Source organism: Notechis scutatus, chromosome 1 (assembly GCF_049901735.1).
Source record: "Notechis scutatus isolate UNSWTSFEM ecotype Mainland chromosome 1, rNotScu1.2, whole genome shotgun sequence".
In the NCBI taxonomy this organism is placed as follows: domain Eukaryota; kingdom Metazoa; phylum Chordata; class Lepidosauria; order Squamata; family Elapidae; genus Notechis; species Notechis scutatus.
In genome coordinates, this window is record NC_142009.1 from 69,506,371 (window position 1) to 69,794,728 (window position 288,358).

Genomic DNA, 288,358 nt, shown 5'->3' on the forward strand with positions numbered 1-288,358 from the left:
CTTGCTTAGCAACCTAAGTTTTGAGCTCAGTTGTGGTCATAAGTTGTGGACTACCTATAGTTTATACATTATCGGTATATTAGAAACATATTTTGATTTTAGCAAACAATATGATAGTGTTCTATCATATTTTAGTAGACAAGATATATGATGTTCCCTAGGTAATGCACTTAAAAAGAGTTATAACAAAAATAGCAAAGCCTTCTGTCTTATTATCTGAATCAGGAGTGTGATGTGGCTCTTTATAAAGGTTCAGTATTAGGTTATTGTAACAGGAGCATAGTATCCAGTGTATATGCAGGTAGTCCTCGACTTATGACCACAATTGAACCCAACATTTCTGTTGTTAAGTGAGACATTTATTAAGTGACTTTTGCCCCATTTTAGGACCTTTCTTGCCACAGTTGTTAAGTGAATCACTGTAGCTGATAGGTTAGTAATTCAGTTAAGTGAATCAGGCTTCCCCATTGACTTTGCTTATCAAAAAGTTGCAAAAGATAATCAAATGAGCTTGAGATACAGCAATGGTCATAAGCACGAATCAGTTACCAAGCATCTGAATGTTGATCACATGGTTTTCGGGAATTCTACAAAGGTTGTAATTGTAAAAAATGGCCATAAGTCACTTTTTCAGTGCCATTGTTATAACTTTGAACAATCCTAAATGAAGTGTGATAAGTCGAGGACTACCTGTACTTTAGACCAGGGGTCACCAACCTTTTGGACCTCAGGGACCACTAAATTCATAATTTTAAATCCCGTGGACCACTAATATGATCTGCCTAATGAATGACTAGGTGGGTTTGGCTAGGTGGTCATGTGAGTGTGTGGGCATGGCCAAGTTGATGTCACTACTCGCCCATCTCCTCTCAGCCACTCCTCGCTGGCCCGCCTGGGCTTTTTAGGGCCCCAACAGGAAGCAGTTGTTGGAGCTAAGCAGCCACCAGAAAGAGTTGGCAAAACAGTTGGCTCAGTTCAAATTGGATCTGACTGAGAAGGAGGATCAGCAGAAGCACCTTACTGAGGACAATAGGCTTTCCAAGCAGAGGGAAGACCTGCAGAAGTGCAAGGCCTGGTACCTATGTCTGGAGGCTCAGCAGGCTGAGATGGTCAGCCAGTTCCAGGCCACGATGCAATCCCACTGGAACAAGGCGCTCTTCGGCACCAGCGGCACTTCCCTCCAGCCTTCGCCTAAAGGCCCACACTAGGAGGCTGAAGCAGACCCCAAGTGGGAATTTCTACCCCCCTCTGACCTGCACAAAAAAATCCCAAAGGGGGAGACTCTCTGCAGCAACACAAAAATTTATTGCATGTATCAGTCCAGGGGCCGTAGTTCGATTTATGCAATATAAAAAATGCAAATAATTTTTCTGCAGATCACCAACATTTTCTTGCAGACCACCAGATGATGACAGCTGTTTTGGATTAAGGCATTCAACATGTCTCTGAAAAATCATGTCTTGTTTATGCTTCATTTTAGTAAGGACATTGTTAAGCTGGAGGTCATCCACAAGAAAATGACAAAAGTGATGAAGAATCAAGATACTGTATTTTATGAGGGATAGAATAAAGAGCTATAATTACAATTTTAAATGACTCTCAGAATTTAATTTCTTTTGTTATCATTTATCTTTCTATTAGTAGTGTTCACTAAAAAAATAGGATATTCTTTGCATAAATTCATAAGTTGTGAAAGTTCTCTGCGTGGTCCAGTAGTCACAATATTTCTTCTCAAGACAATTTTTTTCCTTTTTAATACATATAAATTATACAGATAAAGAGTTATCCTGTTCATTTAAACAAATGTCTTTTATATATTGCTACTCTTCATAATGAATATTTGGGGTAGGTGTATGAAGTCACTGGCTAGTGGCAAACATTTGAAAAAGATATTTAAGATTTATAAATTTTCTAAACGTTTCAACAAACTTATAACTTGTAAACACATTCCTATCCTATAATTTACAAATACTATGGTCAACATTTTAAAGACATGTCTGGGTTTGTATACTTTAAATGTTGCATTTGTGAATAAATCTGTTAAATCATTCTTTTCTGATACATTTTAAGTAATTACACATTTCAAATGTTATCACTTTCTTTATCCAATTTGTTTGGATTTGGGAGGAAAAAAATACACCTGCTATATTTATCTCAGTTGCCCTAAGAACGTTAAAGCACTGCCTCTGCAAAATAAGCCTACCCATTATTCACATAAACATGGTTCACTAAAATATCACATTTTATTGTTTTCATGACACATTGAAGCATAAAATATAAAACATTAAAACATTTTACATTAAAATATAATTAGTCTCTTTGACTCAATATAGTCTACAGAACACAGTCACAGTAACAAGAACAATTTCTGATTCTTTAAAGATGAGTGATTGTGAATCACACATGATTTTTAATAACAGTCTAGGTGCCAGTTTTTTGGGGGTGGGTGTGTAATGCCATATTTTATGTATCCATCTTAGAAAGGCTGAATTAATATAGTTGCTCTGGACTATCTTGAGGGCAGCCCTCTCAGTTCTCAAAGTAAGCAAACCAAATAATCAATGACTGCTTTGAAATAGGAACAAAGCCTATATTAAGTTGGAGAAGGCACGCATTGCTAAAATTCTGTTATCGTTGATAACGAAAAGGGGTTTTGAAATTCAGAATTTTCTCTCTAGCCCCGCAAGAGATGGGAGCAGCATGGCTACGTTTCGTCCCGAGGATTCGTGTGAGGAAAGAAGGGAAAGAAAACTGGGACTGTATTGAGAGACTGAGGAAAGTCCTACTGAACGTAAATAAACTTGAAGATGGGGCGGTAGGCCAGGAAAAAGATGTAGCCTAACTCTCCTACAATTAAAAAAAGCATTTTTAAAAAAATTGTAGGAGATAGTGGGGTGGAGATACAAAGTATAGAGGAAATGGTGGAGCTGCTCACTAATCCCCAGTCCTTACCCGCAGCGGTTACTTCACGCTCCTCCGTCGCCATGGCGGCCTCTTAGCGGTCGCCATGGAGACTTTCGACACGGGCCGGGTCCCAGCTAGAGTTTCTCTCGCCTTTCATGGTCACCGCCCAGCCGTCTCTGCCTCCCTCCGGACCTTCAAGTTGAGGCGCGCTTTAATTGCAGGTAAAGTGTCCCGAGCGCTCCTGGATTTTGCCAGCAGCGAACTTGTTCCCAATATGCTAAAAGCGCTTTTTAAAAGCGCCTCTCAGAAATGTGTGGCTTGGTTTTTAACAAATAACGCATATTACCATGTCGCCGAAAGAAGAGACCATATATGACCTAAGTCTGCCTCAGAGCCACACACAGCATTACAATTTGGAAATTAGGAATCTTCCTATGAAGAGCATCGGGTGGAAAATACTTACTAAAAACAGGAACTTGCTGGGCAAATGATACTAGATGGAAAGGACTTAAACCTTGATTTGATAAACCTTATAAATGTTAAACCTGCATACTTTACTCTGGATAATTTTTTACTGATTTAATTCTTTTTAAAATCATGAATTTTTAAAGAATAAATGCTTCCAAGATAAGTGGGTCTTCTGTTTTGACACACAGTATCTTTTAATCTAGAGTTTGGGGTAAGTTTTGGTATGGTGCCAAACAATTACTTGTTTAATCATAGTTTATTCAGTATACTACAATTGGCTGAGACATTAAGCTATGAACCACTCTTTTATAAAACAGCTGTCTTCATAAATCATATCCTTTGTGTTTTATGTGAACTGACTGAGTTTTAGGGCTGAAAATTATTTTAAATATGCTGCTGCAGCTGTGTACTTGCAACTCATATTAGGAATATGAGAATATTAGAAAAAAAGTGATGTGCATTTACATGCATGTAATATTTTTCTTTTGAATCATAAACTTTTGGAAAAAGTGGCAAGCAAATGCATTTTAAGCCAATTTGTGTACTTTAAGGCTAGCAATTGCTTCCCCAAAACTCCAGCTGTGTTGCTTCATTGGGGAGGGAGGGCTGTTTTTGGGAAGGATGAGTAAAAAACACATCAAGAATATCAATCCTAGAAAAGTTATTGCTTTTTTGCCCACCTAAAGCAAGCAGGCACTTAAAATGGACAGTGGCAATTTAGGAAGATTTTAAAAGCAGAATATCTGCACCCACTTTTTGGCCCTTCCATGGGGGCCCGAAAACTTGGCTTTGCCAACTGGTTTGGGGCTCCCATGGGAGCATGTCATATTGGAGGTGGTTAGTGAACCGAGAGAAGATTCTATCTCCACCCCATGTGTATATATCTTGCTCTCTTCTTTGCCATCTTTGTTAATTTTAATGTTAATATTTACTATCTTAATAAATGTTTTATCTTTTTGTTTTTACTTTACTGTAAGCCAGCTAGATTCACCTCCAGCCAAAATGCATGGCATATAAATTAAATAAATAAATAAATACATAGATATCATTTTACTGTAGTGACAATGGTAAAATATTTATTTATTTATTTTATTTGATTTGATTTGCCAATTGTTTACAAGATAATAAGTATAAGTGTATACATAGTTGTGAATACATGAAATGGGTACATATAAGAAAAATAAAAGAATAAGAGAAACAATAGGACAGGGACGGTAGGCACGTTGGTGCACTTATGCACGCCCCCTACAGACCTCTTAGGAAAGAGAAGATAATAAACTAATCCTGTATTTTACCAAGAAAGCCACATGGATTGGATGGACATGTGAATATTGGTGACATAGTGCCAGATGATGAGAATCTCTGATTAAATGGCACTCAACATGTTACTGGGTAAGAACTGAAAATGGTGTTTATGAAGTAGCTAGGTTAAAGTCTTTGGGGTGTCTAGTTGCTATGCAGAAAAAGAATTCAAAGTTATAAAATGGAATTACAGCATGAACATGGAACTTGGAAACACTCAATGTAGTGAAGCATGAAATGAAATTAATACATATTGACATCTTTGGCATAAGCTAACTGAAATGGAGTAGAATTGGACACTTCTTGTCAGAAAATCATGTTAATTACTCAGAACATGAAAAATAAAGAAGGAATGGTGTTGCTTTCAGGGTCAGGAAAGATATAGGAAATAAAGTACTTGGGCAGAATCTAGTCAATGCCCAAATAATATCAATCGGATTTTGCAGTCAATCCTTCAGTATGACAATCATTCAAGTTTATGTTCCTATCACTCATGTAAAAGAATAGATGGTTGATTAATTTTATGGTGAAGTTCAGTTTGAAATCCAACAGAACATGAAAGTAGGATATGTAAAGCAGGAGAGTGACTTAACCAATTTCTGCCAATCCAATAGTTTACTGCTAAACAGTCTTATGAGAACTGTTTAATTCAATGCCTATATACAATGGGTAAGAACTGCATATAAAATACCTATACAATTATATATAAAATACCTATACATGGACATTACCAGATAGAGTACACAGAAATAAGATTGTTACAAGTTATTGTTACAAGAAAGTGGTAGACATCAGTTATATTGACAAAGACATGGTCAGGGGGTTTCTATGAAACAGAATCACAGATTCCTCATGGGTAAGTCCCAAATTTAAAGATGAAGAAAGCCAACCAATTTTCATGATATGATCTTAAGCATATATCCACATGTTAAACAGAACATCAGGAATTGTTTTGAATTCCTTAACTTCATTGACAGGGAATCTGAGGAACCATGGAGGGAAATCATAGAAGCTGTTAAGAATAAATATGAAAAGAGGCACCCAGAGATCAAGAAACAGAAGAAGTAAAACTGGATGTCAGAACAAAATGATGGAAATTGTTAAAAAGAGATGTCAAAATCAAAAAAGACAAAGATCTAAGGAAATAATTTAACAAAGGATTTCAGATAGCTGATAGAAGAGATGACAAGGAACATTACATCTGTAAAGACAATAAAGATGGAAACAGACATGAAAAAGCAAGGCAAGTCTAATGGAAATACAATAAAAACATATTCAAAAAAAAGCAAGGCAAGTCTTCAAAAGATCTCCAAACTTGTTGGAAGTTTGAACCTCAAATAGCTGCACTAAATGAATACATATTTGATTTCAATATGAATAAACAAAGATGGGAGGGGTATAATGAAATAGAGATATTAGTATCCAAGATATCTTAGAACAATGGTCTCCAACCTTTCTGGCTCCAGCAGCAGCAGCAAAGGAGGGAGATGGTTTTGTGTGCACAACCTACCTCCTGAACATTTGCAAATGAAGCTTCAGATGCTCGCCCGCTGCTTGAACAGCCTGGTTCCCAACAGGCCATAAACCGATACTGGTCTCCAGTCCAGTAGAAGATATTTGCTACTTATAAGCACCTCTGGTACTAGAAAATGAAATTAGATAGCACTCTGTTCGTTACCAAGTAATCTAGTTCCTATTTACCATAATTCAATTGTGACTAGTGAAATTTTAATGCTTAATATATTTGCATATTTCAATGAAAATTGGTTTGCATGGTTCATTGTGAGTGATGCATTTTTGTGTAATTCTATTCTTGTTTAATCTTTAATCTGGAGTCTATGTTCAGTTTTCAGTTTCAGAAGTAAATTAACTCATTTGAGCTGTGGTGCTGGAAAAGGTTCCTGATATTCCTTGGACAGCAGAAGTGACTAGCAAGCAAGTACTGGACAACGCCAGACATGCCACTTGAAGGCAAAAATTACAAAACTGCATCTTAGTTATTTTGGCCATGTCATGTGGGGGGAAAAGCAATTATGCTCAGAAGACTTATTAGTAAAAGGAAACCAGGCTGCCAAAGAACACAATGGGTGGACACCATCAAAGTGGACACCAGCCAGCGCATAGAACAACTCAAAGAAGTAGTGCAAGATTGGAAAACATGGAGAGACCTGGTTCACAGAATTGTCAAGAGTCTGACACAGCCGAATGGATAATATCATTATGTTCGGTTTTACTTATTCTACAGCAATTACATATACAATATTGTAGAGATGATAGAGAAGTATGCTTTTTCACTAATAGGAAGCATTGCAAGAAACATCCTTAAGACCCAATTAACAATAAAAAAATATAACAAAATGCTTGTTTTCCTCCTAAATGGCAAAATTGCAATTCTCAGCTATCATTTATTCAAGGATTTAGAAAATCTTGTCCCTTAATTTTTAATATCTCTTTATCTTCTAGATCTGATATTTTACGCCTGAACTTCAGGCTGATGAACCTCAGTCCTTGTAAAAAATGAAAATCTATCCATTGTTGTATGAATGGATTTCAGTTCTTTCCTTATAACTGCTCCATGTCTGCTCCAAAATATTGCATTAATAAGGAAAACACAATAAATTGAAGAATAGAGGTATCAGTGAAAGTGTGGTGGCAGCCAATAGAAAGAAATGAGGGAAAAAATAGGCTAACAGATAGGAAAGGCAACTGGGGATAACAGTGGAGGAAAAAATTCAAGGGGCAGTGTATTTCAGAGAAATTGAGAAATGTGATACAATGAATAGGTGACCCAGAAAGAAAATGTTGGTGAATGTGTAGTGAAAATGGAGTATTAAAGATCTGATGTGGCCTCAGTGTAGAGTAAAAGGCTTTTAAAATGGATGTGCCCCCACACCTGAGAATTACAGTATAATAAAATGCAGTATAATAATACAGTATAATAAAATTACGGTATAATAAAATATAATAAAGTGGAGATGATGATACTAGATAGGTCTGTCTAAGAAGTATCTACAGTAGGTATATTGGGCTAGATCTCCATGGCGCATTTCAATTCAGTGATTGATTGCTTGGAGGAGTTTTGAGAATATATCCAGGTATCAAGAAGATCAAGGGAAAATTAATCATATTTCTGAAAAAGAGATCTTCAGATGGACCCAAAGATAATGACAGACCTAAATAAATAAAGTCTAGCAAGGAACATGTTAGCAGAGAAATAGCATTTTTACAGGGGATTCTTCAAGGTTGACTGTGTTGATTCTTTAGTAAATATATTTGAAAGATAAGGGATACTACGTCATAGAAACTTTTAGGAAGATAATTTAGTAACTTCATGTTAATTCCATGAACAAAACAAACTAGAAAAGTACAGGATGAAAATGCTTAAGAGTTCTCAGAACAGTAAATATCTCGATTACTTTCCATATATACCAGTATTCAAAGTCTTGGCACTATCTCAAGCATGGGTAGAATTAAGGCACAATTTCTGCAGTACAAAATACTCTTTGTATATCATCTGGTGAAATCGACATGCTTAAGAGCAATTCAATTTTTAGAAAAGTTGGAACAATAATTAATAGAGAGAAATTAGTTCTATTATGTTCAGATAATAAGATTACCACTGAAATAGAGCAGAGAAAATAGAAAAAGGCTTCTGCCCATATAAATAAAAGAAGTTTCTTACTGTTATTGAGATTCTAATAGCTCATCTTTATTGCAATATGAATCTTGAGATTCAGACTGATATTTTAAACAGTTTTTGTAAATGGGACACATACCATAACACAATGCAAATGTTTTGTGGTTGGAAAACAAGAATTTCTTCAGGAAAAATTGGTAACCAAGAATATTCAGGCAAAAAGATTTATTGCAATTAGAGAAAAAGGACTATGAAAAATATTCCTAGACATGTGGTACCCAAGTCTAACTCAGCTCTCCTATTACATTCATTTAATTCCAGGGTTATTTACTTAGACACAATGAAACTGATGGAGTGAGGAAAGAGTTTACTGAAGATGTGTGCATCAGGAAACAGACTAAAGCATAACTGCTTTTTCTATATGCTGTTCTGGAATATCAGTAAACCAAAAGCAGCCTAATACCAGCTGATAGCAAGGCTTCCTTTGAGCACATGCATGGAAAACCAAAGTGAGTCTTGATTGATTACTAAATTATCAATTTGATCATTTGGGTATAAAAAAAAATAAAGCAAGAACTAAGCAGACCATAATGTATATATTGCTCCAGAGTTTTCTGGATAAAATGTATTATCTAAACCCTTTCCAGTAAGAGCTCAGGCCTAGATATGGGATGGAAATGGCATTGGATGCACTTTTGATGAATTCTGGCGGGAGCGAGAGGCGGGTAGCACATCCATCCTTGCTCTATTTGACCTCTTAGCAGCCTTCTATACCATCAACCATGATATCTTTCTGGACCGGCTTTGGTTGTCCTGGTTCATTTCCTTCCTCTGTGGCCACTCTCAGTTGGTGTTGATAAGAAGCAAGAGGTCTAGTCCTCAGGGTTCTGCAGGACTCAGTACTCTGTTCACTTCTGGAAGTCTATAGAGATTCTCAGTCATCCAGGTCATGGTTGTCCCAAAGGTGCTTTTTCAGGAGGCAACTGGGCTTTGTTTTTTCTCTGAAGACGTTTTGCTTCTCATCCAAGAAGCTTCTTCAGCTCTGACTAGATGGTGGGGAATGGAAGGATTTATATACCTTGCAGATAGCTGGCCGTTTGCATCCTTTTAGAGGGTTGTTGAAGCACTTGGAGGTATATAAGAAAGTCCAGTTGCCTCCTGAAAAAGAACCTTTGGAACTCTTCACTTCTGTTTAACATCTACATGAAGCCAATGGGTGAGATCATCCACCATCATGGGTGACTTAGATATCAATATACTGATGACACCCAGCTGTATATCTCGGCCCATGGTGAGCCAAGTGATGCCATGTCCTCCCTCTTGCAGTGCTTGGAGGCTGTTAAGGGCTGGATTAGAAGCAATGGGCTGAAATTGAATCCTGGCCAGAACAAGTGGCTCTAGGTTTTGGATTCTTTGGTCCATGGAGAATTGCCACCTTTGGTCTTAAATGAGATGGCACTGTCCCAAACAGACCCACTGTGTAACCTGAGGGTTCTTCTGGACTCAACACTCCTACTGAAGGAACAGGTGGCAATCGTGGCCAGGAGGGCTTTTATGCAACTGCATGTTGTGTACCACTAACTCCATTTCCTGGACCAACAATCCTTGTTCAGTCCCTGACATTCTAGTCACCTACCATCTTGACTTTCTGAGGATGAATGACTTTGCTCCAGGCTTTTCAAAGTATTCTGCTTCAGCATGAGCAGCTGCTGGCTCCAGGCTTTTCAAAGTATTCTGCTTCAGCATGAGCAGCTGCTGTTTCATTACCGCTATTTTGGACTTTTAAAACTACTAATCCATGAGCCTCCAGGTGTTGGTATCTTGGGTCTTTACATGGTGATAGCTAATGCCCTGGCCCAGTTGTCTTAAATGCCAGTGACTTGACCTGCTTTCAGTTGCCAGTGCTGTAGGCCTTTGGCAAGGATGCAGTTGACATCTTCTGAAATTCTCTGTTCTACTGTCATCCTCACTGTTCAGTATACACTGAGACTGACAGTTTGTGACTGCATCTTCCTTCAGTTGTCTTTTTTCTGCTGAGCAATTTATTCATCTAGGTGATTTTGAAGGCCAGGACATTTAAGGTAAAAGGGGAAGGAAGGACACTCATATTTCTACCATTGTGTATCTTTCACTCTATAATACCTGTGATAGAACATGTATTGCCAATTAAAGCAGAATTATTTTAAGAATTTCTGATTTTTTTAAAAATTGATACTGTATTTGTTAAGTATCTCTGAAGATAACTTGTATAAAATTGGAAAGCGTATAGAGATGAGGAATGAGAAAGCAGAAAAAATACTTTTTAATGTAATTTTGATTTACTTTGACAAAATCAGAGATACCTTTTTAAGCAACTCTTGTTTTCATAACTTAATTTGTAATCATGTTCTTGTATATTATCTAAAAGATATATGATTGGGTAATATTTGAAAATGAAATGTTTGCCATAAGTGATAGAAATGAACTGTCTGTTTTTCTCATATACTTTGGTTTCTAAACAGTAGAATAGTGCACTTAAATCTAGTCTAATTTGTAAGGCAAATTAAAAGCATGTAGTTGTCACCTCTTGTCCACATATTGTTAGCACAGTAGGAATCTGTAATATGTGACTGGTAAGTTGAAATATTAATATAACACATGAAAAAGCTGATGGCTAGCTAATATTCCAGAAAAGAAGAGCATCCTAGTAGTGAATTGTTGTTAGCTCTATACAGGCCTTATGTTTGAGATTGGCTGACTCTATTTGCCTAATATATAATTTAAAGTTTTATTCTTTGACTTTTGTTAAAGAACGTGCAAAACTTGCTTTTGTATAAAGCCCAACAAATGCAGAGAGCAATTAAAGATTACAGAAATAAAAAAAAATTGTGCTGCACAACTGAGTGGTATACAACAGACTATTGAATATGAATGCAAAGTGCATTCTTTAAAATAAAAGCATAGATTGGGAGTATAGGCAAGGTATATGTAAGGTATTATAATTTGGTATCCTTGGGCTGTGATGGACAGTCTTTGGAATCTGCAGATCTTCAAAGATATCAGTGTAGCCATCTTAACTGCTACTATTCCATACTTGAGGGCATTCAACCATCACTGAAGGGCTGACAGTGGAAACTAAACAATTTTTAATAAAATGGCTTGGACAAAGGTAGAATTCAGGCTGCTTTTCTTTTCAGTGTATGTGCACTTGTATAGCTTCTGAGTTGCTACAATACACGGCAACCAATGCAAACCTTGGCCCCATTATATTTTATTATATTTCCATTTTCCATGTAGATGCTTTTTAATGTAGTCATAAACAATAACTTTCCTGTAAAATGTGCAACTAGTGCCAAAAATAATCTAAAACCTACAGTTTGCTAGGGAAAAAAAAACAGCAATATTTTATATCTAATTCAATCTGGTATGTTTTCTGGGTGAAGGTATAGGGCCCAACCTCCAGTGAGCTATCCCGTAATCTGGGACATTGGCCCGTAATTCAGGGAACAGTTAAAGAAAAAAAAATTTCGCTGCGCCCCATGTTTACCGTAGTACTGTTTACCGCCAGAGAAGACAGCTAAGGCAGTGTGGCAAGGAGGGCGAGGCAATATAAGAGGCGCGCGACGGGGGCGGGTTGAGCGTAGCGTTACGTGCTCGAGCCCGTGAGTCGCGCTCCTCGTTCCTGCCTCGCGAGCCTCGGTGAAAGGATTTGGCGCCAGGCGGATCTCTTTCTGCAGCTGCCGCAGCCATACGAGCCAGCCGCCTACACCCAGACCGCATCGAGTCCCTGCCGTCGCCGCTGCCGCCATGAGCTGCTCGCCGGTGAACGTGAAAAAGTTGAAGGTGTCCGAGCTCAAGGAGGAGCTGAAGAAGCGGCGCCTTTCCGACAAGGGCCTCAAGGCCGAGCTCATGGAACGGCTCCAAGCCGCGGTCGACCAAGAGGAGGCCGGTGGAGGGGGCTTAGCCAGCACCGAGCCCGGCAATGGCAACATCGAGGAGTTGGGGGAAGCCGCTCCGGGCAGCGGAGGTGCCCAGGAGCAGTTGCTGATGGCTTCGGGAGGCGGAGGGCCCGACCAGGCCGCGGCCTGCGACGACGATGAGGAGGCGGAGTTCGGCGGCTGCCAGGGAGAGGGAGAGGGAGAGGAGGAGGAGGAAGAAAGCATGGAGTTGGGCGAAGAAAACGGCGAGGGGGTGGCCGCTGGTGATGAGGAGGCGGCCGACGATCTAGAAGACGACGAGAACGGCGACGACCAAGGCTTTCAAGAGGGGGAAGATGAGGAGGAAGACGCCGCCGGCGGCGCGTCCACCACTAGCAGCGGGAACGCCAACGGCCATGGCGCCGTGGGAAAAGAATTGTCTGGCAAGGGCGCTGCCGCTCCGGAGGCCTCGGCTTCGACTCCTGCATCCTCGGGCCAGCCCGCCATCAAGCAGCTTTCGCCCACTCGGCAGCTTTCACCCACTCGGCAGCTCTCGCCCACCCGGCAGCCGCAGCAGCAGCAAAAGCCCGGAGGGCCCGCTCGCCCTGCGGGTGAGTACTTCGCGGAGGCCAGATGGGCGGAGGCGGTTGGTAGCTTCTTCATGGGGTTGGGGCGCGCCGCCATCTTTTTTTTTTTTCGGCGGCCGCGGCAACTTGTCCTTCGGGGATTTCCAGGCCTCGCGCGCCGCGTGTTTCGGAGGGGGAGGGGCGCTTGCGCCATTTCGTGAGCAACGAGGAAGGGGCGCGGGGGAAGGGCGGCCCAGAGGAGCCGCTGGGGCGCGCTGTAGAACGCGCGCGCGGGGGGGGGAGCGTTTGTGCGCTTTTGCGTCACATCCGCTCGCGAGGCGCTGAGGCCTCGAGTTCAAACGCGAAATACGATGGAGGCGGGCGAGTCCTTTTCTTCCGCTGTAGGCCTCTCGCAGCGGCATATTTCTTTGGGTGAGAGTTACCAGGTCTTTTTGGAGCCGCCTTCAAATTTAGTGAGCGGAAATGATGCCCGAAGCCGCGGAATGGCCGGCTAGTTCTGGAAACGAAACGGAAAGCGGTGGATGGATATAGCGATGGGTTGTTGCTTAGTCAGCTAGGGCGTATCATTTCCAGAGCAAGATTTTTGTCCCTTTGCATTCCTACTATATTGTTTCTAATGTACTTTATTTTTTCCTCCAAAAATCCCAAGGGGAAACTAAATCTGAACAGAAACCTGGTGAGAAAAAAAGGGGAGTGAAAAGACCACGGGAAGACCATGGACGGGGCTATTTTGAGTACATTGAAGAAAACAAATATAGCAGGTAATAAGTGGCATTTAATTTTTTTTTAATGAAATACTTAAAATATTTTCCGATAGTTGAATTCAAGTGCCTTTTTTAATTGATCAGGGCCAAATCACCACAGCCACCTGTTGAAGAAGAGGATGAACACTTTGATGACACAGTGGTTTGTCTTGATACTTGTAAGTAAAAAAGTGTGCTGGTCTCTTAAAAGATACTTCTTTGGTAAGACTTTGAGGATCTACTTACGATTATTATCACACTGGAGGTACAATTTATGCTTTTCTTTGAATTGTTCAATGACCCTTACTATTATAATTTATCAAGATTGTTTAGAGATGTGCAAATGATGAAAAGCCAAATGAGAAAGTGGTGCAAGTATATAGGTACAGATTGAGTGTATCTTGTACTTATGCCTAACTTTTAAAATTAACCATGTGCAGGCATCTATATTAGTCTCTGAATTATAATTTCTCCCTCAACTTTGGGTTGATACACAGCTCTAATATATAGTTCATCACTCCTACATTCTGAAGTTTGAGTTAATGGGAATTATTCAATGGTACATGGATGTAGGATTGTGGTTGTAATACTCATAAGCTGGTTATATTTTAGAGCTTTACTTGGAAAATCTTACTGTAGTCATTCCAAATATTTTATGATATGAACATTTGAACTAAAATACTGCTTATAACCAAGTAATTATTATAGAGAAATTGTAACATATATTCCCATGAAAGCCAATATGATGCAAAATACTAATTACCGGTGAATTTTTAAAATACCATTTTCCATAAAAAGCTATAGTGGAATTTTATGTTGTGGATACTACTTTCAGAGCTATAATAAAGTACTATTAAACGTTTGGAACAAAGCACATAAGCCTGCATTGGTAAAGTATTGCAAACTGATAGAAACCAGTTTTAAAATATGTTTCTGTATCAAGTTTACAGTAAATCAGATTTTTCTTCACTTTAGGTTCCTTCAATTTTTTCATGCTATGTTGCTCACGAATGGTTTAACTGATGAGTGATTAAAGCTTTTTTTTTTTTTTTTAAGTAATACATGGAGCATGGCTATTGAAGAAAATTATTAACTTCTGTTTTATAAAAAAGCCTATTGCTTGCATGTTCACTGTAGTTTTGAATGAACAGTGAGTTTGATTTTGGGATAGAGAGCCACTAGATCAGTGATGGCTAAACTTTTCGGCATCAAGTGCCCAAAGTGCGTGCACACATTCCCAAAATGCAACGCATGACCCCCGTGCATGTGCGCACGAGCCCTGTGTATGCACTGCAGAGACCGAACAGCTGGCCATGGGAGGTGCGTACATGCATGGCGGAGCTGAACTGGGGCGATGGCTCGCATGCCCAGAGAGAGAGCTCTGTGTACCACCTCTGGCACACATGCCATTGGTTCACCACCATGGCACTAGATCCAGGGAGGCTTAGTTCTGAGTAAGTATACTTGACAGGGCTTAAGTCCTGTTAAGAGGCCAAAATTTAAGTTTGGCATTAAAAGCAAAAATACTTTAAAATGAAACTACTGCTTTGAGTGAAATGCGGTAGTATCTGTCAGAAGAAGTTGAAATTGATGAAAAATATTTTTCTCTACCCATCTATAAATCTAGAGGTACGCCACAAGTTGAAAATGATATAGAAATTTTTGGAAACACAAACAAAATAGGAAGTCTCTTAATACCTATTGTAATGACATTGGATACTGTAATTTCACACAATATGGACAGATTAGTGTAAAAATTTAAAAAACAAGTTATCAAACATTATCAAACAAAGTTATCTCGGAAACCTATTACGTATGAATTGTATCTATAATATTCTAGGCCCGTGATGGCGAACCTATGGCACACGTGCCGGAAGTGGCACTCAGAGCCACTTCTGCTGGCACATGAGAGGTCTCGCAGAAGAGCCCCAGTCTGCATGCACGCGTGCCACCCGCGAGCTGATTGTTGGGTATCTGGCACACGTGCAGAAGGTGGGGGTGCATGGGAGATGCGTGCATGTGCAGAGACATGGGGTGTGCAGGGGTCTTGCGCAGGGGTGAGATAAGAGGGTTAACTACCGGTTCAGGATTTGCGAGGTTCGGTGATTTACGATGTGCTTCCCTGCACACTGCGTGTAAATCGTCATCAGCACACTGCGTGCAGAGAAGCCGCCTTTGAAACAGCCCTCTTTTTTTCCTGCTTTTTTAACTGCAACTGTGCCTCGCATGGCAGCTGAAGTTGAAAAATCAGGAAATAAAGGTCAGGTAAGAGCCTGGGTGGGCAAAAACATCAGCAGACATAGAACCGGTTCTATGTTTGCTGCTCTTCAGAGCTACCGGTTCTACAGAGGTGGACAGAACTGGTAGAAACCCACCCCTGGTCTTGCGCACATGAGCGGTGTGTGCGTGCGCAAGGTGCGTTGGGGGTCGCTTGCAATTGCCTTTATGCACACGCAATTTTTGGCATAGGTGCCCAAAAAGGGCTGTTCTAGGCTAACATCAATTTGGGAAGTTTGTGATTATTTTGGTGTTCATTGTTCAAAAACATTTAAAGCTCCATTGAAAATTTCTTAATGTGACACCTAAGTTGTCTTAAAACCATCTTGTGTGTGGTGTTAATTTTCTGTTATATTAGACAAGCAAAGCATACAAAGGGAGCATATTCCAAAGGAAAGTTGGGCAAACTTTTGGCATTTATTTTGCTACTAGTGCTGTGCCCACTATCCTATGCTGGATACATGTTAGTGAACACACAGAAGTAAACAAGTTAGATAAGGAACTGCAGCAAATGATTTGCTTACTGCAACTTAATTGAAATTGTTTGCATAGTTATCTGAGTATTGATCCGGGATGCTCAACAGAACTCAAAACCTGATTCATGGAGTATTAAAAGCTCTTGGTCAAGGGTAACTGCTTTTGTAAATATGAAATAATTGATACAAGGGCAGCTTGAACGTTAACTTTCTCTGAATTGTTAAAAAAAAGTTTGGAAAATTGTACAAGTCATCCAGTCATCAGCTAATAGGCAGGTCATCTATTTTATACCCACATTTGTTTAAATGCATGACAAACACACTTTATACCTAAGCTGCATGTAGAAAATTTTAATTCTGGAGTCAATTTAAGTATCCTGTACATTGATTTTACTGCTTTGTTTTGGAACTTTTACAGAGGTGGGCTGAATTCATTTACAAAGACTCATGGTCATCCAAAAATACATGCAAGTTGTTTTTAAATCAAAATAATTTGAACCACATTTTTAAAAGATGCTGTTCATTTTCATGTTAGAATGTACTACAACAGTATCCCACCTCCCCCCTTTTTTTGGGACAGATAACTGTGACCTACACTTTAAAATTTCAAGAGATCGTTTTAGTGCTTCTTCATTAACTATGGAAAGTTTTGCCTTTCTCTGGGCTGGAGGACGAGCATCCTATGGCGTTTCGAAAGGAAAAGTCTGTTTTGAGATGAAAGTAAGTGAAATGAATAGTGTACCTAATACGGTGGTCATTGACGCTGAAAGTATTTTTGCTGAAACACAACTTGTAAAGGCAAAGAAAATACTTTGTTGGTATCTGATGGTAATATGGATATGTACCAGGCTTAATTAAAAATTAATATAATATAATGTAATATATTCCCTTTGCTTTTAAAGAAAAAGCTAACCAGAAAAGAATTATTGGTTCTTGGGAAGAATGTATATGATTACTATTAAATTCAATATCAGCAGTTTATTAAAATAATTAAAATGTGGACTTCTGTGTTACAAAAATAGCATCATCCATACACAAAAGGAAATGTTCAGGTTTGCAAAAATAGCAAGAAAAAGTCCATGCGAAAAACGGTTTTGTTCAATATACATATAGCATGAAAAGTGGGGAGGAAAGATGGGTGTGTCTGGCTGAAATTCTGAAGAGAAATCCCTGGTGGTATATATTTTTAGCTGTTTGTATTGTCAAAACTAAATTCTATTATTTTCTATGGAATAGGTAACTGAAAAAATTCCTGTTAAACATCTGTATACAAAAGACATTGACATACATGAAGTGAGAGTTGGCTGGTCACTAAACACAAGTGGGATGCTGCTTGGTAAGATGTTTTTTTTTCTGGTTTTTCTGTGGAGTTAAGCTCCTGCCATTAGGAGATGAGAGAGGATAAAGTTCAGTTTTTTAAAAAAAAAACCTCAGTTAATGTTTGGAATTAGCTAAATTTGTAATATAAATAAAATGTAATTAAGTGTACATATGAGAGTTGGCCAGTTAGGCACCTTTGGTCCCTCTTCCTCCTCCCATTAATCATTTTATTCTTGGGTTCTCTTAGTAATGGGAAGATAAAGCGGCTTGTGTGTGATCTGCTATATTTTATATACATGCTAGGGTATACAAAACTTTTGCTCTTAAATTTTTTGGTTGCATTGGTGTTCTTACAAAGTTGAAATATTCAAGGATATGATTTGTTCCTGAAACTAGATTTCATATTCGCAACAAGTCAAAATGAAATGTTTTGTGTTAAGCTTCCCAAGGCAATACAAAACAGTGATTAAAATGTTATAAAAATCAACGTGTTACAAAAAAAGTTTCAAAAAACTCTTTTACTTTTGGAAGTTCTTCTGCATTGGAATATAGAAAGTGTAGCTTCTATGTAGGATAATACAGGAAGGACTCATTCCTCATACATCAAGGAAAAAGAGAGTTACAAGAAATAACTTTTAGAAATATCAGTCATTTTTGTCAAGTTTAGCTCTACTCTCATTTACCTGCTTGACTCCATTTAGGATAATGGGTTTACTGGTAAGTTTGTGAAAAATATTTTTTCAGAGCTTGGCATAGAATGCTAGAGAGAATCACATTGGATAGAAAACAATGTACTTCGTTCCATTGGTTGAGGCATTTTAACACTCCTCCCTGTCAAAAAAAACTAGTTCCTTTTCAATATATAATTTGCTTTGTGCCATTAGTAGTAAGTGTTTGTGTTTTCTACAGTTTGAAAGCCTCATCTGCAATTGTTCATATTTATTAGGTGAGGAGGAATTCTCTTATGGATACTCCTTAAAAGGGATAAAGACATGCAATTGTGAGATTGAAGATTTTGGTGAGAAATTTGATGAAAATGATGTGATCGGATGTTTTGCTGTAAGTTGTCTTTATCTTACAGGGTTGTACATGTTCCATATTTACTGTTGTGTGTTTGTGTAATTTTTAATAACTGGAACAACTAACTGGATAACTTTATTACAGTAATGAAAATTTTCTGGAAAATTTGGGAAAGTTCCCTTTCCTTTAAGCCTTCTGAATCTTCTCTTGTACCATGTCATTCCAGAGACAAGTTTCCACAAATAAATCCTCTGAACTAGAAGTTATTTGGGATGTTCAGGAGATGAATATTAAAAGAATATATTTCATCTGGAACCTCAAGTCTTAATTCCTTCTGTTTGGCAAATTTACTTAATAAGCACGGAACCTCTTTGAAACAGGATAGTCAGGGAGGAGATTTGTATTTTCCAAAGTTAACCAAAACAATCCTAAATAGATCAGAACATTTCTCAGACTCTAATGTTTCTCTAGTTTTGTTGCAGCTTTACTTGACCTTCAGTCTAAAGTTTACTGTTAAATCTTAACTAGTAATCTGTTTAGATTTATGGTTTTTTTCTGATACCTTAAACAACTGAGGAATTGCCACTATGTTAATAAAGTATTTTTTTATTATGGCAGAATTTTGATGGTGATGAGGTGGAACTCTCTTACTCAAAGAATGGGCAGGACCTTGGAATTGCTTTCAAGATCCCTAAAGAAGTTCTTTCTGAACGGCCCATTTTCCCACATGTCCTCTGCCATAACTGTGCAGTGGAATTCAACTTTGGCCAAAAAGATGAGCCTTATTTTCCCATACCAGAGGGGTATACATTCATCCAAAATGTTAATCTGGAAGATAGAGTTAGAGGACCCAAAGGACCAGAACATAAGAAAGAATGTGAAGTAAGTAATAGCTCATTTTTGAACTAATACAAAAGCTTAGTGCTTTCAGAAGGGAGGATTGTTTTCTACCTACTCTGTCTTGCAGTGTTGAAGGCTTATAGCACAAATCAAACATTTGAGTAGATAATGAAGTGTTTTATTTTGAGGCTTTATAATTGATATCATGACTAAATTTTCATTAGGTGGTCATGATGATTGGTTTGCCTGGGGCTGGGAAGACAACATGGGTCACCAAACATTCATCAGATAATCCTGGAAAATACAACATTCTTGGAACAAATACTATTATGGACAAAATGATGGTAAGATATTACTGTACTAATTTATTGCACAATTTTTTATATATAGCAACTTTAGATTGTTGTAAATAATTTGGCAGTGGAATTATAGGTCATTTGTTTGACTAGTCTATCAGTTGTGTGCTTTTCATTGAGGATGTGACATTACTGGAAAGGGCAAGGACAGTTCAAGTGAGTTGGGAATGCACTAAATTGCTCATTTTTATATTTGGAAATTTAGCTGTTAAAAGTGTTTCACATTCTTGACTGAAAGGTAATATTAAAACTATCCTGACTCTTCAGATGAGACAGTTCTTTTTGATATTTATTTGACATTCCAATAATTAGTGTTTCTGATTTGAAAGATTATTGCAAGTGGCTAATCAAGTTGACAGAAAATAAACTGGGATAGCACGTTTAAGATTTGGTATCTTTAATGAAAGGATAAAGTGGCTTTATTTTTGACATTTTAATTTATTAAGATTAAAGTGGATAATAAAGTAAACTTAAAATCAGTAATGATATACATGCTATTTGATTTTTATAGGTTGCAGGTTTTAAGCGGCAAATGGCTGACACTGGAAAACTTAACACACTGCTTCAAAGAGCACCTCAGTGTCTTGGCAAATTTATTGAGATTGCTGCTCGTAAGAAACGGAACTTTATTCTGGATCAGGTATGGGGGCTAGAATTCTTTATGTTACTAATGCAATTAAGCTGCAGTTTAAGGGGCATAGAGTAAAATTCAGTGGGAAATAAGTATTTGATACGTAAAATTGAAATTACAGCAATTGTTTCAAAATACAGTTAAAATCGGGGAAAATGGTTACCCTAGAATCTCAGCCTAACGTGCATAATTTCCTTCTACTTGTAAACTTCATTGCATTATACATATGGAGGTGAAATCTAAGCACACTAATTTAACTTAGCTCTAACAATGACAGCTACGTGTAGTAAGTTACTGCATTTTTTTCAGACAAATGTGTCTGCAGCTGCGCAGAGGAGAAAAATGTGCCTGTTTGCAGGCTTCCAGCGCAAAGCAGTTGTTGTTTGCCCAAAAGATGAAGACTACAAGCAAAGAACACAAAAGAAGGCAGAGGTGGAGGGAAAAGATCTTCCAGAGCATGCAGTGCTCAAAATGAAAGGCATGGAACATAATCTATACTGTGTTCTAGGATGTTGAGTATCTGTTTAAAGAAATAATGTAAAATCTATAAAGATTCAAAATTTCTTGCCTTAAACAATTAATGCCTCTTTAAAAAAACTGGAAGACTTCTGTAACTTTGTTAAGACAACACTATATTGTGTTCCCTCTGCTGCAGTCCTTAACACTATTCAGTCATGATATGCTTCATGCAGATGCACAAAGCTGTCTTGGCATTAAAGTGCCCTAGAAAACGAAGCTGAACATGTTGAGTGGACATGTATTCCCAGTTCAATTTTATAGGGAGAATGTGTCAAGTGTTCAAGAATCTTGCTCTTAGCATCTTGAGTTGAAGATCACCTGTCTTATATTCCTTTTATATAGGAGGGGAACTTTGGCTTATTCTGATGGTTTCAGAAATAAATACTGAATATTGAGGGCTCTCTGTCTTATAGGAAATTTTACTCTACCAGAGGTGTCAGAATGTTTTGATGAAATAATCTACGTAGAGTTGCAAAAAGATGAAGCCCAAAAACTTCTGGAGCAGTACAAAGAAGAAAGCAAGAAGGCCCTTCCTCCAGAAAAAAAGCAGAATACTGGTTCAAAGAAAAGTAATAAAAAGAGTGGTAAAAACCAGTTTAACAGAGGTGGACAGAGAGGACGTGGTGGATTTAACATGCGTGGCAACTTCAGAGGAGGAGGTAGACAGTAGTGCAATTTGTCCTTCTATGTTCCCTATATTGTAGGACTCTTCTTAAATGCCTGAAGAAAAAAAGCTGTGAAGGATTAACAGCTATCTATATCTACTTCCAGAAAGTTCTCAGGCTCAGACACAAGCCAGTACCAGTATTTGTAAAGTAGGATAAAGACTGCTATGCAGCTGTTTACCTTTTGTAAAGAGCGTTTGTCTTGATTCATGATTAATATGAAAGTGACAGGTGGTGGTTGAAAAAGTTGGGACTTGTCATTTCCTTTTGTTACAATGATTCTTAAGGAACTCCATTTGGGGTCCTGTAGATGACATTTGAGGTTTGGATTCTAGTTGCAAAGTTCATGGCAACCTGGGTGTTGGGCAGAAACTAACCAATGAAGAGTAGCAGTTGTTTGTAGTTGTGTGTGCCTTTCTGGGGTAATAGGTGTTTAAAAAAAAAACCACAGACATTGTATGAGTAGCATTTTCCCCCCCACAGTCCCTGGAAATCGTGGCGGCTATAACAGGAGAGGTGGCAATATGCCCCAGCGTGGAGGTGGTGGTGGCAGTGGTGGAGCCATAGGTTATCCATATCCTCGTGGTCCTGTCTTCCCAGTAAGAGGAGGCGGAGGCGGTGGAGGCTATTCAAACAGAGGAAATTATAACAGAGGTGGAATGCCCAACAGAGGAAACTATAACCAGGTAATGTGTTGTTAGAACCAAGAAGATGGTCTCTAGATTTAATTAAAAGTATGTTCTGATAACTAAACTTGGAGCCTGTTGCTGATAGTATGTCTAAAGTTTAAAAATTTTATAACATTTCAGTTACTTTTACTTTGAATCAGTTTTTTTTCTTAACATGCTTTACTCGATTCCAATGATTTCTAATCAAGGAATGATATCCATACTGATTTATTTGTAATGCCGTTTTGTGGGCAGTTGTAATCAAGACTCCAAATGACTAAAGATTATAAAGACATGGACATGTAACATAAATGCGACCATAGAACAGCTGAGCACAAGCCACATTTAGTGATAACACAAGTGTGTAATCAGTTGGTTTCCTAATCCCTACATTTTTTCAAATAACTATTAAGCTAAATGGATCTAGTCCTAAACTGTTACTCGTAGGGTGAGTCAGTTTTTTTTTTAAATAAAATAGTAGATTTTAATCTAGAATTCTGGCAGATTCCAAGTATATTTAGTACAGTATTGCATAGTATAATCACAGCTATTAACCTGAAGAAAGCGTTTAGGTTTGTCTCTAAATGGTTCATGGCTGTTGTGCTTGATGAAAAATAACTTATAAACACATTTTGAAATATACCATAGTGTATTAGGGACATGCTCTTAGTAATAAGTTTGGCATGTTCTTAATAAGACAGAATTTATATCTAGCTGGAGTACAAAAACTTTTTCTTAACTAAAACAACTTAATTGGATTGACAGAGATTAGTGTTCAACAGATAACCCAATTTAACCCATTTCTTTTGCTGTAGAATTTCAGAGGAAGGGGAAACAATCGTGGCTACAAAAATCAATCTCAGGGCTACAACCAGTGGCAGCAGGGTGTAAGTATGCTTCTCGGTTTTAAATGAAACACATTTTTTGTTTGCATATACCTCATTCTCTCTGTTTATAAGACTCATAAGTAAGCCATAAACTTAAATTTGACATAACATTGTGTTCTCTGCTCTTTTTCAGCAATTCTGGGGTCAGAAGCCATGGAGTCAGCATTACCACCAAGGATATTATTGAATTCCCAAATAAAAATGAACTGATCCATATTTCTTCAAAACCTTCACAAGAAATCGACTGTTTTCTTTAGTAGGCTAACTTTTTAAACATTCCACAAGAGGAAGTGCCTGCAGGTTCCTTTTTTAGAAGCTTTGTGGGTTTGGTTTTTTTTCTTTTTGTACATTTTTAATTGCAGTTTTAAAGTGAATCTTAACAGAACCTCAGCATTGTGCACGATGAGCGAATGTGTCAGTATTTCAGGGTTCTTACATTTTATCTGTAAAATGTGATTTTTTTTTTTTTACCACAACAAAAGTAAAATGTTGCTTTGTATCTGGTGTCCTCTGATTAAAGATTTTTTTTCTCCCCCTCCCTCCCTCCCTCCCCTCAATTTCTAGGAAACAGTCGTGAGTCATCAAAACAGAATATTTAGCAACCAGGTTATTTTGTGCTCCACCCCCAAAAGATACAATGTAAATAACGTTCATTACACTCCATCTTCCACTCCATCCTCTCTATACAGTTTTTAGATATGGAAGAAGGAAGAAAAATCAAGAGAGTCTTTTGGCAATAAAGAAAGGGATATATATTTTTTAATTTGGCAATGATTTTTGAAGAGGCCAAAACAAACCTTAAAGTTAAATAGTGATGGTGGAGTGCACAATCTAACCTGGTTGCATTTGTCTGTAGAGGCTCAACTTGTGAAGGTACACACCATCAACTTTTTCCATTGTTCTGCATTTTGATTCTGAAAAAGCTGGCTCTGCCCATTTCTTATTAAACAAACTTGTTGTAAATCCAGTTGTCTAATGGGATCTATATGAAGTTAGCTGTGTGTCTGTAACCCTTTCCCCACAAATACTGTGTATTTAGTGTGCTTGTAGTAGTATACTCCACCATTTTGTAAACAAATGAAATTGTGATTCACCCATTTTATATCTAATTTTTAATCATGTTAGTTTTCAGATGGGTGTTTCTCCTTAGCCTGCTGATTTACTTTAAAGAAAGTGGGTGGAGAAATTAACTTTAGCCGTTTGTTTGCAATAAAATAAAATCATTTTACTCTTACTCTGGGATTCTCACCACATTGGTCTAAAATCCCTTTAATGAAACAGTTAGGTTCAATGTTTAAAGTACTGATTTCTGAGAAGGTTCAAAATGTATGCTCTCCACATCCTATGATACAGGGGAGAGAACCCTACGCAAATTGTCATTTTAATAGAAAATATGGAAATTTGCCTGTTTATTATTTTTGCAGTTTGAATTCCTGTGTTGCAAGTTACTACATTAAAGCTCATAATGGCTTTCTTATGTCCACTAATAGTGCTTAAACTCCTAACTTCATTACCAGAATTTTGCAGGACTGTGACTGCAGTTTAATATAGATGAAATTAGTTGCAGAGAGGAATTTTTTTTTGAGGGGGGGGGAGAGGGGGGTTACAAGTGAATAATGCAGAATTGAGTTTAACAGGAGTAAATGAAAGTGGACATTTGTGCATTTTATCGTGAATTCCATTAAGTTGGCAGTCATGGTTTGCATGTACTATCTTTAGCATTTCTAGTTCTTGGGAAACATCAAGATTTTAATAGCTTTCAGCAAAATACTGATGTTCTTGAAAACAAGTAATAGAATTTATTTTGATTGAAAAAATTGTTTCCCAAAATGCACTTGGCCTTAATAAATTTTAGGCACGCTTGAGAATCATTTCTCCCTAATTCATTTGTTGTATTTTGTGCCTTTCCCTTCTATTCCTTTCCCCTTCGTATTTGGGCTAAGAAAGGTTTTGGGATGCTTTGGATGGATTTTTGGGAGCTTAGTGCATGCATTCTGTTCAGAATTAGCATTATTCCTACAATATTTACTAACCTGAACAAATTATTCCTAGATTTGCTTTTCTAGGAAACTACTCTATGAAGCAATCTGCATTCATTAGGGTACACAATGACATGATATCAAAATTGGTTTTCTGTAAAGAAAGCTTTTTTGCGAAGGGATGTGTTTGGCCTTAAAAAAAGTCCCTTTGGGAAAGTAGAAAACATTTGGGACATTACTTTAAGTTTGGGGGCAGCTATTTTATGAGTGTACATAATTTCACAATTCTCTTGGCTTTGGTTCAAGAAGCAGGTGGCAACATGAACACGTGGATCATTGCACACATCCACTTTGTGTAGCAGTTGGTCCTATTTCCAGATCAAGAGATGTATTTAGTTGCTTCCTAATTGGATTATTACAATGCATTCTCTTGGCATACACTTGAAAAACATTCAAAAACCAGATAGTCAAGAAAGTAGCAGTGCAGACTTTATGCCACTGTAATTGCTTCCAACAAGTTTCTGAATGCAATGCTGGTTGTCACCTTTAAACCCTACATAGCACAAAGCCAAACAACTGAGGAACTGTCTTATCACTAGTGGTTTCTGCCTGTTCTACCAGATCTGGCAGCATACATATATTCCATGTCTCTTCTGTGAAACAGTATTTCCTTGGGGACCTAAAAGGCATACTGCCTTTGTTGGAAGTCTTCCTTGTGGAAAAGACTCCTGCTGAATTTTGGATGGTCCAATTTTCTTGGCTTCCCAGAAGAAGGGGGGAAAAACTGCTGCTTTCAGGCTTTAGGGCCAAGATGCTAGCAAGTCCCTCTTAGTATTTTGTTGCGTGTTTTAGTTTTGGTGCAGATATATATATTTTACCAGTCATTTATTTTTTATACATGTTAACTCTTTTATACTTCGTTAGCTAGTTACTTCAGATAGGCGGCCATATAATTTTTCAAAATAAGGAACAAATGTGTTATAGGTCAGCGATCCCCAACCAGGGACACTTTTTGACATCAGGGATCAGTTTCATGGAAGATAATTTTTACACAGCGTGGGAGGGATGGTTTTGCTTGCTCAACCACTGCTCACCTTCAGTTGTGCAGTCACATTCCTAATAGGTCACAGACTAAAATTCAAAATGTAGAACATAAGTACTGTTCTATCAGTTCACAACTTTGGCTGAAAATGGAATTAACGAATTACTTTTTCTCTAGGTTCCCCAAAACTTGTGTTTTTAACAAAACAGACCAGGCTCCTCAGAATGTCCTGGAGTGTTTCATGCCGTGTTCTAGTGCGATAGAAGAGTTAAGGTCAATTGGGGCTGGGAAGTCCATGTTTTTAAGTCCCATTCTCAGCCAAAAAGCTTGTTGCATGACTTTGGACCAATAACTTGACCAAAATGCAAGAATGCAAGCTGCTGCATAAAATCACCTATTATAATTATTGACGATGCGAATTTGACACCCCTGACTTAGGCAAAGAGCTTCTTCTAGATAATTACATAATTTCTCAGTACACTTGGACAGACTTCTTTGGGAAAAGGTACTGCATTAAAAACATACATGTATTAATATACTGTGTTCTTTACAAATACTTTGTACACCAATATGCAATTAAATGAACATACTGAGTTTTTCTATTAGGTATACATTTTTTTCAATTAAAATCAGGGAAAGGATATTTGCTTTTTTAGTAAACTATTCTACAAGATCAGTAGGTCATTAAGAGATCAGTAACAATATATTCTAGTACATTTTGGTAAAACGTTTTTTCAACTATTTGGATCCTTTATCACAATTTTTAAAAAATGATATGTACATAACAAGCTATGCATGCATACATACACCAGCTTGATGCAAATCCTGTACTAATTATGACTGAAGGAATTGGCTGGAATAAGATCATCCAGCTACATCATCTGGTTCTCATCAATGGAAATGTTTTCCCCCCAAAAACCCTTAATCAGATCATTCATAGCGAGTGACCAAAACGGATTCTTACCGAATAGACAAATTAAAAATAATACCAGAATAGTATTGAATATAATAGAATATTATGAAGCAAATCCAGGAAAACAATTGGCAATGGTCTTCGATGTGCAAAAGGCATTTAATTGGCAGTTCATAATACAATTAAAAAGCATGCAATTTGGCAATAAATTTATTAAATTGATTTCGCCAATTTATACGATGTAGACGGCCAGTGTAATAATGAACGGTGACAGAATGGAAATATTTAAGATCAACAAGGGAGTAAGGCAGGGATGCCCACTGTCACCCCTTCTCTTTATTCTTACCTTAGAAAACTTATTGGAAAACATTAGGAAAAATGTAGAAATCAAAGGGGCTTTAATTAAAAAGGAGCATTATAAGGTACAGGCATTTGCAGATGATACAGTATTTTTTTTGGAAGATCCAGAGGATACGGGAGTAATATTAATAAAGGAAATGGCAAGGTCGCAGGCCTTAAGATTAATAAAAACAAAACAAAATTATTGACTAAAAATTTAAAATGTAAGCAAAAAAAAATTAGAAGGAAAATTGGAATGCAAAGTGTGAAAAAGGTAAAATATTTAGGCATTTGGTTAACAGCAAGATGCTCTTCAATCAAAAAAGATAACTGACAATAATACAAATCAAAAAAGAATTGGAAATGTGGGGGAAATTACAGCTATCACTATTGAGGAAAATTGCGGCAATTAAAATGCCTACCCTACCAAAAATGCTATATCTTTTTTCAAACTACCAATAAGATTGGATAAAACCTTTTTAGAGAATTAGATCAAATAATTTGTTTGGGATGGGGAAAAAAGCTAGGATAAAAATGAAATTGTTACAGGACAAAAGAGAAAGGGGTGGCTTTGGACTCCCTGACTGGGAAATGTATTATCAGGCTGCGGCTATGGTATGGATTAAAGATTGGATCAACCTGGAAAATAGAAGAGTATTGTTGATAGAGGGTCATGACTTGCAGAGAGGGTGGCATAGTTTCCAATGGGATGGGAAATGTAAACAGCATGCATATTTTCAGACACATGATTAGAGATTTATTAATTCGGACATGGAACAAGATTAAAAAGAATCATACTAAAATACCGAACTGGCTGTCAACTATGGAAGCACAAATCTACCCAAATGATCTGGGAAAAAAGAGGAATTACAAAGACCTATTAGACACACAAGGAAGATTAAAAATGAGACAAGAATTACAGCAACAAAATATAAAGATAGATTGGTGGCCATACATACAAATTCAGGCGAGATATCAGAAGGACAAAGAACAATTTGGTTTCTGCTTGGAAAAGCATCAATTAGATAAAATTCTACAAGAAATGGAAAAGAAAATGATTTCAAGAATATATAACTTTCTGCTAGATTTTAAAATGGAAGAGGCGGTCAAAGAGACGATGGTGGTATAGGCAGAAAATGTTGGCCACAATAGACCTGGAAAATTGGGAGAGAATGTGGGGATCAAATTACAAACTAATTACATCCACAGCATACAAGGAAAATCAATACAAAATGTTCTACAGATGGCACCTTCCTCCTGGCTAGATTGGCAAAAATGTTTAACTCAGACCCAAATTGTTGGAAATGTGGCAAAGAAAAAGGCACTTATTTTCATACCTGGTGGACATGCCAGGAAGTGAAAAAATATTGGAATACAATTAAACAATGGATAGAAGAAATCACAAATCAGAAAATTGAATTTAATCCGGAAACTTTTTTATTAGGTATAATAACACAAAAATGAAACAAAACAGATAGATATATTATGTTACATATATTAACAGCTGCAAGGATTTCGTACGCACAACTCTGGAAGGAAAAAAGGGTTCCACCGGAAGGCATGGTTATAAAAAAAAAAAAGATTGTATAGAAATGGACAGTGAAAATAAAAGACAGAGAAGATTCAATTATAGGGCCTAGGATGCCTGGTATGAGTGGTTTAGAAATAAAAAGAAAATAAAATGGCAATTAGGAAAAGAATGAGGGAATATGTAAATATACCATGGAGAAGATTGAGATGTAAGGATGTTGTCTCGATGTTGATAACAATGTATAAAGTTTTATGTTTTTAAAATTTGGAAACTTAATAAAATTTATTTTTTTAAAAAGGAAATGTTTCCAAAACAAAAACAAAAACATGCGCATTGCTATATATAAATCAAACAACAATTCTTAAAAACTAAAGGCCTTAGGCACAGATGAAAAATTCTGAAAACAGAAAAAACTGAAATATAGAATAGTAATCCAATCTACAGATTACATAGATTACAAAAATCTATGGCTAACATTAGAATCCGATAAAGTATTGCATGATAATCAAAAATTCTAGCATTCGAAATATATTTGTAGTGTGAGTTCAGGCAAACAGCTATTTGATTTCCTATTAAAATAGGTAATGAGAACAGCAGGAAAATTGTGTTCTGAGGTGGTAGCTGAGAGAAACTTAAAAAGACTGCTGTACTTCATTAAGATCAAAGTAACCATAACTATCCTTTAATTTTAGCCAATGGATAAAGCTTTCATGTACTGTATTTTTAATTAATCAGAAAAATTGCTGGAATGTGCCACTTTGGAAAAAAGATTTCTGCCATGCTCTCAAAGCAGCATATTTTATATACATTTATATACAAATCAGTGATAAAATGAAAATAAAAAAACTGAATTTTACACAAGAAACATTTTATCAAATTATAGTAAAGTTCATACTGTACACGTAATCAGTACAAAATACTTTAATGACACTGTCAAAACTAATGACTTTTTTCATGATTTGTTACTTTCCTTGTGGGATCAAACTCAGTGCCTTCAAACAGTATCTTGTTTCTTATCGCTTCTTGAACCATGCGTTGTTGAAACCTTAGTTTTGCATTGTTGTATCTACAATAGAACCTTTTAAAAAACACATGATCACTTGCATTATTATTTATATTTTGTTTGCTTTATTGCAATTAAAAAACTAAGAAGAAAAGCATGATCTCTTTTTCAGAAAATATAATTTTAGCTGTTGTCAGACTGACATACACAAAACTTAAAGAACACATGCTACATAATATTTTTCTCTTATCCTTTATGCAAAAATATTTTGTTATTCATATATACAGTATTTATTTTCTGTCACTCCAAAAATGTCCGACTTCCACCAGTACTTGCCATGGAAGCTATTTCAAACGCCTTCCCCATTACTCCTACACAAAAAAATCAACAGACATGCCTACTCTTTTTCATTGCAATAGCCTTTTTTAAAGAATAGCAACTAGTTGGAAATTTTAAAAGGCTACATAGTTAACAAAAAATTGTATGGTTGCCAATCAAAAAACAAAACTGCATGGCTCACAATAAACAATTTTGGAATCATAATTTCATGCCAATAATGAAATCAACTAAGTTCTATATGGAAATTATGGAAGAAAATTTGGTCATTGTTGCCAATGAGACCAACTTGGTATAAATTCAGATTGATACATGGAAAGTACAGCTCTTCCAGGTAAAAAGGAAATCTTACTACAAATGTTAATTAGCAAATAAGTACTATGTGCAATTACTAAGTGTCGAAAAAACATACATGATTAGAGCATGATCAATCTTAAAAGAGTAAGCTATCATGTTTGAATCATACCCACCAGCATCCTAATGTCGTCACAAAGAAACCTCCTACTCCCAAGTTATAGGATCGTCTCACTCTGCCTGATGATGAGAAAAGAGCTATCTTACTCATATGAGCATGTATTGATAAGGCAGCAATAACAAATATAGGAAATCAACAGTAAAACATAATCCAAAATAAAGTTATTTCTGAAGTTTAAGGTAACGATCATTGTTGGAATAGTTATTTTAGTTGAATGGGATTTAGTGAAATTGCATTAAACCTGAGATCATCACTGCAGAACAGTTATTTGGAAAGCACAAAGAGCATATTAAATTGATAAAGGAGGAACAGGAGAAATATGCAAATTATTGAAATAAGAATGTCTAGTTAATGACTGCAACAGACTGGCTAATCACTGAATTATTCTTAGTATTAATTTGATCGCTGAATTATTATTTTACTATTAATTTTAACATTTAGAAGTTTAAAATTTCAAAGCTTAGGGATTGTTGACAATATGCATTTTTTCCCTAGAAGGAATGCAGAGTAACAGAAGCAAGCACTACTTTGAAAGATGCGTCAACTCTGTTTATTAAAATGGTGCGTAGATGGCATATGGTGATCTGTGAGAAATTACGATGAGAAAATGGAAAAATAAAACTTTACACACAATCTCATATAATTATATGTTAACAGGTCTTTATTTTTTACTTACTAGTTGCCAAAAAGTGTCCAAGCCCTACACCTAGACCACCCAATATTCCATAAAGAAACGATTGTCGAGCACAAGGAATTTTATGGATTTCCAGCATTTCCTGCAGAAAGGGCTGAAAAGAAATTAAACACATTATCGTTAAGATATACTTGGGAATCACCGAATGTAATTTTAAAATGAACAAGAACAACTTCTCTGAATAATAATTTAAGATCCAATTTCTGTTATAGTTAAGCATAACTGAGAAATTTGATGAAAACAGCTTTTCCACTGACCCACAAAGACAGGAAAAACTGAACAGTAAAGTCTATTGCAACAAATGAAACTCATTCATTGTATGTTACTTCTAGTAGATTTTTCAGAGATTAAAAGTTAGTCTTCCTTTGATTCTATGATTTACAAGTAGTCTCTGATGGCATTAAGTAGATCATGAGCTGGATAGCTCTAATATTATTTTCCTGGTGGATAAGTTGCAGAAAGTGATGCTAGGAGATTGGTCATATTAACAGTCATCAGTATCAAATTTATATATTTAAGGTATAAATTATTCAAATGAATATACTTGGAGATTTGAGGTATAGTGTAATAAATTATTGGTAACATCAAATTTGCTAGTACAACTTAAATAAAGCCATCTGCATTATGAATTAGTTTCTGAACAAAAGGTCATGGACTTCACAGTTTTAGGAATGGATCAGTAAGTGCTTCATAACTGAGTTGTATTCTTGTTAAGATTTGGGAAAGAAGATTTAGAACTTATTTCAGTTTTCATACATTTCCTACCTCAATGTGGCCATATAGTCAAACCACAATGCCAATTTTTGGCAATCCTATCATTGATATTCAGTGATAGTTATAGAGAGCCAAACAGTGGGGCCAAGAACTGTATTTTGGAGTGCATGGAATAAATGAAGGAAAATGGACACAAGGGAAGAAGATATGGAAACTGTTAGGAAGACAAAAATTGTATTACACATTGCCACAGAAGAAGGCAAAGTTACACTAACAGGAAGCATTAAAAACATTGGGTCAAGGATGAAGAGAGAAGATGAATGTGCTTATGTCAAGATAATTTTATTATAGGTTGAAAAATGGATGGAGAAAACTAAAATGTGCAAATACTGGTAGAAAAATTAGTAATCGTATGAAGTCTGCATTAAGGAATAAACATCTGTTGATAGAAACAAAAATGGCTGTATATAAGAGTGCTTTTCCCCATTTTGTTATATGGAACTGAGAGTTGAATGTGTCGGGGAAAACATAAAATGAAAGCAGTTAGATAGGGTAGAGTCTATAACATGTATATAACTGGAAGCTGGTCAGAAAAAAATACAACCAGGAAATAAGGAGTGAGAACAGTTGCGAACTGGAGTTGTGAGTGCTCCATTACTGGTGGTTTTCAAGAAAATACTGGACAACCATTTGTCTGGGATGGAATAGGGACTCCTCCCTTGGCTGGGGTGTGGGTTGGGCTAGAATAACTCTAATATCCCTTTCAGCCCTGTGATTCTTTACTTAAAAACTGTATAGTAAAACAAAAACAGCTATGAATATGAGCTGAATATAAAAGTAAATATGCTGTGGAGGTTTGATTGTACAAAAGAATGGATGAGTATTGAATTACAAATGTATGGTATGTATTTGTGCATGCAAAGGCTTGACAAGAATGGGAAGGTGGAGGAAGTCATGGTCCTATGGAATTAATAAGATCTGCAAAAAAAAAAAAAAAAAAAGGCCAAAAATTTTCAGAACTTTTTCAGGCCACACAAGAAATGGAATATGGAAAAAATGGAATATGGTGGAAAAAACAATTATTTGCCAGGATGGAAAATATGGATTTAGTGAATGGTGTTCAGATATCACAATTGTAATCAAACTTTGGAATTTGCTACTATAAGATATGAAAGCTGACTTCCAGTTTGCCTAGCTTCAAAAACAGTTTGACCAATACATGGAAGTCAGACAATCATGGCTGTTGGCACATGATGGATACTATACTTGTCTTTGAAAGTTATCTGCTGGGAAACTAATGGGGTTTCTTTTTGCTGTCAGTTGGCCACTGTGAGAAGAGACTACTGGACTAGATTGGCCAAGGATCCAATCCACCTTGGCACTACTTATGTTTTTATAATAAATAAAATGTAACTACATTTTTTTGTATCACCTGACTTCTTCGCTTGTCATTCCCTTTCTATACTTAGCATAAAATTTCTTACTCTGAACAGAATGTTGTTTTAGGTATGTGTGTTGTCTTTATTTAGCACTCCTGTATGGATATGCCTGTAATACACTGTCACCATACAAATAGACACATTTACACATTTTAAAATATACATATGCTGTATTAAGGATGATCCTTTCCCAAGAGGGTAAACGCCTGATACTATGTAACAGCTGTTAAGAAGTTAAATTACCAGAATGCTGAGGATATTGTATTTTATAAAAACTCTTTTCATAACAATTGTTTGTTCTTTGGAAAAATATCAAATACATGTGGACATTTTTTTAACACCAGAACAATAATTGGGATCATATACTACCAACCCCACCCCAATATGTTGTTACTACTACACTTTGTATGTCTGTATCAACAAATACAAATAATAATAGACTTATCATTCTTTCTTTTTTGCTTTTTCCTACTGGTAGCCAAAACCCTTTAAAATAATGCAGCAAGGATTGTGGCTGTTATTTTGAAATAGGGTCGCTTGGGTGCAATAGTATTTCCAGAAGTAACTGTCACCATCCCAGCGTGGAAGGAAAAAAAGGAGCTTGGTGTTTTAAAGAGATTAAAATTAAATCCAGGTCTCCTACATTTAGCTGTCAAAAGGAGAAGACCAGAGGTCACCGGAACTTTCGTGTTCAGAGCTACTGTGTATCTCTGGAGGGAGAAAAAAAGATTCGCTTAGCCTGGACTGCTTGAGAAAGTGCTATTCATGGTTCGAAAGGCGGTAACGTTTCGACCAACCGAGCCCTTCGGGGTGATTTTGAAGCAATTCGGCGAATTCGGCAATTTTCTTTAAAGAAGCTTTCACCTCCATTACCTTCTTAGAAACCTTAGTCTCTTCCTCCGTCGCCATCATCAGACAAGTACCGGATCTTTTTCCCGCAGTCCAGGCTCAGAACTACGACCAGCGAGTCAGAATGCCGCGATAGGCAGAGAGGCCTTATGCTTTAAAAAAAAAAAAGCCGCTCTTCCCGCCCGCCTTCCCCCCCCAACTCGGCCTCTCCTTTATCTCTATGGTGTTGGGAGATTGAACTGACGCCATTTTAGGTCTAGAGATTGCGAACAGGAATCCTTTGTTCAGTGAGATGGGTCACAGAGCAGCGCGCGCCTCGTCTGCATGCACGCGCGCGCGCTCTCCTTTCCGCACTTCTTTCCGCGCGCCGACGTTCCAGTGTCTGAGCGCTCAAGGTGGAGCTCGGAGAAGGCGGGAAAAAGGCATGCTAGGAAATGGGAGACGAGCTTCGTCTCCCATTTCCAAGCATGCCTTTAGGGCGGGGGGGGGGGGGCATAGAGTAAATGTAGTTGAACTCATTGAGACAATACCGTATACTGAAGGTTGTGTTCCCCATTTCCTTCTATGCATTCTCAGAACGAGTTTCGCAGGTCAACGCGAGTGTGTGTGGCGTTACTTGGCACAGTGTTTATTGTATGTTTTGCTTTCGTTTAATAATTGACTAAGTTTCAGAGTCAAACATGACTGACCTGTGTTTAGCTACATAATCTCATCGCATTGGTTAAATATTTTTATATACATCTTTTTAAATTAAAAACACCTAGAAAGCCCCGTTGTGTATCCTAATAGAATGACTAGAGAAACTATCACTAACATAGGAGTCTCTGGGAATGATAGACTTTCTGGCTTGAAAATTGGAGCTGTAGTGCAGGGTTATCTAGAGCAGGGTTGCCAACCTTTTAGACCTCAGGGATCACCAAACTCATAATTTTAAATCCCGTGGACCACTAATACGAATTTTGACTGACGGTGGCTTGCTGACATTGGTGGGAAAGTCGGTGCCATATTCCAGAGCTGCAGTAGTCACAGGACTGGCCCTTTGGTCCTCCTGGATCAGCTGCTCCTTCACCCGGGGGTACCAGCCTGCCATGGACTGGAGCAGCTGCTCCGGGAGGACCAAAGGGCCAGTCCTGTGACTACTGCAGCTCTGAAATATGGCACCGACTTTCCCACCAATGTCAGCAAGCCACCCTGGGGCCGATTTCCCTCCCCTGCCACCAAAGGGTGGGAGCCAGTGGGTGGACAGGCCATGTGGGCAGCACAGTCTTATGTTCCCACACAGCCTGGATTAATTGCTTGGGGGGGGGACATTTTTCTGCGGACCACCAAAATTTTCTTGTGGACCACCAGTTGGCGACCACTGATCTAGAGAGTATCAGTTTAGCTAGATTATCAGACTAGGTCACTAGGATAAGCCATATTGCATAAGTGCAGGGGGCGTGCATAAGCGCACCAAGGTGCCTACAGTCCCTGTCCTATTGTTTCTTTTTATTTTTCTTATATCTATCCATTTCATGTATTCATAACTATGTTTATACTTATACCTATTATCTTGTAAGCGATTGACAAATCAAATAAATAAATATTCATAATTCTATAACTGCTTCACAGTTTGGCCTACCTCAAAGGATAGTTGTGAAGACAAAATGGAAGAATACCCCAGTATGGCACTTTAAAATCCTTAAAGTCATGCTGCCTGGTTCCATTACAATATTTTTTATAAAAGTTACTTGGAGATATTTGAAATATTTTGTGAACCCTTTCAAAATTTCTCTTGCCAAACATTCGATGCTTTTCTATATCCAGTTTCCAGTTATCAATATATTACATTTTAGATATCCGTAGTAAGATCATTTTCATTATGACTTGCAAAAATGTCACAAAATAGCAAGTAAATTTGTATGTTCAAGGGACTGTGAGTAAGTTGAGAGAAGGTACAGGAGAGAAAATGTCTTACATGGGTAATCCTTGACTTTCGACCGTTTGTTCAGTGACCATTCAAAGCTACAACACTGCTGAAAAGGATTTATGGTCATTGCAGTATCCCTGCGTTCACATGATCAAAAATTGGGTCTTGGCAGCCTACCTACACTTCCATGTGCAGGGTCACTCCAGCACTCCCCACCTGCTTATCTCTCCCCCACCTTTATCTCCATCTTTGCCCTTTGGCTGCCCTGCATCCTACCGTACAGGGTGGCAAGCAGGCTTTGGGGAAACTGCAGTTGTCCCAGTCCAGGCCCAGCCACAAATACTCTTAACTGGTCCACACTTTGAGCCCCCTGCCACCCTGCACTTCACTGTCACACTTCACATTTGCCATTCTGCTGATGAGATATGCCTGGCCTCGATGTCAAAAAAAGCCAAAATCCATCCCTGAGTGGCAGCACACCAAAATCTTGATAAAGTTCAAGGTATGAAGAATTAAAATATGTATACTATATTAAACATAAAACATAAGCCAAAGATCCCCTGAAAACATGTTCTTTAGAGGCAGTGCAAGCCCATCCAGAGATTACCCTGGTTCTGATAGACAAACACAATGAACCTACAGCAAATACATCTTGCTTGGGTTCAACTTTTCAGCCTCCAAACACCAGGATAAGATGCTAAAAGCCGCATCAGAAAGTGATGTGATATTGGATATAATTAATTAAAATATGTATGATAAAATGTTATAGGAAGATATCTTAATGATAACATTTTATACATAACTTGTACAAATTTACAGAAAATTAATATAAACAACTGCCTGATTAGAATTTCTGACATTTGTGGAAAGGATGTGTATAATTCATTATAAAATATAGGTCCATCTGCCATCTGGTGGTTATATATAACATTGTCTTTGCTTTTAAGTAAGTTTGCTTATTTATGTTATCAAGATTGCAGTATTATATGCTCTTTTAATGCTTAAAAATACATAGATTTTCTTTGTATGGATAGAATGGGGAAGGTGAAAGAGTAGATAAAGCAAGTTCATATTATTTGAAAAGCAAATTAAGGAAAATTTAACTCCCTGTAATCTCACCCATCTCTTAGTTATAGTTAGTACTAGTTATATATCAAATTAATGTACAGATAATTATTTGCAGAATAAAATGCCCATATGTTGTGGTTAGCCAGCAGCAGGTGCAGATGGCTGAGGAGAGTGAGGACTCTGATGAAGGGCCAGGACCATCAGGGAGTGGACTGCTGCCTTCAGAGATTGTGGGGGCTGGCAGCAGTGATGAGGTTCCTGAGGAGCCTGTGCCAAGTGCACGTGCACGAAGGATTGCTCAGAGGAAAGAACAGTTACAGCAGCACAGGCAACTCGGGAGTAAGGCTGCAAGGTAACGGCCCCTCTCTCAAGAGGATAAAAGCCAGGTTTGGAAAAGCATTCTTTGCAGACAGCAAAGAAGCTCTGAAACTCAACTCGTGGACATCTTAGTTCGTGTTTGGAGAATCTTGTAAATTAGTTCTTATCTCTGGGTTTTTGGCAGCCTTGACAAACAACTTGGCAAGGCTCTTTCTTGTTGGAGCTAATTAGTGGAAAGCAGCCTTCAGAACAGAATTTGTTATTAAACCTTAAAAGGTGGAGGCTGCTGCCTTTGTCTGTATTTGTTCTTTGGGAACCCGGTTGGGTCAGACCACCATAGGCATGGTTTGCAAGAATGAATAAGAATATATTCCTAAGATAATTCAAAGAAATAAAAAATGCAGCAAAGACATAACCCCACTAACAATGTTAATGTAAACACTCTGTTATCCTAAACATCTTTAGCAGGGAGTAAGCCACACGGTGGCATTTACTTCTGAAAAGATTTGAAAAGCATGTATAAGATTATTTCATAAAATAGCCTCTGATTTAATGAGAGGCAATTAATATAATCATAAAAATATTGATACAGTGTTCCTGTATTTGCTTTACCATATTTTGCATAATGCAATCAAAACACACAGTGCTTAATACTTGCTGGGAGTACTACATGAGTTACACATGAATATTCAGGAATAGTACTGACTACATGAATGGAATGTAGGTAATTTGTGATGTAAGAGCTAATAAGGTTAGACATTGTGCAGTATGTGTGATGTAAGGACTGTTTTTGTTTAAAACGTATCTGTGCTGATGGATCAGTGTAATCACAGTAAATGCATGATAATTATTTATATAAAAGCTTATGTTTTTAAATAGGTGCTGTGTAATGATAAAGTAAGGAACACAAACCCTGACTGTGAACTTATAGGCTTAATGAACGAGAAGAGATGGAATATAAAAGGAGAAGGAAAACAAGATAGAGACTACTGGAGTGAAGCATAGATGGAGAACCCGTATTACAGATTTAGTCAAGTGACTATTTCAAAAAGGAGTGGATGACTGACTCAACTTTGAAATGTTTTACTAGGTTAGACTATTTGGTTCTTTTCCCAACAATAGAAACCCCATTATCTTTGGCAGCACACACAGACATACACACACACACAAAACAGGATAGGAGCCTAATGGTATCTAGTTGTTTGTTATAGACATTTTGTATTCAAAGATGAATGGCATCAAATGAATACTGTACTTAAATATGATAGCGGATACCATAGATATATCAGTTCAAGTAGTAGCTGGACATGTACTGAATAATATAAACATACTGAATAAATTAAAAGACATGCATTCAAATTGTGTTATTTTATTTTTTAAAAATGTTTATCACATTAAATTAAAAAGGAAAACAGAATATCAGGTAACCTGTATTATCTCGTGAGAAATATCAAATAAATCTAGTGGAATCAATTCCTGATCTTCATCAATTGTTTGTTTATGTCTGATCCTCCAGGAGCTGAGTTTCTTAAACAGTCCTAAAAAAGATGCAATTTTGCCTTTGTTTCTCTCTTTCTTAGCTTTATTGCAAGGTTTGTTTTTCAGAGTCTTATATTTCCCATGCTGTTTTTTACTTCTAAATAATGATTTTAAATTCCCATAGCTGCAAGTATTGATTAATTTTGTAGTTTCTGTTTTTGTTCTTTGCATTTTTCTTTCAATGTTCAGGAAAGCCATGAATCTGTCATTCAGTTTCTTGATGTTTGCTGTTAATTGAGGTAGTTTTTCTGAAAGTTCTAGTAGATTAACAAATTCAGTCATCCTTCAAAAAGCCTCTTGATAGTTACAGCTTTCAACTTCTAAGAACAGGAAAATATTATTAACTTTAATCAGTTAAAGCCTTAATTTTAGACATTGTTAAAACTTACTAACCTTGTTTGTTAATGAATTTGGCAGAGGTCCATGGATCAAGACATAGCATACACAAATACAGCGTCAGTGAAGTTCTTTGAAGAATGAGTAGTATTCCGTTTCTATGGAAGCAGATGACATCACTATTGGTTGAGTTACTTCATATGTCAGCTCAGAAATACAGATTGTGCATATAAGAATATTCATCAAAGACTATACCTGAATAATTCCACATTCAATTGGATATTTGCTGGTAGGATCTTACCTGATCAATAATCTTAGGTCTTTATTCTGGACTTTGTTTGTTTAGCATTTCTCTTTAACTGAATAAGGACAGCATCCTAAGATGTATAAAATCATGAAAATTTTCATGTCTTCAGCAAAGTTATGAAAACTGTACCAAGTAAAATCAGATCAAATCCATCACCTAAGCTATTCTTAGCCACTATCTGTGTAGGCTAGTTCGTATAATTTGCATTCTACATCTGTTCTTAGAACATAGATTTCAGAAATGCCTTTCTACACTGATGTCATACATGTTATAATAGTTGCTATACAAAAGCATGGTGAATGAAATAGTAATACAGACTCTCAACTGTAGCTGTTACAGCAAACTGTAGTCATACTGCAGTGTAAAGCATAGTGATATGTATCCTTTTTATATTTACAAAATTAAATTGTGTATTACAGTGAGTGCTTATTCATTGCTTGATGAAATACCAAGTGCTGCCATTATCTTTAAAAAGCTATATAGGCTGATCTTAATCTAGGCTGAGATGCCTTTCTGTGGGAGCCTCCATATCACTAAGATCATCTCCAAACTTATGGTAATGATGTATGGTGGGTGTGAATCATTCTTTTGTGCTTTAGGTTTTTTATCTCTTCCAGATTGAGGGTAAGTATTAGTTATATTACTCTTTAAAAAGAGTTTTCATTGTTCTTTAACATTTGTGCTTGGTTTTGTCTACCAATAATTTGTATGGTAAACAACCTGAAGAAATAGCTTTTATACTGGCTAACAATGAGCACAAACCTATGTGTTGAAAATAAAGGGAAGTAATAGTAATGGAAATATGCAAGAACCAAAGGGGGTGAAATATTCTTTTAAGCCCTGGGAAGCTAGATAATATTCAGAAGCAATTCAGACAAATGCCTTTCTGATTCACTGTGCTGTACTTCTCTATTTCTTAGAGTTCAATTGGGTTTGCAAGGTTCTATTGTTATATCCTCTCAATAAAATAATTGTATTAATAGTTCTAGCCTTTGGAGATGGTTTTCTGTTCTGGCCTTCTAGTAGAGCTGGCACCTACATAGCATCACCTAGACAACTAAATGTTAATAACCAGTGTCAATGGATTTTAAGAGCCTTCCTGTCATGTGATTATAGACCCATACATCTCACAGCAGTGACTCTGGAGAGTGTATACAATTTAAAGTACAGGGTATAATTCATAATGCCCTGATTAAAACCATACCCCTCCCTCCCAAGGCAGAGCATTCCTGCTAAGGGAAATATTTATTCTTGAATACCAATATTTTGATTTCAAAATGTAAAAATAAATTTAATACAATAGTGAAAAATCGTTGAAAAGATACATTAAAATGACAAGATCAAACCACATTTTTATAAAAACATCTTTTTAATAAATTAATGGATTCAAGTTTATAATAGACATGAGAATGTAACAAAAGTCAACATCTGCTATTTCATACAAATACTATGCATTACAGTAAACCTATTTTTAGTTTACAAAAATGTGTTGGTGAAAACTATCTTAAACCACCTAAAAGTGAACATCAGTTGTTAACAGAGTTGTATTGCATGTAATCAAGAACCTCACCATTTTTTATAATGAACCCAGTTTACTAGTGTAGTCTGACATTTGTTAGCAATTAATTTTTAACTTCTTAAATATGAATGGCATCTTAAAAATGGCTTTAATAAGACAAAACATCAAACAACTACAGTATTCTCTTTGATAAGAAACAAAATAGAAATTGGGCAGATCAGAGAACCCAAAATGTATTTCTTCTACCCGTTTTTCTTTTAAGGTTGAGATATCCAGTATTATAGGTAGAAAGTGTTTTAGCTTTAATGCACACTATGGCTACTGGGAGAAATGCATTCCCTGCTGAGTAGTAATGCTGGTGAAATATACCTTCAACTGTTGCTAGTTAGGAAAGTAGATTTTGGCAGGTTGCTTTGTTCAAGGAATCAAGTGTAGAATTGATATAGCACACGTGATAAGTTATAGGACTGCCATCATTCCCTAAGATTGTAGCAGCTTCAGAATTCAGCTGTTTGTGGACATAAAGTCATTATAAAATGCCACAAAATGTATAATAGAAAAATCCAGTAAAATCAGAACATATAACCATGTTATTAAATAATTGCTTTTACTTAGTATGCCATGTATTTCCTTGCATTCCTTACATGCCATTGTCATGGATGACTATACAGACATAAAATGTCAAATTATTCTGTAATTAATAATAAAGCCAGTTATGTTATAGAATCTATTATGGAGATTCCATCAACTCTGCATGGGTAAAATTTCATGGCACTGGTAAGTAATGTCAAAAAATATGTGCATCATCCTTCCTTGAAAGGAGTGGATAAATTTATATCTATCAGTATATGAATGTTTGTTAACATATCAACTTCCTTAATAGATGGAGACCCATACTACTCTTTCCCATATCAGTTGAAAAACCAAATTATCTCATTGTCAGTTTACAGAGAAACACTCTATGCTTATGATTTTAAAAGTGTATTCTCAGAAACCCAATTTAGATGATTGCTTTAAAAACATGGGATTTAAACATTAAATTTGAAATTAACCAATAAGTTACTCTGGTTAAATCATAAAAATGACTAGTAAGAATGTATTTGCTTATTAAAAGGACTGGCTACAATATGTAATGTTTTTAATATCCATTATATATATAACTTTCAATAGGATGATGTTACATACCTGAGTATTGTTTGCAATAGCAAATGTATCCACAAAGGAGCATAAAATGTTGTTATTAGAAGAATTTGTATTCTTCACTAATGCAAGCCTTGAAAGCCTTGGTTTAAACACAACTTCCAAGTATTTGGAAGAGTTTTAAAACCACATATATAAAAATCTGAACCCAATTTCAATTAGATGCCAGTACTATTTTTAATTCTATCCCAACGAAATCATGTCAGCAATAGAACACATTAAATAGAAGATATTCCTCTAATATTTTTGCAAATGATTTTTTTGTAGTTCACACAGTATATATTGCTATTTAATGGCACAAAAATGTCTATAACTTATTCATCTAAAACACTCATTGCTTCGGCAAAAAAACACAGTGAACTGGATAAAGCATTTGGTTTGCTTGAATCTGAGAATTGAAAAAGGCAATTAAAACTGTCACTTCTCTTGGAGTTTCTGAACTGGAATTCTATTTAACAACACTTTACATCTGTTGGATAATCCACATTTTTAGTTTCCAAAGGACCTATTGTTTACCAAGTTCTAAATTAACTCATCCACAAGTTTATATGAATCTGTAATTTATCTGTTTTATCTGCATCTTATAACTTCAGATTTTAAATGATATGTGAAACAGGCACTATTATCTGAAAAAATCAGAATGATTTTTCATATCTGCAAATCAGATAAAAGCATGAGGCAATTGAAATAAAATGACTGCAATTTATCACCCCAAAGAATGCACTTGTATTTGTAGTAAAATATAAATTTGCTCATTGTAAATTGAAAAAAATTGACATAGAAGTCACATTTTAGGAACATTTCTGCTAAATAGTAGGGCTACTTCCTTTCTTTCTTAGACAAAATTCTTTATATTGATAATTCTGTACCCTGTTTACACATAGTATTCACTAGTTCCTTGTACACCAATAAGAGTTGGAAGAGACATACTCTAACCTATTCTATTCCAAGGCAGTAGCAAGGAACACTGACCATTACTATACTTCCACTGATGCTGAATTTATTCATTTTCTTTTAATGGCTGATATCCCTCAGGGATTTGTAACAGCAGCACACAATACTGTAAACAGTTTAACTTCTGCTCAATTAGTCCAAGTCATTTGATTAGATTAAAATGAAGATTCCATTTGAGTTCTTCTCGAGTTCTTTCCATTTCATCAAGACACTTTTTTCACTACATATAAAATCCTGAGCAGAACACCATGGGTTTGAATTAGTTCTCTAATTGCAAACCAAAGACACCATCAAATGTCTATTTATTGTATAAGGGAAGTCAGTTATTGACAAAGCTTCCAAAATTACAGTACTTTGGACTAAACCTATATTTTAGTATGATGGCCAGTTCTTGCCCCTGATGCTGAACTTGACAGAGAAGTTGATGTTGCAGCATCTTCTGCTTCTTCTAGGACTTCCTGAAGCTCTTGGCTTACACTAGACTGAAGGGCAGCAGGTGTAAGCCATTCTTTTGGTAGACAACTCTGGAGAAAAGGAATACAGGAACTGAAATAGGCAAGACGATTCACCCAACGAGGAATCTCTCTTCCACAGAGAATCTAGATGGAATTAACAAGTTAATCATTAAGTACGGTATATGTGGGCTCCTATCTGAAATCAATAATTTCTCTTTCAATTGAAATAATTCAAATATACAGTTATAGCACAAAGTAAATTTCTACTAATATTGCCTGCCAGGCTGATAATATAAGTTATAAATCTAATTTTCAGGCAGAAGTAACTGACAATTCTGAACTTGCATGTATACTGTGCATCTATTTTTTCCAATAAAGACTAATTAGAACATAAGTACAATGAAACATCACTTATATGTATGGAAGGTAATGTGGGTCATGTCATAATAATATCCAAATGCCACAAATAGTGATGTATTGACACCACTTCAGCAATATCTGAATTACATTAGATGTGCTAGACTTGTCTGTTATTTTAAAGTGATGCCTATATGGAAATTTGGTCGTCTGCATCCACGAATCTGGGAAATGGAGGTCCATTAATGAAAGTTGCAGTAATACTAATAGAAATAGTACAATAAACATTATATAGGAGCAGGGGTGAGATTCAAAAATTTTAACAGCATCTATACAAATTAAACTTGCCTCTGATAAAGCTGAAGAAAAGTGATTGCAGTTTTTGTGCATTAAGTGATAAGCATTTCCCTTAAATTCTTTTCCAAGTTCTTCTATAATTTTTTCTATATCTTCCTCCATGAAGTCAGTACTTCCAAGAACAACAGCTTCTCTGAAATAAAAGACTGAAAATTAAAAGATTCTTGCAATTTAGGCAAGAGTTTTTCATTTCCATTCTCTTTTGAGAACACAGATAACACTTCTGGAAACCAGCCTTCATTTAAAACATACTAACTTTGAACTTCATGTTCAATGAATATTTCACAATATTGCTTTTTTAGAGTTATACTTTTTTATATAAAGGCACATCAGCTTACTTGTGTAGGCTTATTTTTTATCTAACAATCATGGGAAGAGCTTTTTAATACGACAGCACAACAAATACACTGCTCAAAAAAATAAAGGGAACACTTTTGAATGCTGGCGGTGCTGTCACTCTAGTGGTAGCATGAGAGGGAGTCTACAACCCACACAAGTGGCTCAGGTAGTGCAGCTCATCCAGGATGGCACATCAATGCGAGCTGTGGCAAGACGGTTTGATGTGTCTGTCAGTGTAGTGTCCAGAGCATGGAGGCGCTACCAGGAGACAGGCCAGTACATCAGGAGACGTGGAGGAGGCTGTAGGAGGGCAACAACCCAGCATCAGGACCGCTACCTCTGCCTTTGTGCAAGGAGGGACAGGAGGAGCACTGCCAGAGTCCTGCAAAATGACCTCCAGCGGGCCACAAATGTGCATGTGGCTGCTCAAACAGTCAGAAACAGACTCCATGAGGGTGGTATGACGGCCCAACGTCCACAGGTGGGGGTTGTGCTTACAGCCCAACACCGTGCAGGACGTTTGGCATTTGCCAGAGAACACCAAGATTGGCAAATTTGCCACTGGCGCCCTGTGCTCTTCACAGATGAAAGCAGGTTCACACTGAGCACACGTGACAGACGTGACAGGGTCTGGAGACGTTGTGGAGAACGTTCTGCTGCCTGCAACATCCTCCAGCATGACCGGTTTGGCAGTGGGTCAGTAATGGTGTGGGGTGGCATTTCTTTAGGGGGCTGCACAGCCCTCCATGTGCTCGCCAGAAGTAGCCTGACTGCCATTACGTACCGAGATGAGATCTTCAGACCCCTTGTGAGACCATATGCTGGTGCGGTTGGCCCTGGGTTCCTCCTAATGCACGACAATGCTAGACCTCATGTGGGTGGAGTGTGTCAGCAGTTCCTGCAAGACGAAGGCATTGATGCTATGGACTGGCCCGCCCATTCCCCAGACCTGAATCCAATTGAGCACATCTGGGACATCATGTCTCGCTCCATCCACCAACGCCACGTTGCACCACAGACTGTCCAGGAGTTGGGGGATGCTTTAGTCCAGGTGTGGGAGGAGATCCCTCAGGAGACCATCCGCCACCTCATCAGGAGCATGCCCAGGCATTGTAGGGAGATCATACAGGCACGTGGAGGCCACACACACTACTGAGCCTCATTTTGACTTGTTTTAAGGACATTACATCAAAGTTGGATCAGCCTGTAGTGTTTTTTTCCACTTTGAGTGTAATTCCAAATCCAGACCTCCATGGGTTGCTAAATTTGATTCCCATTGATAATTTTTATGTGATTTTGTTGTCAGCACATTCAACTATGTAATGAACAAAATATTTAATAACAATATTTCATTCATTCAGATCTAGGATGTCTTATTTTTGTGTTCCCTTTATTTTTTTGAGCAGTGTATATTACTATTATAAACAAGGATTAAAATTTTATTAATAGGAGAGTTTCGTTTTGATCATACAGTTTCAAATTTACAAGTTGCAGTCAATAAATATATGGAAACTGTTTAAATAAATTTCAGAACACACTAACGAAAATTGCTTACTTGAATTTAAATGTTTCCCCTAATTCAGATGCATTTCCTGGTAAAATTTCAAATATTCCAGAAAAAGGATATGGATGACCACCATAAGCAAATTCTGAAAGACAAATTCAAGATATTATCCTTGTTAGTAATAGCTGACTTCTCTATACAAATAATTTTCCAGGCATGCTTAAAACTGATATACTATCATATCGAAAATATTGCTACAAAATCTAGACAAACCTTAAGACTTGGTACTTATAATATAAAGATTTATATTTGAGTTGGGAGTATTAGGTTGAAAGATTGTAAGGTAAATGCTATTTATGCCAAGTAAATCTCCCTCTGAGGGAGATAGGTGGTTAAGAAAGATGAACTATTAACAAACAAATGAAGTATGAAACCATGGGAAAAAAATCCCAGAATTATTGCAGTTTTGGCTGTGGTAAAATGTGCCTCACTTTCCTGATCAGATGAACATATTTCAGATGCTTGGCCACCTATTCACATTTATGACTAGTTGCTAAAGTACTCTGTGATCTGATTTCCTATTTACAATCTTCTCTGCTAATCTCTCCAGAAATATCAGTGAGGAAGCAGATAATGAAGTTCGTAAGCAGAATGGATGTTGGATTTGTCTGTTCTGCTACCATTTCTGTCCCACTGGAGAAAATGCTAGCAAACACCAGTATTCTGAGCCTTCCAGTTTTCACCAGATTTGAGGTCCAGTCCTCTAATGTGCCAAGAAATTTCCCCTCTGAACACCACTGTTCTCATGATCATTCAGAAGGCCCCAAATTGTCCTAAAAATGACAGGAATGGAGCCTGTTTAAGGATGAGGTGAGGTAGCCTTAGTAGTCAGCAACTGCAGAACAATGGAAAGCAATAGTAATTAGACTTATATACCGCTTCTTAGTGCTTTACACCACTCTAAGCGGATTACAGAGTCAACATATTGCCCCAACAATCTGGGTCCTCATTTTACCAACCTCGGATGGATGGAAGGCTGAGTCAACCTTGAACTGGTCACAAATGCCTGGCAATGGGCAGTTAGTCTGCAATACTGAAGTCTAACCACTGTGCCACCATGGCTCTTTTTCTCTCTCTCTTACATGGAAAGATAAGTCAACCTGAGCATGGTGGGGCATGGAGTGAGCCCAAGCCTCCCAGACATGGTGGGGTGGAGAAAAGGCCCAGATCTCTTGGCTATGGTGGGAAACCTGGGTTCTCTCCCTGCCCCACCATGCTCAGGAGGCCCAAGTCTTCTGGCATTTCACTTAACATATCCAACTGGGAAAGCTAGATTGTGATAAATTTAAATTTAAAAACTGCCAATCTCTTCCTACACACACAAAAAGTTCCATTTTAATCCTTTTAGTAAAAAATATATAAGGCACATAGATACATACCTCTACCATATATCTCAATTCCTGAGTGAAATACTCCAATTCCAAGGGAGGAAGTGTATTCATTCATCCAGTACTAGAAAAGAACATGGGAAATGTAGCTAAATGTAAATTTACATTCCACATGCCAAGGCTATCTCTGAGGGGGAAGACCATTTTAATTAATTTTTCCTGAAATGTTCAAAACATTATTGAGCATTAAGACAGTCATAGATAGACCACAGTCTAATTTAACTAGGCGCTAGGAAGCTTAATAATCCACTGCTTATTTGTTTGCTATATCAAAGAACAATCAGACAACTAAATCCAAGCAACTTTTCTCACCCATTAAAAAATACCTTTTACAGCTACAGAAAAGAACAGCTTTTACTGGACAAAAAAGACTGAAACTGATTTTGAATGTGGATCTGAAAGTGGATTTAAAAATACTGATTACAAAAGTAATATGGAAAAAGATGCCATATTGTAAATACAAATGAAACTCGTGAATGAGGGCAAATGAAATTGGCTATAGTCTTAATAATGAAAGGTGATATACAAATAATAAATAAGAATGACTTGGATATCTTATCTTGGATGTACAAAATATACATGTTAAACTAGTGAAGGATTTTCTGAAAGGAGACAGAGAAAATGATAAATCAACTTGAAAGAATATGGATTTTTTATCAAGATTAAAGTATATATGTTGTTGTTTCTGGTAGCTCAAGAGACATAAGTCAAATAATCAAATCCCAAAATCAGAATTATATTTTCCTTAGTTTGTTGCAAAGTCCAAATGTTAACTTCATTAACAACTCATTGCTGTCTCTTACAATACAAGATGTTTTTTTCATTCCATACCTCACCCCATTTTCTATAAATTCATTTTTAAATCTTTTGCTCTCCTTATCAATCAGCACAGATCCAATAAAATAAAAATTAACAAAAATACTTAATAACATATGTGGCCTCTTTTTCCATTAGCCTACATTTCCTTCATCCTTCACATATCTGTAATGTCATTACAAAAAAGAAATTAAAAACTATTAAAAAAATAACAAAGTAATCACCTGTTTTTTAGATATCAAAAACTAATCTATTACTTCATTAGATATTTTCAAAAGAAATACTATCCAAATAACCATCACTATCACAAAAAGTAAGTCATTATTTAACCATATTGAGATATACATTTTTCCTTTTTCTTCCCAACCATCCTTAAGTCCTATGCTTAGGCTTGGAACACCTAAAACATTGTACTTTTTACTGTTTAGGCAACTAGGTCACATAATAATAGAGATATGATGAAGTACATTCATGCTAGATTTTGGGATATCCAGTAAGAATAACTGGCAATAGGTTCTAGGCATTATTGATGAATTTACAAAAATATGTAATGGCCACTCAGAAATCTATTAAAAATGTAAAATCTATCTGATCTGAAAATCAGGTGTAACAGAAGGTCTAAGATTAAGTGCTTTATAAAAGAAATATGAAATGAATGTGAAAACATATCAATTATTTCTAACTTTGACTACAAAAGCAATCTTGTCAAAAAAAAGTATATTCCAACTGTTGTTACAAAGTGGTTATTCCAACAATAACAAAATGAAAACAAATGTATATATAAGTAGCTCTTGGTTTACGACAGCAATCGAGACCAGAATGTCCTTCGCTCAGCAACACAGTCATAACACGCTAGATCACATGATTGCAACCCTTAGCAATGGCAATTCTGGTAATCCCAGTTTTCATTGTTAAGAGAATCCCCAGGGGTTATTAATAAGCAAAACCATCATATTGTCGCCATTGGTTAACATCTGCTGGTTTCCCCATTGGCTTTGCTTGACTGACAAGACACTGCATCAGATGGAATTGTGAGGACTGGTTGTAAGTCCTTCTTGTTAAGCACTATTGAACATTCACTGAGCCAATGATGTAAATCAAGGGCTCACTGTATTTCATTACAATGATCTGAATTCTCAGGTGGATTATTATTGGCAGAAATCAGAATGCAGCTGTATAAGCATTATTACAACTCACATGTTGACTTTGCAATGAAGGTAAGAAGCCTTAGGCGTATTTAAGACTAGCAGAGAGACTATGAAATTAGACATCTACTGTTCAATGTCTTGCGGGTTTTAGACATGGACATGTTTAAACAAGCTGTTTGCAATGTCAACACAAAATAACAATTAACATAAAATACATTCTAGTAATTTTATTATATCTCTTATAAATATATAGAACACACTCAGAAGGTTCAATTATTGTTCAAAGGTTTGAAGAGTGACATTAGCAAGAACATCTTATTTTATGAAATTAAAGATAGGCAAGGCATATAGATCCAGACATCCTGTTTTTGTTGGTGTTGCATTTCCCCACTTCACCCCCAAAATACTTTCTAGCTTGGTTTTCATAAATCTCATCTTATTCCCAGAATTATTGCAGTCAACATCTTGTCAATATAGCTGCTGAAATCTTAACATCAATATTTAACAGAGAAATGGGGTAATAACTTGGACACTAGGTGAGATCCTTATCAGCCCTCAAAATTCTATTGATAAAAATCTTTATAATAAGGAAGCTGGCAGAGCTTTACTTTCATAAATTATCCGAAATAACTTCAGAAGTATAAGAGCTACTTTCTTGTTCAATTTTTTATACCTCTCATCCAGATTTCTTTGTGTCACCAGCGTCACATAAATGCTGTAATGTTGAGCATATAGCCAGCTCTTCTGGTTCTATATCTAAAACTTCTGAAAGATTTATTATATCTGAATAAATATCTATCTGACTAGCTGTAAGGACATGTATAGAATATATAGTTTTATAGAATTCAAAATGATGAAAATTAGTCTCATAGCTGGTATAACATGTCCCTGAAAAATCTCTTACTAAACTCTTATTTACTTTGTGTTTCAAATGAGAAACTAACATTCTCCAGGTTTCCCTCCTCATTCCAATATGTTCATTTTGTTTGTTTTAAACCATAGTCTGTATCCGTCATATAATTCATCTTTTCTATTTTGTGATTCAATACATTTTTGATCCAGAAGCATAATTGATTTAAAGGTATCTCAAACTATCCCCATATTATTTGAACTGCAATTGGTTTGAATAGATATAGATATATAGATATATTTTACTGTTCCATAAACTGCAATTCTTCCAACAAAGAATTCATAGAATCATAGGGCTGGAAGGGTCATTGGAGGCCTTCTAGTCCAAGCCCCTGCCCAAGACAGGAGTTGTTTATACCAGGGGTCGCTAACCTTTTAGACCTCAGGGACCACCAAACTCATAATTTTAGATTCCAGGGACCACTAACCGGTTCTGTGAGCGTGGCCTAATTTGTGGGTGTGACTTGGTGGTCATGTGACTGGCTGGGCATGGCTTGTATGTAAATATTATAAATATTTATATAAATATTGAATTTTTTATAAAAAAGAGCAACTTTTACCCAAAAACAGGCAAAGCAGGCAGATTGAGTTGCTCACAGAATAACAGATTCATTCAGAGATCTATCTATCTGCCATTGGCTAGCTCACTCTGTCACATAAAATTTGCTTGCAAGCAAACTCATAAAATTTGCTAACAAGCAAACTCACAAAATTAATTCACAACACAACATGCATATAAATATTGAATTTTTTATTTTAAAAAAGAGCAACTTTTACCCCAAATCAGGCAAAGCAGGCAGACTGAGTTGCTCACAGAATCATTCAATGATCTATCTATCTGCCATCGGCTAGCTCAGTCTCTCAAATTTGCTTGCCATGAGTCTGCACTGAATTTGCTTGCAAGCAAACCTTCAGTCAGTCCAAAGGGAGGTTCAGCTGTGCTGAGCCGAAGATCTAAAGACTAGCTAGAAAGCAAGAAATCAAACCATTTCCTGCTTCCTAGCTAATCTAAATCTCCTGGCACAGCAGAACAGATGATGGTCGGAAAAAGGAAAAATAGCAATTTAGCAGGCAAGTTTACCGGGTAAGGAGTGGGTGGGGAGGGTTCCCACGGGCCATGTGGGCTGAGCAGCCTTGTGTTTCTGCACAGCCTGGATTAATTGCTTTGTGGGGGTGCTCTGGGGGTGAGATTTCTCTGCAGTCCACCAAAATTTTCTCATGGCCCACCAGTTGCGACCACTGGTTTATACCATACCAGAAAAATGGTTGCCCAATCTTTTCTTGAAAACCTCCAAGATAGAGCACCTCAACTCCAGGAGGCAAGCTGTTTCACTGATTGTTCTCACTGTCAGGAAATTCCTCCTTATTTTAAGGCTGACTCTCCCTTTGATGAGTTGCACCCATTGGTTTTTGTCCTGTCTTCAGGTGCTATGGTGACTTTGCTCTCTTTGCTCTCTTTGACCGATGGTCTCTTTCCGATGACAGCGCTTCTAGTATTGGAAGATTACTATCATGTCTCTCCTGAGCCTTTTCTTCATTAAGCTAAACACACCTAGTTGTCTTAGCCATTCACTATATGATTTAACTTGTATACCCCTTATCATCTTTGCTGCTCTTCTGTGCTGCTCTGCCCCAGAACCTTTTCTATATCGTGGTGACCAGAACTGGATGCAGTGTTTCAGTGTTGCCTCACTCATGCAGTATAAAATATTACTATCAGCTTTGGAAGCCATATTCCATACTGCCACATAGCCTGAGAAAGTGGGAGGGGGGTGATTTCAATTCAGTAGCTCAAAGTAGACAAAATAAAATTCTTTCGGGTCATGTGATGACGGCCAAAGGGAGATGGATTTGTAGTTTGGGAAATTGTGGGAAGCCCAAAAACTTTTAGATTTGAGATTTGACAGATGTGCCAGGTGATATTCTAATAAAGGTACTTTTGAGATATGTTTGTCTTGGAGTTACTGATTGAAATGGAGGTTTGCTGGAACGCTGACAATTACTTCCCATGATCTTGATGTATTAGTATAAAAATGCAGGTAGTCCTCATTTACCAACCACAACTGGCACTGGTAACTCTATCCCAAAGCAATGTGGTCATAAAGTGAAATATGTGACCATGCCCAACTTACACCATCAGTTCTGGTTGCAGTCATGAAGCAAATCATTCAAGCAAATCACCCATTATGTCACATAACTGACATCTGCAACTTCCCCACAAGTTTCCCCACTGGTTTGCTTGTCATAGGCCAGCTGTAAAGATTACAAATGGCAATCACGTGATTGAGGGATGCTAGGACCATTGTAAATGCATGCTGGTTACCAAATACTTGAATTCTGATCATGTGATTGCAAGGACACTGCAAATGAATGCTGTATGACTGGTCAGTAAGCAAGGACTACCAGTACTATATGCCACTAACTCGGATAAGTTTATCAAAAGTCCATAACATTACTATGGATGTGTGATTAGAAATTCAAACTGAATCAACATTGCATATTTCAACTATATTAACCATCAAAAATATTTAAAAAAATATTTACTCTTTAACATATCCAGGAGGTGTGCTTAAAAAACAGAAAAGTGTAGCCTCTTGGAATTAAACTTTCATATCTCCATCAAATTAAATTTCTGGATGGATGTACAGAGAACATCATGATTTGGGGGAATCATTTTCTTTTTTCAAATTTTATTCTAGTGCAAAACTAATATAAAAGTCTGTGTGGCTACTATCATCTGCTTTACCTATGGTGTAAAGAGATTAGCAAAACAACTGTATAATACTTGTACATCAGATTTATTTTTTGTCTGAACCAATTAACCACTAACATTTATCCATACGATCTGAAAATTTCCACATTTGGCTACTAAAATTATATAATGATCTCTAAAACCTTTTGTTCAATAATAAAACTAGAAAGTGTTTTTAATATAATTTCCATTTCAATCTATAAAACATCTGCCTTCATTCAGGTGCTTGTAGTTCTACAGTTAGGACAGTAACAGAGACTGCCCACCATGGGTGTAACTTGTGACAGCTGTATGTAAGTCAGTCACATGACCAACACAATATCATAATCTGTTTTGTGGCAGTCATGAAGTGACTACTTTAGTCATAAAGCAAAACCATGGTTTGGTATAGGTCAGTTTTGCCAAAACCCAGCAGTAAATGCTGGGTGTTGGCAAAATTGTTATAAAATGCAGTCAAGGGACCACAGGAAGCTGTAAATGGCTGTAAATGTGGCCTGGCTGCCAAGCACTCAAGGTGTGATCACATGACTTCAGTCTCCCCAAATGCTGGAACTTCGAACAGTCACTAAGCAACCAGACATAAGTTGAGGACTAACCTTTCAGTCCTTTAATGTTCCATGACACAAATTTTATCTATTTGTAATTTCAATTTATAAGGCCAACTCCCTTGCCAATGACTCTAGATGGCTTATGAGAGATTAACAATAGTTACTGTAATAACAATAAACATTATAAAAGAATGAGTGTGAGGAGAAAACAAACTCAATTACCTCCCCATTAGCAGATTCATCTACCATCCCAGTCTATGCAAAGAGTCAACCTTTTTTTAAGGAAAAGCATGGTCAGAACCATATGTGATTTTTAAAAAAATCCCTACTTGTATTATTTATTAGAGAGGCAATTGGACTAAATCTTATGTCGAGTTTGGATTAGACATAATCAAAAATTCAAATAATTGAGCCTTCTTAGCACATCCATTTATATAATTAATTCAATATAATTAAGTTCATTATTTCAAAAATACACTTATCAAAAACTAGCTTAGAAAAATGTAATACAAATAAAAATAAATAAATTAAATGTATTAAAAATAAAAAATATGTAACAAAACTATCATATTCAAGACAAAACTGCTCATCAAAAACCCTAAATAAAAATTTAAAAGGCATGACACTGTGACCAAGGAGTCATGTCTTCTCTGTCATGATGTCTGGCTTATAAAATAATCTTCCCCCTGAGATCCAGAGGTCTCTGCCCTCTTGGTTTTTCAGAAAGTCGTGAAGATCTACCTTTTCCTCTATTCGCTGGACATAGATGTTAGATGAACCAGAGATATTTGAGGTTTACGCCCGAGTGTCTGTTATATAATGTCTCAGCTATTGTATTATTATTTTAATTCTCCCTGGTTTATGCGACTTTTTTATTTTTATGTTTATTTTGAATTGTTTTTAGCTACCCAGACTTCATACATAAGATAGGCAGCCATATACAGTTTCTAAATACCAATAAAAATAAAATAAAATAAAATATCAGAAGATTTAGAAACCTGTATCTTGAATCAAGAAGAAGCTGTTTGAATAGATTTTGCCTAGGGTATCTGAAATATGACACTTTGTTGTTATATCTCAAGCAGTTAAAGCTGCAATTTGCTGTCTGCTTCAAACTTGTTTTTTTGTTCTTTTAACTGCTGCTTGATCTTGCTCTATTTTCTCTTGATTTTATTAAACTTATGAGCAGATTTTGAGAAAAATAACTTTGTGATAATCCTAAAATTAGTTACTTTCTAAGGAATAATATCAGATGAAATTTCAAAGCTACCTGTGAATTTCCCAGCTGAATTGGGTATCGGCAAGAGTTGCCACAAAGTGGGAGAGAATAAATAGTTTCTGGCTTGAAGCCTTACTCCATAACGTAGTCCAATTACAGCCTCCCCAGAAGCCAAAGCTGAGATGGTGGCTGTGTTGTAGTAGAAGGGAGAGCCTGCTTCTTAAACTGGAGGCATTCTATCTTCCTAAATATAAAAGAAATTGCAAAAGCAATTTAATTAAATGTTCAGCTTACTAGCTTTCTTCAAGCACAGTCTACAAACTTTAATTCTACACCTGTCAGGGAAAGAGAAATAAACTGCATCTTAACACATTGCCATTTTAGTGCTCCATTTTAAAAGGAGAAGGGAACATTAAAGATCTAATATGGAGAGTATATTCAACTAATAAATGGAAACAGTTTGTCACATATGTTTAAAATTAATTAATGCAAGGTATGATAGAAAACTGTACCTCTTTATTCCTATAAGTTTTGAATTGGGGAATAAATATAGAATAAGGATTGTATCATTGGAAACATTTATATGATCTTTCTTTTAGCGTATAGTTCAAAATTGTGACAGTGCTGAATGAAGGCACATGACAGCTGGTTGAAGTTCATTAGTTGAAGTGCCCCTATAGTCATACAATCAAAATTTGGGCGCTTTGCATGTGCCCGCCCCTATCACTGTGAGATGGCTGCAACTCACCACAACTGTGAACCAGAAGGCCTTGACTGGGTAGACCCACTGACACTCGGAAATTTATTACATGCCAGAAGGCCTCAGCCAGTTAGGTCTAGTGGCACGCACACCTTCTCCCTCTCCATCTACCACTTTGCTGGCTGACTTTATGTTCCTTGGCCAGCTTTGAAAAAGATTGCTTCTGTGGGTTTGAGGAAAATTATCTTCACTCGCTTTCTAGTTGAGCCTTACATTGGCTAGGTGTGCCTTTCGGCAGCTGCAGAGAAAGGGAAAGCAAAGTAGACTCAGGCATGGCCAGTGGTGGTGTAGGTCAAGTTCTTGGAATGGTGGGAGGGGGAGAAGGCCAGGCTTCTTGGCATGGCGGCGGGAGGAAGGAGACCTGTGTGCTGCCAGAGGCCATCTGGCCCATGGCAGTTTTTCACATGCCAGTGGGTGCTGGGCCTTCCAAGGCATTCTCCATCCTGAGGTATCTCTGCACAGTCACTTAATATCCTGTCAGGTAGCGTTAACAACTGCCATGGGAAGAGTTGGGATTGTGGTCATTGAGCAAGGCAATCAGTTACTATAATGACTTACAACCAAAATTCTGGGCTCAATTGTGATTGTAAGTCGAGGACGACTTGTGGTTTTTCTTTTTGGGAGGTGTGGGGGAAGATTGCAATAATTATGTTGTAAAAATGACAAAGATCACAGTAACTAAAGCACCCAAGCATAGTACCATTATATGCTGTCCCCCCGCCCCCATTTTGGGATTTCCTTTTATCTTTTTTGCTCCTGATTTTTCAGGAACAGCCGATAGTCAGCAGAAGTGGCCTGCAGTAGAGCACTCTAACCACTGCACCATCAAGGAAGAATCTACCTTTCATTTTAATCATGGTTTTGAATGAAAATGTCAATTTTTAAGGGGTTCCAGAATTCCTCATGATGTGACCAGTTGAAGCTGTTTTCTTTTGTTTTAGGCACCAGGACTTAAGTCTTGGAAGAACTGGGCCCTTTGTTCCTTGAATTTGAAATCCATATTGTTTTAGAATATGTAAAGTTATTTCTTTTAGTAGGACAATATAAGGTTATCATACTTCTAAGTGATCTGTTGTTTGATTGGCTTTCTCTAAACAGCCAGGGAGGTCTTTAAATTTTGTCTTTCAAAATTTTATTGTCAAGCCCACTGTAGAATAATTTGTATAAAGTTATTTTATGTTTCTGGGACTCTTAAAGACACAAGCTGCAGTGACACCTTTGTAATCAAGTCTGACCTAAGCAAAATCCTTTATTTCCTCTGTCAGAAAATTTAGTTACATTTGTAGTGGCTGGCAATTCATGAAGTTTTGATTATCCTCTTCTGCATGAGAAAATAACCTCTCACTGGCTTTTTTCTCACATCATTTCCTTATATTTCACTATAGCCAAATCCAACATAACTAGAAGAGATATTATCCAGCAGTTTCCCTCTGCTTTCAGTCCTTTTGGTTGTTTTGACTTGCAAAGTGGTTCTGTTTACACTCAACTTCCATTTAATTATTTGCCCTGCCCTCTGGATGGTCCTTTTTAAGAAATCTGCTGCTGAACCTTTTTATTTGATTCTTCATCCTTCATCATTGCAATCTGCCAGTTCAACCAGCAATCAGTTCCAGATCTTTTTTCCAGAAAGATGTCTCAAAGGGAAAGTCATATTTGTTTTGAGTTTCACGCCTTTTGGCCCCAAAACAACTTATCCAATAACTGCATCTATTTAGATAGCAAGCCAGACTAATGGCTTAATCAGATCCCTGGATTTTCCTGTGTTCCACAGCAAACTAATGAGCTGTCACTTGTCGGTAAATGTAGCTTACCATGTCATTGTACAAGGCATAAAGGCTTTTTCCACCTGGAACTACCTGAGAAGGAAGCTATAAACAAACAAAAAACATCTGTATTCCTATAATTAGTTTTATCTGACTACTAGTTTGCACGACATGCTAAATTATTTTTTTCAATTTTAGTTCAGTGAGTTTATGGAAACCTAATGCTGTCGTTGTAACCTACGGTTTACAGCTCCTCATTATGAGTGAATTCAGCTTGTGTTTCCTCATTAAGTCATTGAGTCAGCTGCTTGCCTTGATGATTTTTTCTCTTCCCAATGATGGCAGAATATGACTGCTTCATCCTGGCACAGTCTATTCCAGTGTTTTTCAACCTCTTCAACTTTTAAGACATATAAACTTCAGTCCCCAGGATTTCCCACTGGGAGTTTTAAGTTCAGACTTTTTAAAGTTGCCAAGGTTGAGAAACACTTATCTATTCAATCATTTGTTTAAAGTATAAAACCTTATGGTGTACATTGACATACTAACATTATACTAGCTATGCTTCACTTCTAATCAAAGGTCATTTACCAGGGAACAACATTTATGTATATTAACTACTATGAAATACATAAGATTTGGATATTTTTACATATTTTAAATACATGAATTTTGTGAAAATGATTTATGAATTTTGCTTATTAATGTATATTTATAAGTTATTATTTGTAAATAATACATTTTGTTGTAAATAGTATTGTATTGCCTTTGTTCCTCAAATACTCCATGCTGATTGAAATAGCAAACTATATGTCACATAAAATGTTTTACATTTAGAAAAAGTATTGCTGCTATATATATATTAAGAGCAGAAACCATATATATATGGTTAATATATATAGCAATATAACAATATATACATATATATATGAGTGTATGTATATGTGTGTGTATATATATATATGTATATATGTGTTTGTGTATGTGTGTGTATATATATATGTGTGTATATTTTGTGTTTGTGTATATTTGTGTGTGTGTGTGTGTGTGTGTATAAATTTAAATCTGAAACCACTGTAAAAGTCTAACTCACAGACGAACACTATACAAAAGCCTGATGATGGCAGATGAGATTCTGCTGAAACGTTGCTAACTTTAAAAGCACCACTACTATGACGTGGAAAAATACCGAACAAAGCTACAACTTTAAAAGCACCACTACTATGACGTGGGAAAATACCGAACAAAGCTGAATGCCATACATGTAAGTAGAATATATATATATATATATATATATATATATATATATATATATATATAGAGAGAGAGAGAGAGAGAGAGAGAGAGAGAGAGAGAGAGAGGGAAAGAAAGAAAGAAAGAAAGAAAGAAAGAAAGAAAGAAAGAAAGAAAGAAAGAAAGAAAGAAAGAAAGAAAGAAAGAAAGAAAGAAAGAAAGAAAGAAAGAAAGAAAGAGAAAGAGCGCATTATTAAAGATTTAGTACAGTTTGGAAAATACCAATAATTTTCTGCTTATTTACTTTACTTGTTTTAATTTCCAATAAACAAATAACACTGAAATTTGCATTTGAAACAATCCCTCTCAGATCTCCCATTATTGTAAGAAGTCATTGTAAAAATTATTCAAAAGCCCAATATTATATACTGAATTATAATTAAAGTTATACATTACATATGTAAGGATATTGAAGAACTATTCATAAAGAATACTTATAGGCAGAAAAAAATATTTTTTCTTTCTCATGGTCTCCCCCATTCTTTATTCTATTTTTTTTGTGCCTGATGCCAAAAAACTGAAGCAGGATCACAAATGGTTAATATTTGGATGACAGCCTCTTGGATACTTCCAGAGCTTTTGGCTACAGTAGGAAGTAGAAAAACAGTCTGGAAGAATATAGTGGCAAACCCTTCTATACTGTTTCTATCAAAACAACGTGGATGTGCCTGTGTAATAACTGGGAGTTGAACTTGACTCAAGGGAGACTACCTTTTCTTCAGAAAGGGACTTGTTTTTATTACTCTCAAAGTACAACATTATGAATAAATAATAAGCAATGCAAACATGTTCCTGGGATGTCAGTTACTTTATAATAATTATATGCATATCTCACATTTCAAGATCATAGAATTATCAGGCCAAATAATCGCACAACTATACTGTACTGTACTATACTATACCTACACTACACACTACACATTATATTATGGATTTTAAAAAATGTACTGTTTCATTCTACATTATGGGAATAACAATTACAAAAATGAGTAATAATATAAGTTTATAATTAAGGTATATATAAAGAATCCTCCAGGAATTATTGAATTATATTTTGGAGAGTAGCATTCTTACATCTATGTGCAAATTCCCAAGAGTTATGAATGAGCAAATATGTAATCTTATGTGCTAAATAATTTTGGCAAACTATGAAAATTATTGTCTTCCTTCCAACAGACCCTCGAGGAATTAAATTCCTTTTAGATTGCATACTACCATGCACATTTCTACTGGTAGTAAAAACCATATGGTTGTGCTTTGCAAGAGATATGCTATGAGAAAGAGCTTCTGTAAGATTCAAACTGTCACTACATTTGTGTCACTCAAAAAATGTATGTAGATCATAAGATTGATATTCCTTACAAGTACATGGTTATATAGTTGTAGCAACAAGGCTGTTTCAATAAACAGGTATTCAAATTTGTGAATTTTCTGTTGTGAATTTCATAAATGTTGTGAATTTTCTGTTGTTAAAATCAAAATTATGGGGAGAAAATATGTAGTCATTATTATGCTTCACCCTCCATATATGTTTTTAACTAGTATAGAGAAACCCTTTCTGCTCTTCTCTCAAAAACATGTAATTTATGTCACAACAGTTTCTGACATAAAATATTGAAACATGTCCACAATAATTAAGAAGAGGAAGAGGAGAATTAAGATCCATCGTTAGCATCATAGTGGTGGGAATCTAATTCCTGGGTCTTTCTGGTTAAATTCCAATATTTTATTCTCTATATCAAACATACTTTGCAGATGGTTGACAATCACCACTGTGACAATCAAATACAGAAAGATTACTGTTGAACTTGATCTGCAATTATAACATTACATTTGGCTTTGCTCACACACACACACACACACCACCCTTTACATTAGAAAGCCATGTCCATAGCAGCTAATATAGCTGCTTTAATTTACAGAACAAAGAAAACCTTGAAACAGTCCACCGAGACCCCAGGCAATGTTCAATTCATGAAGAGGGTTGGAGAGAAAAACACACACTCTTCTTCACTATACTGATACTTAGTTTTTTTTAAAAATGCTAATTTGATCTAACAACAGGGAACTGGATTATAGCCTTATTTTATTACAACCCATTATGGACAAACATTGATATTTTTGTCCAGTTAAGTCTGGTTTCCTTCTGGTTTATCAGATTGGATTAATTTGCAAGTTAACCAACTCAAGTAAACAAACAGGATTTGTTTTTGCTGAAATGCTATACTACAAGTCTAGGATTTACAGCTGTTCACTACTAACTTGCTATTAGGCAGTTAAAAGATAAGATACCAACAGTCCCCAAGCTCACAATGTTGCAACCTCTTGATAACGCTGCTTGACTGTTGCCAAAGACATAGAATATAAAGACCAGATGTATGACCTTGTCAAGTGTGTAGCTATTATTTTCCACCATCTTTTAATAATTCATGCTACTGTAGACCACTGTTTATTAACCTTGGCAACTTCAACTGTCATGCTGCCTGAGGAATTCTGGGAATTGAAGTCCCTCCTACTTCAAGCTGTCAAGGTTGAGAAATACTTCTGTAAACTATAAGTATTTTTATAAATGCTTGCAACAAAAATGCATAAAAGTACAGCTTGTCCTTACAGCTTACAGCTAGTCCCTGCCATTTTTCACACTTAAAACCGTTGCAGAATCCCCATGGTCATGTCATCAAACTTAAAACACTTGGTAAGTGGCATATATTTATGAGTTGCAGTGTCCCAGGGTCATATGATCACCTTTTGCAACCTTATGACAAGCAAAGTCAATGGGGAAGTCAGATTCACTTAACAACCGTGTTACTAACATAGCAGTGATTCACTTAACAACTAGGGCAAGAATGGTTGAAAAATGGGGCTTTCTTAACAATAGAAATGGTGGACTCAATTGTGCTTGTAAGTTGAGGACTACCAATATACATTCATTCAAAACCTTCTGTAAATTCTGTATGAGTAGAATACATTAGTAACTTAAAAGATTACATAACTTTTATTAGAAGCAACAAAGTACCAGACATTTTTAAATTTTACATACCAAAATAAATGGATGTTTATATTTTTGTTCTTCATGATTTATTTAGAACTATTTCTTTAATTTTCCTATATTTTGTACATATTATTCCCTATTTTCCAAAGAATTCAAGTGATTCCCATCCTGTAATATACCCATGACAATTTTAACACAGATTTTCTATTCCTAGCTCAACATTCTGACTCATTTCTAATGGCTGCCTGCTTGTAAGATTGGTTTTGATATTTGCTAAAACCTTGATTTTTTCTAAGCTCTAGAACCACCAACCAGAGCAAAATACAACTAAGCAGGCCAGGTGAGCAGACATGCATTAAGGATATGATAAAGATATATTATGCTAGGGAACAGGATACATGGTTAGAGAAGCAAACTCCCAAGCCCTTTAACACACAATTGCAACTAGATTTATCATAGCTCAAAATCTATGTTCATTCCACCCTTTATTGCATTATATTGTTTTTTTTTTCTGTTGGAAAACAGTATGCAACACTAAGAAAAAAATAAATGAGATTTGAGATAAGAAACCTCTGACTTACTTATGGTCCACCAAATAAATTGCAAAACTTTAGTCTTAAGTGAGGCTAAATTGCAAAACTTTAGCCTTAAGTCTTATTCTTATTAGACAAGAGTAAAATATCTCACAAATTTTCCCTGCATATATAGGAAGCCAGGACTATAATTTAGAAACGTAATTTAGAAACATTAAAGTCATGTTATTAGACAAGAGCTAACCTGCTCAAAAAGATATTTTCCACCACGAAATATATTTTGATCTTTTTTATTACTCTCCATCTTTTGATTCTTTCCAAGGGCAAAAAAAAAAAAAAAAGGGGGGGGGTGAGGAACCAAGTCTGTAATGGTGTGATCTTTTAAGGCTTTCCCACTGTAAACGATTTAAAGACTGTTGTCCCAGCTAACTCATTATGAAAACAATTGTTTTTTAGATATATCCGGGGAAGGAGGGGGGTTACAGAAGTTAATTTAGTAAAGTACACCTACTGGTTGAGCACCTGAGTGAATCCAGCACCGGGCAGGAGAAAAGTGAAATCAGACACACCTGTTGCTAGGACTTTCCAGCTCCTGCTAATCCCACCGAGCCCATTCCTTGCTTCCAAACTATTATAGCATCTTTCAGTCAGGCTAAACTATTGGAAAATTGAGGGTGGATCGGCGGGCGGGGAGAGAAGCAGGGAGAATATCTGTACTGCACTGGCAAGAACTTCTGAAAGCGGAAGAAGCCGCCCGTCATTAACTTCAACAACGAGAAACGAAGCCGAAATTCGCCAGGGCTTGGATGGAGGGTGGGAAGGAAGGAAACACGAAAACGGAAGACTCGCTGTTTCGAACCGCTGAGAGAAAGCCAGGTATCCTCGGCGGAAGGTTAAAGAAAAAAGAAGAAAAGGCCCGGAAGACGCGCCCGGGTTAAAGGTGGGAAGCGTCTCCTTACCCGCTGCTCGGGCGGAGGAGCCCTCGACTGCCCGGTCACTCACCATATCGTAGACGTTGAGGACTACCAACTGGTTCGCCATCCTTTCTCTTTTCAAACGCGGGCCCCCCCTCAGGCAGAGGGCGGCGGCGGCCTCAGGACGCTCGCGGGCGGATGCCGCCTTCTCGCCCTGCCTCTTGCGGAGGAGTGTGAGGAGGTGGAAGAGGCCGCCAGCCGCATGGAGCCGCCTCAGTGCGGGGAAGGGGAAGCCGGGGCTGCACTCCCAGGAATCGCGCTCGCTCCAAGCGAGGCAGAGAGAGAGAGAGAGAGAGAGATAAGCGAGCCACGAGCGGGGCCTGGCCAGCACGACTCCGCCTCTCCGCTTCTCTCTGGGACTTGGCTGGTCCGAACCGACCGGCCTGTCCAGGTGAGAGATCGTGGCAGTAAACCTTCCTCGAGGATTAGCTGTGTGGTCCTCTTCCACCTCGGTCCCAGCGTTGCCAGAGAAGCTCTCAAGCCAGCCGCACCTTCCACTTTGGGGGCAAATGGACGCCAAACTACAATTCCCAGCATACACTACAACAGGAACCCAAGCCCCAGTATGGCGTGTACCTCCATAGGTGAAATACGAATTCTACTATCCGCATTCTACTTTGTCAGAGGAAAAGGCTTGGAATGTTTAAGGGTTCGCTGCAACTTGAACTGTTCTCAGTGAAATAAATATAATGCTGCTCTGTAATCCCATACTGCACAGATATGTAAGGATCACGATTGATGACTAGCTCAAGATTTCAACCTTACCACCACTTGTTATGTCGCTAACTAGGTAACCTGAGGTGGTGCTTACGAGACTAGATAATAGATAACTCTTGAGAAAGAATATTTTGCCAGAAAAGATTTCATATTTTTCATTGGCTGAGACTTCCAAAGAGCTAATCAGGTACAAAGGCTTAGAATTATAAAGGATTCAAAAACCTGGAGTGAATTCACAATTCTTGTGCAAAATAAAGTCCTAAATACCTAAATACCGAAAACCTTTTTCTTTCAGCAGTACAATATATGAAGATAGAGGAGCCACTGCTGCAGTAGCTATTGTTCTGTAATTTGAGGTAAAAAGCTTTTGCAAATCATTCTGAAATCTATCAATACCTATCTAGTAAATAGTTGTCATTCATTCACAGACTCATTTGCTGCAGGTTGTTTGACTGTTGTATGGAAAATAGGAGGAAGATGAGTTAGATATCTTTGCCACCTCAAGTTATTTGTGAAATAACAAAGGTGGGATATAAATAAATAAACTACAACTCCCAGTAAAAAAAAGTTACTGCCAATGCATACTCCTACCAACTGCCTTCTCAATACATTTATTTTATTTTTATTTATTTATTTATTTGATTTTTCAATCGCTTACAAGATAATAGGTATAAGTATATACATAATTATGAATACATGAAATGGGTACATATAAAAAAACAACAATAGGACAGGGACGGTAGGCACGTTGGTGCGCTTATGCATGCCCCCTACAGACCTCTTAGGAAAGGGGTGAGATCAATAGTAGACAGTCTAAGGTTAAAGTTTTTGGGGGGTTGGGGAAGAAACTACAGAGTCGGGTAGAGTATTCCAGACATTGACCACTCTGTTGCTGAAGTCGTATTTCCTGCAATCAAGTTTGGTGCGGTTTACTTTGAGTTTGTATCTATTGTGTGCTCTTGTGTTGTTATGGTTGAAGCTGAAGTATTCATTGACAGGTAGAACATTGCGATGTATGATTTTATATACCATACTTAGATCAGACTGAAGACGGCGTAATTCAAGGTTTTCTAGGTCTAGAATTTCAAGTCTGGTGGCATAAGGTATTCTACGAGTAGAGGAGTGGAGAACTCTTCTTGTGAAATATTTCTGGACTTTCTCAACTGTGCTAATATCAGATACGTAATGTGGGTTCCAGACTGATGAGCAGTATTCGAGTATTGGTCTAGCAAATGTTTTGTATGCTCTAGTTAGTAGTGTGATATTACCAGAGAAAAAGCTACGTAGGATTAGATTAACAACTCTTAATGCCTTTTTGGCTATGTAGTTACAGTGGGCTCTAGCACTTAGATTATTAGAGATGAGTATTCCAAGGTCCTTTACAGAGCTTGGATCATCAACAAGATCTTGACTATTCAGCTTGTATTTTATTTTCTGATTTTTTTTTTGCCAATATGTAAGACAGAACATTTATTTGTTGAGATTTGAAGTTGCCATTTGTTTGACCATTCTGATACATAGTCAAGATCTTTTTGAAGGGTAGCAGTATTATCTGTGGTATTGAACAGCTTTACATCATCAGCGAAAAGAACGCAGTTGCTCTTAATATGATCACAGAGGTCATTTATGTAGAGTATGAAGAGAGTTGGTCCTAGAACACTGCCTTGGGGGACACCACTGTTGACAGGTACAGAATTTGATAGGATGCTCCCAATTTTGACCATTTGTTGTCTGTTTGACAGGAATGTTTCTATCCAGTTCTGCACTTGTCCAGAGATTAGTTTTAGGAGTAGTTTGTCGTGTACCACTGAATCAAAGGCTTTACAGAAGTCTATGTAGATTGCGTCTTGCTTTGCCCTGATCGAGTTGTGTAGTCCAAATGTTTTTGCAGTGTAAGAGTTGCAGATTACAGGATAGTTTTTTCCTGAAACCAAATTGTTTCCTTCCTGCCTATAATCATCTCAGGTACAGAGATATTTGGAAGAACAAAGTTGTAGTCCCAATTATCAAAATAATTATGGTGGAATGAATGTACTGCTGCTGCCTGATGCTACAAAAAAACAACAACCCAATGTGCTTTGAGTTACTGCTTATCTTTCATCACAGAAATAGTACTATACAATGGTACCTTGGTACTCATTTGCTTTAAAAGTCATCAAATTTGATACTCAACGTATTTTGTCGTGAAAATTTTGTCCTGGTATTCATCGGTTGTTTGCTACTCAATGCATAAGTTAGAACTTGCCTTGTGACTCATATTAGTCCTTTTGGGAAAGGTCTGTTCGATAATCAGAGTTTTTGGTACTCTTTGCATCTTTTGAAACCAATTAAAAGTGAGTACCAAGGTACCACTGTTTTTCAAAAAACACTAAATGCTAAGCTCATAATCACCCAGAAATTAAAGATAAAATATACAAATCTTTATTTTTATAATGACTTTTAAAAATTCTTTAACATGCATTTCTGTATCCTTAATTCCATGATTTATGGCAGATATCCTTTTACCATTGTTTATCTGAAGGCATGTTCTGACCTGATACTTTCATCTCTGAAGTAGAAGTGTTGAATATTTATGACTGAAATCCTATTTATTACCTATTTATTAAACAAATTTATATAGCCACCCAACTCACGCATGGGTAACTCCAGGTGGCCTATAAAATTTAAAAATCCACTGCATAATAATAAAAATCCCCACCCCACGCCACCCCCATGGCAGCAATAACACAAGTCCAGCACTTTATCAACTCCATTGCTACTTGTGGTCCCAGGCTTACTGATGAAACCATGTTTTTAGGGCCTTAAAGGAAAGCAACAGGGTGGAGGCTTACTCTACATCAGAGGGGATGATGTTCCACAGAGGTCACCACTGAGAAGGTCCTTTTTTGTGGTATGATGAAATACTTGTCAGTTCCATCCATTGAAGTACCAATGTTGTACAGTTCTCCTCAACACCAATAAGACCAAGGAGCTTATAGTGGTCTATAGAAGGAACAGATCAGACATCCAGCCCTTGCCTATCAATGGAGACCGAGTGGAGCAAGTGGCCAGTTTTAAGTTTCTGTATGTTACCATAAAACAGGAGCTGACCTGGAGGTGCTCACATTGCAGCACTGGTCAAAAGGGCCCAGCAGAAATTATACTACCTGAAACTTCTCAGAAAACAACAATTGAATGAAAAACTGCTGATGACCAAGATATGGTAATTAAAAAAAATACAGGAATGTGCTGAGATGGACAGCCTAACCAAATTATTAAAAAATAACCAAGATAGTGATTATTACTCAGTATGGAATATCTGGTATAAGTGGTTAAAGAAAAGGTAACATCTGATAATTGGATAAGTTTTGAAAATAAGGGAGACGTGTTTAATTATAAAGTATGTAGAGAACTTAAAATATTAAAAGGACGAAGTTATTATAACAAGGTAGAACACGTCAATGATAGGGAAAAAACAAATGTAACCATTGCTCAACATGTGCTGTAAAATGTATATATTGCTCGCACAAGCACGAAGCCGAAAGCACCAGCCTGAAGATGGCGAGTGGGACCTCGTCAAAACGTTGCCAAGATACTCTCAATCTTACACAGGAAAAGACCCAAACATGCCAAGACCTGCACAAATGTATATATGTAGATACCGTGTTTCTCCAACAATACGCCCCCCATAGGAAGACCCAGCATGAAATTAAGTTAAATGAAATTAAGCCCTCCCCCCAAATTTAGGTCTATTTTAAAACGTGTGAAATCGGGGGGGAGGGTGGGGGGAACTTGCCTTTAGGAGTGCCCCACAGGCAGCCACACCTCGTCACCAGCCGCTCCTAACGGCTGATCATGGCGGAGTGAGGAGTGCTCCCTACCCCCAAGCACCTTTGCTGCAGACCCAGGTATGGTGCTGGTTGCAGGCCAGGTCAGCGAGCGGATGGCGGCAGTGTGGATGTCGGTCTCGGCAGGGCACTTTAAATTGTGAGAAGCTCAGCGCCCGCTGCTGCTGCTTCCTCCGCCACTCTTGCTTTCCCTTCGCATTCATCCACTGGCAGCATTTCAGCTGCTTCTCGGGCAGGGGAACTGCCTCTAGCTTCCACAGTTCCCACCGGCACTGTCGAGAGAACAGCGGCAGCACTGATGGGATTGGTGGAAGTGTTTCAGCCACTTCTCGGGCAGGGGAGCTGCCTCTGTAGCTTCCACAGTTCCCGCCGACGCTGCCGCTGTTCTCTCGCCAGCACCGGTGGGAACTGTGGAAGCTACAGAGGTGGCTCCCTTGCCCGAGAAGTGGCTGAAATGTTTCCCACTCTCGCCAGCGCCGGCGGGAACAGTGGAAACTACAGAGGCAGCTCCCCTGCCTGAGAAGCGACTGAAACGCTTTGACAGTTCCCACCGGTGCTGCCGCTCTTCTCTCGCCAGCAACAGCGGGAACTGTGGAAGCTACAGAGGCATCTCCCCCACCCGAGAAGCAGCTGAAACACTGCTGGTGGAGGAATGCGATGGGAAAGCAAGAGCGGCGGAGGAAGCAGCAGCGGCGGATGCTGAAGTTCTTGCGATTTAAAGTGCCCTGCCGAGGCCAACATCCACACCGCCACCACCCACCCACTGACCTGGCCTGCAACCAACACCATACCCGGGTCTGCAGCAAAGGTGCTTGGGTGTAGGGAGCACTCCTTGCTCCACCATGATCGGCCATTAGGAGCGGCTGGTGACGAGGCATGGCTGTCCGCGGGGCGCTCAAGGCAAGGGTGCATGGGGGGAGAAATTAATTCACCCCCAAAAAGACAGCCTAGCCGTTTTTTTGGACTCAAAAAAAAAAAAAAAGACCCTGCCTTATTATATGAGAAACACGGTATATATATGTTTATTTGTATGTTTTTAACTGTATGAGTATTAAATAAATTCTATTTTTAAAATTAAGAAAAAAAGAAAAACTGCTTGTGACCTTCTACCGCTGCACCATAGAGAGTATCTTAACTTACTCCACCTGTGTATGGTTACCAATTGGACAGTGGCAGATAAGACAGCACTCCAGAGGGTTAACATCATCGCCCAGAAGATCATTGGTTGCCCTGTCCCCTTTTTAGAAGAGCTTTACAGCTCCCACTGCCTTAAGAGAGTTCAAAACATTCTCAAAGATCCATCTCATCCTGGGCACCCTTTTTTTTGAACTATTACCATCTAGCAGATGGGACAGGATAATAAAAACAAGGACAAATAGGCTGAAAACCAGCTTCTATCCCAGGGCAATAACTCTATTGAATTCTACCGTATAGTGCAATATTAATGCAATATCAGGGATTTTCAATTCAATGTATAGAATGTGAAGGATTTGTTTTTGTGTTTATTTTCATAGTTATAATGTACACTGAAGATGGCATTTAATTTTGTTGTACGAGGTGCAATGACAATAAAGTAAACTAAACTAACTATTCTGTGTTATCTTAAACTCTTGAAAAATAGGGTATATATGCCTCAAATAATAAGTAAATGCCCATTACCTGGAACATTGATTTATAATTTGAATTTCTAGGGTTGCTCAATTGTCAATTCTATGGTTTACAGAGATTAACAATTGAAAAATAATACATTAAAACCACAAATAAAAGAAGTTCATGCTAGGTACAGGAGGGTGAACTTAGCACCATTTTCACCTACTCTAGAAGGTCCATCCTAGGCCAGGGTCTAGGCAAAGAGCCAGGTCTTCTAAAATCTTTTGAAGAACAGATCTGGTGTATATAATATTCTAAATACATATGCTTCTTTTAACTTAGCACAGTGATCACTGTACAGACATGTTCATGTCATTTCTTTGATAGCAGCAGAGAAATAGTTTTCATTGCCTTTGTAGGGAAACTTTGTACCTCCCAGTCAAACATATAGCTCTGGGTTTTCTTGGCCTCCCATTCAAATAGCATATGTTCTGGCTTAGATATATTACACAGATAGTAAAAAGCATCAGTAAATCAATAAATGCTATGCACTTATATTTTATTTAAAATGCAGAAAACATTCAATCATTTAGTCAACTGAATTTTATTTTAACCTTTTTATCAATACTTACATATTGTAAGTGGCAGACAATTTGACATATATTAAAATGAGATTAAATATTCCTTATTGCATTAAATTGGACTACTATTCTTATTTTAAATTGACTTAGAGCACTTCCTTTTGGCAACACGGAAAAGGCGCATCGACATTACCACCTAAATACAATTATTTACTGCATATAGTAATATAACCTTTCTATTTATAGTAGTTTCCTTTATGGTAGTACTTATGTTAAATAATGGGAATGTATATTAAGAAAAGTTAGGAAGTTAGAAAAACTAACTATAGTTGCCTTGCCCAACCTAAGTATTCTCCAAATGCATAGGCAACAATCTAGGAATTTAAATTTAAATTTTTGAAGGGTGCTGTGAATAATAAAAGATGAGCAGGCAAAATATCTCAAAATAATGTTTAAAATCAATAATAATAATAATAATAATGATGATGATGATGATGATGATGATGATGATGATGTAATGTATTTTTAAGATTGTATTAACTCCTGGAAAAGTAAAAAGTTGAGCAATGTTTTTCTCATAAGTTAAACATCAAAATACACTGAAAATATTATTTCGTTCAATGTGATAAATCAATCTTTCTTCTCCTGATCATTTGATTTTTCTGCAGTAACAGCTGGCCTAAGTGACATCAGGGGATCAACAAAAGGAAAAGCCCGGAATATCTTCACATATCTGAAGTAGCTGAAGATGACGAATCCCCAAAATAAAGTAATTAGCAACAAGTTCCAACCAGCAATATGAATCCAGTTTGGTCTGAAAAAAAATATAATTTGTACTTAAAAAAAAACAATTAAATGTAACAAAACTAGCATACAACTGATTAAGTGCAACAAAACTAGTATATAAAGCACATAGGCAGCCATCTTCCTGCACTGCCTCCAAGATTTTACAGAAAGCAAAAGGCTGTTCTCTGCATAAAATAATAAATGATCATTAACCTGACATCTGAAAGGCCGGTGTTAAAAAAGTCAATGAGAACAGTCCAGTCATTTTGTGCTTGTCTTCAAAAGAAGACTTCAAAAGGAAAATGAATTATAATTTATTAGGAAGTTCAATTTTATCTCTTAATGCTTGACTTTGGTTTTTTTTAAAAACTTTAAACATGTACTGCACTTAAATACTACATACATTGAATGAGCAAAGCAAGTTGTTTCTGTTATCAAAGTGGCAGGGAATGGTCAGGGAACATCATTGCTTATTTTTCATGCACTTAAGTTTAACATGATTGGGATAGGTTAGCCTATGTTCTAGTAGTTTATTTCTATCTGATCTTGTTTCCAATTTTTCTCTCGTTTAACTGAAACTGAATAATGAAATTTATTCCTAGGACCTATAACATGGTATAAAAGGAGAAAACTAAAAGTCAATATCTGAAATACATTTTTCCACCACATCTGTTAGAAAAAGTATATACTGGTATCATAGATGTGCTTATTAAATATTGAATCATTAGATATAACTCAGCTGTCCTGTCCTGTGTATTATATAATTTTTCAACCTACAGCATATCGAAGTGAATTAAACTTACAAACTTAATATAGTACTAGTGATTTCTGTATGTAAAGCGGTGATAGTTACAAACTGAAGGGATCATTCTTAGGAACTATGTAAGCTTTTACAAGTTGCCTAGGAAGACGTATTCATTAGTCAATGTATCAAAAAGGTTATTTAAGTTGTTTTATATTTACATACAAAGAAATCTTATTAATTTCCTCTCATGTTTTCCACTGAGGTCTCTATAAGTATACATGTTGAAATTGTTGAGGTAGGCTCTACTCCCGTGATGGCGAACCTATGGCATGCGTGCCACAAGTGAGAGCCATTTGTGCTGGCACGCGAGCCGCAGGCAAACTTACCTCACTACTCATGCGCCTCACTCATTTTTTCCCCCGGTTGGTTTGAGGCCTTTTTCGGCCTCCCAGAGGCTTGGAAAAAGCCTCTACAAGGCTTTTCAGGGTGAATTATAGGCCCGTTTCGTCACCGGAAGTGATGAAACAGGCCTATAATTCGGCCTGAAAAGCCTTGCAGAGGCTTTTTCCAAGCCTCTGGGAGGCTGAAAAAGGCCTCAAACCAACCAGAAAAAAAATCAGCTGTGAGGCGCAGTGCAGGTAAGTGGGTGGCAGGGGGTGGAAATTGCACACGCATGCTCAGGGGGTGTGGAGAGGGGGGTGCACGCATTGTATTCTGGGTGCTGGCGCACGTGCAATTTTTGGCACAGAAGCTCAAAAAGTTTAGCCACCACTGCTCTACTCCAAAAGTGCCAGCTCTTGAATGTACAGAAAATTTATTACAGGACCACAACTTCTCTATATCTGTACCTGTTTAGTAACAAGAGATCAAAGCTGTTTCATTCCCCCCCAAGGTATGCATTTCATTGATAATAAAATTAGCTAAAGCCTGTTGGCAATTACCTTTCAATGATACCATAGGTCTGGACAGCAAAATATGTAGACAATTTACAAAAACTGAAACAGAGAAAATAAATGTATTAATATTTTGATAATATTGTCCTTGTGTTAAATTATGGTAAAACATTAAAATAAATGGAACTATAACATTTCTAAACAATATATAACCCAGATGATAGAGGGTGTTAAAATAAGGTTCTAGAAAATTAACATAAATAAAGAATTAATTCTTGTTAATTGTGATAGAGATTCACTTTGTATCTTATTTATTTGCTAACTCCTGTACTTCCTAAATTATGGATCAATTTTCAGTTCAAATTATGTATCTAAATAGATAGTCTCTGACTTATGACAGTTTAGGGACTGTTTGAAGTTACAAAGGTACTGAAAAAAGCACTGACCATTTTTCACACTTACATCTGTTGCAGCATCCCCCTGATCATATAATTAAAATTCAGATGCTTGGCAACTGATTCACATTTATGATGGTTGCAGTGTCCTGTGATCATGTATGATCACCTTTTGTGACTTTCTAACAAGCAAAGTCAATGGGGAAGCCAGATTCATTTAACAACTATTAGTAACTTAACTTCAGTGATTTACATTACAACTGGTAAGAAAGGTCGTAAAATAAAGCACAGTTCACTTAACAGCTGTCTCACTCAACAACAGAACATTTGGGCTCAATTCTGGTTGTAGATCAATAACAATCTGTATACAAATATGTAGCTATTTCAAAACTAGTGCAGTAATTTGCAGTGTTTTCTCTGCAAATTAATGGAGAAATTGGATAGAGCAGCCATAATTAAATGCTGACTTAAAAATGAATTTAAATATTTCCTACATATGGGCTGGGTAATTCTGGGAGTTGAAGCCCATATCTCTTAAAGCTCATAAGGTTGAAAAACATTGGGACTTCCGGTGACATTGCGGCATGACGATGTAGGAGAACTCTGCTCCGCTCTCCTACATCGGGGTTTTTGTTCGTGGGTGACCGTTCGAGGTGGGATCAGATCCTGGTGGGATCACCCAAGCAAGGGAGAACTCTCGGAGCCTAACCAGGAACTGCAACCATGGAGGTAAAGAAGGGAGCCCAAAGCACAGGGCAAAAGAAGCCATCCTGTTGAGGCTGGCCCGAAGACGCGACGGAACAAACTTAAGAGGGAAGTTGAGAGAAGATATCGAATTTGAGTCCGGGAAAGATACTGGAGGCAAAATTGTTGTTGGATTATAACTTGTGGATAATTTGGGAAAGCGAGTGGTGAATGTCTGAAATTCCGATGCGAAAGGGGGAGAGTTGAAAGTGGTGGCAGGACTGAGTTGCCTACCCCCAGCTCTGGATAAAGTAAAACTTATTTCTAAATAGGAAAGTGAAAAGGAGAGAAGAGCGATTATAGTTGGTGAAAAACTTTTTTACTTCTAGCCATACAAACAAATCGCGGAGAGTACTTTGTGGGCGGACAAAAACTCTGAAACCTTTGAAATTGAATAGAGGAGTGACAGTGCAACTTGCAGTGGTGGCCATTGAGACTGGCAATTCCGGGAGAGCAGAAGAAGGCAGTGAAAGTGGTTGTTAGAACTGAGAACTGAGTCCTCAATTTATTATTGGATATAACCGGAATATCAAGGAAACGACAGGAAAGTAGCAGACTGTAAAGCCTCCTCCCGTCCAGTGTTCTCTTTTCTTTTTCTTTTTTTCTTATTTTCTCTTGGAACTGATTGAAGTGGCATAGATTCATTTTATATTTATTTATAGTATATATTCAAGTAACAAGAAAATAAGATTGATTTAACTTGAGTAAGTGATATTTAATCCCTTTGGATTATATTCTATAGTTTTTTTTCTCTTCTTTATTTTACATATATATTGATTGAATATAGATTAATGAATTTAATATACTGATTAATATAATGATGAGTTAATTGATTGTTCCCTCCCTCTCATATCCCCATTATACTGGATACTGTGATTTACTGGAACATAAAAAGTATTAATTTTAATTTTGAACTTTTATTATATATCTAGGTTAATATTAGCTGAAATATAGTAATTAATTAAAAAAGTGACGGGGGTTATATTATTGCTATATATTTAAGTACAGCTGAGTGTTTTTTTCCCTTCATTTTTCTCTTTATCTGTTAGACGATTTATGAACTGATGAGTTATTGAACATATTAAGACTAGGTATTGTATGAATACAAGGTGAAGGGAATATCTAGAGTAATAGGTGGGTTTGGAGGTTTGAATGCATAATTATTAATTGATAATTCCCTAAATTTAATGGTGTTAGGAAATTAGATTAAGCAGACAAACAATAGTCTAAAATAAAATATTACATAACTGCGAAAATTAAAATTGTAAAATACGGATAAGATTGATGGTAGTTGGCAATATAGTCTGGGAAAATATATCTAGGATACTGAAGGAGCAACAAAGAATTGTCGAATATATGACTAATACAACTACCGCTATTACGAAAACAGGAAGAAAAATGGCATCAACAGTAATACCATCTACCCCCACAGTAACACTGACCCAAAAAAAACGATTGAAGGCACCAGAAAATCCATGACCCAAACCAATACGCAATTGGTTCAAACTACATTATTAACTATTCAAAGCACGATGTTGGCAATGCAGGAGTCAATGTCTAAAAATCATACGGAAAGTAAAGCAGAAAGAGAAACAATGAAAGAAGAATTAAAAAATGAGCTAGGAGAAATGAGAAGTGAAGTTAAGAATTAGGATGGAAAGATACGCCAGATATAGGAATTGATTAAAATAAATGAAGAGAAGATTAAAGAGATTGAAAAATTAGCTGACCAAACGGAAAAGAAGTTGGAAGGCGTAGAACAAACAATTATGGAACAGAACAAAGAGACAAATGAGACCCTGACTCACCTTGCAATGGGCCCTCCTACTATCTAAGGTTCCAGAACGTAGAGTAAGAGAGGGGTGAGAACTTACCGTTGGTGATGACGAAGATATTGGCAGAGCTTTTGAATAGAGATGAGAATGAGATGGTGAATGAGCTGGATGACGTATATAGAGTGTATATCAGCTACGCGAGATGGCACAGACTACCCCGAGAAGTGCATATTAGATTCGCAAGGAAGCGAGTGAAAGATATAATTTATAGAATTACAAGAGATGAAGGAATAAAATATAAAGACAGAGAAGTGATTGTTCTAAAACAGATTCCGAGAAGAGTTTGCGAGCAGAGGAGAGATTATCGATTTCTCACGAATTATCTAAATAAAAAAAATACCTTTTAGATGGATCATTCCAGAGGGCATTTTAGTAATATGGAAGGAGAAAAGGGTGAGAATAGATAGTCTGACTAAAGATCAATAATGTTTTGATCAAATAGGAGGAATAGAGGAAGGATCGAGCAGCAGAGATGATCACGAGACCTTGAGTCAAGGAGAGTTTACAACTTAGAAGCAGGGGGAGAGATAGGGAGGAGAGGGAAGGAGGTGAAGAGATACTTGGAAGAGAAGAAATAGGAGTGAGGACTAGAAGTCAAACGACGAGAAAAAATACGGAAAGATAGAAGTAAGAAGGGAAATGGATAAAGGAGTGAATTTAATATCTATAAATATTAATGGGTTAAATGATCCAGTTAAGGGGAAAAAAGTATTTTTTAAGTTAGAAAAACAAAGAGCTGATATGATTTGTATTCAAGACGTTCATATTAAGACACGTAATCAAGGATATTTAGTGAATAAAAAACTGGGGAAAATGTATTCAGCATTGGCGGAAGAGAAAAAAAGAGGGGTAGTACTATATATAAAAGAGGACATAGCCTCAAAATTGATTTATAAAGATGAATTGGGAAGAATAGTAATGATAGAGGTGGTAATACAAAATAAAAAGACCTTATTAGAGGGGATATATGCCCCAATAAAAATCAAAGTGAATTTTACAAATTTTATATGAGAAATTAATAGAATTTGGTAACTCGAGAATTTGTATCATAGGAGATTACAATGCAATAACAGACAATAGCCAAGATTATGCCTGTGGACAAAGACAATGTAAGAAACGGAATACATTGCCTAAGAAATTTCTAGAGATGGTTGAAGAATTAGAACTTGTGGATGTGTGGAGGAAGAGAAACCCAGGAATATCACAGTCCACTTTCTACTCCAGCCCACACAAATCGTGGTCCAGGATAGATATGGCTTGGGTAAATAGTGAGTTATGTAAGGAAATTCAGAATATAAAGATTTTGGCTAATACGTGGGCTGATCATAATCCGGTACAGATAATATGGAAAAATAGTCTCAATAAAAAAGGTAGATGGACACTCAATTCACAACTATTGAAGGAGGAAAAATATATTCAAAAAGTTAGGGAAGAACTGACCAGCTTTTTCAAATTTAATAAGAAACAGGATACCTCATTGCAGAATCTATGGGATACTATGAAGGCATATTTAAGGGGAATATCGATAGCTTTTACAGCAAGTAGAAATAAGGAAAGAGAGGGGAAGCGGAAAGCTCTAATAAAAAGAATAGAGAAAATGGAAAATAAGCAAATGGAAACCCCGGGGGAATGAGCAAATTAGAAATGAATTAGCGCTAGTTAAACATGAAATGAATATTTTAGACCAAGAGAATTAATTAAAAAAATATTATATACAAAACAAAATTATTTTGAGCATGCAAATAAATCTGGTAGGTGGCTGGCATATAAATTAAGAAAAGAAAACCAGAAAAGAATGATATATCAATTAGAGGATAAAAATGGAATAATAGAGACAGACCTAGAGAAAAAAAAAGGAAATCACAAGAGAATATTTTGAGGATCTTTATAAACAAGAGGATCTTTATAAACAAGACTTAAATAAAATATAAGAATATTTGAAAGAAGGAACTCTGTACCCTTTATCGGATGATAAAAAAGAGCTGCTTAATAGAGTAATAACTTTAGATGAATTAAAGGCGGCAATTCAAAACAAAAAAGAAACAAAACACCAGGGCCAGATGGGGTACCAAATGAATTATATAAAGAGATAGGTGCCACACTAGAGAATATGCTATTAGAGATCTGCAATGAGGTATTATTGGAAGCAAAAATTCCAGAATCATGGAAGGAAGCTTACATAACATTGATTCTGAAAGAGGGTGCAGATGCCAACCAAATAAAGAATTATAGACAGATTATAAAATTTTTATGGCAATAATGGCGGAAAGATTAAAGAAAGTACTTAGCAACAAAATTCATTCGGATCAAAATGGCTTTCTTCCCACGAGGCAGATTAGATATAATACAAGAATAATAATAGACATATTAGAATATTATGAAAAACATCCAGGAAACCAAGTGGCCTTGGTCTTCCTGGATGCACAGAAGGCTTTCGATAATTTAAATTGGGACTTTATGAAGAAGCAGATTAACTTGATGGACTTTGGAAGTAATTTTGTAAAAATGTTAAATGCAATTTATGCTACGCAAAAGGCTAACGTATTATTAAATGGAGAAATTACTAAATCATTAAAGATAAGGAAGGGTGTCAGACAGGGATGCCCTCTTTCACCTCTGCTTTTCATAACAATTTTAGAAACTTTGTTGGATAGAATTAGATTAAATAAAAAAAATCAAAGGAACCAAATTTAAAAGTCAAGAGTATAAATTACAGGCCTTCGCAGATGATATGGTTTTTGTCATAGACGACCCAATAGACTCAGGGTCAGTTTACTAAATGAAATAGATAAATTCGGTAAACTAGCAGAATTAAAAATTAATAAGGAAAAAACTAAAATGCTAGTTAAAAATTTACCAAATAGTAAACAAAAAAAATTGGAAGAAAAGATGGGATTACAAATTGTAAATAAGACCAAATATTTAGGCATCTGGTTAAGAGCTAGAACATTAAATCTGCGGGAGGACAACTACACCCAATTACTGAAAAAGATTGAAAAGGATTTGGAAAATTGGAATAAGATGCAAATTTCATTATTAGGCAGAATAGCAACAATCAAAATGAATGTTCTACCCGAAATACTATATCTATTTCAAACAATTCCGATATTATTGGATAAAAAATTATTTAAAGAATTAGATAAAATTGTGATGAAATTTATTTGGGCAGAGAAAAAAATGAGAATAAAAAAATACATTTACAAGATAACAAAAACAGATGTGGATTTGGACTCCCTGCCTGGGAGATCTATTATAAAGTGGTGGCATTAGTATGGATAAAAGATTGGATCAATTTGTGGAACAATAGAATTCTAAAATTGGAGGACCACGACTTACAATTAGGGTGGCACGCATTTTTGTGGAACCCAAATAGCCAAAACAATCTATACTTTACTAGACATGAATTCTGAAAGTCATTAATTAAAATTTGGGCTGACATCAGAAGAAATTATTATCCCAAAATTCCGAGGTGGTTTTCAACGATGGAGGCAATGTTCCACTTAAATACGATGGATATCAGTAAAAAACTGAAGTACCATCAAATATTAGATAAAGGGAAGAATTAAAACGATACAGGAACTTGAAGCACTAGGGATAGTCATCGATAATTGGTCATATTTCCAAGTAAAATTGAGATATAATAAAGATGTAAATGAATAAGGAATTGAGGCAAAAGATATGCATTTAGACAAAATACTCTCAAGTCCTGAGAAAGGGTTGATTTCTAAACTATATAATTATATATTAGAACATGAAACAGCTGAGAGAATCGTGAAAGGACCTATGTTAGCCTGAGAAAAAAGTTTTGATCACAGTATAGATCTGGATGACTGGGAAGAAATTTGGCAAAAAAATCTCGTACTAACTAAATCAGTGGCACATAAGGAGAATTTGTACAAAATGATGTATAGATGGCATCTGGCACCCTCTAGATTGGCCAAACCCATGCTGTTGGAAATGCAAAGGTAAATTTGGTACTTATTTCCATCTAGGGTGGACCTGTCCTGAGACAAAGAAATATTGGTTAAAAATAAAAGAGTGGATAGAAGAAATTATAGAGTGTGGGCTGGAGTGGAAACCTGAACTGTTCTTGTTGGGAATGATTAAAGGGGATTATACCCCTAAAGTAAGATATCTGACCATCCACTTATTGACAGCGGCACGGATTTCATTTGCACAATATTGGAAGAATCCAAATGTATCACCAATACATATTACTATTCAAAAAACGTATGAGTGTGCCCAATTGGAGAGGCTCACGCTCAAAATCAATGGGAAGGAGGACACAGATTATTATAGGATATGGGATAAATGGTACAACTGGGTAAACAATAAAGGGAAAACACGTAAATGAACCCTAGAAACAAATTATATGCAACTGTCTTTATGAAATGTACAAGAATAACAAAGGTGTTAAATATTCTTTTCTTTTATATAATTATTATTATATTCACTATATCTTTTTATTTACTATTCAAAAATTATGAATTTATTATTAATTAATAGATAGTTATAATCCAATGAGAAGATTAGTAGAGTATTGCAAGTTACATAGTGATTAAGATTTGATAGTTAATGGAAATGTGAGAAGTATTGGTAATGATTATCAGGACGTATCAAATTCGATATCAAATGTAAAGAGGAATGTGTTATGTATACATTATTGGTTTTGTATTTTTAAATTTGTATGTTTTTAATTCTTGTAAATAAAGTTTATTTTAAAAAAATTGATCTAGACCAGGGGTATCAAACTCACGTCGTCACGGTGGCATCATGTGACATTGGGACTTTTTCCCCCTTCACTAAACTGAGTGTGGGCATGTGACACATCCAGCCCACAAGCCGGTAGTTTGACAGCCCTATCTAGACAGTTCCCATGCATTACAAAGTATGGTTGGACCATAAAATATAGTTAAAAAACATTGTTAAGTCTTGTAGTATAAAATATAAAATTGTATGCAAAGTATAAGAACAGTTGTCATAATATACCAGGAAGATTATGTCTAAAATGCAGAAAAAACATTCTAAATATGGTTGATTATTAGTATATTATTCACTAGTATATGTTAATAATGTTGCATGTTGCCCAAGTTTGATAATGGGTTGGAGGTGGGAGAACAAGCTGAAACCAGGAAAAACAAAAGTGCAATTGAAAAATAGGAACTAAATTGCAAGTTCCGTTAAAAGACATATCAAAATTATCTTAATAATAGTATCTTAAGAAACTGTAATAATGAGTCGAAACCAACAAGTTTAATATTAACTGAATAGCCTGAATAGAGAAAATCAAAGATATGAATATAGAACAAGGAAGATCATAGTGGGAAGCAGTGCATGCAAATATAAGAGTGTCTTGCGTGCAGTATGAAAATTCTCATCTAGAAATTCACTGAATATCTTTGCAGTATCTGATATAAATGTGAATAACACAAAATAATGAATTTTGTTCAACAAGCTGAAATTTGGACCCTCTGCTCTCTGTTCTGCACTGGTCAGGCTACACTGAAAATCAGTGAATATCTTTGCTGCATCTGATATAAATGTGAATAACACAAAATAATGAGTTTTCTTCAACAAGCTGTGTTCAAATCTTAGCAACTTGTTTGAGTAAGGATGTAGGCAGAGCAAAGCAAGCAAGATGGTGAAGGTCCAGGAAGGAATCACACACAAGAAAAAATTGGAGACGTTGGAGAAGACAAGATAACAAAGAGACATTATAGCTTTCTCCAAATATCCAAACAGCTGTTATGGAGAATGGAGTTTTTCCAGCAATGTTCTGTGAGAATGTGAGTGGATTTTGCAGGATTAAGACTAGGAGAAGAGGAGAACTTTCTCCCAAAGGAATAGAGATTTTTTTTCTTTACACTTTAAGGGGATATTCTGTAAATGACAGCAGATTTTTCTCCCTTAGTCTATTATGGAGATTTTTCTTTGCCCTATAGTGACTACAGGGGGAAAAACCACACCTCTTCACAGGAAAAAGGTGAAAAGAAGGAAAAAAAATAAATGGCTTAAAGCTTGCCTTGCAAATAATTTTTCCTTTGTCGCTTACTGACAGACTCCCCGCCCCCTTATTAGGATATAGAGGAAAAGGCTGGTGATACAGGTTTAAATTACAGTTGTAAACCTATGCACTATAACCACCCATTCTCTGATCTTCCAGTGTTAGAGCTAAGTGAAATTGTGGTGTTTGTTGGGAAGAGGGGAACAGGTCACCATTTGAATAGATATGGAGATGGAGATATAGCTATATCAATTAAATATACAGTACTATAGGGATACACATAACCATAACCATTTGATGACAACTTGTAGATACCCTGTAAAAAGTTAATTAATAAAATAAAAGTAATTTCACACTAAACATTGTGGAAGCATTCTGTGTAATATGCATAATAATAATCTTCCTTTGAGGTTAAAAATAATGAATATCTATCACATTCAAATCAAATTTTAAAAGTTAACCTGAAATTTGGATCCACTATTATCAGCTTGAACATATAAGTACTGGTATACTGAGGCCAAGTTAAAAAGTTCACACCAGAATTATTTAAGATCTCATATGCCTTATCCAGTTTCCTTAATTGTTGTGGTCTTTTTTTAAAACAGGACTTGTAATTCTGAAAAGAAAAATGGATGTGTTCATTTATTTAATAACATAACTTAGATTATGAAATATAAGTATTTACATTGTGTCCATTTTACTTTATAATACAAATAAAGACACAGAAAATAAAAACATCTTCAGAATTACTTATTTTAATTATAAGGGCCTTAAGAGAATCCACAACTCTTCTCCATAATCTTCCTGAATGCAATGGCTACCCGCAACAATACAGGGAAAATCTCCTGGAAACCATCTAGATCCATGAGGTCTCTAAGGTGACTATCCTATATCATGGAGCTCCCAGATGGCAATAACCCTCACCTGAACAAGGAAGTGATTTGACTATGGCGAAGTACACACTGTCATATTCTCCATATCCAGATCACCCACCAATGGCTCCAAAACAAAGATAATTCCAATTCATCTTTGCCTAAAGAAGCCCAGTAACAAGGACTACCACCACATAAAGTGGTCCTGCCAGGAAGAAGAGTAGATGATTCTTAAACAAAATGCTATGTCCTTGCCTGAGACTGACAACTCACCCACCACAGATGACTGATGTCTTGTTACAAATGGAGCTGGCATTTACCGGGACCAACTTGAGTTAGCTAGTCCTCTAACTTCCTAGATTTAGGAATGAAAGGTGAAGCTAGCCAGAATAACATCCAATACCTGTACAATCAGCACAGCCCCCCCCCCCCAAGGCTGTGTGCTACCTCCACTTCTCCCTATATACCAATGACTGCATCTCAAACGATCCATCTGTTAAAATACTGAAGTTTGCTGATGACACAACAGTGATTGGTCTCATTCGAGACAACGATGAATGTGCATACAGACAGGAGGTTATACAACTTGCCTCGTGGTGTAACCGGAACAATCTGGAATTGAACACACTCAAAACCGTAGAAATGGTGGTAGACTTTAGAAGAAACCCTCCCATACTACCACCTCTTACAATACTAGACAACACAGTATCAACAGTAGAGACCTTCAAATTTCTAGGTTCTACCATATCACATGACCTAAAATGGACACCTAACATCAAAAATGTCATCAAAAAAGCACAACAAAGAATGTTCTTTCTGCGCCAACTCAGAAAGCTCAAACTGCCCAAGGAGCTGCTGATACAGTTCTACAGAGGAATTATTGAGTCTATCATCTGCACCACTATAACTGTCTGGTTTGGTTCTGCAACCCAACAGGACAGACACAGACTTCAGAGGATAATTAGGACTGCAGAAAAAAACAATTACTACCCACCTGCCTTCAATCGAGGACCTGTATACTGCATGAGTCAAAAAGAGGGCTGTGAAAATATTTACAGACCCCTCACATCCTGGACATAAACTGTTTCAACTCCTTCCTTCAAAACGACGCTATAGAGCACTGCACACCAGAACAACTAGACACAAGAACAGTTTTTTCCCGAAAGCCATCACTCTGCTAAACAAATAATTCCCTCAACACTATTCAACTATTACAAAGTCTGCACTACTATTACTGTTAATCATCTCATCACTCCTTATCACCCATCCTCTCCCACTTGTGATTGTAGGACTGTAACTTTATCGCTTGTATCCTTACTATTTAGATTGACTGTTTCCTAGTATGATTTGATTGTTGATTGTACCCTATGACTATCATTAAGTGTTGTACGTTATGATTCTTGATTCTTAACGAATGTATCTTTTCTTTATGTATACTGAGAGTATTTACACCAAGACAAATTCCTTGTGTGTCCAATCACACTTGGCCAATAAAGTATTCTATTCTATTCTATTCTATTCTATTCTATTCTATTCTATTCTATTCTATTCTATTCTATTCTATTCTATTCTATTCTATTCTATGAAACTGTGGAACCAGAAGTATAGACCAGAGGTGTCCAACCTTGGCAACTGGCTGAGGAATTCTGGGAGTTGAAGTCCACAAGTCTTAAAGTTGCCAAGGTTGGACACCCCTGGTATAGACGAACCCTAAGCTGCAAGTTTTTTTTAAAAAACAACAACACTGTAATGATTTGCCCAACATTTCCCACCATATCTCTTCTTTCTATGATAGTCATAATTTGCTTACCTCCATCTCCACCCGCTAAACTTAAAGAGGCAACAACTGGCATCTAACTATCAATCACAGAGTTTCCTGCAAAGCCATGATTTCCCTATAGCATCATTCCTATTGTAACCATAATCAACACTTACAAGAAAACCCACACCTCTCCTAAGGAAGCCAACACCCGACAAGCCACTTTAACTGACCTATTAAAACCAACTAGATATATCAAATCCACATTCCTACTGTAGAATAGGAATAGTAAACCAACTAGAAAATCACTTCTTCATTCCTACTCTATGATATATTGTCAGAGCCAATATATTTTCTCATTTCTCCTATACTTCCATATTCTCAGGGGAGTTCTTCAGTTTTGCCTCTCACTCAGGAATACAATCACTGCAATTCTTCTGATAGCTCCAAAGGCATAAAACAGCAGACAGATTAACAACAAAATCTCCTCCACTATGTTTGCACTCTTGAGTTACATCACTTAGCTGTCATCTAGAAAAATATTTATGGTAACAAACACAACTCAGAAATCAATAACAAAGTTAAAAGTAACCTATAAGAGTTGGATGCTTGTTTTATTTTAAATAAAGATTAATAACTAAATAGTATTAGATATATATTTAAAGACTGATTTTACTTATATTTTTTGTTATATGTTGATGCTTACATGAGGTCCCCATATCTCATCTACATCTTCAATTGTTTCAATTGATTTATTATATAATTTAATCATCTCATTCCAAGTCTGTGCAGTATTTAAACAATGTACCTGTTAAAAAGATAAGCACACAAAGCTCAGCCAAGAAAAGAATTCTAAGAATAGATAAACTCTATGAAGTTCTGGTAATAATAATAATAATAATAATAATAATAATAATAATAATAATAATAATAATAATAATAATAATAATAATAATAATAATAAATATATATATATATATATATATATATATATATATATATATATATATATATATATATATATATATGTTTAGAATATTACTCTATACACTAAGGATTATTTGAATTTTTGTTACAGGTAGTCCTCACTTAACAACCATTTGTACAACAACTATATTAATAATAAAATAGTTTACAGAAAAAAAGTAAACATATAAAAGTAATAAAAATTGTGAATAAAAGAAAGACAAGACTGAAATTCCAAAAAAGATTAAACTATAGGAAATATATTTTCTGACATAAAATATAAGAAAAATCATAGTGTCCATGATAACCACAATGATGTGATCGCTGACCTTGAGCCAGACCTCTTGGAATGTAAAGTCAAGTGGGATTCTTACCATATTTCCCCAAAAATACGACCTACCCTGAAAACAATCTCTAACCCAATTTTCATGCCTGTGCCTCATAAATGCCCCATCCCACAAATAAGCCCTAGGTTAGCCCCGCCCGCTTTCTGATTGTACGAGATGGGATGAGGCGCAGGCGTAAAAATCAAGTTAGGGCGGAGTTGGGGAATAGAGCTGCCCCATACACCTTGCACCCACTTACCTAAGGACCACTGTAACAGGCATCCCATGCTATGATATCTGATGCGCTGCTGCCCAACTTCTGCAGCCACTTGCGGCTGCTCATAGCTGGACCCCATCTGGCGCACCGTGCTGATGCCGCCACTCATGGCAGGACACCATGTGGTTTGTCACATTGGTGCTGCCGCTCATGGCAGGATGCCAGATGGCTCATCAAAGCAGTGCCACCGCTCATGCGCACAATGGCACAACACAACATATAGCCTCTTGCCATGAGTGGTGGCATTGACATGGTGTCCGGCTGTGAATGACTACAAGTGGCTGCAGAAGAACTTTAGTTTTCATTCCTATAAAGTGTCAACCGTTTTTTTCCTTGACTCTAGCCATTGATACATTTTACTCCGGACTTCATAATACTCTGTCTTACCCTTATCTTTGATTTCTAAAGTTAGTCTGTCCATCTCTGCACAGACTAATATTTTCCTTATTATTTCACTTTCGGTAAGGGTATCTTCATTCTTCCAGTTTGGGCATACACCAATCTCACAGCTGTTATTATTTGTATCATTAAATATATTGTTCCATTACTGTATTTCACATTAATAATTCCCAGTAAGAACGTTTCTGGTCTGAACTCTACTTTCTGGTTAACCATCTCTTCTATCCAAACCTTTATTTTCCACCAGTATTTTTTTTGCTTTTATCCATTTCCAACACATATAATAATAGGTCCCTATTTCTATGTTACATTTCCAACAATGTGGTGATATACTTTTACTAATTTTGGCCAATCTAGTTGGAGGAAGATACCATCTGTAAAACATTTTATATTGGTTCTCTTTATACAAAGTTGTCAATGTTAATTTTCTATTTCTTTCCCATAACTTTTGCCAATTGTCTAACTCAATATTATAACCGAAATTTTGAGCCCATTTTATCATTACTTCTTTGACTTGCTCCTCCTCCATTTTATATTCTAGTAGATAGTTGTATATTCTGTTAATTATTTCCCCCACATTCCTAATAGCATCTTATCCAATGCCATCAATTCTCTCTGTATGTCCCATTCTTTCTTGTCTTTCTTGTATCTTGATTGGATTTGTAGGTATGCCAATGGTGGGCTGCACTTTCATTGATAGGGGGTTTGCTGGTTGTGAGTGCACGCGCCACTTTGGGGCTGCAACACAGCTTCAAACAGACAGCTAATCGACTTAGGCAGCTCCGGTGAGTACAGCAGGGCGATGCGGAACACACCTGGGCACTCTGGGTGAGGGAAAAGTTAGTTGGGGGGTCGCCTTATACTGCGAGTATATAACAAAAACTATATTTTGAGTGGAAATGTTGGGGGCTCGTCTTATACGCCCCCAGTCGTCTTATACGCCGGCAACACGGTATTTAGGGAAAGCATAGCACAAAGGCAGGTGGGCGGGCCCAGCCAGAGATCACAGCAAGGGGTTCACCTGAACTCCGCCGACCACTCAGCAGCCACCACTGCATACAACTGTGAAAGAATAGTAGTTGGGAAAATTGATTATGAAAAATTTAAACAACTCAAAAGAATCTAAAACCACTGCTTTTTGTTTCTATCTCCAAAAATGATTGTTTGTTAAGAAATGATGGCTTCAATAGGTAGAAGAAACAGCTCTGCTCAACTTTCTTTCCCCGTATCTTCTCAGTCCTAGGGAAGATAACTGTCAACTTTAGGAGTAGGCCAGGGTAAGAAACAGACACTAAAGAATACCAGAAATGGCAGTTTATTATTGTAGAGTAGAATAACAGAATCTTGAAAGCCTATGCAAGTTTCTCTTTATCCCGTCTTATAATAAACAACCAAGAGGGGATTATTATAAATTTCTTTTTTTCTCTGCCTTTCTTCCTAAGAAAGAAACCTGATCCAAATAGCTTATTTCAAAATGATAACACATAAAGTACAAAAATCATAAATCAATTTACCTTTTCCATAGTTGCTCTGTAAGCAAAGTCAGTCCTTCCATTCATCTCCCACAATATATAGTTTACATCAACTGGCATGGGAATTTCATCACCCCCATATCTGTATACAACAGAAGAACAATACCGTATATTTTCTAAGAGTGTAAAGCCATAGTAAGGATTCAAGTGTATGTAACTTCTGTCTACCTCCTTTCCAATAAATCCAGTTTTGCTAGCATTTGTCCTTTGTCGAATAATACTGGAACAGTTTTCCACAGACCAGAGAGAGCCCTCCTCCCCTTTCAGGGACATTTGTGGGACAAGGGTCTAAAAAGTCAAGATGACAGTAGTGACTATGTGATTGGAATCTGTTCCTTTGTGCACATATAAAAAGGGGTAGGTCTATAATAGGACAGTTGTGGCCACCATCTTGATTTCTTTTGACTCCTTCAATTCTTGTCATGAAGAGTTGGGGAAACGGTCTATAATACATACTTCCTAATGCATCTTTTTCTCATTCACACTGTTTTAGTTTTACTTACATCTCAACCTGAGGATGAAAGTCCTGAGTATAATGGCTCTGTAATGGGCAGCCATATGTGCCTATATCAAATATCACTTCCTATGAAAAAGACAGTTTAGCATGGTTAAAAAACAAAAAAAATGCATCAGTTAATTCACTAAAATAAATTAGTAATTCATACCTTGTTTTCTTTATGTCTTTTGTCTCTGAGATACTTTCTAATATGAGAGAAAGAAGTTCTGAATTGTAATTGTAATATTCCAGTATTAGACATTGCATTCAATATTCTTTATGCCATCTGCATTAGATAAATGATTCAGCCTTTCACCACTTTGTAAGGAATATAGAGTCCCCAGGTTTTTGATGGATCCTACACAATGTATTTTATACATATGAAAATGTAGAGGATGGATATGAAACAACCAATCTAATTACTATTATCAATAATTAAAGATATTTCCAGGATATGTGCCAATGAAATGTCTATTATTATTGTAGTCAGTTGCATGCATAGTCAGTCATCTTTAGGCTGGATTTGGAATTTTTATCCACCTAACAAATCTTTCCAAAGAACCTGGTATATGGGTAGATGTTTGATGGTGTTTAGGTATTGTCACAGATTGCAAATTGTTCCTAATATAGCTGCCTTTTGCAACTGACTCATTGTGATTTTGTCAATGCTGATGGTGCTCCAATTGGTTTGGCTGTCCTATTAATATCTTTATTTTCTTTTGCAACGGTTATTCTATCTAGAGCTTTTAGTTCTATTTGAGTCTGGTCCACTATTCCTACTGTGTATTAATTGTCTCAATAGTACATTCCCCACTGAGTTTGGACTTTAAGATCTTCCTCATACTGTGTTCACTTCTAATCTTCTTGATTTCAGTGCATTTGATGTTGTCAGTTTGAAGGATGCTCAGCTATTTATAGTAATTATTTTCATCCAGAGTCTTTAAGTTATCTCCCTAGGACATCTGGCTTTCTTTCTTTCTTTTCACTATTTTTTCCCTGTTGATGGCGAGGGTGGCATTTTTGTCCAGTCCACATTCTATTGCAATTTTTTGGCTGTATGTACAGGCAATGTTGAGCAGCAATTTTATTTTAAATGTTTTTCCATGTTTAAATGCATGTGCGTGTAAATGATGTGGGGTAGTCTGGCAGGTGTTTTTGTTGTTTGATAGCCATGGTTTGACTTGATAGAGGAATCTGTGGAACAACAAACAAACACTAGTGGTGATAGTGAGTTTCCTTGAAAATATTTTCTTTTGATAGCAATAGCAGTCAGACTTATATACCACCCCATAGTGCTTTACAACACCCTCTGGCCAGTTTACAATATCAGCCTACTGCTCCCAACAATCTGGATCCTCATTTTACTGACCCCAGAAGCTGTGTCAACTTGATATTAATCTTTTCCGGTCTATCATTATTCATCAGCAACTGTGTCTTTCACTGCGTCCTTGATCTTTGCAGAAAGCTTCTGATGTTTCTACTGACTCATATGGCAGGGAATTGAATGCTTTCTTGTAATTAATCCATGCTATATTCAAGTTGATCTTCCTTCTTTTGTAGTTTTCCAAAATCATCTTTTGATTAGGAGGTGACCCTCTGATGGTTGGGCAATTTTCTTTCTGCTCAGGTGGGAAAAGTTTGTTTTCAGCTAGATCAGGGTGTCACGGAGTCATCATGTGACGTATCATGATTTTTTCCACTTTTGCTAAACCAGGCATGGGCAAGGCCAGCAGGTGATACATCCGGCCCATGGACTGCGAGTTTGAAAGCCCTGAGCTAGATGCTACTGGACTGCTACCACATCAGTTACAATTTGAAAGCTGTTGATAAGTGGATAATTGCCAGGTGCTGGCCTCTTTCTTCGATCTTTCATTATCAGGTAGGTTTTGCCAGATATTAACCACTCATCAATTTTACCTTTTGCAGTATGCTATTAAATTGTTTGGCAATGAGTGGGTGTAGACTAGTCAGATGTTTCAACCAAAAACCATGCAATTCATCTTTATTCGGTGGTGATCAGTTCTTGATCTTCCTTAACCTTTAATCCACCACTTTTGCTACTATTACAAGTTTTTTTAAGATGGTTTTTTAATTCTTATTCATCTTTTATTCAAGTTGCATTCTTGTTGTATGCAATCAGAACTGTGCTGTTTCTTCTTCGTTAGGTGTTGACTAGTTCTCTAAAGCCTGTGTTGGATTTTTAGAAACATTTCTTATTCAACTGAAATTGCAGGTTTTGTTCCGAACTAGTAGGCTCGTAAGCCTGCAAACCTGACTGGCCCCTTCCACAGCAGGCTCATAATCCTGCATATTTGATTGGTCCGTGAACAGCGGGTCGTGATTGGTCGTTCCGGACTGATCCGATTGGCTAGTTAACGGGCTGTCGCGATTGGACGCTCCAAGCGTGGCAAACTTAAATCATTGGACGCTTTGACAGCAGCGAGCTCTATAAAAGGAGCTGCTGCTGCCAGACTTATTGCGCTGTTTTTTCTGAAGTCACTAATAAAGAGTTGGAGTCACTATTCGATGTCTCGTCTCCGTTATTGCGCCCACTCTCCAGGACAGAACACTGGCGACGAGGATGGGATTCGGAGACGATAGAGCTGACTGAGCACTCGCGAAGTATTTTTTTTTTTTAAAAAAAAACAAGTTTTATTTTCAAGACAAACAATACATAGATACACATAAAACAAAACATAAAAGCATAAAAAATCTCTTATCTGAAAGTTGATTAGTCCCGGGTTAAAACTCTTGGTACAGACACAAATTCAAATTCATATTCATTTTACATACCATTTCATATCTTATTAACATTTTCAGTTTTCTATATGTCTTCTCCTCTCCTTTAAATTTTCTCAATTTTATTTTATTTTATTTATCTCCTCTCAATTCATATCATAATATTTATTCTTCTTTGTCTGTTCTATTCCAGCCAGCCCTTTATTTTCCTTCTTTAAAAAAAAGAAAAAACTTCTCCTGTGCACTATATGGAGTATGATGCCTTTATCTCTTTCCCCTACATTTATAATACTTAATATAAAACACATGACATATATTGGGATTCTGTCTGGTACATTCTAAAATTATACTATATTATCAAAAATAATACAAATCTATTCATTAGTATTAATATTCATTCATATCTTAAACATTTAAATCATTACTAATGTTAGGGTTTGGGAATTAACCCCTAGCAGAGTATTGCAGCAGTAGTCAAGCCAGGCAACCAAAGGAGAGCGGAAGGGCCCCAGAGTATACACACACTGAACACAAACACTGTTTGTAGTTTAAATAGTTTTTAATCCAGTTAGAGTTTAAGCATTGTCATTCAGTCCATTAAGTCATTCACAGTATTTCCATCCAGTAAGACTCACTAGTATAGTCCAAGTTAAGAGTCTTGCAATATCTTTATCAGCCGATAAAGATATCTTCTCCTCCTCCGGTTTCACTCTCCAGAGAAAAACAAACGCTGGATATTCAGCAAACAGTAGCAAACAATAAACAGTTCAGTCACAGGCACTCACAGTCAGTAATCTCAGTTAGTCGCAGCAGCACACAGTTACAGCCAGCTCACAGTAAGCTTTCCAGCTTCTAATGCTTCCTTATATAGTAACTTCTAACCGCACCCTTAATCGGCTAATTGCCTGCTGCATTGTGCTTAAAGTGATAAGCACTTAAACCATGATATCTAAGTTTTATATATTTATTCACCCAAACCATATTTGGTATCAATGTTATACCTAACATACTCCCCTTTTGGGTGAAATAAATATATAATACCTTTACAATCTTATCCCATATTTTTCACAACTCTCCTGGTGCTTACTGGCACCTTGGGCTTTAGTAAAATTATCAGCTAAATTGTCCTCCGACATACAGTATTCTAGCTGAATCATCTTACTTCTTACAGATTGTCTCACGTTTAGGTATCTTAGATCTGTATGCTTGCTCCTTGTTTTTACTCCAATATTTGTGGCCATTTGAATTGCTGCCTGATTATCTTCATGTATAATTATAGGATAATCTACAGTTATACCTATATCAATTAACATTTGTTTATACATTATTAATTCTGTACATAACAATGATAAACAGGAGAATTCTGCCTCCATAGTAGACAAACTTATATGCTGTTGTCTTATTGACTTCCAGCCTATTAATGTATTACCCAGCATTATGGCTGTTCCTGAAGTCGACTTTCTAGTGTCTCTTTCTGATGCAAAGCTAGCATCTGCATATGCACACAGAATTAAATCACCCTTTGGTTCTAAATACAATGAATAATTCATTGTCTTTTTAAGATATCTTAATATCCTCTTAGCTGCAATCCAGTGTCTTTCACATGGTGCAGAATTGAATCTAGCCAACTGATTCACGCAGTACGAAATATCTGGTCTAGACCAATTACTAATATAACTCAAACTACCAATTAAAGATTGATAAATCACCTTATCAAACTCAGGACTTTGTACATCAGTGTTGCTAAACTCCTGACTCATTGGAGTCTTAGCTGGCTTACAAAGCTCCATCTTGTAATCTTTTAGTAATTTGCTTATCTTATCTTCCTGAGATATCTTAAAACCTTTCCGTGTTTTCTTTATATTCAAACCGAGATACTTTTTTATCTCCCTAATTGCTTGATCTTTATTCTCTTTCCTAATGATGATATTATTTTATTTGCCTCATCATTAGTTTCAGTTATCAAAGCAATATCATCTGTGAATAGTAATAATAATGATACTTTCCCATTTGTCTCCCTCTTAAACAGACATGGATCGGCTAAACCAGCTTTAAATCCTATATTGTCTAGTTCCTTTACAATATACTGGTTCCATTCATAGCCTGATTGTTTAAGACCATAGAGGCTTTTCTTTAACAACCAACAATCATTATTATCCTTATTTTCACTTTTAATACCATCAGGTTTTTTCATATAAATAGTATGTTTTAATGGGGCGTGCAAGTAAGCAGTTTCCACATCTAAATGGTTAACTATATAGTTTTTACTAGCTGCCCACACTAAAGCTGCCCTCAAGGTTGCTGCCTTAAGACTAGGTGCAAACACCTCATCATAGTCATTAGCATTCTGTCTAAAACCTTGGGCTACTAACCTTGCCTTATGGATTAAATTACCATCTTTATCTATTTTTACCTTAAATATCCATTTGCAGCCAATGGATTTCTTTCCTACAGGTAATTTGGCATTTTCATACACCTTCATATCACTTAATGAATTCAGTTCCTTATTCATTGCTGCATACCATTTTTCTTTTTCCTTATTAGGATACTTTTTAATTTCTTCTACAGAATTAGGAACTTGATTAATCTGGCACACTGTGTTAGCCTGGTACCTATCAGGCGGTCTAGATACACGTGTAGTTCTTCTGGGAATTACAGGGCTTACAGGAGGACTTTCTTGAACTACTGCCTGTTCATCTTCCTCATCCTGTTCAGCTATTGAATCTGTTTCTTCCTTTATGGGCACTATTTCATCCTGTATTTGTCTCTTTACTTTATTTTTAAAGTTACAGGGATAACTAATGGGATTTCTATAGGATTCAATAATTACATCTTTATTGGCATCCTGTTCTAATTTCTCCCATCCTTCATGTTCTAGAAATTGGGCACTAGCACTACATAACACTTTAGATGTGCCTTTCTCCCAAAATCTATATGCCCTATGGTTTGCCTGATAACCAACGAAGAAAAATCTTTTAGCTCTATGTTGCCCTTTTTTCTGAGTTGTGCAGGAATATGCACCCATGCTGGTGCACCAAATGTGTGCAGGTAACTTAGATCAGGTTTCCTGCCATGCCATCTGGTAAATGGTATTTCACCTGTTGTTGTATTAACAACGTTGTTCAATATGTTATTAGCACACATTGTAGCCTCCCCCACAAAGAATCAGGTAACCCAGAATCATTTAACATTGTTCTAACCATTGCCTGTATTGTTTGGCCTCTTCTTTCAATAAAAGCGTTATGTTCTGGCCTGTATGGAGCAGACTTCTTATGCTCTATTCCAGCTACCTTAAGTCTGTTCTGGAATTTGTTATTAATAAATTCCGTGCCATTATCTGTCACCAGGGTTATCAGTTGCCGTTTAGACTTTCTTTCAGCAAACCTAAGCCAATTGAAAAATGTTGATATGTTTCAGTTTTGCTTTTCATTAAATAGCAAAACCCATATCTAGAATAATGATCCATAATGCTCAGTATATATCTAGCACCCCCATACTGGGTTTCTTTGGACCTATTATGTCTGCAAATACTACTTCTAAAGGTTCTTTTGTTTTGAAACCATTTAGCCTATTTGCAGGCAATACCTTGCTCTTATCTTCACAGCAAACATTACAACGCAAATATTTATCACAAGGTTTTAACCTTATTCCTTCAGATAACTCAACTGTACGTTTTAGCATTTTAAAATTTACATGCCCCAAACGCCTATGCAATAAATGGATACATTCTTCATGAGGCTTTATATTATTAAATACAGTTTGTGCCTCCCCTTTCTTACTATTATCTAAGACATATAATGTTCCATTTAAAGCTGCAGTTACCCTTTTGTTATCTTTTTTCAATTATGCAATTATTATCTTTAAAAGTAATTACATAACCTAATTTATCTAATACCCTTACTGAAAGCAAATTAAACTTTAGTTGCGGTACATACAACATTTTTATATCCTGGTTTATGTACGGACAACGTGCAAAACCTTCACCTTTCGCGTTAAGATTCCAGCCGTTTGCAAGAGATATATGTTGAGAACTTTTAGACATTTTTATAAATTTTGTCTTATCTCTTGTGATGCAGTGGGATGCGCCACTGTCAACCACCCATAAATTATTCTTCACATCAGAGTTGCTTAACGTGGCTAGTTCAAATGCTTTCTTTGGCTTTTTTACATTCTGGCTTTTTCTCTTTTTGCAGAACCTTGCCAAATGTCCTCTGCCTCCACAATTAAAACACTTTTAATTGTGTATGCCGTCGAAGATAAATTCTCTTCTTCCGGGTGCTTTAGTTTGCTTTGCTGGTTTCTTTCAAGCTTTGAAGATAATTTCTCTTCTTTGTTATCTTCTCTCAGCTCGTCACGCTCACGCCTTCTTCTGGCTTCTTCTAGTAGCCTGCCTGTAATCTCGGTTAATGAGAGACTTTCTTTTGGCAATACTTCCAACGAAGTCACATAGTCATCATAGCTTTGATCTAATGAAGATAATATTATGTAGACTTGTTGCAGTTCATTAAATATAAGCTCTTTTTCTTGCAATTCTTGAAAAATGCTCTTCATACAGTTTAAATGAACTAACATATCTCCATTCCTCTGAAGATGCGTTGAAAAAGCTTCCGTGTAAGATTTATATGTGCTCCTACACTGTCCCGAACATAAATCTTCCTGAGGTTCTCCCAGCAGTTTGCAGCATTTTCTTCTCCACGAATATGAACAAGCTGCTGATCACAGAGAGTCAGTCCTATGATGCATAAAGCCTGCTCATTCTTCAGTTTAAAGTCTTGTAACTTTTCTTTATCATCATCATTAGCAGGATCCCAGCTACTCACATCTGGTGGGTTTGCTATAATGTCCCACAAACCTTCTCTGCGTAGAAGTAAACTACATTTCATTGACCATGAAACATAGTTTGTTCCATCCAGCCTGGATATCATGGACAGTTGTGACAAATTTACTTGTGCCATTGCTCTTCAGATATTTTGACTATTTTAAACTAATTAAAACAGTTTGTTTTTTACAGTAATGTGCAACTCACACCAACTCTCTATGCTATATCCTGGTTAGTTAGACTATGCTGCTGGGCCCATAACCATTGTTAGGGTTTGGGAATTAACCCCTAGCAGAGTATTGCAGCAGTAGTCAAGCCAGGCAACCAAAGGAGAGCGGAAGGGCCCCAGAGTATACACACACTGAACACAAACACTGTTTGTAGTTTAAATAGTTTTTAATCCAGTTAGAGTTTAAGCATTGTCATTCAGTCCATTAAGTCATTCACAGTATTTCCATCCAGTAAGACTCACTAGTATAGTCCAAGTTAAGAGTCCTTGCAATATCTTTATCAGCCGATAAAGATATCTTCTCCTCCTCCGGTTTCACTCTCCAGAGAAAAACAAACGCTGGATATTCAGCAAACAGTAGCAAACAATAAACAGTTCAGTCACAGGCACTCACAGTCAGTAATCTCAGTTAGTCGCAGCAGCACACAGTTACAGCCAGCTCACAGTAAGCTTTCCAGCTTCTAATGCTTCCTTATATAGTAACTTCTAACCGCACCCTTAATCGGCTAATTGCCTGCTGCATTGTGCTTAAAGTGATAAGCACTTAAACCATGATATCTAAGTTTTATATATTTATTCACCCAAACCATATTTGGTATCAATGTTATACCTAACAACTTTTCAATTAAATCACATACTTTTATGGGAGCCCTATTTTCCATAGTTATATATTATATCCCTCATCATATATTATAGCTCATTATTTCATTAAAAAGTACCTCCTTCTTCTACTTCAATTCTCATTTCACAAGAAATTTCGCTAGTATACCATATTCTAATCATTAATATTAACAATCATTTATTTCTTAAACATTTTATCCATTTCAATTAAATATCATGCCTTTATGGGAACACTTATGCTTTTCAAAGATTATTACCCCCCCACATCACAATCTTAAATCATGTTTCGTTACAGTACTCCCTTTTCTTAACCAAAAATTTCACTAATTTATGTTAAATATTTTATCACATTTTAGGTTACATATTGTTTCTAATTTTCTATGTTTACTTCTAAATACAAGTATAAAAATGCAGTCTTATGTATCTTTCTAGAACCCCTTTAACCATAAAGCTTATCCATTATCTCTAAAAAAATTTTGCTTCTTAACATCTTGCTCCCCACCATTAGGACTTCTCATCCCTTCCTTTCTTTCTTGTTTCTTCTTCTCCTTATCCTCTTTAACCCCTTGTCTCTCCACCTCCCTTTTATTCTGCTTTCCCCCTTTCTGTTGTTTCTTAACATAATGTCCCCTTTTCACCTTATTCTTCTCTTTTTGGGCTATTTTTCCAGATCTTAAAGACCTTTTTCCCTTTTTCTCTTGCTTTTTCTCTTCTCCAGTCAAAGTAATTTGTTCATCAAAGATGGCTTCTCCTTCTTCTTTGTCCCCATCATCCTCATTCTGCTTCACATAAATATAAACCGCCATTTCCAAGTATTGAAAAATAGTGTCAAGACCATCTTCCCCTCCTTGTTTTTCTCTTTCAAATTTTTGATATATAAGTTCCAATTCATCCATAGATGATGCCATTGTGTAGAGAAAAAGTTTTTCCAAACAACCACCCAGATGATTTAATCAGAAGTAATTTCCAAAGGTTCCAAAGTCACCAAACAATCCAAACAGACTATTTCTTTTAGATACCTTCTTCTTCTTCACTTTCTCTTTCTGGGGTTAAAGTAATCACAAATCCTTTTCAAATATATTTTTTGGAAATTTTTAAACTCTTTGCAGTTCTAGGCAATCTTCTTATTTTCAAATTTTGCTCTAATTCTTTTTTTCACTCTCCCTTCCCACTCACAGCCAAAAAGATTTTTGTTTTTTTCCACTGTCACTTTAGGAAGGAGAATAGAACAAAGAAAAAACTTTCCCCTTTAGAATATTCGCAGCTGAAAAACTCTCACAGGGAACAATATATACTTAGCAGCCTTCAAGATTCCAGGTCATTTTCTCCCGTCTTGTCCCGGTTAGAATCAACTTTCACTTTTCTTTCAGCTTCCTCCCTCCTGCACCTGCTTGTCCGGCTGCAGCTTTCTTCGTGGCGGCCATTGCTGACTGCCGTTCCTCCGCCTCGGGAAAAGGGGGTTTAGCCGGCTGAGGAGGGGGTTTGCGACACCCCCAAACCCCTTGCTGGATCCCCCCTGTCTTCAGCTGCCTATGCGGGGCAGCTATATCCCCCAGATCCAAATGGATCGGGGGAACCTTGACGGTGAACGCAGCAGGGATCGCGCGGTCGCGAATTCCTGCCGCCGCCGAAAGGTTGCAAACCGGAAGTCCCCAGCACTCGCGAAGTATTGACAGAGCACGTGGCTGACGGCGCACAGATGGCGACAGAATGGCCAGCAGCGTTATACCACCCGCTCCATTTGATCCAGCTAACGAAGATTGGGACTCGTATATGACAGGTTTCAAATGTTCCTGGAAACTAATAATCTGAAGGATGCTACACCTAGCAAGAAACGTGCGGTTTTCCTAATGCATTGCAGACCCGCCGTTTTTAAAATGGCAAAGGCGCTTGCAAAACCGGCTGAAGTCAAAACAATGGATTGGGATACCCTTGCTCCCATCCTCAGGGCACATTACGCCCCAGCAGTTCCAACCCTCATCAGAAGACACGAGTTTTACCAGAGGGACCAACGGGAAAGCGAGAGCATTGGGGACTTTGTAGCTGACCTAAGAAATTTGGGTGGACTATGTGGCTTCGCAAATCTGGAAGAAGCCATGAGAGATCGGATTGTCCTAGGTCTAAGAGACCTCACCATCCAAAGCAAGATTATGGCAAAAGGAAACATTGCCCTCGCAGATGCCATAGCAGATGCTACTGCAGCAGAAGCAACCAGGAAGTCAGCAGCCCGAATGCGCCGAGCAAATGGGACTAACCGCCAACTCGCTAGCGATACTGCAATATCCTTTGAGAGACACACAACAGCCGCCCACCACGAAGACATCGAGTCCTCATCGGAAAGTGAAGAGGAAGAAGTCAACAGACTCAGATCAGAGCGCGATCAGCGAGACCAGCGAGATCGTAAACCCAATTTTCAATGCGCCGGATGTGGGGGAAACCACCCACGAGCAGACTGCAGGTTCCTAGACGCCATCTGTCGTTCCTGTGCATTTTGAGCTTCATATCTGCTGATCTTCATGCTTATAATTGCTAATAAAGCTGTTGCTTTATTATTTCTAGGACTTTCTTAACCTTTCTTGTTTCTAGGTGGTATTTCTTAATCTGGCATTCTTTGATTTTCTTGTTCTTCAGCTTCTTTTGTTTTCCAGTCTGAGTTTCCATTTTGGTGATGCACTATTTGTCTTTTTTAAAATCAATTCTTGCTACTTGGTTTGTGGGAAGATTATAAGTAAAAAAGCCTTTTTGGTCCATTTTTAAGCTCAATATTCAGAATTAGGTGCAGTTTTAACCATTTTAAATGTTTAGCATAAATGTAATTCTTATGCACTTCTTACCGAGGTATAGTGAAGGTAAAATTCTCACACACTGAAGGTTTCCTATGATAAAATAGAAAAAGGTGTTTATATAATACTTTAAAAAACGGCATTGCCTGAACATGACTTTTAACCTTCTGTTTCAGTGTCCCCAAATCACATTTTCAGGTTAGTTGGTTAAAACTGTAAAAGTATATTTATAGATCAAATTCTTTCTAGTGAGATAGATACAGACAGACAGACAATGATAGATAGATAGATACAGTACCAAACAAAACATTTTACACAATTCTCAACAAATGTAAACTGCTAAAACTCTTAAGTGTTTACAATATTTTAAAAGGCTATGAGAAGGTAACTGGCTAGAATTTCCTTGAAAAATTCTCACTTTTTATTTATAATTTTTATTAAACAAGTTTTCAACAGAATAACATTTTCAATTTTTAATAAATGGAAGGCATTTTATATGCAAAAATGAAATAAAATGCAATAAAATGCAAACCCAGGTGCACTGTTTATTTTAAAAGCACATAAGAAAAAATGTTTTATCCTTACAGAGGGCAAGCAAGGTAGGAACTCCCTCTACTGATAGAAGAATTCTGAATTTTTTAACTCTGATTTTCACTTTTCACTTGTAACTCTTACAAGAACTTTGTTCTTAATTCTGTTTTTAAACTCTGGTTTTAACCAGAGTTGCTAAGGTGAGATGGACAATATAGAAATTTAACAAATAAAAATAATAAATAAACAAAAAGTTCCACAGTGTGGGAGACTGCCATGAAGAAGTCACAATTCCAGCCTTTTCCCCTCTTCATTTAGACCTGCTTCCCTCAGGATGAACATATGAACACTGAAACAGCCTAATTCTGAAGCAACGCTGGATGGACACGATCAAGGCAAGCAACGCTGGATGGACACGATCAAGGCCGATCTAGAGATCGCGAAGGCAGACCCGACATACGTGGCAGACAGAGAGGCGTGGAAGCAGTACTCAAGGACATTAGCGGACCTCGCCAGAGCGAGACAAACGCTGAAGAAAAAGAAGAAGAAGAAGAAACAGCCTAATTCTGGTGAAAGAAGATGATCCTACTAGTACCTGGCACTAGGGATGGGTTTCTACCGGTTCTGTCCACCTCTGTAGAACCGGTAGCTCTGAAGAGCAGCAGACATAGAACCGTTTCTGTGTTTGATGATGTTTTTCCCCACCCATCCACCCAGGCTCTTTCCTGACCTTTATTTCCTTATTTTTTCAACTTCAGCTGCCGTGCGAGGCACAGCTGCAGTTAAAAAAGCAGGAAAAAAGGGCTTTTTGAAAGGCTGCTTCTCTGCACACAGCATGCTGATGACGATTTACAGGCGTGCCGGCAGTGTGCAGGGCAGCACATTGTAAATCACCGAACCTCGTAAATGACCAAACTGGTAGTTAACCCTGTCGGATCCCACCCCTGCCTGGCACTAAAGAATGTAGGGATTTAAAAGTTAAACAACAACATCTTGAAATGGGTCCACAGACCTATTGGTAATCAATGTAGTAATCTAAATAAGCCTAGACATCACACTGCTTAAAGCACTTCCTGTCAGCAATCAGACCATTACATTTTGAATCAGTTGAGGTTTCAGAGTCTTCTTTTAAGGGCACACCAAATAAAGTATATTGTAACAGTTTCGCCATAGGGTGATGGAATCACTGTTGCAAGGACATTGCAGTCCAAATGCTTGGGTGTATGACTGTGAGTGACTGGAGAAGGATGGCAGAGCCCTTAGGTCTTTGAGCAAGGGGGTTGGTGAGAAGAGGGAATGATTATTTTGGGGGATATAGGGCAGGACAATATATCTCAGTAGTGATGGGCGTGGGATACAAGAACCAGAGCAGTGATGGGATTCAAAATTTTTACTACCAGTTCTGTGGGCGTGGCTTGGTAGGTGTGGTGTGGTTTGGCAGGCGTGGCTTGGTAGGTGTGGTGTGGGTGTGGCAGGGGAAGGCTACTGCAAAATCCCCATTCCCTCCCCACTCCTGGGAGAAGGTTGGTACAAAATCCCATTCCTTCCCCACCCCACTAAGCTGCTTTCCAGCTCGTTCTCCTGTGCAGGGCAACAAAAGAAGACCCAGCCAATCAGTTGAGACTCAGGAGGTAGAGAATAGATGGGGGCAGGGCCAGTCAGAGGTGGTATTTGCCAGTTCTCCGAACTAAAATTTCCACTACCGGTTCTCCAGAACCGGTCAGAACCTGCTGAATGCCACCTCTGAACCAGAGGATTGGCCATTACACAGGAAGATGCCCCTGATGATAAAATAGAAAAAAGTGTTTATATAATACTTATATACTTATATTGGTGATGTGTTCCAGCCCCCTAAGCTCATCCTCAGTTCCCAGACAGTATACCCTTGGAGGCCCTGAGGTTCAGCTGCAGCTGCTAAATATCAAGTTGGTTAATAACAAGGCTAGCCTTATTCAAGATCTCATTCAAGAAGAGCAAGCCGACCTGATAGCAGTATTCCAGTATTTGAAGGGCTGCCATAAAGAAGAGGGGATCAAATTATTCTCCAAAGCACCAGAGGGCAGGACAAGAAACAATGGTTGGAAACTGATCTAAGAGAGAAACAACCTGGAATTAAGGGAAAATTTCCTAACTTCCTAACAGTGAGGACAATTAACCAGTGGAACAGCTTGCTTTCAGAAATTGTGCTCCATCACAGGAGATTTTTAAGAAAAGTCTAGACCAGTGGTCGCCAACCAGTGGGCCGGGGACCACTGGTGGTCTGTGTGAAAATTTTGGTCATCCACAGAGAAATGTCACCCCCAAAGCAATTGTATTGCATTGTAAACAACACGAAGTAGTGAGGGGAGGGGGGAAAGGGCAGAGGGGGGAACTTGCCCCATATGTCCCACATGCTTGGCCTTACCACCGGGCTGCTTTCCACTTCTATCTTTCTTCGGCTTTTGGCTGTGTTAGGAATGTAAGTCACCTAACAGGTATTTGGGTTAGCAATATATAAACCAGGATAGACATTTTAATACTGTCTCTTTAAGAGAATCCTAAAAGTGTAATTGGGTGTGGTTTCTCAAACGGCCATAAGATGGAGCCAGAAACCTGGGTTGCTTAATCTTAGTCTCAGAAGAAGTCTCAGTGAGTCACTGTTTCCTTCTGTTGGAGAATATTACCGTTTCCTCTTAATTGACTCCTATTCCTGGATTTGATGTAAGTCTGATACTGAACTGTTTTTGACACTGGACATTGTTATTGGATTATCCCTGGATTGAAAACTGACTGATTTACTTGTGAATGACTTTGGATTGCTTGTTTGGACTTTGCTTAAACCGTTTCTGGAAGTAAAAACCTACATTTACTGTACAGTGTATCTGTGTGCTGTGTGTGTATTATTCAAACACTACTCTCAAATACGTCTCCCTGTATGCACTCATTCTCCTAATGGGGAATTACCTTAACAGGCTGCACTCAAGGAAAGCAGCAGAAGTCGTTCTTTCTCTCCCCCAAACTCCGCCAGAAATGAGACTTTGGGACCTTGCACGGCATCCTGCTCCAAGGGGCTGTGCCGCCGCGACAAGTCTCACAAAGACTTATTTCTGGTGGAGTTTGGGGGAGAGAAAGAAAGGCTTCTGCTGCTTCTGCTGCTTTCCGTGCATGAAGCTCTCCCCCTGAGAAAGGAGCTGGAGACGGTATCCTGTGATCCCAAATAAAGAATAATTGATTGGTAGGAAAATGGAATGGGGAATTTTCCTGCAGACTTTTTGGGGGGATTTTCCCAGGGTCTGTGGTCCATGGGATTTAAAATTATGAGTTTGGTGGTCCCTGAGTCCAAAACAGTGATGGTATGCTACTGGTTCGGCCCAGTACTGGCGAGCCGGTAGCACCGATGAACAGCGGAGACTGAACCAGTTCTCTCCACCACTCTGCTGTTGGGTCCACCTGCCCGCCTGGGCTCCCATACTCACCTTTATCTGCTGAATTTGAAGCGTAGCTGCTTTGCGCAGCACAGAATAGTGCCACGCGGCAGTTGCTGAAGTGACCGGGATCATGCAGGCTTGCAGGAGGTGAGTTAGAATGCCTCTTTGCCTGCGCAAACGGCTCTTCGCCTGTGCAAAGTGCACATTTGGTGTGTGCACGCATGCTAAGTGTGTGCACGTGCGCAAAGCATGCCCACCAAGCCACACCCACCGAAACGGTGGCAAAAATATTTGAATCCCACCACTGGTCCAAAAGGTTGATGACCCCTGCTCTAGTCCAACCCCTGCTCAAGCACGAGATGCCAAGCCATTTCAGACAAAGTTGTTGTGGCTTGTCCAGTCTCATTTGAAGGCCTACAGCGATGGAAATATCTGAAGGCAAGCTATTCCATTGATTGATTGTTCTCACCATCAGGACTTTTCTCCTTAGTTCTAGGTTGCTTTTCTCCTTGGTGAGTTTCTATCCATTGCTTCTTGTCTTGCCTTTTGGTGCTTTGGAAAAGAGTTTGACCCCCCTCAGCTTTGTAGGAGGCCCTTAAATATTGGAACACTGCTATTATGTCTCTCCCTAGTCCTTCTTTTCATTAGACTACCCAATTCCTGTTATCATTCTTTGTATTTTAGCTTCCAGTCTCCTAATCAACCTTATTACTCTTCTCTGCATTCTTTCCAGAGTTTCAACATGCTTTTTATAAAGAGCCTTCTTTACAGAGCCTGAAATTTGTTCTCAGAGAAATTGTAAAAATCATGCCTTAGATATTAATTTTATAAAGGAAATATGTTTATATGAAAAGTTTAAATCTGGAAATTTTATGAAATGAAGGATTTATTGGGCACAAATCCATACACGTAAATCAAAACACAGGAATAAAGAATTATAGATTCTACTTTCTTCTTGTAACAGTATAATACACAATCAAAATACTATATGGCTAATAAAAATATTTACCGTATTTGCTGGCGTATAAGACGACTGGGCGTATAAGACGAGCCCCCAACATTTCCACTCAAAATATAGTTTTTGTTATATACTGCCGTATAAGACGACCCCTCCACTTGGAGGCATGCTTTTCAAGGCAAAAAGTCGTCTCATACGCCGGCAACACGGTAAGTTGTAACACTTGGGGTATTCTGGATATAATTCTTGATTGACACCCCCAACCCCTTTCCCCCAAACTTACAAAGCCACCAAAATGCTTTAGAGAGGCAGCTTCGCCTTTCTCAGGCTGGTACTCATTCCTCTCCCTTTCTTTGTGACAGCCCCCGCGTGCGTGCCATCGGGACTCCAAGGGTGGGGGATGGACAGCTGCCAACTCTCTCTCTCTCTCTCTCTCTCTCTCTCTCTCTGTGTGTGTGTGTGTGTGTGTGTGTGTGTGGTGTGGAGGGGTAATTCCGGCTATCTCTGGCCTCCGCTCGGTTTTAAAGTCGCTTGGCCGGTTCCCAAGTCGCAAGCGCGCTGGCCGGGAGACGCGGCGCCGTGTGGAAGCTCGGTGCAGGGGAGGCAGATCTTTCTCTTAAGCGGGGAGGGAGGAGGGGACAAGAGGAGGGACGGGACGGGACAGGGGGCGGAGGAGGGCGCCGCCTTCTTCCACCGCCCACCGGACCCTTTCTTCCCAAGGGGACCCTGGAAAGCAGCTCGGGAGCCGGGTGGCCCTGCCCAGCGGGGTCCCATCAGGAACTTCCTGAGGACACCCCCCCGCCCCAAGCACAGCCCTCCCGGTCTTTCAAAGAGGGAGGGAGAAGCGGAGGAGCAAATTGCCGCCCCCGCCCCGCTGCCCAGAAGGAGGGGCGCCACAGTCCACCCCCACCACCTTCTCCCCCCACTCCCCCGGGCCATTACGCGGCTCGGGCTGGCTGGGCGGCCCCGCCAGAGACCCTCCGCCTCCACCCCACCCCACCTCCAGATTGGCCTCTCGCAGCGCCCGAGCCGGGCGGAGGGTGGGTGGGTGGGTGGGAGGAGGAGGAAGAGGACCTGGGCTTGAAGGGCTTCAGTTGCAGAGCTCCGCCCCGCCGCTCTTGCACCAGGCCCCGATAGCGACCCCCACTTGGAGGCTGTTTTTAGGGCAAAAAGTGTCTTATCGCAGGTATATTTGTTACATTCACAGACACACTAAACATTTTATTGTTTTAATATTTAGCTTTGTTACAAGAAACATAAGCAGATAACACAAAAGTAGAAAAGGAACACTTACTTGTTTACAATTATGCTTTTCCATGGAGGACAGCCAACACGTATGTGAGAAAGCTAAAAAAAAACACCACAGTTAAAACATCCACACGTTTCTCAAAGTAGTTGCCATATGCCCAAATGTTGTCTGTTTTTCTTTTTAAATCATGCCATTTCTTGCTTTGATTTCAAAAAGTGTCCAATCTATTATTTATAACGATGGGGTTTATGTGTAAGCAGTAATTGGAGAGCAAAATATGGTTTTTCAGAGAGAATATCTCCATATTTTATCCCCACAATATTATGAATTAAGTTGGGTTGATAGGGAATGGCAGCCCGAGATTGAGTTTCTTGATCATATGATCATATTTTAATTATCATATTTCACAGTTTCTCTGGTTTTATGAGATATTGAAGCCATTTGGATATTTCATTATTGTTGTGAAATAATGAGGATTTAGCTATTAACATTTAGGGCACTATTTATTAGGCTGGGGGAGAATATGACCAGTTCAAATGGCGTCTTTGTTTGAGATGTGCATATGCCCAGAGTTTCATTCAGAATACTTTTACAGCTAAGAAAAAAAAATGTAAGTCTATTCCTCAAATATACCACCAAAGTTCCCACCATCCACCCAGAGCTGAAAAAGCTTCTTGGATGAGAAGTGAAATATCTTCAAAGAAAAACCAGAAAGTTCCATTGCCTCTTGAAAAAAAAAGCACCTTCGGGACAACCATGACCTGGATGACTGAGAATTTCCATATACACACCACCAAAGGTACTGATTCCCAACTTCTTTTGCAATTTAATCTTTCAGATAATAAAAAATTAAATATAACGCAGAAATGCAAGTACTTCAACACCTATAGAGGAGAAGGAAAATGGAGAGTGTGACTGCACAAGTGGCCAACTGAACAATTACAATTATAAGTCTTGTCTCTGAGCATTCCTACCGAAGGCTGAATAGCAAGCTCACTTACAGGAGACAGGGACACAATTAAAAGTCAGAAAACTAAACACACCTTTCAAAAAAGATGTTGGTTACAAGGAGGGATGGAAACCACTACTAATTTTTATTGCAGACATTACTAATTCTTATTTTAAGGGAAATAGGGGTGGGATTCAAATTTTGTAACAACCAATTCTATGGGCATGGCTAGGTGGGAGTGGCTAGGTGGGCATGGCTTTTTTCTTTTTTTTGGCAGCACTCTCCCCCCCTCCTGTTTTTTGGGCCTTCTGGGCTTCAGGCAAGGGAAGCCTCCTGCGGGGGCGTTTTTCTCCCAGAAGGCTTCCCTGGGGCTCAGGAAGGGGAAAAAATGGATCCTAGGAAGCGACATGCAGCACCCCCCTGTGCTCTGTTCTGGGGCCTTCTAAGCCTCAGAGAAGCCTCCTGGGGGGTATTTTTGCTCCCAGGAAGCTTTCTTGGGGGCTCAGGAAGGCAAAAAATGGAGGGGGTGGGCCTCAGGGAAGCCTCCTGGGCGAAGCAGTAAATTAGGGGAATCCCAGCACAGCTGATCATAGGAACAGCTGATTGTCAGGAAGGGGGGAAAAGAAATACTTTAAGGAGTGACTGGGTGGGGAAGAACATAGTCAGCAATGTCGGGCATGTGTGCTATGTTGCGCATGAGTGATAAGGACTGACTGGGCAGGGAGGGGAGGGGTGGGCAGAGAGGGGCAGGGCCAGCCAGGGGCATGATTTGCCGATTCTCCAAACTGCGTAGAATCATAACAACTGGTTCTATAGAATCGGTCCAAATTGGTAGAATCCCACCCCTGGAAATAAAATATGTAAAACTGAGAAGAATTAAGTGTTATCTTCATCATTCTCAATGATCATCACAAATGCAAGTTTATTGTGTTACCCTGCTGAGGTAGGAGCCAGTATTTGTACAATATAGCCTGGCCACACACAAATCCACAATCCAGCTGAAGATAAACATCAAGAAGAAGATATAAAAATCTCCTTGAAAAAATATTTTTGAAGAGATACCTAAAGGTGGAAATAATAAGATCTTGGATTATTGTTTAATATTGAAGTTATAATGTGATGGCTTCCGGTCTAGAAATAGTTACAAAGAATGCCTGTTTACTTGATTGTAGTACTGATACAAAACCCTTAGAACACTGAAATGGAGAGAAGAACGTTTTTTATCTATATAAGGACTGTTGTCTAGTATGTGACTGATGATAGATGCCAACTTTTAAGAATAGCTCAAATTTGTTGAAGACAAACTGAATTGGGAGAACATAAAAAGTTATGTGGACAACAATATTCAGCCTAAAATGGATTTTGATGTGAAAAAAGAGAGTATGAGTCTTTTAGTGGAAGTTCAATGTTTTCCCACTCTAGTGCTGACATATTGGTCAACAGGCTGGTCAAATCCAAGCTATAAAATCAGAGATAAAACTTTAATTTTTAGGACCTATGTATAAAAAGATAAAAATGTTCTGAAAGCATACATTCTCTCAGTAAATAACTGGTCAAGTATTTGTTAATTTTATTGTGGTAATATAGTCCTTTTGTTTTTCTGATGCTGATTTAACCATTCAGTTTTAAGTCTAGGACTGGAGGTGTTATCAGGCATGGTTTGCTATCAAAGCCATTACCTTAGAGACATGGTGGAGCAGTGGTTAGAATGCAGTATTACAGGCTAATTCACTGCTCATACCAGCAGTTTGATCCTCACCAGCTCAAGGTTGACTCAGCTTTCCACCACTGGTGCTATTGCTATTGCTTAGCATAGCAGAGCCTTAAAGACATGTCAGTTACTAAAGAACATCTGCACATTCCTCTTTAATTTAAAAAATCAGTTTAATTAGGTCATCCTACAGAAAGTGACTCTATGGAGATAGCATGTTGATAGATGACTTTGCATGGAGTTTCCACAACATTACACTACCTGAAGGTCACCTTAATAATAAAAAAATGAAGATAAAAAAAGTAACTGTTTCATTAGCTGCATCTGAATAATGCTGTAGAGTGACCCTCATCAAATAAATAGATTACCCTCAATGGAAAATTATAAACATTTTCTACCACATATATTCTGGAAAATAATAACCCTTGAGAAAAAGATAAAAGACAGTCACTACAAAACATCATTTTCTACAATAGTAACATTTTTAAAAGCAAAAACAAAAACTTAACATAAAAACAGAAGGAGAGGAAAACAGAATGGGGAAAAATTATGAGAGTTGTGCGCCTACTTTATTTTTATTATTTACCAAAGTCATATGCTATTTATTTATTTTGCTTTCCCTCTAACTTATACCTAGGTATCTATTAATTGGAAGCAAGAATGTGAAAGTCCTAATTATTGAACCTGTGATGGGTATTTGTCTTTTTCAAAACTTTAGCCCAACTATAAAAGTTTATTAATTGGAGCTTTATGCACAAAGATAATTATTTATGCAAAAATGCTTGCACAAAAATAATAAATCAGAAAGTCAGTAAAATACTGTAAGTTTTCTTCAGAAAGGAGCAGCTACTCAGAGAAACTCAGATCATTTCAGAAGTAGACCATGCATTACTTATTACTGATTACAGTTTTACAGGTCTAAATGCAACATATTTCTTTAGTAAATGTCATTGTGAAAATTGTACTGACCAATCCCAGGTCTCATTCCAATTATAGTAAAAGATAATAAAAATATTTTTCTTTCTTTATAAAATGCAGAATCTTTCCTTTTTTATAATCAATAACCAATAGTATTGAATTCCTTCAGCCACCTCCTCCTTACATTACTTGGGAGTTTAATTTCAACTGTAATTATTTATTATAATTTATTATTTAGTTAACATACCTTGCTTTTAGTTAAGCATGTTTTTCCAGATTCTGAAGGCTGTAATTGAAATGTCACAATACCCTGAGATAATGCTCTACATGGAAAAGAACACATATGAAAAATATAAGATAACTCACTGTATTAGAAGATATATTTAGTATGTGTGTCTATAAACACACAGACACACAATCTGCATGTATTTTTCTGCTTTCATATTATTAGTAAACTAACCTATCTACTTATTATGAACTCGACTTTCATAAAAAAAAAACAATTGAAAATGCTCCTTTTCTCCCATAAGTTGAGCATTCAACATATGTGTCTATAAAATTATTCCATGTTTATATGTTTGATAACCAATATGTGAGAGAAAATATTCACAGTTGATACATAACAATATTCCACAACCTCTTAAGTTGAACTAGCTAATTTCTACAAAAGATAATAAACAGATATCAGAACTGACAACATTTAAAAAAAAAAACCAGGAGAGAAACATTTCAGTTATTTCTCTGAGCTCAAGGTCAATTATATATAAAGGACTAACAAGCACAGCTTAAACAAATTGATATAAATACATTTCATGGTGAAATAGCAGGGCTAGAATTCATTAGAAATTTAACATAATTTCTTATGGATTAAACCAAAACTATAGTGCCTTTGTGTCTTCTGGTTACTTAGATAAGAATGTCTGTATCAGCTGTAATAGCTACTTGTTGAACTTTTGTAATTCTAGCTAACTTTCACCTCTCATGTTACTGTTCCCTTCTTTTTGCCCCAGCCAATTATATGTACCGTATTTATCGGCGTATAACACGCACAGGCGTATAACACGCATCTTCATTTTAAGAGGGAAATTTCAGGAAAAAAATTAAATTTCTAAATAAAAACTTTGAAGCAAAATAAGGGTAGCTCAGAACTTTTTTTTTATTAATATTATTACCACTTATAAGGTAAATCAGTGGTCCCCAACCTTTTTGTACCAGGGACCGGTTTCAAGCAGAAAATTTTTGCAAGGACCGGGGGGAAGAGAAGAGAAGGAGGCTTCGCTCTCTCGCTGCTCCACCATCCAAGGAAGAAACTGCTTCAAAGAAGCGGGGGCTTTTCCTGTCGCCGCAGCTATTCCGAAGCGCCCGTTTCACCCCACTCCCACCCCCGCGCGCTTCAATCCACAGTGTCCCATTCTGCCTGCCTGCCTGCCTGCCTTAGTTTCTGGTTGTTTGGGAGCAGCTTCGGCTGAGAATAATAACTATTCGCCTCTTTTACTCAGCCGAAGCTGTTCCGATTCAACCATTAACGAAGGCAGGCAGGCAGGCAGGCAGAACGGAGCACTGCGGGCGGGCGGGCGGACGGGGTGGGGGGTGGGGAGAAACGGGCGCTTCAGGGAAGCTGCGGCGACAGGAAAAGCCCCCGCTTCTTTGAAGCAGTTTCTTCCTGTGCTGGTGGAGGAGCGAGAGAGCGACTGAGAGAGCTGACCCAGAGAGAAGGACAGGCTTCAGTTGCTTCCTCCCTCCCCTTCTTTCATTTGTGTCCTTGATCCCGATCCCAGCAGCATTCACCGAAGGCTTCTTAACATTATATCGGCGTATAACACGCATACATCATTTGCCCCCTATTTTCAGGGGAAAAAGTGCGTGTTATACGCCGATAAATACGGTATATACATTCTTCTTTTTTCTTAGCTCTAAAATCCAGTTATTTGATGAACATAATTCTCAAAAGCTTAAGTAACAATGTGCTTGTTAGTCTTTTATATATCATAAAACATTTGGGGGTTTTTTTCAGCAAGACTAAATATGATCATTGCCCTGGCTCCTATGTGATGACCAGGAGTGGTATTCAGCCGGTTTGGACTGGTTCAGGTGAACCAGTAGTGGAAATTTTAAGTGGTTTGTAGAACCAACTAATACTACCCCTGACTAGCCCTGCCCTTGCCTGCCTGGTCACCAGGTTGCCCCTTGCCCCTGCCTGCTCACCACTTGCCCTGCCTACCCACTTGCCCCACCCTGCCCTGTCCGCCCGCCCTGCCCAGTCACTCCTCATCTTACCATTGCTAACCTGCCTTCGCCCACCACAACCATTCCTGCCTGCCTTCTGCCACGGCCATGATCTCCCTGGGTGAGTGATTGTGCAAGCCACGGGGGAGCCGACTCCCGACCTGTCCTACCTGCCTTCGCCACTGCAAGCGCCGGTCGAGTGTTGACTCCCGGGCCAGCCTAGGCCGCTGTGCTGCCTCCCCAATGTCCCTGGACTTTCCTGGCTTGCTTCACTGCTGGCCCCACAGCTCTATCCAAAGCTTCCCTTGCTTCCCGGATCTTCCTGAATCTTCCTGCTTGCCTCTGAATGCTGGCTGAGAAGCCGCATGGCCGTGCTGGCTGGGAGAGCACTCTCCCCACTGGCTACCAGGGAAGCTGCATAGCTCTGCTGTCTGGGAGAATGGGAGAGCATTCTCCCCCCTGGTTTTCTGGGGAAGCTGCATGACTGAGCCTGCGCTGGCTGGGAGATTGGGAGAACATTCTCCCCCGACCACCAGGGAAGCCGCATGGCTGATGTTGAGTTGGCCACACCCACCCAATCACATGACCACCAAGCCACATCCACCAAGTTACACCCACCAAGCCACACCCATAGAACTGGTGGTGGTAAATTTTGAATCCCATCACTGTTGGTGACACTATTTCATTGGAAATCTTGATTCTAAATATATTTTCTTTAATTTCTACATACTTTCCTCTCTCTCTCTCTCTCTCTCTCTCTCTCTCTCTCTCTCAAAAAAAATCTTTTATTATATTGTTATAAAACTTGCTTACTACATTACAGGCAGTTTTCAAGTTAACAATATGGTAGTAATTGGGACCAAAATTTATGTCACTAAATTATCTACTCATAAAGCTTGACATCACAGGACTGTATCACTTAGCGATGGCAATTCTGGCAATCTCTGTTGCTATCATTAAGTGAATCCCACTGGTTAGCAGGTGAGGATACACCCTAATCTATGGCAACCGAACTTTGTTACTCTCAGTCCCAGGCTTTAGTAAGATAAGAAACTATCTCCTCTGCTTCCTCTTCAGCCCCCCCCCCTCAGTTATCTCCCCCTGCATATCTGCCCTTCTGGCCACTCTGCACAATAGCAGTCCTCAGTTGGGAGTGAACTAGAAACCCAGGACTTTCAACAGACTCAGCCCCACCCCAGTGCATTTGCATTTTCTTTTTCTGTAACTTCCAATAATGGCAACTTGTCCAGTTTATAATTTCTGGCTCTTCTGCAGGGATTCAATATGTGGTTGTTGACTTAAGCATCTAAATTTGATGTCTATTTATTATTCTTGCTACCTTAACAAATAAACAACATAACTAAGGTCTTGTTCTGACCCAAACTCTTTTCCAATAAAACAAACACGAACCATTATTGACCTCACCCCTTTCCTAAGAGGTCTGTAGGGCGTGCATAAGCGCACCAACGTGCCTACCGTCCCTGTCCTATTGTTTCTCTTATTCTTCTTTTATTTTTCTTATATGTACCCATTTCATGTATTCACAACTATGTATACACTTATACTTATCTTGTAAACAATTGGCAAATCAAATAAATAAATAAATAAATAAAAACCAAAGGGAACAGAAACCTCTCACGAATCCCCAGTTAAAAGACTGCTGCAAACTAATTAACTTTGATAAGCACAAGCCTCGCCAAAACTGTGTGAGGCTGCCAAGAATAACAGATCAGGTTACCTAGAAATATTTTACAACACAAGAGTCTTCAAATACTGTTAGGAATATAAGTCACCTAACAGTTATTTGGGTTGGAAATATATAAACTAGGATAGACATTTTAATACTGTATCTTTAAGAAAATGCAAAAATTGTAATTGGGTGTGGTTTCTCAAATGGCCATAAGATGGAGCCAGAAACCTGGGTTGTTAGTGTTAGTCTCAGAAGAGAGTCTCAGTGATTTTCTGTTCCCTTCTATTGGAGAGAGTTGCCATTCCTCCTAATGACTGTTACTGATTGTTGATGTAAGTCTGTTACTGAACTGTTTTTTGATACTGGATTTTGATATTTGGATTATCCCTGAACTGAACACTGACTGCTTTACCTGTGAATGACTTGGACTGCTTATCTTGGACTGTGCTTAAACATTTATTGGAAGTAAAAACCTACATTTACTGTACAGTGTATCTGTGTGCTGTGTGTATGTGTTATTCTTCACTTCTCTCACTATGTCTCCCTGTATGCGCTCATTCTTCTAACGGGGAATTACCTCAACACTGGTTATGGGCCCAGGCCATACCAGGCTCAGATAACTGAGAGTTGGTGTGAATGCACAGTACTACATACAGACAGCTGTTTACTGTTTAATTGTGGTTTACTATCCTGGTAAAGATGGCACAAGACACTTCAACAAGTCTATCACTGATAATCCGGTTGGATGGAACAAACTATGTTTCCTGGTCTATGAAGTGCAGTCTACTTCTGCATAGAGAAGGATTATGGAATGTAGTTCAAGACCCACCGGATGTAAATGCTTGGGATCCAGAAAATGAGGACGATGCCAAGAAGCTTGTTGACTTTAAACAGAACAACGAGCGAGCTCTTTGTATAATTGGACTAACACTGAGTGACCAGCAGCTAGTCTGCTGCTAGGTGTTGGGAGAATTTGAAGAGGATTTATGTTCGTGACAGTGTAGGTGCACACATACTTCTTACACATAAACTGTTTAGAGCATGTCTTCTGAAAGGTGGAGATATGTTAGCTCATTTGAACTTCATGAAAATAACTTTTCAAGACCTACATGAAAAGGAACTGATATTTTCAGAGCTGCATCAAGTTTACATCATTCCTTCCTCATTGGATGAAAGTTATGATTACTTTTCTTCACTGGAAATCCTGCCCAGAGATAAACTGACATTGACTGACATAACTGGAAGGTTGTTAGAAGAAGCAAGAAGATGGCTGGATAGAGACCAACTGAGGAAGGAACAACCACAAGAAGAGGATTTGTCTTCAACTGCCTATACTGTTAGGAAATGTTTTTTTTTGTGGGACTAGGGGACATATAGCTAGATTCTGTAAGAAGGGAAAACAACAGAATACTGGTAAACACCAGAAGGCCAAGAAAAAGGTTAGTTTTGCTATGTCTAGCAATTCAACTGTAAACCATGATTTATGGGTTGTTGATAGTGGAGCATTGCAATGCATTACTAAAGATAGAAAAAGGTTTGTAAAGATGTCTACAAGTAAGCGACATGTATCATTGACAAATGGATGGAAGATCAAAGCTTCTGGTAAGCATACTGCGTATTGTTCTTGTATAAATGAACATTTAACTATGTTATATATACCTACACTAAAATTTAATTTACTATCAGTAAGGGTTTTAGTTAATCTTGGTTATGTAGTAACCTTTAGGGGAGATAACTGTATAATAGAGAAAGAGGGTACAAGTATTACGGCTACATTAGAGATTAATTTATATGTGATACATGATGACCAGTTGAAGATGGCTAACTCAGTTTATAACAATGTTAAGCCACATGATGAATGTATACATTTACTGCATAGACGTCTGGGGCACATTAATTTCAAAATGTTGAAACGAACTGTCAAATTGTCAGAGGAACTAAAATTGAAATCCTGTAGCAAGTATTTAAACTGTAAAGCTTGTAGCCAAGAGAAAAACAAGGGCATATTACTCCAGCAAACAGACTTAATGGGTTTAAGACCAAAGAACCTTTAGATGTTATGTAGTAACCTTTAGGGGAGATAACTGTATAATAGAGAAAGAGGGTACAAGTATTACGCTACATTAGAGATTAATTTATATGTGATACATGATGACCAGTTGAAGATGGCTAACTCAGTTTATAGCAATGTTAAGCCACATGATGAATGTATACATTTACTTCATAGACGTCTGGGGCACATTAATTTCAAAATGTTGAAACGAACTGTCAAATTGTCAGAGGAACTAAAATTGAAATCCTGTAGCAAGTATTTAAACTGTAAAGCTTGTAGCCAAGAGAAAAACAAGGTTACTCCAGCAAACAGACTTAATGGGTTTAAGACCAAAGAACCTTTAGATGTTGTTTTTACTGATATAATTGGTCCTAAGAAACCAAGTTTAGGAGGTGCCTGCTATATTTTGAGTATTATGGACCATTACTCACAATATGGTTTCTGCTATCTCATGAAAAACAAAACAGAAGAAGTCCTATTGCTGGCGGCGGAGAGGCAGCCTCCATAGCTGCTGAAGTTGGGACAGCTCCGGTAAGGAAGGGCTGAGAGTGAAAGTATGTTCGGCTGGGTGAGAAACTTTTTTTTTTGCTAATTAGCTGAGTTTTGAAAGGACACTCTGAATATAAGAAGAAATCTGTGAGATTTTTCTTTGACAAAACTGTATGAGCGGCGTTTTTTAAAGGGATGTCAAATTGAGGCTTGGATTTTTTTTTTTTTTCTTTTTTTTTTTTTTTTTTGGAACTTCAGCAGCGACTTTGTAGTTAATTTTCTCTTATATATATTTCTCCTTTTTGAATTTTTAATTTTTTTTTTTAGGATAGAGGCTCCCTTTGGCTATTTTATATATATATATATATATATATATATATATATATATATATATATATATATATATATATATATATATATATATATATATATATATATATATATATATATATATATATATATATATATATATATATGTTTTCTGAGGTTCTCATGGGTATTTGTATGTATCTTTGGTTATTTATATCAGGCTGGTATATAGTGCCAGTGCAAGCAGTGTGTGATATCTCTCTATATATACAAGTGGTGGGGATGGTGTGCTGGGCATGGTTGGCTGTGCTGCAGCCTCTTGATTGGTTGATGGAGTTGATGTTGGTATAATGGGCTGTGTAATGGCCTTTTGTTGTAGAGATATCCTGGATCTTGTGCTGTCATCTCCTGGGTCGTTAGCCTCTTGTGTTTTAACGGCTTGGGTAATGGGTTGTGTGATGGGCTTGTGAGTTCTTTGTTGTGGTATCCTGGGTCTTGCGTTGTAATCTCCTGGGTCGTTTGTGTTTTGATCTCTTTTCCATTAGCCTCCTGTGTAGTAACAGCTTGGGTAATGGGTTGTGTGATGACCTTGTGAGATTTATTGCTGTGGTATACTTGGTCTTGTGCTGTGATATCCTGGGTCATTTGCTGTGTTGTGACTTCTTGAGTTCTTGAGGTGTAATTTCTTGAGTTTTCTGATGTGATGTCCTGAGCGGGTGGCTGTGATGTAACATTTTGGGTTTTTAATATGGCTTTGAGTTTGGGGTCTGGGTCTGTGTTCGCTTTGGCTTCGAGTTCGTGGTCGTGCCACATCTTCATGGTGGGGTCAGTTCGCTTCATGTATGGTTCAGAGGAGTTTGAAGTGGTAGTGATGCAGCTGCAGTGCGGCTTCTGGTCTGTGGTCTATTCTAACAAATAGAAGGAGCACCCATGGGATCACCCCTCTCACCTGTCATCGCAAACCTCTACATGGAACACTTTGAAACACAAGCTCTAGAAAAATATGATCACAAACCCAAACTCTGGCTCAGATACGTAGATGACACCTTCATAATCTGGCCACACGGGAAAGAAAAACTGAACAACTTCCTCACACACCTCAACAGCCTACACCCCAAAATACAATTCACCATGGAAACAGAAGCTAACAATCAACTTCCCTTCCTAGATGTCTTGGTATACAAAAACCCAATGGCTCCCTAGGACACACCATCTACCAAAAGAAAACACATACAAACCGCTATCTACACGCACTCTCACACCACCACCCAGCACAGATCAATTCCGTAGCTGAGACACTCATCTCCAGAACAAAAATGCTTAGCTGATGAACAACACCTAAAAACCGAACTAAACACTCTCACCAACGTACTAACAGCCAATGGATTTCAAAGAAAGAAGATCACCCACCTAATCCAAAAAGAAACCCCAACCAAAATCCAAGACAGAGAACAAGAGAACGGCAAAGCCCTCCTCCCATATATAAAAGGCACTACAGACAAAATCAGCAAGATCCTCCAAAAACACAACATTAAAACAGCATTCTGCACAAACAGAAAAATATCCACCATCCTAAGAAACCCTAAAGACAAAATCGAGTTAGAAAACCAAGGAGTATATGAAATCCCCTGCACTGCCTGCCTCACCACATACATTGGACAAACTAACAGAAGAATAAGTGCACGCGTTGAAGAACATAAGAACTCAATCAAAAAGAAGAACCAACCTCTTCCCTGGTCCAACACCTCAAAGCCACAGGACATGAGATTGACTTTAAAAATACCAGAACTATCGCCAAAACTGAACACCACAGTAGCAGAATAATCAGAGAAGCCATAGAGATAGAAAATCGCCACACAGCATGAATAAAAGAGATGACACCTCCCGCTTACCAGCCATTTGGAAACCCGCCTCATGAACAGACGAGTACCCAACATGATAAATCAGGGGTCCCCAACCACCGGTCCGTGGACCGTGCACCGTCCGTGGAACAAGTCCTACCGGGCCGCTGAGCTTGTTGGGCGCCGCATATTTGATGAAAGTGCCCGGTGAGCTTTTCCGGTAGAAAGCTCACCGGAAGCACTTTTTCATCAAAAAGATGGCGGCGTTAGCGCTTCCGTGAGCTTTTCCGGTAGAAAGCTCACGGAAGCACTTTTTCATCAAAAAGATGGCGCTAGCGCTTCCGGTGAGCTTTTCCGGTAGAAAGCTCACCGGAAGCACTTTTTCATCAAAAAGATGGTGGCGCCCAGCTAATGCCGGTACCGGGCCGCGCCATAAAAAAGGTTGGGGATACCGGGTCGCGGCGTAAAAAGGTTGGGGATCACTGTGATAAATGACACCAGACCCACACCCATGAGGGCCACACAAGATGCCACCACCACACTTCCACGAAAAATCAGACTCACACCCACACAGAAGATGAGACACGACCACAGACCAGAAGCCGCACTGCAGCTGCATCACTACCCACTTCAAACTCCTCTGAACCATACATGAAGCGAACTGACCCCCACCATGAAGATGTGGTACGACCACGAACTCGAAGCCAAACGAACACAGACCCAGACCCCAAACTCAAAGCCATATTAAAAACCCAAAATGCTACATCACAGCCACCCGCTCAGGACATCACATCAGAAAACTCAAGAAATTACACCTCAAGAACTCAAGAAGTCACAACACAGCAAATGACCCAGGATATCACAGCACAAGACCAAGTATACCACAGCAATAAATCTCACAAGGTCATCACACAACCCATTACCCAAGCTGTTACTACACAGGAGGCTAATGGAAAAGAGATCAAAACACAAACGACCCAGGAGATTACAACGCAAGACCCAGGATACCACAACAAAAGAACTCACAAGCCCATCACACAACCCATTACCCAAGCCGTTAAAACACAAGAGGCTAACGACCCAGGAGATGACAGCACAAGATCCAGGATATCTCTACAACAAAAGGCCATTACACAGCCCATTATACCAACATCAACTCCATCAACCAATCAAGAGGCTGCAGCACAGCCAACCAGCCCAGCACACCATCCCCCACCACTTGTATATATAGAGAGATGGCAGCTCCGGTCACACACTGCTTGCACTGGCACTAAGCCGAAAGCACCAGCCTGAAGATGGCGAGTGGGACCTCGCCAAACGTTGCCTAGATACTTTGAATCTTACGCGGAGAAAACCCGAATAACCAAAGATCCATATATATATATATATATATATATATATATATATATATATATATATATATATATATATATATATATATATATATATATATGTTAATACTTTTTCTTTTTGCTCAATTTAAAAAATGTCTTTCTGGCTGCGGGGGGGAGTGGATTAAGAAACTCTGTAACACTGCCAACTAGAGGCTTGAAAATATTTCATTTGAATTGGAGAAGAACTCTGAAAAGACTACTTCTCAAGGACATTTCAATTTGATAAGATAGAGGGAGAGCGTAGCAGACAGGTGCTCTCCTGGACCCTTATCAACATTTCAACACTTGAGGCTTGGCCTTGAAGCTTGTTGAGAAGAGAGTCATAATAAGAGCCTTGGACAAATAAATAGAGTGCAGTGTGTTTGCTTTTTTTTAAAATCTTTTTTTCAGTCGTGTACCCCTACTCACCAGCCTCTCTGTAAACTTTAATTTTAGTAATATTCTTATTTTTGCTTTTTATTTTAAAGGGAAAGCCTCAGAATTTTTTCTTTATTTTTCTTCTCCTTTTTTTACTGGGATTCTTTCTGCTTTTTTTCATTTATATTTTTGGACCACTCTGCCTTTTCTTTTTTATTATTGAGACTTCCAAATTGGATTAAAGATTATTATTATTTTTGGGTTTTTGGTTTTTTTTTCTTCTTTTTATTTTTCATTTTTTACTTTGGACTACTTCATAATTGGATTAGGGTCTAGAAGAACCTGAAGATTTTCTTCTTCTTTTTCTCCTTTTTTTTTGTTATTGGGCTTTTTATTATTGGATTTTTCCATTTTGCATTATAATTGGCTATTCTGCCAGTTGGATTAAAAGTTAAAAAGAATTTGAAGGTCTTGAAGCATCAAAATGAGCAGAAAACCCATATCTTCTGGTGTTTCTACTTCTACCTCTGCCTCCCCACCAGCTGGACAACGCTTGATTCAGACAATGTTGAAGCAAGATAAAGAACAAGAAAAAGTGACTTTACAGATGATTATGCAAGGAATCCAAGATCTCAAGACAAAATCAGACGCCATTGAACAAAGAATAGAAAATATTGAACAAAGAACAGGGAAGACTGATGAAAAAATTGAAAATATTCAACAAATGATGGCGAAGTATGATGAGAGATTCAAAAAAATTGAGGAAGAAGGTGAACAAAGAGAGGAGAAGATTGGAAATATTGACAGTAGATTAACAGCGGTTGAACAAGATAAAAGTGGGATGTTGAGGTGGGAGATGGAGAGGTCAGAATTCTATCTCAGATTTCAAAATATAGAAGAAGAAAAAGGACAAAACTTGGCTGCGATAATGATAGAAATTTTGGCGGATGCGTTGGAAATTACAGAGGAAAAGATGATGGATGGAATAGATGAGGTATACCGAGTTTTTACAAAATATGCGATGAGAAATAAATTACCAAGGGAAGTCCATATTAGATTTACCAAAAAATCCATCAAAACACAAATACTACAAGTTGTAAGAGAGAAGATATTGAAATACAAAGGTAAAGAGATTGTGGTTTTAAAACAAATACCCAGAAGAGTGAGAGAGATGAGAAGAGAATATCGATTCCTGACCAAAATGTTATTGAATAAGGAAGTGAATTATAGATGGCTGATTCCAGAAGGATTAATGTTTACGTGGCAAGAACAGAGACATAGAATTGATTCAATTGAGAAAGCAAAACTTTTCCATGCAGAATTTTTTGGAAGGAAAGAAGCAGAGGCAGAGAAAGAGGTCTCATTAATTGAGTTTCAAGAGGAACAACTGGAGATTGAAGAAGAGGAAGGTGCAGTAGGTGGACAGGTGGATAGTAAAGAACAGCGTGAAGTGAGATCCACGAGAGCAGTTAGACCTAAATATAAAGCATAATCATGGAAGAAAAAAAATGATTACAATGAATATAAATGGACTCAATTCAGCTGTTAAAAGAAGGAAAACTTTTCATAAATTAGAGAAATTAAAATTTGATATAATTTGTTTACAAGAAGTACATATCAAAAAACAACATGAACAATTGTTAGTACAACCAAAATTAGGGAAAATATTTACTTCTTTGACTCAATGTAAGAAAAGAGGAGTGGTTCTATACATCAAAGATGTCATCCCAGCAAAATTGATTTATACGGATGAAGACGGAAGAGTATTAATGGTGGAAATAATGGACAATAATATAAAAATACTTTTGATTGCAATTTATGCTCCGAATGATAAACAAGAAGAATTTTATAAAAAATTACACATGAAAATAACTGGACTGGACTATGTTAATATAATTATGATGGGAGATTTTAATGGAATTGTGGACAATAAACTGGATTATATAGCAACAACAACAAAGCAAAATAGAAAGACTCTCCCTAAATCTTTTTTTTAAAATGACAGATGAATTAATCTTAAAAGATATTTGGAGAGAAAGAAATGTTAAAGCTAAACAATATACTTTTTATTCAAATAGACATTTATCATGGTCCAGATTGGATATGATTTGGATCTCATCAGAATTAATATCTAATATTCAAGAAACAAATATTGAAACAAGTACTTGGGCAGATCATAGCCCAATGACAATTAAATGGAAGGGACAAAAAAAAAGATCGAGATGGACGTTAAACAATACTATTTTAAAGGAAAAAGATTTTACACAATGGATGGAGAAAGAATTGGTTTTTTTCTTTAGGGAAAATAAAAAAGAAGATACTTCATTGCAGAATGTTTGGGATACAATGAAGGCATATGTTAGAGGTTTGATAATAGATTATATAAGAAGAAAGAACATTAGGAAAAGGCAAGCCACTAAGATCTTGGAAGATGAGTATAAAAGACTTGAAAAGAATTACAGAAAATGCCACAGAAAAAGGAAATTAAATTGAAGTTGGATATAACTAAACATAAAATGGAATTAATAGAGAAAGAAGAATTGGTGCAGAAAATTAGAAATGCTAAACAGAATTATTTTGAAGATGCAAACAAACCAGGTAGATGGCTAGCATATAAATTGAGAAAAGAGAAAGAATCAAGAAAAATATTGAAGTTAATAGATGATCAAGGCCAAGTTTGTTATGGTAACAAGGAGAAAAAGGAAATTGTTTGAGATTTTTATGGGCAACTATATAAACAAGAGAATATTGATGAAGAAAAAGTTAAACAGTATTTACAGAATGCTAACCTACCGAAGATGCCTAAAGAGACTGAAGAAATGCTAGAAAGCAACATAACAATGATGGAATTAACTGAAGCACTTAAGAAACAAAATAATGGGAAAGCACCGGGTCCAGATGGGCTTCCGGCAGAATTCTATAAAACATTTCAAGAATCATTGAGCATTCCATTGCTTGAAGTTATGAATGAAGCTATGTCAAAGAAGATGATACTTAAAACATGGTCAGAGGCTTATATTACACTTATTCCAAAAGAAGAGGCTGATCCACTGCAAATTAAGAACTATAGACCTATTTCTCTATTAAATGCAGACTATAAAATTTTTGCTTCAATTTTAGCAGAAAGACTTAAAAAATACTTAAATAATTTCATCCACCCAGATCAAAATGGATTTCTGCCAAAGAGACCAATTAGAGATAATATGAGAGTAATTTTGGATACTTTGGAATATTATGAGGCACATCCTGAAAAGCAAATGGCTTTGATATTTCTAGATGCTCAAAAGGCATTTGACAACGTGAACTGGAGATTTATGTTATTACTATTGGAACAGATGGGTTTTGCCAGAAAATTTGTTCAAGCAATAGAAGCCATATACAATAAACAGACAGCAAAGGTAATGATGGAGGGAGAACTTACAGATTTTATTAATATAAGAAAAGGCACAAGACAAGGATGTCCCCTACCTCCTTTGCTATTTGTATTGACTTTGGAAGTGTTGAATAGAAATATTAGAGATGATAAAAGCATAAAAGGAATGAAAATTAAAAAGGAAGAATTTAAATTGCAAGCTTTTGCTGACGACTTAGTCTTTATTTTGGAAGATCCGTTAGAAACAGCTTCAAAGTTATTGGAAAAGATAGAGATATATGGTGAGGTGGCTGGTTTGAAAATAAATAAAGACAAAACAAAGATTTAGACAAAGAACATGCTACTGAGACAAAGAGAAGAACTGGCAGACCTGTTGAAAATCCAAGTTACGAATAAGGTTAAGTATCTGGGGATACATTTGACAGCAAGATGTAGCACATTAAAAGAGAATAATTATATTAAACTTAAACAACAGATAGCTATAGACTTGAAGAAATGGGAAAACTTGCAATTGTCATTAATAGGGAGAATTTCAACAATTAAGATGAATATTTTACCCAGAATCCTATTTCTTTTTCAAACAATACCAATTAGGCTCGGAAAAGACTATTTTGATGATTTAAATAAAATTATGTTGAAGTATATATGGCAAGGTAAGAAAGCGAGAATAAAGCTAAAGCTTTTGCAAGATGCTAGAATTAGAGGAGGTTTTGGCCTGCCCAATTGGGAATTGTACTATCAAGCTGCAAGTTTGATGTGGGTTAAGGAATGGATAACATTAAGAAAGACTAGATTGTTGACATTAGAAGGTCATGACTTGCTGTTGGGTTGGCATGCTTTTTTATGGTATAAGGGAACTAAAACACAGGGTTATTTTAGAAGACATTATATACAGGAGTCTTTGTGGTTAAACTGGGAGAAGATAAAAAGACAATGTTATTTGAAATTTCCAGTTTGGTTATCGACTATTGAAGCATTTTCCTATCCTATAATTTATAAGAAGGAACAAACAGTTAGATATGGGGAACTATTGGATGAAAAGGGTGAACTTAAATCGATACAAAATTTAGAGGAACAAGGTATAAAGATGAATTGGTTTTCATATGCGCAAATACATTCAAGGTATGATGAACATTTTAAAACAGAGGGATTCTATGATAAACAGACTGATCTAGATAAGATCTTGATGGGTACTGATGAGAAGGTGATTAAAAAATTATATGGTTATTTACTGGGAATTAAATTAGAAGAAGAACAAGTTAAAGAAACTATGATTGTTTGGGGGAAGAATTTTGGATATGGGATTGATTTAGAGAAATGGCAAAATTGTGGTCTCAAAATTATAAAATGACAATGTCAACAGCATATAAGGAAAATTTGTATAAGATGTTTTACAGGTGGCATTTTCCCCCGACAAGAATAGCAAGAATGTTCAAGAACAAATCTGAAAAATGCTGGAAATGTCATCAGATACCTGGCTCATATTACCATATGTGGTGGACTTGTGAGGACGCTAAAAAATATTGGACTAAAATTCGCATGTGGTTGGAAAAAATGACAAAGAAACGTATAGATTTGAAACCGGAGTTCTTTTTATTGGGAATCTTACCAGATACATATAGTAAAGATTTGAAATATCTGATTGTAAATGTGTTAACAGCGGCTAGGATTGTATTTGCTAAAAACTGGAAGAATGAGAAAATACCATCACAGGAAGAAATTATTAAGAAAATATTGGAATGTGCTGAGATGAGTAGATTGACATTTGAAATTAGAGAGCAAGAGGATAAACAATTTTATGAAATTTGGGATCTTTTTTATCAATGGCTAGATGATAAAATATGATAATAGAATATTTAGAAAGTTAGATAGCAAGGAATACCTTTATTTTTTCTTTTGCCTATGTTATTTGACATTATATCTATAAAGTGTTTTCAGGATAGATTTGGTATGATTATATGATTTGTTATAGAATAAACTGTTTAAAGTATTGTTATCTCATAAAGCATGAATGATCAAATGATTTATTAATAGCGATATTAGGATATATAAGTTTGGATTGACAATATGAGTTGTTATGTAATATAACTGTAATTGAGACTATGAAATGAATGCACAAAACTGATGAACCAACTGACACACTGTACGTACATAAGAGAGTTGATGTTTTAATGTTTTGTTTGTCTTGTTTGTTTGTAGAAAATCAATAAAATTGTTTCCAAAAAAACCAAAAACAAAACAGAAACATTCCAACATTTCTTGAACTGGCTAAGGTTTGCTGAGAGAAAAATGAAAAGTAAAGTAATTACTTTAGTTACTGATAATGGGACTGAGTTTGTTAACAAAAGATTCCAAACAATGCTGAAATTGGCTGGTGTTGAGCATAAACGTTCTGCACCTTACAGACCACAACATAACTCGTTTGTAGAACGAAGAGACCAAACATTACAAGCCATGGCTCGCACTATGTTATCTGATTCAGGTTTGCCTGAAACACTGTAGGATGAAGCCACAATGTGTAGTAACCATGTTTTAAACAATGTAGTTAATACAACACCTGGAGAATTGCTATTCACTCATTGGCATGGCAGAAAACCAAATTTACGTTACCTACACACATTTGGAGCTCCAGCATGGGTGCATATTCCCTCACAAGTAAGACTGAAAGGGCAACATACAGCTAAGAAGTTATTTTTTGTAGGTTATGAGGCCAACCATAGATTTTTTAGATTCTGGGATCAAGGCACAGCTCATGTTTATTGTAGTGCTAGTGCAAAATTTCTTGAGCACGTTGGGTGGAATAAACTGGAACAGGAATCCAGCAATGATATTATTATTGACACCCAAATAGTCCCTAAAGATAAAATCAGTAAACCACAGTTATTAAAGAGGAAGAGGAAGCACAGGAGGAAGTAGGAGAACAGGCACAGGAAGAAATAGAAGAACAGGAGCAGGTGGCACAGGGAAGTCCACCAGTAAGCCCTGTATTACCAAGACGTTAAACCCGAGTAACACGACCACCTGATAGATATCAGGCTAGTGTTGTATGCCAAGTGAATATAGTTCCAAGTAATTATAGTGAACTGAAAATGTATCCTGCTAAGGATTTGCTGGAAATTGAAAAAGAGTCTTTATGGTTTGAAGCAATCAGGATATGAGTGGAACCAATGTATAGTTAACGAATTAACTAAGATAGGCTTTGTAGCTGGCATGGCTGATCCATGTTTGTTTAAAAGAGAAAGTAATGGTGTAATTTCATTGTTGTTATTATTTACTGATGACATAGCATTAATCACCAAACTGAACAAGAAGCTACTGAGATAATTTCACTATTGGAAAAGAAATTTAAGATAAAACAGTTAGGAGAAATCAAACAATATCTTGGTTTAAAGATAAATAGAACTAGGGGAGGATACAAAATCTCACAGGCAGATAAAATTAACCAATTACTAAAAAGTTATAAAATGGAACTTTGTAAGCCGGCTAAGACACCAATGAGTCAGGAGTTTAGCCATACTGATGTACAAAGTCCTATTTTTGATAAGAACGTTTATCAGTCCTTGATTGGTAGTTTATCTTATCTCAGTAATTGGTCAAGGCCAGATATCGCATACAGTGTTAATCAATTAGCGAGATTTAACTCTGAGCCGACTGAAAGGCACTGGCAAGCTGCTAAACGTGTGTTAAGATATCTGAAACAAACAATGCATTATGCATTGTATTTGGAGCCAAAAGATGAACTGAATTTGACTGCATATGCTGATGCAAGTTTTGCTACAGACATAAATACAAGAAAATCTACATCGGGTACTGCTGTATTATTAGGAAAAGCATTGATTGGATGGAGATCTATTAGACAGAAACATCTAAGTTTGTCAACAATGGAGGCTGAATTCTCATGTTTGTCTTTATTATGTACAGATTTACTTTTGTATAAGCAATTATTGATTGATATGGGAATTAATGTAACAGATCCTATTGTTATTTACGAAGATAACCAATCAGCAATACATATGGCTTCAAATATTGCTGTTAAAACAAGAACGAAACACACAGATTTAAGATATTTAAATGTGAGACAATGTGTGCAAAGTAAGATGATTAAGCTAGAATATTGTATGTCCGAAAACAATATAGCAGATCATTTTACAAAGGCCCAAGGCTCTATAAAGCATAAGGCGTGCCGTGAAGATTATGGAATTAGAATGTAAGGTTGTATATATTATCTTACCCAAAAGGGGAGAATGTTAGGAATATAAGTCACCTAACAGGTATTTGGGTTAGAAATATATAAACCAGGATAAACATTTTAGTACTATATCTTTAAAGGAATGCAAGAGCATGCAATTGGGTGTGGTTTCTCAAACAGCCATAAGATGGAGCCAGAAACCTGGGTTGTTTAGTCTGAGTCTCAGAAGAGAGTGTGAGTTTCCTTCTGTTGGAAAATATTGCCATTGTTCCATTTCTTCTAATTGACTGATATTACTGGATTTAATGTAAGTCTGATACTGAACTGTTTTTGACATTGGAATTTGATATTTGGATTAACCTTGGATGAAAACTGACTGATTTAACTTGTGAATGATTTTGGACTGCTTATTTTGGACTTTGCTTAAACCTTTCTGGAAGTAAAAACCTACATTTACTGTACAGTGTATCTGTGTGCTCTGTGTGTATTATTCCAACACTACTCTCTATACGTCTCCCTGTATGCGCTCATTCTCCTAACGGGGAATTACCTCAACACTAAGGCTCTGTTTACACTTGAGAATAAAATATATCCATGAGGATGAGGAGGAACATGTTGTCCTGTTGGTGGATTTGGGGAAATATATTACTCAAAATCTATGTACTGAAGTGGCTTGAAATATTTGTTACTTTGTTGTACTTCACTTTGTTGTATTTAGAATTCATTTATGTATTTAGCAAATTTACAGTGTATAATTTATTTACTTAGCAAATTGTTTGACAAAGTTTTTAAAATCTTCTTTCCCTCAAAACAAGACAAGCTAATTTGCTTCTACATAAAATTATATTCTGCCATTATTACAAATTTGACAGCCTTTACATCCAGTATCTACCACATTCCCTGGTAGCTGAAAATGAGTCATAAAACTCTGAATTCAGAATGAGTTGGTCCACTGAAATCTGTACACGAGAGTACCTCCTCTAACTTTTTTTGTGATACGCAGATCTGTTTCTTGCACAAAAAAAGAGAAAAATATAAAATAAAATAGACTTAACATGCAGGTATGCAATTTTTGCAGGAAACTGGGACCATCTGCACTTTTATCACCGATAGTGGGTATCGGCAAACTGCAGCTCCAGAGCCGCATGTGGCTCTTTGGGCCCTCTGCTGTGGCTCCCTGTCCCATCACTGACTGGCCTCACCCCATGCCCTTTCCTTCCCTTCCTCCCCTGGCCTGAGAAGATAAGGGTGATGGTGGGAGATGGAGAAGCAGCCAGGGCTGATTCTCCAACACCTCACTCTTCCTGGAGCTTGCTTCAGGCCCTTGTTGGTGCTAGGCATGCCTTGGTTGCTTGGGGAGACATGCAACCTGCTCTCTGCACTGAGATACTGGCCTGACCCAGCTGTGACTGACACCAGCCTCACTAATACGAGGGCTAGTGGGGTGGGAATGGGATCCGGGAGGACAGGACGTCGGAAAGGGGGATGTGCCTGCAGCACCCAGCCACAGCTTTAACAAGCTCAGGGCAGCGGGAAAAGGGGGCTGGCCCCACCAAACCTCGCACACCCACCCTGAGGGTCAGGCTTGCAGAAAGCCGGAGCACCCTCACCAAAGACGCTCGCCCATCAGCCAATTTCCCCCCTCTCTCTATGTGTCTCTCTTTCTCTCTGTGTATATCTATCTATCTATCTATCTATCTATCTATCTATCTATCTATATCTATCTATCTACCTACCTACCTACCTATCTTTTGGAAAGCTGTGGCTGGGCCAAGCCAGCAAGCTCTCTTTGGGGCTCTTCACTACTCCTTTTATTTCTTCTTTTTGGAAATCTGGGCTGGCTGAGGAACAAACACAAGCCTCAGTGGAGGCTTCCCTCCTCCCTCCTCCTTCTCCTCTTGCGACCCCCTGACCGGCTGGGGAGACCCTCCTTAAGCAGCCGCCACCCCTGTGTGCACCTTTTTTGCACTTTTGCTGAGCCCAGTCGCTCACTTGAGGAGAGTCTCCCCACGTGTGTGCACTCTCCCGGCCCTGCCACAACCAGCCAGGGGGTCGCAAGAGAAGAAAGAGTGGGGAGGAGGAGGGTCACCCAAAAGGAAGCCTCTGCCTTGGCTGGCACTCGTTCCACAGCCAGCTCAGATTTCCAAAAAGAAGAAATAAAAGGAGTAATGAAGAGCCCCAAGGAGAGCTTGCTGGCCCAGGCAGGGCTTTCAGAGAGAGAGACAGAGAGACAGACAGAGAGAGAGAGATGGAGAGAGAGAGGTGGAGAGAGACACATACACCCAGAGAGATACAGAGGGGGAGGGGAGAGAGATATAGAGAGACACACACAGATACAGAGTGAGGGGGAGAGAGGGGAAAGATAGGGAGGGAGAGATACAGAGAGAGAGATACAGAGAGAGGGGTGAAAGGGGAAAATAGGGAGAGGGAGATATATATATACAGAGGAAGGGAGACACACAGATACAGAGATATGGGGGAGAGAGGGGGAAGAGAGAGAGAGAACACACACACAGATACAGAGAGAGGGGAAGATACAAAGAGAGAGATACAGAGAAAGATACAGAGAGAGGGGAGAGGGGAAGACAGGGAGCGGGGAGAGAGAGACAGAGACACAGAGAGAGGGGGAGAAAGGGAAGAGGGAGAGAGATACAGAGAGGGGGAAGGGGAAAATAGGGAGAGGGAGAGGTACAGAGAGAGATACAGAGGGAGGGGAAGAGAGATACCAAGAGGAGGAGAGAGAGGGTGGGAGATAGGGAGAGGGGAGAGACACAGAGAGATAGAGAGAGGGGAGGAGAGACAGAGAGGAGAGAGAAGGTGGGGGATAGGGAAAGGGGAGACAGAGAAAGAGAGAGATACAGAGAGAGAGAGAAGAAAGGGAGAGAGATACATAGAGAGAAGGGTTTTGTGGCTGGATAAGCATGGCTAGGGGGTCATGTGACTGGGTGAGAGTGAGTGACATTGAGTTGGCCATGCCCACCTGGGTTTTGTGGCTCCAGGTGTTTTTTTTCTGTGGGAAATAGGTCCAAATGGCTCTCTGAATGTTTAAGGTTGCAGACCCCTAACCTATAAAGTATTTCAGCATCAACAATGATCAAAAGCCCATCATGTTTATTAAATCATTAATGGAATTCTCCACAAGCTGCCTGTAAACTTTTAACTTTCTCACTTTTTTCTGTTCCTCCTTTTGGAATACCAATATACAGGTATTTCCTGAGTTATGACAGTTCACTTAGTGACAATTTGAAGTTACAACGTAGTACCCCCCAAATACTTACGACCCAGTCCCGAAATTACAAATGTTGCAGCACTAAGGCAGTCATTCACCCTTAAGAATGACCACAGAGGCACTGCAACATTTGTCCTGCCTATTCCCTTCCTCCCCCTCCCCCTGCCGAGTCTCCACAAGCAGGCCTGTGGAGACTCACTTACCTTTTGAAGATCTAGCAAGCTGTCTCCTCAGCTAGGAAAAGCATTTGCATGCCAAAGTGAGGCTTTTGGACAGCAAACTTGCATCACTTCAAGCCTCTCATTGGTGTGAAAACACTTTTCCCCCAGAACATTTTGGATGCCCTGATCTCATGGGCTTTTTCTCCGCAAAAATGGATGGGTGTCTGAACTCATGTGAGACCATGGACCTCAGAAGTTTCTAATCTTCATCCGGGCAAAATGTGTTTGAGCGATCCTGGGGCGGTTGGAATCGAAATACAGTGGGAAAGTGTTTGCATGCCAATGAGAGGATTAAGTTCACTGCCCCAAAGCTTCACTTCAGTGTGCAGATGCTTTTCCATGCCGAGCCTGGAAGGCTTTGGAGGAGACTCAGCCGAGGCTGCCCACTACTCCAAAAGTGGCAGGCAGCCTCAGTGAGTCAGAGGAGCTGAGCTGAGCAGGCAACCTGCTCTCCCTCTGTTGTCACCAGGTGGTCTGAAGAAGATGGCCTGTCCCATCACTAGGCCCACCCTGAGATATCTCATGTGCAGTTAACAATCCGTGCATTCAATTAGTAAATGCATGGGAGAAAGGAGGGATTGTGGTCAAATAACGTGATTCACTCCTATGAAATCCTCAGTTTACAAATGTAATTGGCAGGCTCCATTACATTCATAACTTGAGGACTACCTGGTACTTGTTCTATAATCAGAAAGAGTAAACTAAACCCTGGCCTGGATCCTATGAGCCTAGAATATAACACTAAAATACTGGAATATGTTTAAAAATGCATTGACATCCTTGAATGCAAATAAGTGTATTGATTCTGAATTATTGTTTTTATATTAATAAATTTTAACTTACACCTGGGTTCGATAATCAGGCAGTTCAGAATAATCCCTTTCATGATAAAATGTTACAGTCTGTAAGAAATAATAGATAAATGCATCAGTGAACTAGACTATAATACCTTCCTCTGAATTTCTAATAAACACATTGTCAACTCGGAAAGAATTCCTATGCCTGTTTTCGAGTTGCCATAAGCGGGTGGGGGTGGGGGGGAGCAGAAATACATTCCACACATATCTTACAAAGATTGTAGCTAGGCTACCGGATCTTCTGCCCATGAAAATCCTTCATTGGAGAATGTGATTGATGATGCCCAGCCCGTGAATGTGCTCTGTTGGAGAATCTGATTGATGACACACCCAGGGGGAAGGGAGAAAACAGGGTCATAGATGACCATAAATCACATGTGTCAGAGTTGGCTTCAACTGAGATAATGCCGACATGTTGCTCCTAATAAATCTTTTGGATTCTTTTGAAGCTTGGCTCGAGGCTCATGATTTAATTAGGGCAATCGCCAGAACCCAGACAGCAAGCCAACTCTCCTAATTAATCAACATTGCAAGAGTTCCTGAATCACAGCCTCTCCAATGCTCCCCGACATCTGGGGTGCATGGAAAGAAACTCAGGCAACCATGGCAGAGGACGGGTTATCAGAAGAGAGCCTGATCTAGGCAACCAAGGGAGAAGCAGACCTGGTTTCCAGCCAGAAGCAAACAGAAGCTGACAGCATAATTACAGGCAGAGTGCAACCCCCCTTGAATTCCAAAGCGGAGAAACTTGCTCCAGTAACTGAAAGAAAAACGGATGAATATCGGTGGAAGAAAATCCCTAAAGCAGCTGAAGTTGAATTTCCCCACCTACAGGTCCAAAGGGGGGAAAGGTTCCTGAGCGAGCTGGGAAGAGTGGATTGGATGTGGGACTGGGCACAGGCCAGGTTCCCAAAGCCCCAATGGAACCCCTTTGGAGATCCATAGAGCAGCTGAGGTTGGAATTTGCCGGGCCATCATTTGGGATGATGGCCCATCATGCCGCCCAAAACAGAGGGGAATTTTTACAGAGCCATTTGAAGTGAGGAGAAGCAGGCAAGACCACAGCCCCGCTTCTCCACCCACCAGAAGAAAAAGGAGTCCAAAGCTTCAGCCAGTGCCTCTCCCACACAGCAGGCAGCTTCCTCCCTCTCTGCAAACTAGAGCTGGGGAGGAAGGCCAGCCACCTCAAGTGCAGGCTTACAGAGGGTAACAGGAGGAGGGAGGAGCAGTGCTCAACAAACTGCCCCAGTTCAGGGGAAAATTTGATGGGGACCCAGACCAGCTAGCTCTATTCCTTGACTCAGCTGAGATGCAGCTACAACGCTATGGACATCTCTACCTATCCCCCAAAGCCATGGTGAATACCATTTCTGAGGGGCTAGAGGGAGAAGCAAGAGGACGGCTAGCAACCCTCCACAAGAGAAGCCCCCCCCCCAACTGCAGGATGTAGATGACTTCCTACGATTGCTAGAGGCCAGATTTGAGGAGGCAGAGGATGACCCATATGTGAAAGATGAGCTCAGCAACCTAAAGCAGAGAGGGCAACCCATCAAGGAACACATCTGTGAATTCAGGAGAATCAGTGGGAAGCTACCCCTTTTGCCTGAACGGATGTTCATTCATTTTTTCAGAACAAGCCTGGACCAGCAAATTGCCCAAATAACCGCCTATTGAGACATCCCCAACCGACTCTCTGAGTGGTTCTGAGTGGCCAAAAAAGTCAACAAGGGATTATGCACCAAAAACATGAGAAAGCCACTAGACACCAAACAGATAGGTCAGCCAAACCAGAAACCACCCAGCCGATGGGGAACCACAGCACCACAACTGGCCCCAAAACCAGCCCTCCCATTAAGCCCAATTAAAAGCTATAGATGCGGGGGAACGGGCCACATGGCAGCAGTGTATGCAACCCCAGCCCCAAAACCAAGGTCAGAGCCACCGCCCAGGGCACGACCAGAATGAGGCCCCAGACATGCCACCAACATGTCCCAGAAGGTCCTTCAGGCTGTAGAGGTCTGGAGGGGGGGACCCCAGGCAATGATGATCAGTCACTGGATTCCTATGACAGTGAGGATGAGGGTGAAAAAGACCCAATGGTGAGTGGACCGATTCCCCCCTTTCGTCTTCCCAATACGGCTCACAGCCCCAAAATATGGACTCAGGGGACTTTCCAAGGCCTAATAGATTCAGGCTGCACTAGATTGGGCTTCATCCCAATGCCTGAGTACCCAAGTGATCCCCCCTCCTTGATCAGCTTGACAAATTGGATGTCAATGCTGAAAGCAACTTGGAAGAACTTTTAAAAAGCATAAGCTAAAGTGGTGCAAACCTATAAGAAACAGGCAGACAAACACCAAACCCCGCAATGGTGATTACAGTTGGGGAAGAAGGTCTACCTCTCCACAAAATATCTGAGGCTAGAGCTTCCTAGCAAGAAACTAGGGCCACAAGCCACGGTCATCCCCATCTTCAAAAAGGGAGACCCCAGCCTAGTTGAAAATTACAGACCAATCTCCTTATGCTGCATCACCTGTAAAGTCATGGAATCAATTATTAACCAATCCATTATCCTCCACTTAGAGACAAACAACCTACTCTCCAATAAACAATTTGGTTTCAGAAAAAAACTATCCTGTAATCTGCAACTCTTACACTGCAAAAACATATGGACTACACAACTCGATCAGGGCAAAGCAATAGAATTCTGTAAAGCCTTTGATTCAGTGGTACACGACAAACTACTCCTAAAACTAAAATCTTATGGTATCTCTGGACAACTGCAGAACTGGATAGAAGCATTCCTGTCAAACAAACAACAAATGGTCAAAATTGGGAGTGTCCTATCAAATTCTGTACCTGTCAATAGTGGTGTCCCCCAAGGCATTGTTCTAGGATCAACTCTCTTCATACTCTACATAAATGACCTCTGTGATCATATTAAGAGCAACTGCGTACTTTTCGCTGATGATGTAAAGCTGTTCAATACCACAGACAATACTGCTACCCTTCAGAAAGATCTTGACTATGTATCAGAATGGTCAAACAAATGGCAACTTCAAATCTCAACAAATAAATGCTCTGTCTTACATATTGGCAAAAAAATATATCAGAAAATAAAATACAAGCTGAATAGTCAAGATCTTGTTGATGATCCAAGCTCTGTAAAGGACCTTGGAATACTCATCTCTAATGATCTAAGTGCTAGAGCCCACTGTAACTACATAGCCAAAAAGGCATTAAGAGTTGTTAACCTAACCCTACGTAGCTTTTTCTCTGGTAATATCACACTACTAACTAGAGCATACAAAACATTTGCTAGACCAATACTCGAATACAGCTCATCAATCTGGAACCCACATTACGTATCTGATATTAGCACAGTTGAGAAAGTCCAGAAATATTTCACAAGAAGAGTTCTCCACTCCTCTACTCGTTGCAGAATACCTTATGCCACCAGACTTGAAATTCTAGACCTAGAAAACCTTGAATTACGCCGTCTTCGGTCTGATCTAAGTATGGTATATAAAATCATACATTGCAATGTCCAACCTGTCAATGAATACTTCAGCTTCAACCATAACAACACAAGAGCACACAATAGATACAAACTCAAGGTTAACCGCACCAAACTTGATTGCAGGAAATACGACTTCAGCAACAGAGTGGTCAATGTCTGGAATACTCTACCTGACTCTGTAGTTTCTTCCCCAAACCCCAAAAACTTTAACCTTAGACTGTCTACTATTGACCTTTCCTAAGAGGTCTGTAGGGGGCGTGCATAAGCGCACCAACGTGCCTACCGTCCCTGTCCTATTGTTTCTTTTATTTTTCTTATATGTACCCATTTCATGTATTCGTAACTATGTATATACTTATACCTATTATCTTGTAAGTAATTTACAAATCAAATAAATAAATAAAACCCTGACACACATATTACGAGAAAATTGCATAAAGCATATGTCAAAACTTTATTTTATTTATTTATTTACTTAGTTATTTAATTTATATTCCACCCATCTCACTATCCAAAGTTATTCTTTGGATTCTTGTTGGTTTAAGGCAAGCAAAATATATAACTTAATTAATAAATGAAATATATAAAAAAGTTACATGAACTACATCAAATATATTATTTATATGTGCTTCAACTCAGTATGTCTTCTCCGACAGATATAAAATTGTATCTTATCTGAATATTATGTTAAAATTAAATAATTCATTTTGAGGCAAGTCATAGCAGAACAGACCTTTCCGATCTTGGTTGATCTTCAAAAGGTTAGGAAAAATTCTTGTGCAAGTGGCCTCATGTAATTATCTGAATGCATCACTAAGTACAGGTTTCAAAGGCTGCAGTTGAATTTTTAATTTTTTAAAGTACATTATTGGCCTTATAGAGTGATCCACAAATATTCTTAAAATATTTTATTGTTTTAATCTGTGGACTATTGACCACAGACTTTTGTGTGGAAGTATGTTTAGATATGGATGGAAAATATTTTATGAAAAAAGTATGTGGGATTTAGTATTTCTGTGATGTTACATACCATATCCTTATATGCTGTTTAATAAATGACCTTTATGGTGTTTCTTAATTTGTTTATATTTTTTCAAAATTCTAATGTCTGGCTTTCTTTCTGGTTTACTGTATTTCTGATTGCATACTGTGATCTGCACAAAATTTTCTAATAAAGATAAAAGATTAAGTTTGAATGGAAGATAGGAATTTCAGAAAAAGATCTAGGAAACACATAGGCCCCATTCTTCAGTCTGATTCATATATAACAAGAACAGTAACAAAAAGTAAAAAATATAAAAAGTATAAAGTACACACCTTATTTTTAGTGCAGATTCCACGAGCTATTTCATAATTGATAACTTCTTTAGTCTTCAACAGTTCTGCCCTGTAAATTTCAACATCTACTGATAAACCCTTATTTTCTAAAAATACTATCTGACCCCAAAATGTCACTTTGTCTCCCATGTCTAGATAACGAATATTGAGATCCAAATTGTTTTCAAATGATATATATGGGCAAATGTCATTCAATTTTGATGCAGCACTAAGCACTTCTAATTTCATCGGATATACCTGGCGGGTTATTTTTGTGCCATTGATTGTCAGCAAATAAAAATCTCCAGAAGGATTATAAAAATATATAAACTTTTTAAGATTATTTTCCCAAGCAGTAAGCTTTACAATATCTGTCACTTCAAATCTGAAGAAAAACAGAGCATTATTTTTCAGTTTTATTATGGCATTTCCAATGTAATCTGGAAAAGAAAAAGAATACTATATTACCATATTAAGTACATTTCTAAAGAAATAAAATTATTTCACATAAAATATTAATGTCTTGATACTGTAATTTCAAGTATGTTCAAAGTAGAATAAGCATTACTGAATATATGGGAACATACTGTTCAGTAAACTAATTCATGATTTTGGTAAACATATAATGTCTTTTAGTCTATTTACAACTTTTACTCTAAATAAATCTCATTATTTTTACTTATTTCAGATCCTACTTTCTTTAAAAAAACATGGTGACATATTTAATTCTTTTCATTGTCATAAGTCTTAAAGGCATACTAAGTTGACAGAAGTCCCATTGGCCACTTTACACAATAATTTTCTCAGCTGAAAATTGGGTCAGTCACATATTTATTTTTAATATAAAGATAATTATTTTATTAGGTAATATCGGTACTATCAGAATATAATTCTCACTTGAATGTCAGATAGTCACAAAAAATTTGCTGTCTGAAGCCAAACCCATAGTGTTCCTCTACTCTGACAAAAATCTGATACGATTCCAGAATAAATTTCTCCCTTTATCCTGTCTCATTCTACCTAAATTACATCACTTTACTCTGCTAATTGAAAGACCTGATTTAGCATCCCCAGCGAATACTAGATTAAAGTCTCATAGAAGATCATCCCCATTCTCCTTCTTTTCTATCACAGTTGCTAAAACATCTGGAATACCGGAAGCCAAAAAGGGGATTACATTCTTTGTCACCCAGCCAGATTTCAGTCCAGTTCTCTTCACTCTTCCAGGAACATGCCAACCAATGGTTCCCCTCTTGGACCACCTATTCACGATACAGCTGCAGCAGCCCCCAGTCACTCACAATTACCTTCTCATTAGGGCCGCTCCACTCTCTTAATAAGTACTTTAAACAATCTCTTGTGACAACTGCACTTCACTTTTTACACAATTTAAAATTTTGTTATTAATCATTACATCTCTACAAGGTTTGAGACTCTGCTGTTTGAAGGGTAACCAGTTCCATTTTATATTTCTATTAAAACATAGAATACTTAACCAATTATAATTTGATGAATTGTAGATCCTTTAGATACTGCTGAAAATTTGCTTTTTGTAACAGCCTCCTGAAAATAACCATACTGCGTATAATTTTTGTAAGTATAGAAAACTGTATCATCATCCCACAACACCATGGATGTTAAAGCTGAAAGTATGACTTCCATATGTATGGCACCAACAGTGGGTAAACCTAGGGTAAAGTCGTTCAACTTCCATTCAGCTGTATCTTCTTTATAGGTAGCCAGGTATAATATCTTCTTGCTTATACAGCCAGTACATTCTAGCAGTATTGCAATTGAAGCAGTTAGTGAGTCAAAGCAACCTTTTACTATTAATAGATCAACAGTTCTTGGTAGTTTTAGTTTTTCTCTTAATAGTCTTGCAGTTATTAATGGAAGAATTTCAACGTCAGTATATCCAAGAAAAATTTCATCTTGTGACCATAAAATCATTTCACTTAATTCTCCCTCCTGTAGGAAAACAAAATTATGAAAATAATGTTCCAAACTCTACAAAATAACAATACCAAGAAAAGAACAATACAATGTCTATAAAATATTCATTAAAATTAACAGTTAGTATCATGACTTAATATATTTGCAACTTTTAAAAGGACAGTCAAAACCAGAGAAAAATAGTTTGTGATTACATATAATTGCTATACTTCTAACAGCCATAACATATTTGTAATTTGACAAACATGATATAGTATACTGATATTTGGAACTGATAAGAGTATAGAATTCAACCTCACCTAACTCAAACATTCATGACAATGTATTGCTATTCTAATAAGAAAAGGTATTTCCCTAATTGAGGAAATGTAGTCACATTATCTTAATTATAACAGATATTTGTTTAGTTTTTTGTTCTATATATGTACATTTTGGTTCCATGTATCTATGTATCTTGTTCTCTTTTATCTTCAATGTGTACCTCTGTGTTGCTAAATAGATTAATTATTTCATACTAGAACAGGTACAACAAGCAACGAGAAAAGATTAATAAAAAGAAATCCATGTGTAATAGCATATAAACACTTACAAAAAATGAGAACGACAAATGTGAACCTGACAGACCATGAGAAGAAAAACTATTTTATATTAGCATAATGGTAATTCTGCTTTTTTAAAAATTCTGGTACCGGTACATTCACAAGCTGGCCATATTCAGAAGTTAATCAAACTGAGATTTTAGTAGAATATCATTTTTACAAATATGAATTATTTTTAACTAATTTTCAATAGCTTCAGTTAATAACTTTTAATATTAGTAAATTTGAACTCCAGCCTCTCATGGAGAAACCATGGCCATCTATAGTAAACTGTATATATTTTGTGCTTTAAATACTAAAACAGATTCCTTGGCACACACAATCTCAATACTTTTCAAGATTTCAATATATTATTTTATTATTATTCATAGTACTTATTAGACCACCCAAATCTATGCTATCACACTCTGGGCAGTATACCTACAGTAAGCACTTTCACTAGGAACTAAAAGTAATTCTTAAGCCATACACTAAATAATAATAATTCTCAAGAAGGACTAAATACTGAAATGTCTTACTTACTGTATTCTAACCATTGATCAAAGCTAGGATAAGTGCCTAAAAAAGGAGAAAACTAAATCTACCATTCCTGATCAGTCATTATAACTTGCATAATGAAAATCTCACAGGTTGCACTTCCCAGAGAAATCTATTCAATATCTTGTACATTTGTTCCAATTTAGTACATTATGATCAGAGGTGGTATTCAGCAGGTTCTGACCGGTTCTGGAGAATCGGTAGCGGAAATTTTGAGTAGTTCGGAGAACCAGCAAATATCACCTCTGACTGGAGATTTTACAGTATCCTTCCCCTGCCACGCCCACCAAGCCACGCCCACAGAACTGGTAGTAAAAATGTTTGAATCCCACCACTGATTATGATGTAATAAATGTAGGAATGCTGCACATTCAGCCTAATCTCATGTATTCATTTGTCACAACTGACAAATCACTTGGGATTTTTCTGCTTATTTAAAGTAGATCTCATATGTTAATTGTCTGGATACACCACTACTACAGAGATTATATAAATCAGATACTTTTTTTACTGACTATGCATGTGAAGATGCATATGAGAAACATGTTTAACATGAATAGCACATTAATCCAACAGCTGAGATAAATCCTTAACATTCTATATGAAAGATTTCACTGAGGCAAAACAAAGCTGTTTCACACAAACCTATTCATCACACACACAAAGTTACAGGTTCCCCACCCTCTGTGAAAGCATCAGTTTCTAGATGTTGCTGCTATCTGATGACAAAAATAAATTACATATAATTGCTCCCAAAATGACACAGCCAGACTACTATTTAGCAGCCGTGTATATTTAGTTGTATCTATTTCCCATCTTTCTTGCTAAAAATAGCAAACATGGAATCATCTAATCTTATACAAGCAACAAGTCTATGAGGTAAGGTGGACTGAAATAAAATAATTGACCCAAAATCAACCAATGAATTATTTGATCTGGTGGACATTTGAACCCGAGTCTCTCAGTCCTGGTCTAACACACCACTGTAGCAGGGTTCCCCAATCCCCAGGTCACGGACAAATACCTGTCCAGGGCCTGTTAGGGTCCACGCTGCGCAAGCGACGGATGAGTAAAGCTTTATCTGCACATTCACAGGATCTAGGATTGCCTACTGGTGGGCCGAGGCCCACTGGTGGGCCCAGGGGTGGGATTCAAATTTCTTAACAACCGGTTCTGTGGGCGTGGCCTAATTTGTGGGTGTGGCTTGGTGATCATGTGACTGGGGTGGGAGTGGCTTGCTGTTTGGGCGTGGCCATGTGGTCATGTGATGTGGTGGGCGTGGCTACATGGTCATGTGACTGGGGTGGGCATGGCTATGTGGTCATGTGGCTGGGGTGGGTGTGGCCATGTGGCTGGCAACCGAACTTTAAGTGGTCCTCACTTAATGACCAAGTGCTCGCTTAGTGGCCAATTGCTTAGCAAGTGCTTTTTGCCAGTTTCCAAGGCCTGGGGAGGTCCAGGCAAGGCCCAGGCAGGTGGCCATGTGGCTGGCAACCCAAATTTAAGTGGTACTCACTTAATGAGCAGGTGCTTGCTTAAGTGGCCAATTGCTTAGCATGATATAAGGATTAATGCAAATTGGAAAGGAAAGACTGCAGAGATTGTGCCCAATCTCTGAAGATAGTTTATGTTTTATGTTTTTGTTTATGTTTAAAAAAAATAAAACACTTTCATTTAAAAAATTTCATTTATGTATGCATGCAACTTTTTGTTACATTGATGTTGCTATATATTGATTTAAGCAGAAACAGATAATGTATACCATCAATGTAACAAGAAGTTGCCTGTCTCCCTTTTGGTAAGTTGCTTTTTTTATTTATGTATTTATTAATTTTTTCACTATCTGTTTTTGTTTTTATTAATCATAAAAACAAAACAGCTATGAAAGAAATAAATAAACACATAAATAAAAATTATTTTACTATTCATCTTGATGTTTCTTTCTCCTTTGCTTAAAGAAACATCAAGATGAATAGTAAAATAATTTTTATTCATGTGTTTATTTCTTTCGTATCTGTTTTGTTTTTATGATTAATAAAAACAAAAACAGATAGTGAAAAAATAAATAAATACATAAATATAAAAAAGCAACTTACCAAAAAGGACACAGGCAAGTTGGCTAGCCAACTATGCCTGGGTTCTTCTCAGTCTTCTAGCTTGCTGCGGCGAGGCCGGCCGGCCCAGCAGTCGGCTCTCGACTGGGCTGGCAGCGGAGGTGGCAGGAGGAGGTAGAGGACCGGCCCAGCAGGACTTGCTACTTTGCCTCCTCACTACCAATCGGTGGTGGGAAGGCAAGACAGCAACCCTTGGGTCGCGGTGGGCAAGGGAAGGTGGTGGGCCGGTGGCCTAGCCAAGATGGCAGCCGCCATGTGGGTGAGGCAGCGGCGCCCAGCCCAGGAGTCGGCTCTCGACTGGACTGGGAGTGGCGGCGGCGGCAGGAGGAGGTAGAGGACCAGGCCAGCAGCAGGAGTTGCTGCTTTGCTTCCTCACTACCAATCAGTGGTGGGAAGGAAAGGCAGCAACCCTTGGGCCGTGGCAGGTGAGGGAAGGTGGCGGGCCGGCGGCCCAGCCAAGATGGTGGCCATCGTGTAGGTGAGGCAGCGGCGCCTGGCCCAGGAGTTGGCCTCGACCGGGCTGGGGGTGGCAGCGGTGGTGATAGGAGGAGGTAGGGGACCGGGCCAGCAACAGGAGTTGCTGCTTTGCCTCCTCACTACCAATCGGTGGTGGAAGGCAAGACAGCAACCCTTGGGTCGCGGTGGGCAAGGGAAGGTGGTGGGCCGGTGGCCTAGCCAAGATGGCAGCCGCCATGTGGGTGAGGAGCGGCGCCCAGCCCAGGAGTCGGCTCTCGACTGGACTGGGAGTGGCGGCGGCGGCAGGAGGAGGTAGAGGACCAGGCCAGCAGCAGGAGTTGCTGCTTTGCTTCCTCACTACCAATCAGTGGTGGGAAGGAAAGGCAGCAACCCTTGGGCCGTGGCAGGTGAGGGAAGGTGGCGGGCCGGCGGCCTAGCCAAGATGGTGGCCATCGTGTAGGTGAGGCAGCGGCGCCTGGCCCAGGAGTTGGCTCTCGACCGGGCTGGGGGTGGCAGCGGTGGTGATAGGAGGAGGTAGGGGACCGGGCCAGCAACAGGAGTTGCTGCTTTGCCTCCTCACTACCAATCGGTGGTGGGAAGGCAAGGCAGCAACAATGGAGGGCCGTGGGGCAGGTGAGGCATGGAACATCAGCAAGGGTGGTCAACCAGGAGTGGCGGCGGTAGGTAGGTGACCGGTTTGGAGAGTCATACTTACCGATCTGCATCTTCGGAAGCCGGCAGCGGGGTAGACAATCCGGCCGGGCGAGGTCGACTAGCGGTGGTGGTGGGAGGGAGGCAGGGCAAGGCAGGCTGGCCGGGTGAAGACAGTTAGCAGCGGTGGTGACTGGGGCTTGCGGCTTGCCCTCACTCAGCAGGGCAGCAGAAGGCAGGCAGGGAAGGACAGCTGGATAGCTGGCTGACTTGGCTGCTGCTGCTGCTGCTGGTGTGAGCGATGGCGCCATGTGGGTAAATTTTTGTAATTAGCGCACATGTGCTATAAGTCGGGGTGGGGGCGGGGAGGGGGGAGAATGAGAAAGGGATTTTTATGCATGCGCAGTAAAAAAAACTCTTTTTTAAAAAAAACAGGTTTTTTTACTTTGGAGCGGCGGATAGGGGTGGGGGCTGGGGCAGCGAAGGGAGGGGTTGGGCAGGGGAGAATGAGGAAGGGATTTTCATGCATGCGCAGTAATAAAAACTTGTTTTTGGCCCGTAGGAGCGGCGGAGAGAGACGGGGCCAAGCAGGGGCCGGTTTTACCGGTTCTTAGAACTACCGGTGACGTTAACAAGTTCTATAGAACCGTTGCAAACTGGTAGAAACCCACCCCTGGGTGGGCCGCAAGAAAATTTTAGTGGGCTGCAGAGAAATCTCATCCCCAGAGCACCCCCCCAAACCAATTAATCCAGGCTGCGCAGAAACACAAGGTTGCGCCACCCACATGGCCTGCAGGAACCCTCCCTGCCCACTCACTCCTTACGCAGCAAACTTGTCTGCTAAATTGCTATTTTTCTGACCATCAGCTGTTCTGCTGTGCCAGGAGATTTAGATTAGCTAGGAAGCAGGAAATGGTTGGATTTCTTGCTTTCTAGCTAGTCTTTAGATCTTCGGCTCTGCTTTTAAGCACAACTGAACCTCCCTTAGGACTGAAGTTTCTATTATTCAGTGCAGACTCACGGCAAGCAAATTTCATGTGACAGACTGAGCTAGCCGATGGCAGATAGATAGATAACTGAATGATCCTGTGAACAACTCAATCTGCCTGCCTGCTTTGCCTGATTTTGGGTAAAAGTTACTCTTTTTTTTTATAAAACATTCAATATTTATATAAATATTTATAATATTTACATACAAGCCATACCCAGCCAGTCACATGACCACCAAGCCACACCCACAAATTAGGCCATGCCCATAAAACCGGTTAGTGGTCCCTGGCATTTAAAATTATGAGTTTGGTGGTCCCTGAAGTCCAAAAGGTTGGCGACCCCTGATCAAGGTTGCATGCAAAAAAAAACCTCCCTGATCCATGGAAAAATTGTCTTCCACAAAACTGTTCCCTGGTGCCAGAAAGTTTGGCGATTGCTGCACTATAGTACAGTTACTATATAATCACATAATTCTACTGTATCTCAACATACTTAATTGAAAATGCCAATTAGATACCGTATAAATATCAAAAGAAGATATAATAAGAATATCAATATTATACCCTGCAGAAAGGCATGTTCAAAACACAGAAGTTTCTCTGTTGCTTAAACGCATCTACCATCAGTCTTCTCCAGATCTTTACTTATAGTATTTAAACTTCACACTTAAAGTAATACATTTTAAAGTTTGTAGAACTAGGTAATTTGCACCTGCCTGTCCTTCTACCTAGTTTACTTGTTGGCTTGTCACATAAGCATCATTTCTTCCATATTCATTTCCTGGCCCAATAATTCACTTTGCAAAAATGAACTACAGTATTTATAGCTAAAAAGGGTGGGTTTTATTGCCACAGCAGGCAGCTAAGTGAGTCAGTAGGTCGAGCAGGGAAGGGAGGGCACCTGAAGCAGAGAATCTACTTCAAACAATGGTTCCTAGGGATAGCCTTATATATTTCAAAACATGTTTGAAATCTGAAAAAAGGCAAAAAAAAAAAAATCTAGACAGAGGACAGTAATAAAGAGTGCAGAGAAGAGCAACAAGGATGATTAGGAGACTGGAGGGTAAAACATATAAAGCAGGCATCTCCAAACTTGGCAACTTTGAGACTTGTGGACTTCAACTCCCAGAATTCCCCAGCCAGCATGGCTGACTGAGAAATTCTGGGAGTTGAAGTCCACAAGTCTTAAAGTTGCCAAGTTTGGAGACTTCTAATATAAAGGATGGTTGCAGGAATTAGTCTAGTGAAAAAAATACTAGGGGGAGACATGATAGCAGTGTTCCAATATTTGAAGAGCTGTCACAAAGATGAGAGTATCAAACTATTTTCCAAAGCACCTGAACGCAAGACAAGAAAAATGGATGGGAACTAATCAAGAAGAGAAGCAACCCAGAAGTTGTTGTGGTTTGTTGACTGCCAGTGGAGATAGCAGTTGAGTCAGAGGAGATGGAGGGGGTGCCTGGGTTACCATCGGACCGGTGGAAGGCTTTCTGGAGCAGAAGGTCTCGGAGCCAGATGCAGAGCAGGGTCCATCTACTAATGCTCATGTGCAGAGACAGCTGTTTTGGGGCCTGAGCTGAGTGAGTGGGAGGAACAGCTGGCCCCTGTCCCAGATGCACATATACGTAGAGAAGTGTGGAGAGGAGAGCAGTGCAGGGCTGCGGGCCATCCATCCAGGAAAAGGAGATGTTAATAAGCCCCTCCCTGGCTGGGACATAAGGAGGAGGGGATGGGAGGGGTGATTTTTGGAGACATCCATTCATGCTCCAGAAGAGTTCCCTCCAGCAGATTCCTTGCCAGGATTTCCTTGTCACTAACCAGGTTGGTCAGGACTCTTTGTGTTGGGATTGAAATGCTAATTGAGGCTCCCTGTGGGGGAGAATGTTACAGCTTGTAAATCACCTATGGATGTGTGACCTGTAGCTTTGTCAGTGAATGTCATGAATTCCTGCCTTTCTAAGTAAAAAGGGTTTTTTCCTCACGAGTAGGCTGTTGAGTAGGCTGTTGTGAAGGCTGGGTCAGAATAGAAGGAGAAATAAGAACAATCAATCATTGGGATGGCTTGCCTCCAGAAATTGTGAGTGCCCAATCACTAGAGGCTTTTAAAAAGAGCCTGGAAAGCCCTTTGTCTGAAATGGAATGGGGCCGTGATGGCGAACCTATGGCACACATGCCAGACATGGCATGCAGAGCCCTCTCCATGGGCATGTGTGCGGTCGCCCCAGCCCAGCTCCAATTGTGTTTCACTCAATCAATCCCAACTTCTTGTGAAAGAAAAAGATCTTGCGAAGTTGGAATTGATTGAATGAACTTTTTCACTCGCACGCTTCCACAATGGGGGAGACGGGATCCTGTCCTCCTCCTGAAGCCCATTATGACACGGATGCGACCCTGCATTGGCTCAGCTCGGCAAAAAAAAAACCCAGTTTCTTTTCCTGCAGAGCTGCCAGTGTTGGGATGCCCCGCCTCCCTGCCGGCCAGCTGAGCTTCTTCAGGCACTTAGCTTGGCCACCGATTAGCTCCACCCCACCATCCGCCTCAACAAGTGGTGCACAAAAGTTCAGCCAGACTCCTTGAGAGATAGAGTTTTCAGGGGCCGATCTAGCACCCGGGCTGGCTGTGTTCACCTGGAATGAACACAAACATTCATTCTTGACTTTGAGATTCCTAGATGCAATGGGCAGCAAAGCTAGGTTCATCCCCCTGATCCAGCAGCTGGAAAAGGGGGTGGAGAGAAACAGCCCCATTGCCAAGGTACGCGTGGCTTGGAGGAGGGCAGAAATTCCAACTTCAGCCTCCTGGTGCGACATGGGGCTTTGGGTAAAGGCTGGAGGGAAGCACCTCTGGCTCGTTCACGTTCTCCCTCCCCAGGTGTGTGTGTGTGTGTGTGAGAGAGAGAGAGAGTAGTGAGTGTGTGTGAGAGAGAGAGAGAGAGAGAGAGAGAGAGGGCATCGCCACCAGCCCTGATATAACTCTCCAAGATTGGATTGGATCTCTCTCCCCACACACACACACACACACACATAGATTGGATATATTTATTCCTCCCTCCCTCCCTGCTTTAGGCAGGCTTAGAAAGTTTGCCAGGCCCGGCATGCTGAAGACACCCCTCGCTCACCCCTTTGCCTGGCTTCCCTCCTCCCTGGTCTCCTCGGTGCTCGCTCACGTTCTCCCTCCCCAGTAGCTTGACTCAGGTGACAGCGCAGCTCACTATGCCCTTTCCAAGCCCGCTGTTGGTGAAGCTGGGCGCTGGTGAGGGCAAAGTGAGCTGCACTGTTGCCTGAGTCAAGCTACTGGGGAGGGAGAACGTGAGCGAGCACCGAGGAGACTGCAGAGGAGGGAAGCCAGGCAAAGGGGTGAGTGAGGGGTGTCTGCAGCATGCTGGGCTTGGCAGACTTTCTTAGCCTGCCTAAAGCAGGGAGGGAGTGTGAGTGAGAGAGAATGAGTGAGGAAGAGAATGAATGAGAGAGAGAATGAGAGAGACAATGAGAGAATGAGAGAGAGAATGAATGAGAGAGAATGAGAGAGAATATAAGAGAGAGTTATATCAAGGCTGGCGGCCGTTCTCTCTCTCTCTCCCCCTCCCCCTCTCTCTCACACACATACACGTCCCACCCACTGGAGCGCCCTGGATTTCCTCCCCAAACTACCCTGAACACGCCCGATCCCATCTGATCTCGGAAGCTAAGCATGGTCAGGCCTGGTTAGTACTTGGATGGGAGACCCTGCCTGTCTCATACAGGCATCATCCACATGAGTGAGAGTTAGCCATGCCCACTCAGTCACATGACACCCCCCCAACCACACCTACCCAGTCATTAGGAAGAATCAGTTGTTAAATTATTTGAATCCCATTACTAAACCTCAGAATTCAAGTTAAATTTCTGTGTTGGCACTTTGTGCTAAATACCGTATATATACGGTATTGCAAAGGAAACACGGAAGCAGGGAAGCGGCTGTCCAGCTCCGGAGCTCCACACCATTTTTTTTTCAGAGGGGAATCTCACTCGAGTATAAGCCAAGGTTTTTTTTTCAGCACAAAAAATGTGCTGAAAAACTCGGCTTATACTTGAGTATATACGGTAAGTGGGTTTGGGATTGCAGTTTGGGCACTCCGTCCCTAAAGGGTTCGCCATCACTGGTATAGGGTTTCCTGCTCAAAAAGGGAGTTGGATTAGATGCAGTGGTGGGATTCAGCTGGTTCTGACCAGTTCAGCAGAACCAATACCTAAATTTTTGCTGAATTTGGCAAATGGTTAGGCGTGTTCCAGAAAATCTGTGTTCTGGAACACTTCTGGTTTTGTTCTGGAACACTTCTGGTTTTCATTCAACTTCTTTCCAGGCAGGAAAAAAAAAACTCTCCCCAAAAGTCCAAGAGAGGAGCAATGGAAACCAAACAGAGACACGAGGCCTTCCATCATGTCACTCAGGCAAAAACTGTCTTACTTTACAGCAGGTGGCAGGGGTGGCAGCCCAGGGCCAAAGCATCAACAGAGTCCCAGAGGGTTAGGGAAGGTACTGAAGCGAGCGAACATCCTGCCTGCAGCATCCATGCAGCCTGCTCCTTCCCAGCCAGAGCTGGAATGCCACCACATTTAAGTGCCGGTAGATGCGGGCCTTTCCTCTGGCGGGCCTGAGCAGGTGCTGGAGAGAGACGGGCCCATTTCAGCACCTGGAGCCCAGACGCTCTCGCTTCCCCCAAGCATTTCTTTGCCAACCTGATTTCCAGCTCTGTCGCGTTTTTCCATCGTGTTTCTCGCCATCGTGTGCAGGAAAACAAAAGTTTGTGGGACTAAAAATAAAGTGCAATCAATTCCAACTGCTCGCAATAGAAATCTCACAAAATTGGAATTGAGCTTTTTTTTTTTTTTGTCCCACAAACTTTTGTTTCCCTGCACATGACGGTGAGAAACACAACGGAGAAAGGTGACAGAGGACGGGGATGGGCCACGCCTCCCACAATGGCCAACCTGACCCTGGGCAAACTGCTTGTTAAATTATTTGAATCCCACCACTGACTAGATAACCTCCATGGTACCTTCTAACTCTGTTATTCTATATTCTAAAGAGCACCCACAGTTGATACCACTTAAAGTAGGGCTTCATTGTGAAGTTCTAGTTGCTACTGACAGAGTTTAAATAGGAAAAGTATCTTCTCACCATAATCAAATTTTAATACCAGCACCAAATATTTAGGGCACTCAAGATCAAACCAGCACCTTCAATGGCAAAACAAGGACAGCAACAATGCGTTTCAATATATATATGATTACAATGGCTTTCACATGACTGACCATTTTAAATGTCAGAATTTCTGGATTGTCTTCAATGTCAGAACCAAGAGAGCACCTGGAATATTCTAACATAAGCATTATTGTAGAATAAACATTAGAAGACATATATGTTTTTCCAGTTCAGATAAGGCAGGTGAAATTATAACAAAGTACACTAGGCCACTAGTATTTAGACCAAGTTTAAGACATGGACTTCAACTCCCAGAATTCCTGAACTAACATGACTGGAGGAGGAATTCTTGGAGTTGAAGTCCACAAGTCTTAAAGCTGACAAGTTTGAAGACCCCTGATTTAGACCTTGAGAAAAATCCCCTGCCAATGTGATCCTTAAAGGAAAGTATTTCCTTAAGAAAGAAAGCAACCCTGCCATAACTATGTCATATAGACTAAACTTCAATTCACTCATCCTGATACAATCTATCATGTCATGTAATTCATGTAGTCTATGAGCTGTCAAATGTTTCGCCTGATCTGATGTCATAGATTAGTTGTATATTATATGAAGCACTTGTGTAATTATTTTAAGGATAAGTACAGCTTCTTTTATAATAAAATATAAAACATTTTACAAATACTCACAGTGTAAGGATATGCTCCAGAACACCAAGTTGTGGTTTCTAGTCCGATAAAGTCTACACCTGGAAAATAAAGCTCTCCAATGTTGATAACTTGGCCTATGCTTGCCAGATAGAGACTATTTTCAATCAAAATGTAGGCATCTGGAAAAACAATTCCTAGTGTTTTGACTTTGTGAATCATGGTAGATGGTATGAGGCTTGGAGGAAATTTTAGTTCTACTACATTTAAAAATCCATTGCTGGTGTGGAAGATCCCATCAACTGTCACTATGAAAGCTGTTCCTGGATAACAGGCACACCATTCTATTATGGGTTCACTATCAGCTGGAAGAGTAACAGAAATTCCTGTTTTGGGGCCTAATATATATATAGGCTGGGCAATAGTAAAAGGAGTATCTTGAACAAAACAATCCTGAAAAGTAACTACTTTGCCAACAATGGTTGCCATGTTGTCATTTGTTTCGCTAGGTACTTCAAATGTCCATATTCTGAAAAAAAAACCACCAAAAAAACACAATACAATTAGCTATTATATCTTTATAAACAAAGTATTTGAATATGTTTTTCATCAATATGATTTATTCCCTAATTCTTTTTAATAATGTTTACCTATAAGCTTCAATTACTTCCCAATTAAATGCTGAACTTAAGTCCTAAAAAGCAAATTTTGCTGAAGAATTCAATGAAAATAATAAATCGGTCAAATAGCATTTCAATTTAATATTTCAATATATATTTATATTTCAATATCCACAAGCAGATCTATACAAACATATTCTATCAATGTTAAAGCTGTAGCTGTGAAATATATTGTACTTATATTCTCAGTAGCACAGTTCTTGTGCTTATCAGATGGTTACTGAGCATTAATTCATTTTAGAATCGTCACTAATCTAATGCCTCACATGTACAAACAGATTTCAGAGGAGCTCTTGTCCAAATTATCAACAAATGTATATATTTGAGGAAATGCACTCCTTGAGAACCAAATGTCAGTAAAATTCAAATTTGTTATTTTCATCATTATGCAATGATCTAAATGTATGTCAATCATCTGGACTGCTTTTGAGACAGTGCATTTGTCTATTATTTTGGGTTTAAAGTCCAGATGCAAAGTTTGCATATGGTTTGTGGAACCTATTAAATGGATGTCTATTAAACTGAAGTTTTAGTGTAACAGTTCTCCATCCACTTCTATAGAATTATAACAAAGATGTATATCACATAGACCAGCCAAGAAATTATTCTGCATAGGCTGCTAGAATAGTGACTATATTAGCAATACCAAAAAGATTAAAATAAAAAGTTACCTCAACGGTCACATAATTAATAGCCATTCTTTCAGGTTGCAGAACTGAATAGAATCCAATATGATTAGTCCTCACTTAACAACCCAGATGGGAACGGCAATTCCATCACTAAGCAACACGGTTCTTAAGCTAAGTATCATGTGACTGAATTGAACTTAATGTCATTTGTGTTGAGGTTATTAAGTGCATCAGCTGCAATTATTAAGCAAAACGTCATGTGACTGTGACTTGAAATTTTACTAACAGCTTCTTTATTGATTTTCTCAGAAGTTTATTATGAAACATGCAAATGACAATCATGTGACTATGGGATGCTGAAACAGTCATGAATGCCCAGTGCTTGCAAAGCACTTGAATTTTGATAACTGCAGGGACTTGTTGCCTCTCATGATGGCCATTCCCATCCCCGGGCTTATTTTTGAGGTAGGGCTTATATTAGGTCCACCACAAAAAAAAATCAGGCTAGGGCTTATTTTTGGGCTGGGTCTTATTTTTGTAGAAACAGAGTAGTAACATCATTATTGTAAGGGTGATATGGAGTGAAATCCATTTCCTCTGTTGGAAAACCAACTATGGTATTTATATCTTTTTCAATAGCCATCTAGTTTACAACCATTCCATCATAGTTTTACAGGCTACCCAACCAAGCTTTGAATTGCTGAATTACCTTGGGGTCCTTATGTTCCAGTAAAAAATGAACATAAAATTATTCAGTCTGTCCCAGAAATTGTGTTAGAAGGTGTGTTAGTAGCTTTTTATGTATGTCTCAAGAGAAGATAGAATACAATAGAATATGAGATTGGATCTCAATGTAATCATTTTTACAAGGGCAGATTATTTTCACATATGGAATTTTATATTTTACATCCAACTCTGCTGATGATACAGTATTAATTTGTAACACTTGCTGAAACCTATTGTTTGTAGGATGATCTAAGTACAATGCGATTCTAGGAAAACTCACTATGGCCAACTCGCCACAGGACAACTTTCCACAGAACAATTCAACACTTAATTAATAATTTCATTCAGGCACTTTTATTATTAGTCACCATGTTTTTGTCAAAATCATTGTAATTCTTATATTTCTGGATTGACTTTCTTTCTTTTATTATTATTGGCTCTGGTTCCATCAAAATTAATTTCTTTTGTATTTGTTGAATTGTCCTGTGTTGTCCCCTGGTGTGTTGGTTGTGGCGAGTTGTCCTGTGGGGAGTTAGTGAGTGAATTTGCCACAGCAAGTTGGCCACGGCAAGTTGACCATGGTGAGTTGTTCCATTCCAGTACAATGCTGCTTTGAGAGGTACATTGCTAAAAGGCCCATTTGTAACTTGGAAATTTTGAAGCAATAACTAAGCCTACATCTGCTCATCCCAATAATTTGGCAGTTATTTTTTCATTTAGTTGGTGGGAGAGTTTCATACAATTAATTTATCAGTGGTTGTATTGCAGTATTTGCAAATTTTTGTCAAATGGATTGTGATTTTTCTCATAATGCTTTCAATCTGCATCTCACTATTTTGCCTCAGAAAAAATCATGCAAATTCTTTCTTCATATGCCTTGCATTCCTCTTCCCTTTCCAATTTATTAAGTACAAGGCTTAATAGATACATCTAACACTGATTTTAAAAAGTCAGATGATGAGTTCCAAGAGAAATAGAATTACAAGTGGCCTACTGAGAAACAAACTTTTAAATATTTAGAATAATTCAATTTTTGCAGAAATAGATTGAATTTTTAAAAACACATCATAGCAAGGATTAAGTAAGGCCAATACCATGAAAAACTCATGGTCACATGGAAAAGAAAGATGTATTACAGATGTGTTTGACAAAGACATAGCTGGCTAATTGGAAAAAGGGCATATTTATCAGAAGGCAAAGAAAACTACAATATTATCATTTCTTTTTTCAGAAAACATTGTTGTATCACAATTCATCTAACCATTAATCATGAACCTTGCTGCATGGGGAGGAAACATGAATTTTCAGATACTATTTAATTCTAATATTGTTGTCAGGGTTGCTAATGATAATAACAATCATGTTGTTCTGACTTAGGCTTCCTTAGAAAGCATAAAACACAATCTTAATCCTGACAAAATCTCTTTTATTTCCACAGCTGTGAATTACGTTCATTCACAGCTGGTCAGGCTTCACACACAGTATCACATGTTTATAAACACCCACCTTATCACTCTTGGAATGCAGCCAGACAACTAATTGCCAGACATAGGGCACAGCCAAACTTGACACAGAGTCAAGCAGCACTTTTCAAAGCTTGAACCGACCAAATGAACTAATTGCTTCCTACAAAGCTCATGTCTTTTTCACTCCTCTTTTATGTCCTATGGGAGTGGTCAATCATCTCCGAGGTGTGGCCTTACTCCTGAGTCGACCCTGCTTTTTCAATTGTTCTTGCCTTCTGCTAGTTCTGTGCATGCGCAGGCTGGGAACCAGTTCCATAAGCTCACCGCATCACTTCTGTCTAAACCTGAAGGCGGCTGCTGACTGCCACCTGCCCTGGCCCCATCTCTGCCCCTGATGCAGTGCCCTCCTCCGGATCTTCCTCAACCTCCAGACCCGGCACAGGTTCCTCCCCAAACTCCTCACTACTGTCTGACTCTGCTGCCAGCTCCATCAGCTGCTGGCGGGCCACAACAAACGTTTGCTACCCTTTCATTTGTCAAAAGCATTACTCTATAAAATGTAATTAAAAGAACAATACCCATTATCAAATGATGTGTTGAAAACTTCCATTTCTAAAAATGATGTTGCAATGCTTGGTGCCTGTCCCAAATTCCAGAACTGCTTGCTAAGGGTCCTAGAATACTGTGAAATAAAAACAGTTATTATTTTTAAGAGAATTTTAAAAAACCATTTTATTAAATATAAATATAATTTCGTTTGCATAAAGTTCTACTTCTTAGCAGAGATAAATTAACAATACAATAATAATAATAATTATTAGTATGAAATTTATATATATTTTATTGTGATTTGACCAACCATAAGATTTATTATAAAACCAGAAAACAATGCAGTGTCTTGAAAGTAACAAAGAATTCTAATATAATGGCTCAGAATGACTACTAGAGGATGATCTTTTATGGAAGAGAATTTTTTAAAGATTGTTTGTTAATAAAGTTATTTTTTTCTACAATATTTAAATTGATGATGGCTATAGCAAAAGAACAAATTACAAGCTCAGGAACAAGTCAAATATAAGTATAAAAGGTGTTTTGGACGCCTTTTAAAAATAACCTAACTGAATGGTGTGAAAAAGATAAAAAGGCTTTTACTTTGTGAGCAGAACAGAAGCCATTATGACTTGTGAGAAAGTGTCTCAAACTAAAGAGGAGTTGTAACAGTATAGGGAGATGTTCAAATCAAGCTGAAGAGATAAGCAGGATGTGTTAGGGACTGAGAGCAGGAGAATGGCCATGAACTGTAACAAAGTGTGTAGAAAAACTGGATGCGGGTAGAACAATGGAGAACTGTAATAGGGTGTATACGTGTCAGAAACCATGTAGCTGCTTATGCCTCAAAATCCGAAATGAATATGTATCCATTTGAAATAGGAAGAATGTGAGCCAAGCCCTCGTACAAGGGGGGGGGGCGGACAGTTAGGGTATAAAAGTGCCGTTTGAATTTTGCTCTGCGTTCCTTCAATGCCTGAGGGAACCCGTTTTTGCAAACACGTGAATTAAATCTTGTTTTCCTTGGATCAACGAACCTTGTGGTGGTCTTTTCGTAGCCTCCCACCTCACAATTTGGCGCCCAAAGCGGGGCCTCACGGAATTCTGATCAGAGACAAGGGATCAGGTGTGTGGTGCCAACTCTCCCGTTGTGAGAGACCCCTCCCTAGTCTCGGTTGGAGCCTGAGGTGACTGCACTCAACAGATGATCCTTGGAAACAAGTGAGAGAGAAGCTGGCCTGACGCTCCGGGAGTGTCCTTGATTGCCTGAAGTGGGGACACCCACCATTCCTTGGTCTCCGGGAGACCAGGAGTGCATCAGGTGAGTTTGTCGCCTTTCGGAGAAGGGGAAGGAATCTGCTGTCCTTAAACTCTGGGAATCCAGCGTCTGCTGGAGGACAGTGGTAATTCGAGAAGTCATGAATCTCTGGGAGATTAGTGGCGGGTAGCGTGAGAGATGGGGAAGGGACAAAACAAGTGTGAGACATTCCAAGAGGGAACAGACATAAAAGTAAATGATTTATCTGTGCAGAATCAGGTGGCCAAAATATCCCCTAGTAGACCCTGAGTTTCCTTACCACTGGGATCCCGAAGGGAATACCAGTAAGTACTGGATAACTCAGTTGAAAGAATACATAGTGAGACACAGAATGAAGGAACAGATACCATATGTAGAGGTATGGTATCATGTTCACTTCGAAGGACCGATTCCACCAGAGACAGAAGCAGGGCAGTTTGTCAGTAAGCCGGAGGAGAATGGCAGCAAGGCAGAGGAGTGGCTGAAAAGTCCTCCAGCGTCTGCCCCGGTTCCGGCACCACCGGCTTATCCAGGACTGAGAAGGGAACTGGCCCAATTGAATAAAGACCTAGAGAATTTTCCTCTAGGAGGAAGACTGGATAATCCCGTTCCGGCCTTCCCGGTCAGAGAAGTCCCAAATGGCATGAATGCCCAGGGGGCACCTGTCACAGTTTTTGTGGCTGTCCCCATAAAAGCTACAGAGCTACGGGATCTGAAAAAGACTCTTCCGAAGCTTCATGAGAATGCTCATGAGGTAGCGGAACAGTTAGAGTTATTTTTAGGGCCAATGGAATATACATACCAAGAACTGATGTATATTCTTGGACACCTTTTCACCCCCGAAGAGAGGAATCTCATTAGGAGGGCAGCAACGGCTGCCTGGGATAAGAGACATGCAGGGCAACAGGGAGCAGTGGCTGCAGACGCAAAGTTCCCCATAGCTGATCCAAATTGGAACATCAATGATGACACTCATAGGGGGCACATGAGAGACATGAAACGCATGATTACTGAAGGAATTAAATTGGCTATCCCTCAAGGGAAAAATTTGACCAAAGCATTTGAAGTAACACAAGGAAAGGATGAGTCCCCAGGGGATTTCTGCGCTCGGCTCCGGGAAGGGTTAACTAAGTACTCTGGAGTGGAGCCAGAAACCCCTGCCTTCGAGACTCTCCTGAAGCTGCAGTTTGTCACCAAGGCATGGCCAGACATCCAGAAAAAGATTCAGATGATGGAGGGATGGACTGATTTGGGCATGACAGATTTGATGAGAGCAGCCCAGCAAGTTTTTGTGAACCGAGACTCAGTTAAAACCAAACAGAAGTCTCAGATGATGGTAGCTGCTGTGCAAGCGACAGCCAAGAATGAAGTTAGGAAAGACAGTGAGATCCGGATGCCAGATCCGAGGCCAAGGTGGAGAGATGAAAGATCTCCAGGCAGAGAGTGGAGACCTCCAATCAGGCGAGGGGGTCCAGGGGGCAACCGATTTGGCCGATTCCAATGGCAGCTCCAGGAGAGAGCTTGCTTCAAGTGTGGGAAGGAGGGACATTTTGCACGCGAATGTCCCACGATCCGGGAAGAACGAAGTTACGCTTTGAATGATTAGGGAGGTTCCGGCTCTCCAAGAGGGACCCGCGGGGAGCCATTGGTAAATGTGTTAGTGGGTCCTGACCATCAGGAACGGCTGTTCCTGATTGACACCGGCGCAAGCCGGACATCTGTATGCGATCCGGTAAAGGGAGCATGCAGGTCGAAGCAGACTTTGAAGGTGATTGGGGTGAGTGGGAAAACCCAAGAGGTCAAGATTTTGGAAGAAGTGAGATTGGAATTGAATGATGTGGTCACGGAAACCGAAATATTGTATATTCCAGATTCAGGGATGAACTTGCTAGAAGAGACTTGTTGGATGTTTTTGGAATAGAATTGTGGGATAGAAGGAAGGAAGTTTGCATGTGTATGTTAACAACGGAAGATGAGGAGAAGATATCATCAGATGTGTGGGCAGGAGGTGAAACAGGGATTGTTGGAGCCTACTATGTCTGGTGTCCTTTGAGAGAGGGAAGGGGATCACGCTAATTCAGTACGTAGATGACTTGTTGTTGACAGGTGAGAAGGAGAAGGAAGTGCGAGCAGCCTCAGTTCGTTTGTTGAATTGGTTGAAAGAACAGGGTTTGAAGGTATCGAAGGAAAAATTGCAATTTGTTGACAAAAAGGTGAAGTACCTAGGTCATTATATCCAACAGGGGACTAGATCCTTGGACCCTGAACGGGTCAAGGGAATTATGGAAGTAGCTCCCCCGAGGAACAAGACTGAGGTGCGGAAGGCATTAGGGTTGCTGGGATATTGCAGGATTTGGGTAGACCAGTTCACTGTGTTGGCTCAGTTCCTGAATAAGAAGTTGGTGGATAGTAAGAAGGAGTACGTGCTTTGGGAAGAAGGAGATGATGAGAAGTGGGAGACTCTGAAGAGAGCCCTGGCAACAGCACCAGTGTTGGCTTTGCCTAACCTGAAGTTGCCTTTCCATCTGTATGTGTCAGCCTCTCAGGGAACTGCAGTAGGTCTCCTTGCACAGAATAGGTGGGGGCGTTATCAACCAGTGGCTTTCCTGAGTAAAAGGTTGGAGCCTGTTGTGAGAGGGTGGCCAGTTTGTGTTCAGGCTATGGCAGCAACAGCGATGTTGGTGGTGGAGAGCAAGAAGTTAACCTTTGGGGGAGCTTTGGTGGTGCATTCTCCTCACCAGGTCAACTCAGTGTTGAGTCAGTTGGCTACCACTTGGATGACAGAGGGGAGGATATTGAAATATGAAACCATTCTGAGAACCAGTCCTGATGTGGTAATAGGGATAGATAGGAATCTGAATCCGGCAGAGTTCTTAGAGGGGAGAAGGCAGGAGTGGGAGCCGGAAGATCATGATTGTCTGTTGCAAGTGGACCTCATGACGAAAGTTAGGGAAGATTTGGAGAGAAGGAGGGATGCATCAAGACCTCGAGGGGGTGGGAAACACCTGAGGGGGTCAGGGTGGTCTCTGCTGTTACAATGAGAGGGATTTTGGAGAAGGTTCATGAAGGAGGGCATTGGGGAACGGAAGCTCTGGTGATGTCTGTTAAATCTCATTATTGGAGCTTGAAGATGTGGACTACAGCTCAGAGCATTTGTTGGAAATGTCTGATTTGTCTGAAAGTAAACAAAAAGGCTGCAAAGAAGAAAGAAATGGGAGGGTGACCTATAGTGGGATGGCCTTTCCAAAGAGCGCAAATTGATTTCACTGAGTTACCAGAAAAGTGGGGTTGGAAATATTTGTTGGTCATAAAAGATCAGTTGACTGGATGGGTGGAGGCTTACCCCACCAGAAGAGCCACTGTGACTAAGATCTTGTTAGAACAGATCATCCCACGATATGGAATGATGGAAGCAATAGATTCAGACAGAGGAACTCATTTCACCCAAAAGGTCCTGCAAGGGGTTTCTCCCTTTGAAATGCTGATGGGGAGACCCTATTTGGCCAAACTAGGCAATCCCATACCAGAGTTCAGGGACTTGTTCCTTCGGAAATATTTGCTGGCACTGTCTCGGTCTTTGCTTTCTCTTCACAAACAGGGACTGTTGGTGCAACGACCACCTTTGGCTGGTAGCCAACACCCACACGAGGCTGGAGACTGGGTCCTGATAAAACTTGGAAGAATGAGAAGCTGCAGCCTAGCTGGGAAGGCCCGTACCAGGTGCTGCTGACTACTGAATCGGCCGTTCGCACTCGGGAAGGAGGCTGGATGCATTACAGCAGAGTCAAGAAAGCACCAGATCCAAATTCTACGTGGAGGGCAGTTCCAGTGGACGGACAACCGTTGAAGTTAACGCTAAAGCGGTAACATGCAGCTGACTCACTTGATAATCATCTTCCTGATAGTAAATAGGACCGGAGGAAAGGACAAAAAGACAGAGGCTAAGACTGAGGGACAATGTGATCAATGCATAAAAACAACAAAAACAGGGACACAAGTGACAAAGACTCTGATTTTCCATACTCAATTGAGTTGCAGGGAAAAAGACTCTGGGACTTGTACCTACAATGGGACATCTTACTCTATTTGCTTGCTAAAGAGGGAGGGATATGTGGGAAGTTTAATTTAACAAACTGCTGCATTGAAATTGATGAAAGTGGAAAATTGATCCAGGAAATAGCAGATCGGATGGTGAAGGTAGCTCATGTGCCTGTTCAAACTTGGGAGGGGTTCAGTATGGGGAACCTGTTTGGATCCTGGTTTCCTAAACTCCCTGAACTGCAAGCCATAGTGGCTCTAATTGGTATCATTGCAGCAGGATGTATAATACTCCCGTGTATCCTCCCTATATTCATCCGCACAATAACTAGCACCCTTTCCCTGATAGCCAAGAGACAAGTTACCGAGCAAATGATGACATAAAGACTATATCAGCCAGTATCCACTTCAGAGGATGAAGAGGCTGGGGAGCTGTTGCTTGAGTTTGAGACAAGAATGGAACAAGAAAAGGGGGGATTGTGAGCAGAACAGAAGCCATTATGACTTGTGAGAAAGTGTCTCAAACTCAGGCTAAAGAGGAGTTGTAACAGTATAGGGAGATGTTCAAATCAAGCTGAAGAGATAAGCAGGATGTGTTAGGGACTGAGAGCAGGAGAGTGGCCATGAACTGTAACAAAGTGTGTAGAAAAACTGGATGCGGGTAGAACAATGGAGAACTGTAATAGGGTGTATACGTGTCAGAAACCGTGTAGCTGCTTATGCCTCAAAATCCGAAATGAATATGTATCCATTTGAAATAGGAAGAATGTGAGCCAAGGCCTCGTATGAGGTGGGGTGGACAGTTAGGGTATAAAAGTGCCGTTTGAATTTTGCTCTGCGTTCCTTCAATGCCTGAGGGAACCCGTTTTTGCAAACACGTGAATTAAATCTTGTTTTCCTTGGATCAACGAACCTTGTGGTGGTCTTTTCGTAGCCTCCCACCTCACACTTGGAAAGGAAAAAAGTGAGTTTATTTTATTAATTAATTAATGAAATTTATATGGCCTCCCATTTCACAGAAAGTGATTCTGTGCAATATATAACAAATATTCCAACTAAAGTGGCATGTCACAAAAACTCCAAAATGCAAGAGATTATGCATTGCCTCGAAAGATATGAAAGTCATTTAATGATTTAAGATTTACATACCAATAAACTGCAAGCATAAATGTAGGGTAGAATTTCTGGAAAACTCTGATTAGATGTATATCAACTCAGTTATCAACTAATAACTTGGTCCCATGCCGTGTAGGGGTTTGAATATGATAACTAGCACCTTGTGTTCTACCCAGTAGGAAACTGGGAAATACTGCACTTGTACAATAGAAGTATAATGTGTAGTAAAGTGTGTACTGGACCAGGGGTCGCCAACCTTTTAGACCTCAGAGACCACCAAACTCATAATTTTAAATCCCGCAGACCAGAGACCCTGGGAAAATCCCAAAAATGTCTGCAGGAAAATTCCCCAGCCCATTTTCCTACCGATAGATCATTCTTTATTTGGGATCACAGGATACCAGCTCCAGCTCCGTTCTCAGGGGGGGAGGGAAGGAGGGAGGGAGAGACAGACAGAGGCAGGCAGACACTTTTGGCTTCATGCAAGGAAAGCAACAGAAGCAGCAGAAGCTTTTCTTTCTCTCCCCCAAATTCTGCCAGAAATGAGTCTTTGTGAGACTTATCGCATTGGCGCAGCCTCTTGGAGTAGGAGGCCTTGCAGGATGCCAGAGATTCATTTCTGGCGGAGTTTGGGGGAAAGAAATAAAGACTTTTGTTGCTTTCCTTGCATGCAGCCAAAAGCAGAACAAGCTGAAAGAAGCAGCCCATTGGACAGGACAGGTGCGTGGGGCGAGTGGGGCAAGTTCCCCCCTCTGCCCTTTCCCGCCTCCCGTCACTACCTCATGTTATTTGCAATGCAAGCGACGCAAGCCTTGTGTTCCCGCAGGACATGTGGGCGGCACAGCCTTGTGTTCCTGTGCAGCCTGGATTAATTGCTTTGGGGGTAACATTTCTCTGCAGACCACCAAAATTTTCTTCGTGGACCACCAGTGGTCCCCAGCCCACTGGTTGGTGACCAATGTTCTGGACTATTTATAGCTTTTGAGTGATCTTCAAGAACAGCCCAATGTAAAGTGTATTGCAGTAACCCAAAGCTGAAATTTCCTGTGATCAATGTGGTAGTGGAGATCCCAAAGCAGAGATGCAGGATGGTTATGTTGGTGGCTGGCAAGCACCTGGTTTAAGGACACTTGCACAATCAGGGCTCCTTTACATATTCTGGTAGTTGGAGTGAGGGCTTGGTGTAACTGGATCTTTTCTGCTTCCTTCATATGAGAGACAGGGATGGACCTAGAGTGCTGCCACCCAGCCATTTGGAATATGTAGTTTCTCCTCCTAGGGGAGAGATGAGGCATGGGATGGGTTAAGTTGGCCTTTGTATGGACTTGTCTTGCTCATCAATTGCAACCTTTTTTGGATAGGGAGCTTTGCGCACGGTCACTCGTGCCTTGTCACTTCAGTCCAGAGTTGTCCATGATAGGAATTGGGTATGTCTAGTTTAATGAAAAGAAGGGCTAGGGGTGACATGATAGCAGTATTCCAATATCTCAGGGGTTGCCACAAATAAGAGATTGTCAAGCTATTCTCCAAAGCACCTGAGGGCAGGACAAAAAGCAATGGATGGAAACTAATCAAGGAGAGAAGTAACCTAGAACTAAAGAGAAATTTCCTGACAGTTAGAACAATTAATCAGTGGAATGATTTACCTCCAGAAATTGTGGATGCTCCAACACTAGAAGTTTTAAAGAAGAGATTGGACAACATTTGTCTGAAATGGTATAGGACTTCCTGCATGAGCAGGGGGTTGGAGTAGATCCCCAAGGTCCCTTCTAACTCTAATTACAATTCTGTCCTGTTATAAGCAACAGAACCCATCAAAATGGCTGCTATATCTTATGGCTGCTTGAGCAGCAGCCACAAAACACAAGGCACTCATCCTGATTCCAACCCGCACAGATATGCTGCCTTTCCCTGCACCCAGTGCAGCAAAAAGCCTGATCACTAAAGTCTTCAATGCAGGGATGGGATCTGACTGGTGTAACTACCGGTTTGGTGATTTATATAATGATGCTTTGCGCGCTCATGCATGCTTTGCGCGTATGCGTGCCTTACGCGTACTGTGCATGTGTGAGAAATGTTGTCAGCTGTGCTACCCAGACAGCTGAATAACGCTGCACGCAGGTGCGCACCATTTGAAAAAGCACTTTTTTCAACCGCAGCTGTGCCGCGCAAAGCAGCTGAGGTTAAAAAAGCAGGAAATAAAGGTCAGGTAAGAGCCCGGGCGGGTGGATGGGCCAAAACAGCAGCAGACACAGAACCGGTTCTGTATCTGCTGCTCTTCAGAGTTACTGGTTCTACAGAGCTGGAGAGAACCGGTAGAATCCCACCCCTGCTTCAATGGCTAAAACCCTGTAACCACCACCAGTTTCTTGTTCTGTGCCAGCCCAGTGTCTTTGTTTTCTCTGCAGCAGCAGACTCAAGATGGAGGATAGGAGTCTAAGCCACTAGTCCACTGCCATTTGCTCCACTGCACCCTCTGGAGTTCATTCCATGTCACCCATCAGCTGGAATAAAGACCCATCAAACTCTGTTGATTTCCAACCACGCTCTAAGGCATGGGTTTCCAACTCGATTGTGTCAGTCACCAGACACCCGGAACATGTTACCATATGTGGTGGACATGTACAGAAGCTAAAATATATTGGACAAATAAACAAACATGGTTGGAAAAGATGATAAAACAACACATAGACTTAAAACCTGAGATATTTTTATTGAGGATTTTACCTGAAAATTATAGTAAAGAAAAAAAATATTTAATCATATACATATTAACAGCAGCTAGAATTGTATTTGCTCAAAATTGGAAAAATGAAGATTCCGATAGAGGAAAAGGTGATCATGAAAATAGTGGAATGTGCAGAAATGAATAGATTAACATTAGCAATTAAAGAACAAGATCAAGCGGAATATTATATGATATGGGATTTATTTTATAAATGGTTGGAAAATATAGCAAGAAGTTAAATGAATATTGTTATAATGATAAGATATATAAGGCTGAGCAGTTTTTAATATGAATGTAATCATAGTAAGAAATGTATACTAAATATAAATATTTGCACAAGATATATGTACCCAGTCGAGACACATATAACTGAAAGATGGATTTGTTGTAAAATAAAATAAAAAATATTTTTTGAAAAACTCGATTGTGTCACATGATATATTGTGACGTATCGTGATGTGTTTTGCCTTTGCTGAGCCAGGGAGAGTATGCCCTGCACGTGATGCATCTGGCCTGCAGGCAGCCAGCTTGACAGGCCTGCTCTAAGGAATCCCGACAATAGAAGGCTACCACCCAACACAGTTCTACTTAGCTCCTGCCAGGGGGGATGTTGATGGAGGCTCCATTGGTCCTTTCCAACCATTTAGTCCACTGTTACCTCACTAGTTAACTGTGCTGCTGCTATTCCTGTTCCTCCCACCAGCCCAAAAAATTAACACTATCATTGCTGGCCACCCATTGATCTGACTGGGATAACCAAACACCTCTGTACACAGTACACAACATCTAGGTGAGCCTATCAACAGGCATTCACCTTGCTGCTATGGTGGAAAAAACAAGAACACATCAACAAAACCCTCTTTCATTAAAAACTTTTCTTATCTTTTTCCCTTCTCTTCTCTTTTACTTGAATCCTCCCTTTGTTTTTGTTTCTCTCCTTTGATCCACAATCCCCCGTATGCAACCATAAAGTTTATAAAATATCATTTTGAACACATTTTTCAAAAAAAAATCAGTTGTGGGACTGAAGTTATCTGTTTTCTTTTCAGCTGTCATCCCTTGAAAATATTCTTGTGCAGCAATTAAGGAAAAAAGATTTGTTTAAAATTTGTCTAGTTGTCAGATAGTGCCAGATTAATGAAACAGATAAAAGAAGCAATTTCATCTTATTTCTGAAAATGTGATAGCATTATATGTATACCATGTAAATTATAACGATACTCTTTTGGAACAAAATAAAATACCTACTAGTGGTGGTGATGTGGCAGTGTATTCCTTTTCCCTCTTGCTTGCACTTTCTGGATCATATAACCATACCTTTATAACCTGACAAAAAAAAAAGATTAGTATTACAGAAGAAGGCTTTTTGTTTTTATGAAAAATGCTTTTTAAAATTTCTGTAAATGTTATGTAATTATTAAAATAAGTAATTGTATTTGTTTAGTTTACAAGTTGAAAGAATTTTATTACTATTAGAAAATAGATTAATTTTCCCAAACAGAGTTAATGAGAAAGGGAATGGGATTGCTCTGCTTATATACTAGTGTTCATGATGTTCATGGATTTCACAACACAAAATACTTCATCACGAACAATCAGCACTCAGATAAGCAAAGATTAATATCAAGATTAATACTAGACAAATAATCAAGAAGTAAACAATATCCCAGCCAAGGAACTATCAACTCAGACAAACAAGCTAATAGTAAATAGTAGCCTAATCAAAGAACCACCAAGGCCATTCCCACCAATACTGACAGGCAAGCCACTAGTGTATAAACAGAGAACAAATCTCACCCCCTTCTACCACTGATGATGAGCAGTGAGCTCCAAGGATTACACAATCTTAACACTGTCAACCGCACATTTAAAAAATTTAAACAGGGCCTCAAGCTGGAATGGGAGAAGTCTTTTACTTTAGTAAAAGATTTATCAGATATATGCATGTAGCCTTTTACCAGCTCAGAGAGTATAAATGATGATGAAGAATGAGAATTAATAAGAAAATCATGGCTTTTGCTAAAACACACGTTAATATTATTCAGAAACAGAGATAGGTTAATATTCTCTTTACATTTATTGACTAATTTATAATGAACAAATTTACCTGAGTTAGACCAGAATCCCATGACCTTTAAAAAAAAAACTCAGTTTACAAAAATATTGAAAAAATCCTAATGACAGTATCATTTTTAATTCAGAACAGTGGACAAAGCCCTGATTCTGAACGCTTGTATTCATAGATTTGAAGCTCAAAACAAATTATTTGCAGATATATCTTGTCAGTTTCTTCAAGTTTCCCAATTTAATTCTGTTAATAAAACGATGCATTCCAACTCAGGAATCTACTGTGACTGATTTATTTTATGTTTTACAAATAGATGCTTCTATCTCCTTTGATGTGGATGCATTCATTAGGATATTCCTGGCTGTATATAGCAAGGATGATTTGTTGGAATATTATGGGTATCCTTTTAACATTTATACAGTCTGACGATATACTGCTGGATAACCTCCCCAAAAGAATGACTGATGAATGCAAGCATGATATTTTCCTGATACTCTCAGTAAGTAATGGTAACAGTGATAATATCATTCTGTATGCAATTATTGCAATTATTCTAGTCATTTATTAAAGGAATTTTCAGAAAGGAATTTGAAATTTTTCTTCTACTCCTTGTTCATAGTATTTGGGGTACTTGCCTCCATGCAATTCAATATCTATAGTATCTACAATCCTTGGGAGAGATCATTTGGAAATTTGGACTGAGATATTGTTAGCATGGGATATATCACACTATTCAGCCTCTACTTCTAAGCAACAAAAATGATATAATCTCTAACAGCAGAGTCAATCAGATCATGAATGAATATTTATTTCAAAAAATATCCTAGCATCTGACAGCTGCACTGGAAAAATGCATACAAAAAAGTCTCTGCTGTGGAAGCATGCAGAATGTATATGCTCGCTAGGCAAAATAATATATGTTACCAGTGTCCTTACTGAGTACACTTAAGAGTACAAAAAAGTGAGAAATAAAGATACAAAAGGCAGAATGAAAAATAGAACCTAAATAAAAACATTTCCTACCATTAACTATTACAGGTAGTCCTTGAGTTACAATCAGTCACCTAGTGATTGTTCAAAGTTATGACTTAGCTGAAAAAGATGATTTATGACCCAGATCAGAAATTCTTATGGTTTCCCCACAATCATGTGACTGCCCTTCAGGCGTATGGCAACACAGTTGCATTTATGTCTCATTGTGGCATCCCAAGATCATGTGACTGTTTTATGACAGTTTTGCCAAAAAACGGTACTTCCAGTTCCGGTAAAATGTCGCACATAGCAAGAAAATGCTTCACACTTACAATTGCTGTATTTGCTTAACAAACCCATATGTAGTTACAACCACTGCAAAAAAGTTGCAAAATACCGTCAGTCAAATGACTGACCTATTTTACAACCACCACAACATACAACTGCAATGTGCAAGCTCCATTTCATTTGTTTGTTGAGGATTGCCTGTTCTTCAATGTTGCTTTTTAATTTATGATATTAAACATTGGAAATGTTCACTTCAAGCTATAATCACAACAGGAAAATTGGCATACATTTTATTATAGATAATAATTCTGTCAATGACTTACAAGATGGGCAAATTATATCATAATAAATGTTGGGCATTCTAGGTGCTGGCCTAGAAACCAGAAGCTGGTGAGCCTTCTTTAAGCCTGAAAACTGGCTGGAGATTTTGGGCCAAATATTGTCTTTCAGCTCACCCTGCCTCATAGAGTTATTGTTGTAGAGAAAATAGGTGGCAGGCATATTAGGCATATTCGCCATCTTGAGTGAACCAAATGGATATTTAAAAAGTGGGAAAATATATAGCAATAATTCAGTAAATAATAACAATGAATCCTACCCTGCATCCTTGCAGCAATGTTAACAGACGGTACTTTCCAAGAAAAATAGGTGGGTGTGGAATGTTGCAAATAGATGATTGGAGAAGAAAAATGAGATTTGGCAGAATATCTGGAGATGCACTGAAGCTAGTATACTAGGAAGGCTTACTGAATACCAAAATGGCTTACAAGGACCAAATAAAGAAGGAAAAAGTGGCATGGGAAGATAAGGTATTACATGGCCAGTACATTAAAAACAAAACAAAACAGGTAAACCAGATAATATCAAGACCTGACAATGGCTAAAAGCAGGAATATTGAAGACAGAGACAGAGGGCTGCACAAGCCTTAAGAACAATGACATACAAAGCCAGAATTGAGAAGACAGCAACAGATAGTAAATACTCCCTCTGCAAGGCAGCAAAAGAAACAGTGGATCACCTAGTTAACTTGCTGCAAGAATGTCACACAGAACTTGTTGTTGACTACAAACAGCATGATAAAATAGAAAAAATGGTGCTGGAAGATCTGCTGCCCTTTGCTTGCAACTAAGAACTAATGGGACCACAAAATAGACAAAGTAGTACAAAATGAAGAAATTAAAGTGCTTCGGGACTTTAGAATTCAGAAGAGACAAGAACCTGTCACATTACACCCCAGATTTAACCATTCTTGATAAGAAATACAACAAAGTCTGGATAGAGGAACAGCACAACAAAAGAGAAAGAAATGGAGAAAATAAATACAAAATACAAAGACCTACAAATGAAAGTAGAACTGTGGCAAAGAAAGCAAAGATAATACCAGTAGCACTAAGATGCACACGGTAGGTGCAATCTCAAAACGTCTGAAGCATCAGTTGAATATCATCACTATTGACAAAATCTCTATCAGTCAATTGCAAAAGACAGCTTTACTTGGAATACCTTACATCCTACAATGATACCTTAAATATCATTAAACAATAACATCTGGCTATCACAGGTCCTTGGCAAGTACTTTATACATGGACAAAAATGCCAAATTGTCTAAACATCTGGCAGGTCATGTGACAAACCATAATGATAATGCCACAATAAAGAAGTTTTCATAGAGCCATATTTCATTCACCATACCCCCTGGAGGTTGTCCCAAAAGTATTTTTTCAAACGGCAACTGGACTTTGTTTTTTCTTGAAGAGATTTCACTTCTCATCCAAGAAGCTTTTTCAGTTCTGACTGCATGGCGGGAAATGGAAGGATTTATATTCCTTGTGTCGTGTCCGTCGCAAGGAATGAGACTCGGAGCCAGTGACTTGGTTCAGCTCATTTATTGGTTCCCGAGATCGGATCGGCTCCCGAAAGAAAACGGTGGCTTTTATTCTTTGGCCGCGGCGGCCGCGGCCAATGGCACCGCTTTGAATCTCCCGCAATTAGTTTCCACCAATCGCGGGAGATTCGCGGCGGGCCAATCCGGGCGGCTCACTTGGCCAATCAGTTCGCCGCGCGTCTTGGCCAATCGCTGCTCGGTTCTACAAGAATGGTAATGACCATACAGAACACCCCTCCCTCTTGGTAGGGTCCTACGTAATGTAGTCCCGCAAGTAGGCGGGGCTACGTACTTGTCTACTTGACCTGCGCAGGTTAGTTGGTGCTTGGCTCCCGGCCGGTTCGGTCGGGTTCTGTGTTGCTCCTTGTCCTGTTGATGGAACCGTCTGGAAGGCTGGGCCGGGCCTTTCATCGCAGCTCCCTCCCGGTCTACCCGGGCTGGTTGAGTTGCGGTTGCCGCTCCTGCCTGGTCTTTCCGGGCTGGTTGAGCTGGCCCGGCTGCTTCTTGCTGGTGAGGTGTCAAGCTGGCTGTATGCCGGTGAGTATTCCTGGTTTCTTTCTAGTGGGGTTTGGTCTTTTGGGCTCTCCCTCCCCTCTTGGTTTGTGTTGGGGGTTCCCTTCTGTGTTTGTTTCTGTTTGCGTGTCGGTTGTGTTTCCCGTGGCTGTTCTAGACCTTAACTGGTCGATGTGTCGTTTCCATGCTCGTCCGTCGGTTGTCTGTAAACGGTACGAGCGGGGCCTGTCACTTGGGTTACGGTTGCTGGTACCCAGAGTGGGTCTCCGGTGAGGTTTTTGCGTGATACCGGTCGCCTGTTTTAAAGGTTCGGTCTTTGCTTGAGGAGTTTGGGGTTTTTCAGGGTTGTATGTGGGGTGCAGTCTGTCGAGTGGGGACCTTAATTTTCTCCCCATCAGTAGTTCTGCGGGCTTTTATTGGTTGTTGTATTCGGGTTATGTGTTGTATAAAGAGCATTTTGTTTATTTTCTCTTGGATTTCCCCGCTTTTCTATTTTTTGGATAGTTTTTTTTGTAAATTGAACCATCCGTTCCGCCCTCCCGTTCGCCGCCGGATGTGCCGGCACTGTCAACGCATGTCGTATCCCCCGCTCCACTAGGAATTTTTCGAATTCCAGTGAGGTAAATTGGGGCCCGTTGTTGGATACGAGGACGTCTGGGAGGCCGTGGGTTGCGAATAGTTTGCTGAGTTCTTTGGTGACGGCCTCCATGGTGGTAGTTCTCATGTTGCTTACCTCCAACCAGTTGGAGTAAGCGTCTACCGTGATGAGGAAGGTGTGGCCTTTTGTGGGCCCGGCAAAATCTATGTGGATCCTGGACCATGGTCCCCTAGGGGTTTCCCATTCCAGGATTGGGGCGGCGGGAGGGCTGGGTCTGGTTTCCTGGCATCTGTTGCACGCTGCCACCCAGGCCTCGATTCGTTTGTCCATCCCTGGCCACCAGGCGTAACTTCTGGCCAAGGCCTTTGTCCTAACGATGCCTGGGTGCCCCTCATGCAACAATTCCAAAACCTTTCCCTGTAATTTTTCCGGAATAACAACCCGGTCCCCCCAAAGTAAACAACCTTTTTGCAATGACAGTTCTGTTTGTCGGTTTCGGAATGTTCTGAAGTTTTCGTGTCGTTCTTTTCGGGCACCCTTTCTACCCAATGCAATACCCGCGCCAGACGTTTGTCTTTATTAGTTTCACGGGCAATGTCTGACGCGGTTATGGGTAGATCGGGCAGAGTCTCTATGCTGAGGGTGGTCGTCGTGGGTGCTGGGTCGGTGTTGAAGTCTGGTAGTGGCGTGCGACTCAGGGCGTCTGCATGGGTGATTGTCTTACCGGTCGGTGTGTGAGCCGGTAGCTGTAGGCGGCAAGGAATTCGGACCACCTTGTCATTCTAGGGGATAGAATGTTCGGGTGGCCCTGTTCCCTGCCAGGATTCCCAGCAGCGGCTTGTGGTCGGTGACGATGGTGAAGGTTTGGCCGTAGATGTACTCGTGGAACCTTTTGACGGCGGCAACGATGGCCAGGGCCTCTTTGTCCAGCTGACTGTAGTTCCGTTCCGGTTTGGTGAGGGTTCGTGAGAAGAAAGCGATGGGTGCTTCTTTTCCGTCGGGGAGAGTGTGGCTGAGGACAGCACCGACGCCGAAGGGTGATGCGTCGCATGTGACAGCTAGCGGTAGGGTCTCGTTGTATTGGATGAGGACGGCATCCGAGGTGAGCAGGTCCTTGGTTTTGTTGAAGGCGGCTTCTTCGCGTTTCCCCCAAGTCCATGGAGCCACCTTGTCCAGGAGCCTATGCAAAGGCTCCGCCGCGGTCGCCTTCTGGGGCAGGAAAACATTGTAAAAATTAAGCAGTCCTAGAAATGCCTGTAGCTCCATTTTATTCTTCGGCCTGGGGGCTTCCTTGATTGCTCTGATTTTTTCCTCGGTTGGGTGAATTCCGTGCCGATCTAAGAGGTACCCCAGGAACTCGACCCTCTCGGTGTGTAATTGGCATTTTTCTTTTTTAACCTTCAGCCCCGCATTTTTGAATTTTGTTAGGACCTCCCTCAGGCGACCCTCTAGCTCTTTTTGGTTGGTTGCCGACACCAGTACGTCGTCGAAGTAGGGCACCACCCCCTTGATTCCTTGCAGGAGTCTCTCCATTAGGCTCTGGAATATCCCTGGGGCCACACTGACTCCAAACTGGAGTCTCTTACAACGGAAAGCCCCCCGGTGGGTTACTATGGTTTGCGCCTCGGCCGTTTCTGCGTCGACCGGTAGCTGCTGATAGGCTTGTGCCAGGTCGAGCTTCGCAAAGACCTTGCCTCCCCACAGTGAGTGCAGGAGGTGCTGCACTACTGGGACGGGGTAGGCGCTTTGCTGCAAGGTGCAATTGAGGATGGCCTTATAGTCCCCACAGATCCTCACCGACCCATCGGGCTTGACGGGGGTGACTATGGGGGTCTCCCACCGGGCATGGTCGATTGGTTCGAGGACCCCTTGTTTGATGAGCTTGTCTATTTGCTCATCGATCTTTGGCCGGAGTGCGAATGGTACTCGCCGCAGTTTCAGGCGAATTGGGGGAACGCTGGGGTCTAGGCTGAATGAAATAGGGGGCCCTCGGTACTTGCCTAGGGTGCCGTTGAACACTTCCTGGAAGTCCCTTGCGAGTTGTTCCTCCCAGTCCGCCTCCCCGATGTGGTCGATGCCCGTCACCTCGATTCCGAGCGGCGCGAACCACTGCAGTCCCAAAAGGCTAGGGCGGTCTCGGTCCACGACTGTCAGGGGAAGTCTTGCTGTACGCCCCTTGAAGGTTACCTCGAACTGGCCTGTTCCGACTACCAGTATGCGATTCCCTTGGTAGTCTGTGATGATTAGGCTTTGGCTTTCTAGCCCTCCTCTGTGGATGGCAGGCACCAGGCGCTTGATTTCCCGCCATGCAACCATGGAGAGATAGGACCCGGAGTCCACTTCCATCTTGCATGGCTCGCCCTCGATGCCCACCTTAACATATACTCTCCGGGCGTCTGTGCTGGAGGAGTGGCCGATGACGACCGTCTGGTGGGTTTCCTCTCTCCGCCTGTTCCCGCCGTCTCATCGGCCCCATCCATCTTGGCTCCATCGGTTTTCGGCTTGGCGGTCTCTGGGCCTGGGGGGGGGTGCCGTCTCATCTCCGGTCGTTGTCGTCTCGCCGCCGGGGGCTGTAGTTCTTTTTGAGTCGGCAGACTCGGGCAATGTGGCCTCTCTTGTCGCAGTGCCGGCATATTGCATCGAAGAATCGGCACTCCGACCGAGGGTGGTTGCCTCCGCACCCGGTGCACGGTTGCCCCGACTTACGACTCCGTCGGTCGCGCCGGTCTCGGTCCGCCTGGAGTCGATGCACATCTTCTTCTCCATCTGTGGTGTCGGAGGCGGAGTCGAGGTCGCCATGGTGTGTGGTGGTCTCTTGGCAGCTTGCTTCGGAACGCGTCTCGGTTGCCGTGCCTGCCTCGGTGGTCGCATTTCGGTCCCCGGTGTCGGTCCTCCGCATCCGGGACGCAGACTTCCGGGTTGCCTCGGTTGCGGTGGCGTCGGCGAGGACGTCGGCGAGGGCGATGTCGCCCTTTGCCATCAACCGGCTCTGGAGGACTGAATCTCTGAGTCCCAGGACGACGCGGTCTCGGAGTGCCTCGTCCATGTCCGTGAAGCCACACATGCCTCCGAGATTCCGCAGGTCGGCCACAAAATCGCCGATGCTCTCGCCCGCTTGCTGGTCTCGTCGGTAGAAGTCGTGCCGCCGGATAAGGGTGGGCACATCGGGGGCATAGTGGTTCCGGAGCAATGGCTCGAGATCGGCCCAGTCCATTGTTTTCACGTCCTCTGGTTTCGCGAGGGCTTTTGCCATTTTAAACACTGCGGGCCCGCAGTGCGTGAGGAAAACCGCTCTTTTCTTCTGCCCGGTTGCATCCTTTAGATTGCTACTTTCGAGGAACATCAGGAATCAATCGGTGTACGATTGCCAATCCTCAGTAGCCGGGTTAAAGGGTGCGGGCGGTGCGATGCTGGCCATCTCGTTGGTCTCGTTCCCTCAGGACACGTGTACGGTGGGGATCAGTTTTGGGATCCCACCCTCGTCGCCAGTGTCGTGTCCGTCGCAAGGAATGAGACTCGGAGCCAGTGACTTGGTTCAGCTCATTTATTGGTTCCCGAGATCGGCTCGGCTCCCGAAAGAAAACGGCGGCTTTTATTCTTTGGCCGCGGTGGCCGCGGCCAATGGCACCGCTTTGAATCTCCCGCGATTAGTTTCCACCAATCGCGGGAGATTCGCGGCGGGCCAATCCGGGCGGCTCACTCGGCCAATCAGTTCGCCACGCGTCTTGGCCAATCGCTGCGCGGTTCTACAAGAATGGTAATGACCGTACAGAACACCTTGCAATCAACTGGACATTAGCACTCTCTTTGAGAGTCATTGAGGCCACTTGGAGGCTTATCTGTACCCTCAGAGTGCAAATGCATGTAGAACCTTCTTGGAACTGTTGAAAGGACTGTGTTGTAAACAGGAGATAAGTGACATTATATCCCTCCCCCTCTGTTGGGAGGAGGTGGTTCGATTTTAAGTAGATTGCCTCTTTGACCCCTCTTTCAAACCAGCAGTCTTCTCTGTCCAGAATGTGCACTTTTCTATCTTCAAAAGAGTGACCCGTGTCTTTAAAATGCTGGTAGACTGCTGTATCTTGTCCTGATGGGTTTGTTCTCCTGTTTGTGAAGGGATTGTTTTGTTTCTCCAATATACAAATCTGCACATATCTCACTCTGTTGTACTGCATATATCATATTGCTCAATTTGTGTCCGGGTGTTTTATCCTTGGGTTGGACAAGTTTCTGCCTTAGTGTATTTTGGGGCTTAATGTATATGTTGTGTTGGTTGAAAAACCTCCAGAGCTTTTCAAATATTCCTGCAGTATATGGAATGACAAAGTTGCTTCATTTGTTTTTCTCTTCTTGTCTGTTATGGAGGAGCTCGTGATGGGTCTTTTTTTTGGATTGATAAAGGCCAAGTTGGAATAGCCAAAAATTTTGAAGGATTCCTTGATCTGTTTTAATTCTTTTTCTTTTCCATCTTTGCTGGTAGGCAAACCTTCAGCCTGGTGTTGTAGGGTTCTGATCACTCCCATTTTATGTTCCAGTGGTTGGTGAGAATCAAAATGTAAATACTGATCTGTGTGTGTAAGTTTTCTGTAAACTTCAATGTTAAGGCTTCTGTCTTTCTTAACATGTACTGCACGGTCCATGAAGGCCATATGATTTTCCTTAACATCTTCCTGATTGAACTTAATGTATCTGTACACAGAGTTGATGTGTTGGATGAAGGCTTCTACTTCCTGTGTTTTAATCTTGATGCAAGTATTGTCCACATACCTATTCCAGCGAGTGGGTGGAATTCCTATGAAGTTGTTTAGGACTTTGGTTCCTACCTCTCTATGTAGAGATCAGCCATAATGGGAAACAGTTGAACAGTTATTTTTTTCACTACTGTGACAGCTTCAGTTGTTGGAATGCAGGTGAAGAGTGAAGTCATAGTATAAGAAACCATAGTCTCGCCTGGATCCAGTTTTAGTTTCAAAACCTTGCTGACAATTTTTTTGAATGAACAAAAGATTAATTCTATTAGAAATAAAAAGAATAAAGCTGATTTTATTTCATCAATGTTAAAATAAAACTTTTTTTTCAATGTTCTGGCAACCCTTTTTGGACTTTTTGCTGATACCAGGATTGAAAATGTGATGTTTTATAGATTTGCTTACAGAAATGGGATGAACAGATATCTGTTTAATCTTATGGGGTGGAGAGTTATTAAATATATTTGTATTTGTTGCAATGAAGGTTGGAAGTGATTTCTTTATGTATTTCTTTTCTTTTTCCTTATTATATTCCTTCTTTTCCTTTTTTATCTTTTCCTGCAGTTTTTTTTCCTATTCTTTGCTCTTTTTCTAAGTTTAGCCAACTGACTTGGCCTGCATGTGCTGTGTTCATAGTAAGGGAGGCAAAAGAAATCCATATATTGAAGTGTATATAAAAGCGTATGTTGTTTTTAATCTACACATACTTTTTACTGTCCAACAAAATTTTATAAATAATGTAAAACATACAAACAAGATATCATTGAATTTCTTTCTAAAAGCAAACATGATTAAATATTTAAGAAATTATACATTATTAAAGTATTTCCTAAGTGGTACGAAGATTCTAATTGTGCGTCTGTGTGTGTGTGTTTGTGTGTGTTATGTATGTGTCCATATATGAATTTTATTTAATAAATATTTAATGCAAATATCTAAGAAGAGTTTGAAGTCCATATTTTGAAAATGCATTTAAATTAAATATTTGTTGAATTTGCTACTATTAAAATTGTTTTCGTAGTATCACAATAATAAGTGCATGCAAGCTGATTTGGAAAGGGGGTCCATGAAGCAGTTAAAGCTTTGAAGTTGGTAGCTGAAAATTTATTATAGAAAAAACCAAACAGATGATTGCAGAATTCATTGAAAGGGACTCCCAAAGCATCAAGACTGTGGAAAGAAACTAAACACACAGTAGAAAATTGGTGGGTTCCAGGAGGTGAAGCAACTGAAGGCTCCATGAAGAGGAATGGTGACTGAGTATTGAGCAATAGCTTCAACCATGTCAGAATGGTTGAGGCAACAGCCATGCCAAGTAACATGGGGACAAGATATCAAGAGACAGTGACTGGCTTGTTTAACCAATGATAAATGGAATTACCAACATAGGAACCAATTATCCTACCAACAGCAGAGAAACTATAGCCAGCAGAGAGAGACCAAATAGCGATCCTGTTTGGCAGGAAACTCCAAACAAGGGCGCCTATCTGTTGAGACCTTGCAACAGTAAACTAAGCCAGCCAGAACTATGAGTAGCTAAGTGGCAATAAGAAGATATGGAGAAGCCCTCTATTGGTGTCTCTGCATATATGCCTATACACTAACAGGCTGTTAGTAGTATTCATTGCAAGAGGGGATGAGCAAGAAAGAGGAAAGCTAATTAGTATATCCCAATGACCCAAAAGAGGGGCAAGCCTGCAACCCATTTAGCTTTCTGTAAAGAAAAACAAAAGAAATTCTCATTTTGATCCTCTTGTCAACTCTCTATCGAAAAATGGCCTCTCATGGAGGGAGAGTTAGAGAAGTTTCTGCTTCTCACAGAAAAGTTCTGGGGAGACATCCAAGGTCAAACCACCTGGTTAAACAATGCCAGGTACTGTGTTGAATGATGTCCAAAGGCTAAAACTGAAAACTAGAGATCTAACTAGAAAAGAAAGGAGCATGAAAGAAGGCAAAATCTTTCCTTCATCACACTTTTTACAAATACATTAAAATATATGTAAAATACATATTCAATGGTAGTTAGCAGCACTAATTCAATTCTAGTGACTGAAATAATATTCAACTAAAATATAATTTAAAATAACAATAGTTTTTGTTATGTCTCACCTATATTCACAAGTGAGAATACAAAGTTCCACAATTCCAAACATTCAAACAAAACAGAAGCAGACCACAAAAGGGTTAATAATGCTATATTCCAGTCCTTGGCAGACTTCCCGGAATCTGTCTGGTAATTCAGAATGTCCATAAAATTACAAAGGCCGCTCCCCACGTATCCTTTCGACACATCAAACACTTTGCTTCCAAGCAAAGTTTGAGACTCATCACGCCTCCTTAAATCACCTGGATTGGTGTATCAATCTCCCTAATCACTGTCTGACTTGACGCCTCCCCTCAGCTTGAGGTTTCAGTCTCCTCCTAGTTCTGGCGTCAAACCACGATCTGTCAGCTTCCCCACTCGAAGCCTCTGATAATTCAGACTCCACATTCACAGCAGGCTCCAGCCTTTCATCACTAGAATCATCAGAGTCAAAACTCACAGCAGGATCGATCCTTCCAGTCACAACAAGTTTTTATATTGGACCATTATGGGAATGGTTAAGATTTCTTTCAATGGTTTCTATTAGTTCTAAACATCAAATTTATATCCTCGCTCATCCCACTCTATTTTTTTAAATTCAATTCTTGGTTCTTGATTCTTGGAGACTGCCTGGAGAGGTCCCTCTGGTTTTCTTGGCAAGATTTTTCAGAAGTAGTTGTCTCCTTTTTGGGGTTGGGAGAAAGTGACTGGCCCAATCATCCAGCTGGCTTTGTGCCTAAGGCGGAAACTCAACTCCTGGTTTCTAGCCTAATGCCATGGAAAATTTTCTTTCAGTGTTTTCAGTTAGCCCTAAATATCACATTTATATTCCCATTCATAAATACTACTAGATGGCATTTATAATTAAATATGATTTAGGCCTCAAAGAAAAAGTATTAAGTATGTTATCTTGAAATGATTGATTCTTAAGCAGTTTGTTGAAGTCAGCATAATTGCCAATGGGTAAGAAACACAGTTGCAAAACTCTAGATTCAAAAAAGCACCCATAGTTGAAGATATATAAATAGAAAGAAGTGCAAATGTATAGATATTTTTTACCTGTTTTCATCTTGATAAATATACCATGAGAAACAATTCACATCTGCTTTGATAGATAAGTAGCGTTCCTCATCATCAGGTGACTATAAAAGGAAAAATAATATTTCTTTCTTTTTTTCATAGTATCAGAGTTATCCAAGAAGTTTCTTATGCATAGCTATGGATATAGTTTTACATATTTGTAAAAATAACTGGATTGGATGAAGGTATAAATTACAAAACAATACTTGCATATGATGCAAAACCTGAAGAAGTAATCAATCACAAGGAAAATTCAAAAAGTCTTGACAAGTTAGAATATAAAACCAAACCAAACCAAATAACAATATAAGGTTTATAATAAATATAGGAAAGGGTTGCCTTGAGAAAAAAAATCTGAAAATATTCTACATTCTTAAAGCATAACAAGTTGGTTAGGAATCAGCAATTGCTAGTGCAATCTTTGGTCACACTGGAGGAAGAATATTTCTGCTTCTTATTGTGTTAATATGGTCATAATCAGAGGGATGGCTGGTAGCTTGGGGCACTTCCCAGGGGTGGGATTCAACCAGTGTTACAACCGGTTCAGTGAGAGTGCGTTTTGCACGTGCATGGGCAGCATTTGCAAAAAATCATAAGTTGTGCCAGCTGGACAACTGACAAGTGCTGCGCACAGGTGCGCAGCATTTGAAAATCCTCTTCTTTCCTGCTTTTTCAACCTCAGCTGTGCCGCGCAAAGCAGTTGAAGTTGAAAAGGCAGGAAATAAAGGACAGCCAAGAGCCCAGGCAGGTGGGTGGGCAACCAGAAGGTCATTGCAGCAAACTGGTTCAGTGTCAGTTGCTCTTCAGAGCTGCCGGTTCTATAGAACCGGGCTGAACCAGTAGCATCCCACCCCTGGCACTCCCTCTACCTTACTAATCTTTTAACCTTGTGAATTTTAAATTTAGATTCTTACTTTTAACTTGTAAATTTTAACCTTATTTTTAATTTTGTTTTTAACGGTGCTTTTAGTCATGTTTTTATATTATTTTATTATCTTGTTTGTAAATCATCCAGAATCACTTAGGTGAGTTGGGCTGGGTGGTGTAGAAATTTGAGATAGATAGATAGATAGATAGATAGATAGATAGATAGATAGATAGATAGATAGACAGACAGACAGACAGACAGACAGACAGACATCTGTCTGCCTGCCTACCTACCTACCTCAAAATTTTTACACCTATTGGAGCAAATTCTCAAATTTCTACACCTACCTAGCTATTGGAGCAAATTCTGGAGCACAGAAGTGTAAAGTACACAGTAAGAAACAGAATTATTCTTAATTTTTATCAACAATAAAGATTCCACTTTACTTGGGTCATATCAGGAACCTTCCATAAAACCTAGTCAAAAGCTAGTACTACTGATTCCAGGTGTGAATCTTGAGAGAATGGAGAAAAATTTATGTATGGTCATAACTGGTGGATCATAAGCTTCCAAAGAGACAGGAAGCAGCAGGTGAAGCAAGGCAGAATCACATCTGATACCTGTACAATTAACACAGGGCTCCCCCAAGGCTGCGTGCTTTCTCCACTTCTCTTCTCCCTATATACCAATGACTGCATCTCAAACAATCCATAAAATATTGAAGTTTGCTGATGACACAGCAGTGATTGATCTCATTCGAGACAACAACGAATCCGCCTACAGACAGGAGGTTATACAACTTGCCTCATGGTGTAACCGGAACAATCTGGAACTGAACATACTCAAAACCATAGACTTTGGTAGACTTTAAAAGAAACCCTCCCATACTACCATCTCTTACAATACTAAACAACACAGTGTCAACAGTAGAGACCTTCAAATTTCTAGGTTCTACCATAAACCATGACCTAAAATAGACACCTAACATCAAAAATGTCATCAAAAAAGCACAACAAATAATGTTCTTTCTGTACCAACTCAGAAATCTCAAACTGCCCAAGGAGCTGCTGCTACAGTTCTGCAGAGGAATTACTGAGTCAATCATCTGCACCTCTATAACTGTCTGGTTTGGTTCTGCAACCCAACAGGACAGACACAGACTTCAGAAGATAATTAGGACTGCAGAAAAAATAATTACTACCAACCTGCCTTCAATCGAGGACTTGTATACTGCATGAGTCAAAAAGAGGGCTGTGAAAATATTTACAGACCCCTCACATCCTGGACAAAAACTGTTTCAATTCCTTCCCTGAAACGACGCTATAAAGCACTGCACACCAGAACAACTAGACACAAGAACAGTTTTTCCCCGAAAGCCATCACTCTGCTAAACAAATAATTCCCTCAACACTATTCAACTATTACAAAGTCTGCACTATTACTGTTAATCGTCTCATCACTCCTTATCACCCATCCCCTCCCACTTGTGATTGTAGGACTGTAACTTTGTCGCTTGTATCCTTACTATTTATATTGACTGTTTCCTAGTATGATTTGATTGCTTATTGTACCCCATGACTATCATTAAGTGTTGTACCTTATGATTCTTGACAAATGTATCTTTTATGTATACTGAGAGTATTTGCACCAAGACAAATCCCTTGTGTGTCCAATCACACTTGGCCAATAAAGAATTCTATTCTTTTCAATTCTAACTGGTGAAAAATAAAATGAGAGTGGGGAGTTTCTAAAGAATCCTGGACTTCATCTCTGGTTAGCAGCAGAGCTAACCTAACCCTAAATTCCAGGTTTATTTTGATCAAAAACTAATCTCTTTTATTGTCAGTGTTGATTGGATTGAATTGTTTATACAACATATAGTTTTATTTTAACCCAGTCATAGAATGGTCAGTAGACAGATCATAGACAAAATAGCCTGATGGGGTAAAATAGCAATCCAGTAATTATATCATGAAACACCAAAACTGAACTACTTTAAAAAAAAAAAAACAATTTTAAGCCTGAGATTTGTTTGAGGTGTCCTACATGAGTATGCTGTGTTGCTATTGTTTTTTTTTTCTCTTCTTCATTAAGGACAATGGTTTCTGGGCAATAACTGTGAATGCATTTTAATTCCCAGTGGCCATTAGAAGAGATCTGGAGAACTAAGTGATAACATACAGTAATTACTTTTTATGGTGTGAAAGATGAATATTCCCCCCCCCAAAGCTCCTTTCCCTTCCACATTCACTACTGCCAGTCTGACTACATAACTCGATCAGGGCAAAGCAATAGACGCAATCTACATAAATTTCTGTAAAGCCTTTGATTCAGTGGTACACGACAAACTACTCCTAAAACTAAAATCTTATGGTATCTCTGGACAACTGCAGAACTGGATAGAAGCATTCCTGTCAAACAGACAACAAATGGTCAAAATTGGGAGTGTCCTATCAAATTCTGTACCTGTCAATAGTGGTGTCCCCCAAAGCACTGTTCTAGGACCAACTCTCTTCATACTCTACATAAATGACCTCTGTGATCATATTAAGAGCAACTGCGTACTTTTCGCTGATGATGTAAAGCTGTTCAATACCACAGACAATACTGCTACCTTACAAAAAGATCTTGACTATGTATCAGAATGGTCAAACAAATGGCAACTTCAATCTCAACAAATAAATGTTCTGTCTTACATATTGGCAAAAAAAATCAGAAAATAAAATACAAGCTGAATAGTCAAGATCTTGTTGATGATCCAAGCTCTGTAAAGGACCTTGGAATACTCATCTCTAATGATCTAAGTGCTAGAGCCCACTGCAACTACATAGCCAAAAAGGCATTAAGAGTTGTTAACCTAATCCTACGTAGCTTTTTCTCTGGTTATATCACACTACTAACTAGAGCATACAAAACATTTGCTAGACCAATACTCGAATATAGCTCATCAATCTGGAACCCACATTACGTATCTGATATTAGCACAGTTGAGAAAGTCCAGAAATATTTCACAAGAAGAGTTCTCCATTCCTCTACTCGTTGCAGAATATCCTATTCCACCAGACTTGAAATTCTAGACCTAGAAAACCTTGAATTATGCCGTCTTTGGTCTGATCTAAGTATGGTATATAAAATCATACATTGCAATGTCCTACCTGTCAATGAATACTTCAGCTTCAACCATAACAACACAAGAGCACACAATAGATACAAACTCAAGGTTAACTGCACCAAACTTGATTACAGGAAATACGACTTCAGCAACAGAGTGGTCAATGTCTGGAATACTCTACCTGACTCTGTGGTTTCTTCCCCAAACCCCCAAAACTTTAACCTTAGACTATCTACTATTGACCTCACCCCTTTCCTAAGAGGTCTGTAGGGGGCGTGCATAAGCGCACCAACATTCCTACCGTCCCTGTCGTATTGTTTCTTTCATTTTTCTTATATGTACCCATTTCATGTATTCATAACTATGTATATACTTATACCTATTATCTTGTAAGCGATTGACAAATCAAATAAATCAAATAAATAAATGGTGAATATGCAGCTGCCTTGGGCCAAAGATCAGTTAGCACCATCCTTAAATTTTTCCACACAAAAGGAGGACACTATGTTCCTTCCACAATTAAGTCTTTTCTGGCCAAGTTACTAGCACAGCTTCTTTACAGGACCTTGCTTGGACTCTCAGCTTCGTGTTTCACACCATTGGAAATTGTTCAATCCAAATTTATTAGAGCAATTCTCCAGATTCCACATTGTGTCTCAAATGCACTTCTGTGCCTAGAGACAGGATTAACAAAAGTCGAAGCAAGAATCTTTGTAGCATCTTTAAATCTCTGGCTAAAGCTTAACTTCTTTCCACAAGGCCTTGCTCCATTAATCCTCCAAGATAAATTCTCCTCAGCATGGATCAAGGCTGCCAAACCTTGCCAAACTAGCTTCTCTCCAGCCTCAATACTCAACTTGGACTACAACCAAGCAAAACAAACCTTGCAACTAAGGGTAGAGGACATCGAGAGGCATACAGACTTAGGGAAAGCTCTGTTGTTTCTGGCTCCAGATGCCATTAGATATGTTGTTACTCCTGCCAGCTATCTTTTTGTTTTTTTAATAAAGTTTTATTTGGGTTTTCACACATACAAAATACAAGTAAAACATCTTTTTTGAAAATAGCACAGTCCCGGGTTGAACTTCTTTATACAGACACAAACTTAATTTCATGCTCATTTTTGTGTTCTATTCCATATCTTATACTATTCTACATTTTCTATATAGTTTTTCCCCTCTTTTAATTTTCTCAATGTTATTTTGATTATCTCATCTCAATTCAAATCATTATATTTATACTTTTGTCTGTTCTGTTTCAATTTCATATTATCTTTTCTCATTAAACAAATTTTCTCCTGTAGTTACTAATTGGAGTATGACACCTTTATATCTTTTAATTATATCCATTCAACTCTTATTTAAACTTCAATATATACCTTAAGGTTATGACCTTCAATATAATACATAATACATAACTTCCAATCGAATTCTGCTTGGTACATTCTTTTTTTTTTTAAAACAAGTTTTATTAATTTTTAAAACACACAAATTATCATTATTCATTACATGTTTAAACCTTTTTCCATTGTAAATTTAACAAGTCAGATAAATTATGATTCTGTTTTAAACCATTTCCATATAATATACCAAAACCTCTTATTCAATTTCTCTTTACTTCTCTTTACTCTTATTCAATATCATTATTATTATTTCATCTGATTCTTTCTGACTTAGTTACCATTATTCTCATTCTATATTTCTACAAGTTTTTACCAATTCTCCCCCAAAAAGACATATACACACAACACACAAAACATAAAAAAAATCTTTTTGGAAAGTAACTTGGGCCCAGGTATTTCTCTCTTCATGGACTTCAATTATATTCATGCTCATCTTACATATCATTACTTATTTTATTTACCATTCTAAACCTTCTATATTAACTTCTCCACATATTTCACACTTCTTAATTCTACCTTAATTAATCATCTTAGTTTAAATCATTATACTTGTATCTTTTGTCCATTTTTTATCATCCCTTTGTCTCATTCCTTATAAAAAAAAAGAAAATCAGTTTCTCCTGAAATCATTAATCAGAGTATGATGCCTTTCTATCTCCCCTAAGTTAATCAAATTAATCTTTAAAATAATATCTAATACCCAATCAGATTTTGCTTGGTACATTCTATCTAACTAATACATCCAACACAATTAAGTGCATAATTAGACAATAAATCCAAATATTAAAAAGAAATACTATAATAAAAATTTTATAATAACATCAATACCATAATTTTATTAAACTCTTTAATTAAAACAATATTCTAAACCTCTCCTATTATTAAGTTTTAAAGCCAATCATTTTTAAACATTTTAACATTTTAATCTCTTATCAACTCTTAAACCATTACAATACTACCATCTCATCTTATGTACCTTGCAAAATCTTTTTTTTTAAAAAAAAAAAATTATACTTTATCCATTATCCATAAAAATTCCTTTTTCCATTTAATTTCAACACATTGTAGCTTTTCTCCACCTTTTCCCTTTCTTTCTTTTCCCAACAAACCTTTCTACCCCCTTCTTCTAGCCTCTGCCTTACCGGCTTCCCTTCTCTGTCGTATTTCTTTTCCCCTTTGTTTACAATCATCATATTGGTTTTGCACTTTATTTTTCCCTTTCTTAAATGTTTTTTGGATCTTAAGTCCTTAAATCCTTTAGTTTTCTTCTTTTCTCTTCTCTTCTTTTGTTTCTCTCTTCCTTTTTCTGGATCAAATTCTGAGATTCATTAAAGATGGCTCCTTCCTTTCTTTCTTGTTCCTCTGCTGTCTTCATCTGTTGTAATTTTTGTTGATAATTAGTAAGCGCCATTTCTAAGAAAAGGAAAGCTTCTTCCACACCATCTTTACCATTTTTTTTTGCTTGTTCATATTCTTTTCTTAGTTCCTCAACAGAAAGAGCCATTATAAATCTTTTCTCTTCTTTTCTTCTTCTTTCTTCTTACAACAACCAGAATATTCAAAAGAAAATAAAAAAGATAAAACAGTCCCAAAGTTATCAATCAGTCCAAACCAAGGCAGGGTTCTCACTTTCTCCTTCTGGGGTAATATCAATCAAAGAGAAAGAAAGTCCAAATCTGTTTAAAATCTTATTACAATATATTCTAGTCTTCAAATCCTTAAGGCATCTGCTCCAACAAATCTTAGCATACAAATATTTTCTTCTTAATCCTCTCTTCCCACTCATCGCTTAAAACCAATTTCCACCTAAAAATAGGTTTCTTAATATCCAGTTATTTATTCCGTAGGAAAAGAGGGAAAGCTATCCTTTCAGCACCTTCAAGCAGCCGTTTTTTTCCTCTTCTGGCAGGTATTATTCAGAGAATCATACTTTTCAGGAATTTTATTAAATATGTCTTAGAGTCCTAGGAGCCAAGAAAAACTTTCTCCTCTCAATCACTTTCTCCACTTCCTCCTGTGCATTCTTACCCGGCTGCCAGCTTCTTTGTGGCGGCCATTACGGACCGCCGCTGCACCGTCCTGGGAAAAGGGAGTTCTGCCGGCCAGGGAGGAGTCTGCAGCACCCCCAAACCCTTCTCCGGATCCCCTACTTCAGCTGCCCCTGCAGGCAGCCTAGCTGCACCGGCTGGGTCGGAGCCCCAAAACGCTAGCGCGGCAGGATCGCGCAGCTTCGCAAATCCCTGCCGCTCGCGGCCGACAAACCGGAAGTCTTGGTACATTCTTATAATACACACTATATTCTTTTTAAAAAAGGATTATAAATATATGTAATTATAAACCCTCATTCCATTCCAATTCAGTTCTATCATTAATAATCATTAAAATCTTAACATCTTTAACATTTATTTTAAATATCATACTTCAATTAAATATCATACTTCCTTAAAGACACATATAATCTCCATAATTAATTTTTCCCTAATTTCTCTTCACATATGTTTTGTAATTCATTAAATATTCATTTTGTTACATTTATTTATTGACAAGCATTCCAATAGCATTACGATAGCTATTTTATCAAACATTTTAATCATACATTGTTTCATATTTTCTGAAATTATTTCTATTTCTAATATAACAATACTATCTTATGTACCTTTGCAGAATCCCTTTTTCCATTAGATTTTCACCCATTATCTCTAAATAGGCCCTGTCCCTCTATATTTTGTTTCTGTCCTTTATAACTTCTTTTCCTTTCTTTCTTCCCACTCATCTCCTCCCTCCCCTTTTTACCCCCTTGTCTCTCTACTTCTAATTCTCTCTTCTGCATTTCCCTCTTCTGTTGCTTTCTGATTTTATACTTATTTTTCACTCTATTCTTTTTTTGGGTTGTTTTTCCCAATCTTAAACTTTCCATTCTCTTTCCCCCCTTTCCTTCCCCCCCCCCCACCTAAGATTACTTGTTCATTAAAGATGGCTTCTTCTTTGTTGCAATCTTCTTGTTCCACCAGGCATTTCTTGTTGTTTCTCATAGTTCCAAATCTCCATTTCTAAGAACTGAAATACAAAGCCAAAAGAACCTCTCCCTTCTTGTGCATCTTCTTTGTACTTTTTAAGTTCCATTTTCAGTTCTTCTAAAAGTGGAGCCATTTTAAACAGTTTTAAACAACCACCCGATTGATTTTAGTCATTCAAATACAATAACCAAGAATCCAGAGATCACCAAGTAATCCAAATAGTCCCAAGCTGTTTCTTCTTATTTCTTTTTCCACTTTCTCTTCCTGGGGTGTTACTATTTTGTTGTGCTATTTCCATTAAGATGTATCTTTTGGAAGTCTTGCTGAGATTTTGCTGTGAGTTCTTTTTAATTCCAGGCAGTCTCCTCCCTTACAGATCCTGCCCTTTTATTCTTTTTCTTTCCTTTCCTGTTTTCAAAAGCTTTTAATTATCCAGAAATCTTTATTATCCCTTTGACTTTTTATTTTCAGCATTAAATGCCTATTAATGTCAAAGTGGATTTTTTCCAATTTCTTGCTTAAGTCTCTTAGCTGTCAGTATAGGAAAAGGAGAAAAAAAAACAATTATTTTCCCTTTTCTCTCTCCTTCGCAGCTTAAAAATCTTCTTAGGGAACAATGTTATTGTTTTTTTTTAATAGTTTCAATTCCAGGGTACCTTATTGGTTGCTTTTGCTGTTTGACCTGGTCAACCAAAACTTTCTCTTCTTATCTTCCTCCTGCACATTCTTTTCCGGTCGAGTTCTTCTTTGTGGTGGCTATTTCTGACCACCGCTACAACCACCTTCGGGAAAGGGAGTAATGGCCAGCTGGGGAGGAGAGGTGCGGCTCTCATCAACCCTGCAGACCGTCTCCCCCTTCTTCACCACCTCTACGGAGTGGCTTAGCCCTGAAACCAGCCAGCTCGGGGTGCTCCAGCGGCGAGCACGGATCAAAACCACGCAGGTTTCAGTCTGTCGCCGAAGAAGCTCAAACCAGAAGTCCCCTGCCAGCTATCTTAGCCAGTTGGAGTTGGCAAACCATCAGAAAGCATTTTCACTCACATGGTGCTATATGCTTCCATCAGCTATCCTTTACAGCAAGTATAAAAATATACCATTGACTGAAAGACTCTGTTCCTATGGCTCAGGCAAGGTGGAAACCATTCGTCACACACTCCAATGTTCCTTTTACAGATATATTAAAAAACAACAACATATCCTTCCAATAATTGCTAGGTATCCTGGTCCTTCCAACATTACTTATTTCCACTGGCTGTTTTAGGACAAAGAGTCCCTATCTACAGTGCAGGTAGCTAGATTCTGCACAGCAGCACTGGGAATTCATCAGAAACATGTAATCCACCATAGCTATTTTAACAAATGTGGCAAACCCTTTGCATTGCTTATTCCTTTGCATTTTAGTATTTAATTGACTATGGGCTTCACAGTTTATTGAGTTATTTTAGTATAGTTAAGCCATGTGTAATTGACAAACTGGATTTTAATATCGTTTTTATCTGTTATTTATTCTTTATTCTAGAATTTTTAACTGGATATTCACTTAGTATTTTTATTTGTTCTGGTCTCTGGTCTATGACTGTAATAAACCAAATTGATTGATAAAGTCTGTCTATATATTGTGAAATTAAAGAATTTTCATCATGTCTTCTGACTGCTAGTTGGTGTTCATGGATGTGTTCTGCCAGTCTTCTGTCTGATTGTACTACACAGTGGTTGTTGCAGTCATTATATTGCATGATGTAGATGACTCCTGTTTTTGTTCTGGGGTTGCTGGGTTTTCTGGGTTGTTTAGGATGTTTTGAATAATTTTAATTGGCTTGTGTGCTACGCTGGTTCTATGTGGTTGTAGTAGTCTGTTGGTGGTTTCTGATATATTCTTGATGTATGGTTGAGTGGTCAGGGACTTTTTGATAAAGTTGCATGGATATCCATTTTGTTGGAATGTGGTGTATAGATGCTCTATTTCCTGTTTCTGCTGTTCCAGGTTGCTGCAGTGCATTTGGGCTTGTCTAAATAAAGTTCTTATGCAGCTTCTCCTGTGGCTCATAGACATTAACAACATTTATAGACTATGCAAAAGAGGCAATCAACCAGTCAAAAATAAACCAAAAAGACCCAAGCACCTCTCCACCAGTAATCAGTGCATAGATCAGCATAGATTAACTCCAAGGTTAACATCAGACCAACAATCAAGTAAATAATCCCCAATCAAGAAACTGCCAAAAAGCCCACACCCAGATAAGCAAGTGGCGTTGATGTTTATGGAGCACAAAAAGCTTTTGATAATTTGAATTGGAAATTTTTTATTAACCAATTGCATCTAATGAACTTTGGAGAAAAATTTATAGACACGATCAAAGCCATATACACCACTCAAACAGCAAAGATAATCCTGAATGGTGAATTAACGGAGAAGTTTAATTTATCAAAAGGAGTAAGACAGGGGTGCCCACTATCGCCACTATTATGTATCATCGCAGAGGTACTATTAACACAAACTAACACTAGACATAACCAAGAAATAAAAGGACTGAGAATCAGAACAGAAGAATATATAACATAAGAATTTGCCGATTACATGGCATTCATCACCCTTTGGAAACAAGAAATATATTGCTACAGAAAATTTAAGAATTCAGAAGAGTGATGGGACTAAAAATAAAGAAAGAAAAAATAAAGATATTAACAAAGAATATTACTGTGAAGCAGAAGGAGGAATTGGAGAAGAAATTGGGGATCCAAACGACAAGAAAATTGAAATATCTTGGGGTGTGGCTGATGGTTAAATGCTCATTGATAAAAGCAGATAATTATGGAAATTATTAAAACAAATACAAAAAGACTTGGAAAATTGGGGGAAACTTTAGATATCATTGATAGGGAGAATTGCTACCATTAAGATTAATATACTTCCTAAGTTATTATTCCTCTTTCAAACAATTCCAATAAAATTAGGCAAAACTTTCTTTGAAGAATTAAATAAAGCAATTACAAAATTTATTTGGCAAGGGAAAAAGACCCAGATAAAACTAAAGTTCCTGCAGGATAGTAAAGATAAGGAAGGGTTTGGACTTCGAGATTGGGAACTTTACTATCAGGCCGCAATAGTAATATGGATTAAAGATTGGGTAAATTTGAAGAATAAAATAATAAAAAATCTAAGCAGGAGCTTGAGTTACAACAAACACAGGTAAATTGGTGGCCGTACCTATAGATCCAAACCAGATATAAGAAAGACACAGAACCATATGGGATACATTTGGATGAAAAAGAACTGGATAAAATTTTACAGTGGGCAGAGGAAAAAACAATTACCAAAATGTATAAGTATTTGTTAAGGCATAAGATGGAAGAAGAACAGTGAAGGAAACAATGACAACTTGGGGGAAAAATTTTGGATACAGTATTAATTTGGAAGATTGGGAAAACTTATGGGAAACAAATTATAAATTAACTCTATCACAACATATAAGGAGTATTTATATCAAATGTTTTATCACTAGCATTTACAGCCAGTGAGGCTTGCAAAAATGTTCCCCAATAATTCCGCAAGTTGTTGGAAATGTGGCCACGAGCAGGGAATCTACCTACTACCTGCCCAAAAGCGAAAAAATATTGGCGAAAAATTAGAAATTGGTTAGAAGAAATTACAAAAGTAAAAATCAAATTGAAACCAGAGATATTTCTATTAGGGATTTTAAAACAAAAAATTAACAAAAAACTGTTATATATTATACTCCATATACTAACAGCAGCAATAATTGTCTTTGCCCAAAATTGGAAATGTGAAAATCCTCCCCCCAACTTTATGATTATAAAGAAGACTTTGGAATGTGCAGAAATGGACAGGTTGTCAATGGAACTTAAAAACAAAGAGGAGAGAGAGTACTACGAGATCTGGAACTTATGGTACAGCTGGTTGGAAAGTAGACATGAAATGAATAGAAGAAGATAAATAAGAAGGTATGATGGAAATTAATAATATTCCTTGCAATTAGGTATAGGTTTGTAATATATTAATTTGACGAAAATTTGTGTTACATATCAATGTAATAAGTGTGAATGATTATACATTTTACATAACTTGAGAGATGTCAAATTGAGTGAACACTGCCTTGCTCACGTTACAATAAGCAGAATGTTTTGTTTTATTGCAATTGTGTAAATAAGTTTAATAAAGTATTTTTAAAATTAAAAAAGAAAAAAGAAACTGCCAAAAAGCCAACAGTTAAGAGCCCAACCAAAGAATCTCTAAACCCACCCCACCAATCTGACAGGGCAAGCCACTAGAATATAAACTGACAGCAAACTGCACTCCTTACCAGCACTGATGATGTTATCTAGTTTGGGTAATAAAACATCTGCAAGAAAACAAGCAAATTCAGAGAGTATCAAGGACCCTGTTGGAAGAATTATCCTTCTGGGTTCAGTTCCAAGTGAGGAAAAAGACACTGGAAACATAGTGGCTGTTTGGAAAGTTGGTTTAATGGTGGACAGGACCACATGGCTTGGAGCTCTAAAGTGAAAAGGATGATCACATGCTTCATGGTGAAAAGAGAAGGGGAGGAACAAGATGCTGAGAAACCTTTATATCCTCTGCTGGGCCCCACCTTAGTGTTTCCTGTTCCTGTGCAAGAAATGTAACCTATTGGCTGTCAGACTCCCAGGGGCAGGGGTCTTAACTTTGTAGGCTTTGTCTACATGGCTACACAAAGATCTCTTTGGCAAATTGAAAGAAAAAAAGGACAAGTACAAAAAATGGAAAGAAGGACATACAACTAAGGCAGAATATCAGCAGATAGTCAGAATCTGCAAAGACGAAGTCAGGATAGCAAAGGCTCGGAACGAACAAAGACTTGCAACAAAAGTCAAAGATAATAAAAAAAGTTTGTTCCAACATATCAATAACAGGGAAAAAAATCAAGGAAACAGTCGTTCCACTAAAGAGAGAAGATGGCAAGGAAGTAACAGGCAACAGAGAGAAAGCAGAACTGCTTAACTCATTCTTTGCCTCTGTCTTCACACAAAAAGAAACTATAGCTCAACCCACCAAAAACATAACTGTAAAAGACAGACCAGAAATAAAAGTTAAAATAAGCAAAAAAATAGTAAGAGAACACCTGTCTGATCTTGATGAAAACAAATCACCGGGGCCTGATGGATTACATCCCAGAGTTTTAAAGGAGCTGGCAGAGGTCATCTCAGAACCACTGCACCATATCTTTCAAAAATCCTGGAGCACCAGGGAACTACCAGAGGACTGGAAAAGAGCTGATGTGGTTCCCATCTTCAAAAAAGGGGGAAAAAACAGACCCAGGAAACTATAGACCAATCAGCCTAACATCAATACCTGCGAAGATACTGGAAAAGATAATAAAAAAACAGATCTGCCAACATCTAGAAACAAGTAAAGTAATAACTAGCAGTCAGCACAGGTTTGTTAAAAACAGATCATGCCAAACCAATCTTATTTCATTCTTCAACACAGTGACTAAATTAGTACACCAGCAAAATACTGTTTACATAATATATTTACATTTCATCAAGGCATTCAATAAAGTAGACCACAACCCCCCCTATATATTCAATTAAAAATCACCCAAATAAAAACCCAAACCCCCAATTTCCCAAAAAAAAAAAAAAAAAAATTATTTAAATATAAAAAAAAATAGAAAAAAAAAACCCAACTACAAAAAAAAAAAAAAAAAAAAAAAAAATTTCATAAAAACTCCCTCTCCAAAAAAATAAATTTACCCAAACACACCCCACAAAAAAAAACAATAACCCCCCCCCCCCCCCCCCCCCCCCCCCCCCCCCCCCCCCCCCCCCCCCCCCCCCCCCCCCCCCCCCCCCCCCCCCCCCCCCCCCCCCCCCCCCCCCCCCCCCTTCCCCCCCCCCCCTCCCCCGTCGGGGTGTTCCTCCCCGCGCTCCCCCCCCCCCCCCTTTCCCTCTCTTTTTTCTCCCCCCTCTCTTTTTTTTTTCCCCCTCCCCCCCCCCTCCCCCCTACTTCTTAGTAAGGTAGAAAAAAGTGGAATAGATAGCACCACCACTAGATGGATTCGCAACTGGCTGGCAAACCGTACTCAACAGTAGTCCTTAATGGGTCTAAGGCTACATGGAGGGAAGTAAGCAGTGGGGTGCCACAAGGTTCCATCTTAGGCTCAGTACTCTTCAATATCTTCATTAACGACTTAGATGAGGGAATAGAAGGGGAACTTACCAAATTTGCAGATGATACTAAGCTGGCAGGAATAGCTAACACCCAAGAAGATAGGCTCAAGATCCAAATGGATCGTGACAGACTAGAATATTGGGCCATATCTAATAAAATGAAATTCAATATAGAGAAAAGTAAAGTCCTACACTTAGGCAAGAAAAACCAAAAGTACACATATAGACTGGGTGAAACCAGGCTCAATAGCAGTAACTGTGAGAGGGATCTTGGAGTCTTAGTGGACAACCAGCTAAATATGAGCCAGCAGTATTCAGCCGCCGCCAAAAAAGCTAACACAATCCTAAATTGTATTAACAGAGGGATACAGTCAAGATCAAAGAAAGTACTAATACCACTCTATAAAGCCTTAGTAAGACCACACCTAGAGTACTGCATCCAGTTTTGGTCACCACATTATAAAAAAAGATGTTGAGACTCTAGAATAAGTACAGAGAAGAGCAACCAGGATGATTAGGGGACTGGAGGCTAAAACACACAATGAACGGTTGCAGGAACTGGGCTTGGCTAGTCTAGTAAAGAGAAGGACCAGGGGAGACATGATAGCGGTCTTCCAATATTTGAGGGGCTGCCACAGGGAGGAAGGGGTCAAGCTATTTTCTAAAGCTCCTGTAGGCCAGACAAGGAATAATGGATGGAAACTGAACAAGGAGAGATTTAACCTGGAAACAAGGAGAAACTTTATGACAGTGAGAACAATCAACCAATGGAACAGCTTGCCTTTGGAAGTCGTGGGAGCGCCATCACTTGAGACTTTCAAGAAGAGATTGGACTGCCATTTGTCAGAAATGGTGTAGGGTCTCCCACTTGGGTGGGGGGTTGGACTAGATGACCTACAAGGTCCCTTCCAACTCTGATTATCTGTATCTGTATGTGTCTGTACCACATGGCTTCACCTGTTTCTCAGAGGCCTTTATTATGTAGAATACTCTGGCCTAGGCCTTAATGGCCCATTAGCAAGGGGGGAGGGGGCTGAGTTTCTGCCTCTGAGTTTGTATTCTTTTTAGGGGAAATATTCCGCCTTTTTAATATTTCCTAGGATATTTCAATTTTCTAGGAGAGGGGTTATGTTAGCTCTTGGAATGCCCTCTCCAATCCCTGCTAATCCTTTTCAGCTTCCTAGTTCTCTTCAACCTCCCTGTATTGTCTTCCCCAAATATGACCAATTCCTTCCAGCCAACTAGCTATTTCTAACCTCAACCCCATCTGTTTCTCCTTACTCCTCCAATTCCAATTCCAAAAGGTTAAAAAAAACACCCTGAAACCATTTCTAATTAGTAGAATAAGTTTAAACTATAGTTTCTCCTCCCTCTCTCATATACCCCCCCATCACACCCCTCAATATGTACTTCCCATCTTTTGGAACAGATGGAATAAGCAACTTTATTCTTTAGGTTGTTCCATAAACAAGAGAAATAAATAAATCCAACAAGTTATGGAGGTTTTTTTTAAATCTATAGAGGGAGCTGCAATTGTAATTTAGAAAAAAGCTGCAGTAACCCAAAAATCGACGGGTAAAAATTATTCTTGGGAATATTATTCTGAAACTAAGCACTGTAACAAAAAATCTGTGGTGCAAATTGCTGAAAATTCCCATGATAAAGGTGCTTCCCCAATAAGTCTAGATTTCCTTCAGGAAGGCTTTGATTACAGGATAGGGCAGTATGGAAGAGGACAACTGAGCTGGTTAACAACACTTTTTGCCTTCTTCTCATATGACTATTTTGTCCCAAAACCGGGAAGAATTTTGTAGCTTTCATCTTCCCTGAACTGATATCTCATTCTACACATAACTGTAATTGTCCTAAGTATTACAAGGGGTGACTAATGTAAGTTTTAAGGTAGGGTACAATTGTTTCTGGTGACTGCCCTTTTTGTTGGCTTCCAATATTCTGTCCTGCCACTCTTGCAGTTAATGTAGTTGCTACTCTTGCTTCTCAGAGGAAACCACCAAAGAGGATATGGCAAGAAATTGATCCAAGGGAAAGAGGCCAAAAAGTTCCATCGAGCCAAACAAACTTATGGGAGAACAGTATTAGGAGGTGGCTGTAGCTGAGAGGAGTTTGACTTGTGAAAAGTTCTGAGAAGGCACAGAGAACATTGAACAAAGAATAGGGAAAACCGATGAAAAAAGTGGAGAACATTCAACAAATGATGATGAAGTATGATGAGAGACTCCAAAAAATTGAAGAAGATAAACAAAGAGACAAGAAGATTGGAGACATTGATAACAGATTAACTGTGGTTGAACAAGATAAATGTGGTATGCTGAGATGGGAGATGGACAGATCAGAATTTTATCTTAGATTCCAAAACATAGAGGAAGAAAAAGGACAAAATCTAGCTGAGGTAATGATAGAAATATTAGCTGAAGCTTTGGAAATAACTCAAGAGAAGATGATGGATGGAATAGATGAGGTTTATCGAATTTTCACAAGATATGCGATGAGAAATAGCTTACCAAGAGAAGTTCACATCAGATTTACAAAGAAAGCCATCAAAACACAAATATTGCAAGTGGCAAGAGAGAAAACATTGAAATATAAAGATAAGGAGATTGTGGTCTTGAAACAAGTACCCAGAAGAGTGAGAGAGATGAGAAGAGAATACCAATTCTTGGCCCGATTGTTACTTCAAAAAGAGGTGAATTATAGATGGCTGATTCCAGAAGGTTTAATGTTCACATGGCAAGAACAGAGATATAGAATTGACTCAATTGAGAAAGCTGAATCATTTTACACAGAATTTTTCAGAGGGGAGGAAGAGGCAGAAAAAGAAATTTAACTAATTGAATTCCAAGAGTACTCCTAAATGATGACTGAAAATGAAGAGGGTGCAATAGGTGGAAAGGAGGAAGCCAAAGAACAACGTGAACCAAGATCCACGAGAGCCGTTAAACCTAACTACAAAATATAACCATGGAAGAGAAAAAATTGATTACAATTAATATAAATGGACTTAACTCAGCCGTCAAAAGAAGGAAAACCTTTCATAAATTAGAGAAATTAAAAGTTGATATAATCTGCCTACAAGAAGTACATATTAAAAAACAATATGAGCAATTGTTGATACAGCCAAAATTAGGGAAAATATTTACTTCCTTGACACAATGTAAGAAAAGAGGAGTGGTTTTATATATTAAAGAGATCATTCCAGCGAAATTGATTCATACTGATGACGATGGAAGAATATTAATGGTGGAAATAATGGACTCCTGATTGCAATCTATGCCCCAAATGACAATCAAGTTGAATTCTACAAAAAATACACATGAAAATATTTGAACTGGACTATGTTAATATAGTTATGATGGGAGATTTTAATGGAATTGTAGACAATAAACTGGACCATACAGCACAGACAACAATAAAACAAAATAGACTCTCCTAAATCCTTTTTTAAAATGGTAAATGAAATAAATTTAAAAGATACATGGAGAGAAAGAAATGCTAAAACTAAACAATACACCTTCTATTCAAATAGACACTTATCATGGTCCAGAATAGATATGATATGGATATCAACAGAATTGTTAACTAATATTTAAGAATAAATATTGAAACAAGTACTTGGGCAGATCACAATCCAATGACAATTAAATGGAAAGGACAAAGAAGAAGATCTAGATGAACGTTAAATAATACTATTTTAAAGGAAAAAGTCTTCACACAGTGGATGGAGAAAGAATTGGCCCTTTTCTTTGGAGAAAACAAAAAAGAAGATACATCAATCCAGAATGTATGGGATACAATGAAGGCATATGCCAGAGGCTTGATAACAGACTATACAAGGAAAAGGAATACCATGAAAAGATTAGCCTCTAAGGCATTAGAAGATGAGTATAAAGGACTTGAAAAAGAGCTACAGAAAATGCCACAGAAAAAGGACATTAAGTTAAAAATGGATATAACCAAACATAAAATGGGTCTAATAGAAAAAGAAGAATTAGCACAAAAAATTAGAGGTGCTAAACAGAACTATTTTGAAGATGCAAATAAACCAGGTAGATGGTTAGCATATAAATTGAGAAAGGAGAAAGAATCAAGGAAAATATTGCAATTAATAGATGACCAAGGCCAAGTTTGCTATGGTAGTAAAGAGAAGAAGGAAATCATTCGAGACTATTATGGGAAACTATACACACAAGAGAATATTGATGAGGAAAGAGTTAAACAGTATTTAAAGAATGCTAATTTACCCCAGATACCTAAAGAGATTGAAACAATGTTAGAAAGCAATATAACGATGATGGAGTTAACTGAAGCACTTAAGAAGCAAAATAATGGAAAGGCACCAGGCCCAGATGGACTTCCGACAGAATTTTACAAAACATTACAAGAATCATTGAACTTTCCATTGTTAGAAGTTATGAATGAAGTTATGTTAAAGAAGAAGATACCTAAATCATGGTCAGAAGCTTATATTACATTTGTTCCAAAAGAGGAGACTGATCCATTACAAATTAAGAACAATAGACCTATTTCCCTACTAAACGCAGATTATAAAATCTTTGCTTCAATATTGGCAGAAAGACTTAAAAAATATTTAAATAATTATATCCATCCTGATCAAAATGGATTTCTGCCAAAGAGACAAATTAAAGACAATATGAGAGTAATCTTGGACACTTTGGAATACTACGAGGCACATTCTGAAAAACAAATGACTCTGATATTTCTAGATGCACAGAAGGCATTTGACAATGTGAATTGGCGATTCATGTTATTACTGCTGGAACAGATGGGCTTTGCTAGAACATTTATTCAAGCAATAGAACCTATATATCATAAACAGACAGCAAAGGTAATGATAGAGGAAGAACTGACAGAATCTATTGATATAAGAAAAGGAACAAGACAAGGGTGCCCACTATCACCTCTGCTGTTTGTGTTAACTTTGGAAGTCCTAAACAGAAATATTAGAGATGAAAAGAATATAAAAGGGATGAATATTAAAAAGGAAGAATTTAAGTTGCAAGCATTTGCAGATGATCTGGTTTTTATCTTAGAAGACCCACTAGATACAGCATCAAAACTGATAGAAAAGATAGAGACATATGGAAAGGTGGCTGGTTTGAAAATAAATAAAGACAACACAAAGATCTTGACAAAGAATATGCTATCAAGACAAAAGGAAGAATTGGCAGACCTATTGAAAATTCAGGTCATGAATAAGATCAAGTCCTTGGGGATATACTTGACAGCAAGATGCAGTACACTAAAAGAGAATAATTATATTAAACTTAAACAGCTGATAGCACTAGATTTGGCGAAATGGGAAAATTTACAACTGTCATTAATAGGGAGAATATCAACAATCAAGATGAATATATTACCCAGAATTTTATATTTGTTTCAAACAATTCCAATTAGGCTTGGAAAAGACTACTTTGAAGATTTAAATAAAATTGTGTTGAAATATATATGGCAAGGTAAGAAAGCGAGAATAAAGTTAAAACTTTTGCAAGATGCTAGAATAAGAGGAGGATTTGGTTTGCCTAATTGGGAGTTGTATTACCAAGCTACAAATTTGATGTGGGTTAAGGAATGGATAACATTAAGAAATACTAGATTGTTGACATTAGAAGGACATGATCTGTTGTTGGGGTGGCATGCTTTTTTATGGTATAAAGGAATTAAAACACGGGGGTACTTTAGAAGACATTATATACAGGAGTTTCTGTGGCTAAATTGGGAGAAGATTAAAAGACAATGTTATTTGAAAATTCCAGTCTGGCTATCGACTATTGAAGCATTTTCTTATCCTATAATATACAAAAGGGAACAAACAGTTAGATATGGTGAAATATTGAATGAAAAGGGTGAACTTAAATCTATACAAAAACTAGAGGAACAAGGTATAAAGATGAATTGCTTTTCATATGCGCAAATACATTCAAGGTATGATAAAGATTCTAAAACGGAAGGTTTCTATGATAAACTGACTGACTTAGATAAGATTTTGACAGGTACTGATGAAAAGGTGATTAAAAAATTGTATGGATATTTATTAGGAATTAAATTAGAAGAAGAACAAGTTAAAGAAACTATGATTGCTTGGGGGAAGAATTTTGGATATGGGATTGATCTAGAGAAATGGCAAAAATTGTGGTCTCAAAATTATAAAATGACAATGTCAACAGCATATAAAGAAAATTTGTATAAGATGTTTTACAGGTGGCATTTCCCCCCGACAAGAATAGCAAGAATGTTCAAGAATAAATCCGAAAAATGTTGGAAATGTCATCAGACACCTGGCTCATATTACCATATGTGGTGGATTTGTGCAGATGCTAAAAAATACTGGACTAAAATCCACACGTGGTTGGAAAAAATGACAAAGAAACATATAGATTTGAAACCAGAGATATTTTTATTGGGAATTTTACCTGAAACATATAGTAAAGACTTGAAATGCCTGATTGTAAATGTATTAACAGCGGCTAGGATTGTATTTGCTAAAAACTGGAAAAATGAGAACATACCATCACAGGAGGAGATCATTAAGAAAATATTGGAATGTGCTGAAATGAGTAGATTGACATTTGAAATTAGAGAACAAGATGATAAACAATTTTATAAAATTTGGGATCTATTCTATCAATGGTTAGACAATAAAATATAGTAATGAAATATGTAGACTTTTAGAAAATAATAAATATATAAAAATGTATTTTGTTTTCTTATTATATCTACAAAATGATTCTAGGATAGATCTGGGATGATAATATGAATTGTTATAAAATTAAGTAAAATATGATCATTTTGGAAAACATGAATGAATAAAAGTATAGTCAAATGATTGATTAATAATGATATCAATGTATTCAATATTTGATTGAAAATACGAGATTATATACAATGTAATTATAATTGAAGACCATGAAATGGAAGCACAAAACAATTTGTAAACCAACCAGCACACTGTATGTACATATATGGAAGATGACTTGATGTTTTTATGTTTTGTTTGTCTATGTTTGTTTTAAAAACCAAGAAAATTTTTAAAAAAAAAGTTCTGAGAAGGCAACAATGTTTTGAAGAAATTGCAGCTCCATGAATTTTTAACAGAGGTAAATATAAGGGGTACATTTAAGCTAAGATAGATGAAGGAGCATTAACATGACAATTACATTTTGTACTTTGCTGGTTAGGTAAGACATTTTTTTTGGAAAGACCTTGATAATTACCACCTTTAAGTTCCAGTTGTGGCATGATTATAACTGAGGACATCTGCCAAAGTATCATTAGAACCCATGAGGTGTATGCTTGAGTTTCCTGTGTCAGAGTGCAAACTAGAACAAACAGCCGTGTCCCTTGTTTGCTTGCATTATACACTCTGTGATATTGTCAGAGGAATTTGAATACTCAAAGTACATTTCTAGGTGATATATAGAAGTGTTTCTCAGATTGATTCCAGCAACCTTCGACATTAAGGCAATTGTAGTGAATTCCATAGGTATTTTGTGAAAAGTTTTAATATAATGACTCTAAAGGAACAAGTTTTATATATTCTGAACAAGCAAAATTTATTCATTGCAGATAGGAACTGACAATTTGAAATTATTAGTAAATCCTGTAACTTAAGAAAAAAAAGAAAGATGGTAAACCTTATTGAAACTCTTTCACTGGATAAATACTTTTCAGTTTATAAAATATTTATTTCCAATTTTAATTTTCTTCAATAACTTTAAAACTAGATTATCATTCTTCTCAAAAACACTGTCATAACTAATGAGGTTTTTTTTCCCGTCCCTTCTGTTTTCCTGTGCTAAAAGTGGAAATATTGCAGTTCACGCCTCAGATAGAACTATTGTTATTGTTGTTTCCAAAAAGATGCCTATCCTCCACTACTAATTCTACTTCTTCAGTAAAAAAAAAAATTCAACCTCAAATAATAAAGCTGTGAAGTTGTCCTCTCCTTCTTTTGAAGCATGAATCTGCCAATTCTCTAGCACTATAATGGTGACATTCATAACCTATTGCTGCCTGCTTTCTCTCAATAAAGCAGAGATATTTTAGTAAGACATTCAAGACTCTCTCTCTTTGTCAGCCATAATAATAAATAAATATAACTCTACCTGTGCTTCTGATTTCTTCAATTTCAGAGCCTTTAGCTTCATCACAAAAACACAACACAGTTATATAGTCATATATGCGTTCATAGTATTTTGAAATAATTGAGAACTTACTGGAACTGAAAGTAGTGGTTGAATCTTATGAAAGCCAGGAACTGGACACAACAGTTTTGTTGATGGTGCCCTAAAGCAAGAGAGGGAATCATAATTAAGTGAATAACACATAATTACTTATAAGATTTTCCTGATAGTTTGCTAAATTCCAATATTGTAAGTAATGAAATTGCAGAGTCCTAAAAGTAAGGCTGTTTTATAGCATTCTGCAATTTTGTGGAAATGCAGTACAAAACATACATATAGAACTTCATTCATTATGTTAATATAATACCTGGTTTTTCAGCTTAATATGTCATGTGAACTAACTATTGTTTCTTTTACATTATGGTTTAAATGGATTGTGTTATGTTTACTTGACAAACCATATTTTAAAAAACCATTTGCCCTGGATAACTGCAAAAAACAAACTAGATTAGAGCACTTTTTCCTAATATAATCACCCACTGTTTTAAATATATCCAAGTATATTTGCCATTATTGTCTGGAAATAGTGGGAAAATTAATGGAAAATATTGGGGAATGCTCTCACTTATCTCAAAAAGAAAAGAAAAATGTGCTTCTTTAGGGAAGAAAGGCTCCAATGCCCTGATTTGCATGCTGATTTACACAATTAGTTAAAGCACACAATCATCTAATTTGTTTATTACAAAAGGTAGGGTAACTCATATCAATCTCATACCTTTTTCTTGGAGCTGCTTTGTTATTAGATGTTTTAAAAAAGAAATGGTAGCTGTCATAAGGCGTCTTGCTGGGCCTACCGCTCTTTTTGCGGCCACCATTAACAGGGCACGGTGGCTAGGGTTGCTGGAGCAGCTGTCTCAAGGCTGTTACACATGGATGGTAGCTGTGACCATTAGGTAAGGGCGTGTTGGGTGTGTGGGGCAAGTTCCTCCCCCTTTCCCCCCTTCGGCCTTGTCTCCTCACCTCGTGCTGTCTGAACTGCAAGCAATAAGGAGGCCCAGCGACACGTGGGGCGTGTTGCTGGGCCTCCTGCTGCATTTGCGGCTGCAAAAGCGGCCACGCTTGCTGGAGGCAGTGGCCTAAGTGGCACCCATGAAGCAGCTGCTTAGTGGACAATGGAATGGCCTGCTTGACCCTTCGGGAAGCTGATGCAAGGGGTCACTCATCCCCCACCTCCTACTGGTACATTGGGGGGGGGGAATTAAGACACCCCAAAAAAGAAACCCTAGCCATTTTTTCAGGGGTTAAAACAAAATAAGACCCGTCTTATTTTCTTTGGGAAAATACAATACTTACCTTTTATCCTCAACTATACAAAATGATGGAACATCCCATTCTAAAAATGTAGTTCCTTCATATTCTAAATATATCTAAGAAAAAAAGAACATAATGTCCAGTAAAACATATAATTGATATAAAAATATAAAGATCCAAACAATAATTCAGATTTATGCATTTCTATTTACATACTCCTTTAAATCCAATAGAACTCTGGACTCTACCACATGTGAATTCTGAACAGAAAGAGTTACAAATTCCAATTCTACAGACTTTGGTTGGTGTTCAAACATATAGCAAAACTTCCAGTTTTAAATTTATTGTTCATCAAATCTATATGCTTCTCATCTTGCAGCTTACAACATAACAACATATGAAAGTAAAAACAATGATAAAATATTAAAACAGATTAAAATTACAGGAGATTAAAACTAAAAAAATGATGGTTTTAGAGTGGAGAGGTGGCGGCGGCTTCTCTGTTCAGGAACAGGCGCAACTCACACACAATACAAAGTTGCCAAAAGGTTCTCCGAGACACAACTGCCACCTGCTTTTTGAGCAGGAGTCACAAGTCTAGGCGAACCCGCAAGTTGCACACCAGGTCTGTCTGGGATAGTGTCACCCCATCCAGAACTAAAAATGGTAAACCTCCAGATCCTGAGGCTTCATGAATCTACAGTCCACTCCATATTACCAGGGTTCAGTTGAAGCCTGCTGTCTCCCATCTGGGCCCCTACAACTTTTAGGCACTGTGACTGGGCAGTCACAGCATCACTTGAATCATGGGGGAATAGAGATGTAAAGCTGAGTATCATCAACATTGTTATGTTGGGGCCGATTGAAAAGACATGACACACCGGATAGTGACTACAGCTCTTTTATTAGAAGATTGGTAAAAGCAAGTGAATTGTCTTGCGGCAGCTCTCCCTTTTAAAGAGGGCTGTTGGACAACCAATGACAGCTATTCAAACATCCCGACAACAGGTGGACCAATCATTTTAAACTTACTCTTTTCCTACTGGAAAGACGGACTGGAGGGAAACCTTCGCTCCTTGGTTTCCCTCCTCATTAGAATATTCAACAAACATAGTGATGATATCTTATCCAATAGTGTCAAATGATCTCACCCGGCGGCTTCATGTAGATGTTAAAAAGAGGCAGATAAGAGTACCAAGCCGTATGGCATCCCTCAACAGAGTGGCTATGGGCTGGATCTCTCGCTCTCTATTAACCAACTGTGAAAGAAAACCAAACATTGTGCTACCGTCCCAAATCTTGCAGCCAGTCCAAAAGGATTCACTGTCCACAGTATTGTAATGAGGTAACATTAAAACAGGTCACAAATTCTATTTATACCCTGGTCTCTAAATTGTGAAATGAAGGTTTAGCCAAAACACTATTAAACTGACAACTTGATGGATATATTCCAGAAAAAATATATAAAAATATTAATATACTCTCATATATCAGTACAGTAAGCTGCAAATGAATAACAGTTTGGTGTTCTGTAACTGATACTATAGCAGTTATCCCCCAAACAGCCAGTTTGTGCAAATATAAAATTGGAATCTGAATCCAAATTATGTATATGTTGTATTACACTGTAAATATAGTTCAATGAAAGATGGCAAAATAGTTTAGAAAATTTCAAATACTACATACATAATGCAATACAGTTTATTTGAACTCTTCACACAAAAATATATGTTTTAACGAGGCAACCCAGGTAGAACTACTTATCATATATATTTTATATGGATTTTGACAATAAGCACTTACAACAGTTCTTGTAGAAAACATCAAATATTTTCCAGTGTTTGTTCTATACCTGGAAGTAAAATTTTACAAAAAGTTATTCAATAACTGCTAATACTTGCATCTTGCTGTCATTTATATAATGGTTAGTTATGAATTATTCTTATTCATTATTTGGCTGCCTAATTTTCTTAAATTAAAAAAAGACAAATCTATCCATTAATACTGAAGAAAGTGGTATTCCATTCTTTCTAAGCCAGTTCTTTGATCAAATTATTTTTGGATCCTGCTTTTTACACTGTGGAAAATAGTAATTTGTAGTAGTGGTCTTTTTCTCCTCCAGATCTGGGTGTTGACTGTAGGTGGGAAGTACTTTAGGCAACACAGAAAGCCTTTATGAAGGGGCTGCCAAGTTTTTAAATACTGCACAGAAACAAATTATACATGTGATATGTAATAAAGCAACAAAAGATACAACCAGATATCCTTACAATATGTTACATTTCCTTTTCCACTGGGGGTTTGATTTGTTTGTTTGAAGTCCCTGAAAGGCTATTTTTTGCACATCAAAAGCTTTGGGTCAAAGGAAAACATGGTTTCCAAAACTTCAAAGAAGGCATGGATGCCATGTTTAAAGAAAAAGTGGTGTGTGAAGAGAGAGCCTTTTCCTCCTGTGATAAGAAAAAATGGAAATTCTCCAGGCTTTTTATTCACCACACCGGGACAATATAATTTTCTAGTTGGAGTGAAAGCAGTCTTTATTTTTTAAAAAAAAAAATGGGAGGAGTTAATCCGAACCGAGTACCAGTCTTTCAATGCACATTGCAATTTTGACTAGAAAAATACTTTTAACATGTTCCGTGTTTTATTTGTTGTAGAGCAGAGTCACGTTTCTTAGAACACAACGTCGGTTATGGAAGGTTGATGCTAGCCTCATCCCCCACCTCCACACTGCCCCGCAGCCGCTCCACCACAGGCAATTCAGCAGCAAGGGCAGGATCAAAAAGCCAGCCATCAGAGCTGCGCAAGAAACACCCCAGCCCGCTACCAACAACGGCCGCGGCGCGCTCTCCCCCCTCGCGGCTCAGGCAGCGCCACAACTCAGCAGCGTTCGGAAGAGATTAACAGCAACTACGTTTCCCGGGAGACCCCGCGGCTCTAAACCGCGGCGTGGTCGTCGACTAGAACCCTGGGAAGTGTAGTCTCTTCCGTCCAGGCGCTCAAAGCGGCACGTTGTTCGGGCTATGCAGATGAGGAGGCAAGTCTTCACATCGGCTCACGCGGGGCTATCGAAGAATGACCAATAGGCGGCGAGCACCGCAGGGATGAGATGCGGCAATGGAGTTAGCTCTGCGTGAAAAGGGCGGGGAAAAAGGCGACTTCAACGGCCGGGATGGGGTCACCTTGACTCTTTCTGCGGCAAGGGCAGAAAATGAGCGGAGGAGGAATAATGAAAGCGCCTCCTGGGGTGCGGTCTTTCGCGCCCATAATTTTCTATACTAATTGGAGCGCTTTGTATAGGTACGTTTATTAACCTGTCTCGCCCGTACTGTACTTCTGAGCAGCAACCAGTTGATTTATGGGGCTTTCTCCACTGAGGAATTCCAATGCGAGCAACATCTCACTTGCTGCGAAGTGCGGCTGGCATTAAACATGCTGTCTTCCTAGCGTATTCCTATTTTGCCTCTTACTTTTTGCTGTGACCCGCGGTGGGGACTGATTAAGTGGTGACAGTAGTTGATTCTTCTAGCTTTGCTGCCCCTCACTGGGCACATTGCCAACCCCTGGGAAACATTTGCCAGTTTCTGCTGTGGTGTAAAAGGAATGCGGGCAGATCTCCAGATGTTTTCCTGTGCTCCTCTTTCTACTGTTGTCATGGTCGGAGTTAAATAAAATAAAAAATATACTGGAAGAAGGAAAGCAACTTGCTTCTTTCTCCTCTTTTTCTCTTAGATAAATAACAAATGCTAACTTCCAGATTCCTCCCTGCTCTGGCCAAAAGCAGGGGCTGATCCCATTGTTTCAGAGTTAATGCTATTTCAGCTTGTAACAGCATTTCACTACTGCAGTGTACAATCTGTTTCACTATTTCAACTCCTGGCAAGCAGTTTTCTTGTACAGTATGCTTCATGTGCCCCTGTCCTCATCTCCTTAATGGGACAGCAGCAGAACATCATGAAATGAGACTGACTGGGCTAGAGAAGCCTGCATCAGCCTGGAAAAGTCAGTGAAAGCTTCAGTTTCAACCTGGCAACCCATAAAATTTTGAACACCCTACAATTATTGCATGTTGACATTTAAAAGGGGAATATAGTTTGGATGAAATGAAATAATGGTAAGCAAATACGGCAGATTTTACCAGAGCATGCTTATACCATGGTTAGGTGCAAATAGGGAATAGTTTCATGTGATTCTTCCTTCACTTTCTCCCTAGCGTGTCCTTCTCTGTCACTGTGGCCTTTTAAACTACCATGCATGTAACATTTAGTAGGTCCAGAAATGCTGATAAGCCAAGGACATATACTGGGAGATGAATCTAGGCTCTGGGAAACAAGGACAGGATAAGATAAAAGTTAACACTTTAGAAAGAAATGTATGTTCCTAGAACACTGCCCTTTTGTTTTGTCAGAAGTGCCATTGTCTTAGTAACACTTCCCTTTTACTTCATAATTCTACCCTAACTACTTCACTGATCTCAACCCTAACCCTAAACACAGGATGTGCTGCATTTATTTCAGTGTTTCTCAAGCTCTTTAAAATGTGTGGATGCATGCTAGCTGGGGAATTCTGGGAGTTGAAGTCAATACATCTTAATAGTTGACAGGGTTGAGAAACACTGAAATTCTAATCAAAAGCCTTGCTCCTGTGTCCAATCCCACATATATGAATATAGTGGGAAGGTTTGCTTCCACACTGGGTTTATCTTTTGCCTCTGTACTGAACTGTAGTAAACCAATTGGTGCTTCAATGAAACTGGCCTCCAATCTAAATGAACTGTTTTTCTCTACAATTTGGTGTCAGAGTGTGATGATCGGAAACAAGGAGGCTGAGATTTTGCCTCTGTGGCAACCATCAGGCAGTCTCCCACTGAAGTGCAATATAAATTTGTAAACCCCAATCTCCTTTTGGGAATGTTTTGGGAATGAAGCCAGTCTGAGAATGTCTGAAATCATACAAATGCTTTAAGTGAAGACTTTTTGAAATTTTTATATAGCTTTCAGGGTTTCCCCAATGCAGACCTTTAAGCCCTTTCCCTCCCACTCTCCTGTATTAGTACAGTTTATTCTGGATAGGACTAATGTTACTATCTCAATTACAATTAGCCAGCTAGATCAGATAACCACACCCTTGACCTTTGGTTTAGTTACAGTAATCTTTTCTGGCTTTTAAAATATTAATGTGAGGCCCAACTGTTTCCAGGTTACTTGGCTAGTGGTTATCTTCAAGCAGAGTTCCTGCTGAGCTCCAAGCTGAGCTCAGTGCAAGTTTTTAAGCAAGCTTGCTGTTGCTCACCATGCCCTTGTCCTTTCTGGTAGCTGCTTACATCCTGATAACCCTTGTCACCTTATTGCAGTGATAGCTATTGCTGCTGAAACAAGGGCAATTTTACAATCTTGGAATGCCCTTTATTGAATTGAATACTTTATTTGGCCAAGTGTGATTAGATACACAAGGAATTTGTCTCCGATGCAAAAGTTCTCAGTATACACGCAAAACAGCAGAGTAAGTTATCATCATCATCATAATTTAGCAGCTCAATTCTTACTGGCTCAAGGTTGATTCAGCCTTCCATCCTTCCAAGGTCAGTAAAATGAGGACCCAGATTGTTGGGGGCAATATGCTGACTCTATAAACCAATTACAGTGGGCTGTAAAGCACTGTGAAATGGTATATAAGTCTAAGTGCTATTGCTATCATTAATAATACCAATAGAAGGGGGAAGTAAAGAGGATAATAAGGGTAAATAAAATACCATACCCATATTACATGGGTAAATACACATAGACATTAGCACTTGAGAATTAGGTATTCAGCAGAGAGATGGCACAAGGCAGAAAAACTGTTCCTGTCTGTTTGGCTCCTGTTTTCAAATCAGGATCTCAACCCAAGTGGAATAACGCAGTACAAACTGGCTGAAATATGCAGTTCATCTAGAAAATAGCTTATTTGGAAGACAGGAATGCTGGATGGCATTCAGCTTCTCTGATTCAATCTTCCATTTCCCATTAACATTTCTAGGTAGTTTAATTTTCAGTATTACAGATGACCTTTAGTTAGGTTGATTCTGGGTACATTTTTATGCATTTTGCTGTATATGTTGCCTAAATGTCTTTTGTGTTCTTCCCATTTTGGGCTACAACTACAGTTTAGAATAAGTAGACCTTATACCATTTTGCTTTGCCAGACTCTGTTCTGGGTAAGCTTTTGAAATGTACCAGGAACGCCACAAAGTTTAGAAGAAAATAGTACAGTGTGTAAGCAGAGTGTGTAAAAGTATTGCAAAAGTCCTGAAAATAGGGGAAGGGAGATTCATGGCTGGCTGGGGAATTCTGGGAGTTGAAGCCTACCTGTCTTAAAGATGCAAAGGTTTTAGAATCCCTGTTGTGGAGTCTGAAGGAGAAGCGCTTGCGCATGGGTAAAGCTAAGGCAAATGGGAGAAAGATATACCCACTTCAAACAATGAAGAACAAATGACAGACCACAAACAACAGAAACCTCTTAACTTTTTTTAAATGGGCCCTCAACTACCGTAACCCTAATCACAGTACACAAAATGCACCCAATACTTATACACACAGGAATGAATGGTGGATGCAGGGGTGACCAAAGTCTGCATTCACTTTTTCAAACATTCTTTGATTACTACAAAAATAATTACAAATGTAATATTACATTTATAAAAATATATTCTTATACTACATTATAATTATTAATCATTATTATTAATTTGATTTTGGTGCTGACAATAGAGGTATGCCATTCACTGTCAGAGAGTTCAGTCACTTCCATTTACTACAACCTACTTTTCTCTCTGTCTTATAGCAGGGGTGTCAAACTCGAGGCCCGTGGGCCGGATCCAGCTCGCAAGGTTCTTAGATCTGGCCCACGGGGCTGCCCTGGAAACAGTGGACTGGCCCACGGTACCTCTGCCAGGGAAAATGGAGCTCAGGAAGGTTGTGTGCGGCCTTCCTGAGCTCCATTTTTGCTGGCAGAGGGTTGCAGGAAGCCGTCACAGCTGAAAACAGAGCTCAGGAGCCCGTTTTTCACTGGCAGAGCTCTCAGGCCCCTGACACGAGTGATGTCGAGCTGGCCACGCCCACCATGGTCCTCAAGGTCAAACACAACCCTGATGTGGCCCTCAGTGAAATCGAGTTTGACACCCCTGTCTTACAGTAACACCTTTTGGACCCTCTTTGGAATCTGATAGATGGAATATAACCATCCCATAAGGAAGCATATTCCTTTCCATTCTGCTACACATTTCATCAGCCCTTAGTAATGGTATTTCTTTGGACTGCCTCGAATTGGAGGCTCTATTCTGAAAAGGATCTACTCCTCCTTCTGTGGATGGTTGTAGTTGGTTGGAAAACAGAAGTTAATATCTGCTTATTTATGAATCAGAGATGAAGTGTTTACATCATATGCTGTGGTAAGAGAAGTATCTGGCTAAAGAAAAAGACAAAAAACCACGAAAAATAAAACAATCCTGAAAAGAAATCAGGATTGTTGCAGTGTCCCCAGGTCATGTGATCAACTTTTGTGACCTTCTGATAAGTAAAGTCAATGAGGAAACAAGATTCACTTGACCACTGTACTTAGCAATTGCAATGATTCACTCAATTGTGGCAAAAAAGGTCATAAAATGGGGCAAAACTCGCTTAATTGGGTTGCTTAGCAATGGAAATTTTGGGCTCAATTGTGGTAGTAAGTTGAAGACCACTTGAAATAAAATGTTTATCAGTTTATCTTTCTAGCTCACCATTCATGATTTATATAACTTTTAAACAAGGAAACAATTTGGGTGGTAGGCATTCCTGTGATAAGCAAGGCATAATTTGCCTATAGTATGCATACAGCATATAAGGTGTAATGTGCTCTTACTAAAGTATTTTGAGTACTTTCAGAATTTCTAAAAGCAATCATGAGCAGGAAGTTTTAACAACAAAATGAACAAACAGACTTCAGCAACAAAGTGGTCAATGTCTGGAATACTCTACCTGACTCTGTGGTTTCTTCCCCAAACCCCAAAAATGTTAACCTTAGACTGTCTACTATTGACCTCACCCCTTTCCTGTCTGTAGGGGGCGTGCATAAGCGCACCAACGTGCCTACCGGCCCTGTCCTATTGTTTCCTTTATTTTTCTTATATGTACCCATTTCATGTATTCATAACTATGTATATACTTATACCTATTATCTTGTAAGCAATTGACAAATAAAAATAAAATAAATAAATAAAATAAATAAATAAAAATAGAATGCCTCCATATGACATAAATACTTAAAAGGAGAGGACATGCCATTGATAATCATTAGTGATTTTGTGTGGGCCTTCATGGGTTGACTCTTGGTGACATCTGATGACTGCCTGGACTAGTCCCTGCATCAATAAGCTATATATAAACAGATAAAACTTTCAGGGAAGACCAACTTTACCATAAACAGATAGACATATTTTATCCTTGACTATTAGGGTCAAGAACCTTTCTCAATTTTGTAGAACCAATTCCCCTCATTATTTTTAAAAGAGAAAAATGTAAAGTTAAAATATTTCCTTTGACCTGTGGTAACATTCTGCGGAAGCATGAACCTCATTATCCAAATTCATTTTAGACTCCATTTTTTTCTAAAGGCTTGATGGCTTATGGTTCTGGAAACTGTTTTTCCACAGATGTCCAAGTGATATATTGGCTCATTAGTTTAAATTTAGAAGCTAATAGCTTACCCCCTTCTCAATATCATAGAATGTTTTATAAACCTGCTTGGGAGCATTTAAACTTGTTATCTAGAAAAACAAGGATTCAAATTATTTCAGGAAGTGGAGAGGTTACACAGAGATTTGATAATTCTTTTTCTTATCTTTCTGTGGATTTAACTTTACAGCAAATATATCATCTCAAAATATATTTTTGAATGATCCCACATTCAAAAGCATGAATGTTGTGAAATCTTATTGAAATGGAAAAACAAAAACAAACATGCCATCTCCTTGTGGCATAATCTCTTTGCTCTTATGAGCTGTTTAGCCTCCCCTCCCCCCCTCCCCGCAGCTGGTGAGGAAGAGATAAGGCAGGCCTTTCATACACTGTCCCTGTGGCTATTTTTTATCTGGCCTATTTTGGTTAAAGGAGTCTGTACTTAAGAAATAAAAGATAACTTTACTGACTCTTGCTTGCCTCCCTCTTTTTAAGATGTCCCATACATTTCTTCAAATATAAGAAATATTTGTTAGCATCGAGATGAATACATTCATTTGGCTAAGTCTGTTCTTCATTCAAGAGCTATATTGTGAGCATTTTTCTTTTTAATGCAATTTCTTTTTAATTCTGTTCTGAGTTGGTCTTCTTTTAAGACACTGCTTATGCTTAGGAACCATATCCTCTCATGTCAGCTCCTACTGAATGGAAATCTCCCACACTCCTGTTCTACATGATTAAGAAATATTAAATAATTCAACATTCAAAGAGGTTGAAATATATATTTATAATATAATAAACCACTACAAGCTCCATTGGAAAATGGCCTGAAATGGAAATGTTATCTATGAGCTATGCATTAGCTCATGCTGAGGAATAGATATCAAGAAATAGCCTAGGCAAGAAAACACCTTATGTTCAGAAAAAAGAAAAATGAAATGTTTACTAAATTACATATACATCTGGATTATGTGGATTCATAGATGGGTGAATTATGTTAGCTTTCTGCCTGCCTGCAGGCTAAAGTAATTGTCATTGTCAATAGCTTCTTTTGTTATTCCCCTAATTGAGATCAACACTGTTAGCTGCTTTATTTTATATCTCTGCCTCTCCTCTCTCTACCCAGATGTTTTGTGTTTAATCAGACTTTGCTTTTGGAAAAGCAAAAATGGAGGGTTTCACCAGGTGCTTTACTGCCAGAGCTGTTAAGTTTGGAGAATAAGGAGACCAGACATCTGACCAGTGACTTCAACTCTTTAATAATAACAGGAATCAGAATGGAACAGAGCAAAGTATAAGGGCAGCAGTAACCCTTTATAGGGTTAGCTGCTACCTTATTAACCAATGAACTTGCAACAGGTTCAAACTACTAACCAATAAGAAGTATTCCAAAGTGGCCAATCAGGGTCTAGTTCTGGCCCAATCCCAAGTTGTTGTACAAGGACCAATCAAGTCTGCAGGTTTTCAACCCCTGATTTGCATTTAGAATATCAACTTTTATTGATTCACAACACCCCTCCCCTTGGGTTCCGTTTGAGGGGAGCTGTAATAAAATCTCAAGATAGGCAGGCCGCTTGGTCTGCCTGGATGATTTCCGAGGCTCCACCGGTTTTGTCTAATGTCCGGTTCCGTGGAGCGTTTGGATGACCTTTATTAAATTTCTTTCGCTGCACGGCGATTCCGTGCTGCATTCGCTGTGGTTGTCTCTGCTACTCCGTGTTTCTTCGGGTTTAGCAGTTCAGTTTCCCCGTATTAAAGTTCCCTGAAAAGTCAACTCCCTTCCGCTTCACGCTCCGGTGTTTCGCTGGGCTGTAGGGCCTCCGTTGGCCCGCTATTAATTGTATCAAAGTCACCTCCTCGATGCTTCCTCCCCTTGAGTTGGAGAAACCGGGGGCCATGACCGCTGGGTGGTAATCTTGACCGGAGCTGGTCTATGTGGCATTTCCACCCCTCCCATCGTCTGTAAGCAAGCGGTAAGATCTAGGCCCGGTGAGGTGGGTAACGGTTGCGGGTATCCATAGCGGGTCGCGGAAAAGTTTTTGGCAAAGATTAAATCGCCTACCTTAAATTCCCGGCATTTGCTGCTGGAACCGAAAGGCTTTTCTGGTGCGAAAGCGGGTGGAGCCGTGAAGGTGCGATCGGAGTTTCCGCCCATAGAAGTTCAGCGGGCGTTTTGTTGGTCACGCTGTGAGGCGTGATGTGTTGCAACAAGAGAATTTGATTGATTTTCTCGCCGATGTTGCCAAATTCCATTTTGTGAAGGGTCTTTACTTAATTGTACCATGCGTTCTGCACGTCCATTCACCGCAGGGTGCGCGGGCGAGGTTAACGCATGGCGGATGCCCTAATCGGCAAGATATTGCTCAAAGGGCAATGCAGTGAACTGAGGGCCGTTGTCCGAGACCAACACGTCCGGAAACCCGTGTGTGGCAAATAGTCTGTTTAATTTATTAATAACTGAGTCTGTTGTAGTTGTGTGCATTCGATGAATCTCGAGCCAGTTAGAATAGGCGCGACAGTAATCAGGAAAGTGTGCCCTTTGGTAGGCCCCGCAAAGTCAATATGAATACGGGACCACGGTCCCCTCGGCGTTTCCCATTCGGTTGGGCTTGCTTTAGGTGGGGCGTTGCTGATGTCCTGGCAACGTTGGCAAGTAGCGACCCAGGCCTCGATTCTTTTGTCGATTCCCCGGCCACCAAGCGTAGCTGTGTGCGAGTGATTTCATCCGCACAATACCCGGATGTCCTCATGCAATACCGCCAAAACAGTCTGTTGCAATTTGTCAGGGATTACAACTCGATCGCCCCACAAGATACAGCCTTTTTGGGAAAACAGCTCGGTTTGGCGGGCTTTGAAAGGCGCCCATTCAGGTGCTATTTGGTCCGTCGGCCACCCCCGTTCAACCAGCGGAGTATGTCGCAGAACTGGGTCGCCGTTTCGTTTCAAAAGCAATGTCTCTAGCCATCAAGGGTGGTGCCTGTAGAGCTTCGATCTGGAGCGTTGAGATGGTTGGGGCTGGATCCACAACAGAGTCTGGAAGCGGTGTTCTGCTCAATGCATCAGCGTGGAGAATCGATTTCCCTGGGCGGTGTTGCAAGGTGTAGTTGTAGGCCGCCAAGAATTCAGACCATCGGGTCATTCTGGGGGACAATATATACGGGGTTGGTTTATTACCCGCAATGATCCCCAGTAGCGGTTTATGATCAGTGATTATTGTAAATGCACGGCAATAAACATATTCATGAAATCTTTTAACTGCAGCAACAATAGCTAAAGCTTCTTTGTCCAGCTGACTATAATTTCGTTTCAGCTTTAGCTAAGGTTGTGAAAAACACGATGGGGCTTCCGCTCCGTTTGGTAACACGTGGGCCAGGATTGCCCCAACCCCAAAAGGCGACTGCGTCACACGTGATAGTGAGCGGCAGAGTCTCGTTGTACTGCATAAGTACTGAACCGAAGTTAGCAATTTCTTTACTTGTTGGAAAGCATGTTGTTCCGTTGCCCCCAAACCCACGTTGCTTTTTTTGTCTAATAGTCTATGCAATGGTTCAGCTACTGTTGCTTTTTGGGGTAAAAAACATTATAGAAATTGATAAGTCCAAGGAACGCCTGTAGGTCTGCCTTGTTCCTTGGAGTGGGTGCTTTTTAATTGCTCGTAATTTGTCTTCGGTGGGATGAATTCCTTGGCTGTCCAGGAGATATCCCAAAATTCTACTCTTTCGGTACATAACTGGCATTTATCCTTTTTTACTCTGAGGCCTGCATTCTGGAATCTTCGTAGAAACCTCTCTGAGTCTTTTTCTAGAATGTCTCTGTTAGGGAGCAGCGATGAGTACATCGTTGAAATATGGGACAACGCCTTTTATCCCCTGTAACAACCTTTCCATTAAACTCTGGAAGATTCCAGGCGACGCTTACCCCAATTGGGCAGTTGCATTTAAATGCCCCTATGTGTTACGATCGTTTGTGCCTCAGCTGTGGTTGGGTCCACCGGCAATTGTTGATACGCCCGGCTAGATCTAGTTTGGCAAACTTTCCGCCGCCCAGGGAATGGAGCAAATGTTGTACTACCGGTACTGGATAAGCACTTTGCTGTAGTGCGTGGTTTAATGTAGCCCGGTAGTCTCCGCAAATTCTTAAGGACCCATCAGGCTTGATAGGCGTCACTATTGGGGTTTCCCAACGGGCGTGGTCGGTGGGTTCCAGTACGCCCTGCGCTATTAGCTTATTGAGTTGTTCGTCGATTTTAGGCTTCATATAACGGCACCCGACGCGGTTTAAGGCGAATGGGTGCTATCTCAGGGTTCAAGTTAAACGAAATTGGGGTCCCCTTATACTTGCCTAGTCCGTCGCAAAACGCCTTGGAATTCTTGCACGAGGTCTTCCTCCCAATCGACGCCGGGCCTTGTGGACTCCGGCTACAGTGATTCCAGCGGCCCGAACCATTTAAGGCCTAGAAGACTAGGCCTGTCTCGATCCACAACAGTCAGTGGTAGTGCGACGGTGCGGTCCTTGAATGAGACCTGAATCTGCGGGACCCGATAACGGGAATTCTGTTTCCTGATAATCTTTGATTATAACCCTTTGAGGGTTAAGGTCTTGGCGGCGGATCGCGGGAATGAGCTGTTGGAGCGTTTTCCACGACACCATCGAGAGGGAAGATCCCGAGTCTACCTCCATCACGCAAGGTTTGTTTTCGATGGTGACCTTCACTCGGATTTTCCCGGCATCAAGGGATGGCGTGGCCTATGGTGATTGTTTGGTGGGTCTCTTCCCACCGGGTTTCTTCGCGCCTGGTGGAAGTGGTGGATGGTTTGTTTCTGTAGGAGTGGTTCACTTTTTCTCGGTGTGTGCCGAAGAATCCGGAAGACTGGCATTCGCCTGTCGGGGTTTGGAATTCTGTTTGCTTCTGCAAACCTTTGCGATGTGACCTTGTCTCCCGCAATGGCGGCAGAGTGCGTCAAGGAATTTGCAGCCAGCTCGTGGGTGATTGGCTCCACAGCCGGCGCACGGTCGAAATGAGTGTTGTGTGGACTGGTCTCTCTCTGTTCGAAGTCGGTTGACCTCTTCCTCATCGCTGTCGGACGGGACTCTAGGTCTTCGTGGTGAGTTGATACCGGGTGTCTCTCCGAGCGAGGCAAGGTATCCTTTGCGAGTTTACGTAGCGGAGCGTTGGTGCGGCGCATTTGGGCTGCCGACTTCTTGGTTGCCTCCGCTGCCGAGGCTTCCTTAAGGGCGTCGGTGAGGCTGATGTCCCCCTTGGCCATAATTTTACTCTGGATCGTGCTGTCTTCTAGGCCCAGAACCATGCGGTCCCGGAGGGCTTCTTCTAGGTCTGCAAATCCGCAGAGGCCTCCTAGGTTCCGGAGGTCCGCGATGTAATTGGCAAGGCTTTCGCCCTTCCGTTGGTCCCTCTGGTAATATTCGTGTCTTCTTACTAGGGTTGGCACGGAAGGCACGTAGTGAGCCCTTAGTAGCGGCTCGAGGACGTCCCAGTCCATTTCTTTTACCTCTGCTGGCTTGGCAAGTGATTTTGCCATCTTAAACACGGTTGGCCCGCAGTGAGTTAGAAAGATAGCTCTTTTTTGCCGGTTGTTGCATCTTTCAAATTGTTGGTTTCCAGAAACATCTGGAACCGATCCATGTAGGCCTCCCAGTCTTCGGTGTCTGGGTTGAATGGAGCGGGTGGTACGGCACCGCTGGCCATGTTGCCGTTGATGGTGCGTGTTCGACCACATGCTCTGTAGGTTGCTCTGTAGGTTTAGTCAGCTCTTCGGTCTCCGTATCCCACCCTCGTCGCCAGTGTTAAGTTTGGAGAATAAGGAGACCAGACATCTGACCAGTGACTTCAACTCTTTAATAATAACAGGAATCAGAATGGAACAGAGCAAAGCTATGGGCAGCAGTAACCCTTTTATAGGGTTAGCTGCTACCTTATTAAGCAATGAACTTGCAACAGGTTCAAACTACTAACCAATAAGAAGTATTCCCAAAGTGGCCAATCAGGGTCTAGTTCTGGCCCAATCCCAAGTTGTTGTACAAGGACCAATCAAGTCTGCAGGTTTTCAACCCCTGATTTGCATTTAGAATATCAACTTTTATTGATTCACAACAAGAGCCTTCATATAATTGGTGGTTTAGGGGCAGGAATCTCCTTGGATCACTGGTTTCAGTCAGGACTTTATATACAGTATTGGTTCTCCAAAATGCCTGTCCCATAGAACAGGCCCAGTATTAGGGCTGGTTTGGATTTAGCATGTTAAGGAATCCAGCTTTTGATCAAACTACAATGCCTTCAATAGGATACTGTTATTCCCTCTGTTATTTGCCTAGTGGTGCTCAGGCTGGCTGTTTTTCAGAAAGCAGCCATTACAGCGATGTGCTATAAACTGGACAACAACTTATAGACAAGCTGCTGAGAAGCCTTACCTGGCCTCAGGCAAAATGTTACACATAAATGCCAATTCTTGCACTATGGGATCCAATAGTCTATATAGATTCTCAGTCATCCAAGTCATGGTTGTCTCAAAGGTGCTTTTTCAGGAAGCAACGGGATTTTGTTTTTGTTTTTCTTTGAAGATGTTTCACTTCTCATCCAAGAAGCTTCTTCAGCTCTGACTGGATGGTGGGGAATGGAAGGATTTATATCAGGGATGGGATCCGACCGGTATAACTACCGATTCTGTCGCTCTGCATTGAGCGTGCGTGCCCACAAGTGCAATTTATGACCTGCTGAGCTGCCCGGACAGCTGAGCAGCGCTGCGTGCAAGTGCGCAGAGGTTGGAAAAGCCTCTTTTTTCCTGCTTTTTCAACTGCAGCTGTGTCGCGCAAAGCAGCTGCAGTTGAAAAAGCAGGAAAGAAAGGTCAGGTAAGAGCCCGGGCAGACAGGTGGGCCAAAACAGCAGCAGACATAGAACCGGTTCTATGTATGCTCTGTGTCTGCTGCTCTTCAGAACTACAAGTTCTACAGAGGTGGACAGAACCAGTAGAATCCCACCCCTGTCAGGGTTCTGACGATTGCCCTAATTAAATCATGAGCCTCAAGCCAAGCTTCAAAAGAATTCAAAAGATTTATTAGGAGCAACATGTCTGGCACTAACCCGTATGAAGCCAACTCTGAGACACGTAATTTACTATCACCTATGACCCTGTCGTCCCCCCCTCCTGGGTGTGTCATATATCAGATTCTCCAACAAATCCGATATATGATGCTGGGTGTCATCAATTATACTCTCCAATGAAAGATTTTTGTGGGCAGAAGATCCAGTAGCCTAGGCTACAATCTCCACAAGGTAAGCATGGATTGTGCTTCTGGCCTTCATCTGCCACACTGCTCCGTCAGGCCTTTCCCCCCTCCTTCTAATGTCAACTTGGGAACAGGCATAGGAATGATTTACGAGTTGAGATTATATTCCTTGCAGACAGCTGGTCATTTGCATCCTTTCAGAGTCATTGAGATCACTTGGAGGTTTATCTGTGTCCTCAGGGGCTATGGGGTCCAATGCTTTCTTCTTCATCCACAGATATACCTGAACTTGTCTCTAGTCTCAAAGATTATGTTAGAGCTGTTTCCAGAGCCTAAGAAAAGCCAAATCTACATAACAACCTGTACATATAAGAGAACTCTGAAGAGTCTTCCTGCATGGGATATTGTCAGTATATTAAAAATGTTCTTATTAAGGGCAATTGTCTAATGACATCTGTTCAGTAACAATTTTCCTTGCGGATACAATACCCATTTGCTGCAATAAGCACAACAAATACAATTAGCCAATTTTAAGGGTGAGTTGGAAATACAAAATATTTATCTTGTATTTCTTAACTGTAACTCCTGAAAATGCCAAAAAAGGAAGGGACCAAAAAATTTTGCCCTCATCCATTTTGGTCATGTCACATCATCAGAAACATCTCTTATGGCTCTTGAACAGAACAAAAAGGATATATGGAACCTGATTGCTTCATTCTGCTATAGTACAATCTAATTTGGACCAGTGGGAATAAAAATCGGAGGGGAGCTATATATACTCGAGCTTTGATTTGAGGAAGAACAATGAGATATAAGTGCAACAGATAAGGCAATAACTTTTTAAATTCTTGCCAGGGTCTATGTATGTCCTACCTGATTTTTTAAAAAATATTTTAGTAAAAACATTCATTGGAAGCTGGCATGTTGCAAAGCCTTGATTTCTATAATCATATTTAACTCTAATAATGCCATTGAACCCCACAGATACCCCATAGAATGACAGAGAAGATCCTAGGGCCCTAGTTTGCCCTTGGGATTGTGTTTGTGGACATGCTACATGCTCTCAAAATGTCAAATGAGCCGTAGCCCAAAGAGATGGCTACCACACCATTAGAGAGTCAGTTTGCTGTGATGGTTAAGGCACCAGGCTAGAAACTGAGAGATTGAGTTCTGGTTCCCCCTTAAGCACCAGGCCAGCTGAATGACCTTGGCCAGTTACTCTCTCAACTCTAGGAAAAAGACAAGGACAAACCACTTCCAAAATCTTTTCAAGAAATCTGCAGGGACTTATCCAGCCAGTTATCAGATGTTAAGAATGATAGTGCACATGCACATAAAACCACTTCCTTGTATTGTGGGGAAAATGTCATAAATCCTGTTTTTTGTTGAATATTCATCACAGGTAAGACCAGGTCCCTGCTAACTGCAATTTTTAAATTGAATATTCAAAATTTGCTTTTCTAGCCAGCACTTTAGCCCCCATCCCCCTGTACTGCTTTGACTTGTTTGCTTCATAAAGAACAAAATCAAGCCTTATGCTTTCAGACAAAACGGTAGACCTAGATGCCAAATATGTACAGGTAGTCCTCAACTTACAACAGTTCATTTAGTGATTGTTCAAAGTTACAATGGCACTGAAAAAAGTGACTTATGACCAGTTTTCATGCTTATGACCATTGCAGCATCTCCATGATCAAGTGATTTACATTCAGATGCTTGACAACTGACTTACATTTATGATGGTTACAATGTCCCGGGGTCATGTGATCATAGTTTATGACCTTCTGACAAGCAAAGTCAATGGGGAAACTAGATTCACTTAACCACCATGTTACTAATTTAATAACTTTGGTGGCACAGTGGTTAGAATGCTGTACTATGGGCCACTTCTGCTGACTATCGGCTGCCTGCAATTTGGCACTTCAAATCCCACCAGGCTCAAGGCTGACTCAGCCTTCCATCCTTCCGAGGTGGGTAAAATGAGGACCCAGATTGTTGGGGACAATATGCTGACTCGGCGATATGCTTAGAGAGGGCTGTAAAGCACTATAAAGCGGTATATAAGACTAAGTGCTATTGCTATTGCTATAACTGCAGTGATTCAGTTAACAAATGTGATAAGTGAAGTTGTCAATTGGCGCTTAACAAATTTCTCACGTAGCAACATAAATTTTGGGCTCAGTTGTGGTTGTAAGTTGAGGACTACCTGTATCATGGGGTCCAATGCTTTTTGCCTCCTCATCTCAGCAAATAAGAGGCAAATAGTATTTTCTATCCTCAAAGTTCAAAAAAGACATTTTAAAATTTAGAAATGTAATGTTTTTGAGTAATCAATATTAGACCAGATTTCAAACTGATGGCAACATTTAGTTTTTTGCATGCAGTTTTTAGATTTTTATATTTATTTTGAGCAGTTAATACATAAAGCAGAATAAATGTGAAAACAAGTTCTAATCCTGCTTTTTTTATCCTGCTGTGCTATGCTATGCTTCCTTGCCTTTTTTCAGCCAAATTCATGTGCTTATCCTTTTTCTTATTTATTATATCCATAATATTTTTCATATCAGGAGATGCTGGAAGAGAAGAAATCTTTATTGCCAAAAACAGTTGTAAGAAGGAGCAGGATCAATACCAAAATCCTCATGGCTCATTATTAGACGAGCAAGCATCCTGCCTCAATTAATTTTCAACAAAGCTGCTTTACCCACTCATATACAAACAATGGATAAATACATATTTTCCCCTTGGGGATTTTCTCAGCAGGTATTTTCCTCTTATGCACTATGTTTGTTTTTGCTTTCTCAGTTTTCGTCTTCTTCCCTTCATGATTAAGAATACAGTACAAATACACAGAGAAGCAATTTTGCTCCATATTTAAGGCTACAATAATGCCTATTGATGCTCACTCACAGCAGTCATTTTTGTGATCACTTCCAACTGCCCTGTCAAAAGAATTCCAGAGTGAAGAAAGCTAAAAAAAAGAATGCCAGCCCAACTTCTTTCTATCTTTAATCAAGATTAATGATTCCATGGAAAGGTTCCAGGAAAGCTAGCAAGGATAATCCCAGGAGTCCCCTTGTATTCCAGCTGGACTGCACTTTTCCCACACAGAATCACTCAGCAGGAGGAATTTTTATTGCTAAAAATATTGCCTTGTACAATTTTATTCATGAATTTTGAGAACTTGTCTTGAATGGATATATTGCCTGAAATACATCATTACAACTAGAAAATAAATTAAAAATAACAGCATCAATATTTTGAACAAATCAACATTATCTTCATATTACACACACAAAAAGATTGTGCTTCTTTTAAAAATATTTGTTCAAAATCAACATTGCAAATTTAACTAAATTGTGTGAAATGTTTGTTCTATAGAATTGCATGCTTAGAAAAGGATTCAATGAAAAAAATCTACAAATTCCTAGAGTCAGGTATCAAACATGCAGTCAATTCAAGCAGCACTAGTAACAATATAAGAAACAATGATGAAAAATCATGAAGATTTTAAAAGTGAAATGGGGGAGATGAAAGGAGAAATACAAAAACTAGATGATAAGATAGATACAATTCAGCAAACAATAGCTAAGACGGAACATAAGATGAAAATGGTGGAGACAAAAGTTGAACAGACAGATAAGAAAGTGGAATCAATAGAACAGAAATTAATGGGAGAGAATAGGAAATTAGAAGAGGCAATTTCCAAAAATCTGATTTCTTTCTCAGATTTTAAAACGTAACAGAAGAAAGGGGAGAAGACCTACCCAAAATAATGGCAGACCTCCTAGCAGGAGCATTACAAAGAGATGGCCAAGAGGTTTGAAGGGAAATGGATGAGGTATACAGAATTTATACCAATTACACAAGATGTTTTAAGCTCCCACAAGAGGTCCATATAAGATTTTCAGAGAAATTATTAAGAGATGAGATATACAAAGCGACGTTGGTATTCAAGGGGACAAAAATTGTAACATTAAAGCAAATCTCAAGAAGAATAAGGGAACATAGAAAGAACTATAGATTCCTGGCTGCCCAACTGAATAAGCATAATATCCTGTTCAGCTGGCTCATTCCAGAAGGAATGTTAATATCGTGGCAGGACAAAAAGTTTAAAATAGACAGCATAGAAAAGGCGAGGAAAATTTTGATCTCTATGTTGTATCTGAAGAAGACCAAATTAGCAAAGAAGAAGTGGAAAGTAGGAGCCAAGAAGAACAACAGGTGGAGGAAAGAGAAATAGAACAAGAGGAAAGAGAGCAGGAAGAAGTTGAAAGACAAAAAAGAGAAGGCATAAGAACAAGACACCAAAGAGAAACAAGAGCAAAGAGGCGCCAATAAATAACAAATACAGAGCAGGATGGAAGAAGAAATCAAACTGATCTCTATTAATATTAATGACTTAAACTTACCAACTAAGAGGAAAAAATATTAACTAAATTACAGAAACAAAATATAGATATCATATGTCTTCAAGAAACGCACATACACAAACATCAGAGTAAACTATTAGAATCAACAAAATTGGGAGATTTATATCCTTAGCCCAACAAAAAAAGGGGGATAGCAATATACATTAGAAAACACTTGCAAGCAAAACAAGTTTATGCAGATGAGGAGGGTAGAATCTTAATGTTAGAAATATATATAAATTATAAGAAAATGCTACTGACTATTATATATACCAAATGAGAAACAAGAAAAATTCTATAATAAATTATATAGAAAATTAGTAGAACAGGAATCTGAGAATATATGTCTGTTAGGCAACTTTAACGTGATAGCAAACCCAGAAAAAGATTATGACAGTAAGAATCTAAATTAAAAAAAAAGGAAAACACTACTGAAAATATTTTATCAAATGGCAGAGGAATTAGGATTAAAAGATAAATGGAGAGAAAGAAACCCAGACAAAAAACGATACACCTACTACTCAGTACCACATACATCATGGTCAAGATTGGATATGCTGTGGACAAATGTGGAAATTGAACATAATATAAAAGAAATAGAAATTGAAATGAATACATGGGTGGATCACAACCCTATTAAAATAACTTGGAAAAAAAAGATGGATGTTAAATTAGGAGGTCTTAAAAGAAAAAGAATGTGTTAAGATGATGGAAAAAGAACTGGAGTATTTCTTGAAAGAAAATAAAAAACAACAAACATCAACTCAAAATCTATGGGATACTACAAAAGCATACATTAGGGGTTTAGCAATTTCATACAATACATGTAGACATAAAGAAAAGGAGGAAAACAAACTAAATTACAAGATACATTCAAAGAACTAGAAAGAATATTACAAAAAACACCACATAATAAAATAGCGAATAAAGAAAGGATAATGATTAGGGATAAATTGAATATGCTGATGCACGATGAATGGACACAAGATGTGAGGAAGATAAAACAGAACTACTTTGAACACGTGAATAAGCCAGGAAGGTGGCTAGCCTATAGACTCAAGAAAGAAAAGGAAAAAAGATCAATACAACAATTGAAAGATGTCGATGGTACTCTACAACATCAAATGGAAAAGAAAAAACACATCACTAAAATATTTTCTGAAGAACTATATAGAAGGGAGGGTGTACCAGAGGAAAATATTCAACAATATTTGAAAAGGACTATCCACAATCCCAGAAGAAAACAAAGAAATGATGAATAGAGAAATAATGCAAAAAAAGCTGCAAGAAGCAATCCATAAGCAGAAAAACAAGACACCGGGACCAGATGGTCTCCTGGGGGAGTTGTATAAAATACTTCAAGAAAAACTAGAAAATCAATTATTAGAACTTTATAATGAGGTACTGATGACAGCAAAGTTACCCAAATCGTGGGAAGAGACATATAGAACATTGATCCCCCCAAAAGATTCGGACCATCAACTAATTCAAAATTACAGGCCCATATCCCTATTAAACATTACTACAAGATATTCATGTCCATAATGGCAGAAAGACTGAAAAAAATATTAAATCAGATTATACATAGCGACCAAAATGGATTTCGACCGAATAGACAGATCCAAAACAATACTAGAATGGTAATGAATATAATAGAATATTATGAAGCAAACCCTGGAAAGCAGATGGCAATAGTCCTTCTCAATGTGCAAAAAGCATTTGACAATGTTAATTGGCAGTTCATTATACAGCAATTAAAAAGCATGGAATTTGGCGATAAATTTATTAATATGATTTTGGCAATTTGCTCGATTCAGATGGCTAGTGTAATATTAAATGGCAACAGAACGGAAACATTTAAGATCAACAAGGGAGTAAAGCAGGGATTACCATTGTCACCCCTACTCTTTATCCTTACATTAGAAAATATTTTGGAAAATATCAAAAAAAATGAAGAAATTAAAGGGGCTTCAATTAGAAAGGAACATTATAAAGTACACACCTTCCCTGATGATATAGTATTTTTTTCTGGAAGATCTGGATGACACTGGAGTAGAATTAATAAAGGAAATAGAGGAATTTGGCAGTGTCATGGGACTTAAGATAAATAAAAACAAAACAAAGATATTGACCAAAAACTTAAAGGATAAACAAAAAAAAAAAAAGAATTAGAAGGAAAATTGGGATTGCAAATTGTGAAAAAGGTAAAATAGTTAGGCAAATGGCTAACACCAAGATGCTCATCAATTAAAAAAGACAATTATGATAAATTAATAACACAAATTAAAAAAGAATTGGAAATGTGGGGAAAATTAGTTATCACTATTGGGAAAAATTGCGGCAGTTAAAATGTCCATGCTACCAAAAATACGATATCTTTTTCAAACTGTACCAGTAAAATTGGATAAAATTTTTTTGGGAGAATTAGATAAAATGGTAACCAAATTTGTTTGGGTGGGGAAAAAAGCTAGGAAAAAAAATGAAATTATTACAGGATAAAAGAGAAAGGGGTGGCTTTGGGCTCCCTGACTGGGAAATTACCAGGCAGCAGTTATGGTATGGATTAAGGATTGGATTAACTTGGAAAACAAAAGAATATTGTTGATAGAAGGCCACGATCTGCAGAAAGGGTGGCATAGTTTTCTATGAGATGGGAAAAGTAAGCAGCATTCATACTTTCAGAGACACATGATCAGAGACTCACTAATTCAGATATGGAACAAAATCAAAAAGAATCATTATACTAAAATACCATACTGGCTGTCAACCATGGAAGCACAAATCTACCCAAATGCAATGGATCTAGAAAAAAAGAGGAATTATAAAGACTTATTAGATGAACAAGGAAGGCTGAAAACGATACAAGAACTACTACAACAAAACATAAAACATAGACTGGTGGACATACATACAAGTTCAGGCAAGATACAAAAAAGATAAAGAACAATATGGATTTTATATGGAAAAGCACCAATTAGACGGGATCCTATAAGGAACGGAAGAAAAATGATTTAAAGAATATATAATTTTCTATTAGATTTCAAAATGGAAGAGGAGGTGGTTAAAGAAACAATGGTGGTATGGGTGAAAAATGTTGGCCACAATATAGACTTGGAACATTGGGAAAAAATGTGGGGACTAAATTACAAATTAACTATATCCACCGGATACAGGGAAAACTTGTATAAAATGTTCTACAGGTGGCACCTACCCCCTGCTAGGCTAGCAAAAATGTTCAATCTAAGCCCAAGCTGTTGGAAGTACAGGAAAGAAAAAGGCACTTATTTACATATGTGGTGGATCTGCCCAGAAGTGAAGAAATACTGGAATATAATTTGACATTGGTTAAAAGAAGTTATAAATCAGAAAATTGAATCCAAACCAGAACTATTTTATTAGGCATAATAACACAAAAATGTAATAAAAAAGACAGATTATTATATGTTACATAACTTAACAGCTGCAAGGATCTCCTACGCACAATTTGGAAGCAGGAAAGAGTACCACCAGAGGGCATGGTTATAAAGAAAATAATAGACTGTATAGAGACGGACAGGCTAACATTGAAACTAAAAGATAAGGAAGATTCAACATATTATAAAGCCTGGGACGCCTTGTATGAATGGTTTAAGAATAAAAAGAAATTAAAATGGCAATTAGGTAAAGAATGAGAAAGTATGTAAATATGTACATGTGTTATGGAGAAGATTGAAATGTAAGATGAAATATATTGATTTTAGCAAGAGTAAGGAAAGAATTATGCAATGGTAATGGAATAAGAAACCATATATAGAAAAATGTAAGGAAATGTAAAAGATGGTGTGATGTTGATAACAATGTATAAAGTTTTATTTTGTTTTTAATCTTTGAAAATTGAATAAAATTTATTAAAAAGAAAAAAGTCTACAAATTCCCATTATGTATTGTCACCTTCACTTCACATTATTCAGTTATATTTGGAACCTTGACCTCTTGAATGAAAGGTGGGATATCAAATCTAATAGAAAAATTGATAAAGAATAAATTAAAAGGCAGATTTAAATAAACTTTGATCTCTACGGAATTCATACTTGCCACAATGTAGTAGCTCTACTATAGGACTGAGTGCTCTGAATTATATACTATTAATTTTTAAAATGTTTGTTGTCATTACATTGCCCTTTTTCCTCCAGCATAATGCTAGTTGTTCCCCACAACTGCTTTGTGAGGTATAGTGCACTGAGACAGGAACTACAGTAGCCCAAGTGAACTTCCACATTTGAGAGTAATGGAACCTGATCTCCTCAGCCCTAGTTCAATATGGAGGTTTCACTATGGAGGTGTTTTTTTTTTAGAAATTAGACTTCTCATATCAGTAATTCCATATACCAATTAACTAAAAAGATGGAACAGTTATTCTAATTTTATGTATTTTTCTATCTTCAACATGACTTTAAAAGGAGCTTTAAATTATTGATTAGTTGTTTTTTGTAGTGTTACAAAATTTTAAGTTTCAGTTTTATCTACAGATATAAATGTGACATTGTATATGAGGAACTGTCTTTTTTCTCCTGAAATAATTAAATTTAATGACATATTATGGCATAGATTTTCGTAGAATTTTGTAAAGATATAGTTTCGCATTTTGGCAATACAGATTTCCTATCTTGGTAATTGTTTGAACACATCACCCACTATAGTTCTGCCTGTAAGAACGCCCCCCTTCCCCAGATTAAAATATTCTTTATTCTAAATATTAAAAAGAGGCAGGACAGAATATTCCGCCCAAAGGAGAAATGGAGAAAAATCTTTTTTTTTTTAAACAAATTTTATTAATTTTTAAAAGCATACAAAACATACAAGATAAACATAAAACCTTTTTTCTAAAAATTTCTAAAAATTATTTGAAAGTTTTACAACATTAACACATTTTCTTACAATCACATATTTTCCCTTTCTAACTTGCTTTATTTTCTTCTATCTTTCTCTCCATTGTCCTTTTCTAACCTTTCTCCAAGGTTTTATTAGCTCATTCAAACATAAACACATAAGAACACAAAACATATAAACATAAAAAAACATCTTTTCTGAAAGTTGCTTAATCCCGGTCAAAAACTCTGTGTACAGACACCAACTCAAATTCATATTCATTTTATATGCCATTCCATATCTTATTACCATTTTCAATTTTTATATAGCTTCTTCTCTCTCTTAGATTCTCTTAATTTTATTTTATTTATCTCATCTCAATTCAAATCATAATGTTTATTATTCTTTGTCTGTTTATTTCCAGCTATCGATTTATCTTTCTTCTTTAAAAAAAGCTCCTGCACACTAATTGGAGTATGACGCCTTTACCTCTTTCCCCTACATTTATAATACTTAATATAAAATACCTAACTTACATTGGGATTCTATTTGGTACATTCTAAAATTATACAATATTATCAATACCAATACTAATCTATTCATTAATATTCATATTCTTTTATATCATAAACACTTAGCACATTACTTTTCAATTAATTAACATACTTTTGTGGGAGCACCTACTTTCCATAATTATTCCCCCCACATCACATATATTTTAAATCATTATTTCATTAAGGTATTCCTGCTTCTCCTACTTCAAATCTCTCCTTTCAAAAAAAAAAAAAAATTCCACTGAAATAACACAATCTAATTAATATTGACATTCATTTGTATCTTTCTCTCCAACTCCTTTATATCTTAACCATTTTATCCATTTCAATTAAATAACATGCCTTTTGGGAATACTTATATTTTCCACAATTATTCCCCCCCTCACATCATATCTCAAATCCTTATTTCATGAAATGTTCCCCTTTTCTTAAGACAAGTTTCACTAAGTTATATTAAACATTTTATCACACTTTAAATTACACATTATTTCCAACTTTCTAAAATTATTTCTAAATACAAATATAAAAAAACAATCTTATGTACCTTAAGAATCCCTTTATCAATAAAGTTTACCCATTATCTCTAAAAACTTTTGTTTCTTTACATCTTGCTCTCTACTATTGAGGCTTCTCGTCCCCTTTCTCCCTTGCTTATTCTTCTCTCTGTCCTCTTTACCCCTTTGCCTCTCCACCTCCCTTTTCTCTGCTTTCCTCCTTTCTGTTGTCTTCTAACATAATATCTCTTTTTCATCTTGTTTTTTCTCTTTTTGATTGCTTTTATAGGTCTTAAAGTCTCTTTTTCCTTTTTCTCTTTCTCCTTTCCTTCCCCAGCCAAAGTCACTTGTTCATCAAAAATGGCTTCTTCTTTGTCCCAGTCGTCCTGTTGTCCATTCAATTTTACATAAGCGTAGACTGCCATTTCTAAATACTGAAAAAGAGTATCAAAAACATCCTTCCCTTCTTGCTTTTCTTTTTCATATTTTTGATATAAAAGTTTCAATCTGTCCACAAGTAATGCCATTATAAAGAAAAAGTTTTCCCAAGCAACCACCCAAGTGCTTTTAATCAGAGATAATTCTCAAAAGTGGTAAAATCACCAAGCAATCCAAGTAGGTTAATTCTTTTAAGCACTTTCTCCTTCACTTTCTCTTTCTGGGATTGGAGTTTGATCACAAAGTTCCATTTAATATATATCTTTCAGAAGCCTTGTTAGTATTTATGGCTCTTTAAAAATCCAGGCAGTCTTCTCCTTATTTTCAAATTCTAATCCAATTTTTCCCTCTCCCTTCCCACTCACAGCAAAAAAAATTTTTTAAAGTCTTTTTTTTAAAAAAATCATTCAGAAATCCTTATCTCTTCAGTATTTAATTACATAGATTTTCAGATTTCTCTTGTTGTTCCATCCGCTGTCACGTTAGGAAGGAGAGTGAAGGAAAAACAAAACAAAAAAAACTTTCCCTTTTAGAATTCTGTACGCCGCTTGTAACTCTCTCTGGAAACAATGTAGCAACTTCTCCATAGCAATTTTCAAGCCCCAGGAAACTTTCTTATCCCTTGGCAACTTTATCCCGGTCCAGAAACAACTCTCACGATTTCCCGATTTTCTTCCTCCTGCACAATCTTATCCGTTTGCAGGTTTCTTCATGGCGGCCATTGCTGACCGCCGCTCCTCCGCTTGGGAAAAGGGGTTTTGCTGGCTAGGGAGGGGTCTGCGACACCCCTTACCCCTTTCCAGATCCCCCTGTCTTCAGCTGCCCCTGCAGGGCAGCTATATCCCCCAGATCCAACGGATCGGGGAACCTTGGCAGTGAGCTCGGCAGGGATCGCTGGATCGCAAATCCCTGCCGCTGCCGAAGCCTCGCAAACCGGAAGTCAGAAATGGAGAAAAATCTTAAGAAAGGCAGAAAACAGCCCCAGACTATCTTCCACAGGAAAACAGCCTCAAGCTTGAAGAGGCTGGTCTTTTGAAATGGAGATTTTGTACCCATTCAGAAAGACTGGGCCATAAGCAAAGAGACTCCAAATAAGCAACACAGTTAGGCAAGTCAGAGTGGACAAGATTAGCTCTGACAAACACCTAGGATTTGCATTTCCCCTTTTGCCTATAGAGCCAGCCATGACTCCTACAGGAAGGACCCCATAGGAATCTGGAAACAGACATTAAAATATTAAAGGATACATTTTTACACAGGAACAGGCACCTCAATCACAAAGCCCCAAAGAATGTTTGCCAGCCACCCCAGAAACATCTGCTGTCACTGAAGTTTCTGCCATTCAAATAAACAGAGACCATATTTCCTGTACCCAGCCTCCATTTTATTTCCAAGCATCTTTATCCTGGCTTAGATTTTTCTTCCAACATACCTAAACTTTAGACTCTAAAACAATGTATTATATGCAATTTTAAGCAAATATGTTCCCAAACCCATCTATAGAAATAGTCAAACATGGAAAACATCATTTGTAAAGGAAAAAATGCAAAAAGGTAGATGAAGAGTTTCTCCACTTTATCTTCACAGAAGATCCTACTACTAAGTTATCCTCTTCCGCCCCACCAAACTTGCCCCCCCCCAAAGCCAGTTCCATGTTAAGATGTTACAATATCCAAGAGTTAATCATGTAGCCCACAGGCTTTCAATACTGTAATAACAATATTCCATCAGTAGATCTTTCCTTATGATTGGATTTTCTTTTTCAAGTTTGTATGCGAATTGTGCAATAGGTTCAATAACTGCACATCACTTCAAATTGTATTTACAAATTAAAAGCTGCACTTTCTACTACTGACAAATCTATTACCAGGATTATCCAGTTCCAGAAGTGTGAACAGCTACCCATTTACAGTACTGTATTTCAGAGGCGATATTCAGCAGGTTCTGACCAGTTCTGGAGAACTGGTAGCGAAAATTTTGAGTAGTTTGGAGAACTGGCAAATATTGCCTCTGACTGGCTCCGCCCCATCTATTCTTTGCCTCCTGAGTCCCAGCTGATTGGCTGGGTCTTCTTTGGTTGCCCTGCACAGGAGAACGGAGCTGGAAAGCAGGTTAGTGGGGTGGGGAGGAAATGGGGATTTTGCACTATCCTTCCCCTGCCACGCCCACCAAGCCACGCCCACAGAACCAGTAGTAACATTTTTTGAATCCCACCACTGCTGTATTTAGTCAATTTCTATAGTTATCCAATTCAATCCAATTGACTCTGAGCAGAGAACAATATCACAATTAAAAACATAAAAACATAAAACAGTTACAAATTATATATTTTATAGTTTTTAATTTTATATTTTTTAAAGATTTATCACAATAATTACTTAAAAATTAACAGTGCAACCAGGTAATGGAGCCCAGGATAGGCAATATACAGCTCTCCATACACTGTTAATTTCAGCTCCCACTGTACTTCAGTAATGGTATGCCTGAAAGAAATCATGTTCAACGAGATCTGAAAACCAAGAGACTGGCACCTTTGCTTTAAATAGTAAAAATGTATGGAATTCACCAAAAAGGGAGACTGATCTTGTGACTGTAAAAGGTAACTGACAAGTATTACTTATAAACAGAGTTTATCGAAGACATTAAGCCAAAATGTGATTTGTCCATTTGTGGTTTTACATGTCATGTGAACCAAGTTAATGTTATTAGTAAACTGACTTTTATGGTTTAGCTATATAAACCATTTAAATAGGGCTGTAAAGCACTGTGAAGCTGTATATAAGTCTAAGTCCTATTGCTATGTTCTTCATGTGGGCTCAAAGCTGTAGAGTTTACCAACATGACCCTTATTGGACAGTCATCAATTATGCTACCTTGCTCAACTACAGGCTAAGCAGCAACGTTAGCTCAAAAAGGGAGCTATTAACACCCCCAGATTGTTATTATCAAATTATGGTGCTCTTATTTTCCCCCCAAAAGGGTCCATTTGAGATTGCAGTAGAATGCAGCCATGTGCTTTTTCTCCAATGAGATACACGCTAGTAGTGTGTACCAGCAGTGCCCCTTGAGATTCTCTCAAGGCCAAAGTTTGCACAAAAGTACTCATGAACACAAATCTGGCATCAGGACTCAGAACAAGAACAAAGTAATTACATTTCAACTTCCTATGGCACTCTATTACAGAATTCAGAGGAAAAAAACAAGTCTTGAATAGAACTGTTGGAAGAATTATCCTTCTGGTTTCAGTTCCAAGTGAGGAAAAAGACACTGGAAACATGAAGGCTGTTTGGAAACATGGTTTAATGGTGGACAGGACCACATGGCTTGGAGCTCCAAAGTGAAAAGGATGATCACATACTTCAAGATGCTGGGTGAAGGAAAAGAAGGGCTGATATGCTGAGTGCAATTGTTTTATATCCTGTTGGGATCTGAATTTGAGCTTGTATTCAGTCAGACTCCCATGGGGCCATGCAGGGGCAACTCTGTAGGCTGTCCCAGGCTTGGTTGAGCCTTGCTGGATGAAGATGTAATGAAAGGGCTTTGGGCAATTCCTGTTATAGATCTACCTGGGGTAGATCTTTGTTATGTAAAATAGACTGGTCTAGACCAGAGTAATGATCCATTAGCAAAGGTGGGGGTGCTGAGTTTCTGCCTCTCTGAGTTTCTACTTTTCTTTTTAGGGGAAATATTTTGCCTTTTTAGTATATCCTAAAATATTTCATTTTCCTAGGAAAGGGGTGGGTTTTAACTTCCAACAAACACTCGTTAACTGATTAAGCATTTGTAATTTTTCTGACACCGAACCTTCATCCGCACAAACAACCCTGCCCTCTCTTCCCAACAGAATCCTCCATCAGTCAAGTCATGCATGTAATGAAATGAATAACGAATTTGGAAAGATGCTACCAAACTACTCCTGCTATTTTACTAGCCTGAGCAGCTTTCCCAAAATGGAGCAACCGCTCCTCAGTCATCCCATCCAACCCGCTCCTTTCCACGTTCGGGCGCTACGAACAATTACGCTTCCCAGGATGACCCGCGGCGACGTTAGCCCAGGAGCACTCTGGGCAGCGTAGTTCCTTCTTCTATATATGGGCATGAAGCGGCATCCTTTTCACGTCATGCAGATGAGGAGGCGGGTCTCTTGATCCCGCATACAAGAGGGCTATCGAAGAATGACCAATAGGCGGCGGGCAGCGCAGTTGTCGGATGCGGCAACGGTGTACCTTCTGTATGAGAAGGCGGGGAAGAAGGCGCCTTCACCGGCTGAGCCGTTTCCTCCTTTCCTCCTCGCATGTGTCTTGCAAACGAGGAGGGAACATTCGCCTGCGGGAGCCATGTCTGAAAGCGGCTCCGCGTCCGCCACCGCCACCATCCCTATCCCTAATGGAGGGAGCGCCGCTCGGCATCCCGGCAACCTAGTCACTGTAGTCCTGGGAGCACAATGGGGCGACGAAGGGAAGGGGAAAGTGGTGGATCTGCTCGCGCAGGACGCGGACATCGTCTGCAGGTGCCAGGTGAGCGCCCCGATTGGGCCGAAAGGTGGGGGGGCGGAGTGTCACCTTGAGCCTTCTGGAGGCGAAACCTTTGCCGGCACGAGACAAAGGCGGCAACGGCGCGATCCAGAGGCACCTTTGGAGCCTTTCCCGCCTTAAATCGCGAGAGAGGCTGCCGAGCGCTGGGTCGGTTAATTGCGCCCCCCCACTCCATCTCTCCGTGCGCCTCTCTCGGGGCTTTGCTTGTCCTCCGTCCGCCCGGCTTTTCTCACCACGGAGGCTTCCCCGGCTACGTTTAGCCGAATCGCGCCAGTTGCCGGGTCGCCGCAATCTTCCGCTACCCCGGAGGTTTTCCTTGCGGAAGATGCCGCGGGCGTGTTTCCCACCACCCCCGACGACGCTGCTTTATGACGGGACCGGGATCGCGGCGACCTTCTCCCTAGGCGAGCCCGTTACGGCCATTTCCCGCCTGGGGAGGAGGGCAAGGGGTGGCTTTGGTCGCCCGCCGGAGTCCGTTGCCCCTTGTTCCTGCAGTGCAGCAGGCGCGCGATTTGGGCGAGGCAGAAAAAGCCTTTGCGGGACCAAGCGTAGGAAGAAGAGCGATGGTGACGGCTGAGGCCTTTGCTCGCCCGTTACCAGGCATCTGTGCCCGTCTCTCGCTCCCATCCTAAACTCGCCGATGAGCGAAGAATGAATATTTGGGTTCCGTTCTCGTTGTGCGTCGATTACATAGAGAGCAGCAGGTTTCCCTCCTATCTCAACAGGCAACCAGGGATCCAACACGTCTTTTTTTTTTTTCCTGATGCGAAAATATACCGAGATCCCAAACCTTCCTGTTTGTGATCTTTCTGATGTTTGTGATCTTCCTATCAGTTAGGTACACTGAGGTGCTGTGGAAGTGATATAAGAGCAGAGGGTGCAATCCATCAGGATCAACCTCAAAAGAGTTGTTAGGTATTTTGCAGGAATTGACCTAGTCCATGCATACATCAAATAAAATTACAAGTTGCAATTGAATTTACTTCTAGACTAAACTCTAGGTTAATATTCAAAGCTAAGCCTATCTCTGCCCAAGAAATTTGTAATTTTATCTTCACTGGGTTCTCCAGTTTTAAAAAATGATAAACGTATAGGAGGTGAACAGCCTGTTATAAATAGGTGAAAGACTATGCAAGTACTATGAATGTTGTGTCTAAGCTGTCATCTGTTTCAAACAGGCTGAGACTAGGAAAAGGTTGCTTAGTCATAAGCAATGCCATGAAATAGTTTCATGCTTTTTGTTTGTTTGTGTACATGTGCCTTTGAGTCAGAGTTGACTTCTGGTGAATGCTTGGATTAGTCCCTGTAGTTTTCTTGGCAAGGTTTTCTGGAAATGGTTTGCCCTTGCTTCTTCCTTGGGCTGAGAGAGAGTGACTAGCCCTAGCTGGCTTTGTGCCTAAGGCAGGACTAGAACTCACGATCTCTTAGTCTCTAGCCTGATGCCTCATCCTCTGCAGCAAACTTAGCTGTCTCTAAATTCCATGCTTAGAAGTTGAAAACTAGATTGCCTACAATATCTAGATTAATTTTAAAATCACAGAAACTGGGTAGGCTTCATTGTTTCCTCTGTATATTTTAGGACAAAACCTTGACACCCTTTTTTGTTTGTTTGTTTTTAAAGAAGAAACAAAAACAAAGCACATTGGCGTTTAGGAACACTGAAGTTTGTTTTGTTGGAGTCATCTACTTTATGGATATTTGGCAGTATGGTTGAAAAAAAAAATTCTCCTGTAATTTTACAGAATTGTAGCACTGAAAACTATGGACATTTTGGTAATAGAAACAAAGACCAGAAACCTAAAGGATCAGTTTGAATTATTATTTTCTTGTTTACAGCATCAAGATCAAGCAGGTAATAATGTGTAAAGAAAGGGCTTAGATATTGGTTCATGTAAGAGATTTTTAACACTTTTTTTGAAAGACATCTCAGAAACTTCCAGATCTGCCAGAGTTTTTTTGTGTTAATGGAGAAAAGGAAAGAAGATAATTATAATAATGAATCCAATTCAGGGACCTTGGCGTGGACAAATTTGTGAAATGCTTCAAAGATAAATCACTTGTATTGCTATTGACTGGAATGTTGCTTTCAGTACATTGCATACAAACTTATAAAGTACTTTTTGTTTATGAGATTGAAATATGAGATTGTTTTCAGTTTTTGAAATCTAAGGATGTGTATAAGCTTGTAGCTATCTGGTTTACCATATGCTGTGTTGACTTCTGATCTTTTTGACTTAATAGATATATAGGCAAAGAGGATTGTTTTGAGTGAAGCCAAGATATAGTGAAAAGATGTCTGCATGATGGACTGATACTGTCAACCTTGAAGGAAGCATTGATCTGCCCATTTTTGTATATGCCCTCTGGGACTAGAGGTTTTTTTTTCCCCTATCCTGATAATAAATCCCTCCCTTCATTTTTTTGAGGAAATTACATTAAAGTAGTACTGTATTTGTGTAGCTATAGATGTTCTTGAGGAGGCTTGATATAGGTTCAGACATGGTTTGGGATAAAATCAGGTAAGCCAAGTAGAGTACTTCCTGCAAGGTTGAGTCAGAGGAAATGTTACGTTATTGATCTTGCTTGGTCTCCATATCATCTGTTATGATCTCTGTAAATTACACAGACTGCACTAAAATTAATCTATTACTACTTGCAGGGCTATCTCAGAGAGCAGTTATTTGGCAACTGTCTGCATTCTGGCAACAATCTATAATGTGTTTCAAATCACTGCTTTGTCCCCACTATTATTTGACATCTATAATGAAGCTACTAGAGTTGGTTGTCAAGAGTTCAGGCTAAGTGTAATAATCAATATGCGAATAATACTCAGTGTCTTTCCTTGTATAGGAGAGACTATAATGTGTTCTGAAACAGGATAAGTGATGGGGTGGGATGTGAAGTAAGCATTTTGGATCTTGAGAATATGGGTGAGTTTAGGAATTCTAAATGGGGTTGCACTTCTTCAGAAAGTGATAAGTAGTTTGGGCATGTATTTGAAGTCATTGTCATTGGAAGCCTACGTGGCCTATGCAGACAGAGATTGCCTGTCATCAGCTTTGGTTAGGGTAGTAATTGTTGTTATAGCAACTTGGCCAGAGGCAGCCTAAGCTAATGTTTACACACCAGTACCCTTGTATTTGGATTATTATGCTGAATGCAGATTTTCCATTTGATCAAACTGTAGTCAAGTTGATGGAGGGGACACTTGCCTATACCGTAGTCATGTTATGCCTCATTTGAAGTAACTACACTGACTTCCAATTCGCTATTGAACCACGTTCAATGATTTTTTTATAATATATACATCACTAAATAACTTGGGATTGTTACAGACTTGGTTAATCATTAAGATCATTTGGGAGATCCTGCTCTTTGTTAGATATCTACCCTTACATCTTTTAGATGATTTTTAAATGCCCATCTCTTCACATTAGTCTTATTGGGGCAAACTGGATAGGAAACATGATCAGATGAATTAATTCTACTTCATTATAGAACTACATTGACTGAAGTTTGCAAGTCTGAAAATACACTCCCCCCAATCTTTTTTACTGTCTGAGAAACTCGGGAGGATCTCTTCTGGGTTCTTGCCACACCCACTATCCAGCTGTGGGCTATGATGTTTCTTATTTGATAGTTCCCTTTACCCTGTCTCCTAAGGTCATTTCCACATAGCAATACAGGTTTTCCTTTTGTGGATATTCTGTCTCTTGTCTCTGTCTGTCTGTCTGTCTGTCTGTCTGTCTGTCTCTCTCTCTCTCTCTCTCTCTCTCTCACACACACACACACACACAGAGTTTTATTACAAGGTTTTATTGTAAAACACTTTGAAATGCAGTTGTCTGGAAAGGGCTAGATAAATATATTTAGTATGTAATATATAAATTTTATAAATTTCTAAAATGTAATTTGTTCCTGCTAGTCTATATTTTATCCATTAGTGTATTACTGGGTTGATCAATCAAATCCTATTGTTAAAACATTTACTCGGTTACATACTTTTTTTCAATGTTTGCTCTTACATTTTCTTAGTGCTATTCGACACTTTTGGAATTATTTAATCAATTGCTAATTGATGAAAATTATTTTGGTATGGGAAGGCCAATATTTTTCTGTTGAGATATTGTGAACAATTTCTATTCAGGAATAGAATAGTTCTATTCTTATAGAAGTGATTTGTTCTTGCTTTCTCATGTTTTTCCAACTTCCCAATCTAGCCTATAACTGTCAGATTCCCAGCCATTCTGCCATGCAATTATTAATCAAAATTAAGTCTGCTTAGCCTCTGATATCAGCCAGGGTCACACATTTTAAAATGATTTCTGAATTTACAGCCTGATTTGAACATGGAACTTAAAGAACTTGGAAATTAGAGAAGGATTATATTTCTGTTCCAAAAATAATGTGTTATTCAAAGCAACATTTTACAGGGTTATTTGTCTTATTCAATTCTAGCAACTTCGTGATAGTATACCCTCTGAATGATGTAAATATGCTTTGTTAAAAGTTAGGAAACAATTGAGATGCCTATCCTTTTATTTAAATTCTTTAAAACAAATTTGAGAAGGAAATAATATGCCATGTCTACGATCCTTGGAGTTTTTTAAAAATTTTTTTATTGGTTTTTAAAAACAAACATAAACAAACAAAACATAAAAACATCAAGCTATCTTCCATATGTGTACATACAGTGTGCCGGTTGGTTTATAAATTGTTTTGTGCTTCCATTTTGTAGTCTTCAATTACAATTACATTGCATATAATCTCATATTTTCAATCAAAAATTAAATACCTTAGTATCATTATTAATCAATCATTTGACTATACTTTTATTCATTCATGTTTTACAAGATAATCATAATTTACTTAGTTTATTTTATAACAGTTCATATTATCATCCCAAATCTATCCTAAAATCATTTTGTAGATATAATAAGAAAGAAGTACATCTTTATATATTTATTATTTTCTAAAAGTCTACATATTTCATTACTGTATTTTATTGCCTAACCATTGATAGAAAAGATCCCAAATTTTATAAAATTGTTTATCCTCTTGTTCTCTAATTTCAAATGTCAATCTACTCATTTCAGCACATTCCAATATTTTCTTAATGATTTCCTCCTGTGATGGTATTTTCTCAGTTTTCCAGTTTTTAGCAAATACAATCCTAGCTGCTATTACTACATTTACAATCAGGTATTTCAAGTCTTTACTATATATTTCAGGTAAAATTCCCAATAAAAATATCTCTGGTTTCAAGTCTATATGTTTTTTTGTCATTTTTTCCAACCACATGTGGATTTTAGTCCAGTATTTTTTAGCATCCACACAAGTCCACCACATATGGTAATATGAGCCAGGTGTCTGATGACATTTCCAACACTTTTCGGATTTATTCTTGAACATTCTTGCTATTCTTGTCGGGGGAAAATGCCATCTGTAAAACATCTTATACACATTTTCTTTATATGCTATTGACATTGTCATTTTATAATTTTGAGACCACAATTTTTGCCATTTCTCTAAATTGATCCCATATCCAAAATTCTTCCCCCAAGCAATCATAGTTTCTTTAACTTGTTCTTCTTCTGATTTAATTTCTAATAAATATCCATATAGTTTTTTAATCACCTTTTCATCAGTACCTGTCAAAATCTTATCTAAATCAGTCAATTTATCATAGAAACCTTCCATTTTAGAATCTTTATCATACCTTGAATGTATGAAAACCAATTCATCTTTATACCTTGTTCCTCTAGTTTTTGAATAGATTTAAGTTCACCCCTTTCATTCAATATTTCACCATATCTAACTGTTTGTTCCTTTTTGTATATTATAGGATAAGAAAATGCTTCAATAGTCGATAACCAGACTGGAATTTTCAAATAACAGTGTCTTTTAATCTTCTCCCAGTTTAACCACAGAGACTCCCATATATAATGTCTTCTAAAATACCCCTGTGTTTTAGTTCCTTTATACCATAAAAAAGCATGCCACCCCAACAACAGATCATGTCCTTCTAATGTCAACAATCTAGTATTTCTTAGTGTTATCCATTCCTTAACCCACATCAGATTTGTAGCTTGGTAATACAACTCCCAATTAGGCAAACCAAATCCTCCTCTTATTCTAGCATCTTGCAAAAGTTTTAAGTTTGATATAATTATTCTCTTTTAATGTACGACATCTTGCTGTCAAATATATCCCCGAGTACTTGATCTTATTCATGACCTGAATTTTCAATAGGTCTGCCAGTTCTTCCTTTTGTCTTAATAGCATATTCTTTGTCAAGATCTTTGTCTTATCTTTATTTATTTTCAAACCAGCCGCCTTTCCATACGTCTCTATCTTTTCTATCAATTTTGATGCTGTTTCTAAAGGGTCTTCTAAGATGAAAACCAGATCATCTGCAAATGCTTGCAGCTTAAATTCTTCCTTTTTGACTTTCATTCCTTTTATATTCTTTTCATCTCTAATATTTCTGTTTAGCACTTCCAAAGTTAACACAAACAACAAAGGTGATAGTGGGCACCCTTGTCTTGTTCCTTTTCTTATATTGATAGATTCTGTCAGTTCTTCCTCTATCATTACCTTTGCCGTTTGCTTATAGTATATAGCTTCTATTGCTTGAATAAATTTTCTAGCAAAACCCATCTGTTCCAACAGTAATAACATGAATCGCCAATTCACATTATCAAATGCCTTCTGTGCATTTAGAAATATCAGAGCCATTTGTTTTTCAGGATGTGCCTCGTAGTATTCCAAAGTGTCCAAGATTACTCTCATATTGTCTTTGTCTCTTTGGCAGAAATCCATTTTGATCAGGATGAATAAAATTATTTAAATATTTTTTAAGTCTTTCTGCCAATATTGAAGCAAAAATTTTATAATCTGCATTTAGTAGAGAAATGGGTCTATAGTTCTTAATTTGTAATGGATCGGCCTCCTCTTTTGGAATAAGTGTAATATAGGCTTCTGACCATGATTTAGGTATCTTCTTCTTTAACATAACTTCATTCATAACTTCTAGCAATGGAAGATTCAACGATTCTTGTAATGTTTTGTAAAATTCTGTCGGAAGTCCATCTGGGCCTGGTGCCTTTCCATTATTTTGCTTCTTGAGTGCTTCAGTTAACTCCATCATCGTTATATTGCTTTCTAACATTGTTTCAGTCTCTTTAGGTATCTGAGGTAAATTAGCATTCTGTAAGTACTGTTTAACTCTTTCCTCATCAATATTCTCTTGCATATATAATTTCCCATAGAAGTCTCGAATGATTTCCTTCTTCTCTTTACTACCATAGCAAACTTGGCCTTGGTCATCTATTAATTGCAATATTTTCCTTGATTCTTTCTCCTTTCTCAATTTGTATGCTAACCATCTCCCTGGTTTGTTTGCGTCTTCAAAGTAGTTCTGTTTAGCACCTCTTAATTTTTTGTGCTAATTCTTCTTTTTCTATTTGACCCATTTTATGTTTAATTATATCCATTTTTAGCTTGATGTCCTTTTTCTGTGGCATTTTCTGTAGCTCTTTTTCAAGTCTTTTATGCTCATCCTCTAGGGCCTTAGAGTCTAGTCTTTTCATAGTATTCCTTTTCCTTGTATAGTCTATTATCAAGCCTCTAACATATGCCTTCATTGTATCCCATACGTTCTGAATTGATGTATCTTCTTTTTTGTTTTCTCTAAAGAAAAAAGCCAATTCTTTCTCCATCCACTGTGTGAAGTCTTTTTCCTTTAAAATAGTATTATTTAACGTCCATCTAGATCTTCTTTTTTGTCCTTTCCATTTAATTGTCATTGGATTGTGATCTGCCCAAGTACTTGTTTCAATATTTATTTCTTGAATATTAGTTATTAATTCTGTTGACATCCATATCATATCTATTCTGGACCATGATAAGTGTCTATTTGAATAGAAGGTGTATTGTTTAGGTTTAGCATTTTTCTCTCTCCATGTATCTTTTAAGTTTATTTCATCTACCATTTAAAAAAAAGATTTAGGGAGAGTCTTTCTGTTTTGCTTTATTGTTTTCTGTGCTGGATAGTCCAATTTATTGTCTACAATTCCATTAAAATCTCCCGTCATAACTATATTAGCATAGTCCAGTTCAATTATTTTCATATGTAATTTTTTGTAGAATTCTTCTTGCTTGTCATTCGGAGCATAGATTGCAATCAGGAGTGTTTTCGTATTATTGTCCATTATTTCCACCATTAGTATTCTTCCGTCGTCATCAGTATGAATCAATTTCACTGGAATGGTCTCTTTAATATATAATACCACTCCTCTTTTCTTACATTGTGTCAAGGAAGTAAATATTTTCCCTAATTTTGGCTGTATCAACAATTGTTCATATTGTTTTTTAATATGTACTTCTTGTAGACAAATTATATCAAATTTTAATGTCTCTAATTTATGAAAGGTTTTCCTTCTTTTAACGGCTGAGTTAAGTCCATTTATATTAATTGTAATCAATTTTTTCTCTTCCATGGTTATATTTTGGAGTTAAGTTTAGCAGCTCTCGTAGATCTTACTTCACGTTGTTCTTTGGCTTCCACCTTTCCACCTACTGCACCTTCTTCTTTTTCAGTCGTCATTTGGCAGTCCTCTTGGAATTCAATTAGTGAGATCTCTTTTTCTGCCTCTTCCTCTTTCCCTCCAAAAAATTCTGTATAGAATAATTCCGCTTTCTCAATTGAGTCAATTCTATGTCTCTGTTCTTGCCATGTGAACATTAAACCTTCTGGAATCAGCCATTTATAATTCACCTCTTTTTAAAGTAGCATTTTAGTCAGGAATCGGTATTCTCTTCTCATCTCTTTCACTCTTCTGGGTATTTGTTTCAAGACCACAATCTCCTTGTCTTTATATTTCAATGTTTTCTCTTTTGCCACTTGCAATATTTGCATTTTAATGGCTTTCTTTGTAAATCTGAACTTCTCTTGGTAAGCTATTTCTCATCGCATATCTTGTAAAAACTCGATAAACCTCATCTATTCCATCCATCATCTTCTCTTGAGTTATTTCCAAAGCTTCAGTCAGTATTTCTATCATTATCTCAACTAGGTTTTGTCCTTTTTCTTCCTCTACGTTTTGGAATCTGAGATAGAATTCTGATCTATCCATCTCTCATCTCAACATACCACTTTTATCTTGTTCAACCACCGTTAATCTATTATCAATATCTCCAATCTTCTTGACTCTTTGTTTATCTTCTTCAATTTTTTGGAATCTCTCATCATAATTCAACATCATTTGTTGGATGTTCTCCACTTTTTCATCGGTTTTCCCTGTTCTTTGTTCAATGTTCTCAGTTCTTTGTTCAATGTTCTCTGTTCTTTGTTCGATGTTCTCTATTCTCTTTTCAATATTCTCTGATCTTGCTTGAATATTTTGAATTCCTTGCATAATCATCTGCAGAGTCACTTTTTCTTGTTCTTTTTCTTGCTTTAACATTGTCTGTAATTGAACGTTGTCCTCCAGATGGTGGAGAGGAAGAAGTAGAAGTTGAAAAAGCAGGAGCTGTAAATTTCCTACTCATTTAAGCAATTCAAAATCTTCAGGTTCTTCTAAACCTTAATCCAATTGTGAAGTAACCAATTATAGTTCAAAATAAAAATAGTAGAAAAAAGAAGCCCAATAATAATGATAGAAAAAAAGAAGAAAAAAAAGGACAAAATTTCTTCAGGTTCTTGTATACCTTAATCCAATCAGTAGTTAGATGAAGAAAAAGGCTTGAAAAAGAAAAAAAAGGAAAAATTCTTCAGGTTCTTCAACACCTTAATCCAATTGAAAGGTCTCAAATAGAAAAGAGTGCATAAGAATAAACCAGAAAGGTAGATGAAAAAAACAAAAATACCAGGAAAGGGAAAAAAAAGGCTATTCCCTTAAAAAAAAAACATTAATACTAAAGCTTTCCCTTTAAAATAAAAAGCAAACGTAGAGATTGGACTTCAAAAGAAAAAAAGAAAAACAAAGAGAAGCTCCAACAAAGCCAAAAACCCAGATAGTTATTACAAGAAAAAAAAAGATAAAATGAAATACAATAAAGCTGGTGAGGAGGGATAGCACAACTTTGAAAAAGTAAAAAGAGCACACTGCACTTTGTTTAACTATCCAAGGCTCTTATTATAGCTCTCTTCTCCAAAAACCTATCACCTTTTCCCCCCTAGATTTCAACACCAGACTCCAGCTGTTGATAGAAACCCAGAAAAGTACCTGCAATAATACTCTCCCATGCTCTTCCCTCTATCTTATCAAATAGCAATGTCCTTGAAAAAGAGTCTCAGTTCTTTCTTTCTCAGCTTTGTCTGGTCACAGGGTAATAGAATATTTTCAAGCCTCTAGTTGGCAGTGTTACAAAGTTTCTTTGCTCTCACTTTCCCCCTCCTTTTCCAAGCAAGATATAATAAGAATTAATAAAAAAAAGAAAAAGATATTTTAAAAAAAGAAATAACTACAAGAGAGCCTCTAGCCTAAAATATTACAAAATCAAAAAGGAGAAAAAAAATAGATGTAAAAGAAAAACCCAGTCCAGTTTCAAAATATAAGATCGTGTATAGAAAATCCAGCAATGAGAAAAAACAACAACATTACTTTGACATTCCTGTTTAAAATCGCCGCTTAATCACTTCTGTCAAAACTTTTACAGATTCTTTCTTTTCCTTAGGGTGTCCTTTCAGAATTTAGAATAAAGAAAAAGTTCTCACCAAACCGGCACACTCTCTCTTTCTGTTCTCCTATGAGCTGTTCAGAGCATCCAGTAGTGGGAGGTGCTTCAGTCTCTGCATCCATAGGCTGATCTTTAATTGAGGAACGCTACTCCTCCTCCACGTGACTCCTCCATGCGTTCCCCAGTTTTTGCTCAGCCTCGTGCGAGACAGGCAGTGCTTTTCGACGTTCCTTGGCCGAGACAGGAATTTTAGTTCGTTTTCAACAGGTTTGATCGCATTTTCGCTCTTTTGTCCTTAGCCTTCATTCCAGTCCTTACCTATTCTGAGAGTTGCTGTTTAGGAGAAGCACCGTTTGCGCCCCTAAAGAAGGCGGCGGGAGGTCTTTGGTGTTGCTCTGCACCACCCCCACCCCCACAGCCAAAAAGTCTTACCTCTGCCTGTTTTGATTGCTGCATTGCCTTTCGTTCCATTTTTCTTTGCCAGCGGCTTGATTTCATTCCGTTTAAACGCAGCCGAGTCGTATCGCCTTTCCCCCCCTCCGAACGCCGTTCCTTTAGTGGGGAAGCTGATTTGAGTAAACTCCCCCTTTCTCTGCCGTTTTCCTTAATTACGAACTCTAGCTTTGTGGCAAGGCGGGAAGCAGCCACTGAGAAGCGCGCGAAGAATCCTTAGCTGGCAGACGCCATTTTTAAGTGCCACCTCATGGCCGTGCGCCTTTTATCCTCCATCCAAGCTGTGTGAGGTATCTAGACTGAAGGCAGCAGGATCTTTTTCTGGATTCTTGGAGTTTTTGATTTACCCTCGTTTTGGCTATATTGCACTCGAGGTTATTCTTTTTACTGAAAGATCGTTGGCTTAACCCTCACAGCTCAACTCTCAGCAGCGCAGCAGCAAGCACCCAGGCCTGTGTCCGCCTGTGCAGGAAGGCTGCTGAAGGCCCTTATACTCCTCTCCCTGGACCTTAGGCATTCAAATTTGGCTGATTGGGTTCTTTTCAATATTCTTCTTCTCAATAATATTGGAAGTTATTATATATATTTCTGCTCTTAGGAGCAATAACACAACCTTAACAACAATATTACAATATTTATTACAAGTTTAATAATCATCAATATTAATACATTATTTGACAGTATAATATTTTAATTCTATAAAATATTATCACTGAGATACGACTAACTATAGATGGATGGATGGATGGATGGATGGATGGATAGATAGATAGATAGATAGATAGATAGATAGATAGATAGATAGATATAGATATCAGTAAAAAAAGGGAGGGGCATAAGTGTTTATCAGGGCAACCGTTCTTGACTCAGATCGGACCCTGGGTGTGCCAACCGCCTTATCTTACTTATATCCAAATTGCTGCAATACAAATTTAATCAGAATGGCAGATGGTAACACCTCCCAGACCCCTTCCTTGAAGGCAAAAGCCAAAACTCACCATAAACGCAAACAGGCTAAAGAGACTTCTAAAGCCTCAGAAAGGCGCCATAAGGCCTTAGAAAAAGAGGTTGCCAAGCATACCAGGAAAGCACACACTGTGCCTCAGGGCTTCCCATCTTCCAGTCCATCTACTTCACACACCCCTCCTCCCCTAGATCTCTCCTCATCCAGGCGCAGCTTACCCCCACAAGGACAACAGATCCAAGTTCCCGGGACACCGGCCAGAAGGGCTCCAGAGGCCACTTTCACTCCAACAGCCGCTGGCCTCCGCCAGGGCGAAACTCTCATTGAGGAGGTCCCGGAAAGAACGAGAGCCTGGATGGAGCTGGCTATTCGCCAGGGGATCGCGGCTGGGCTTCAACAAGCAGCCATGCCCAGACACTACCCTGTGGTCCCTGGCGTAGAGTCACAATCACTGAGGTCCTTGCCCAGGTCGGACCAGCACCAGACCCAGGTATATTTACAGGGGGAGCCCCCCTTCCAAGGGCAGGAGGAGGAGGAGGAGGAGGAGGAGGAAGTGGATCAGATCATGCAAGCAGATGACTCCGAATTGGGGTTGATGCAGGATAGTGAGCCCCTGTCAGAGGCAGACCCCTTAGAGGGAGAAATGTCTGAGGATGAAGGGCTTATTCCTGACCAGCCCGTTTTTACGGGCTTATTTCGGCCACAGCTCTTCAAATCCCTATTGTTTAAGGCGAAGAACATCACATGCCTAAGCAAGCAATCACCATCTGACACTCCTATCCCCTCAGAGGAGGGGCCAGAGGACCTGATCTTCAACCAACCGGTTGTTGAGGTCATCCCAGTCCCACTCATGTTTTCCGACCTGGTGCAGAAGGAGTGGGCTTCTGCAGCGGTGTACTCATCCCCAACTGGCCACGATAGGAAATATTTCAACCTGGACCCCGATTTTTCAAAACTACTCAGTACCCCCGAGGTAGATGAACCCATAGTGGGTTTAGCGTCCTCCTCTATTCCCAGTGACGCACTGGAGGTCTTAAAGCCAGAGGAAAAACGGGCCGAGCTAGCCCTGCGCAGAGCACATCAATCTGACACATGAGCTATCAGATCAGCTACGGCCGCCTCCTTCACGCGGTCATCTCTTAGATGGCTTCGCCTTTTGAAGCAACACATCCCTACTTCGAACATTAGGGCGCACCAAGACATCACCAAACTCACTGCTGCCGCTGAATTCTCTGCTGATGCCACATACCACGCAGTCAAGTTTTCAGCGAGGGCCATCACATCTCACGTCACAGCGCGTCACTTGCTATGGCTAAGGCACTGGCAAGCAGGCTTTAAACATAAATCCAAGCTGGCTTCCTCCCTCATAGTGGGAGACAAACTGTTTGGCCCTTCCCTAGATCCATTGCTAATTGAAACCCGCAGCAAGAAGAAATTCCTCCCCTCCCTTGCTCGAAGATCAGATCCCAGAAGTCCCCAGTCCTTTTATCAGGGACCCTTCTCTCCCAGATACCAGAGACCCCCATCATTCAGATCGGGACAACAACATGATAGGTCCGACTCAGTGGACAGGAGTAGAAGGGGTGGTCAACACAAAAGGGCTTTTCGGGGAGCAGGAAACAGGCCCGACCAAGATAACTCAAGGAACCCATTTCCCATTGGCGGATGCCTTAAATTATTCGCGGACCAATGGGACCTCTCTACCTCTGATTCTTGGGTCAGAGACATGGTTAGATTTGGCCTTGCTCTGGAGTTTCAATCCATTCCCCCAGATTTCTTCATGTCATGCCCTCCTTCCAGAGATCCGATTAAGCGTAATCTCATGGATTCCGCTATCCAACATCTTCTGGACATAAGAGCCATCCAACCAGTAGCTACCAAGCAACGAGGGCAAGGTTTTTATTCACATCTTTTCGTTGTACCAAAACATTCGGGGGGGTGGGGGTGGAGAGCGATCTTAGATTTGAAATGTCTCAACCGTTTCCTGGTATATCGCAAATTTAAAATGCATACCCTCCAATCAATATTACTGGGCATTAGACAGGGACGTCCTCACGTCCATAGACTTGACGGAGGCGTACCTGCATATTGCTATTCGGCCTTCCCATTATAAGTTTCTGAGATTCTGCTACAATAATCACCATTTTGAATATGTGGCTTAGCCTCTGCCCCCAGGACCTTCACCAAGGTCCTCGCAGCGCTAGCTGCCCATCTCAGGAACATCCCCGTTCGCCTCCAGTGTTACCTGGACGACATCTTGATTTTATCTCCTTCCGCCCATCAAGCAGTTATAGACACTCAGACCACATTAAAATCTCTACAAGAGCATGGATTCCTAATAAATTGGAAGAAGAGTCAATTAACACCATCGACTCGAATAATTCATTTAGGGGCCGTTATAGATACAGTGGAAGGCAAGGTTTATCTGTCACCAGATAGACTAAACAGCATTCAAAAATCAGTTAAGGAGATCAGGTGGCTTAAGAGGGTGTCCTTGTTGAATCTATCAAAATTGTTGGGCAAAATGATATGCATTTCTGTTATCCCTTGGGCCCGCCTTCACACTAGATCCCTCCAGTGGTTCCTGCTACCGTACCAGAGATCCGACCGAAGCAACTCCAAACACAAAGTCAGGGTACCACCCAAGGTCCTCATGTCTCTCCTCTGGTGGTCCAAGCCGGTCATCAACAGAGGCTGTCTCTTCAAGGAGCCACAAAGGCTCACCATCATCACAGACGCCAGTCTGTTTGGATTGGGAGCTCACGTCCAGTCGCTTACAACCCAAGGCAGATGGTCCGCAACAGAACAGTCGTGCAGCATAAACTGGCTGGAACTTCACGCAGTACACCTGGCCCTTCTCAACTTCTTCCCCCAGGTACGCGGTCAGCACATACTGATTCTGACAGACAATGTGACAGCCAAAGCTCACATAAACAAACAAGGGGGCACGTGATCGAAACAGCTAATGAGGGAAGCGGAGCTCCTGTGTCGCTGGGCGGAGAAAAACCTACTTTCCATCAAAGCAGAACACATTTCGGGCCTGTCAAATACACAGGCAGACTGGCTAAGCAGGGCCACCATAGATCAGTCAGAGTGGCGCCTCCACCCATCCCTGTTTCAAGAAGCAGCACGGACATTTGGTCAACCGATGGTGGACCTATTTGCTTCCCCTCTCAACACTCAGCTCCCAAGATTCTTTTCCAGGTACCCATCCCAAGGGGCGGAGAATTACAACTCGCTCCGCTGCCGATGGCCCCCGGGGCTCCTGTATGCATTCCCTCCACTGGCCCTGGTTTCCAGGGTCATCCAGAAGTTACTAGACGAGAGGGCGGAACTACTTCTAGTGGCGTCTTATTGGCCCAGACGGCCATGGTTTGCAGACCTCCGCAGCCTCTCGGTAGCCCCACCCTGGAGAATCCCGCCAGACAGAATCTCATTAACTCAGGGGCCTCTTCAACATCCTGACCCTCAATGGTTACAATTGACCGTCTGGAGGTTGAGCAGAGTGGCTTGAAGAGCGAAAAGCTCTCCAACAGAGTTATCAACACTATCCTAGCCGCCAGACGCCCCTCAACAATTCACATTTATAACGGCACATGATCCACTTTCTGCAAATGGTGTAGTAAATTTCAAGTTGATCCTGTCTCCCCATCTGTCGCTCAGATTCTAGAGTTTCTACAGGAGGGACTTGACAAAGGGCTGTCACCTAATACACTAAAAAGACAGGTAGCGGCCTTGACATCAGTTATCACTTGCGAGGGTCTCAGTTCTCTCTCACATCACCCACGCATAAGGTCCTTCCTTAGAGGAGCCACCAATTTACATCCTCCAGCAGTGCACCGTTACCCCACCTGGGACCTTAACAAGGTCCTTGTCGCCCTCACTAAGGGGCCTTTCGAACCTTTGAGGAAGTCAAGTCTCCAATTCCTGACATACAAAGTAGTTTTCCTTGTAGCGATCACCTCCGCTCGTCGTATTTCAGAAATTGCAGCCTTGTCTGTCAGACAAGATCTCTGTTTGTTTCATGCCGATCGAGTGGTCCTTCGTCCTGATCCCACATTTATGCCCAAGGTCAATTCGGCTTTCCATAGGGCACAAGAGCTCATTCTTCCAAATTTTTGTCCCAGACCATCACAGGCGATGGAGAGACAATGACATAAGCTTGATGTAAGACGCGCTCTGCGAATTTATATCAAGCGTACAGAGACCTTCAGGAAATCGGAGGCCTTATTTGTGTCCTTTCAGCCCAATACCCAGGGTCACAAGGTATCACCATCTACGATAGGCCATTGGATACGGGCTGCAGTAGCTAAATCATATCAGTCTCAATCTCTGCAGGTGCCTAGGGGCATAACAGCTCATTCAACTAGGAGCACAGCAACTTCGGCAGCTTGGGCCACACAGGCACCAATAACTGAAATATGCCGGGTTGCGACTTGGGCTTCCCCATTGCCCTTCATTAGACATTATAAAATTGATGTGTTTGCCTCTGCGGAGGCCTCCTTCGGCAGAAGAGTACTGCAACGGGTCCACAGGGACCAGGAGGAGATTCCAGACCAGATGGAGTCCCTCCCGTAGGACAGGCCAAGCTTTGGCATGTCCCACTACTGGATGCTCTGAACAGCTCATAGGAGAAAGGGCGTTGGTACTTACCTGATACGCCCGTTCTCTTTGAGCTGTGAAGAGCATCCAGCCCCACCCTTTTTCCGTCTGGTGGGGTCCTGTTTCGGCCAATGAACTTTTTAGGTCGTGAGGATGAGAGCACTTATTTCTCTCGTCTTCGCAAAAACTGGGGAACGCATGGAGGAGTCAGGTGGAGGAGGAGGAGCGTTCCTCAATTAAAGATCAGCCTATGGATGCAGAGACTGAAGCACCTCCCACTACTGGATGCTCTGAACAGCTCAAAGAGAACGGGCGTATCAGGTAAGTACCAACGCCCTTTCTCTTCCGTTTCGGAGCTGTCCCAACTTCAGCAGCTTTAATGGCTGCCTCTTTGCCGCTGGCAAGAAGAGCTTCTCCTGGATCTACCAGGGACTTTGCGGTATCCCTGGGATCGACAGGATGCGCTCTTCACTTTTATTGTCTCTTCGGGACGGTTTAGCTCCAATAGGACCGTCCAGGAGCAAAGATATCGGCAGCGACCTCAGACCTCCAAGATCGCATGCCGTATCGTCGCGACGCCAGCTCCCCCCTCCCCTTGGAGTTTATTTTGTGTCGGGTGTGTTTGTGTGTGCTTATTTTTTAGAACAGCTTTCCCTAATCCACTATCCTATTATAGAATGGTGTTTCAAGCAACATTGCTCCCGGACTGTTTGACTCTTTGTTAGAAATTTATCATAGTTATCTTGGGCAAACAATTTTTGTCTGTTGGATAAAATATTAATACTGTAGTGTACTTTTTCTTTCATAAAATTTGGTTTTGTAATTCCAAGCACATTGTATAAGAAACTGCTATCAGAGGTAAATAATGATGACGTTTTATCCTTTATTTCCTTTTAGCTATTCAAATAATTTTATGCCACTCTCTGCTGATAACTCCTCTTCTAATGATATCTGAAACTTTATTATAAGTTTGGCCTGAAAAGCTTTTCAATATTTCTCACTTCATAAGAATTATATACTGCTAATTTAGGCTGAAATCCAGAATGTTATTTAGAAATGAGCCCTAATGAATACAGGGAAAATATGTATTTCTATGTAAACATACATGGACTTTGCACTTTACAATAAGGCATGCCAATAATGAACTTATTTTCTGTTCTAAAGTGTTAATCTGTGAGATTACTAGATCATTTTCATTTGAAGCATATTTATGTAACAGTTGTGCATGCTGATGAAACTGGATATTTTAGAATTATCAACGAAGTGGTCAGATCCTTCATGTCTAGCAATCTGAGCCAACATGATTTTTTAAAATAGTTCTGCCACTGCAGTCATAAAGCAAAAGCTTTACTACAAGATTTTATTCCTATTAAAATAAATGTGATAGCGGCATCTAGATGGTGAAAGATTGCCTTTATTTAATTGCATTCCTAAGAACTGAATATGATTACGAGAGTTTTGTTCTATATTCCAGAGATATACTGATATATTTGTAATTAGAATATATGTTATGGCTTACAGATGTGTATACAGTAGTTGCAATGAGAGAGTGGCCTATTCTCACAGTTGTATTTCTTTTGATTTGATATATTTGGCCTTTGATCATTTTAATGTCTCCTGATTATATTAAACTGATTGCATATAAGTATATGAACTTGACAGGGAAAAGATGTTGTCTGAACATCTTTCTGATCCAAGTGAAACAAGCTATTATTGCAGTGATATCATCATTTGTTCTCCTTTTTTGTTAATCCACAATAAAAACTATTGGGGATTCTGTGCATATTAGGATTTCTATCTGCAAGATCAATATGAGTATATGTTTGACATACATTTTGTGATATACCATTAAGGTCACATTTAGTGGAGAGATAGTAATTAAAAGATTTTAGTTTGATTTTTTAAAAGCATGATTTAGTTAACAAAGTATAACTAAATTTATAGTGTAGTTTAATAGTTTAAATTTATAGTTTATAGTTTTAAATACAGTGGGCACCAGGGACTGGTTTTATAGAGAAAGGTTTTTCTGTGGACCAGAGAGGGTGTGGTTTTGCATGCTGCCTCTACCCTACAGATGGGGCTTTGCTTATTTGCGCGGATTGGTTGCTGGTATGCTGTGGATTGGTGCATGAACTGGGGAACCCTGGCTTAATATATAAAATGTTGACCTCAGTATGACCAAATCAGTGGTGCAGTTTTTTGTTCTAGTTGTGTCAACTGACCTTTAGATTACATTTGGCTGGTACACTCAGAAAATGGACAAGATTAGAAAAAAAAACCCAAACTTCATATATTTTAAATTTATAATTTATAGTTATAGTTTATAAAGCAATGGATGGAAACTAATCAAGGAGAGAAGCAACCTAGAACTAAGAAGAAATTTCCTGACAGTTAGAACAATTAACTAGTGGAACAACTTGCCTCCAGAAGTTGTGAATTCTCCAACACTGCAAGTTTTTGGGAAGAGGTTGGACAACCATTTGTATAGGGTTTCCTGCCTGAGCAGGGGGTTGGACTAGAAGACCTCCAAGGTCCCTTCCAACTCTGTTATTCTAAATAAAACACATTTAATATGTGTGGAGTGCACTCTTTCCTCTTTTTATGTTATTAAAACATTTCAACTAAAGGTTGAAATGTCCTTTCAGAAGTAGAATATGAAATGTCAATGTAGTTTTAGCTAGCTTGCATTCCTCAGAGAGATGTCTAGATTAGACAGTTACTAACAAGGAATTTATAATGTCATATATTTTGTTGCTTTCTTTGTATCAGTGACTCCACTGAGACTTCAGACAAGTTGCTTATTATTTATTTACAGCTCTTAATAGGTAATTCCTTTGTCTCAAGGAATTAGCTAGAATAATAAACATGGAGATATTTTCATTTGCATGTAATGTTTTTGAGAGTTCTAGTCAGTGAAAATGAATCAATAATTTAATTCAAACCAGTTATATATGTATTCAAGATTTTAATGAAGGAGGGGGGAAAGCCCCCCCCCCCCCCCCCCCCGGCCCCCGCCCCCCCCCCAGGGGGGGGGGGGGGGGGGGGGGCGGGCCCCCCCCCCCCCCCCCCCAACCCCCCCAACCCAAAAAAAAAACAAAAAAAAAAAAAAAAAAAAAAAAAAAAAAAAAAAACCCCGGAAAAAACACCCCCCCACCAAACCAAAAAAAAAAAAAAAAAAAAAAAAAAAAAAAAAAAAAAAAAAAAAAAAAAAAACCCCCCCCCCCCCCCCCCCCCCCCCCCCCCCCCCCCCCCCCCCCCCCCCCCCCCCCCCCCCCCCCCCCCCCCCCCCCCCCCCCCCCCCCCCCCCCCCCCCCCCCCCCCCCCCCCCCCCCCCCCCCCCCCCCCCCCCCCCCCCCCCCCCCCCCCCCCCCCCCCCCCCCCCCCCCCCCCCCCCCCCCCCCCCCCCCCCCCCCCCCCCCCCCCCCCCCCCCCCCCCCCCCCCCCCCCCCCCCCCCCCCCCCCCCCCCCCCCCCCCCCCCCCCCCCCCCCCCCCCCCCCCCCCCCCCCCCCCCCCCCCCCCCCCCCCCCCCCCCCCCCCCCCCCCCCCCCCCCCCCCCCCCCCCCCCCCCCCCCCCCCCCCCCCCCCCCCCCCCCCCCCCCCCCCCCCCCCCCCCCCCCCCCCCCCCCCCCCCCCCCCCCCCCCCCCCCCCCCCCCCCCCCCCCCCCCCCCCCCCCCCCCCCCCCCCCCCCCCCCCCCCCCCCCCCCCCCCCCCCCCCCCCCCCCCCCCCCCCCCCCCCCCCCCCCCCCCCCCCCCCCCCCCCCCCCCCCCCCCCCCCCCCCCCCCCCCCCCCCCCCCCCCCCCCCCCCCCCCCCCCCCCCCCCCCCCCCCCCCCCCCCCCCCCCCCCCCCCCCCCCCCCCCCCCCCCCCCCCCCCCCCCCCCCCCCCCCCCCCCCCCCCCCCCCCCCCCCCCCCCCCCCCCCCCCCCCCCCCCCCCCCCCCCCCCCCCCCCCCCCCCCCCCCCCCCCCCCCCCCCCCCCCCCCCCCCCCCCCCCCCCCCCCCCCCCCCCCCCCCCCCCCCCCCCCCCCCCCCCCCCCCCCCCCCCCCCCCCCCCCCCCCCCCCCCCCCCCCCCCCCCCCCCCCCCCCCCCCCCCCCCCCCCCCCCCCCCCCCCCCCCCCCCCCCCCCCCCCCCCCCCCCCCCCCCCCCCCCCCCCCCCCCCCCCCCCCCCCCCCCCCCCCCCCCCCCCCCCCCCCCCCCCCCCCCCCCCCCCCCCCCCCCCCCCCCCCCCCCCCCCCCCCCCCCCCCCCCCCCCCCCCCCCCCCCCCCCCCCCCCCCCCCCCCCCCCCCCCCCCCCCCCCCCCCCCCCCCCCCCCCCCCCCCCCCCCCCCCCCCCCCCCCCCCCCCCCCCCCCCCCCCCCCCCCCCCCCCCCCCCCCCCCCCCCCCCCCCCCCCCCCCCCCCCCCCCCCCCCCCCCCCCCCCCCCCCCCCCCCCCCCCCCCCCCCCCCCCCCCCCCCCCCCCCCCCCCCCCCCCCCCCCCCCCCCCCCCCCCCCCCCCCCCCCCCCCCCCCCCCCCCCCCCCCCCCCCCCCCCCCCCCCCCCCCCCCCCCCCCCCCCCCCCCCCCCCCCCCCCCCCCCCCCCCCCCCCCCCCCCCCCCCCCCCCCCCCCCCCCCCCCCCCCCCCCCCCCCCCCCCCCCCCCCCCCCCCCCCCCCCCCCCCCCCCCCCCCCCCCCCCCCCCCCCCCCCCCCCCCCCCCCCCCCCCCCCCCCCCCCCCCCCCCCCCCCCCCCCCCCCCCCCCCCCCCCCCCCCCCCCCCCCCCCCCCCCCCCCCCCCCCCCCCCCCCCCCCCCCCCCCCCCCCCCCCCCCCCCCCCCCCCCCCCCCCCCCCCCCCCCCCCCCCCCCCCCCCCCCCCCCCCCCCCCCCCCCCCCCCCCCCCCCCCCCCCCCCCCCCCCCCCCCCCCCCCCCCCCCCCCCCCCCCCCCCCCCCCCCCCCCCCCCCCCCCCCCCCCCCCCCCCCCCCCCCCCCCCCCCCCCCCCCCCCCCCCCCCCCCCCCCCCCCCCCCCCCCCCCCCCCCCCCCCCCCCCCCCCCCCCCCCCCCCCCCCCCCCCCCCCCCCCCCCCCCCCCCCCCCCCCCCCCCCCCCCCCCCCCCCCCCCCCCCCCCCCCCCCCCCCCCCCCCCCCCCCCCCCCCCCCCCCCCCCCCCCCCCCCCCCCCCCCCCCCCCCCCCCCCCCCCCCCCCCCCCCCCCCCCCCCCCCCCCCCCCCCCCCCCCCCCCCCCCCCCCCCCCCCCCCCCCCCCCCCCCCCCGCCCCCCCCCCCCCCCCCCTTTCATGAAAATAAATGTTGAAAGCATGGAGATCTTCAGGATTTTACTGAGTTTTACTGAGTTTTGTCATGAAAAGAGTGACATGATATTGTATCGTAAGCTCTATTCCTTTGGGTTGTGCGTGCCACTTCATGTTGTACATACAAACGCTGTGGGAGTTTTTCCACAACTGTGCAATGCTTCTTTTATCTTTCTGCTATCCTGTGGATATTTCTGGGTCAGCGATACATAAATAGTAAAATTAATTGCATTTTCTTTTACTTGCTCTTATCAAGATAAATACATTAACAAACCTAAATCTTAATGTATCTTTCTTTTAAAAAGAAAGAGAAGATCACTGAATACTGAATTTGAGGTGATAAGAGTATTCTGGACAAAAAGGAAGTAATCAGATTCAGAGAAAGTCTTTGTTAAATCAAAATTTAACAAAGATTCCTAGTGAGCTTATAGTCATTTCTGTATAATCTTGGGAGAAAAACAGCATGGAAATTGTTCGCTATTGCCACATTTTCAGGATTTTTGCTTCTACTTTCCAGCCTAGCCTACAGACAATTTGCATCTGGTGAACATCTAGCCAAAAATTAACCAAGTTTGATTGTGCTTAGTTCCCTTAATCAACCAAGATTAGTTGGTTGGGAAAGGAAGAGTTTGAATATAAATGTAAGGGCAAGGTAAAGCTATAGAATATGAAATTAAAAGTGAACAGGGCACATCCCTGATTACTTTAGGAATATGATTTTGTCCTGCAATATATTTTCTATTACTTAAAACCTTAGCATGTTTTTGACCATTTATTAATGAAATTCCTGGATGTAAGGGGAACTTACCAAATTTGCAGATGATACTAAGCTGGCAGGAATAGCTAACACCCAAGAAGATAGGCTCAAGATCCAAATGGATCTTGACAGACTACAACACTGGGCCATATCTAATAAAATGAAATTCAATATAGAGAAAAGTAAAGTCCTACACTTAGGCAAGAAAAACCAAAAGTACACATATAGACTGGGTGAAACCAGGCTCAATAGCAGTAACTGTGAGAGGGATCTTGGAGTCTTAGTGGACAACCAGCTAAATATAAGCCAGCAGTGTGCAGCCGCCGCCACCAAAAAAGCTAACGCAATCCTAAGTTGTATTAACAGAGGGATACAGTCAAGATCAAGGGAAGTTGTGGGAGCGCCACTCTATAAAGCCTTAGTAAGACCACACCTAGAGTACTGCATCCAGTTTTGTTCACCACATTATAAAAAAGATGTTGAAACTCTAGAAAAAGTACAGAGAAGAGCAACCAGGATGATTAGGGGACTGGAGGCTAAAACACACAACGAACGGTTGCAGGAACTGGGCTTGGCTAGTCTAGTAAAGAGAAGGACCAGGGGAGACATGATAGCGGTCTTCCAATATTTGAGGGGCTGCCACAGGGAGGAAGGGGTCAAGCTATTTTCTAAAGCTCCTGTAGGCCAGACAAGGAATAATGGATGGAAACTGAACAAGGAGATATTTAACTTGGAAACAAGGATAAACTTTCTGACATTGAGAACAATTAACCAATGGAACAGCTTGCCCTCGGAAGTTGTGGGAGCGCCATCAGTTGAGACTTTCAAGAAGAGATAGATATGTACACAGCAAAGAAATTCTTATTGTAGAATATTTACACCTATAGAACTTTAAGCTAATAAATGTTTTGTTACTTTTAAGGTCTGTTGGTTATAGATAATTGTTTTTGGACATTCACAGAATTCTCATGTTTGCCAATAAAATAATGCCATTATGTTTTGGTACCTGAAAAAAAAAATGGGAAAGGAGATGGACCATAGATGTTACCTCAGCAACCTAAGTTTCAGACTTAGGTGTGTTCAGTAACATTCTGAAAAGCAAGGTAACTGTCACTTAGTTGAATATAAATAGAAAAATGATATTGTAAAGAAACGCCTAATATCATAAAACAATATGATAAGTGACAAATCTTTTGAGAACTCAACCATATAAACAGTTATAGCCTCTTTGCTCTGTAAATCATATTCTGATATTGATTATCTACAAATATAGTGTTCGAACTTGTAAAAAGGAAAGCTTCACACGCAATGCTGTTGTAGAAAGTTAGCACCCACCCTTCTCCTAGAAGAATGAAATATTCTAGGAATTATTATGTTTTCCTTGATGAAAAAAGGAGAAACATGCTTTTAAAGACAAAGCAGCTTCCTGCAGCTCCCTGCCCCACCTTCAGCTCCAGGGTGATGGGATTAAGACATGGCCCTCAGGACATGGTAAGATAGCCCTCTACCCATCTCACCACATGGCACCTGGGAAGATTATATCACCCAGCAAGATTCAACCAAGCTAACCCTGCATGGCCCCATGGGAGTCTGACAACCAATCAGGATACATTTCTTGCCACAGGAACAGGAAGCAAGTAAGTTCAAAGCCCCACAGAGGTTATAAATCTCTCTCTCTCACCAGTGTGCTTTTTTGCCCAGGACTTCAAAACCATGTGGTCCTGTCCACCAACCATTCTTCCAAGCAGTCACCATGTTTCCAGTGTCTTTTTTCCCACTTGGAACTGAACCCAGATGGACATTTCTTCCAACACTGTTGGAAGGCATTCACAGGAGGGCATTCACAGGAGTTTAGATTCTTATAGAAAGAAGAGCTGCTTGTCACTGAGTTCTGCACTGTTTTATGTTACCTGAACATTATTTTATGCCTGTTCTAAAATAAACAAAAGAGGATCAGTTTTGACATGTCTTCAGAGTGGTAGCTGTGTTAGTCTTTTACATCAAACCCACTAAATAAAAACTCTTAAAGGTTCCCCATTCAAACACAGCACTAACCATCTGAATTTGATGGAGTACGAACATTGGATGTGGGGGTAGAATTATCATTTGGATCAACCTATCACATACGTTAAGCCTCAAATTAGCCCCAAGGAGTGTCTGAAGATTCTTATATTTGAATTAAAAAATGAGTGCTTCCCTGTATCTTGAATATATGTGAATACATCCATTTGTGAAATCTTAGCTCATATCTGTAGTTACAAAAAACAGATAAATGATAGGTGCTAAGAAGATTTGTGTGCAAGTGAAAATATGTTGATTTAAATAATTGAGAGCTCATTGACAGAAAATAATAATGATAACAAGACAGCAAATGCTGCCTCTCCAGCAAATGCTCAGATATATCAAAATTTTACCTCATGTGGGAAAACCAATTTGTCAGGCAGACCTTCCACTTCCAAATAAGCCGCCTGAAAATGGTTTGTCCCAAAGTGGATCTTGATGGACTTCTTTCAGCTAGCCCCCTCCCCTCCCAGAGCCAGAAGGAGTCATGGCAGCAGGTGGCAGTGGCTTGAACCCTTCCCTCATTGACTTTCTTAGAGAAGCTGCCGGCAGGGAAGAGTTCAAATGTGATCATGTGATCACAGGGTGCTTGGCAATCCATTATAAGTGTGAACAGCTTGCCAAGAGCCAGATCTCACTCACCTAACTACAGGGGCCCTGCAATGGCTGTAAACTTTAAGCATGGGTCGTAGGTCCCTTCTTTTCAATGTCATCATAATTTCAAACGGATGTTGAATGAATGGTCATTACGCAAGAATTACCTGTAAAAGCAATTTAGGAGTACATGTATCCCATCATGACCATGGGACTTTTCTTAGCTAGTAAGCCCTGGCACCTCACTGATTTGGAAACAAACTTTTCACCCTTTTGTCCTGGATTGGGATCCAAAACTCTAGGAGGTACGGTGTCCACTGTTTAGTAGCCCTCATAGTCTGGAATTACTTCTTATTTTGAGTTTGGATTTCCTTCTATATTGCTTTTACCCATTGGGGGTTCTTTCTGCCCTTGGATATATCTAGAATAAATCCACATACTTTTTGTTGCAAGGCCCCTTCAAGCAGGGGTGGGATGCTACCGGCTTAACAACCGGTTCAGTGATTGCACGCTGTGCATGCATGTCATGACTAACATAAACCCCCTGCGCCTCTCAGCTGATTAGCAGGGCAATCCGCTCTGCCGCGCCAAACAGCTGACAGGATAAAAAGGACCTAGGAGCACGGGCGGATGGGAGGGCCTAACTGAAGATCCTCGGAGCAAGTCAGACCTAACTGGTTCTGACAGCTGCTGTTAGGAGCTACCGGTACAACCGAACCAGTCCGAACCGGTAGCATACCACCCCTGCCTTCAAGTACTGAAATACTGCAATCATATATCCTCTTAATTGTCTCTTTTGTAGTCTAAATGTACCACTTATCATTTTTATCAAATGGTAGATGACTTACATGAAGAACTTGTGGGTGGGTGTGAACACAGTTTTGCTATGTTTTCTGTATTTCTTTTTTTAATCATTAACTGTAATACCCTTTTGGAAAACTTGTTGGAATGGGACTGAGGGTGGGCAGTGTTTTTACAGTTGTTTGGATCATATCCAGGAAACCTCTGGGGACTGTTTTTTTGACCCCTGCTGTCTGGGTACATAGGACTTCTGTGAAGATGCAGCTATTTTATTGAGCTTTTAACTGTGATATGATTTTAGTATTTGTTATATTTAATTTTAATTTGTATTGATAACTTTTCATTCTGTTTTTCTTAATTTTTAAGTATGTCTTGAGTGCTTATCAGAGAATTAGGGTACGCTATAAATCAAGTAAGGTAGCTATAAAAATAAGTATTATACTCTTCAATGCTTTTCTTTTCTTTTTTGCTATTATTGTGTGTCTGTATATCTATCTGAGCAGAAATATTATATTTGATGGCATACTTGCACAAGTGGTTTACTGCACAATCACTGCTGTAGTATTTCCATGTTTGTGAAAAGTTGCTGTATTTTAATGCTGCATTAATTTGTTTATTTAGATGCTGCCCAGACAATAGATAAATAACTTCAGATTGATTCTTGGCAGCTCACAGTGCAAGATAATGTAAAAACAATTTACATGAAACAGTAAACATATGTGAATGACAATTGTTAATGAGCAACATACTAATTCATAGTGTTAAATAGCACCTGGTTGACATCTGCTACAGGAAAACCTAAACTAAATAGCAAACACGTGCCCCATTTTGCTAAGCATTATGTCCAATTCCAATTTGCACATACATAGATAACTATAGCCAAAGCATTTCAATTTTCTTTTATATGTTTCTGATCTTTGGAGGAAATTAATGGTAGTGTCAGTGCTTTAAAGGATGAGATCTTTCTTTCACTAAAACAACCTACTACAGTACTAAATTTATTTAAACATTGTCTCCAGTAATAATTTTATTTCCTTATTAGTACACTTATAAATGAAAAGACAGGTTGGGAGAAGCAGTCAAGTAATATCAGTGCACTGAAGAATATTTATATTCATGTTTGTTTTTGCTATTAAGATAGGTGTCCTCTAGCTGTAAAAAGAGACATTGAAAGCATCAAAGTATCTTTAGTGAGAATATAATTTTTAAATGTTTGTTTTTAACTGAAGCTAAAAAAATTATTTTTCACAGGGAGGTAATAATGCTGGACATACGGTTGTTGTAGATTCTGTGGAATATGATTTTCATCTGTTACCCAGTGGTATCATCAATCCAAAAGTCACAGCATTTATTGGTGAGTAATTTTCACTACTGTGCAAACATACCATTCTTATTAGTCAAGATCTTGAAAGTTCACTCAGTGTTTATGAAAAATTTGAAATGCATTGTTCAGTAACTACCGTGAGGAAATACACAAGGACATATGTCACTTGCTACAATATTTATGCAAATAAAGAAGGAAAAACACATTTCTAGATACCACCCATGTTAGTGGTATCTATGGAAATGATTTGTTTGCTTTTGTTTCCTCAGAGGACCACACTATTTGTAGTTCTACTTCAGATATATTTCTGAGTAGATGCAAAAAGTTAATACATCATTGAAACAATGCTGGGAAACCTCTCAAGTTAAAAGAGAGAGGATAGGACAAAAAGTATCCTTACTGTATTTGGGTATTGCTGTTGTTTTTGATTTCCTGAGTGATTCTAATGCTAGGTTTGGGAGAAAGTTTTGTTAGATGAAACAGTTTGTTTTACTATAATGCAGTAAGTTGCAGATTCCCCCCAAAAAAAATACTTTTATATGGATGCTAAGCAAAAGGAACTGTATATCTCTTGCTGTGTGCCACAGGATGATCCATTTTGACCTCAGAATTCTGGGTTGAATGAGTTATCATCTGTCTTCCCTAGCAAATGTAACTGCAATGCATAGTGGGGAACAGGATGTATTTTTCTTCTTCTGAGTCATTCCTATTTCCATATATGAATATATTTTTATATGCGTTTTATACATGAAAAATCATTTTTATTGGTTAAAGTGCACAAATAACAGGTTGCCTACGTCTAAGCAAGTTCCCTATGTCTGTTGGAACATTTACAAGTAAAAATCGCGATACCCATTCATGCAAGTCTGGGAGTAGGGCAGGCAGGGGCCAAATACATTCTTCAAATAGCAGATGTATTTAGCAACACTGTGTAATAGAGGAGCCTACCCTAACTTTATATTCCTTTACGTATCTTAGACTACTGTTCATCGTATCCTCAACCATCACAATAGAAGTTGCAGTTTGATGAGTCTGGAGGATGCAGCTGTCAGGAATACCTACAAATATTATAGCTGCTCTTTTTCACCGTTTTGAAACATAACAGCAGTTATACCACAGAGATTAAGAAAATATGCCTTGCTTAAAATTCTCATAATGGCATCTATAAGAACCAATGCACCCATCGACCCCTCTCCAACACAATGAGAATCTGGCATAATATAAAGCACAGAGCTACACTATTAGTTTTATTTTGAGAATATGTATTTTGACTTTACATAGATACTTAGATATTCTTAGAAAATTAAAATGCCAGTTGGAAGGCTCCTGCTTGTCCAATATGAAGACAAAGTTGCTGCTTATAATTGTGAGGATGATAAAAACAGGTGGGAAAATTTGTCTTTTACACCGTGGTTGCCACCGATCATATGAACCATATTATAAATGATATATCCCTGTGTGGCAGCCATTTTGTGAGAGTAGTCACAAAAATCTGACATGAGTCCTTCATTTCAGAAGGTATGTGTATGTGTGTGTGTGTGTGTGTATTGGGGGGAGGGGAGATCAGGCACATACCATAGTGGGACACTATGGAATACTATTACCATGTTTACCTGAAAGTAATATTAGATTATTTACCCCCAACATATGGGAAGGCTATCAGATTCTCCAAAGAAATGGAAGATTCATTTCTATGTATCTGTTGTTGGTTTTTGGCGGAAGAAAGAAGTTTTAAATTCAGGGGGGTTTTCCCTTTCAAAATTACCATTAATGTGGTAGTTTTAAATGTTGATGGCAACAACCTTGAAAAAAGAAGTATACATGCCATAGAAGTAATTCCAGGTTAAATTGTAAGCTCTGATGCAAGTAATAAGTAGAGGTTAGTTCATATTAACCAGCTATAGCGTAAAAAGTAAGATCTTCAAACTCTTCCATCTGTATACCAATGTCTGGTTTATGCTATTTGAGACTGCTTACTTTAGGTAAATTGGATCTCCATATTTGTGTTAATTTCCATTGAATGAATGAACCACCCTGCTATATCTGTATTATTCCAAAGGGTGCTTTAACTTTCTGGAGCTGTAGTAGAGGAGCAATTGGGAGAGAAAGTGAGAAAGTAGAATGACAGTGCATTGCCTTGTGTGGGAAAAAGTACTTTCTGGCGAATCAAAATCACCAATACATGATAAATATATGATGTGTGTAACAGTATTTGCATTATTTTATCATACTTCAAACAGTGACCTTTGGAAGAGACCTCACATTATTTTTTTAACTTTCTTTTTTACGTTTTTCTCCAGGAAATGGTGTAGTAATTCACCTACCAGGATTATTTGAAGAAGCAGAGAAAAATGTTAACAAAGGAAAAGGTGAGAATACCTTGGTAAGCTACTATTTGAAGTAGTTCTCATGGTCTTCTCACAACATTATACTAGAACTGAGTGTTAGATAATGTGCTGTTTTCATTCAGTTGCCTTATGTTCAATTAGCAATTTGACAAACAATTACCTTTGGCTTTTCAAAAAGAAAATGTTTGTTTCATGCAGCTAATATCTAGCAATACAGTGCTCCAAAAATGGAAAATGATGTTAGGTTGATACTAAATTAGATAATACCCCATAGCATATTGTGAAAATAAAAATAGAAATATAGACATTCCGAAAATATAGAAACACATATTTGGAAGAACAGACTTATGCGAACCAATCTTCAAAAGCATCCCACAGTCCTGTTCTCTAACTCTGCTTTATCAGCTAGGAAGATTTTTCAGAGCAGTTTTGAAAGACATAGGATTGCAGGAGAAGGAAAGGACATTTCACTGCATGAATACAAGTTCACCAACTTTTTGGTTAAAGTTCAAGGTTTAGAAGTTTCACTGTGCCACTATGAAAATGGCACTTTTTAGAATGGATTTAAAAAATTAAAACACTTCAACTGCAGTGGCAATATGTAGTTTTCTTGTTAGCAATATGGAAATGGTTTGCTGCTGTCTGGGATTTTCCCTTTTTCCTTTCTGCTGTGTAGCTTAAAGGCCTGGAATTCCCAAATGATCTCCCAACCAAGCACTAGCTCTGACGTATACTTCATAATTTTTTGAGATCAGCTCAGATGGTTAAATGTAATCCTACTTCAGAGTAATAACAGTTTGACTTAGGGGAACGTACTCTTGCATAAATATGCATGGGATTGCATCATTAAACACTGACAAATAAAATTAATGAATATTACCTAATATTTCTTCAAAAGGTTTAGAAGGCTGGGAAAAAAGGCTAATTATATCGGACAGAGCCCATATTGGTAAGTAATTATATTAATTGCACTCACATCAATATATGTATAATTCTTTACTAAGTCTTCATAGAAATGATTACTGGATGAACTACTTGTCAATTCTTAGAGTAATTGTTGCAATTCCAAATGCCATTTTTGGATCTGTGGTATCTAGGACATTCAGGGGAAAATATGATTGTTAATGTCTCAAGCCATTTTTTTCTGGTTATACTTCATCTCACTGAGATTTTCATTCTGAGATTAGCTTAGTATTGTAGAATCAAATGCTGGCTTTTGTCATACTTTAAGATACCTTTTTCAACAGAGTCCAGTTAGTTTGGCACCTAAATTGCTCACCCAGGGAATACTGCCTATTCCAGGCTTATTTCTGCATTCTCATTCTTAGCATCAGATTCACATAACAAGTGCTGACTTTGATTACATGGCTTAATCAAAACTTGACTCAAGTAGATCTCTTTTTCATCAGATAAATTTTAAAAGTAATTCTTTAGTGCGTTTCACTCATGTGATCAGTTGCAATGAGAACCTTTTCAGGAAAAATAAAAATTTAATCAAGAAAGAATTGGTATTCTGGGAAATACAGGCTTCCAAAAGTATCATTTGCTTATCGTGTACTGTGAGTACTATAATGAATGAGAAAGATTTGCCTGCTCATACTCTATAAACAGTCTCAGTCCCAAGATCATAGTTACCCATTCATTACTGATTATGATTATGTGCCATTGGGTTGTTTCAATCCTACAGATCACATAGATAGATTTTCTCCAAGACAATTATCATTTCTGATAAGCTACAGATTTATTGTTTAACCATGGGTAACGACTCAGCAGTCTGCCATCTGGAAAGCTTGTTCTGTTACGTGGCATCTCACCCACACCAATTCATTAAATAGGTTTTAAAAAGTTTTCTACTGGCACCAGAAGGTTTTTTTTACCAAGTAAATGGCTATGGAAGAATAATTTGGGTGTGGATCATTAACTAAAGAGCAAAGTTGGAACTAAGCAATCATTACAGCCCGTGAAAGGGTTTTTATAATTTTAATTTCAGAAGGTTCTTTGTGTTACCGTATGTTTGTACAGTATATGAAATTGCATAGGAAAGCCTCACCAATTTAACTCTGAGACTGTTCACAATTGTCACATTATTAGATTCTGCTTGAGAAGGGCTTTAAAAAATATTTGAAAATATAATTTTATTTGCAGCATAGCACAACATAGTTTATAATTGCCACATTTCCAGTCTTGGCAAATTAAGGTGTATGAAGAAACAATTTTTCTTTTGGTGTTTTCTGTTGGATCTTTTGAGTATTTAGTTGTTAATGAAAATAAGGAACTCCAAAATTTAAATTTGCATAGAAGTCTATTCATTTTGTCCTCTTGAAATTTCTTAGTATTTGACTTCCACCAAGCTGCTGATGGCATTCAAGAACAACAAAGACAAGAGCAAGCAGGGAAAAAGTATGTTGTGCTTTGTCAAATATCTTACTCTTTTTAATGTCATGAAAATCTTTTTTGTCAATTCTTCCAGAATATTTTAAGGATAATAAGATGATTCAGAAACTTTTTATAGGAAATCTGAAACATCTATAAATATTTATATTTTCTATATTTTGTATATTGATGAGGCAGGCAGTTTAAAGTTTTAAAAAATGAGATTTTTTGGCAACCCAAATTGTACAACCACAATACATACAATGTATGATTCGTTTAGTAAACTTGGTTTAAATTTTAAGCCTCAACCTGGAGGCTTACATAAAACTCAAAGAATATATTAGAAAAACACTCTGTTTTCTAATGTAGAACATGATTGTAAAGACCAGTTACCTGTTAAGTATATAAATCTTGTTCTTGATCAATAATAGAAAATCTATCTGAACCTTCAGGATCAGAATGCGCATGTTGTTGTAAATAGTGCATTCTAGAAATTAAGGACTCTGAACTAAACCTAATACATACAATCAGGAAATCTTGATCAGAATCAGGAAAAATAACTGTTATTAAATAAAATTGTGTGAGAGTCTAACTCTGTGCCAAAGTGTTGAAATGGCAGCATTAATCTTCAATGATGTATTCAAGGAGGAAAGGGACAGCACTGTTTGCTTGTTATTTTATTTGTGTATGTTTCTATCTGTCATGCCAAAAACAAATGATCAGATTTGTAGAGCTATTTTTTTCTGGATCTCTTCCCATACACTAGCAAAATATATATAAAAAATATGATTTTGGTTTCCTCCATGCAGTGCCAAACAATTTTTTCAAATACTTGATAAGTTCATTAAAAAAACACTACCACCATCCTGGTGGACTCCCTTTAAAGATGCAAAATAAAAATATGGAAAACTGCTTTTTATCACAATGTAAGAAGAGGCAATATCAAATTATTGGTGATGTGGTATTTTTTGTATGGGTGTTAAATCGTTGCATACAAAAATGCTATAATTACAACTCTGGCTAGTTGTTTGTAATATTTGCTATGTTTTAGAATATAATTTTTATTTAAATAGAATACTTTTTAGCTATTGATACCAAATAATGAACAAAATAAAATTCAGTTGCACTTACAAATTGGCAAAAATATTTTTATCATTTGATTCATATTAGGCTTCCAACTTATTATATTAGTATACTATATTATTATTTATTAATTACTAAGGTGTCTACGTTGGAATAAGGATTCCCGGTGATGTCATGCTTAAAACTGCAGAAGCAGATTGGTTTTGGGGGATTGGAATTCCCCCCTCCCCAAATATCTGAAGTGTAGATTAACTTTGACTCAGTGGTCTAAACTAAGATTTAGTAACTGCAAACCCCAGATACTGGAATCATTTATGCTTAATATACATTGCTCAGTGCATTACGCTTTTATTGAATATTGGTACAGATCAGCTGAATAATATTACAGCATTTTGATGCAGAGTATAATGAACCCTTTCTGGTTTTTATATATAGCAGCTGAGATCATACATTAATTCAGTATGTGCTTTGCCTGATTTAGGCTTAGAATGATACGTGATTTTAGCCATTGTGGTTTGAAAGACCCACATTTATATTTAAATGTTTATTCAAATTGTAGTTAAAAAATGCTTCCTTTATTTGTGGTTAGAGGCCAAAAGCTGAATAATTTGAGAGTCAGGTGAAGATATAGATATAGATACAAATATACTGTAGGGCTTACAATCGTGAGAGATTTTTTTGACCACTTTGAATGATAATGTATACATAATTTTAATTTGAATAATCTTAAAATTTAGCAATGTTGCAACTTCTACACACTGCTTTATGTTAAAGCAATTTGTAACATGCTGATAATCATACTATTAAAATTCAGTGAAATGTTTGTAACAATTTGTAAATTTTCAAGTAATGTAAAATAAATGTGTATTTTTATATTTATGATATTTAACAACAGAAAGTTAATATTTAAACTGTGTGCAGATGGGCACATACCTGCATACACAAACATACATTTAAATTATTTATATTAGTGTTTACAAAAATCTGCCACTGATTGTGACTGACATTGTCTGCCTTGTATCCCATTCTGCCCTTTTTCAATCCTCCCCTTGGATGCTCACGTGAGAACAAGTTTAACTCCTGTGAGCGGCGAGTAGAAACCATCAAAATGAATTTTATTTTAAAAATATTAACAAGAAATCAATTATCACATTTGAGAGTCAATCAGATTGTGTAGTATGTGTGTGTATTTTTTTTATTTTTTTGTGTTTTAAAGCTTGGGAACCACAAAAAAGGGAATTGGTCCAGTGTATTCTTCTAAAGCAGCTCGAAGTGGGCTCAGAATGTGTGATCTAGTTTCTGACTTCAGTGAATTTTCAGAAAGGTAACAATTTCTATAGTGTAATGTTACATTCTGTGTATATTAATCACTAGGGCAATCAGTTTTCTTATTTATAGATTCTGATTTTCATACTCCTTGCTGGATTTCTCACTTATAATTTTCTCTTTTCACTTTCTAAAATCAAAGTCTATATCAAAGATTTTTGGGAAATGTTTTACACATATAATAGAATATAAACTTTTTTACTTTTTAGATTCAAAGTGCTGGCCAATCAGTACAAGTCTGTTTACCCTACATTAGAGATTGACATTGAAGGAGAATTGAAAAGATTAAAGGTAAAATCACAGAAATGGCTTGTTGGCTGATGGATTTTTCTATGTATGTTTCTTCTAATGAAAGGGCTTTAAAAAAAAGCAACTACAGGAATAAATATCTGTATAAAGATATCAGAGATGCTGAAAAAATTGGCATTGTATGTTTCTGTGCAAATGTATTTAGTGATTAAATTGTTTTATAGTGAATTCTTCATTTTAGACAAGTTGATTTGAGTTATCTCTTAGAACAGGGGTGGGCAAACTTTTTGGCTCAGGGGCCGCATTGACTTTTAAAATTTGACAGACGGGCCGGGTCAGCACAAGATTTTTTGGGAATCGCCCCCGCCTCCCCCCCTCTTCTCCTCCTTCCCCTCCTCGGAGGCCCCCTGAGTCAGGAGTTGCTACCGCCGGTGTGGCTTCGCGTGGCTCCAGTCCCGTTGCCTCGGGAAGGGAAAGGCAAAAAGGAAGAGCCGCGGCGGTGCTTTGCAACGGGAGCAGCAGCACCGGAGGCTCAGGCTCAGCGGCTCCTGGTTTTGCCTTTTCCTTCCCAAGGCAACACGGGACTGGAGCCGCACGAGCTGCGCCGGCGGTAGCAACTCCTGACAGCCCCAGCCGGACACCTGAGCGGAGCCCGGGCGAAACTGCCTGTTGCTGCTGCCGGAGCACCGCCGGGTCGCCTCCTCCAAGCAGCCTGCCCGCCCACCGGGCTTCCCCTCTGCTGCATGGCTCGGGGCCAGGCGCGAGCGCCCACGAGTTAAAAAGGAAGCCGAAAGTTGCTGGGAAGTTGCTCGGGTGCTAGGAGCAGGCTTTTAAAGTGCCGCCCGAGCAAAGTTTAAGCAGCCCGCCCGCCCGCCGGGTGGAATCCTTCCTGCTCCTCAGCGGGAAGACACTCCAGCCTGCAAACTTTGCTTTTGCAAAGTTTAAGCCTGAAACCCCGAAAGCAAGCAACTTCCCAGCAACTTTCAGCTTCCTTTTAACTCGCAGGCGCTCGTGCCTGGCGGGGAAGCCCGGAGCCTCCTCAAGCAGTCTGCCTGCCCGCCCGCCAGGCTTCCCCTCTGCCCGCGGCTCGGGGCCAGGCGCAAGCGCCCGCAAGTTAAAAGGAAGCCAAAGTTGCTGGGAAGTTGCTCGGGTGCTGGGAGTAGGCTTTTAAAGTGCAGCCCGAGCAAAGTTTAAGCAGCCCGCCCACCCGCCAGGCGGAACCCTTCCCGCTCCTCGGCGGGAAGACGGCTCCAGCCTGCAAACTTTGCCTTTGCAAAGTTTAAGCCTGGAACCCGGAAAGCAAGCAACTTCCCAGCAACTTCGGCTTCCTTTTAACTCGCAGGCGCTCGTGCCTGGCGGAGGAAGCCCGGAGCCTCCTCCAAGCAGTCCGCCTGCCCGCCCGCCAGGCTTCCCCTCCGCCGCGCGGCTTGGGGCCAGGCGCGCGCCAGCGAGTTAAAGGAAGCCAAAAGTTGCTGGGAAGTTGCTCGGGTGCTGGGAGCAGGCTTTTAAAGTGCCGCCTGAGCAAAGTTTAAGCCTGGAAGCCCCGAAATCGAGCAACTTCCCAGCAACTTTCGGCCGTTTTAACTCGTGGGCGCTCGCGCTGCCAAGCTGCACAGCAGCCCGCTCCAAGCAGCCCGTCCCGCCCACCGGGTGAAACCCTTCCGCTCCTCGGCGGGAAGCGCTCCAGCCTGCAAACTTTGCCTTTGCAAAGCCCTGGAAGCCCGGAAAACCGAGCAACTTCCCAGCAACTTTCGGCTTCGTTTTAACTCGCGGGCGCTCGCGCCGAGGCCCTGAGCCGCACGGCGGAGCCCGAGCACCGCTGGGTCGCCTCCTCCAAGCAGCCCACCTGCCCGCCTGCCCGCCGGGCTTCCCCTCCGCCGTGCGGTTCGGGGCCAGGCGCAAGCGCCCGTGAGTTAAAACGAAGCAGAAAGTTGCTGGGCACCAAGGCAGGGCAAGGCTCCACCAGCAGCGGCCTAGCTTTAGGTGGCTCCAAGCAGCCCGCCCGCCCGCTGGGTGGAACCCTTCCCGCTCCTCAGCGGGAAGACGTTCCAGCCTGCAAGCTTTGCCTTTGCAAAGTTTAAGCCTGGAAGCCCGGAAAAAAGGGGGATCGGCAGGGACTCACCTTCGGAGAGGTCACACTCGAAGGTGATTTGAACTCCCAGCCGAGGCCTTTGCAAATTTCTTTTCTTTCCTACCCCTAGATCGCTCCGCACTGTTTTGCAGCTTTGGGGGCCACGCGACACAGGGCAATACGCCACGCCCAGCGATTTTTTTTTCAGGGGCGGGCGGATTGGACAGACCAATGGCAGCGATTTTTTTCAGGGGCGGGCCGCATTGGACAGACCAACGGGCCAGATGTGGCCCGCGGGCCGTTTTGCCCACCCCTGTCTTAGAAGAACCTCATATTTCTTGTGAAAATATATGATTGGAATCTTAGGATCCATGTCTTATGGATGGATAGATTTTGTAGTATCATTATATTATGCAATGCTTTATAATATTAGAACTCAAAATGACCAAGTGGAGTTGAGCGGTAGAAAATTTGGTACGACAAAAATCTGTCTGAGTCTGTCAGCTGTACATCTATAACTGCCTGGTTTAATACAGCAACCAAACAGTACAGGTACAGACAGATAATTAAGATTGCAGAAAGAACAATTGCAACCAGCCTGCCTTCCACAGAAGACCTATATATTGTGCAGATCAGAAGGAGGGCTGAGAAGGTATCTGGAGAACACTAACCTCTGGTCATAAATTGTTTCAACTCTTTCCCTCAGGATGGCGCTAGAGAGCATTGTATACCAAAACAACTAGACACAGGGACAGTTTTTTCCCTCATGCCATCGCTCTGCTGAACACCTAGTATCTATGTATATTAACTCATATAGTGTGGTTGTATTTATCCTTCTTAATTGTGTTCTTTACTGCTCCTTTTATTCATATTATTATTCTATTATATTGCATGTACAGTGTGTGCTTCTGTACTGGAGACAATTTCCTTGTGTATCTAATCACACTTGGCCAAATAAAGTATTCAATTCAAGTTTGATAATCCTAAGTGGTCAGGAGGAGTAATAACCAGAATTGGAAGCATAACTGTCACTAATAAGTACCCAACAGTAACTTCAGTTTTGAGCCAGGAACCACATCAATCTAGAACCTCATAGATGGGGCTTGAAAAGACAACCAGTGCCAAAGAGAGATTGTACCCTCCTTAGAATAAGATCATTATAATTCATTATACTTTTCTATTAATGGAGACAGTGTATATTATAGAAGATAACTGGGAAGTGACAAAGCACTAAATTCAGACAGATAATAATCAAGGCATCCCACTGTTCTTTAAGAAAGACGAATGAATAAAAAGCAAGTCCTTAAAGAATGTAATGTTGCAGGATGTGGTAGGGACCACTGACTTTAAAGATTACAGGTCACATTTATTAAAGAGACCAAAAATGTCTATAAGGTATGATATTGAAATCAGGGTTCAGATTTAGAAGAAAGGTACCCCAGAATATTATTTACTATGAGTCAGGGGAGGGAATGACTAATTGCTTTCCTGTTGTTTGCAATTTAGTTGAGAGTATTTGATTGGCAAATATTATTAGTATTATCATATAGACTTTTTATTTGATCCCATGGGAATGTTCTTAATTTTTAATATAAGAAAGAACATTCTTGTTTCCTTTAAATACTACTATTTAGTCACACTCATACATACCTATTTCTTTCATACAAAGAGTAGCTCATCAGTGGCACCCATAATTTCATTTAAAGCAGGGCACTTAAACCAGCTTTCAAACTGGCACAATCCAGTGCTCTGAATTTCAAAAGAATATCTTGTTGGGAAGTCATATGACTATTATTGTTATTATATTTAGCACATAAGACATATGACTATTATTATATGTCTGCATTGCATTTTACTATTTATTGCATGTTACAATGTACTAATTTAATCCTAATCTGTGCAACACTCTTATTTGTCTAGGGCTATAGTGAAATAATCAAACCAATGGTGAAGGATGGGGTATATTTTATGCATGAAGCTTTGCATGGCTCTCCAAAGAAAATTTTAGTGGAAGGTGCAAATGCAACATTATTAGACATTGATTTTGGTAAGTATGAATATCAAAATGGGTTCACTTCTGAAAAGTGACTATTACTGTATGTAAATAACACCTCAAGTTACTTTTCATGTCCTTACAAGATGAGTGATTTTATCCCACACAGGATAATTTGTTCCATTAAAGCTTATATTACAGCTTAATCATTAATGTGCCATAGAACTCTTTAATTTGGTAGTATTATAAATTCTAAGTAATATAAATACTTCCGAAAAACTTATTTTTAACTAGAATATATTGAAAGTGATTGCAAACTCTGTGATTTTTTTCCTATTCTAATGATGATAGAGATGAAAATATGCTTTAATAAAATTGTCTAGAATTTGGAATGTACGGTAAAATATTGAGGTAAGTTTCCTCAAGTGGAACTAGTCTTCCCCTTCAAATTTTATACGCAGAAATATACTTTAAAAATCCTGCATTCCAAAAGCTGAGAAATAGATATACCTTTCTTCTGATAGATACTGTGGTGATATAGTGGAACATAATTAAGTATGCACATAACTTAAAGAAAGTTTTTAGTAGAAAGCACTTCTCAGTTAAGCAGAAGTATAAAAATATCCTTGCAGTTAGCTGTAAATTTTGTCTGGAATAGACCATTCTTCAAGGATGTTAAATAAATAGGTGCTATTACTATAAAACATGAATAAGAGCTACAGCTATATGTCTCAGTAGAAATGTTTCTTCGTATAAAAAGCAGCACTGTGACTAAGACCCAGTTTATACACTGTTCAAGAGCTTTTGTTGTAACAATACAAATCTTACAATTTATGTACTTTTTATTAATCTGTATTAATAGGTACATATCCTTTTGTGACCTCATCAAATTGCACTGTGGGAGGTGTTTGCACTGGTTTAGGTATGCCCCCTCAGAATGTGGGTGAAGTATATGGAGTTGTGAAAGCATATACAACCAGAGTTGGGATTGGTGCCTTTCCTACAGAACAAAATAATGTAAGTATAATGTTAAAATAAATATACGTGGCCTCAAGTGTCATGCATGTAATTTTCCATAAAATCAAGTAAAGATTTTAGTAGCTATTTTCCTAATAGTAAAGATGTCTAGAGATTTTAAATCAATCCAGGTCATGGTTGTCCCAAAGGTGCTTTTCAAAAGGCAACAGGACTTGGGGGGAGGGAGGTGTTCCTTGAAGATGTTTTGCTTCTCATCCAAGAATCTTCTTCAGTTCTGGCTGAAAGGTGGGGAATGGAAGGATTTAAATCTGGTCGTTAGCACTCTGAAGGTCAGTCATTAGCTTTTTGAGAATTGTTAAGGTCTCTTGGAGGTTTATCTTTACCCTCAGGGTTACCTGAATCAGAGTGCAAACAGGTGTGCTGAAAGCAGTTCTAGAGATTGCTAGGGATAGGTGGTGTCATACCCCTCCACCTCTGTTGATAGAGGGCTGTTCAATTTCAGTAAAGCTGATCTCTTCCACCCCTCTTTCAAATCCAGAATGTGGACTTTGCTGTCTTTAAAAGAGTAACCTTTGTCTTTCAGAATCTTGTCCCATTTAAAATGTCCCATCTGGACAAGATTCAGCTGTCCATTTAAATTTGAAAGACAATAGTCACTCAGCATATCGATTTAAATGCCATAGCATTAAATGCCATGAATAGATTTGTGAGAAAATTGCTTATTCTGCTAGTATTTTTAAATTACCTGACATTAACAAAGGTAGCTTCTATATTTTTATTTTATTTCTATATGTAAACTAGAATGTAAAATATACTTTATTTGGTTACAAATATATTTGGTTTATAAGTTGATAAAATTGTTCCAAGATAGTATCAATACTCTGTTGGTTTTTTTAAGGACATTGGGGAATTGCTACAGACACGAGGAAAGGAGTTTGGTGTGACCACAGGGCGAAAGAGAAGATGTGGCTGGCTTGATCTCGTATTGCTTAGATATGCTCATATGATCAATGGATTCACTGCGTGAGTAATTTATACTGATTTCATATGGCCTTCTTATCGACTGCTATATATTACATGTTTTGTAAATTATTCAAAAGTAACTGATGAAAATAATCATTAGTCCAAGTAACAAAATTCCAGTTTTTTTTAATGTTATTGTAGAAAGTAATGATTTAAAAATGGATATTATTGCAAGACTTTTGTGTGCATACTAATTTTACATATTTCGTGATGGAAATGTAGTACAGGTAATCCTCGACTTATGACCACAATTGAGTCCAAAATTTATGTTGCTAACTGAGACAGTTAAGTGAAATTTGCCCCATTTTACAACCTTGTTGCTACAGCTGTTAACCTTGTTAATTTAGTAACACAGTTGTTATGTGACCCTGGCTTCCCCATTGGCTTTAGTTGTCAGAAGGTTGCAAAAGGATCACATAGCCCTGGGACACTGCAACCATTATAAATATGAGTCAGTTGCTAAGCACCTGAATTTTGATCACGTGACCACGGAGATGCTGCAACGGTTGTACATGTGAAAAATTGTCATAAGTCAGTTTTTTCAGTGCCATTGTAACTTTGAAAGGTCACTAAATGAACTGTTGTAAGCTGTACATTAACAGTGGGCTGTCTGTTTTGAATCTAAATAGGAAATTGTTAGGGTGACAGGGCTTTGGCACATTGGTTAATGATATTATCAGCAGCTGTTTCTTTTTTTGAGTAGTTATTTATATCTAGCTCTTTTTTCCAGCACTGCACTTCTTTTCTGAGTTTAAGTTTACCTCTAGGACTGGGGTGTCAAACTCGTGGCATCATGTGACGTATTGGGACTTTTCCCCCCTTTGCTAAACCAGATGTGGGCGTGGCCAGCACGTGATGTATCCAGCCCATGGGCCGGGAGTTTGACAGCCCTGCTCTAGGAAAATGTGATTCATATGAGTTGATAGAATTCAATATAGACGAGTATATGTCTTGCATTAATTAAAGTTTTAGGCATGTTTTAGGATTTTTTTCCAGTTCACGTACATTTCCTTGTTATAATATTGTTCCTAAAAATGTGTTCTAGAAGAGGAATAGTCGTTTTTTCTGAAAATGGAGGGAACAGCAAGGGGACATATTGGTTGTATGTTCAGCCTTATGGGGTAGACCAGACAGAAAACATGAACAGATGAGCCAATTCTTTGCTGTAAGGTTGTATTAACAGGATCTTACAAATCTGAAGTCTCTTCCCACCCAGCGTCTCCTTCACAGCTCAAAAAAAGTGGGGTGGGGGGAAATCTCTTCTGAGCCTCCTGTCCTCCCACGTTTCTGCTGCAGGCTAAGCTGCTTTTTATCTGTCTGTTCCTCTGGTTGCATCTGGTTGCCCTTTGTTCCAAATCATTCCCACATACCATTGAGTTCTCTACTCAAATCTGTCTTGTTTAGTTAATAATATAATTATAGAAATTTTCAAAAATTTTCACCAGTGGTGGCCTCCTGCTCTGGAATCTCTTTCCTGTAAAAGGAATTGTTTCCTAGGTAAAACAAATACATATTTTAAATACTTTTAAGTCTTTTAATATAGTAATATTTTTAAAAAGTATCTCATGCTGATTTTAATCAAAATTTGTTACTGCAGTTATTCCATTTCTGCTCTTTTAGAAATAATTACTGTGTTTTTAACTTTGGTTTTTAGTTTAATTTATTTTAATTGTTTATATGCTGCCCTAGCAAAAAGAATTGTTTTTAAATGTACTCTATATATATTTTGAAGAAAAGTAATAGCAGTAGCTATGTATAGTTTCTAAAAAAGAAAGCTGTCACTTCTCAGTGGTACAGTTCGCACCATAGAATATTGAACTACAATTACATCTTCAGGCAGCTAACCGGGTGCATCAGCTCTAGTGATTAACACTGCAATTTATTTGATGTAGCTTGATATTCAGTCAGTACTGAGTAGATGGTATTTTTAGAAGGTAAATTTCAGTTTAAAATCCAAGAGTTTATGTTTGCCTACAAATAACTAAAATTTGAGCATTTCTTTTAAATAGACTGGCTCTTACCAAATTGGATATTTTGGATGTATTTCCTGAAATTAAAATTGGGATTGCCTACAGATTAGATAATAAAATCATACCTCATTTCCCAGGTAAGAAAATTTAAATGTACCAAATATGTTCATTCTACAATGTTACTTCCACTAAAAAGTTATGGTTACTACTAGATGTGCTCCATTGCTTCAGTAGGTTTTGTTGATACAATTCCATATATTTCATCTATAAAGAAAATACGGTTCCCTGCATTAATTACTTGGGTAGGGAACTTTCCCCTCTTTGATAGATATAAGACTTCAAAACCTTCTTTTATTTTTTATGAAGTCCGATTAACCAAAAGAAAGCCACAGGCAAACAAAACGGAACCCCCCGGGGGGGGGGGAGCGGGGGGGGGGGGGGGGGGGCCCCCGCCCCCCCCCCCCCCCCCCCCCCCCTGCTTCCTCCCCCTTCTTTCATTTGTGTCCTTGATCCCCACCACCACACCGGCTCATTGCTCCGGCGAAAACAATTGCCCCTTCAGGGGACTCTTAATACCGATAAGGGTGGAACTTTCCCCTCTTTGATAGATATAAGACTTCAAAACCTTATTTTTATGAATGTTTTTCTGTGATGAAAACAATTGTTCTGGACTCTTAATAACTAATTATTTGGTTACTTCAGCTATAGAAAGTCCTGAGCACAATAATTGATTAGTCTTATACTGTGGTAACACAAATATAATTCTATTAGTCTGGTTCTTTTTTCTTCTCAGCAAACCAAGAAGTCTTAAATAAAGTAGAGGTGCAGTATGAGACCCTCCCAGGATGGAAGAAAGATATATCAAATGCAAGAACATTTGATGAATTGCCTGTAAATGCACAAAACTTTGTTCGATTTATAGAAATGGAGCTTGGAGTTCCAGGTAAATGCAACCCAACTGCATGTTTGAAGGGATACCCGGAGAATCATACTTTGTACAACAATTCATATTTTTGTTGTTAGCTACTTCTAGCAATCAAATCGTCTTCTGTAAATCTTAAGGTTTATGAATAAGAAGCACTAAGAAATCAAAAATAGAACATATAACGTACTTGTTCTAAAAAAAGGGAAATTGTTGTATTTAATAATAATTTAAACTGATTGAATGAAAAGTTCCTTTTGAATTTTGAGCAATTAAAATTTTAAATATTAAAAGAATGGAATTGTATTCCCTAATGTGTTTAAGCTTTTAACAAACACAATTTATTATTTCATTACTTGATAAACTGGAAAAGTTCATACTCCACACTTACATTAGATGACATAATTTTTTTAAATGTACATTTAAAAGAAGAGATTGTTGATAGAAAATACTGAGCTTTCATATATTACATTTTGCACCCTACTCCCGCTATGGCAAAATTACTAGTTTTTCTAGTTTTTTTCCCCCTCCTGCATCAGTACTGCAGAATTCCTTGAAAAAAAATTGATCCTAATCAGTAAACACACAACAAGGATTAAGAAACAGGGCATCACACAATTCACTAATCACACTATTGACCAACTAGTTCAATGAAAGTACTAATATAAATTATCTATGGATAAATTGGCATGACCAACTTATCAAAGGACTATTAAATATTGATTACATTTAAAAAGTGTGTGCCAATCTGCAAAAACCCGTGTGCCAGTGGTAATGTTGATATCTGATGTAGTTTGAGCCAGCTGATTTTCTTGAGAATTTATCACAAAAAAACTTGCTTTTCTGACTAACTTTCATGTGCCTCATGGAATGGTAATTGAAATTTTAAGCAATAATGTTTTCTTTATTGATTTGCATATACTTGAGTTTGTAAGAAAGACTTTCTTCCAAAATATGATCAAAAATGTTTTTATTTTTGCAGTTAAGTGGATTGGAGTAGGAAAATCCAGGGAGTCGATGATCCAGCTCTTCTAAAGATATTGGATAATTTGAAGAAAGGAAAGCACACTCCACAAAGACTGCTTGTTCATATACACACTCACACAGACACACGTGTCTTAACCCAATAAGCAATTATTTGGATGAGGAAACATCTTGTAAAACAACAATGTAAAACAACTAGAGGTAGTCTGGGAAAAAAAAAACAGTTGTTGCTATAAAACATTGACAGATCAGTATCATTTACCTTACTTTGTAAAAAGTTCTAGTGGCAGGTACGGCCACCATTTGCCACTGATACTTTTTCTCCAGATGTATCCCCAAGCCTTTTTTCTGCTTATGTTTCTGAGTCTACTGTACACCTGCTTTTGGTGGTATTGCTTCCTGAAATTTTGGATGCTTAAGATAATGCAGTTTTGCACAAAGTTTTACATCTTCATTTGTACTCCTAAAGCTGTTATACCTTGTATGGTTGCTGACATAGTGTGTGATTAAAGAGAGGGGTGATTTTATAATGATGACAAAACTAATTTTTTGTTACAGTTTTTATTAAAAGAATAATGAACCATAGTTTAGGTGGGGTGCTTAATATGTGTACAGTACAATTTAATTTATAAATGATAATATTGGAAGTGCTTATACCCTCGTATGGAGTTCATTTCCCCACCGCATCCCCTTATTGATACTTTTACATTTCAGAGTTTAATCATTCAGTTCAATTCATCATTTCATTGGCTGATTGCCCAGTCTATTCAGTAACATCCAATCAGAGGATGACTGGAAAAAGGATGACCTAAATATCACCCGATTAGCTTCTTAACACAGAGAGTCCTCATGGGTTAAAATGACTTGGCTACCCTATGTAAATAGGCATCGGAGACAATATTTATGTAAATTGACTTTTTTAAAGAACTGAATTCATCCTCGACAGATATTCAAGACAATATATTCTGTAGTTTCTAGTTGTGCTTTGCTAAAGACTTTTCTTTTGAGTGTATTGTATGTCTATATTGATCTAGCTTGTAGAAATTGAAGTAATTTCAAGCCAATTATATTCTTTAACCTTAACACCATTCATGACCTTTTCTTACTCTGTGGGCATTATTTTGTAAGATGAAGAATGCTGATTTTCACTCTGTTTCTATGTAATTCTTTTGTACCTTTATTCCTGCAGTATTTTAGGAGGGGTGAGCCACGGCTTCACGTAGGATGCAATAATTGAATGTACATGTATATTTTTAACTGACATTTTATTAATAGGTTATATCTAATAGCTGTCTTACAGCATAGTATCTAAAAACAAGATGCTAACATCAGGGAATTTAACTTAAGTTTTCCAGTCCTGTTCATATTTGCAACGTATGCAATCATGTCATTTGAAGTACATTTTCCGGAATGTACATTTTCATGATCGTTGTTGTGAGTTCTGAAAAATGTATCTTAGAGTGTGAACTCTTAAAATAATGTATTAATTCCTTTTGATAAAATGTGAGGATGGAGGGGAAACAGCAGCTTTTAAAAAATTTCTATGAAAATACCACCTCACTTTCTGGGAAAGTTAGCAGTAAGCTTTAGACGGATATAGATATTGCATGAAGAAACGTGATAACCTTCTAACATACATAGAACATCCTAACTGTAAAATAACCATGATTCAACACTGTAATAGCTATTATTTCTTTTTATTTTGGAGAGCGGGTTTTTTTGCACATGTAATTTTATTTTGAAATAAAAGCAAATTTACAGTCAGCAAAAAGAGGCACACCAAAATTATCAAAATAATCTTAGACTGTTAGACTAAGCTTTCTATGTCAGAAAAATCATATGCTTCAGTGACTAGAAGTTTTGAAGATGTTCCTGACAAGATAAATGGAAACCCTGGTGCCACAATGCCTTTTTAGAAGATTGCTTGTTTTTAAACATGGCCTTGCAAAAATTGTAAGTCATCTGTTATTGACAAGATAAAGTATTTTAGAAAACCAAAGTTTTCCAAGTTTTCTTTGTATTCAGAAACAAGTATACCATTCCTAATATTTCTGACCCAAACAAGTGCCAGCCTTGATGCTCTTGCATGTAAATATTACAATAGTTAATTTTCTTGCTGTAACATATGCCTTTTTCTTCAGTGTTACCCTGAGCCAATGTGTGTTAAAGATTCATTTTCCTGATTGCTGAAACTTAAAAAGTCAATAAATAAACCCTCAGCCCTGCATTTAGATTTCTTTTCATACAGCAGAATTGTGTTTGATCCTAAGCAAGGCTTTGGTAGTAATGCTTTCAAAATTACCTCTGTCCACATTTTGGAATGTTGGTTTCTTGTATATCTGGTTTTCTTACAAGACTAGACTAACACTAACATATTCTGGTTCTGTCTTTAAGATTTGATGCCTATCATTAATAGAAACACACTCAACAATTACTACGTTTCTTACTCTAGATACTTTCTATTCTGTATTTCCAGTGTTCATTGAATATTACCTGTGTTATTTAAGCTTATATTTAGCATGGAGTGAATAATGCTACTGTATATTGGTTACTGGAGCATTTTTATATTTTATAAAATTTAAGATTTTACTTTTGCAGGTATGAAGGAAAAAATCAGACTTTTAATTTACTGCACTCAACACACATTTAAGTTCTCTATCTAGATTTACCAAGTTTCTTAGAGCTCTGTCAGATAATGTATGTGCTTGAAGAACTAGTATTTTTAAGAAGCACCAGTGCTTTTGGGGCATGTACAACATCACAGATTGTACAGATCCCTTAGAACAGGGGTGTCCAACCTTTCACCTTCCCTGGGCCACATTAGAAGATGAAAATTTGGTTTGGGCCGCACATAATTAAATTAAATAATTAATTAAATTAAATTAAATTAAATTAAATTAATAAAATAATAAAATAAAATAAAATTATTATTTATTATTAATTATTTATTAAAAATTATTTATTTTTTATTTTATAATTTTCTGGCCAAATTTTGGGGGGGGGGGAAAGAAAGCTCGCCCGCCTCGCGCCTACCTCTCCTGCAAATTATTTATTTTTTATTAATTTTCTGGCCAAATTTTGCGGGGTGGGGGGGAGGGGGGGAAGAAAGCTCTCACGCCTACCTCTCCTCCTGCAAATGCAGCAGCGGTGGCGGGGGCAGAAGCAGCGGCGGCGGCGGGGGCAGAAGCGGGGGCAGTGGGGGCAGAAGCAGCGGCGGCGGGGGGGCAGAAGCAGCGGCGGCGGTGGCAACAGCAGGAGGTGGCGGGGCGGGACTTTTGGGCTGCGGCTGCCCGCCTTTTCTGTTGCTCGTCTCGCCCCGCCTCGCGCCTGCCTCCTCCTCACTGGATCTTTCATGAAGGTTGGGGTGGGTGTTGGGCCGCATTACGAGGCGATCTGGGCTGCATGTGGGCCGCGGGTTGGACAAGCTTGCCTTAAAACATCTACAACAACTTTACTGATTACACATTTGTTTTGTCCCAAGTTTTAGACTCTTAACCAATTATGTTTGGGTTAAAAAAAATCATTTGCTTTCTAAAGAAACTGAGCTGAAAAAGCTTCTTTGATGAGAAGTGAAATGTTTTCAAGGAATGCAACCCAGTAAGTTCAGTTGCCTTTTGGAAAAGCAGCTTTGGGACAAACATGACTGGATGATTGAGAACCTCCATAGACATTCGCTCTTAGAGCTTTGGTTTTATAATTGTAGAAAAATTAGAGTGGCTCTGTTCTAATATTTTTCCTGTTATTAGTGTTGTTATTAGAAAATACATGTCCTGACCATTTCGGTTATTTGTTAAATTATGTCCTGGGTTATTTGAGGGTGGCCATGATCCTCACATCCAACTGAAAAATGTACATTGAAAACCTGAGTGAAATAAGCACACATTCCAGAAAACATGCAAGGGGCATTCTCCAATGAGCTGCTCCGAACATCCAGTAGTGGGAAGTGCTTAGTCTCTGCTCAGATAGGCTGGGCTTAATTAATAGAACACTCCTCCATGTACTCCACCTTAGCGTCCCCCAGTTTTTGCTCAGCCTTTGTTGGGTAGGCAGCTTTTTTCCTTGGCCAGAATAGGAAGAAAAGAGCAGGTTTGATTCACAGCCTTTGAAAACGGGATCTCTCCAAACTTTAAAATAATTACTTCCAATGGCAATTTGGTAATTATAGCTGTCGCAATTATAACCGTTGGAGCGAAGTTCGGCTCCACAGGGAGCAGTCAGCTGCTTTTGCGGCGGTCTGAGGCATTTTAAAATCACTTGCCATTGCGAAGCCCTTGCTGCTGCGCTGTTTTAAGGGGCGTGATCAGTTTAAATCTGCCTGAGGCATTTCTCTCCCATCTCAGAACACCTACAAGGGAGGGGGCATCTGCACTCGTATTTTCCCTTCCTCACCTCTAAATTAACACCGCAGTTCTCCTGGTTAAATGAGGCGACTGAATTTTGCTGCTGAATTTTGTCGCGCAAAATAACTGCCGGTGCCATTTTGTATACCGAATCCCACTTGGGACTGTGGCATTCCTATAGTCTGTTGAGAGGCCCTATCCCCTTGCAAGGCTCTCTCCGTGGGAGCTTGGGACAGTTGTTATTCCGTTTTGCCTCTTCCTGGGGTTGCTATTGGTGATTAAGTTGGCAGGCCTCCAGATCATTATTGCAATACAGCAGCATAACAGCGAGCACCAAGGCCTGTGTCCGCCTGTGCAGGCAGTTGTTTGGAATAAAGATTCTTCATTGTCCTATTACTCTGGCCCTGATAGGTGTTCTCTATTTGGATATATGTATATTTGGCTGACAATCATGATATAAACAATATCTGTGTACAGGTGTGTGTGTGTGTGTGTATGCATGCAGGTCTTGGTGTGTTAAGGTCTTTTCCTGTGTAAGATTGAGAATATCTTGGCGACGTTTCAACGAGGTCCTGTAAGAACATGTGGCTGAGGTATTGGCTGTGTGTGTATCAGCCTCCTGTGTTGTAACAACCTGGGTAATGGGCTGATAGACACACAACCAATACCTCAGCCACACATGTTCTTATGAAAAAGCCAGCCAATCTGCAAACATCCAACTCCATCAACCAATCAAGAAATGACAACACAGCCAACTTCCCCACCAGTATTTATAGAGAGATGGCAGCTCAGATCACGCTTTGCTCGCACAAGCACGAAGCCGAAAGCACCAGCCTGGAGATGGCGAGTGGGACCTCATCGAAACGTTGCCAAGATACTCTCAATCTTACACGGGAAAAGACCCGAACATGCCAAGACCTGCATACCTGTACCCGTGAAAATCTACGAATATATATATATATATATTTGTTTTCTTAAGTTTTCGCGGGTACTTACATGTATGGCCTTCAGCTTTGTTGGGTATTTTCCCACGTCATTATAGTTGTGCTTTTAAAGTTGTAGCAACGTTTCAGCAGAATCTCATCTGCCATCATCAGGCTTCTGTATTGTGTCCGTCTGTGAGTCAGACTTTTACAGTGGTTTCAGATTTAAATTTGGGGCAGCCTATTGCTGTGCCAGAATGGTTTTTTCTTCATCCTGATTGGTTGGGAGTCTTGGTCTGTGTTTATTGGTCTCGGAGTTTGCTGTGTTCTGCTTGATTGGTGTCTCTAATATCTTCTGTCTGTTTTTTGGCTCTCAAGATACAAAAAGAGCCAAAAACAGACAGAAGATATTAGAGACACCAATCAAGCAGAACACAGCAAACTCCGAGACCAATAAACACAGACCAAGACTCCCAACCAATCAGGATGAAGAAAACCATTCTGGCACAGCAATAGGCTGCCCCAAAAATCTGAAACCACTGTAAAAGTCTGACTCACTGAGCGGACACAATACAGAAGCCTGATGATGGCAGATGAGATTCTGCTGAAACGTTGCTACAACTGCAAAAGCACAACTATAATGACGTGGGAAAATACCGAACAAAGCTGAAGATATATATATATATATATATATATATATATATATATATATATATATATATATATATATATATATATATATATGTGTGTGTGTGTGTGTGTGTGTGTGTGTGTGTGTGTGTGTGTGTGTGTGTGTTATTCAGTTTTGTTCAGGCATTTTCCCACGTCATTATAGTTGTGCTTTTAAAGTTGTAGCAACGTTTTGGCAGAATCTCATCTGCCATCATCAGGCTTTTGTATTGTGTTTGTGAGTCAGACTTTTACAGCTGTTTCATTTTTTTTTTATTTGGGGCTAGCCTACTGCTGTGCCAGAATGTTTTTTTCTTCATCCTGATTGGTTGGGAGTCTTGGTCTGTGTTTATTGGTCTTGGAGTTTGCTGTGTTCTGCTTGATTGGTGTTTCTAATATCTTCTGTCTGTTTTGTGGCTTTTTTTGTCTTGATTGGCACACAATACAGAAGCCTGATGATGGCAGATGAGATTCTGCCGAAACATTGCTACAACTTTAAAAGCACAACTATAATGATGTGGGAAAATACCCGAACAAAGCTGAATACCATACATGTAAGTACCCGCGAAAACTTAAGAAAACAAATATCAGACCTCTACGGGGAGGAAATAAACAGCCAGACCAAAACCTATGAGAAGCTGGAAGTTAAAAGAGCAGGAATACTATGTGACCTCAAATTCCTACGCAGCTGCAGAGACAGCAATGCAACACCAACCTGCTTCAAATTAACATTTAATCACAGCATAGCAGCTACTAAACGTATCCTGAAAAGAACTGAAATGGCTCTACTCAGGAACGAGCTCCACAGAAAGAGATTCCAATTGGGTCAGTTAAACAAAGATTTGCTAGCACTACACCTGGAATTGAGCAGCAAAATCCACCCTCTACTTTGGGACAAGATAAAACAACTTACAACTTGGAGAGCTGAAACTGAAACCACTTACAAAAATGACAAACTCTTGAAGAAACTAAAGAAATTAGAACATGACAAGAAAGCCCCCAACAACTCACAACAACACCTGAAACAATTAGTATATAACGTTTCCAACAGAGAACTCACCAAAACAGAAACAGATGTCCTAACCAAAGGATTCAATTATGCTATAGCACCCAAAAAAATCCCCACAGAATCCATCATATGTGCAGTAGAATCCAGCCTAACCAAATTAAATACAGATGAAGCTGATAGAATAAGACACCAAGTTACTAACATCCTATGCACAAGCAAACCACCCAAAAGCAACTTGCACAAAGAGGAACTAAAAGCCCTGCAAGCCCTAAAAAATGACATCAGCATAATCATACTTCCAGCAGATAAAGGGAATGCCACAGTAGTAATGGATAGAAAAGACTATGAAACAAAATTGACAGACCTACTCCAAGACTCCACATACAAACCCATAAACACGGACCCAACCACATATCTGGAAAAAATAATCAAGAAGAAAATTATAACCAGCCACATGAGCAAAGAGATCCAACAGATGATCATCCCAAGAGAAAAATCTTCCAGATGCCCCAAACTATACAGCCTCCCAAAAATATACAAAGAAGGCATACCTCTCAGACCCATAGTCAGCTCCAGAGGAGCACCACTACAAAACCTAGCTAAATACTTCGCAAAACAGCTACAGCCCCATGCTGAAACAGCAGCTTCACATGTACAAAACTCATACCACTTCTTGGAAATGATCAAAGATCTACACGTGGAACAAGAAGATCTGCTTGTAAGTTTTGATGTGGTTTCACTATTCACTCAAGTCCCGATAAAAGAAACTCTTGAAATCATCAAAAATAAATACCAACCAGCAAACCACCTCATGGAACTAGCAGAACACTGCTTAACCAACACATATTTCATATACAAAGGACAAAGATACAAGCAAATTGAAGGAGCCCCTATGGGATCACCACTGTCACCCGTCATTGCAAACCTGTTCATGGAAGAATTCGAATCCAGAGCCCTAGCTAATGCCACCCACAAACCCAAACTATGGTTAAGATACATCGATGACACATTTGTGATTTGGCCCCATGGAAAAGAAAACCTAAACAATTTCCTAACACACCTAAATAGCACACACCCCAAAATCAAGTTCACCATGGAAACGGAAACAAACAAACAACTACCATTCCTAGATGTACTAATCTACAAAAAAACAGATGGCACACTAGGACACACCATATACCAGAAGAAAACACACACCAATCGCTACCTCAATGCCCAATCCCATCACCACCCAGCACAGATAAACTCCGTGGCCAAAACACTAATCGCTAGAAGCAAACGCCTGGCAGACAAGACACACACAAAGACTGAATGATGCACCCTGACTAAAGTACTGATGGCTTCCACAAAAGCAAAATCACCGGCTTGATCCACAAAAACACACTGAGACATAATGGAGACCTAGAAGATGAACAGACCTATGGAACAGCTGTCCTGCCCTACATAAGAGGTACCACAGACAAAATCAGTAAGATACTACACAGGCATCACATCAAGACTGCCTTCAAAACAGACAGAAAAATAGCAGCCATCCTTAGAAAACCCAAAGATAAAATTGACCTGGAAAACCAAGGCATATATGAAATCCCCTGTGCATTATGCCCTGCCACATACAGACAGACCAATAGAAGAATAAGTACCCGCCTGGATGAACACAAAAATGCAGTAAAAAAGCTGGAACACACTTCCTCACTAGTCCAACACATGAAAGCCACAAGTCATAGCATCAACTTCAATGGCACCAAAACCCTAGCCACTATAGAAAACCCTAGCCACAGAATTATCAGAGAAGCCATAGAGATTGAAAAAAGACCTGAAAGCATGAATAGAAGAGATGATTCTGCCAGACTGTCAATTATTTGGAAGCCTGCACTCACAAAGAAAAAAATCTCCACACCACAAGCCAGGCAAACACCTGGGCACAAACAGATCCCCCCCCGATACCTCCAGCTCAAACACACCCCAACCAGGCACCCAGACGAAACCTAGCTTCCTAATAAATGATAGCTGTCCATTTACTCAGCCAAGCTGCACTAAAAGCCTCCAATACAGGAAACACAATGTTGCCAGCTAATCAAGACAAAAAAAGCCACAAAACAGACAGAAGATATTAGAAACACCAATCAAGCAGAACACAGCAAACTCCAAGACCAATAAACACAGACCAAGACTCCCAACCAATCAGGATGAAGAAAAAACCATTCTGGCACAGCAGTAGGCTAGCCCCAAATTTAAAACTGAAACAGCTGTAAAAGTCTGACTCACAGACAAACACAATACAGAAGCCTGATGATGGCAGATGAGATTCTGCCGAAACGTTGCTACAACTTAAAAAGCACAACTATAATGACGTGGGAAAATACCCGAACAAAGCTGAATACCATATATGTATGTATGTATGTATGTATGTATGTATGTATGTATGTATGTATGTGTGTATGTGTGTATGTATGTATGTAATAATTGGAATTCAAAAGAAAAAGGAGCGAATAATAAGAGGGTTCCCTGCCTGATTGGAGCAGGCCCCTGGACGAGCCAACGGTCCAAAACATATCTCTATCTATCTACACACACACACACACACACACACATGCCTTGTAGGCGTACTGCAATCTCAAGGGTCATAATGGCAAGCAAAAATAATACTAAAGTGCCATCTTCCAAGGCTACATCTGGAGCCCAAAAGAAGTGAAAACATTCTAAGGGGCCTTCTAAGGCTGCAGAAAAGGATGCCAATAGATGCCAAAAGGTGTTAGAAAAGCATGAAAAAATGCGTGAGGGAGGCTGAAAAAAAATCCCAGCTCTCTTCTCCGGCTAGGCCAGCTCCAGTTCCAGACACCCTGACACCACCCCGGATCTTTCCATGCCATCCAGAAGGGCCACAGCTGGACTGGTCCAACCAAGGCCTTCATCAGTGGTACTTGACAGGCGGGCCCCAGAGACAACTTTTGCCCCTACAGCAGTGGAACTATGCCAAGATGACTTCCTTCCGGAGGATGTTCCTGAAAAAATGAAGGCCCGGATGGAGATAGTGATTAGATGGGGCATCGCCGCGTGGGTATAACACCATGATGGCCAGGCAGCCTCCACCTTCTGACTGCGATTCACAATCCAGTCGCTATGCAGAACGGATCTTCATTATCATCAGGTACCGCCCCAAGGGGAGTGTTATATGATACCACATACACATTCACACAATTTACAGGACGAGAGAGAACAGGAAGACCAGATGGAACAGGTTGGGGAAGGGTCAATACACGACAGTGACCCGGTCCTGTCAGAGGCAGATCCTTTAGAAAGAGGCATGTCAGACGAAGGCATCAAGCCTGACCAACCGATCTTTACGGGTCTGTTCTGTCCTCAACTATTCAAATCTCTATTATTCAAGGCAAAAACTACTGCTCGCCTTGATAATCCCTCCCTCTTTGTCCAACAATCAGTAGTACTAGGGGAGTCAGAACATTTGATTTTCTCCCAACCAATAACTGAAGTGGACATTCTATCTGTCCAGCAGATGTTCTCAGACCTCATCCAGAAACAATGGGCTTCTGTAGCCCCCACAGGATATGACAGAAAATTTTTCAATTTAGCTCCAGAATTTTCAAACTCTCTTAATACCCCAGAAGTAGATGACCCAGTGGTGGCCTTAGTGCCCCCTGAGATTCCCACCGAAGCAGAGGAGGCACTCAAGCCAGAAGAAAAAAGGGCTGAGTTAACTCTGCGCAAGGCGCATCAGTCAGATTAGTGGGCCATAAGAGCGGCTATGGCCGCATCTTTTTTCACTAGATCTCTCAGATGGCTCCATCACCTGAGGGAAACTATCCCAAATTCTAACATCAGGGCACATCAAGACATCACCAACTCAGTGGCTGCAGAATTCTCTGCAGACGCAACATTCAATGCAGTAAAATTCTTAGCTCGAGCAATGGCATCGCAGATTACAGCTCACCAATTGCTATGGCTCAGGCATTGGCAGGCTGATACTAAACACAAATGGAAGCTTGCCTCTTCCCCAATTTCGGGAGACAAATTGTTCAGTGCCGCTCTCGATCCACTTCTGATAGAGACCAGAAGCAAGAAAAAAATTCTCCCTTCCCTTTTTCGTGGACCAGATAATAGGAATACCCAGTCCTTTTGGAGAGGTTCCTTTCATCCCTTCTACT

At 39.2% G+C, this 288,358-nt stretch overlaps 7 protein-coding genes across 10 annotated transcripts in view; 3 read left to right on the forward strand and 4 right to left on the reverse strand.

Moving 5' to 3' along the window:
* DRC8 (dynein regulatory complex subunit 8) overlaps positions 1-3,076 on the reverse strand; it is an 18,836-nt gene extending 15,760 nt beyond the window's left edge. The window contains exon 1 of the mRNA XM_026669315.2: positions 2,953-3,076. Within this exon, the coding sequence (XP_026525100.1) occupies positions 2,953-2,986 (34 nt within the window). The 5' untranslated portion in view covers positions 2,987-3,076. The remainder of the gene's footprint in view (positions 1-2,952) is intronic.
* Positions 3,077-11,979: 8,903 nt separating this feature from the next.
* On the forward strand, positions 11,980-24,159 carry HNRNPU (heterogeneous nuclear ribonucleoprotein U). The gene is made up of 14 exons (XM_026669388.2): positions 11,980-12,818; positions 13,444-13,555; positions 13,643-13,716; positions 16,871-17,010; positions 17,527-17,626; positions 18,557-18,669; positions 19,249-19,512; positions 19,695-19,814; positions 20,338-20,466; positions 20,767-20,935; positions 21,390-21,635; positions 22,125-22,327; positions 23,125-23,196; positions 23,330-24,159. The coding sequence occupies exons 1-14, from the start codon at positions 12,098-12,100 to the stop codon at positions 23,381-23,383; spliced, it is 2,517 nt and encodes an 838-aa protein (XP_026525173.2). The 5' UTR covers positions 11,980-12,097; the 3' UTR covers positions 23,384-24,159.
* Positions 24,160-28,888: 4,729 nt separating this feature from the next.
* On the reverse strand, positions 28,889-34,983 carry COX20 (cytochrome c oxidase assembly factor COX20). Its single transcript, XM_026669391.2, has 4 exons — positions 34,535-34,983; positions 31,491-31,602; positions 30,810-30,873; positions 28,889-30,078 (listed from the first exon to the last, which is right to left on the reverse strand). Exons 1-4 carry the CDS (start codon positions 34,571-34,573, stop codon positions 29,940-29,942), a joined length of 354 nt encoding a protein of 117 aa, XP_026525176.1. The 5' UTR covers positions 34,574-34,983; the 3' UTR covers positions 28,889-29,939.
* A 6,354-nt stretch (positions 34,984-41,337) lies between these two features.
* DESI2 (desumoylating isopeptidase 2) lies at positions 41,338-64,807 on the reverse strand. 3 transcript variants are annotated; one of them, XM_026669393.2, is made up of 5 exons: positions 63,423-64,807; positions 48,112-48,184; positions 46,724-46,817; positions 44,821-44,962; positions 41,338-44,259 (listed from the first exon to the last, which is right to left on the reverse strand). In XM_026669393.2, exons 2-5 carry the CDS (start codon positions 48,176-48,178, stop codon positions 44,026-44,028), a joined length of 537 nt encoding a protein of 178 aa, XP_026525178.1. In that variant the 5' UTR covers positions 48,179-48,184; positions 63,423-64,807; the 3' UTR covers positions 41,338-44,025. The 3 variants fall into 3 exon arrangements, with proteins under 3 accessions (XP_026525178.1, XP_087823211.1, XP_087823219.1); XM_087967085.1 differs by having other exon boundaries at positions 63,856-64,806; XM_087967093.1 differs by having other exon boundaries at positions 63,813-64,806.
* Positions 64,808-70,264: 5,457 nt separating this feature from the next.
* On the reverse strand, positions 70,265-204,841 carry CATSPERE (catsper channel auxiliary subunit epsilon). The gene is made up of 23 exons (XM_087963436.1): positions 204,747-204,841; positions 202,989-203,037; positions 201,228-201,301; positions 199,968-200,037; positions 177,125-177,207; positions 173,863-174,061; positions 164,158-164,235; positions 153,760-153,863; positions 149,706-150,209; positions 149,144-149,198; positions 138,047-138,518; positions 136,551-136,990; positions 131,700-131,758; positions 109,733-109,808; positions 105,953-106,005; positions 99,814-99,855; positions 88,741-88,777; positions 88,579-88,658; positions 88,058-88,157; positions 85,282-85,383; positions 82,406-82,560; positions 73,015-73,068; positions 70,265-71,356 (listed from the first exon to the last, which is right to left on the reverse strand). Exons 1-23 carry the CDS (start codon positions 204,839-204,841, stop codon positions 71,173-71,175), a joined length of 3,165 nt encoding a protein of 1,054 aa, XP_087819562.1. The 3' UTR covers positions 70,265-71,172.
* Positions 204,842-232,041: 27,200 nt separating this feature from the next.
* On the forward strand, positions 232,042-279,481 carry ADSS2 (adenylosuccinate synthase 2). Of its 2 annotated transcripts, XM_026669395.2 has the most exons (13): positions 232,042-232,390; positions 259,862-259,964; positions 262,235-262,303; positions 263,181-263,231; positions 264,616-264,682; positions 266,955-267,062; positions 267,274-267,355; positions 271,305-271,431; positions 272,240-272,394; positions 273,254-273,378; positions 275,388-275,485; positions 276,142-276,291; positions 277,253-279,481. In XM_026669395.2, the coding sequence occupies exons 1-13, from the start codon at positions 232,049-232,051 to the stop codon at positions 277,303-277,305; spliced, it is 1,530 nt and encodes a 509-aa protein (XP_026525180.2). In that variant the 5' UTR covers positions 232,042-232,048; the 3' UTR covers positions 277,306-279,481. The 2 variants fall into 2 exon arrangements, with proteins under 2 accessions (XP_026525180.2, XP_087823252.1); XM_087967126.1 differs by lacking the exon at positions 266,955-267,062.
* Positions 244,852-248,145, forward strand: LOC148132842 (uncharacterized). The gene is made up of 2 exons (XM_087952565.1): positions 244,852-244,998; positions 247,077-248,145. Exons 1-2 carry the CDS (start codon positions 244,864-244,866, stop codon positions 247,971-247,973), a joined length of 1,032 nt encoding a protein of 343 aa, XP_087808691.1. The 5' UTR covers positions 244,852-244,863; the 3' UTR covers positions 247,974-248,145.
* Positions 279,482-288,358: the final 8,877 nt, after the last annotated feature.

Coding starts and splice junctions, on each gene's coding strand:
- HNRNPU (XM_026669388.2), top strand. CDS start 12,098: ATGAGCTGCTCGCCGGTGAACGTGAAAAAGTTGAAGGTGTCCGAGCTC. Junction 13,556..13,642: donor GAAGAAAACAAATATAGCAG/GTAATAAGTGGC, acceptor TTAATTGATCAG/GGCCAAATCACCACAGCCAC. Junction 18,670..19,248: donor ATGTGATCGGATGTTTTGCT/GTAAGTTGTCTT, acceptor TTATTATGGCAG/AATTTTGATGGTGATGAGGT.
- COX20 (XM_026669391.2), bottom strand. CDS start 34,573: ATGATGGCGACGGAGGAAGAGACTAAGGTTTCTAAGAAG. Junction 31,603..34,534: donor AGACTAAGGTTTCTAAGAAG/GTAATGGAGGTG, acceptor ATTTCTTTTCAG/CCCTTTCTGCAGGAAATGCT. Junction 30,079..30,809: donor GTGACGACATTAGGATGCTG/GTGGGTATGATT, acceptor GTTTTTTAAAAG/GTTCTATTGTAGATACAACA.
- DESI2 (XM_087967085.1), bottom strand. CDS start 63,894: ATGGCGAACCAGTTGGTAGTCCTCAACGTCTACGATATG. Junction 48,185..63,855: donor TCCTCAACGTCTACGATATG/GTGAGTGACCGG, acceptor GTTCTTTTCTAG/TACTGGATGAATGAATACAC. Junction 46,818..48,111: donor AATTGAGATATATGGTAGAG/GTATGTATCTAT, acceptor TTTGTCTTTCAG/AATTTGCTTATGGTGGTCAT.
- CATSPERE (XM_087963436.1), bottom strand. CDS start 204,841: ATGACAACAGTAGAAAGAGGAGCACAGGAAAACATCTGGAGATCTGCC. Junction 106,006..109,732: donor CATGCTTAACTAAAAGCAAG/GTATGTTAACTA, acceptor GTTTTTTTTTAG/CTTTCTCACATACGTGTTGG. Junction 71,357..73,014: donor ACCTATGGTATCATTGAAAG/GTAATTGCCAAC, acceptor ATTTTTTTTCAG/ACCAAACTGGATTCATATTG.
- ADSS2 (XM_026669395.2), top strand. CDS start 232,049: ATGACCAATAGGCGGCGGGCAGCGCAGTTGTCGGATGCGGCAACGGTG. Junction 275,486..276,141: donor AATCATACCTCATTTCCCAG/GTAAGAAAATTT, acceptor TTTTCTTCTCAG/CAAACCAAGAAGTCTTAAAT. Junction 276,292..277,252: donor AATGGAGCTTGGAGTTCCAG/GTAAATGCAACC, acceptor TTATTTTTGCAG/TTAAGTGGATTGGAGTAGGA.
- LOC148132842 (XM_087952565.1), top strand. CDS start 244,864: ATGGAGCTGGCTATTCGCCAGGGGATCGCGGCTGGGCTTCAACAAGCA. Junction 244,999..247,076: donor CGGACCAGCACCAGACCCAG/GTATATTTACAG, acceptor CCTTCACACTAG/ATCCCTCCAGTGGTTCCTGC.